Source organism: Orcinus orca, chromosome 11 (genome assembly GCF_937001465.1).
Source record: "Orcinus orca chromosome 11, mOrcOrc1.1, whole genome shotgun sequence".
Lineage (NCBI taxonomy): Eukaryota > Metazoa > Chordata > Mammalia > Artiodactyla > Delphinidae > Orcinus > Orcinus orca.
In genome coordinates this window covers 57,359,976-57,648,333 of record NC_064569.1, presented here as the reverse complement: position 1 = coordinate 57,648,333, position 288,358 = coordinate 57,359,976, and the positions used below count along the sequence as shown (strand labels likewise).

The window sequence follows — 288,358 nt, the reverse complement described above, 5'->3', positions numbered from 1 at the left end:
TTCTATAATAACGCACAGGACAACTCCCCTCCCTGCCCCAACGAAGAATTATCCTGCCCCAAATATCAAAATGCCAGGGTTGAGAAACCCTGCTTTAGCCTAATAAAGTATGTATACTTTTGCAGCCCATAATAATTATAAATCCCCTAGGTGTATTATATTATTGAGGTCAACAGAAAGCATGGCTGAACAAGTAGTAAAAGAATGAGAAACTCAAGAGCTCAGGAAACTATTTCCAACTTTGCCACTATTATCTATATATATCTTTTAAACAATCATTTAAGTGTTTTCTCAGCTGCATTTCTTCATGTAGAATCATCTTGTATCCCCAAGGCATTTATAATCCTCCATGAACATTCCTTCCGTTAGCAACTGTTACAGGGAATACATTCTTATTCTAATTAGGTTTCTCCTTAGGGACAAAAAAGGATTTCAAAAATACCGCTATAACTACTTATATCAATAGAAAATTCTAATATAGATGCACTGTTTCTGTATAGCTTTTCTACAGATACAAAAAGTTTGGGTTTGGGCTTCCCTGGTGGCGCAGTAGTTGGGAATATGCCTGCCAGTGCAGGAGACATGGGTTCAAGCCCTGGTCCGGGAGGATCCCACATGCCGCGGAGCAGCTGAGCCTGTGCGCCACAACTACTGGGCCTGCGCTCTAGAGCCCGTGAGCCACATCTACTGAGCCTGTGCTCTAGAGCCCATGAGCCACATCTACTGAGCCCACGTGCCACAACTACTGAAGCCTGTGCACCTAGAGCCCGTGCTCTACAACAAGAGAGGCCACCGCAATGAGAACCCCATGCACTGCAACGAAGAGTAATCCCTGCTCGCCGCAACTACAGAAAGCCCGTGAGCAGCAACGAAGACCCAACGCAGCCAAAAATAAATAAATTAAATAAATAAATTTATTTTAAAAAACTTTAAAAAAAAGTTTGGGTTTAATATACTATAATATGCAATCATTTGAAAAAGAATATATTGAGTATTAGGAGATAAAGTGGAGGAAAAAACAGGAATACAATAATAGAGATAAAGGAAATAGAGGAAACAAAACTAAAGATATTATTCCTGCAGCTGCCAGAGCAAAGGGAGCTCAAATTTGGTGCTTGGCAGCAAAACAGGGATTTTCAATATAATAGTCTGATGTACTTTCCACTGGGGGCTAGAACTCTGTCTGTCACATTTTTGTATCTCCAGATCCTGGCATGTAGTGCTCAATTCATATTTATTAATTAAAAACAAGTGAATAAATAAAGCTAAGCCTGTAAAATACTGAGGTTTGAGAAATGCTCTTGGACATAAGGGGCTTTGTTAAATAAAATCAAAGCATTTTCCATCTTAAGCATCTAATAAGAATAATTAACAATAGGAAGAAAAATAGCTATCAGGCAAGATATTTCTGCCTTCACGGAGCTCATATTCTAGTGTGGGAGGCAACACAGAAGTAATTACGAGGTGTAGTGGCCATCCCAGCATCCACAATTCCTTCTCCTTTCAATCAAAATCTGGTCCTTGCTCACCTACTCTCTCCTGTGCAGCTATGTGCTCCTAGCTTCCGGTTGGTTCTGATCTCATCTCCCTGCGGTTCTTTCCAGCTTTTAGAGGCCACTGTTCATGCATGTGAAGCAGCAATTCAAATGCTTCTCCCTGGCAAACAAAACCGAGCTGTAATTGTAAGCACTGGCCACAAAGGGGCACAAGCAGCTCGATGAAATTCACCAGGTTGGCCAGAGTACATTCAAGACTATGACTTAGAAGTAGATTCTCTTCTGAGTTGTAGAAAACAAGAATATTCCAAGGGACATATAGGCTAGGGAGGGAAGCCATTTAACCTTAAGGCGTCAATGTTAACTAAAAGTGTCTCAAGACAGGAACAAATACGCAGATGTAGAGAACCGACTTGAAGATACTGGGAGGGGGAAGGGTAAGCTGGGACGAAGTGAGAGAGTGGCATGTACATATATACACTACCAAATGTAAAATAGATAGCTAGTGGGAAGCAGCTGCATAGCCCAGGGAGATCAGCTCGGTGCTTTGTGACCATCTAGAGGGGTGGGATAGGCAGGGTGGGAGGGAGATTCAAGAGGGAAGAGATATGGGGATATATGTATATGTATAGCTGATTCACTTTGTTATAAAGCAGAAACTAACACACCATTGTAAAACAATTATACTCCAATAAAGATGTTTAAAAAGAAAAAAGAAAAGAAACCAACCTGGAGCTTTCCGTCCTATTCCCAGCCTAAGACTTGTTAGATGTCTTTTAATACCCTGTACCTAATCTTTATTAGACATGTATCTTACTGTATATAAAAAAAAAGTGTCTCAAGGAACTTTACATATTCTTGTCCAAGAAGGAATTTAAGTCAAACCTGCAGATTCTCAGAACTTACCAATTTATACTAAAAATATACAACCTAAAGAGTTAAAAAGGGAAGGCAAACAAAGAAGCCAAAGAGTTTAAATGTAATGTGCATTTTATATTACTATTTATAAATTGTACGTGTATTTTGAAATAACCAGAGCATGCGGTTGTATCAGATGGAAGTGTACGTTTGACATGCTTGGCAATAGAGTTGTGTACCAGCAGTGTGTACCAAAGTACCCTACTAAAAAGTTCCGTTCAGAAAGGTAGCAAGCAGTCTGAGTCAGTCTCACTTTTTAAAACTAGATATCAGTAGTTAAGTGGAACTGGAAATTCTGAAGAGATCTGTCCACTTAAACTAGGTCTGAATGACTGTCTTTTTCCATCTTCTTGAGAAATAAATCAGTATAAAGACGGAAAAGCCTCTTAGAAAAATTGCTTTGCCCTGGTGAAATCATTTGGCTGAGGGCTCTAATGGGAGATTTGTGATGTTGAGAATGGAGAGCTTTTTGATAGCTGTGGATGGTCTAATGGGAAATTCGTAAGTAGTACACATAAATACTGAGGATTATAGCACTCAGTACCATTTGCTTGAGTGTTTTCTTCTCTTGGCTATTCATTCCTGCCTTGTACGGTCTCATTTAAAATTTTACCATTCCTCTATACCACTTTCTAAATACTTCATAGCATGTATCATTGAGTATTACAATTACCTATTTATTTATCAGTACTAAAGCTGTAAGCTCTATGGTAGTAAAGATCTGTCTGCCTTGCTCTCCATTATATCCTGTGTCCAGAATAATGCCTGGAACATGGGAGATACAAAAAAATTGACCAAACCTCCCAAATACCAGCTCTCTTAGGCCTTCATTTTCAGTAAGGTTTTTTTGCCTTTGTACAAACCTCCAATTCCTTGAACCTCCATCTGTCACCAGCTCCCAACCTCCATTCGCATAGATGTCTCTCTCTTGAATCTTTTTGATGAAATTCCAGTCTTGTGTGTGAAGGGTGGAATTCCATGAGGCAGGGCAAAGAACAACTGCTGAGGAAGGAACATTTACAGAGGAGTTGTAATGCAGAAAATTCACCCCCATTTCCCAGTCCATCTATCAGCTTTCTCTTGGTCTCTCTATCCCCCCTACTTCTAGCTCCCTCATATTCCCACTCTCCTCCATCACTATGTTTGGACTCCTTACTGAACAGCTAAACTCTCTCTTACCAGCATTCTTGATTCTCTTATATCCTTATATGTCTACTGCATCATCACAGAACACTAACCTTCAAGTAAACTTCTGGAAAATTATTCTGAGCCACCTAGATTATGTGCATCAATACAGAATCATAGTCATCAACTTCATTCTTGGGCTACCTGTCAGTTCTTTTACTTTTCTGGCTTCAGCTTCCTCCCACCCCCTTTTATCACTATTACAAACTTTCCTCAGTCTACTTCTGGTCTTAATTTAAATTGTTCATAGGATCTCATTATCCTTTTAGTCTCTGTGCATAAATAGTGATTTCCCCTCTTTTATTCCTGATATTGGTTATTATATATTCTCTGTGTATTTTTCTTGGTCAGTCTGGCAAGAAATTTATCAATTTTATTTATTTATTTTTCTAAGAATCAGCTTTGATTTCATTGATTTTCTCAATTATTTTTCAGTTCTTAACTTCACTGAGTTCTTATCTTTGTTATTTCCTGCCTTTTGCTGGCTTGGCTTTAATGTGCTGTATTTTTCTCCAGCTTCCCATGGTAGAAGCTTAGATTACTGGTTTGAGATTTTTATTCTTTTCTATTTAAGTGTTTATAATAGCTGCATCCATAAATTTTAACACTGAATATTTTCATTTTCATTCTGTTAAAAACTATATATCTATATGTATTTTATCGTTTCCCTTGGGATTTCTTCTTTGACCCATGGGTAATTGTGGCAGGCACCAATTATGTCCCTCTTCTCCCTCTCTTCAACCCCAAAATGTCTATATCCTAATTCCTGGAACCTGTGAATATGTTAGGTTACATGACAAAGGGGAATCAAGTTTGCAGATGGAATTAAGGTTGCTAATCATCTGACCTTAAAATAGTGAGATTATCCTGAATTATCCAGGGGGGCCCAATGTAACCACAACGATCCTTAAAAGTGCAAGCAGGAAACAGAAAGGATGTGATGACAAAAACAAGGTCAGGGTGATGTGATCCACCTTTACCAACTTTGAAGATGTAGGAAGGGAATCATGAACTAGGGAATGCAGGTGGTCTCTGGAAGCCAGGAAAAGCAAAGAAACACACTCTTCCCTAGTTCCTCTAGAAGGGAAATAGCCCTTTCAACACCTTTATTTTAGCCCAGTGAGACCCATGTTGGATGTCTTAACCTATAGAACTGTAAGATAATGAATTTGTTTTAAGCCAATAAAATTGTGATAATTTGTTATAGCAGCAATAGAAAATGGATAGTTATTTTTAAATGTCATTTAATTTCCAAATATTTGACGAATTGCCATATATCTTTCTGCTATTGATTTATAAACTTAACTATTATGGTTTGAGAACATACTTTGTACGATTTTATTCCTTAAATTTGTTTAAATCTGTCTCATGACCAGGAATCTGGTCCTCAGTGAACATTCTATGTGTATTTGAAAGGAATGTGTATTCTGCTATTGCTGGGTCAAGTTTTTAATAAATGTCAACTAGGTCAAGTGAATTGGTAGGGTTATTTTGATCTTCTCTATCTTTATTGATTTTCTGCCTACTACTTCTATGTTGAAATCTCCAACTCCAGTTGTGGATTTGTCTAATTCTCCTTTCAGTTCTGTCAGTTTTTGTTTCATGTATTTGGAAGCTCTGTTGTTAGGTGCATATGCATCTAGGACTGATATGTCCGGAGACATATCTAGGACTGCGCGTCTGGAACCTGTGCTCCACAACGGGATAGGCCACAACAGTGAGAGGCCCGCGTACCGCAAAAAAAAAAAAAAAGAAAAGAAAAGAAAAGTAGGGGGAAATATGAAACAACTGGACAACAGGCAGCAACAGGCAGCACAGGACTGTGATCTTTCAGCAAAGGGAAACAAAGTAGGTGACCACTAGGAATGCCCTGGCTTTCTCCCTAAGGACAATTTTCATCACAGTGCAGGAAAGTCTCATTAAGATGAGAAGATAGAGATTAAAGTTCAGGGATGCCAAGACAGCTAAAATGTGTGGGACAGTGAATAGGAGAGAAAGGTACTAGAAAAAGAACTCCAGAAGTTTTTCACAGATGTCCCTCCTTGATTCTTTCAGACTAAATTCCAGTCTTGTGTGTGAAAGGTAAAACTCCATGAGGTGAGGCAAAGAACAACTGCTGAGGAGGGAATATTTACAGAGGAGCTGTGATGCAAGAAAATTCCTAGGGCTTACACAAGACTTGGGATCATTCTAGTGCCCATCAGACAGAGTGAACACACCTCACTGAATAAATGGGTCATTCAGTAGAGATCTCAGAGGTTCCATCTTAGCAGTGGAGCTAAATTGGTTCTCTGTTTCTCCTCTACTTCTCTTTACCAATATGTTAAGGTCTTTCAAATAATTTCACTCTCCTCCCTCTTCCCTCTGTCCATGAGGTCTTAGAAGTTTTTAATTCCTCTCTTCTTCCACTAACCCTCTTAGATTTTGAGAGTTTCATATTTTGACTTCTAGATTCTTAGAGTTTCCTTTCAAGTTTTTCTATTTCTATTACAAATTTACTTTACACATGCCCAATCTATCCTTTTCTATTTACATGTAACTGTGCATATACATAGCAATGTGTACTGCTCATTCTGTTTCTCACTATTTTGAAGCATTTGTGCACATTAATTTGTTGTCTTTTCTTTAATATTTTTCTAGATGAGGCATGGGAATGATCTACTCTCTGAGTTATTGCACATTCTCAAAGATCGTTCTTTCACTTGACAGATTAATTGTATCATAGCTAGGTAAAGAATCCTGCTTTTTCTCTCTGTAAAGATGCTAATCTACTGCCTTGAAGCTACTAGTGTTACAGATAAGAAGTCCAATGCAAAGGTGATTCTTTTTTTCAGCAGCTTGTTCTTTCTAAATGGTAGCAAATAATATTTGTTCTTTAGAGTTCAGGAATTTTACCAGATTGTGCATGTGTCTTTTCTATCAATTCAGCCTGCCCTGGAATTCTGGGAGGCTTTTTAATTTACAAAATTAGGTCTTTTTCTCTCTTGAATGTGTTTCCTTTCCTCTCTCTAGAACTTGAGAGTTCTTTGTGATTAGCAGTAATCTTATTATGTGTAACCACATATATTTCCCAGCCAAAAAAATTCACATATATATATATATATACACATACACATATATATACACACGCACACATATATATGTATATGTATGTGTATATATATATATATATATATATATATATATATATATACTCCCCTACCTCTTTGGAGTAATTCCTCAGAGCTACTGAGAGACTATTTCCCAGTCTATAGTCCTCAGTGAGGCCCTGAATAAAACTTAACCTACAACTTTTAAGTTGTGTGTTTTTCTTTCAGTTGACACTGGCGGTGTAGAAAGCAGGCAGGTTGTCACCTCTCTTATTCCACGGAGGTCTTACAACAAAGCAGGTAAGAATGTGTACTTTGAAGCCAGACTGCCTCAGCTCAAATACCAGCTCTGCTGTTTACTAGTGATGTGGTCTTGGGCAAATTATTCACACTCTATGTTTCAATTTCCTTATTTATCCAGTGGGGAAAATTATGAGTATTCTTATGGGCTTATTGTGAGAATCATGAGTCTACTTTTGTGAAGTACTGAGAACAGTTCCTGGCAAGCATATGGGTTGTTTTTAAAAATTCCTTCTGAAAATAGATGCATATGTGGTGAACAAGAACTGTTAAAACTCTGAGCTTTCTAGCTTTCCCTTTCAATTGTACTCAGTGTTGGCTGCACATTTGAATCACAGAGAATCTTTTAGAAACTCTCTTGCTGTACCCCAGGCTAGTTAGATAAAATCTCTCCATAGGAGAAACAAGGCAATAGGAGTTTTCAAAACTTCCCAGGTGATTTCACTCTGCAGCCAACTCCTTAACTCCTACAACAAAGAAAATTCAGTGTTTGTAGATTGATCTCCTCATGTATTAGTCATTGCAAATGAGTTTCCTCAGATTCTTTTGCTCTGCAGAATACAGATCTTAGAGAGAGGACTACAGAGTAAGGCTAAATTTCAGAATCACGGAAATTTGGAAAAACTTTGCAGTCATTTTCCATTGCATTGAGATAGAATCCAAAGTCTGACAAGGCAAGGCTCTATGGAGGTCCAGTCCCTGTCTGCTGGGGGCTCGACCCATCCTCCTTGAATCATTCTCCCCACTGTTCACTATGTTCCAGCCTGGCCAGACACCTTTGTCCTCCTTTAACAGGCCAAGCTCTTTTCTGCCTCAGGGCTTTTCTGCTGGCTGTTTCTTGTTTCAGGAATGCTCTCTACTCCCCACCCTGCGCCCCCCCCACCCCGCGCCTTTTCTTTAACCTGGCCATTGCCTAATATCATTTCCTCAGAAAAATATTTCTTAACTTTCCAACACAATAAGTCCTTCTAGGTCCCGTTGTTGTAATCATTCACCAACATTATAGTTTTCTTCACAACACCTATCACAATGTGTAATTACGTATTTACTGGTGGGATTATTGGCTTAATGCCTAAACTCCTAGCTAGACTACAAGCTTTATGTTTATTTTGTCCTACTTCATTTTCTCAATGCTTTATGCTTAATACTGTACAATACAGACAGTCCCTGATTTACGATGGTTCGACTTACAATTTTTCTACTTTACGATGGTGCAAAAGTGATACACATTCTGTAGAAATCATACTTCGAACCTTGAATTTTGATCTTTTCCCAGGCTAGCGATATGAAGTAGGATACTCTTTCGTGTTGCTGGGCAGTGGCAGTGAGCTGAAGCTCCCAGTCAGCTACACGACTGTGAGGGTAGACAACCGACACAGCCGTTCTGTACCCAGATAACCATTCTGTTTTTTCATTTTCAGTACAGTATTCAATAAATTACATGAGCTATTCAACATTTTATTATAAAACAGGTTTTGTGTTAGATGATTTTGCCCAACTGTAGGTTGATGTCAGTGTTCTGAGCACGTTTAAGGTAAGCCAGGCTAAGCTATGATGTTTGGTAGGTTAGGTGTATTAAATGCATTTTAACTTATGATATTTTCAGTATTCATTGGGTACATCAGGATGTAACCCCATCATAAGTCAAGGAAGATCTGTACAACCAATAGCTCATGAATAAATATTTAATAAATGAAATTTAGTCCTGAAAGGAGTTTTTGATCGTCCATTTCGAATAGGTTGTGGTTTGGATAAAGAAATTGACACTCAAGCATTTAAGTGACTTGCCCAAAATCATTCAGCTAATTAGTGCTAGAATTAGGATTTGGTCTCATTTCTCCCATTTCTCAGTCCAGTGAACTTTCTAGCATTAAGTGATTTGCTGCTGCAGATATAAAACAAGAGGATCAAGAAAGTAATTTAGATATATGGAATAAATGAAAGTTTAATTCAGTCATCATTCAGAAAAACAATTTTTACTGTACAATAATGTAAAGTGAGTACTAGAAGATACTGGAAACTGAACTGAGTTTCAGTTTTCAAGTGAAAGCAGAAGTGACTAAAGGCTTAATTGTTTCGAAAGTTTGTTAATCTTTAGTTCAGACTGGATTACTATTTGGAACGTGCCCAGTTCCTCAGAAAAGTGTACCATCAATCAGTAATAAAGCTACCAGTCATTAAATTCCTCTACAAGTGCTTTGCATACATGAACTCCAAATCTCTTTGCAACTTTGCAAAGTAACTATTCACAGATAAGAAAATTAGGCTTGGGCTTCCCTGGTGGCGTAGTGGTTAAGAATCTGCCTGCCAATTCAGGGGACACAGGTTCGAGCCCTGGTCCGGGAAGATCCCACATGCCGCGGAGCAACTGAGCCTGTGCTCTAGAGCCCGTAAGCCACAACTACTGAGCCCACGTGCCACAATTACTGAAGCCCATGCGCCTAGAGCCCATGCTCCGCAACAAGAGATGCCACCGCAATGAGAAGCCCGTGCACCACAACGAAGAGTAGCCCCTGTTCGCCACAACTAGAGAAAGCCTGCACGCAGCAACAGAGACCCAACGCAGCCAAAAATAAATACATAAATTAATTAATTAAAAAAGAAAATTAGGCTTATCACACAGTTTGTAAATGGTTAACATAAGGGTTAAAACCACATTGGTGGATTCAAGTTTCTCATCTGACAACAAGGAAAAAGCTGAACTAACAGAATCTACAACTCTTCTTTGATTTATCAAAGAACCAAGGTCACAGGGCAAACTACTTCCCCCAAAACTGGAGAGACAGACAGGTGGATACAGAGAATCACAGCTAACAGGGAGCAGCAGCCCAGGAGCAAAAGCCAGCAGCTGGAGCCAATATAAATTGAAAAACTTTAAACTGTAATTAACAAACTGCTGGAAGCTCAGTGTAGACTGCCTGAGAGTTAAAAACTCCTAGGGGGCCCCGGATTAGGGAAGCCCCATACTTTCCTGAATTTTACCTCCAAGAGCCATACCAAATTCTCACTGTAAAGATCAGAGAAAATCCCTCCAGGGGGAGGAGAAAAGTAACCATTTAAAATATGCCCAGAGCTTTCAGTTTTCCTTACCAAGGTTGTCCCTCAAGGAAAGCTATTTTACTAGAACCTAAGTGACTGCGATTTCACCAAGCCTAACCCTCCTGGGGATGGGGAAATACCCAACTCCAGCCTCCTCTAGCTTTTGACATGGGGAAAGACTTTTACTAATAACAGAAAGGAAAGAGGTACCATCACTACCAATCTCATAGACACTGAAAGGATAATAGAGGAATATTATAAACAACTCTTATTTCCACAAATTTGATAACTTAGATGAAATGGACCAATTCCTTGTAAGACACAATCTACTAAAACTCACACAAGGAGAAATAATCTGAATAGGTCATCTATTTAGGAAATTGAATCAATAATTAATAATCTTCCAAAATAGAAAGCACCAGGCCCAGATGGTTTCACTGGTGAACTTTACCAAGCATTTAAGGAACAAAAGATACCAGTTCTCTATAATCTGTTACAAAAAAAATAGAAGCAGAGGGAACACTTCCTAGCTTACTCGATGAGGGTAGCGTTACCCTAATACCAAACCAGAAAGGAAAACTACAGACCAACATCTCTCAAGAACATGGTTTCTGTGGGTCAGGAATTCAGGAGCATCTTAGTTAGGTGGAGTCCCTATGAAGTTGCAGCCAAAATTTTGGCCAGGCTGAAGGCTTGAAGAGTACTGGAGGATTTACTTCACATGGTGCTGGTTGTTGACAAGAGCTCTCAATTCCTCTCCATGTGGGCTTCTCCACTGCTTGCTTAAGTGTTTTTGTGACAGGAAGGCTAACTTTCCCCAGAAATGAGTGATCCAAAAGAAAGCAAGGTAGAAGCTGTGATGTCTTTTATGAACTAGCCTCAGAAGTCACATACTATCATTTCTTCCATATCCTATTGATAATACAGGCCAACTCTATTCAATATGAAAGGGGACTAAACCAGGGGCCATCTTAGAGGTTGTTTATGACATCATACAATGGGATACTTTTTAGCGATGAGAAGAAATTACATACACATGTAACCATATAGATAAACCTCAGACCTTATAATGAAAAAAAAAAAAGCCAGACACAAGAGTACACACTGTATGCAATTTGTATGACGTTCTAGAACAGGCAAAACTACTTTACGGTTATTACCCCTGGGAAGAGGAAGAATTGACAGGAAACGACACAAGGGGATTTCTGGGGTGATGGAAATGTTCTATATCTTGAAAGGGTGTGCTTCACATGGGTGTATCATTTGTCAAAGTTATACAGTTAAAAATATTTGTGTTCCAATGTAGAAAGACTTACTTCAAAAAATAGAACCATAAGAAAAAAATCAGGTGACGACTGGGAGTGAGTGGCAGTATAGATGAAACAGGAATGGTAGAATGTCAATAATTGTTGAAGCTGGGAGCTGGATATACCAGGGCTCATTATATTATTGTTTACTTTGTACGTGTTTGAAAATCCCAAACTTAGAAGTCGAAAAACTAATACCAAACTGTTTTGTGTAATAAGCTTCCAATTCCTTTGTGTAAAAGTGTATCGCTTCTTTTGTTTTACAGTGCTAATTATAAGAGCATTTGTGTCGTGTGAAGGCTGCATTATGAATTGCACACTAAGTCATCTTAGCAACCTTGATTATAACTGGGAACACAAAAATGTGGTGGTGGGAGGTGGGCAGTGAGAAAAATCTTACAGGAGCACATTTTAACCTGTCATTATGTAAAAATTGGCGAGAGCCATCCAGTTCTTAAGGAAAGTGGGACAGCAAGTATGACACAAAGATGGCTCAAAGACATTTCCTCTCAAGCTAGTTGATGTTTCTCTTCTTCTACCAGATGGAAGCCCAGCAGGGACCATGGTGATCTGGATATTTAGACAGCACCTCCTACTTTTTGTAATAGCTCTTGTCTCTTCCCTCAAAGGCTCTAAAGGTAGGAATGTGGGGGTGGGAAGATGAGGTGGAAATTAAGTAAAAGAGTAAAGGAATTTGGAAAGTGGACACAGAGGTTATTTTCCATAATCCTATCACTCAAGGATCTAATTTATCATGTGGAAGTACATATGTCTTCTCACAGATGCCAGTGAAATTCCTGCCAGAACAGAAGCAAGAACCTTCTAGTAAGAATGTGTGGAATAACATGGAGATGTCGAAAAGCATAGGATATATTCTGGGACTATTAATAGTCCAGATGGCCCAGATGCATGAAGCATGAGTAGGGAAATAACCTTAATAAGTCTAAACAGCATAGGGAGACTTGTACTTACTATTAGGCACCCATTATCTCATTAGGAGAAAAATCATCCCAAAAGTTTAAGAATGAGGTTTTGGTTAATATATTTTGGTGTAAAAAAATATACTTTTCTTCTCTCTTGCAAAATGAATTACATGAACCCAGTTCATTCATATGATATTGGGAGTTATCTTTTTCATAGAATAATAACAATAATACCAAATATAAAAGTAGAAGCAACTTGCATTTGCATGGCACTTTAGATGTGTCAACTAGTAATGATAACATTTACGGACTGCATATTATATGCTAGAGACTGTGCTAGGTATGTCAGAAGACTGAACTCATTTGATCCTCACAGCGACAATAGCCCCATTTTATGGATGAAGAATCTGAGACACAGAGAGGTTAAGTAAACAGGGTCATGGAGCTAGTGAGTGGCAGAGCTAGGATTTGAACCCAGACAGTCTAGCTCCGAGCCTGTGCTGCATTATGCTGTCTTTCAAAGCTGACATGGTCTATTAGTTCTGTGGCTGCTGAAAAAATTACCACAAACTTAGCGACTTAAAACAACACAGATTTATTACCTTACGGTTCCGAAGGTCAGAAGTCGTAAAATCAAGGTGTCAGCAGGGCCACCTTCCTTTCTGGAGGCTCTAGGGAAGAACACGTTTCCTTGCCTTTTCCAGCTTCTAGAGGCTGCCCACATTCCTTGGCTTGTGGCCTCCTTCATCCATCTTCAAAACCGGCATCTCTCTGAGCCTCCTTCTGTTGTCACATCTCTTTCTCTGATCACAGCCAGGAAAGGTTTTCCACTTTTGAGGAAGCATGTGAGGAGACTGGATCCACCAGGATAATCCAGGATAATCTCCCGACGACCTCAAGGTTCTTAAGCTTAATCACGTCTGCAAGCCTCCTTTGCCAGGTATGGTTGCCACAAGCTCCAAAGATTGGGACATGGACATCTTCTGGGGACCATTATTCTGCCTACAACACATGATTTCTTCAAAGGCTTTTCACTCACATGACTGATTTGATATCAACAATATGTGAAAATGAAGTATGCCTATTAACCCCATTTTCCATACAGAAAGGTTATGTTTTGCCCCAAGGTCATATAGCTAGTATTAGGGCCCTCTACAAATGGATCTCAAACTACCTCTCTAGTCTCATTTCATACAACTTCCCTCTACCTAATCTCTAGTCACAGCGAACTTCTTTTTCCCCTCAAAAATGTCACACCCTTTGCAATTCAGTATTTGGATGTGTTGTCATACCCTCTGGGAGGGAGTCCCCACCATCTTGACTTGGCAAATTTTAATCATCTTGTAATGTCCCACGTAATGTTCTCTGCCAGGTGTTCCCACATCACCCAAGCAGCTAGTGGCAGGGTTCTCACCGCCTTTGTCATACTCTTGCTATACACTAGCCACACATCGTAACATATGTGAACACATGGTGTTAGGATGCAAATGATTCTAACTGCCTGGTTTTGATGGAGATGCTACTATGATTGACATCAGGAGACTAAAGTAAGGATAACACACACACCCTTCCATAGAGAACCTGACAACCTGTTGCATAACTCCTAGACTCCTCAGCCAGACCCGAGTTATAAAATGGGGCCAGAGAAGAGAAAGCTTCTGTGAGGAGAGTAGTGAACAGTTTCTTTAGAGGGAGTGGTAGCCGGGCTGTGAGTCCCCAACCTGGGGACGAAACTTCAAGTGCACCTTTGGAGAGTGTTTCGTTTAGTTGAGAGAGAGAGAGATGGCCCGTGCCTGACTCATGCCTGAGAAAGTTAAAGCCAACATTCATCCTGGGGGCTGACTCCTACCTGGGACTCCAGGGGCCAAGAAAGTGCCTGACTCCTCTTTGATGGTAAAGCCAGAGATTGCACTGAGATTGGCTAGCACTTTCAGAGGTTGTCAAAGCAAGGCATTTTCCCCATGGAGCACATGAAGTTCACCTGGTGAAACCTTATCATGAGGTTGTCTTGAATCCTATCCAATACAGTTACCTGAGAGGTGAGAACACCACAGTGGAAAGAGGCTAGATGCCCAGGAGCTGAGAAGTAACAGTGGTAGTTTGTTAGAATAATGGCCCCCAATGCATCACATCTGTCACCTTTCTCCTTTACAGTGTGACTCTACTACTCTTTCCGCGATGAGGTGGAGTACATTTCCCCACCCCTTGAATCTAAGTACCTTTTAACATTTTGGGCCAATAACTGCCGCAGAAATGATATCATGAGACTTCTAAGGCTAGGCCTTGAGAGAACTTGCAGCCCCTACTTTAGCCTTCTTGGAACGCCTGTGTCATCAAGAAGCCTACTGGAGGATGACAGATGGGTCACATAAGCCCAGCCAAGAGTCAGCATCAAGGTGTCAGTCATACACATGAGGCCATCAAAACTAGCCCCCCAGCGGACCTGTCAACTGACTGCAAACACGGGTGAGTGAGCCCAGCTGACATCACGTAAAATCGAATTGCCCAGCTGAGCCCAACCCAAACAGCCAGCCACAAACTGAGAAAATAGCTTTTGCCGTAAGCCACTAAGTTTTGGGGTGGTCTGCGTTAATAGATAACTGATGCAAGCAACCATTTGAACTAGAGATGCATCTGCTGGTGTAAGAACTGTAAAAGAGGGGCTCAGCAGGAAACCTCCAAATAGCCCACAAAAGCACCCCCAAGCTAATACCAGTTTTAACCTTCTATACCAGACTCATCCAATATCACCAGCTTTTGCCATCTGCCATGCCTGGAGAGGCAAAAGTACCATTACAGATTTATCTTCTTCCTGCCTCTATCTCCCTTCCCACTTCTACAGCAGTGTCTTAGTCTGTTCCGACTGCTATAACAAAAATACCAGAGACTGGGTGACTTATAAGCAATAGAAATTTATTTCTCACAGTTCTGGAGGCTAGAAGTCCAAGATCAGGGTGCTAGCAAGGTCAGATTCTGTGAGGGCCCTCTTCTGGGTTGCAGATGGCCATTTTCTCAAGTGTCCTCACGTGGTGGAGAGGACAAGAGAGCTCTCTGGGGTTTCTTTTATAAAACACTGATCCCATTCATGAGGGCTCCACCTCATGACCTAATCACCTCCCAAAGGCCCCCATCTCCTAACACCATCACGTTGGGGGGTTAGGATTTCAACCTATGAATTTGGGGGGCAAACAGTCAACCAGCATCAGCAAAATTTTAGTTTATTGAAAGTCTCAATTCAGCATTTAGAATAGCCAAACCTGGGTTAAAAAACAAAAGCCAAAAAAACCCAAACCCAAAACCAAAGAAAAACAAATCCCAACCCTCACCCTGGACCTGCTTTAGCTGGAAGCCTGCAGTGGGAAAGGGGAACACCGTTCTTTGCTCTTTCACAGTTCACCTGTTCTCCTACCTGTTTCTAAGAATAAGAAGAAATGTTCATGGCTTGCTGGAGTTTTTATATAAGGTTATGGGAAGTTTAAAGGGCCAGTAGAAGATAAAAATAAAGTCACTTTGAAAAAAATAAAGTCACTTTGAAAAATCACAGACCACATGTCATATTTGTTCAACATGCTAGTTACATACATTTGTCTTCCCTTCTCATCGCACATGGATGGCACAGTCCTTGTTTCATTCATCTTTTTTTTTTTTTTTTTTTTGTCGTACGCGGGCCTCTCACTGTTGTGGCCTCTCCCATTGCGGAGCACAGGCTCCGGAGGCGCAGGCTCAGCGGCCATGGCTCACAGGCCCAGCCGCTCTGCGGCATGTGGGATCTTCCCCTGACCGGGGCACGAACCCGCGTCCCCTGCATCGGCAGGCGGACTCTCAACCACTGCGCCACCAGGGAAGCCCTCTTTCATCTTTGATTCACCAGCTTCAGACACAGTGCCTAAGGCATAGAGACACCAAGAGAATGTTGCACTGGATTTATGTTGCGCTAAACCCCATTTTACTTTTAAATTCACTGCTAATAAGGTCTTTTATAAAGAGAAGGAATACCATTTAAAATAACAATGGGGAAGGGTAGTGGGGAAGAGGGGTTATTCCCAGAGATTATTTTGTTTACTTTGAGCATTTTTGATTTGTAGAAGAAACATATTTGACTGTAGACTTTTTAGGAAAGTATTTAAAATTATTTTTGTATAAGTATTTTAATAGCAGTTTTATTGAGATATAATTCATATACCATAAACTTAAAATTATTTACTTTAACAAAAATAAAAATCATCTGTAATCTTAACAGATAACACATTAATGTTTTGGTATACATCCTTCTAATCTTTTTTCCTAAACAGGTTTTTCTTGGGTGTAAGTACCTGACTTGAAGCAGCAAAATGATAGTACAAATTATAACAACATTTCACTGATTAAGAAGAATATATGTTAGGGCTTCCCTGATGGTGCAGTGGTTGAGAGTCCACCTGCCCATGCAGGGGGCACGGGTTTGTGCCCTGGTCCTGGAAGATCCCACATGCCGCGGAGCGGCTGGGCCCGTGAGCCATGGCCGCTGAGCCTGCGCGTCCGGAGCAACGGGAGAGGCCACAACAGTGAGAGGCCTGCGTACCGCAAAAAAAAAAAAAAAAAAAAAAAAAGAAGAATATATGTTAAAGTACACTCAAAACAAATGTTACGTGGAAAATATCTCAAATTTCTAGCAGTAGTTATCTTGGGGAAGGTGGGAGAAAGCTAGGTTTGCTGAGGAGTGGAGGCAAAGCATATTTTAGTTTTACCTCTAATGTAATTTTTTAAAAAGAAGGATAGATTCTGGGTATTAACTATGCATTTAAAAAAAAGAGAAAAAACTCCAAACATTAAAAAAAAGAGTTGCCACATGTATAAAATAAGTTTCGAAGGGGGTGGTTATGATAAATGTAAAAGAATGAACATGTCTAGTCTTGGCAGGGAAAATAATTTCAGGAGCCTTGCCCTGCTAACCTGGCCTCACCCTCACTCCTTTTACAATCAGTTCCTGACTCCTTAGGTCCAAAGCCATTAAAACTGCATCACATGATTGAGAAATGCTGGCATCATCTCAGTCCTCTGAAATTCAGGTAGCTAAACTGTTTTTTTAATTTTTAATTTTCTTCCAGAAATATGTTCCTGATAATCAACTTTCAGTGATTCTTAAAGGGAGAACTGATTAGCGTCAAATAACTTAACAAACATATATATTAAACACTTACATATTTAAAAAATGTTCAGTTCAGTTTCCAAATGTTCCACTTGGAGTTATAGCAACAGTACTCCATAGTTACGCTGCATAATTGTGTTTTCATGTTTAAACCACGTGCAAGCCACCTGGGATTTGGTAGCTAAGTACAGTCTTTTCTCGTTGCGATGGCATCAGGAACATGAGATGATGGGGGCTGCAGGTCACCCACTATGCAAACATGCGGCAGCTGTTCATATTGCAGGCATGTGGCAAAGTCTGCAATATGTCACCGCACATGATTTTTCTCTATACTAGGCCTATACCTAATTGGGATGAGGCTGGCATTTCTGAAGCCAGCATCCTACATGTAAAGCAGCTAGAAATAAGAAAGAGACATATGGGGCTTCCCTGGTGGCGCAGTGGTTGAGAGTCCGCCTGCCGATGCAGGGGACACGGGTTCGTTCCCGGTCTGGGAGGATCCCACATGCCGCGGAGCAGCTGGGCCCGTGAGCCATGGCCACTGAGCCTGCGCGTCCGGAGCCTGTGCTCCGCAAGGGGAGGGGCCACAACAGTGAGAGGCCCGCGTACGGCAAAAAAAGTAAAGAAAGAGACATATGCCCCTAGGCTGAGGCATAGATAACTCAAGTAATGAGAAAAGCTAGGAATGGAATGACCTGTTGTAGCAGTTCACTGTTCTGTCGGCTCCATTTGACAAGTCTTCAAAGCTCTCCTTCGGGAGCTGCCCTGAGCCACATACACCTTGCTCTTTTCTACTGTGTGACAGTATGGCAAGAAGTAGTATATATGCCTGTAAGCTGCCTAGGTAGGCAGTAGTGCACATTATTTTATCATACAGCTACATGGAGCTCTTTCCATGAGAAGTGTTTTTTACACAAACTGTTTACTGTTTCAGTAAGATACATATAAGTTTTTTTTTTAAAGTGCTTCATTTTTAAAAAAATCTACACTTATCATATCCAAAAGTGCTCTGAAAACAGAAAGTTTCTTCCTAAATTCTGCGACAAAAACTGATCTGACCTGATCTGAGGCTCTCATAGTCTCAGTTAACACACTTACTGGTGGTATTTGTGTTTGATAATGGGTGCCATCCTAGACTCTTTTGGGATTTTTTTGTTTGGTTGTTTTTTTTAAAGAAGATGTTGGGGGTAGGAGTTTATTAATTTATTTATTTTTGCTGTGATGGGTCTTCGTTTCTGTGCGAGGGCTTTCTCTAGTTGTGGCAAGTGCGGGCCACTGTTCATTGCGGCCTCTCTTGTTGCGGAGCACAGGCTCCAGACGCGCAGGCTCGGTAGTTTTGGCTCACGGGCCTAGTTGCTCCGCAGCATGTGGGATCCTCCCAGGGCTCGAACCCGTGTCCCCTGCATTAGCAGGCAGATTCTCAACCACTGCGCCACCAGGGAAGCCCTCTTTTGGGATTATTGAGTAAAATATTTTATAGGTACCCTATCACTTTCTAAAATCTGAAAAATTTTGATTCTAAAACACAACTAACCCTAGGTTTTCAAACAAAGGATTGTGAAGTAGTATGTCCCCAAAGTGTTACTGATGTGGTGATTCTACCAAACCCCAAATGGCTCCAATGAGTATTTTTGCCCCAAAGTATGTCATGAGGATGAATCTCCAGGAAAAGAGAAAAGAGGCATGTTAGAACAGCTGTAGGAGTAAAGAGGCTGCACAAAAAACTGCCACAGGAATGATCTGGTAAGTGATGTAGCTCTAAGACTGTATAATTACCAGAAGCTATCCATCCATAAAGACAGCACATGGCACTGCTGCTAATAGTTGTCTGCATAAAAATGAAAATTCCCACTCTTTTGAGACTTTTAGGTATAGGATATTCTCTTCTTTTTTCTTTTTTTATTGACATACAACATTAGTTTCAGGTGTACAACACAATGATTGGACGTTTGTGTATGGATATTCTTATCTAGTAGTTCTCAACCTGTTTAACCATTAGACTATCCCAGGGAGGGAGCTTTCTAAAAATGAACCATGCATGGGTCTCACTTTCAGACATTTTGATTTACTTGGTCTAGAAAGGAGCCTTGACAACAGCGTTTTAAAAAACTCCCTACATGACTCTAATGGTCAGCCAGAGATTTAAAATGTCCCAGTACCCAGGCTGTACCCCAGACCAGACACAATCTTTGGGTGAAGCCCAGACACAAGTAATTTTTTTAAAGATGCTCAGGTGATGCTAATGTACACACAAAGCAGATGGGTTGCAACCCACTGAGTTTCTTGGCTTAAGGCTTAAGTGTGTCAACTGTTTTTTAAAAAATTCTTCCTGGGGCTTCCCTGGTGGCGCGGTGGTTGAGAGTTCGCCTACCGGTGCAGGGGACACGGGTTCGTGCCCTGGTCCGGGAGGATCCCGCGTGCCGCGGAGCGGCGGGGCCCTTGAGCCATGGCCGCTGAGCCTGCGCGTCTGGAGCCTGTGCTCCGCGGCGGCAAAGGCCACGGCAGTGAGAGGCCCGCGTACCGCAAAAAAAAAAAAAAAAAAAAAATTCTTCCTTAACCAAGTCATTTCTAGATAATCACTGTAGCAGGGTCACCAACAAAGAAAATAAAGCTTTCTCCACTCTGACAGTGGCTTATTCATGCAATCTCTCCTCAATTTTTTTATGAATGCAAAAGGGGAAGGGGAAGAAAGGTATGGAAATCACATGAGAAATATTTCAAAATACTTTAGCACAATAATCCACACTATGTTAAACCCCTTTAGTACGTACATCAAAGTGAAGAACAAAACTGAAAAGCAGAATTCACTTTGTTTGAGGCTATATGTAAAGGAGAGCACAACTTAGAAGGTACATACTAGGAAATCATAGCATTTTCCAGTGAATTCTAGGACAGCAAATGCAATAATAATTGCAATAATTTTCCAGTGACTCTTTAACTGGTCAAGATGCCAATGTAAATCAGATTCCTAGACAAATTTCAAAGAAAGCTAGAAAATACATTAAAAATATTAAATTCAAGATAATTTCTGCTCAGAGACAAACTAAAACATATAGTAAGGTGCATATTTTTTAGACGTATCTCTTTTCCTTTACCTAAAAATAAATTTTTTTCATGCATTCTAATGGTCACATGAAAAAGACATTTACTTTTTTTCATCACTAACCCTGATGAAGGAAGAACAAACGTGGAGTAGACCTCACAGCTCACCAGGAACCAAACTCCACACTTTTTTTTTTTTTTTTGTGGTACACGGGCCTCTCACTGTTGTGGCCTCTCCCGTTGCGGAGCACAGGCTCCGGACGTGCAGGCTCAGCGGCCATGGCTCACGGGCCCAGCCGCCCCAACTCCACACTTTTTACAATAATAAATGGCAAGTAATGGGAGAAGTCCAGGATACTACACTTATTCAGGCTTCCACACACATCGGTTTAAATACTTAAAACAGATACAACATTTGGATAATTGGCATGGTGACATTTCTCTGCCACAACTGAGCCATTTAAAAATTTTATTACTTTTAGTCCCTTTACTGATTTAAACAAACAAAATAAAATTTATATCTACCATGCAGGAACTTTCAGTTCAATATATAGGGACATTATAGTTTCACGGCTCAAGTTCCATTCAGCAGAAGAAAAATATGCATAAATTCTATGAGCCTTGTCTTTCACCAAAAAGATATTAGTTGTTACAATGGAGTTCAGAGAGAGGAAAAACGTGGAGTTCCATTGTAATGGAATAGAGGAGAAGCTGGCATTTCTGCTTTGTCATTACAGTTACTCTTCTTGGGATGAGACTTGGAATTGCAAATTTAGCTGAATTTACCGAAGTTTTAACTTTAGTAAATGAAATAAAATTCACTGTCTGGGCCAAAAACCCCAAGCAGCTGCTGTTGGGAGCAAGAGGGCGACAAGGACAGAAGAAAACAGATTCACGGCATTGTTATCAAGAATGGGTTTCCCTGCTATGTACTTCACCTCATTCGCTGGGCTGCTGACCACCATGCCAGTGCTTTCATCCAAACCTGCAATGAAAAAGAAGCAAGTGAGGTGGAAAATCCAAATGACTTGAAAAAAAAAATTAGCTTTCTCCTCCAAAGGAGATAATCTTTCAAAGATTCTCAGCCATTCGTAAAATGACTTTAGAGGATAATGTATATGATGAGTGATACGGAACCCATGATTACAAAAGGTCTCTTTGAATAAATGGGTTTCAATACACCTCAATGCTGCTCTCTCAACAATGCTGGAGTTCTTTCCAAAGTAGAAGGGAGAAACTGAAAAGCAGAGATGGCATGAAACTGGCAGACAGGGCTTGCCTTCCCAGTGGCTCCCCTCCTAGAACCAACCTGTGAGACTCCTGAGAATAGGAACCTCTACAATGGATACCCAGGAGTAGCAAGGTGCCTACACAAAGAAGGCACACAAAGATGAATCTAATCTGCTCCCCAGCCCACATTTTTTTCCCCAACCCACTCAATATGATCAGAAACTTCCCAGTTAGAGCCCAGTTTAGAATAAAACCTAGGCTCTTTACAAAAACGTGTAATGGGTGTGTGTGTGTGTGTGTGTGTGCACGTGTGTGTGCATATATGGTTACTAACCCTTTAGTATAAATTAAAATCAGATTGCTTCCTCCTCAGCATCTAGATAAGACTAATGAACCTGAGAGAACAAATGTTCTGATGGTGGAAAGGGGACTGGAAGGACAAGTCGATTATCTTGGGACATGAAGAGAATTGGGAGCACTGTATTCAGGGAACCATTCTCCAGATATCTAGCCTCTTCACTGGATGAATCAAAGGAGAAAACGTGGTTGGTTAGAGGGTGGAGCAAATACACACCTAACAGAACATGTCAGTACACTGACATGACAGGAGAGCCTTAGATGCAAAGCACAGAAAATTCTGGAGAAAACGGACTCTCTCATATATCTTGAGTGGGACTAAAAACTCAGTGGGGAGGATAGCAAACATGATGTCACAGTAGAAAAGTACATCATATGTGTAGAGTCAGATTATTAGAATAATTATTTCTCAAATGGACTCGGAAAATAAATGGAAGGAGGGACATTATAATGATCTGACTCCAAAATTCTGCGTCCGTGGGATTCGGTAAAATCCCATAAGCAAAAGCATCTGTCTCCTGCACTATCCTCTCTTCCCTGCAGAGCTTCTACTCATTGCTCTGTAGGAGTAATTCTCTTTCGATCAATTTGACACAAAAGAATGAGAAATTCAAAATGGTAGAGGAGACTTTGCTCTTTCATTCTGGGTCCCCCAACAACCTGTGTCTTGGCAATTGTTTTTATTATCACATCTCTTTTTTTTCCTTTTCCATATTTCTTCCCCATTTCTTTCTTTAAAGATTTATTTATTTATGGCTGCGTAGGGACTTAGTTGCAGCACGCAGGCTCTTCGTTGTGGTGCGCGGGCTTCTCTCTAGCTGTGGCGTGTGGGTTTTCTCTTCTCTAGTCGTGGCGTGCAGGCTCCAGGGCACTAGAGCTCTGTAGTTTGTGGCACGCAGGCTCTCGAGTTGACGCGTGCGAGCTCAGCAGTCATGGCACGTGGGCTTAGTTGCCCCACGGCATGTGAGATCTTAGTTCCCTGACCAGGGATTGAACCTGCATCCCCTGCACTGTAAGGCGGATTCTTTACCACTGGACCACCAGGGAAGTCCCCCCATTTTTTTTAAGGACACATTTATTCAGTGTCATGATCAGACTACTGCATTTAACAGTCAACAGCATGGGTGAAAAAAACAACCCTACATTAAAAATCCTTGTTGTAATGCTCTACACTTTCCGCAGAAAAGAAACTAAAATAACTTATTATACAATTAGTCAAAAATACAGTCCTCGAATTTTTTGCCCATAAACATGAGTGGTGTCTAAAACATATCTTCTTTGTAGCAGCTAGGCCCTGCCACCAGTGTGCATGGCTGAGTTCCCATTTCTTTAATACACCAATAAGTTACAACAATAAGGTAATGTTCTTACCACTAAATTGCATGGTAGCTCCTAAATACGAATCCACAATTGATCCTAGTAATCCAGCCAGACCCCCAAATGCAATAATTGGCCACTGAGGAGCAGAAATGTCTAAATCATTAACAAAAACCAACTGCGTGAGGAAGTATGCAATGCCCACAAAGGTCCCTCCAAGGAGACTGGAGGCAAGGCCCACCATCGTAACTCCTCCGTTGGTCCCTAAAGAAGAACATGGATAAAATCATCTGGTTAACAATCAGCAAACACATAAAGTCAAAAAAAGCAAAATATTTTGGCACCTATCTAATCAAGACTAATTTAAAGAAAGGGTTCACTTTGATGCAATCCAAAGACCATCCTACTTAGAAAACAGGCTTTTCTCCTCAGTAACTCCTGACATTCTAAGCAGTGATGTGGAATAGTTTAGTAGAGCTAGACTGCCTGGTTTCAATCTTAGTCCTGTCATTTCCAAGTCTGGTTACTGTGGTGAAGTAACTAAGTTACTTAACTAAATTACCTAACTTCTCTATGCCTTAGTTTACTCATTTGTAAGATGTAAACAATAAAAGGACCAATTCACATGGTTATTAAGAGTAAACAGTAATCCATGGAGAGCAGTTAGAACACTGCTTTGCAGTAGGTACTCAAATATGTTAACTGTTATTATGATGATGATGATGAAGGGGAAAAGAAGGAAAATGAGAGGAAGGAGGAGGAGAAAATGATAAAGTACTAGTAGCAGTACTAGTAGTAGTAGTAGTTGATAATGATAATGGGGAAATGAGATATACATTGAAGCACTAACCACCTAACAGGCTGCCAAGAAATACTGTATCATTTCCTTCCTTTTCCTTTCCCACTGATAAGCCTGTGGGCCAATCTCTATGTTTCTATATTATTTATCTAGGAATTACTAACACTTCCTGCAAATATTATTTATTATCACCAATTTAATATCCTATAGCGATTTTCCAATTAAGGAGACAAACTGAAATTCTTAAAAGGCTTTTAAATAAGAAACACAATAAATCAAGAGGCTTTTTGTTCATTTTTTTTAACATCCTTACTGTAGTATAATTGCTTTACAATGGTGTGTTAGTTTCTGCTTTATAACAAAGTGAATCAGTTATACATATACATATGTTCCCATATCTCTTCCCTCTTGCGTCTCCCCATTTTTGTTTTTTAAAGAAACTTAAATAAAGACTCACCAACTGGAACTTTCTCCCAGGTTGTTATCAGCCTCGGTGGGCTTTTACTCAGAACAGTGCCAACTTCTGAAGCCCATGTGTCTCCAGCAGAGCAGGCCAGTGCAGCCAAGAGAGACAAACACATCCAAGAAGCAGTGTGCTGCTTGGAAAAATCTATTGGGATTTCCCCAGGGCCATTTTCTATCATGTATAGCAGGGCCAGCTCTGTGGGCACAGCTCCATTACAGAATACCTGAATCCAATTCCTCTGCCCACCTAGGAACAAACAAGGGAATGAAAAGGACAAAAAATGTTTTCTCCTCAGGAGGAAAATCATGCATTTTTAGGAACTTACATTTCAAAACTTAAAAGAAAAATGACTAAAATTTCAAAAATGACTAAAGTGGGATGGTAACTTTGCCCACATTCTATATTGTTTTAGAATAATGAATGATAGACTTCAGTATTTCTACAATTCTGCTGTTATTTGCTATTGTGGTAAAGTAATAATAAACTATATCAGGCTACTACTAAAGTAATTCTCATAAAATTTATGTTTCAATAGTCTAAACATGTTCTGATTAAAAGCTTATGATATGTTAAGATGAAATAAAGGTTCCTATTTTAAGTAACGTTAAACATAATTCATTCTACCTTCCTTGTATTCTGAATCTAGACGTTTCTTTGTTTCTCCCCTCCATTTAGTGAGTCTTGAGGAAGAAAGAAAAAACATCAGCAAAGAGGTGAAAAAGCTGAAATTTGCAACGGTTAGGATAAATCCAACCACGAGCCCTGAAAGAAACACATATATACACAAAATTACACTTAGTCCATACATTAATGCTGTGAAAAAAAGAATGATTTTTTTCAGTTATTTTCATATTATAACTGGAAATGTTCATTTCCCATACCTTTACATTTTTACCAACTAAGATATTACCAAACAGTATAGGGTCTTTCAAGTTTCTATTTTTTACATTTTCCCCCCATAGCCTGGGATGTTTTTCTACTTTACAAGGAAAATTCAATAAATAGAGCATCCAAGAGTAAATCTGGGAGAGAGAGGCATATAGAAAACAAATTCCAACATGACAGAAGTAAGTCTCCCCTTATTAGTAATTATTTTAAATGTAAATGGGTTAAATGATCCAATCAAAAGATGGAGATTGGCAAAATGGATAAAAATACGTGGTCCAACTATATGCTGTCTACAAGAGACTCACTTTAAATCCAAAGACACAAATAGTCTGAAAGTAAAAGGATTGAAAAAGATAATCCATGCAAATAAGTGACCAAAAGAGAGCAGCAGTGGCTATACTAATATCAGACAAGAGAGACGAGCTCAAGACAGCATTCATGTGACATGATCTCCCTCTCTCCCTCTTTTTTTTTTTTTTTAGCATTTCTTTTCTTTTGGGCATAACAAAATGCTCAAGGCTCATCTTAGACCTACCTTGCCCCAGCCCTGGAAGCAGCTGTTTCTCTGAGGAGCTCTGGTTCATTACAGTGGGGAATGGAGGGCAGAGGTCAAAATCTAGGATTATGGTGTGTTCTAGTATATTTGCTTTTTGTGGACAAAGCAAGTGAATACACACACATACAAATATACACACATGCATATATATGCATGCTTATATATGGGAACATACACATGTATATACACATACACATAAATATTTGGGGAATCACAAGATCACACCAGTAACTCCAGTTCCAATCTATCTCCACAGGTTCTCTCTTGCTTTTCCCCATTCCATATTTGTATGCCTTTTTCCTTAGTTAGAACTCTGGCCTCAAACAACAATGACAATTTCACTCATCTGCTCAATCTCTATTACATCTAAAAAACTGTTTTAGAATTGCTTCACCCATACTACAACAAAAACAAACCTACTAAAAATAGTAATTTGTAATTCTCCCCTTCCTGTAACCCCAGACTGAAGGAATAAAGAATATAGTTAAATACTGGGTCCGTAAGTTACTCTTTTTCTTTTTCTCCCTTCAGTGAGCTTATAGTATTCATTTAAAATACAGTTGGGTTCATCTGTTTTAGTTTGCTTTCAGTTTTAGATCCCCCCCCTTCCCAACTTCACTGATATTCTTAAACATGCTTTTAAAAGTCACACTTATACCGAAAGGTATATTTAGAGAGGTGTCACTTCCTCCCATGTCCCTTCTGCCCCTCCCTCTATATTTTGCTCTCTTTCCATTCTTTGTATGTATTCAACATCATTGTTCTCCAGTTTATCATTCCTGTGTTTTCTTTTATGAAGATAAGCAGATATATGCATGTTTTCTTATTTTTCCTTCTTCCTTACACAAAAGGTAGCATTCTCTATATGTGATTTTGAACTTTCAAGCACACTTTTGACAATTTTATCTTCCTTCTTTCAGGGAGAGAATGTGCTAGTCTGCCACTGAGTACTCAGATCAGTGGCACCCAAGAGTGGCAACCATGGGGTTCATGGTTGACAATTTCTGCTCTCTGGAACTCTTAAGATAAATAGATTGAGTTTTGCTATATTAAGATTTATTTTTATTAAATAACACAATAAGCAAAGTTCTACTAAGTAACAGAATAGATATTAAATAATTATTAAATAAGTTACCATGTATTTAATAAATAAGTATTAAATAATAGAACAAGGGACCAGGTTCCTATTTCTGTAGCAATAGGAAATTTTCTGTTGGTTAGCTCCATCCTGACTGATTGATCCATCCAGAGATACTCGGTTATTGGCATTTTACTTATGTTTAGTACTTTTTTACTGAGAGTGCAAGAAATCGCTATAATGCTGTATAATGTAAAATAAAGTGCTTCAGCTCTGGAGTTGAACAGTCTCGAGTTAAAATCTTGACTCTTCCACTTACTTCTGCATGACTAGATGTTACCTAACTTTAAGCCTCAATTTCTCATTGGTGTATTAAGAAGAATAATAATTCCTACCTCACTGGCTTGATGTGAAAAGTTAAATGAGATAATTTTTATAATATGCTTATTATAAACCCAGCATGTAAGAGGCCCGTAATAAATGTTATCTAATATCATTGGCAATAATGGCAGTTACAGTGGCAAAACCTCAACAAGAACATCATTATTATTGCAATTGTGTTATTATTATAATAACAAAGATGAATATTATTATGTTACCCAACCTTTAAGTTTTTTCAATTGTTTTTAAACTTATTACAAAATTACTACATGGGTATTGGAGGGGAAAGCCAAAACATACAGAAGTCAAAGTGCCTCCTTCCCTCACCACCGCCACTCCCATCCCTTCTCCATGGTCAGTCACTGTTAACAATTTGTTCCACAGTCTTAAGCACACCCAAAGTGAGATGGCCCTAAAAAAACCTACACTGATATGCTACAAAAAGGAATCTACATCCTTTTTACTTCAAACACCTCAAAATATCACATGAAGTGATCAGCGTTCAAGTTGATGACAGGTTCGGAATGAGGAAATAAATTGAAGCTAATGTGCTTTGAAGGAATGATTTCTTTTATGTAGTCTAAAAAATATCTTAGAACTTTTTGCATCTCCCAGTTATGACAACTTTTAGATTAGTAACTGCTAACTCCACTTGGTGTCTTTTCCACCTCTTCAACCCACCTCTATCATCTTTAATCGTCCGTGCTAAGGAGTTGATTTGCATAACAATCGGATGCTCCCAAAGACTGTGAAGACTCAAGAATTATGGCTGCCTTCTGAGCTTAAAACAGGTAAATTCTATAACTGGCAGATGCCATCTAGGGAAGTAAAACAACACTGTCTACAAATGTCTTTGATAGTGGGAGTAGAGTTACCCAAAATTCCAACCAAGGGGACCTGGGAATAATATCTGGGAGACAGGAAAGGGAAAGGTAGGACTGGAATTTTATAACTTAATAAACTCAAACCTAATCAATTATATTATAAGTAATTTGCCTAGAGAAAGACTATGGGAATCAAAAGAAGGCTGGTTAGCCCAAAATATAGAATATGAAGGCCAAGAGAACCAGAGGTTGGCAGACGTAAATACTATATAAGGGACAGGACTGTTTGACCTGTGGATTTGCATTACTGACTGTTTCTCAGACTCTGTACTCTGCCAAAGCAACCTTCTCATTACAATCTGACTTCTCAAGTGGTCTGACTGCAAGAACTGGACATGTCTGAACAGTGATGTTTGTATTCCAGTTGGCCCAGTAGTTCTATATTTTATCAGATTAATAAAGTAGCATTCTGGCTCATATATTAGTCTCTTATAACAATGGCAACATAAACCAGTTTTCTTGGCTCTAATCAACTCTGGGTACCTGATAGAATGAGGTTTCTATTTCAAAAGACTGAACGCCAGACCCGAATTATGATAACCAAAGAGGTAAGGCCATCCTTGTGAGAACACACAGAGCACAACCACTGGCCCTTCCTGACAACACCTCATTGGCTGTGCACTTCCATTACACTTACAGCATCTCCTTCTGGGGATTAAATGCCTCAAACCCATCTTACTTATCATCTGTCTCCTCTGACAGTGGGATTTTTATCTATTTTGTTCATTACTAAGTCTTCAGTGCCCAGAACAATGTCTGGCATACAGGGGACCCTTACTAAATATTTGTTGAATGAATGAATAAAAAAAATGGGAAACCATTAAGCCTAAGCGTCTTGGCAAGTGAAATTAAATTTAAACTTGTCAAGCCAAGAGACTGATGACAAACTGTCCACACAGACATGTTCAAAGGAACACACTGAAAAACTAGACTAGACAACACTTTCTTGGAGCAAATCACCTGCACAGTGCTTTACAGTTTACAAGTACATTGTCACATAACCCCTCATGTGATCCTCTCCTTATTCTAGAAGCATTCTTTCTCTCAAGGAGACAAGAGCCCTTCACTTCAGTGTCCACCCTAAGCAATGCCTCAACCCCTCCCCTCTTCCTTCAACATTGAGGTATATGTTCCTGTGTCACAGAGGACTCTAAATACCCAGATCCTGAGGAAGTTCTGAAACTCTTCTCAATCCCAAGCACACTAAAGACATGGTATGGCAAACCTTAGTAAAATTTCTATGACTGTAATAGTAGTTGTGGAAGGAAAACAATACTAACATTTATAAAATACATGTTGCTATTTTATGAGTGCCAGGTCCTGTGCTAAGCATTTTACACGTATGACTCCTCATGATAAGTCAATGCTATAGATAATATTATTCCCTCTAATTTGATGGAAAATTATAACACAAAGTTTAAGTGACTTGCAGTTATACTTCAGGACAGTATTCCCAAGTACTATGATATACCTTGAATCAACATTACAGTTTTTTGTCCTTAAGGGAAAAAAAAAAGCTCCAAACAAAAAAGATACCAAAATTCCACAGAATGCAATGACTAGGAAAAGGGTAGTGGTTTTAAAATCAATCTACATATATTTCCTAAGCACTATTATAAGAGCATGTAGCGCTATTCAAAAAAGCTTAGGACACAGAAGAATATGATACACTCTGTGTCTTTGGGGAGTTTATTGTATAATGCTTTATAGTTTAAAAAGATATGTTGCCCCACACATTATCTTGTTTGAGCCTCACCAATAAGCCCATAAGGACCTATTTCATAGGAGATGAAGAAAGTGAGTCTCTGAGGAGTTACGTGACATGGACAAGTTCACAAAGATAGCAGATGGCAATGCTACAATTCAAATATATATCTTTTAATTCTTTTTTTGAAAAGTCTTTACTGAATTTGTTACAATATTGCTTCTGTTTTATGTTTTGGTTTTTTGGCCACAAGGCATGTGGGATCTTAGCTCCCCGACCAGGGATCCAACCTGCTCCCCCTGCACTGGAAGGCGAAGTCTCAACCACTGGAACACCAGGGAAGTCCCTACATCTTCTAATTCTAAATCAAGCCAGGTAGGAGAGGAGTAGAGGCCAAAGGGCCAGGAGGCAGAAAAGGAAATGGTAGTAGGAAAGAAAAAAAAGTGGAGATCAGAAAAGTAAGAGGAGAAACAGGATCATATACAGCATGGAAGCCAAAGGAAGACAGTACTTCAAGAAGAACTTGACGCTTCTTCCCACAGGTCAAGAACAATGAAAACCAAGGCAAGGCTATCTGAGAAAGGACATTTTTAGCAAAGCATAACTCTATATTGTTATATTCAAATAGAGATTGCTCAAATTATTTGTTATAAATGAGTAATTACTTTCAAAGTGCTAACAACAGATTTCTCAATTTCTCAACAGAACTTGAACAGTGTATCTCAATTATGAAGAAGGAAAATGAGCATGATTCTGAAGAACTGTGCCTAATAATAAAAAGCACCCTATACATGTTGGCTATGTGCTAGGCTCTGAGCTAAAAACTTTATAGTAATTATCTCACTTAATTCTTACTGCAATCCTAAGAATGAAATCAGGGGTGGATCAAGATTTTGTGGGTCCTGACGCTTATAAATTGGGGGCCCTCTTTTTAAAGAAAAGCACAAAAATATCTTTTACCTCTGTAAAATTTACAAAACAAGAAGACCATGAGAGCACACTGCTAGGGCTCTTCCTAGAACCTTGAAAGGTACCATTGTAAATGAAATGCCATGAAGTTTAAGCTTTATTACTTTCATGATTTGTCCTTCTCTAGGTTAAATTTTTTTTTATGCACAGGAAGCATTTATTTATTTTTTGAAATTTTTAAAAATTGAAGTATAGTTGATTTACAATGTTGTGTTAATTTCTAGGTTAGATATTAAAAACCCATTTCTCTGAAAACTGAGGTACAGAGAGGTTACGTGACTTTTCCAAAGCCATAACTCTTACTCAAACTCATCCTGCCTGATTCTAGTGCTTGTTCTTTTACTTATCAGGCTATATTGCCTCCGTGAAGGCCTGCTCTAGTTTATAAAACTTCATGAAACATCTGCTGTATGTGAACACAGAGGGGATAGGGTGTCTCTACAGTGCATTAGGGCTAATGATTATCAGCATTTTGAAGGCTAGGTAGGCAGCTTCAAGACCTGCCAGTTCTAAATAATCCTTATCCTGTAGTGATCTCAGCCTACAGGAAGTATTTGGTGGTGGTGGTGGGGGGGAATCCTCATGTCTTGGGGCTTATAACACTGGTAGGATATGAAAATCCCAAAGTCAGATCAGATCCCATCAATCCCCTGGTTCAAGGCAGGGGGGATTCTAGTTTGGGATAAAATCTTTACTGTGTCCTGATAAGCCCTGTATTATCTGGCCCTCACCCACTTCTTCAACTTTATCTTACTCTACTTTTCCTTTTCTTCCTATTTTCCAGTCAAATGAGCCTTATTCTCACACCTGAACAAGCCAGGCTTGAACATGTCAGGGCCTTTCTACTTGTCTGTCAGCGGAACATGCTTCTCTCAGATCTTCTCATTTCTGACTTCTTCAGGTCCCAGTTCAAAACAACCTCTTTAGAAGAAAGGTTAATCCAGACCCTATCCACAGAAGAATGCCCCACATTCCCCAATATACACACTTTATTATCTTTAATATTTTTCTCATAAACTTTATCGTTATATTAAAAGTTTTATGTATTTTATTTGTTTATTATCTATCTGTACTAAAGAATAAAAGTTCCATAAAATCTGAAATCAGCTATATCCCCAGTTTCTAGAAGAGTGGCACACAGTAACTGCTCAACAAATATTTGCTAGAAGAATAAATAAATGGCCTGTCCCCATCTCAACTCTGAAGAATGAATCAAGAATACTCAGTTGGGACTACTCTGTCTGAGGCTATTAACAGCAATTTCCAAGTGCTATTCTTCTCAATGGCTCCTCTATTTTACCTCGAGGAAAAATGTTCCAATGTTTCTGCTAGCAGAAAATTTAAACCAACTCAGGAGCAGAATAACCAAGGTCCTCAAAAGTCTATCCTACTAATCTAGTTGTTATCAATTACAAGGTTCAATTTGTACATCACACTAAAAGGGTATGTTAGTATCTGAAATTTTGACAGAATAGTAAAGTTGAGTAATGCATAACTTTATCATTGTCTAAAATATGCAACATTGTGATTCATAGGCTCATATATTCAGAATTTAGAAAACATGAGTTTAAATTATATAAGCAAGCACTTATTATATGGTTAAACATTCAAAAGAAAAACATACCTCCTAAAGCCCCACTATGATTTAGACTTTTCTTTTTAAAGCCATTAGAGACGATCAAAACGGGAACAAAAACTGAAAACAGCCAACGCCAAGGAGAAATAGGCTGTAAGTTACCTGAAAAATTATAAAGGTAGAGCATAAATTGTATGAAGCCTGCACAGGTTACCTTTGGCTGCAAGTTTTTTTGTTTTTTTGTTTTTTTTTCGGTACGCGGGCCTCTCACTGTCTTGGCCTCTCCCGTTGCGGAGCACAGGCTCCGGACGCGCAAGCTCAGCGGCTATGGCTCACGGGCCCAGCCACTCCGCGGCATGTGGGATCTTCCCGGACCGGGGCACGAACCAGCGTCCCCTGCATCGGCAGGCGGACTCTCAACCACTACACCACCAGGGAAGCCCAGCTGCAAGTTTTGATAACTGCATTCTGGATTAAAATACTGTGGTAAGTAGAGAAACTGAGATAAAGCCACCAAAGTAAAATATTCATGTTGAGAATTATATATTTTCAGAGAGACAATCCTAGTGGGGAATGACCAAATAAGTCCTGTCCAAGTTTAGAGAACCATTTACAACTATTTATAATAATGGGTATTTGATAGATATTTGGAGATCTGAAAAGAAGCTCTGGTTCTTTATTTTTTTGGAAAGGAGGCATGTATTCATTCTCAAGAACTGTATAGAACAAATACCTTTCTTAACAGGATCCAATTATTCCTCTCTCTACCTTTCACAGAGATTTTTTTAAATCCTCCCACAGGCTACACAACTCAGGACGCAAAGGTTAGCAACTGATTTTTCCAAAGGTTGCATCCAGCTCACAGATGTTTTGTTTAGCTAGCATAATTTTTTTCAGTTTGAATCAATATTTAAAGTTTAGGAAATTTCGTATAAAAATCCAGATTCTTGTTTTCTGTTTTTAAAAACTGGAAGTTCAGGCCCACATGGCAGAATTGACTACAGGTAGAGAAGTCACCTCCTTTAGACAGGTCATGTCTTTCCCATTTAAAGTCCCCGCCATTCCTGACAGACTCTTAAACACCAAGGCTGAGTGATTATAGTAAAGAAAAGTGTGAACTATTGCTTGTGCCCAGGTTTCTATCAAAAATTGGAAAATGCAACACAAAGAGGGTGAAATGTTAAAAAAAAAAATTGGGAAAATCCTATTTCTAGAAGTGTAAACTGTTCCCATGTGCTTAATATGCACAGTAAAGCCTTGGAGAGCTTCACTTATCTGCATCAGGTGCCTGGCCCCAAGGGGTCACTTCAATTTACAAATCCTGATTTATTCTATGTAGTTCAAGTCATAGTTAATACTGGCATTAAGGAGAATCTTCTCACATACCTCTCCTACCCGAGCCCTCATCCCCTACTGGGAATCATTATGAACGAACAGCCTTGAAAGCACATGTAACCTGGAGAACACGCACTCGATTATTCACATGTTTTTTTGCAAAAGGACTAAGGTCTAAAAAGGTAATCATTTATGATAAAACCATTTATAAGAGTTTACTTTCTCACTCTGTTTTTCACTTTTCCTTTGAACTGAACGGTATTGTTTTTATAAAGGGGTACCAATGAAGTTTGTACAAAGGCATACTTATGCGCTAAGGCAGTTTCAAAATCTTAAAGATTTGAGGGCTTCCCTGGTGGCGCAGTGGTTGAGAGTCCACCTGCTGATGCAGGGGATACGGGTTCATGCCCCGGTCCGGGAAGATCCCCCATGCCGCGGAGCAGCTGGGCCCGTGAGCCATGGCCGCTGAGCCTGCGCGTCCGGAGCCTGTGCTCCGCAACGGGAGGGGCCACAACAGTGAGAGGCCCGCGTACCGCAAAAAAGATTTGAGTTCAGAGTACCTCATATTTATGCAAATTGGCTTCAGCCTTTAAAACAAGTCTGTTCTTTTGCAGTGACCAAACAGCAGACAAATCTTCCAAATCTAAACATTGTATCATCATTTTACTTTTTATTTTTTACAGGACACATGAAACTGATAAATTTCCTTACTAATATTCTTATTAAAAGCATCACTAAAATTGCTTTGCAAAATTATGTTTAACCTCACTTATTTTTCACCAAGCTAGATGTAATAATTACATGAAATAAAAGACATTTTGGAACCGGTATAACTAGTATTATGACAAGCAGCATTTACTAAAAGCTTTAAAACGTTCAAGGCACTGCATATTTCCATGTTAGTAAATGCAAATCAGGCCGTGGAAATTAAGTAAACACAACAGTTTATAACCATTCAGAAGATATGAGTTTTGGCGTTCACAATGGTACTTTCTAAATTTCACCGATTAGGTTATAGAAAGACAATTTAGAACATTTATACTCACCATAATAGGTGCTTGCAGTCATAGACATAATCCAGAAAGCTAAAGAAATGCAAATGATCAGACTCAATATAACTATATTAGTTATCATCTCTATGTATTTTTTGTATGTATTGTGGTCAAGACCTGTCATGAAAAATAACAGTATGAACACCTGGGGGGGGGAAATATCTCGCGTTTCTGAGAAAAATAGTCATTTAAGTTGCCAGCAAAACATTCGTGTAGAGGCGAACATAAATGCCAACATCTTTCACCGTCCGAGAAAATAATATAAACCCGAACTATTTCCGGAAACTGGGCTGGTGGGGCGCTGCCGCAGAAGCCTGAGCCAGATTAACGCCTCCCTGCGAGAGCAAACCGCAACCTCTCAGACAGCGGCGGGCTCGCAGACAGCGGTCCCTTCACACCTGAACTTCGCAGCCGGGAAGGTGAAAGGGAAGCGGAGGCAGCCAATCAGCGGCCCGGGAGGGCGAGCTCCGCCCCCACCGCCCGCCCACGCGCTGACGCTGGGGGTCGGCAAATGCAGAGAGGCGAGGCGCGGTGCCGGAATTTGGGGTGTCCCGGTGGCGAGTCCCTAGTGACGGAGTGCGGTCACTCTCGACGGCCGCCCGCGCAGCCCTAGAGGCCGGGTCCAGGCGGCCAGGGCCGAGGACCCTGGAGCTCAGCTCGCTCCTCGCCGCTTGTCAGCGTCCCGTGGCCCGCCTCCTGCGCGCCTGCGCCGCGGCCACCCGTGGGCGTCGCCTCGCTTACGTGAGCGTTTAAAGGGCGGCTCCAAGGTCTAGAGGACCAAGCGAGGACTGCCGTCGGCAGGGCCCTGGTAGGTTTGTAATGCTCTTTAGAGTCTGGACCCTTGGAACACCTATAAAAGTATTGTGTTTGAGGACATACCCAAACGCTGAAAAGTGAAACCACCACCAAGGCAGTAACAGAATAGAAGAATGAAAGCAAGTGAACTTAGACCCAGTAGACCATGTCAAGCATCAGATTCGAATGCTTTTTCGTCTGTGAACAGTTCATGGCATACAATATTATGGACTTCTTTGAGGTGGGGGATATATTGGGCTGTGGAAAGGGAATTTTATGACTGAGAAGATCACTTAAAAACAGCACCTGTAAGGTGCTGGACACTGTTAGCCGCTGGAAATGTCAAGATAGCTCGACATAGTTCCTGCTATTGAATTCTCAAGTAATTATTATGTGGAATATTGTGGAAATTGTTCCCGCACCTCTCCTATTTAAAGTCTGTGCATTCAGTCAATTCACTTAGAAAGCAGAACGGCTTGTCACCTTAAACAAATGAATCTTGTGGCTTATTTCACGTTTTAATTAATTTTTGTTTGCTGGGTTAACAGTAACTAATTGATAATTACATTACATTCTGAACTTTTTCAGTTAATTGCTGACAGTGTAAAAAGAGGAAGCAACTCACTTTCAGACATAGTACCCAAACGTGTTTTAACCTGCTAAAAGTAATTACTTTTTGAAAACTCACACCGTATTATATGCCAAGACTATTTGAAGCCCTTTCCTTTGGTAAGGCATACGATTAATTACCTGAGAACCAAATTTGTGAAGTAGGACTAAACAGTAGTGGACTTCTCTTACTATATGCATATGTAGTCTTTATGCAGAAATTATGTGCCCACTTAAGTTTTGTCTGGTTCTGTTCAGCACAGGTAAGTAATTGGATTACCTTAGAAAGCTGACTGGCCCATATTAGTGATACTAGACAATTAGGCATAGTTATTATTAATAAAACCTAATATTTTTGTGGTTTGCATAGTGACCTTGTTTTTGTCTTTGCTTAGACAAAATTATGAACTGGTATTGCTTTCCCCCCCCCCTTCACTTTAATACAGTTACAGGGTTATCTTGCCTGATTTTGGTGTTCTATGAGATTTTTGTGTCTAATAGGAAACCATGGGCTGTGCAGGCCATCTTCTAACAACAATGAAGGCTAGCTTTGTCTGGCTAGTTCCTGAATGTCACGGATGATTTTCTCTCTCATGAATACGTAGCTAAAATTGCATATTAAATAGTAACAGTGTTGGTGACTGACTCTTCAAATGAATATTCCTCTTCCATTTTTTCCCGGTGTCCAATTATTGCTGTCGTTCTTCATAAAACAAGTTATTTGAGCTTAAGGCTGAAACAATTTGGGGGAATTAATGTAGTTAAAATATTCTTTAAAAAGAAACAATGATTTTACAATCTGATAATGTTTAGAGACTTAATCTGAAAACATTTCAACAAAGTCTTTTTCTATTTGCTTTAAAAGCCACTTTCTAGCAACAGAGAATTTTATGGTTAAGCATTTTCTAAACTATATTCCTCAAGATATTGGTAGGTACGCTACCCTCCACCACCACCTCCCCTCCAAAATACCTCTGATCAAATTTAAGGTTCAGAAATTTTGTTTCCTCATAGGACTGTGAGAGTGCACTAAAGGCTCTGAGAAGTTAAGAAACTTTGAACACTTTTGTTAAACCTTTCCAACAGAGTTGTTTTACCACAGATTACTTTCCCTCAGAAAACATTACAGTTTGAGAATTGTTATTGTAATCAGAGCAACAGACTGAAAATTCATTGTTGGAGTAATAATCTTTAAATTTCACAATATAAATACCTATTTATGTTTAAGTGTTCTTTGACATAAACATTTTCTGGGATAGACATTTGATACATAATATCAATTGTACAAATCATCCCAATGGCAAAAAGCACTTACTGATGCTAGGAAAATATCAGTGGGTTCTATGTACAGTCACTTTGAATCTAAGCCAAAGGAGTGATTTAGATTTTGTGAAATCTAAAGAGAAATGTGCTAATATTAGAATGGCTAATATATACATGCCAGACCCCTGAGTCCCAAAAAGAAAAAAACGTACACACAAACACACACTGCCTTGAAGGAACACAGAAAATGAAGACAGATGTGTAGACAATAACATTATAATGAGATGATGACTTTATCCAAGTTATGTATAAAACAGGACTCAAGGAGAGAAGCACTTATGTCACTTTGGTACATTAAGGAAAAGTGTCACAGAGAGAGAGGGAGCATCAGAGCTAATACTTAAAAGATGACAGGGAGATTGCTAAATGACCAAGCTAAAGTAAGGGCAATATGTAAAGATGTGGTGGTTAAGAGAGTGAAAATAGAAATTCATGAGAATGGAGGATTTAGACATAAAAAGGTCTGAAATACTAGCTAAATAATTAAACTGAAAATTCATCTGAGAGATAGGCACGTATCTGCTTTCTTGGCATTGAACCCAAAGTTTTTATTTTTTTAAGCTTTTGGAGCACAAATTTTAAAAGCCTAGGCAGCAATTTGAAGACTGGTATGTTGTTTTAGATTCAACTTATTCTGAAAGGGCATTAGGAAGACGGTAGGGGACAGTGAGGGCAGGAATAAACAAATGGAATTTTTTTTTCCCCCCGTAGACTTGAGGACAGGAACCATTTCCATCTGGTTCATTCTAGTTTGCTCAGTGTCTCTTAGTGAATGTTAACAGTGTTTTTTAAATTAAAGTACTAAATAATATTTTAATACTTAGAAAAAATTAATAAGAAAAAATCATATTTCCTTGCTATTAAAATAATGCTTTGGTAAGCATATCTACAAATAAATCTCTGTGTGAGCCTCAAATTATTGTCAGAGTAGACAGAACATTTTTATAGCCCTTCATATATCTGGTGTAGATTGTATAACCAGTATTTAAAACAGTGCAAATAAACTATAATGTATGTTTAGGTTTAATTTGAGCCATAAAATGAAAATGATAATTCCTCTTCTAGGCTTTACATATCTTTATTTTGCTTACAGTTTGCTTCAATTTAAGGAGGCAGACTTCTACAGAAGTATTTTAGGGGATCAATTTAGGGGATGGATTTCCACAGAAATGTTTATGTACATATTTTAGAAATAATAGGCATGACAGTAATTTCCTTGGAAAAGTTTTTAATATCAACATACTCAGAATACATTTTTTGTGAAAACAATATGCAATTGTTTAATATACATTGTAAAATCATTAATTTTATGAAGTTTCCAACTGTCTAAATACTAAAACAATCCCATATTCTGACATAAAGAGGAACCACTTTCTATATTATATCAAAATTAAAATTTACCCGTATTCTAACATTGAGAAATGAGATCAGAAAAACCCAACATTATAAAGTCTACCTCGAAGAGATCAACAATGACTTCACAGACTGTCTTTACTGTATATATACACACAATATTTTTTATTTTAGTTTTTTGAGACACATAACCTGTCCTATTTTAATGATTCATATATTTAACAGAAGGTTATAATGTAGAGGTCAGAGAAGAGGATTTGGAGGCTGAAGACCAGTGTTCAATCTAGAACTTCCTAGATTACTGCATTTCTATCCCTTGTGCCAGCTGACACATTATAAATGTCTGAATGAATAAATAAATTACATTAACAAGGATTTCTTCATCTATAAATTGAGATAATACCACCTACCACACAGAATATGTGTGTAGAGCAAGTAAGAGAACTAACTGGTGCCATAGTGCTTTGTTCACTTTAAGACTCTGAGTTAAAATTATTTTTAAAAATTTGTGATAGTAGGGTTTGTTGTTTAGTAAAAACATCAAATGTCAAACTCCAGTCTTGGCTTTGATATAATATTTTACTTATGTTTTCCTTTTAACAAGGTATCATTAACAACAAATTTGTTCAGTGTTCATTTTAACAGGGAAAAAAAAGTCTTACAATTCATTAAACACTGTATGTGATTCAGGTCAACACCCATGTCCTTCTAGAAAATCTCCTTTGGTAAGTCATTATAAGAAGAAAATCTGTTTGTTTCAAAAGAAAACTGGTTCATTGTAAAAAGGTCTAAAGTTTACACGTTCTCATTAAATTCCAATTCAAAGCGCTTCACACATACATCTTTCATAGCATTTATCACATTGTATTATGAATAATATTTGTTTCTCGCAAGAGACTTTGAGCAACTTAAGGGCAGAAAATCATGTCATATTCATCTTTATATCAAATCCTAGCCTTTGGCTGGTCCTTTGTAGGGGTTAGTGCCTGGTAGACATAGAATTAATGACAGGCATAAAACAGAGGATATGTGTTGTGTCAAAGCAGAGGACAAAGAACTGTTATAATTTTGATTAGTTTTATGGTCTACGAGCTAAGTGATAAGTTTATCAACAGACTGAAAACAGGATTTTTAAAAGATTCCTTTTACGTTTTTCTCTATGAATGAAAGTAGTTTTAAGGTAGACAGATGTATGTTAAAATAATTTGATGCAGGGAGAGTTTGGAGCATGTTATTGGAACAGTAACATGAAAATGACATGGAAAAACCAGCAAAAATTTTTACTTTAGAATTACTGAGTGGTAGTTTATTCAGTGCTCTCAAATATTAATAAATGAAGTCTAAGTAACTTTGCCAAAAGCTTGTTGTATTTTATAATGCTTTATTTTTGTGATTTAAAAAATGTTATATTAAGATATCAGAGTATTATTGTAGATGGGAATCAGCCTGCATTAGTGTTTTGTTTTGTATTGGGGAGGGGCGGTGAATCACGTGAGAGTTTATACTTGGGAAACATAGTTTATGTTTAAATGATTACTTGCCCAACTTATTTTGAGGTATAAAATAGAAATGGTCAGTAAGTGTTTGCTGATGTGTATGTTTGAAACCATATAAAGATAGTTGAAAACATGTAATGACAATTCCAAGGAGCTACATCCAATATTAAAGATAACATGACTTAAAAAAAAAAAGATAACATGACTAACAAGGTCTACATTATACACAAAAGAATTTTCATAAATATTTTAAGTGCCTGATGATAACTAAAAGAGACGTTTCCTGCCTTTGTGCATCTAGTTGCTTGGGAGGCATTCCTTATTAAAAGAAAGGGTGCTAATAATATAAAAAGACTTTTTGCTAGGAGCTCAGCAAATGTTATAAAAAAATTTTTATCACCAAGTAGCCATTACCTTATGGGAAGGATTTACAGTAATATGTGATTATGTATATGCTACTTTCATATGGCGGTGTCAGAAGCTCAAATCAGGCCTGGGTAACCTGATTGTACATTAATAAATTTTTACATGATTTGACCAAAGCTGTTTGAAGGAAAGGGTTCTTATTAAACATTTATCTGGTAAAATAAGGCAAACCCTTTAATTGTTCAAATGGAAACTATAAGAATAGTTCTGATATTCTATTTTGTAAAATAATTAGCACTTGCATAGCTTTATCAGAGACACATGTATTTTTAAAAAGATCTACATTCTATTTCTGTTATGCAGTATGGTTGCTCTATTTGACTCTCACTAAAAGAGGAGACAAAAATCAAGCTGATGTGTAAGATAAATTGACTTCATTTTAGGTTATAAGTTGTAAAGATATAATATGGTAAGTACTTTTCTATAATTCAATTCTATTGTGGGTTTATGGAAAAAAAAGAAAGCTTAAGAATTTTGGTATCAACACACATGGGGACAGAGGGAGTATTCCTAACATGGAACTGTGTAGCATGTTTGCCTATTAACGTATCAGTTTTGAAATAGAATATGTAATATTTTTATTATGAGAATAAATGTGGTATACATTTATCTTTTTGTTTAAAGTAAAAGCTAGATCTCAATCTCTGTTATTTCATAACATACTTTCTTAGAAGGTGAATATAATCAGCTACCTGTTTTTAGTAGTCTGAGTTACTTGGATGATGCAAAGGTACTTCACATTTGAAAATACTATTTTCAAAATATTTTACAAGCTATTGCAAAAGCTAATTTTGTTATGAGGGAGGCCATGATTAGCTCAGTTTTACTGATAAAAAGATATGAAAAGTTTAAATAAAAGAACTTGCCCTGTACTTCAGGTTTTTTCCTAAAATTTTTCCCAATCACAGTGCCAAAAATAATAATTTAATTAATACAAAATCCAGCAGTTTTAAAGTTTTATTTCATGTTGGTTAATTCCTACTAGGCAAATTACTTAGAATGTAATATCCCAACTTTGGTACAGGAAAAAAATTTTTTATAATATAATTTAAAAACATTACTTGTCATAGACTGTTCTTCAAAAGAAGTTTAAAAAGACAAAAACACAAAACACTTTACAAACATACAATTTCCTAGAAAAAAATTTAAGTACATGATTCTCACATAAGGCACTTCCATTCTCGTTCAAATAAGTTTCATAAGAAGTTCTCCATTTTTTTTTGCAACCAAGTCTTCATAAATAAATTATGCAGTAACGTTGTTACTTCAGGTAAAACTTTATTAAATACCCAATTTTGGAATAATTTCCTTAAATATCTTTACCTTTGAACAGAATGAAGTTCAAGCATCAAATCCTAATTGAAGGTACTTTTAGTCTGTTTTGCAGTTAGAGAATTGGTAACGTTTTACCTTGTTGATCTTGTTCAAGAATCTTGAAATCTTCCAAAGGAAGACTGTTTAAGGCAGTTGGTAAAATGTGTTCTGATGTGCCCTTAAGTAATATATTATTTGCTTCTAGATTCTTCACCAAGCACGTGGCTTTGATCCATCTTCGAGTTGCTCTGCGTTCCTTCTGTAGGCAAGTTTTCATTTTCCTTCTTAAACTTGCTATTTCCTTTTCCAGTTTAATTATCCTCTTTTTTGCTTCCATAGGGTTCCTAAAGGCATAACTGTGTTCAAGTAGTACTTGCTGACTACTAATGTTTGATTTTAAATTAGGTGGTCCGTTTGGAGTACAACTGTTGTTTTTCTTCAGAAGATTCCTTGACTTGAGTTTCTGAGCAGAATAAAATTAGAGGGTTGAACATAAATTATGGAATATCACAAATAAGTAAATTTTGTTTTGGATAACAGTATTTAAACTGCTCTTTTAAAAACTGATTTTAAAAATTTGATAGGAAACATCAGCAGCCTATCTCATGTAGTCATGGATTCAAGTTTCTCAACTGGTTGAATTAACTCCAGCCACCTATTTCTTTTTGTCTTTTCTCTCCAGAGAGATAAAAGCATTGGTCTGGAAATAGAGAATGGACTTCCTAGGTCTCTTCCAAATTATTGAATATGATTCTGTAGAGACTTAAAAAGATTCTTTGCAATATTCTAAGGACAGTATAGAATGCATTTAGACATTTGGTTTATTTGTGATACTGATTTGATCTCTTTTTTAGGTAAATACTATCTTCTCAATTTGATTAATATTTCAGACCTGTGGTCCTACTTAATACAAACATATTCCAAAGTATCAAGCTCCTGAATAGATTTACCTATTAATTATGCACAGTTATATCTTATTGATACATTCAAGGTTTTAAAATCTGGCTAGAAACTTTCTTTCCAAATCAGAAACCTGAGGACCCTTTTTTCCCTTTATCTCTTTCATTCAATTAGTCATCAAGTCCTATTAATTCTATCTCCTAAATATCTGTATCACAAATCCTCGCCTCTTCATCATTCTTTTTTTTTTCACTCTCATTTCTTTTTTTTTTATTTTTATTTATTTATTTTGCAACACTGTGCAGCATGTGGGATCTTCCCCGACCTGGGATCAAATCCACGCCCCCCGCAGTGGAATCGCAGTGTCTTAACCACTGAACCACCAGGGAAGTCCCTCCTTTCCATCATTCTTAATGCTACTACCCATATCAAGCCCATATCATTCATGTCTGGCTTGAATATATTAAAAACTTCTTAATTGATCTCTGGCTCATTTTGATCCTCACTAGTCTATTTTCTGCCACACAATAATTTTCTAACAGATCTGATGATTTAATACTGGCTAAATTCTTCTTTGCCTCCCTATTATTTAAAGAAAAAAATATCTTTTTTATATGCCAAAATATCTACATGGCATACTGTACCATTTAGGATCTCACCCCATTCTGCCATTCACCATTTTTAAAAAATTAATTAATTAACTTTTGGCTGAGTTGGGTCTTCATTGCTGTGTATGGGCTTTCTCTAGTTGCGGCGAGTGGGGGCTACTCTTTGTTGCGGTGCTCGGGCTTCTCATTGCGGTGGCTTCTCTTGTTGTGGAGCACAGGCTCAAGGCGTGCAGCCTTCAGTAATTGTGGCGCATGGGCTCTAGAGCGCAGGCTTGGTAGCTGTGGCACATGGGCTTAGTTGCTCCACAGCATGTGGATTCTTCCCAGACCAGGGCTCGAACCCGTGTCCCCTGCATTGGCAGGCAGGCGGATTCTTAACCGCTGCACCACCAGGGAAGTGCTGCCATTCACCATCTTAATTTTTACTCCAATAATATTAAACCACTTATAGTTCCCAGATTATTTGATTAATTTCATAGCTTTGTCTTTCATTCAACATTTATTGAAACACAGGAATTCATTTATGAATTCCTGGGGACACAACAGTGAACAAGTAAGATAAATATGGTTCCTGTCTTCATGAAACCTACAACTGGCATTCCTTCTGTCTAGGGGAATTGGCAGGGACTCTTTTTTGATCTGTATATTCCCAGCATCTAACTTGGATTTTGACATAATGTAAATTTTAGTAAACATCTGTTGAATGAATAAATGATCAAAATGTCAAAAACAAGGTATACTTCAAATTCAATAAATATATGAGTTTGTACTATGTACCAGGCACTATTTGAGGTTCTGAGGATTCAGAAATGAAATGCTTGCCCTCCTGGAGCTTTTCTGATAATTGGTTTACCACAATCTCCTCTCCCTTCTCTTCCATTCAGATAGTAACTCATGTAGATTTACAAATTTAACTGTCAAAAATAACTCAAGAAAAGCAGTGATTTTTCCTCTCTGAGAGGAAAAGATGTCTATCTTCCTTTTCAAAGCTAAACTCTTTATTTTGTTGACATTTCTTTGAGAATTCTTACATGAGGGAAAGGCACTTTTCAATTTCCACTCTGACAACCTCCCTTCTGAACCTTTCAGTGACCCTGTCTTTCTCAGCTAGCTTTTTCCCCTCTGATCAGATCTTCCCTAAAGATAAAACATTGTTTTAATACATTCATACTATACCTTAAATTTCTCCTTCCTTTTAAATATCACTTGCTAACACTTATTTTCCATTCACTCCTCAACTCATTATCTTTTGTTCTCATCATGCTATTGCAGCTGCGCTGTGCAAAGTCAAGAACCCTCTCCTACGTTCCAAACTCCAAGCTCAAGCCCAGCCGAAATGCCTGAGCTCTATGAGGTTTTCTGTTATGCCTCCCTCTGAACTTATATTCTTTGGTGTAACTCTGGTATTCTTTGGGTGTGCTGCCCTGAAAGCACTTAACACACATTATTTGCATATCATCTTAAAATCAGAGCAGAGCGATGCTGGAGGTTTCATTACCATTTCTCAGTTTTACCAATGGGTCAATTATTGATAATAATAAACAATGATGTAAAATTCCAATACAATAAAACAGTTTAGGTTGGGGAAAGAATATTGGAGTCAGGAGTGCTGAGCACTAATTCTAGCCTGCATCTTCAGTTTTGCAGTTTTCTTGAGGCACAGCATTATATATGAATTTCAATATATTCTTTTTTTTTTTTTTTTTTGCGATACGCAGGCCTCTTCTCACTGTTGCGGTCTCTCCCGTTGCGGAGCACAGGCTCCGGACGCGCAGGCTCAGCGGCCATGGCTCACGGGCCTAGCCACTCCGCGGCATGTGGGATCTTCCCGGACCGGGGCACGAACCCGTGTCCCCTGCATCGGCAGGCAGCCTCTCAACCACTGCGCCACCAGGGAAGCCCTCAATATATTCTTAATTGTTCCATGTTACAAACAAAAAGGGATGGATTCTAAAAATGGTTAAAATGGCGTAAAAGTAGTATTACTTACCATGGACTTTATGTGGGTACAAAAATCAAAAATGGTTGGAACAGCATCCATTTTAAGTCGTCTAGTTTGTCCTGTTAGGTCAAAACAGGAGGCTTCAAAGTGCTTTGAACAAAGAAAAGTATGTTTTCCTGGCACAAAATTTTTGCGCCTAACCAGGCGAACCCATTCTTTTCTTCTTTTAGGATCCAAAGGAAACCTTTAAAAAAAAAAAAAAAAAAAAAAAGGCAACTCAAATTCCAACTATCACAATTCTGGTTGTACCTCAATGGTTAAAAGAAAATTTGAAAGGTAACAATTTAAAGTGTCTTCCATTTACATATAAATTTAACAATTTCCGGTATCCAGATACTGGAACAGAAACCAATTCATGCTCATTTTTATAAGTTGTAAAAAAGTTAACAAAAAACTAACTTAAGTGGTTTAATTTTTCAGGGTTTTAAAAAGAGATCTTTCTTCCCAAACGAGTCCTTAACAAGGGCAGTAAAATAAACAAGACTAAACTGATCTAGATCAAATTTATGTAGATCCATTATAAGCAGGAATAATTTTACAGTGCTTTGATCTGCTGCTCATGTACGTGGTCAAGACAAATCAGATCATCTACAGATTAAATTTTATGAAGACAGATTCTGGTATTCCTTCCTCTGTGTTCATTATGATTCTTACTACATTGCTTTGTAATTTTCCATTTTAATAAATTTCAGTGAAATCAAAGAAGATTATAAGTTTCTCGAGGACATGGATCATTTTATCTTTTTTTTTTTTTTTTTTGCAGTACGCGGGCCTCTCACTATTGTGGCCTCTCCCATTGTGGAGCACAGACTCCGGACGTGCAGGCTCAGCGGCCATGGCTCACGGGCCCAGCCGCTCCGCGGCATGTGAGATCTTCCCGGACCGGAGCACGAACCCATGTCCCCTGCATCGGCAGGCGGACTCTCAACCACTGCGCCACCAGGAAAGCCCTCATTTTATCTTTTTATCTAACTTTAACACTTACGTAGTGCCTTGCAAACAGCTGGGACTCAACAAAAATTTGCTTAATTAATATAAATACAGAATATATGAATTTATAATTCACTATATTACTTGCATGAAGTTAAACTGCATATATTTTTAAAAAAATGACCTCTTAAGCTATGTTGTACAGTAGAAGGCATAATTAATTACTACAAAAAGTAAAATGCTGATGACAAGCCCAGCAGGAATGTTTTTCCTTTTATATTTATTTCAGATATAAAATATACTGATATGCACCCAGTGTACACTTGTTAAGGAAGAGAAAAATATAAGGGCCTGTCTAAAAATTCGAATGGTAACTGTGTTGACTGACTTGCAAATAGAGGAATCAACATTCCTCTAAGTTTGAACTGAACTCTTCTTTAGTTTGACTACCTTATCCTTGAAGTATTAATTATGAACTCACTAGTACCTAAAAAGAACCATTAAATTTATGTTAGAAGATCATGTGGCTCAAAAGCCCCCAACTGAAGCTTCATTAGGTAACAGCTTTGGCTGTGTCAGATATACTAGGCTTGCTCAAATTACCAGCAGGGAGGGCCACAGAGGTGAAGGCCCAGACTTACTTACTTAAGACACCCTGCCATCTCATGTCCCCACCCCCACTGCCCCAAACACACCCTCACCTGAGGATAACATTCGTGTGTCACTCTGCAGTTCACATGTTTTCATATATGTACGTTGTTTTGCATTTCACTAGAAATACAAGTCTCTCTAATGGAGACTTTATCTACTCGGCCTAGCCCTCACCTCTTAATAGTAATGTATTCTCATCTCAAAGCTTTCTGATCACTTTCTCATCTCAAAGTGATCTGAAAATGTTTCCTGAGGATTAAGCTAAAAATTAAGCTTTAGTTTATAAGCACACTTCTTCTTCTTGGGACTTCAAGCACAAATAAGTACTATCAGCACTATTGTATTAGCATTTGTATAAGACTCTTCAGATATATGAAGACTTTCTTTCAAATATTATCTTTCACCCCCTCCCCTTTTAGCTCGTTTTTAAACTAAAAAAAGTTTTAAATTATGAAACCAACGTCTCCAATTGGACCTTAACGTGATCAAATTCTACTTTCTTTTAAGACTCAGTTTAGGAATCCCATGTTCCTAACAAGTTTTTTTATGATCAGAAGACTTGGTCAGATGTTCCTATATCATATAGCACTAATATAACTGTATTCTAATTGTTTACTTTTCTATCTCCACCACTAGATCACAGGTTTCTCCTGGTTAGGAGCTGTTTTTTCACTACTTTTTCGTGTTAGTAAGCATTCAATGAACTTTTTGAGTGAATCAATGAATATACAAAGTAATGGAGTTAGTTTGGCATTACTAAATAATCTTTAGATTACCTGTGTTGAAATAAAATAAGAATAATCAACAATTTTATATTTGATTTTAGATAATGTTTTATACAGTATTAACCTTAATCATGTTTTTGCACGTGTTGTTTGGATTTTTCTCAGCAAATTCAAAGGGTGGGAGAAGCAGCCCATAAACTGAATTTAAGTAATAATAAATCATGTAAATATTAATTTTAAAAAATTAACATGGTGTTAATAGATGGATATATTCTTGTTTACACAATAATAGAACCAGGCTTTCAGAAACATTAGTAGTTTTGGAAAATCACTCAGTATTTTAACAATGCTATTTTGCTTGGGTCTTTAACAGCTGAATGCCTCTTACATTCCAAGCACTGTCCTAGGCACTGAAGACATAGTAGTAAACAAAACTGATCTACCTTTATGATGTCTACCTTCTATGTGGGTATACTGTAATGGGGAAGGTAGAGAATCAAATAGCTTGATATAGTAGAAAAGAGTGGCTGAAAATAGTCTCTGTAATCAAACCAGGTATCAATCCCAGCTCCTTCATGTAATAGCTGGGTGACTTTAAGAATGTTGTTTAATCTTTTTAGGCCTCAGTTTCATCATCCATAAAGTGGAGTAATAACGGTACCTAGTGTGGTTCTAGGGATTAAATGAGACATTGTGAGTAAATGCTCAGCCCAATGCATAGTATGTGGTAAATACTAAATAAATGCTGTTTATTATTATTATAAAAGTAATTACAAGTGTCATGAGTTTATAAAAGGGTAAGTACAGGATTGCACGGAACCATAAAACAGGAAGAGCTAATCTCGTCAAGAGGCCTTAAGACAGTACGAATTAGCTAGGGAAATGAGGATGGTAGTAGTGAAGAGTGTTAAAGAGTATCTTGGGGACAGGAAGAGTGTTATGACATGAAACGAAGATGGAGAACTTTCCAAGTTAAAGAGTAATTTTGAACTTTATCCAAAATGGCATTGGTAAGCCATTAAGAGGCCTAATTTAGAGCTGTCAACAGAAAATGTTTTAACTGGTTGTTAAACACAGCCATTATTAAAAATTAAATTATGTAAGTTTGCATTTAAATAAATTAAAAACAAAGGTAATAAATACTAAAAACCCATCACTTCCTAATTATTTTACTGTTGTCTATACTCTTCAGGTTACTTATGTCTGTTACACCTGTATGGAATAAATGCTATAGAATAGGGTAGTATTGCACGTTTCTTCCCAACTCCATGATCAGTGATGTCATATTGGTAGCTTATAACCAGTTACGGTGGGAGTATTTATATCATGGAAATTGGACAAACATTACAAATCAGGGCTTTCCCCCTTTCCTGGAAATCCTGTTGTTAAAAATTTAGCAACACACTATTGATTATAGAAGAGCGGTTAGGAGTGCATGAATGGAAGCAGTGAACCAGTTAAAAGGTTGTTGTAATAATCCAACTGAGAGGGAATGGTGAGAAGTCAAGGGAGGATGACCTCCTAGTTTCTGGGTGGATGGTGTTTCCATTTACTGAGAAAGGGAATATGGGAAGTGGTGTAGGTTTGGGAGAAGGGCAAGTTCAGTAGTACAGTTTTAGTACGCTGAATGTGAGGAACTGAAGAGACCAGGGAAATAACTGAGACACTTTACCGATAGGTCTAAAACTCATTAGAGAGAGTTGGACCAGAGGTATTGATTTGGGAGGCATTAACAGGTAAATGTTAACCAAGACCACAGGAACCATTGCAATCCTTTTGATAAGAGTGGGAAGACCTTGGTCAGGGGGTGGAGTGGCAGAGGAGACTGAAGTTAGGCCAAAAAAGTAAGATAAAAATCACAAAATTAGTGTCAAATAATTCAAAGTAGAGAGTATTTCAAGGAGGAAATGATCACATGCCATGAAAAAAGGACGCTGGAGTGACAATTTATGTTAGCAAGAACAGTTGCAAAAGATTATTACTGGCAACACTTAGACTGGAATGGGCTGAGTAAAAGAAAAATGGTGACAGTAAGTTTAGGCAATATAAGCTGTACATGGGGATAAAGAAGTCTACCAATGTCCTAGGAAAGGAGTGAACAGTGTTAATTATGAAATAGGGATTAATTTTATTATAAATAATGTTATTTTAACACCTAAACTTCTGGGGTTACACATGAAAATGTTAATTTCATAGCAAACAGTCAAACACGGAGAGGAGGTATGTATGTTAGGGTACCACTGTGCATCTCCTAAACATTCATTATTGGTCCCTTGAATCCTCCCTCCCCCTCATCTTCCAAATCAAATGACCATATATGGTAGTTTCTCCTCAAACATTTCTCAAGTCTGTCCACTTTCCATCTCTACTGTCAGTACCACTGTAGTCTAGGCCACTGGGTGGACTCTCCATTGTTTTACTACAGGTTCCCAACTTTTTTCTCTATCAACGCTCACCTCTCCTAATCAAGTGCTGATTGTGCCAGCAACAGAAGTACATTTAGTTCAGTTGATGCTGTAGCAGGATATCCTTGTGAAATAGCAGGTGCATTAACATTCTGTAATAAGCTCCCTTCTGTCAAATTCATCTCTTGATGATGCTTGACCAGCTCTTTAAGTAACACTGTAATTCTCTGCACTGCAGCCTGAGGGCTTTTTAATATACAAATCTAATCACGCCATTCTTTTTAAGCCCTCCATAGCTTCTCAAGTACTCATTGGATAAAATAGAAAATCCTTTAAGTATCGTACAGGACCAAATCTATGTCATCTTCTGGTCTCGTTTGAAATTTCACATCCTTTGAGAAGTGTTCTTTGACTTTCCAAGGCTAAGTTAGAGACCCTGAAGGTCTCTTCTTTGGCACTTGACCACGATTATTTATGTTGGTCTTTCTCATTCCAACTCCAGGAAGGTTAAGAATTCTCTGGATCCCTAGCACCATGTCGGGGAAATAAGAGCTTGGTACACATTTGATGGATGAATGAATAAAGCACTACATTTGCATGAAGTAGATGAAAAACAGAAACACCACAAGGATTTTTTTTTTAAGTGGTAACTTTTAATAAGTGGGTACACTTTGTCATAATGAAGTAGGGAGAAAGGTCAAGGATATCATTTTCTACATTCTAAGATCTTAAGTTGTGAGGTAAATAAAATCAGAACTGTTTGTACTTAACTTTTTGAATGCTTCTTTTCTTCAGGCATATGGCAGGCACTTGCAGAGAAGGTAAACATTTACCAAGTACTTATTATGTTTCATGTAGGGTTCAAAGCGCTTTCCAGAGTTCTGATTTGACAGAAATAAAGAATTTTGATTGCTCTTCCAGCAAACGAAGGCAAAACATAACCTGGGTTCTTTTTATATTACTCTGTTCTAGTAAGAATAGAAAGCTTATTTTTTCCACTTTCATTAACATCGCTTAATTCCACGGCTACTTACGATGATGACTCAATTTTTCCGCAGAGTTACTGTGCGTGACTATTTGAAATTTAAATGCTTCCCATGTCAATCCAGCTAGTGAGAATTGACTAATTATACGGGAACACAGCAGGCTTTTTAGGTGACTGCTGACTTGAAAAGGCAGATCTTGCTTCCTCTTATGGCGTCATTAATATCAAAACTTGGTCTAACACATAGGGAGTAAAAGAATAGAAAATTAAGGTATCCTCCTGTCACTTTCTAGAGAAGGAGTAATTACGGAGAGAACCTGGCTCTCTTTTACAAAGTGAGTAAACCTTCCCCGAAGGGAGCGAAAAATTGGACAGATTTGAGAAACACACACAAAGGGCAAAAATGATGCGTCCCTGCTACTAGCTAGCTAGCTAGCGAAGTTATTAGAATTAGTAGAATCCTGTTCTTTCCACACAAGCGATACCCAGCCTAGGAACTCCCGTTTCCGTCACCCCCACTCCCTGCCCAGGTTACCTGTGGAAGCTGATGTTAATGTGCTTGTTGTAGGTAGTAGCACAACCCGCCGCGGCGCAATTGGTCGGCATTTCCCTTTCGCCCTCATTCGGCGCTGTCTTAAGCCTAATCTGAGGCGCGGGCTGCTACGCTTTCTTCGGGAAGAGACTGGGCAAGCGAGGCTGGGGAAGGGCCCACCCAGCTAAGCTGAGGGAGCTAGGTGGGAAGAAAGGGTGTACGTATGTGTGCGGGGAGGGGGGGGTGTCAGCCTTCCCTTTCTCTTTATTAATATGGCGGACTTGAGCCACAGGAGCCGACAGTCCTGGAGCTCTAATTCCCTTCGTTTACCTTCACCAACATGGCGGACGCACCCCGTCCTCTCTCAAGCTCCCAAAAGGGAGTAGGACTACTGCTTCTCTTCAGCAGCTGTCCTCCGAGCAATTAAAAAAAAGACGTGTGTCCCTCCCATCCCCCTGAAACTCTCACGGCCGAGATTAAGAACGGGCCCGCCTACCCCGCCACGCACCCAGAAACCCCAAAGCAGCGTCTGGAGTGGGGACGGGCCTCAGACTGGAAGGACAAACTCTAAGCGAGAGCCAAAAAAAAAGACTACAACTCCCAGTGAGAATCGCGTTGTCCTAATTATTATCGCGTGAACTGGGAGCCTTGTTTCCTGCGTGCCGCAGGAAGTGACGTCACGAGCAGAGCCACTTCCAGAGCTCTCTTCTCGCGAGGCGGAAGAGCCCAGATCGCGGAGGAGCAAGGGGGCGCTAGGGCAGGGAAGTGGGTTGCGACGGTCCGGCGAGAAAGAGCTGGGGTGCGGGGAAGTTGGGGAGCAGAGCCCGCTAGGTGAGCAAGTAGGGTAAGGCCGCACCGACCGGGTCCGTTGAGAAAGAAGGAAACTGAGCAGGAAGGCAGCTGACGGGCGGATCCCCGGACAGAGCGCTAAGGTTGTGTGGAACGCGCTGCTCCCGGGATGGCGACTGCAGATACTCCGGCCCCGGCCTCCAGTGGCCTCTCGCCCAAGGAAGAAGGGGAGCTTGAAGATGGGGAGATCAGCGACGACGATAATAACAGCCAGGTACGGAGCCGGAGCAGCAGCACCAGCAGTGGCGGCGGGCTGTTACCGTACCCGCGGCGAAGGCCTCCTCACCCGGCCCGGGGCGGTGGATCCGGCGGAGGCGGTGGCTCCTCCTCGTCATCGTCCTCTTCTCAGCAGCAGCTGAGGAATTTTTCACGCTCGCGGCACGCGTCGGAGCGGGGCCACCTCAGGGGACACAGCAGCTACCGACCCAAAGAGCCGTTCCGGTCTCACCCGCCCTCCGTGCGGATGCCTTCGAGCTCACTGTCCGAAAGCAGCCCCCGGCCGTCCTTTTGGGAACGGAGCCACATCGCCTTGGACCGTTTCCGTTTTCGAGGCAGGCCTTACCGGGGTGGGAGTCGCTGGAGTCGGGGGCGAGGAGGGGGTGAGCGAGGAGGCAAGCCGGGGGGCAGACCTCCTCTGGGAGGAGGAGCTGGATCCGGATTCGGCAGCAGTCAGAGCTGGCGAGAGCCCTCTCCACCTCGGAAGAGTTGTATCCTTAACGTGGCGGTCTGCCCTGGGTGTGTCACTGAAGTTCCCTTTAGCGTCTTCTCAGATCTGTGAGATGAGTAACTTTTCGGAACCGTCAGAACCGCTTGTTTTCACTGTGTCAGTATACTTAACGTAGGCGGTTCTTTGGTAATCCCCACCCATGTGTCAAACTGTAGCGTTATTTCTTAAAATTGCTTTATTGGGTGTATTGCTTTTTAACATGAACGTGTTATGGATGGGGGCCAAACTGGTGGAATCTGAGACAGTGTAAAATCAGATTTGCAGTATTACATCAGAAGCCCAAGTCTCATTAGCTTTTGTTTTTGCTAGTACAGGAACTTTGTTACGTGAAGTTGCCTTAGATTGTTAGAGGGAGAAAAAAGATACTGGCCATAAAAAGTTTGGGGAATACTGTTGCTTATTTCATATTGCAGTGTCACATTGAAAATTGTGAGGTTTCATCGTTCATAATCCTACTGGTTTTATTTGTGATTCTGTTTCTAGCTTTCTTGATTTACTCTTACACACTGCCGCTTTTTTAAAGTTAAAAAAAAAAAAAAGAACTGGTATCTTCTTCGCCAACTCAAATTCAGAGGTTTGAAATTCACATATCTTTGGGGGAAACTTTACCTTCTTAACTTTTCTATTATGTTCACATTTTGGACATTTTATAACTCTTACTGCTGACAAATGTGGGCTAGATAGAAAATGAAACTTAACAGCATTTTTATTTTAATATATTGGAAACTATGGGGTTTATGGGAAGGTGGAATCTATGGAGAGGTTAAGAAGGAAAATAGCAAAATAATCTGTTTTTTGTTCCCTCTAATCTTTTTCATAGTTATCGTAAACATTCCTGAGTTTACTCATCTGAGGGTTTGCCATTTTAAGACGTGTTTGTAGAACTATGTCTTAAAAAACTTTTTTTTAATTGAAATATAGTTAATTTACAACGTGTGTTTCAAGTGTACAGAAAAGTGATTCAGTTATATATATATTATAATTTATTGTAGTAATGTAATATATACTTTTTCAGATTTTTTGTAGAACTGTGTCTTGACATATTCCATGATAACTGCATAAAAATAGTTTACTTAGAACATTTATTACTGGTTGTAATTTCCATGGTGTAATGATTTTTTAATATATTCATTATACATGAAACTTACATATAAAGACATTTGTTTGGGAGACACTCAACATTTTTTTCACGGAATACTTAGGACCAAGCTGTCTTTCCCAGATGTCGGGATCGGAAGGGGACCAGAAATGTAAGTTTAGGTAAGAAGTAGGAGCTTCTGGTGCTACTGCTCTGAAAAAACTTCTACAATCAAAAGTGGGTTAGGAGCACTCCAGGATTGTTTCAGAAAAAAAATCATGTAGGTATTTAACTTTTAAAAAGAGGAATGCTCTTTCAATAAAGTTAGAAAACCTCTGCCCAAGATATTTTTTTAACCAGGGATTTGTTAGTTGTCAATTCTGAGCCTAAAAATGGAAAGGCTATTTAAGTACAAATATGTAAATTTTTTAAGAATACGAAGATGTAACTTCTAATTTGTGTTGGAGAGGCAAATGTAAATAATTATAGTTCAGTGTAAAAGGTTCAAATTCAGGTATGTAAAAAGTACTATGGGAGCTTAAAGTTTTTTCTTAGTTTATTTTATATTAGAGAAGGAAGTGGTACGTGGACTTGCCTACCTCCTGCCTTTGCCTTCTTTCTGTCCATTCATTCAATACCTCTACCACATACCTTTATTAATTGTTAATCTTATATGTTCTTTTTAATGAACAGGCACATGATGTTGTGAAACAAGTATGGGAAAATATCCAGTTTGATCTCTGTAGTAACTTATCAGAAATGAGCTCTCTTGCTGTTTTTCTTTTCACAGATGCTGCACTTAAGGATGATTGTTTTGATCTTCTGCTCATTGTTTTCCTTGTGAAGTATCACTAATCCATCCTAGAGGTGGTATTCTTTATAAGAATTTGTGAAGGAAAACATAGCTCCCAGCCACTGTTGTGTAATGTGAGCAAACAAAATTTGTAATACAAAATTTTGTTAATTCAAATTCCTTTAATACCATGATTGTACTAAGTTTAATTCATATTTCCACTGTATGATTGTAATAATGACATTTTACAAATATTGCATTAAGAAAGAAGGATTATTCTGTGACTCACTTCCATAATCTAGAAGTGAGGTAGCATGAATGCAGGTGGGTTTTTGTTTTTTAAAACTTTTTTTTTCTGTAATAATTAAGGTATGCTGGATGCAGCTTTAAAGAAACAGAATAACCATTATTCTATTTAGATTCTATTTAGATTCTATTTTACTTAGATCCATATTCTATTTAGATATTAGATTCTATCAGAATCTAATACACCAAATAGATTCTATTGCAGTAGTTATTTTCATTCTCATTCATTTTTAATTTTCCTTAGTGAGAGACACTTTGTCAATCAATCTTAGCATATATCTCCTTTGGATGGCTGCTGATTTAAACTTTCAAATCTGATCAGAGCTAACATAATGAGTCCAGTGTCTCATCAGTAGAAAGTCATTCCATTTTCACCTGCAATTGTAAAGGTTGAATGGCAGTTCTTTTTTTAAACCAGGTTTCAGTTAGAAATTGCATCTTACCAATTTCAAATCTTTTAAGTGCTGGTATCATCGTAGCTGTTCTGCATAGACAGAAGTAGGAGATTTCATTTAGCCTTGAAGGAGATTAATTAGTCATAGCTCAGTTGCTTCTCATTTTTCTGTCCTTTAGTTATTTTATTTTTTTGTTAGCGTATTGAATCTTTTCCCTTTGTGAATGTTTCCAAGGACTCTAGTCATTTTTTTTTTTTTAAGTTACTGTAGCTACATTGGAAAAGTGAGATGTAAATGTAGATAATTACATAGTTTATGTACAGAGAGTATGTAATGGTGGGGTGGGGGAGCAAGTAATTGCCCGACTTCACATAGTGGGTGATATTTGAATTGGGGTCAATTTGAAGAACAGAAGAACCTAGACACAAAGCTATGCATAAATTGTGATAAACATGGAAGAGGTGAGATTGGAAAGGAATCATGAAAGCATTATATGCCATTTTAAGGATTTTGGACTCTATTCTTAGATTAAAACAAGGGATGAGATCTGATCAGATTTGTGTTCTAGAAAGATTAGTCTACCAATAGGATGGAGAATGGCTTGTGGGAGATAGAACCCTAAATGGCTATCACCAGCCAAAACTATGGGAGTGCATTAGAACGCTCAAAATTGACAGAGAGAGACTAAGTAGAGCTCACTGGCGAGCACCATTTTTGCAGTAGTTGGAAGAGAAAGGAGTCATGAAAACTTACAGGCAAAAAAAAAATAAGGAAACAAAGGGAAAGTAGAGTTATGGAAGCTAAGAGAGAAGTAGTTTACAGTGTTTAGTGCTGCAGAGAAGTCAGGGTGGATAAACTCAGCCAGCAGAAGCCAGATTCCATTTGGTGGAGGAGTAAGACAGGTAATGAGAAACTAGTATTGTTTCAAGAAACTGAGCTCTGAAGAGATCAGAAAAACAGATTTACTGGAACAGTTTTGCTGCAGAACTGTTAAAGATTTTCAGGTGTAGTGCTCATTTAGTTTCTAAAATATTTGGTGGTAATTCCCATTCTTAAATTGGTCATTAGGGAAGTTTAAAAATTTTGGGGGCTTCCCTGGTGGCACAGTGGTTGGGAGTCCGCCTGCCGATGCAGGGGACGCGGGATCGTGCCCCGGTCCGGGAGAATCCAACATGCCGCGGAGCGGCTGGGCCCGTGAGCCGTGGCCGCGGAGCCTGCGCGTTCGGAGCCTGTGCTCCGCGGCGGGAGAGGCCACGACAGTGAGAGGCCTGCGTACCGCAAAAAAAAAAAAAAAATCTTTGTAGATTGCTTTTCCGTTAAGTTGTTACACAGAGAAGAAACTATTTAGGGAACTGTAATGTTATATTGTAGCGAATGTAATGATCTATAAATGACATATTAAAACCACTACTTGTCTTTTGTTAATTTCTAGGCTGGAGAAGTGAGGTGGAACAGTTCTCATATTTATGAATTAATTTGAATAAAAATTGTAGTTTGGAACCTTGTAGCCATTTCCAACCAAGAAGTTAAGTTTTATGTATCACTATGTTAGAGAAGAAAAAAAAACAAAAGTAATTGGTTTTAGATATCCTTTTCTTCAGGGGAAAATTAGAAGATACATTTTGAATACAACTTAAGGTTTTTTTTTTATTATTTAACTGCGTTCATTGTCTTAGTTATATATATGTTGGATGTTAGTATACTTGATGAGCTCTGTACTTGTTATCTGTTAGGTTTTTAATACAGTGTTTCTTATTCATAACTTAGTCTTAACTATTGTCAGTGTTAATTTTTTATCTCTTTTTAAAAATTTGAGACATGACAAGAAACTAATTAAAAAGAAGAAACGTTTTCTTCTGATTATCTGAAGTGTAAATTATCCACATCTGTGACAAACCATTCAGTTTCTCCCCTCTTCCTTCAGAAAGGAATCTCTAACATCCAGCTCATTATGGGCTTTCCTGATAACCTGCAGAAGGAAGGATGCTATAACCTAACTAGGTGTAATACCTGTGGATACAACAGGTAATAAGTGACACGAGTGATTTTGTAAGTGGACTATTTATATGCATACTTGTTAATTTTAAAGTATGGGCACATAATGAAAGTGGGCATTAGCAGCACATGTGTTAAATGGCATTTAGTAATTTTAAAATATCAGTTCATCTTCCTTGAAAAACATGAAAAAGGGAGACAATTCATCTATAGTCTAATGTGTTTTTGTTAAATTAACTGGAAAATTTTTGGAAACTGGTTTCCTTAATATGCTGTTCAGCTAAAAGTTTTGGAAGATCTCCATCAAGAAAACAGAATTATTCATCAAAAAGTGAAAACTGTGGGGAAGAAACTTTTGAAGATTTACTTTTGAAGTATAAGCAAATACAGTTGGAACTAGAGTGCATCAATAAGGATGAAAAACTAGCTTTGAGTAGCAAAGAGGAGAATGTGCAAGAAGATCCTAAAACACTGAACTTTGAGGACCAAACAAGCACTGATAATGTCAGTATTATAAAGGACTCAAGTAAAGAAGTAGCTCCTGAGGAGAAAACACAGGTCAAAACGTTTCAGGCATTTGAATTAAAACCACTCAGGCAAAAATTGACTTTACCAGGAGATAAGAACCGGTTGAAAAAAGTTAAAGATGGAACAAAACAGCTTTCCCTGAAATCTGACACTACTGAATCTAGTCAAGGTAATGGAATTTAAAATTTCAATTAGTGATGATATGCTTCTTCCTCTAAAGGGGTAACTAGTTATTTTGGTAGTGTACTTCATTGAAATGATTCTGGTGTTTTATCTGTGAATTCTTTTTGCAGATAGTAGATAGTCGTATTGTTGGGTGATGACAAGTTTTGTTTCATTCTGATCTTTCACCACTTTTGGCCTTAAGTGCTGATCAGGACTAATAATACAGTTTTTAACATAAGTGGTAGTGGGCACCTTTGTTCGCTAACTTACAGGGGATACTTTTGCCATTTACTTTTAGATATGATGTTGGCTAAGTTTATTGTAGGAGTCCTTTATTGGGTAAAGGAAGTGTTCACCCCCACCCCAGCCCCCATTCCTTGTTTGAAATTTTCAGCATGAATGGATTTTGAAGTTTATCAAATCTTTTTTCTTCATTTATGGAGAAGAGCATCTAATTTTTCTCCTTTAATTTATTAGTGTAATGGATTATATTAATTGATTTTTGTAGTGTTAAACCACCCTTGTATGATTGGGATAAATCCAGTTAGTTCATGATATATCATTTTTATACATCATGGATTTGGTTTATTAATTTTTTCTTTTCCTCTTTTTTATGAATGTATGATTTATATACAGTAAAAATTTACCCATTTAACTGTATAGTTCTTTGAGTTTTGACAAATGCAAGCAGTTGGGTAACCATTGCCAGCCATCACTATCATAGAACAGTTTCATTAACTCCCACCTATTCCCTCATGCCACCAACCCTACTTGGTAACCTCTGGTCTGTTTTCTGACCCTATACTTTTGCCTTTTCCAGAATGTCATATAAATGGAGTCTTGTAGAACATTGCCTTTTAACCCTAGCTGCTTTCCCTTAGCATAGTGTATTTGAGATTGATCCATGTGGTTGCTTATGTCAGTAGTTCATTTCTGTTTTATTGCTGAATGCCCCATATGGCTATGCTACAGTTTGTTTATCCATTTCCCACTTCAGGGACATTTGGTTCTTCCAGTTTGGGGCAGTTACAAAACCTTCATAGATAAAGGTTTGCTAATGTTTTGTTTAGGATTTTTCACGTAGGTTCATAGTCTGTAGTTTTGTTCCTTCTTTTTCCTTACAAGTTTTAGTATAAGGTTATGATGCTCAGAATGAGTTGGGGAGTGGTTTCCTCTTTGTTCTCTGGGATAGTTTTAAGGTTGAAATCATTCCTGGGATATTTGGTAGATCTTGCTGATAAAATTATCTGGGCCAGGATGGCTTTTTTTCTGGGAAGGTTTTAAACTACTGACTGTTTATGTTTTCTATTTCTGGTTAAGGCAGTTTAGGTAAACTATTTTTCTTGTAATGTGCTCGTTTCCTGTAAGTTGTACAGTTTATACTAAGTTATTCTGAAGAATCTTACATTTTTATTATCCACAGCAGTTATTAATTGTGTCTCCCATCATCTTTTAAAAATTTCCCCAGAAATAAGTCCACAGCTTTTAAAACTCATTAATTTTTAGCCTCTCTACTATTAACATCATTTGGGGCTATGAAACTTCTACTTTAGCTGCATCTCAGTTTGTCATTTGTAAATTTTTTTCATTCAGTTCTAAGTGTTTTCTAATTTTTGTTATTCTTTGGCCTATAGGCTGTTTAGAAGTGTGTTCCAAAACACGTAGGTTTTTTAGGTGTATATTTTGTCATTGAATTCTAAGTCAATCACATTGTCAGAGAATGAGATCTATATAGTAGCAATCTTTTGAAATATTTGTAGAGACTTGCTTTATTGTCTAGTATGTGATTGATTTTTGTAACTGTTGTGTGTTTGAAAGGAATGTTTGGATTGTTAGATCAAGCTTTTTTTTTTTTTTTTTTTGAGGTATGTGGGCCTCTCACTGTTGTGGCCTCTCCCATTGCGGAGCACAGGCTACGGACTCGCAGGCTCAGCGGCCATGGCTCATGGGCCCAGCCGTTCCGCGGCATGTGGGATCTTCCCGGACCAGGGCACGAACCTGTGTCCCCTGCATTGGCAGGTGGACTCTCAACCACTGCACCGCCAGGGAAGCCCCTAGATCAAGCTTTTATGTTCACATCTTCCTTCTAAGATATGAACATTTTTTGATCTGCTTGATCTGTCAATTGCTGAGAGGCTTGCTAAAATCTGCCAGTATGGTAGTGGATTTCTAGTTTTCAGTTTTTGCTTTAAATACTTTGAGGCTGGGGAATTGACTTATTATTCTCATTATTATGTAGTGATCTCTATCTCTAGTAATGTTTTTGCCTAAAAGACTATTTTGTCTCATGTTAATAAACACACCATCTTTCTCTTGTTAAGTATATATGCTTTGTATATCACTTTCCATCCTTTCAGTCTTTCTGTATCTTCATGTCCCAAATGTTACTTGTACATTGTATGGAGCTGGATTTCATTTGTAGTTTAACCTGACGATCTTTGTCTTTTAACAAGAACATATAGTTCACATTTTTTCATGATTACTGATATTTGTATTTATTTCCTTTTCTTTTTTTTCTGTCTTGCCTCTTTTGACTTTTTTTTTTAATACAACTTTTTTTTTTTCTTTTACTCGTTTGGAAGTTAGATACAAAGTTTTTGGTCTCATTGATTCCTTTAGGAATTGTAACATGAATTCTTATCAGTGTTTAAAGTTAATCAAGTTATTTACCCTTTCCCTGATATACAAGGACCAGTATTTGCCTACCTTTGCCCATGTATTTAACACTTTCTTGGCTCACTCTTCCTTCTGTGTCTAGAATCACTTATGCTTAAAATACATTTTTAAGAATTTCCTTTAGTTTGTGTCTGCTATATGAAAACCTTATTTCTGTTTATCCTATTTTAAAGACAATTTTCTTAGGTTTAGAATTCTAGATTAGTTAATTATATTCTCAGTATATTGAAGATATTTTCTGGCTTCCATTGTTGATTTTGAAAAGTCAGCTATCAATCTTTTTCTTTTTAATAAAACATTTTTAAAAATTTATTTATTTATTTTTGGCTGCGTTGGGTCTTCGTTGCTGTGCGCAGGCTTTCTCTAGTTGGTGAGAGGGGGCTACTCTTCATTGCAGTGCGCGGGCTTCTCCTTGCGGTGGCTTCTCTTGTTGCAGGACACAGGCTCTAGGCGCGCGGGCTTAAGTAGTTGCAGCATGCGGGCTCAGTAGTTGTGGCTTGTGGGCTCTAGAGCGCAGGCTCAGTAGTTGTGGCACACGGGCTTAGTTGCTCTGTGGCATGTGGGATCTTCCCAGACCAGGGATTGAACCCGTGTCCCCTGCATTGGCAGGGGATTCTTAACCACTCTGCCACCAGGGAAGCCCAACTTCTGTCTTTTCAACTAGACTTCCGGAAAGGCTAATCTACGCTGACTCCTTTCATTTCACCTGTCATTCCTTCTTAACTCAATGTAGTTTGCTTTTCTGACCCTACCAGAATACTGAAACTACTCATGGCACAGTTACTTTGACCTAATTGCAAAATTCATTTTTCATTTTCATTCCTTTTTTATTTCATTCTTCCATTTATTCAAAATTTAGTTGAGCACTTTATTCCAGCCTCTTGGAAGTACATCAGTGGAAAATAGACAGTCATTTATGCCTTCATGGGCTTGCATTTTAAGAAGAGGAGACTGTAAATATGATGAGTAAATAACAGTTGTAGAGAGAGAAAAAGCATAGCAGTAAGTAAGTTAGGATGGAGATAGTGGGTATAGGCTGCAGTATTAATGGGTGATCAGGAGAGGCCTGAATTTGAAGGTGAGATTTAAACAAAGGCTTTGAAGATGGTGGGGGAATAGCCAAATGGGGGAAATAGGTTTCTAGGCAAAGAGAATAAATAGCTAGAGCATTGATTTTCTAACTGTGGTCCTTGGACCTTCTTTACCTGGGAACTTGATAGAAATGCAAATTCTTAGGCCCTACCCCAGATCTACTAAATTGGAAACTCTGGAAATGGGGCCCAGCAATCTGTATTTAAGAAGCCCTCTTGTTGATTCTGATACTTGATAAAGTTTGAGAATCACTGAACTAGAGTAATGACCCTTAGGCAGAAGGGTACTGGCATATTTGTGGAATAACAGGGAAACCAGTGCCACTAAAGAAGAGAGAGTGATGGGGAATGAGTAGTGGGAGAGAAGAGGTCAGAGATAACGAGTTGGGACAGATCATGTATTTTGTAAGATGGTTTTTATTCTGAGTGAAATAGGAGCTGTTGCAGGGTTTTGAGCAAAGGATTGGCATAATTTGTTTTAAATTCTCAAAGGATCACTGCTGCTATGTTGAGAGTATCCTGTAGGGAGTAGACACATCTGTTATATTCAGTGATGTTTTTCTCACTAATCCTGAAATTTGGGGATTTCTATGCTACTGTACACATCAGTAGTTTCTTGCAACTTTCTGATTTTCCTTTTTTTAAAAAAAATACTTTTCCTATGTAACTTCTTAACTGTTGATGTCCTCACCGTTCTCTTCTCCTTGGGTGTTCTCAGTTATTATGGTTTTAGCTACCACCTATATCCTGACTGTCTCTAGCTCAGTTTAGAATTTCAGGTAATAATTTTAAAAATACTGCATGACTGCACAAGACCAATTTTCATTTCGGAAGTATTGAGTAAGAATTGAAATAGAAATATTTTTATAGAGATCCATGATAGTGGTACGACAGAAGGACCAAACTACATGTTTGGTCAATTAAATCATAACCTGCTTTTATTAATCTTTGTGTAAAGTTAGATTTATGGTCTGAAATTTACGGTTTGTGCTTGTTTTTCAGGTGACATTGTGCTCATTAGGTAGCTGCCAGCTTAGTGCATAGTTGCCTCTATGCTCCCTTAAAGGGAGGTGCTGCCATCTTTTATAGATGAAAGAGAGCCTCATCAACTAATAAACTCTCATGACTAATGACTCATAGTATAGGAGAAAAGTTCTTTGTACATTTATTGTGGAAAGTCTGTCTTTATTTTTTTTCCTTGTTCATTTTTGTCTAATAGTTATTACTATTCTCTTATTCTTTGAAGTATGGTCAGTTTTGTTATAAGGTGACATGCATTCCTGGAAATCACTACACTGCAGAATTGCACAATAAAAGGCACAGGGCTAGGGGCAAATGGTGTTAGGGAAAACAACACTCAAAAACCTTGTCAGTGGCACATGAAAAAAGATTGGAATCTAATAAAAACGGTAATGCAGGTTTACACATTAAATGGGTAAAAATGCTTGAAATACTACAATAAATATGTCACTTTACCTTGGAAAAGACCTAAAATGTGCTTGTGGAAGTAGATCTGCAGCTTATGAGTTACTGTGAAGTAGAGCAAGGAAGTTTATTTGAAATTGGACAGTAAGTTGAAACACCAGATGGGGATGGGTGTGCATATACAGTGAACTGAAGTAGCTGGTAAATTGATCACCATGCGTGGGATTTGTATATTCCTACATGGATCACCTGGGTGCAGCTTTCTGCATTCTCTTAGTGTTTCTTGGACGCAAATTGTACGTAAGCAAATGTGAAATTTGTGTTGTCCTCAGATTATTTTCTAATATATCAATCATGTTGCAACAAATTCATATTTCCAAAACAAGCCTTATGGCAGAACTGACCTAACTCAAAGTTTGGTGATTGCCTTCCATTTACTTTTTCTAGGTACTTGATATAATAATTTTTCTATGTATTGAATAAGTTGCCTATTCTTTTATCAGTAGGTCTTGAGCAATCAAATTAGGATATTTGGAATACTGGTAGTGGTATTATGGAAAAAAAAACTAGGCTTGGAGTTTAGACTTAGTTGAATCCTAGCTTTGCAAATTTATTTGTGTCATCTTAAGAAAAGATTTTCTTAGTTTTTAACTTAATCTGTTTTAGCTATGAAAGTGCCTCTCTCAGTACTATTATATATGTACTGTAACTTTACTGTGTAATTTGTAGAGCTGTCATAGATTAGATAATATATAAATAAGATTTTGTAATAGCTTAATCAGAAATCTGAGCCCAAGGCTAGAATTCTGGAAAATGTGTGGAAGGACTTAATTTGGTTGATACTTAACCTACTTCTGTTGATGCTTTTCTGCATAAATAGAGAACATTTCTTTTTTTTTCTACTTTTTGGCCAAGTCCCAAAGACATTTCTTTAATGAATAAATCCAATACAATCTCTAAATGTTGAATTCATTTCAACTTTTGAGGTCTGAATTAATCGTCACATATTCTTTTCTGTGTATTATCTATTCAGTAATGAAGCTTTGTTTCTTGTCTGTCTGCTGTGTAAATTCTGTTCTTATTTGAAATAATTATTTTTAGTTCAGAAGTCATTCTTACCATAGTGCAGTTTTAATTTATAATTTAATATTTTGAATTGTTTTTGCATTATAACTTTCAGAAATGAGGCTGATGTGGAAAGTTTGTTCAGATTTTCATTCTCTCTAACAACATTCTTTCCTTTTGGTTGAGAGATTGAGAAAATGAGACCCTTTAATGAGACCGTTTAAAATAAATACTAGTAAATATCATGTAGCATTTTAAATTGATTGTGGCAACCTTTTAAAGCATTCAGAATATGCTGTTTTATTTTAAAGGATTAGAAGATAAGGAACAAAATTTAACGAGAAGAATTAGTGCCTCAGATATTCTATCTGAAAAGGTAAGATACTGCTTTGTGAGATTGGATATCTCTGTAAGACTGATTCTTGCACTACTTTACTCTGTTCTTTTGAAAGGGAAATTCTGTCTTGTTTTTCACTCATTTTTTGTTTTTCAGCATTGCTATACCTTCATTTGGATATAAGCCTTAAAGATAAGAAAATCTGGAGAGACATCTTGGAGTATCTCCACTGGGTTCAATTAGATTACATTTAATTTAATTGAAATGTTATATGTATCTATAGATAATGTTTTTGCTTTTTTGGGTTTTTTTTTTTTGGTGGTATGCGGGCCTTTCACTGTTGTGGCCCCTCGTGTTGCAGAGCACAGGCTCCGGACGCAGGCTCAGCGGCCATGGCTCACGGGCCCAGGCGCTCCGCGGCATGTGGGATCTTCCCGGACCAGGGCACGAACCCGTGTCCCCTGCATCGGCAGGCAGACTCTCAACCACTGCGCCACCAGGGAAGCCCTGCTTTTTTGGATTTTGAAACTTCTCATTTTCCTCCACAGATTTTCTTTTCCTAATTTTGGGGGATTATGCTGTGTGAGAAAGCTTTGGAGTTAGACAAACCTTGACCTGGTATCCAATTCTAGCTCCTCTTATTAGCTGAGTGATCCTTGTGTATGCTGTTTAGCCTTTGCTTGCCTCTGTTTTCTTTTCTACAAAATGAGTTTAATGTCATCTGTTCTCTGGGTTGTTGTGAGGTTCAGCAGGATAAAGTACAAGAGCATCAAGCACTGTGTTCGACGTGTAATAGGTATTCACTGGCCCAAGCCTTTTGTTTGTTGAATTAGAGATCTGAAATATCTGCAGTTTCTTCTATTAAGATTTCAGTTTTTTATGCTTTTTATGGGTAAACTGAAATGATGCAAAGAGCCTAGAAGCTTTAGGAAAGAGAGGGTCCTGAATTTAAGGATGATAATATAATAGATACACACGCATGTGCACATACACGTGCGTGCATTTATATGTGTATGGTTTTGAATAACTCTGTAAGGTAGGTTGACATCTCTTTTACAGATGAACTAAGATTCATGTGCATAGATTAAGTGACTTGCCTAAAGTTACATAGGACTTAGGCGTCAGAACAAGGAGTTTGAATGAGGCTCAGTGCTCTTGCTGATCAAGTAGCTGCTTTAAGTAGCATATAGTTGAATGACAGAATCAGTGGTCTCTTTCATTCCAGAAGGGTTAGTAGCAAAAGATAATCAAAGACTTTTAAGTCTCAGTGGAACAGTAATGATAGCTTTATTTTACTTAAGCTCTGGATCAGCACTGTCCAATAGAATTTTCTACAATAATGGAAATGTTCTATACCTGCAGTCTCCAATATGGTAGCTATTAGCTACATGTGGCTATTAAGCACTTGGAATGTGACTAGTGTGGCTGAGGAAATAAAGTTGTTATTCAATTTTAGCTAAATTTAAATAGCCATACATGGCTTGTTGGTCCCATTTTTGGATAGCATGGCTGTAGGTCTTCAGTACCAAGCAGTAGAATTTGATATGTTTAAGTGACTTGGAGTAAAAAAGACTCATGATAATTTTTAAGCTCATTTGTTACATATATTTCCCAAAAAAGGAAAGAGTAACTGTATCCTGGCTTGGTTAAACTGAAGTACTGAAATATGTGTTGGTAGTTTAATTAGAGATTTATAATAGTCTATATAAGGTTAAACTACTAGGTAGGATCCACTGGGGTTTTTTTTTATGTTTAAGAATTAAATAATTTATTGGATTTTAAAAATGTAATTACAATTCACCTATAAGGGAAAGTTACTAGATAAGCGGGCCTTAACCTTCTTGAGTCTTAGCCTCTTTTGAGTCGCCCCTCCTTTTCCATATATACACATAAAGGAAAAACACATACAGCTTTGTATTTAACTTCAAGGAGTGGGGATGCCAAAGGACTCCTTATCTCTCTCCCACTAAAGTCTCATGGACTCCAATTTAGAACCTCTGCTTAGGTTGCCTGACATTTTCAGTTATATTTTAGCTAAAATGTACAGAATAGAATAATTTTAAAAGTTAACTCAAAAAAAGTGGAGTGAAAAAATTAAGAAGTTGCTTCAATTGAAAAAAAGTTCTCATACATTTGTTCCTAAACTGTTTTCCTGTTTTAGCTTCCCTGAAGAAGTCTTGGGTGTTCAAAATATTTTCAATATTCAGATAAATATCTGTAGCTTTAGAACATGGAATGCTCTAATATAAGCAAATCTTTACATATTTTTTCGTTTAAAACTGATTTAAAGGGGGCTTCCCTGGTGGTGCAGTGGTTGAGAATCTGCCTGCTAATGCAGGGGACACGGGTTCGCGCCCTGGTCTGGGAGAATCCCACATGCTGTGGAGCAACTAGGCCCGTGAGCCACAACTACTGAGCCTGCGAGTCTGGAGCCTGTGCTCCGCAACAAGAGAGGCTGCAATAGTGAGAGGCCCACGCACCGTGATGAAGAGTGGCCCCTGCTTGCTACAGCTAGAGAAAGCCCTCGCACAGAAACGAAGACCCAACACAGCAAAAATTAATTAATTAATTGATAAACTCCTACCCCCAACATCTTAAAAAAAAAAACACCATGCTTCATCAATGTCTTCTTTAAAAAAAAACTGATTTAAAGATTTATAAAAGATTTATAAAATATATATTTTAAAAAGTTTGTAAATTTGTATCTTGACATTCACTGTGCCTGTTCTGTGTAGTACTTGTAAGGCTAGTACAAGTACACATGATTATGGAACCACTTCGTTCTTCATTCCTTACCTCCCCTGGGTTGATTTCTTCTTGCATTCACTGCCATCAGATTTCTACTCCTGTTTGGGAGGCAGTTAAATGCCAATCTCTAACGCTTAACTTTTTTTTTTCATCATCAGTTGTACTCTCCCCTTCTAACCCTTCACACTTACATATAAACACATACCCTCTACAGATTGATCTTCTGTTTGTATTACAGGGACTGAATTAGAGTATAGGGCTATGGTAAGTTATTCAGTTTCCTTATTTTATTTGTATTAATATTTACCATTTAAGTATTTGCCTTAAAACTAACTGATCTTATAAAAGATTTGACTTGGTAATATGTTTAAAGTCAAATAATAGAATCTTTAAATGGCAACTGTTTCTTTTTTTAAAGAAGCTTGGTGAAGATGAAGAGGAGCTATCTGAATTGCAGCTTCGTCTTTTGGCTCTTCAGTCAGCCAGTAAAAAATGGCAACAAAAAGAACAGCAGGTGATGAAAGAAAGCAAAGAAAAGCTGACTAAGATGAAAACTGTACAGCAGAAAGTTAAAACCAGTACAAAAACACATTCGGCCAAAAAAGTTAGCACTACAGGTGATCATTTCTGTTAAATTCTTTTAATTGATTTCCTATATCAGTATGGTTTTTAGATTTTAATTCAGAAAGTTTTGAGCTGAGAATTATATCCTGACTAAAGTATAATCGTATATAAATGAACTTAGAGGAGCAGCTGTATATATGACTTAATAATGAAAAAAATTGTTAAAGCTCTTATTTTCTTTTATCTTCTAGAAAATTCTAACTCTAATAGATACTGATGTTTCTATATTTTTTATTTAAAGCTAAACAAGCATTGAGGAAGCAGCAAACAAAGGCATGGAAGAAACTACAACAACAAAAAGAACAGGAAAGACAGAAAGAAGAGGATCAACGGAAACAAGCTGAAGAAGAAGAGAGAAGGAAAAGAGAAGAAGAAATCAGAAAAATTCGAGATCTCTCAAATCAGGAAGAGCAATACAATCGATTCATGAAATTGGTTGGTGGAAAGAGGCGATCAAGGAGTAAAGTAAGGAGTTCAAAAATACAAAATCAAAATATTACTCAAATTTAACTGTCCTTATAGTCTTATTTCATAAATTCAGTCAACTAAGAAAAAGTATTAAGTTCTTTTGTTTGATAGAGCTCATTATATAAATAACTCTTGGGAAGAAGGGAAGGTAGGTTATAATTGAGAATGAGTCGTTTTTATAGTTATAGATATTAGAAATAAAAGAAATGAAAGGCTAATATAATATTATGGTTAGAAAAGCTTCCTTTTGACTTTTTTGTCATTTTCTGTTTAGAAGAAAGTAGCATTACTGAGTTGTAGTGAGGACTTATTCTTAAAATGACTGTTCCCTATTAGTTTTCCATTTTTTAGTATGTAGAATTAGAAATGTGTCATGATTAATTGATATGGACTTTTTTTTTTTTTTTTTTGGCGGTACGCAGGCCTCTCCTGTCGCGGAGCACAGGCTCCGGACGTGCAGGCTCAGTGGCCATGGCTCACGGGCCCAGCCACTCCGTGGCATGTGGGATCTTCCCGGACCAGGGCTTGAACCCGTGTCCCCTGCATCGGCAGGCGGACTCCCAACCACTGCGCCACCAGGGAAGCCCGATATGGACTATTTTAAAGAAAGTTAAATCGTCATATAGTCATAGCGTTAGTGCATGTGACTTTAGTTATCAAGCATTTGTGAGCCTTTATTTATAAGTCATTGATAATGACTAAGTCATTTTCTTTTATGGATGGTGTTAGGAAGTAAACTGGAGATTTAATACTGATCTACTGCTATTAGCAGTGACAAATTTCAGAATTCTGAGCTTTAATAATACACTCACGAGTGTAGTCTCATACACTCGTGGGTGTATTATTAAAGAATAGAGGGATATTTAAGAATAAGAGCTATTTAATTGTAGCAAGTCAAGAGTTAGGTTTGCTTAAGTAAGGAATATATAAGTATTCATACTTTGAACTTCCAGAAAGCACTTTGATAGAATCTTTTTTTAGAGAAGTATTGTATTAATAGTTGTATGTTACTCTTATATCCATCTGGATAGTTTTTTTTTAATTTTGCGGTACGCGGGCCTCTCACTGTTGTGGCCTCTCCCGTTGCAGAGCACAGGCTCTGGACGCGCAGGCTCAGTGGTCATGGCTCACGGCCCCAGCTGCTCTGCGGCATGTGGGATCCTCCCGGACCGGGGCACGAACCAGTGTCCCCTGCATCGGCAGGCGGACTGTCAACCACTGCACCACCAGGGAAGCCCCAGATAGTTTTTGCTAGTTTTCAATTTGTTATAAACTGTCTCCGAGTGGAACATTTTAAGAAGTAAAAAAAAAAAGAAAACATACGAGCATATGACAAGAGTTTTTAGTCTTCAGTTATCATTAGTTTATTCATAACTAAAATGTTAAGGATTATTTGGGCAATATTCTAAATATAGTTTTGATTACATAAAACTTGAATTCATTTATCTGATTTCTTAGCTTACAGAGAGAGGCTATTAGTATTTATGAGCTTAGGGTCATCTTATTTTCTAGAGGAATAGCTGATTATTTAGTGGCTCAGCTCACTCTGGGAGATTTCATCTGTATATATAGTACTTGCTAGTTTCATTTTCTGACAGTTGTAAAATGTCAACCACAGTGTACCTGTCATGTGTGTTGAATTTCCCCAATCAGATGTGATAGGCAGTTCTAACTGGATCATCATGATTTTTGATACTGTTCTACATAAAATATAACTATAATTGTTTTGTAATTTCTAGCCTAAGAATAGATTAAGACAAAATATTGTGAAACTAAAAAAAAATCTTGTGTAATTAGTCCTCAGACCCTGACCTGAGACGATCCTTAGATAAGCAACCTACTGATAGTGGAGGAGGCATTTATCAATATGATAACTATGAAGAAGTTGCTATGGATACAGATAGTGAAACCAATTCTCCAGGTATGAGCTAAACCTTAAAACATATGCATGTTCACAATTATTAAGTAGAAAATCGTCACAAAGCTACCCAAAACCTTGCAAGAAATGTGTAATGAAAGTGAGATTTGCTGGTGGGCTGTACAACCATAGACATTATTTGGTGTTATAAATAATTCAAGAGCAAACCTCAAATGTGTAATATTAACCTTTATTTCTAAGTATTTCTTTCTATATAGCATTTTAATAAGAAGGCAGTGTTTTACTGTTAACTATGTGATCTAAAAAGTGAAGATTGTGGGAAGGGTGAGAACACTGTTTTAAAAAACAAATAAACAAACCTTTGCTTTCTTAAGTATCTTTGTATCTAAGGCATTCTTCGCTTTAGTTAAAAAAAGGGGGGGGGATCTTTCTTGATTTTAGGCTTCCTTCCTCCTTCCACTGATGATACTCTGTAGGAATAGGGAGATGGAAAGTGATACTAGTGGTGTCTTAGGATCAGCTGGTTAGAACTGTTAGGGCTGTACCTCAGTTAGATTGCACATTTTAGGGTATGACCATCCTTGCGGGCTAGAGGCTCGCTTTAGTTGATATTCAGTAGTGATCAGCTGTGAGAGACCTGTTCTCTTACTAATTAACACACATAAGACTGAGGCAGACAACCAAATGCAGTTGGTGTTCTAGGAACTAGAATACTTACCTGCAAGGCCACATGATCAGTGTTTTTCTTCCAGTGGTCATATTGTGAGACCAAATTAAACTAGAATTCTACTTTAGTGTGCCTAGAGAGAAGGCAAAATCTGTATGATTTGGTAATGTTAATAAAAGTGCTCATTTTCAGGTTACTATGTTTCGGTTCATATTTAATAATCTTGTATTTTGATTTCATAGTTTAATTCTCTTTGGTCAATCTTTAATTTTCATATTTCCAGGTTCTTGGAGATGATTCATTGTAGTTCCCAAGTATTGACAATATTATTATTACTCTTTCTATAAAATAATTTTATGATCTACCCTCTTAAAAGAATTTTGTAAAAAATTATTATACAGAGAATGTACTCTACTCAGTTTTGTAAATTTTAACTTTTTGCCGTATTCATTACAAATATTTATGTTTTTAAGAAGTAAAGTGTTCTAAAGGTCAGTGTATAGTCAAATGGCATCATTTGGGCCACAGGTCAGCCCCATATAAGGCATGTGGTTAATATCCATATTGACTTGAGAGACAACGGGGACAAAGAAGAAATTTTAGTTTTCCCTAAGGTTGTATGGTTATTGAGTAGCAAGAGTAGTCTTTGAATCTGCCAGATTTCAGTGAGTCTAAAGAAACCACTGACAGTAAAAAGTGCAATTATCAATATTTTTAGCTGCTGCCAAGGAAGAAATGCTAACAATTTAACTGAGATGCATCAGTAACTATTTCAGAATTATTAATGTTTATTTATTTGGCTGCGTCAGGGTCTTAGTTGCAGCATGTGGGATCTTCTTGTTGCAACATGCAAACTCCTAGTTGTGGCATGTGGGATCTAGTTCCCTCACCAGGGACCAAACCTGGGCCCCCTGCATTGGGAGTCTTAGCCGCTGGACCACCAGGGAATTCCCCAGAATTATTAAAATGTGAAAAAGTGTACACTTTAATAATTAAATACAGTGGGTAATTCTTTTCATTCCTAGTCCTGTTTGCTTTCTATCCAATTTAAATAGTCCATTTCTTCACTTTTCTCCACATGAAGGGAGGAATGGAGTCACCACATCACTGTTTTCCTTTGGTTAGGACACTTTGGCAGATTCAGGGGAATTTTTTGTTTTACTATTTCTTAAAAAGTATGTTTATTTCCAAAAAAAAAAAAAGTGTGTTTCTAGCCTTTCCTGCTCTATTCCCTGTTACCACCACTAGGTGAGAAGTAGAACAAAGTAGAGAGTTTTGAGGGACTAAATATCAGCGTAAGTGGATGGCTGATTTTGTAATGATATAAGGACAATAAGGAGGTGGTCTCATGGAAGTCAAATATTTTATTGGAGATTAATAAAATCTCACTTGTACTCTACTTAGATGCAATTTTATTTCTTCAAAAATACCATAAATTTAATTTATTCCTATTGAAATACATCTATTATTAAACTCTTACAAAAATTTTTTTTACAGCTCCTTCACCAGTGCAACCACCATTCTTCTCTGAATGTTCATTGGGGTATTTTTCTCCGGCACCATCTGTTTCTTTGCCTCCACCACCTCAGGTTTCTGTAAGTGAGAATTCATATGATTTCTATGAAAATTTTGTAGCCTTATGTCTTTTCTAATTTGTTTTGAAAAGCTGGCCTGTAATTAATTGTTAGGTTTGAAGAGAGCGTAAAATCAAAATTGCTTATCAGAATTAATAGCTATGAAATCTATGGAATAAACAGTTGATTAGTTATTGGCAGACTATCCATTTGGTAGATTTTTTTCGTAGCTAATTTTTTTTTTAACATCTTTATTGGGGTATAATTGCTTTACAGTGGTGTGTTAGTTTCTGCTTTATAACAAAGTGAATCAGTTATACATATACATATGTTCCCATATCTCTTCCCTCTTGCGTCTCCCTCCCTCCCACCCCTCCAGGCGGTCATAGCTAATTTTTAATCTCATGTTGACTTTCTTTCAGTACTTAGTATGTTTCCTTCTTTCTTCTCTTTGTTCCTCTTTGTTCCTCAGAAAATGTATTCCGAAGCAGAGTAAGAATTATCTATTGTTTTGGATTTTTTTAGGGGGAATTGGGATTTAAGTGCATTAAGGTGCTTCTAGAAACTTTTTTCCTTTCTCCTCTTTTGATTAAATAGTTACTTTTAATTTGAAAATTCAGTAAAAGAAAAGCATTGTCTATGCAAGTTAATTTCTTTTCCCTACCTTTTGAAAGAACTGCCAGTCCCCTGTTAAAAAAAAAAAAAGAAAGAAAAAAAAAGGAAGTGGGGGATCACAAAGTAAAATTTCTGAAGTTATTTCAGATGAGAGAACCTAGAGGTCACACTGGATCTCTCTTAATAGGTTAGTGGGGACCTTGCCATTTCACAGTTCCTAGGTAGATATCTGGTGTCCTCCTAGGAAGTTGAAGATGAGGGGAATATTAGAGCAGAGAGTGAGAGAGAAACATTTTTATTTTTTCTTTCTTCCTTGAATTGTTTTATATGCCAAGGGAAATACTGGAAAGTCTTTGAAGCAAAAATATGTGCAAATTCAAGGATTTGGGTAAAATTGTCTTTATAGATAATCTCGAAGAAGCCATTTCACAAGGATTTTATGAGGGTAGTGGTGACTCTTCTTTACAATTAATTCTTGAGATACTCTAGACTACGCCCACCCAGAATCCCTTTGGTTCCTAAGTTTTGATTTTTACTTAAGTGTTGTATCTGATTTTTTGTTGTTTGTTTTCAGGTAGTCATCTAGGCAGATAGACACTGTAAAGTTTGATTTCTCTGTTTTTAAGTTTATAAATTAAATGTTTCAAATATTGTTGATTTTTTGTAAAAATTATACTTTTTCATGGCTGAATATTGGATTTGGTTAGTTTTGAGATTTCCAGTATTCTTAGTTCACTTATGCTTACAGTAAAGTAATAACCTGTATACCTTTTTCTAATTTAATGTTACTCTAATGATAAACACTTGGAATGGGTAAAATTTGCATAGTAATTATTATTTCTTCTTTTTTAAAAACAACTAGTCAATACCACCTTTGAGCCAGCCTTATGTGGAAGGCTTGTGTGTTTCTCTTGAACCTCTACCTCCTCTACCACCTTTACCACCTCTTCCACCTGAAGATCCAGAACAGCCTCCAAAACCACCTTTTGCAGATGAGGAAGAAGAGGAAGAAATGCTGCTCCGAGAAGAGCTACTTAAATCTCTAGCGAATAAAAGAGCTTTCAAGCCAGAGGTAATTTAGGTACCTGAACCTCTAGGTGGTGCTATTGAGCTTAGTTTTAGGTAGCCCTACTTTTCTCTGCTAGTTTGGGATTCATTGGGCTTTTCAGTAAAGTGGAGATAAGTCTGATAGTACTTTGCTCAAGACCTTTAAAGGGACAGAAATTTCTTTTCATTTAAAATTGCTTCATATCTGTCTCTTTCTTCTTTAGGAAACATCCAGTAATAGTGACCCACCTTCACCTCCAGTTCTGAACAATTCACAGCCTGTGCCAAGAAGCAATCTGTCGATAGTCAGTATTAATACAGTATCTCAGCCTAGGATACAGAACCCAAAGTTTCACAGAGGACCTCGTCTTCCACGAACTGTGATCTCGGTAAAAACAAACAAAATAATTAGTCTTATTGTTATTTAAACAGCTTGTGAGAAATTTGTCTGCAGTTTTGCTGTCCTATTCCCTAACTCCTAGTTTATTATATACAAACATATATGTATTATTTTTTATTTATTAATAGTGAAATGGGAGCAGCTTCTTCACTTGTAAACTGGTAGAGTTCATGATAATATTTTTTGGGAAGCATTATTTTCCTCAGAGAGGTATTTTTTGCCATTTCCTCAGTTTTTGTTCCATATAACTTGGTCCATTTAGATTTTCTGTCTAGTCAGTTTTAGCAAATTATATATATTTTTTATTTCTCCCATCTTGGCTCATAATTTTTCAATTAATGACTGTACTATAATGGAAGAACTTATGATGTTTTTCAATGTTTATTAAGGAGATTGAAATGACAATTTATTTCTACCTTGTTTTCTAATGGGTTTAAAGTAAAATAAATGGAGCAAAGCCAAGTTGAAATCTTGCCTCTGTTCGGTAAACTTATTCTCCATATATAAGCACAAAAGCCAAAAAGATTTATTAATAATAATGTAGAATTATTAATTTTTTCTTTGGCTTTAAAAGGTTAATTTAGATTGCATTATGGTTCTTTATAGAAAGTTGGAGAAAATAAAACTTAATGAAGAAAGTGATGATAGTAGTATCTAGAGAGACTGAGAATATAATCAATAGAATATTTTTATGTTTTTGGATATAACCAGTATCTGTGGAGTGGGACAAAGTAAGTCAATTAATACAATATAAACAGGAGGAACCATAGACTGTCTGCTTGAAACCCATTATTTTTATGAATTTAAATTCGTACAGAAAAAGTGACTTGTTCAAGGTCATGAAGCTAATTGTGGTAGAGCCAAGAAAAGGATAGAGATACTTCTGTCATCAAGAGTAACAAATATACTGTCTTTGCAGCTTCCAAAGCATAAATCAGTGGTTGTAACCCTAAATGATTCCGATGATAGTGAATCTGATGGAGAGGCATCCAAGTCAACCAATAGTGTTTTTGGTGGATTGGAGTCCATGATTAAAGAAGCAAGACGAACTGCTGAGGTAAGTGCAGTAATGAAAGATGCAAAGATTTATTGACAATCATTAAAGTTTGTTTGTTTTTCCTGGAAATTAGACCTTAGAGGTTTAGATTTTTAATATATCGAATTATGGAAATATAAATAAGAATTATGGAAATTATAAATAATACAAATAAGTATTTGTATTATTAGGAGTTTATATAATGAAGTGTGTATAAATTTAGATAGGTTTAACTATTAAAAAACTCCTTTTTTTTTTGTTTCCAGTTGACTGTCACTTTTTTCAAAATAGTAAAATTGTGTGGATAATTGTCCTCTGTACTAAGGAAATTTATTGTTTTGGAATTTTGTTATATTACCAGAAAATAGTGTTTTTATCAAAGTGTATCACCTAAATACAACTTTTATCCCTATTCCTAATTGCAACAGTTGCTTAGATATGAAATAGTTCAATTATTTTCAAACCATAAGTCTTGACTACTTACTGGGATTGTACAATTAATTTGGTGGTTAATGGCCAGCACTGTGTTTTTTTAAACGGAATAGAAAATAATGATGAAGATATTTATTTCTAAATATATAAATGTGCACTGGATAATGTAAAATATAGATCTTAGTGTGGGATTATAAAAGCTTTTGATCTGGTTGACTTCAAATGTTTTCTAGCAAGCTTCAAAACCGAAAGTACCTCCAAAATCTGAAAAAGAAAATGATCCTATGCGAACACCTGAAGCTTTGCCTGAAGAAAAGAAGATTGAATATAGATTGTTAAAGGAAGAGATTGCCAAGTAAGTGGCATTTTATGTAATTAGCTTTAAAGGTGTGTACTATTTTCGGTGCTTAATCTGTATACAGTTTATTGGCATTGGGAAATGAAGATGATGATTTTTATCCAAGATGAAGAGTTAATGTTTTTAGAACTTGCACAGGAGGGGGAGCCAGATGATCATCTATAAGCTTGAAGGCAGTGATGCACCGAGGTATAAACAGCTTAGAAAAAGATAAAAGCTGTTACAAAGGAGAACTACACTATCAGCTCTGAATGCCAACTTGGGTCATGCATATTGGTCATCATTGTTATTAGTCAATATGTTAGTCACTTAGTTAATATTTTTACTTTATTTTATGAAATAGAATACATCTTAAAAAATAATTTCAGTTTATTTTTTGGTATAATTTATTAATCTTTATTGATTATTTTAGTCGTGAGAAACAGCGTTTGATTAAATCAGATCAGCTGAAGACAAGTTCATCATCCCCAGCAAACTCTGATGTAGAAATTGATGGGATTGGCAGGATAGCAATGGTTACTAAGCAGGTTACAGATGCAGAAGCAAAACTTAAAAAACATAGGTGAGTCTCATTATCTGATTAAATACTGCATGTATCTAAGTGTTCCTATATTAGAGGGATATATTTTTGTGGTGTATGTCAATAATAAGTATACTGTGTGATTACTAATTCTTTCATACTTGATAGGCCTAGAGAAGGCTATCATTTTGTTGAATTATACATTTACGTGAAGTAATAGTATTAATGTTTAAATAAAAATATCAAGACTTCAAAAGAAAGTTTTCCCCTTCAGATTTATGTATGGCTTTAAAACCTCTGGCATGTTTTTTAAAGACCTTTATTGGAAGCATATTTTTATTGTTAAAATTGGTAGACTTGATTGTTGGAAATAGTCATTACTTAGTCTGTTAAGTAAGACACATGGTCAAATATTGTGTTATTACAAAAACTATGATATGCAGTAACATTAAGATGTACCCTGATATTAGAGATCTGAAAAATGTTACTCATAGATGAAATATTGTGGTGACCATAAATCTCCAAAATTATCAACGAGAAATGGTACTGTGTATGTTTTAAAAGAAATTAAAATAAATTCATTTAGATTCCATTTCTTTAATAACTTTTATAACAAATGAAAAGATTTTTAAAAATTCTTTGTCTTTCTATTCCCCATTCTCTTTATCACATATTCTCTGTTTTTATGATTCATTCTAGATGTCATGTGTTGTGACTGTTTGAAATATGGTATCTTTCTGGGAAAGATGCTTCATTTTTTTTTTTTATCATAATGTTCAGTAGTTGAAAAGATGAAAATCTGTAAATTTGTCTTTTTGTCCTGATTTTTACTTCTCAGTTCCAGTCTTTACATCTGTCTATTGTTTAAAAATTAGATTTCTTTTTCTCTCCTTTGCTTTGCTTTAGATAAAATGAGTTAGAGGTTTGTAAATTAATTAAATGTGCTTGATTATGTTTATTAGATGTTTATTTGTGTGTTTATTATTAGGAGCGTTATAAATGAAACTAAACATAGTGATTTTCTGTCTTAAGTCTTCATTTTTCTTTTTTTATTTGAGGTTTTTTTATGTTTTTAATTTTTTGCGGGGGGGGGGTGTTGGGTCTTCGTTGCTGCATGCGAGCTTTCTTTAGTTGCGGTGAGCGGGGCTTCTCTTCATTGTGGCGCGTGGGCTTCAGTAGTTGCGGCACATGGGCTTCAGTAGTTGTGGCTCGTGGGCTCTCTAGTGCAGGCTCAGTAGTTGTGGTGCACGGGCTTGGTTGCTCCACGGCCTTTGGGATCTTCCTGGACCAGAGCTTGAACCTGTGACCCCTGCATTGGCAGGCGGATTCTTAACCACTGTGCCACCAGGGAAGCCCTCTTAAGTCCTCATTTTTCAGGACTTATTTAGGGCTACATTGAAGGTTACTATTAATAGCTTTTCAACTGTAATTCACATTACTCAGACGCATGTTTTGTTTTGTTTTTTTAAAGATCCGACCCAGGGAATTCTCTGGTGGTCCAGTGGTTAGGACTCTGCACTTTCATTGCTGAGGGCCTGGGTTCAGTATCTGGTCGGGGAACTAAGATCCCGCAAGCCGCGTGGTGCTGCCAAAAAAAAAAAACGGCCAACCCATATTTGCTTTCATAAAATTTAACAGTGTCTATCTGAATACTTATTTTATTCTTCTAAATATTCACCTCTGTGTATCATAAACATATTTTTAAAAATGAGCTATTACTTCGTAAGTTTTTTATTCTGATGGTGTCAGTCCACTAGTTTAGAAAAACGTTCATAAGACTTTTGTTATTTCCCAATTAGGATTCTCTTGATGAAAGATGAATCTGTTTTAAAGAATCTAGTACAGCAAGAAGCTAAGAAGAAAGAATCTGTTCGAAATGCTGAAACAAAAATTACAAAACTTACAGAGCAGCTTCAGGCAACAGAGAAAATTCTCAGTGTCAACAGAATGTTTTTGAAGAAGCTTCAGGAACAAGTAATGTTCTTTTCTTAAATTCAAATATTGTAGTTCCATGTTTACTACACATTTTTATGGGCCAAATTTTTAATAAAACCATAAACCAAAGCCATCAAAATGTGTAACCTATACATTGTTCTCCACTGAGATGTAATATTAGCATATTTTTAATTTTCATTTGAATACCGTAAAGAAATTATGTTTAAGAAGGTATTTCCTCTCCTAAGATTTACATACTCAGAATTACCCTATATTTCAGATTCACAGAGTTCAACAACGTGTTACAGTTAAGAAAGCTTTGACTCTGAAGTATGGAGAAGAACTTGCTCGTGCAAAAGCAGTGGCTAGTAAAGAAATAGGAAAACGTAAACTGGAACAAGATCACCTTGGAGTAAGTTGTTTGTAGAAATATTTAATGTTTGAAAAGGAGAAGGTTTTAATTATTCTTTTGAGGGTAAGAGATGCATAAAAAGTTCAAGCTTTTCCCTGCAGATTTAAAGAGAATAAGATTAAAGGTTTTTTTTGTTTTGTTTTTTTTGTTTTGTTTTGTTTTTGTTTTTGTTTTTGTTTTTTGCGGTATGTGGGCCTCTCACTGTTGTGGCCTCTCCCGTTGCGGAGCACAGGCTCTGGACGCGCAGGCCCCGCGGCCATGGCTCACGGGCCCAGCTGCTCTGCGGCACGTGGGATCTTCCTGGACCAGGGCACGAACCCGTGTCCCCTGCATCGGCAGGCGGACTCTCAACCACTGCGCCACCAGGGAAGCCCAAGATTAAAGTTTTGTTTTTAAATGGCACCCACATATTTGGAAACTTTTTTGTTTGTTTATTTTGACTTGTTTTGTTTGTTTTTGGTACCTCATAGATTAACTAGCAAATCTGTTGGAGGCTTTTGTAAAACTGTTTTAGTCTCATTATTGACTTAGTTTTATAATGTTGGCATTGTATTGTAGGGATAGCACAATTATCTTACCAAAAATTGTTTATAAAGTCATAGCAGTATAAAATATTGATATCATTTTTTCCCCCCAGCCTAACAAAATGATGAGACTGGACAATTCTCCAATATCAAGTCCAAGAAAGCATTCAGCAGAACTAATTGCTATGGAAAAAAGACGATTGCAAAAGCTAGAATATGAATATGCCCTGAAGATTCAGAAACTAAAAGAAGCCAGGGCCCTTAAAGCAAAGGAACAGCAAAATATTGGTCCACTTGTGGAAGAGGAACCTGAATTTTCTTTGCCTCAACCCTCACTTCACGATCTGACTCAAGATAAATTAAGTCTGGACACTGAGGAAAATGATGTTGATGATGAGATTTTGTCTGGGTCAAACAGAGAAAGAAGAAGATCCTTCTTAGAATCCAATTCTTTTACTAAACCTAACCTTAAGCACACTGATACACCTAACAAAGAATGTATAAACAAACCTACTAAGAATGCAGTAGAAAAACCAGAACTTTTTCTAGGGTTAAAAATTGGTGAATTGCAGAAATTATATTCAAAAGCTGATAGCTTAAAACAACTGATTTTAAAAACTACCACAGGCATTACAGACAAGGTTTTGCATGGTCAGGTAACTGAACATTTCATATTCTTTATAAAATCTAGAATTCACCCTAGCCTTTATTACTTTATGAAATTTCTCTTTTCTTTTGCAGGAGATTTCTGTGGATGTGGATTTCGTGACAGGACAGAGTAAAACAACAGAAGTGAAGCCATATCCGTTTAGACCCTACCATAGTCCCCTTCTAGTTTTTAAGTCTTACAGGTATAGAAGAAAGATTCAGTAAACTTGAGGTTCAGGATTGCTCCTTGTTCTTAATGATATCTTAATCTGGAATGTGTGATGACCATGAAAAAAAATTGAATCATGGCTGCTCAGAAATGAACTTGTCCTTTTAGGGAATATAAAAATTTAAGTGCCTTGTTGTCAAACTTGAACCAAATAGGAATTAAGATTTAACTCACACTTGGGTTTACTAATTCTTATCAAATCCTAATTTCTGGCTACTGGTGAAATTGTGGAGAATTCTGAATTACTATATCTATTAAGGATTTTAGGAAAAATAACTGTAGTCTTATGAGAATTTAAAATTTTTGCTTTTTAATTTTATTGTTATTCTAAGGAATGCATTGGCTAGCTTTCATAAAATTGATTTGACACTTTCCAATGTTTAACTTTGGGAGGTTGTCTCTTTTTTTTTTAAAGACTCTTTAGAAGCTATGAGACTATTAAATTGGTATGATTTAATCGTAAAATCGTACAACACCTACCAGGTAGTATAGACTTTTTCTCTAGTTTTTTGGTTGGCTGGTAATGTGTGGAAGAAATACCAGTGTTATACACCACTTTATTATGTGGTAGGAAAACACTACGTTTAGAATACAGGATATTGTTGTTCTTTGTTTTCTATTTCAGATATTTTATGTCTGGGTATAAAAGTAGTTTGTCCCTATGACTTGATATTCTGGTTGTTTTCTAGAGTTAATTTTGGCATTAAGTAATTAGATAAATAGTAAGCTCAAAGTATAGAAACTTTAATTGAGAAAGAAAAAATGAAAAAAATTTCTGAGGAATGTTTATGGAGCATCGTAATGTGCCTCTCTACCTCTCTTCTTAGATTTAGTCCATACTATCGAACCAAGGAAAAACTTCCCCTAAGCTCAGTATCATATAGTAATATGATCGAACCAGATCAGTGTTTCTGCCGTTTTGATTTAACAGGAACATGTAATGATGATGATTGTCAGTGGTGAGTAGTTTTTATTTGTTAACATTTTATAATTTAAAAGGCAGTCTTGGTTATGTAGCTTTGATATATACATGATTATCTTTTCTGTGTTGTTATTTTATTTTAGGCAGCATACACAAGACTATACGCTTAGCCGAAAACAGCTATTCCAGGACATTCTGTCATATAATCTGTCTTTGATTGGTTGTTCAGAGACAAGCACTGATGAAGAAATTGCTGCTGCAGCAGGTTTTAAAGACCTCTTGTTTCCCAAGTGAAAATTGAATTTAGGCAATTTAAAAGTTTTATATTCAGTTGTTGACATCTTTAAATAGCCATAATAATTCAATACATTCATCTATGACACTTTATCTAGATCTGCTCTGTCCAGTACAGTAGTCACTAGCCATGTGTTGCTATTTAAATCTAAGTTAATTAAAATAAAAATTTGGCTTCCTCAGTCACACTAGCCACATTTCAGGTGCTCAGTAGGCACTATTGAGCTCAGTATTGGTAAGTGCTTACCGGTAAGACAGTGCAGATGTAAGACATTTCCATTATTGCAGACAGTTCTTTTGACGGAGCTTATCTAAATATTTCACTTTATTTAGAAGAATATGTTAACATAGTATAGAAATATTGCCAGTGATTTAAAAATAGACCCTATTTAATTTACTATTTTCAAAAATAGAGGGGGATTAGAAGTTGAGGTGACTATTGTTTCAGATTCTACAATGAAATAAAAAAGGACTTTATACACTTTGACACTGTAGAAAGCATAGATTACTGCCAGACATTGTGAATAAATGTTGTTAAGCTTCTCCCCAGATTGAGTGCCAAATATTAAACCTTAAACTACAAGTCTTTTCGAAGTAGGGGAATTAGTGTTTGTTAAATTCAGTATTATCACAACTCAGAGTGATTGTGACATCACTGAATCTATTTAGTCATTCCTAATTAGGGACTTTAATTTTCACTTGCTTAGGTTGTTTTAGGAAATACTTTTTTTCAGTCCACATTGGGGTGCATGATATGGTAGGATTTGCTGTAGTAGTTAAGATAATGTAGACCCTGCCCTTTAGAAGGCCATAGGTGTTTTTGACTAGTACCTTTAATTTTTAAAGTATTCTTTACTTCATACTCTTTAATTAGCCTCATCTCTGTAATCCATATTTTTTATACTTTTTATGAAGATAGCATTGCTCTAATTTCAGAAAAATATGTTGAGAAACTTTTTGGAGTAAACAAAGATCGAATGTCAATGGACCAGATGGCTGTTCTCCTTGTGAGCAATGTCAATGAAAGTAAAGGCCATAGTGAGTATATGTATCTTTCTCTCGCACAAAAGGACCTTAGAGTTTATGAGAACAATTTTTTTGGCATTATGTAGAAATATATATATACCATGTCTGAGTAACATGATAGAATAAATTCAGCTCTTTTTGAGTACTATTTGGGTATCCTTCAAAACTATAAAAGACTAGTTCTGTTAACCAGCAGTCTTCTCCTGTCTACTTTAGCACCTCCATTTACAACCTACAAAGATAAAAGAAAGTGGAAGCCAAAGTTTTGGAGAAAACCTATTTCAGAGAATAATTTCAGTAGTGATGAGGAACAGTCTACAGGACCTATTAAGTATGGTAAGAAGTAATTTAAGATCCAGAATCATTAAATTGTCGTGTTACACTTTGCTAATACTTTGCTAATCTTTTGGTGTAATCTACTAGCCTTTTAAAAGTTTCTGTTTTCAAAAAAGTGATGCTGCTTGGCGTTTAAGGCAATTAGTTCTTCCTTGGGCAAGACTGTGCCTTATATTGCAGGATGTTTTGTTTTCATGACCCCTGCCCAGTAAATGCATGGATCACCCTTTAGTAAATGTGACAGCTTTAAATATTACTTGAGTGGGGAGAGGGGAGCAGTGCTGCTTCCATTTGAGAACTACTGCCTGGCCTGTGTCCTTCTTGAGAGCAGGAGTTCTGTTTTGTTTTATCTTTGAGTCTTTGTTTTCTGACATGCAGTAGGCTCACAGAATGAATGAATTAAATGAGTGAACAAAGAAATGTATAAATGAGTGCCTTATTGTCGAGTACATCTTACATTATATTCTCAAGTTTGCATAATTTAATTGCCTACTATTTGTGGATTAGCAAATATGCTCTCCTGTACTTATTTACATTAACACTTTTTCTCTAATTTAGATGTAGTGGAATATGGAATAAATCATTTTCATAAATTATTATAACTTTCTCTTAAAACTTAATGAATGTGAATTATCAGTTGATGTCATTTACGCTTAGAGTAGAGAGATCATACTTCTGGTTTGCCCAGCAGAGTCCTAGTTTATACCTGTCATCCTGGTGTAATTTGTATTAACATCCCTTTTTACTCTTAGAAGTGTCCTGGTTTGGAGAATAAACTATATGATTGCTCTACCTTAAAGCTATGAGCTTTAGATTTTTATATTATTTTAAAGATAAGGCCAATCGTTTTTTCTTGGGTTTGTGGATTTAGAGAAATTGTGAAGCTAATAGTGCTTTTTCTTATAGTCTTCCAGCCAGAGAACCGAATAAATGTTCCAGCTTTGGATACAGTTGTCACTCCAGATGATGTCAGATACTTTACAAATGAGACTGATGACATTGCTAATTTAGAAGCAAGTGTGCTTGAAAATCCTTCTCATGTACAACTTTGGCTCAAGCTTGCATACAAGTACTTGAATCAAAATGAGGGGTACGTCCCCTTCTATCTTTGTGTAAACTGGTGCACATTTATATTTTTATGTTTGAAGTTTATTTCATCTCTGGTAATCAGGTTTCCTTGCTACTATCAATGGAGTGTTTGTTTTTTTGACAAAGCCAAAAGCACTTAATTGTTTTAAAGCTATTAGAAAAAGTTTAAGATTAGATCTTGAGTTATGTGCTTGGCTTAGTGTATGGGTAATAAATTAGCTACAGTTTTTAACTTAAGTAGGCTCTTATTTCAAAGTAGTGTCAGTTAAAACAGTAAATTCTGAGTGGTCCAAGAATTAATCATTGGATTTTTTAATATGTCAGGTAGTCATGGTCTCAATAAAATTGTGATAAAGACACAGTGGAACAGGTTAAATTTTATGTTAATTTTAATTTGGAGATTTAAAGCTTGTCTAAGAAACTCTAAATTCTGGTGAATTGACTTTTTTCTGTGTGTGGTGTTATATTATGTGTATTCAAATAAGATAAATAGTAATTTATCTCAAAAATGACAGCTCCTATTAAATAATTGTGTTTTTTAACTCCTACTTGTTGATAGGATTGCCAGGAATAATCTCTTATTACCAGGAGTAATATTTATTACTGTAATTTTAGAATTACAATAGTAAGGTGTTTTTGTTTTTTTTTTAAACAGGCTGCTCTGTCTTAAAACTTGGTATAAAAACTTTTTTAAGGTAGCACTGCAGAATGCTAATACATCACACATACCTGAATATGGTGCTTATTTAACTTACCTTGTGTGTCATTTTCATGTTGATAGGATAAGTTACAATGTTTTCTTTTCTGACTCATTTACTGAGTGAAGGCCAAAAAACTGTACATTATTTTATGAATAGGATCATGAGAGACAGTTTTCTCCTCCAAGAGATAGTGAGCCCTTGACTGTTGAAAAGAACTATTATATTGAAAGCTTTGATTATTTTGTGCTAGTAGTAGCTGGCCTTGAGGGAGAATTGTTTAACTTTTCCCATTCCCAGACCAGTGGAAATCATAAAAGGTATTGCTGAATATGGACATAAAGCACATTTGAAGTTGATAATCTAGTGGTTTTATAACACTGTGTTTTTATCTGGTAAATGCGCATTGAACATCCACTTAAAAGGGAATTGTTGGGTCAGTGGGAAATCGGGACCTGTTTTGGATGGATGTGATTTAAAATCTTAATCTACCTCCCTTTGTCATTGGTGATTCTAACTTCTTGGTAGGTTCTAATAGAAAATGGAATTAAAAAGTTGACTTATTAGAACTAGACTGATTTAAAAAGTATCTTCAAGTGTTAAAAAAAATGGTCCTGCTTTTTCTTTCAAACATGTAGGCTATGTTCCGAGTCCTTGGATTCTGCTTTAAATGTTCTGGCTCGAGCTTTGGAAAACAACAAAGACAATCCAGAAATTTGGTGTCATTACCTCAGATTGTTCTCAAAAAGAGGAACCAAGGAGGAGGTGCAGGAAATGTGTGAAACAGCTGTTGAATATGCTCCTGATTATCAAAGTTTTTGGACTGTGAGTAGAAAAGATAAAGTTGTGTGTGTGTTTGTTATCAATAATTCTTTAGGTTATCTTAAATATTGATGTGTAGGTTAATAGATCATATGTTTTGTCTGCATATAGATATAATAATAACCTTACTTTCACTGTCCAGTAACCTCAAAGCCACTTCTCTGGGTCAGGATTAACTTAGACTAAACAAGACAGTATTTAGTGAAGAGGTGATTTTTGTTGTTGTTTACTTTATTGGTAATGAGGAAACAAACATTTTAAAACATTTTACACTAACCTATTCTTAAGCAGTTTTGGTTTGGGCAAAGTTAAATGAATTTTTTGCTGAGCACCTGAAAATAATTTAATAATATTCTTTTTATGCTTATATAACATTTTCATGAAAGCTAGGAAATAATTTGGTCTTTTCATTATATGCCCTTGTTACTTATGGAAAAAACTTTATCTGTAAATCATACTAATATCGAACCTTGCTAAGTTTAAAAGATTTGGTGAAAAAGTGGGTTTTTCCTCATTCTCTGAGAAAATGGGGTGTTTCTTACCCAGGCTTAAACTTAAAATTATGATTAATTCACTTATAAAATAAATATTCATTAATATGTGAACTTTTACCAGCTGAACTCAGGAATTATTAGATTCAGATAAACTTTCATATAAACTGTTACTATCAGATCTGTCATTTACTTGCTAACTGAAATTCAGAACAGACAGATTTGGATAACATAGTATCCCTTAATGAATGAACTTGCCACTTTGTTACTCTCCTAACTCACTGAATAGATTTAGACAATGAAAAATGCTTGGCTTTTAACCTGCAGCCTTGTACCAAAGTTAATGCTATTGATCACCACAAATTATAGGGTGTGATGTTTTTCCTTAAGTTGTTTGGTCTTTAAAGGACCTTTTAATTTCTTTAAAAGATTAAATCTTTTAATTATTTTGTCACATATTTCTTATATGAATGCTATTCTCAAAATTTTTATACAGTCACACACCTGAGCAATTCAGATTGTATGTGATCATAAACGTGAGCTTTTGGAGATCCATCATGGTCTTGCTGCCATTTATTGATTCAAGGAAAGGAGACGTGAAATTGCTTTAGTGATAATTCTGAGAGTGTATCTGTATTGTTTTAGTTTTCATCTGATTCCACTTTCCAACTTGTGGTAGAAGGGGAAATCTAGGTTATAGTACTGTACAATGGGTTTATACATATTTGTAATTATCCTTTTTATAGAAATTGAATTTTTAATATGTGATAGTTTCTTAATGAAATGTGAAAAATCTGTAGTTTTAGATATTCTTATGAAGCAGGAGTAATCGTATGAAATCCATTTGGGCAGTTTCTGCACCTAGAAAGCACCTTTGAAGAAAAGGATTACGTATGTGAGAGAATGGTGGAGTTCCTGATGGGAGCAGCCAAGCGGGAAGCATCAGATATTCTGTCCTTTCAGCTTTTAGAGGCTCTTTTGTTTAGAGTTCAGCTACACATATTTACTGGAAGATGCCAAAGTGCACTTGCAGTTTTACAGGTAAACATTTATTATAGCATTTAATGACATTCTGTAGAGAATTTTTTAAAGGTTTAAAACAGTACAGGTAGCATTGTTGAAAGATAAGGACACAGGCTTTAGATTTGAATCTTTGCCACTTACTGGTAAGTTGTGTGAATTTGGGTAAGTTTACAGCTGTTTCCTCCTTTGCTTATTTAGTAGGGATAATATCTTATTTAGAGTGTTTATGAGGTTTAAATGAAAATAATATTTGCTGAGTACCCACCAGAATAAACTTCAATATTCAAACCATAAAGGGAAAAAATTAGTCCATAGTGGAAATCTTCTATATGGGTGTGGTGAGGTTTTTTGTTTATTTTTACTCTTTTCTCTTTATCTTATTAGATTTTGAATCTCAAAATACTTAAAATATACAAATAAATTTAATCTTTTCATTAATTATGTCATAAATCGTAGCATAGTAAAAATTATGTTAATCTGGTATTGATATCTCTAAAGAGTTTTTCCATTCAAAAAATTGGTGAGTATCAGAATTTTGACTTAGGTATTTAAGAACCATGCCAAAGAAATAAAACACTTTTAATCTTCTTTACCTTCACAGTTGAATCTTATTAGGAATATTTTTAAAAACACCTTCAGATTATTTTTCCATTTTACCTAGAATGCATTGAAATTGGCTAATGATGGAATAGTAGCTGAATACCTTAAAACAAGTGATCGATGTTTGGCATGGCTGGCCTACATACATCTTATTGAATTCAACGTTCTCCCTTCAAAATTTTATGATCCGTCTAATGCCAATCCTTCAAGAATTGTTAATATAGAACCATTTCTAATGCCGTGGCAAGCAGTTCAAGATGTAAAGACTAATCCTGACATGTTGTTAGCAGTATTTGAAGGTAAGTATAAATGTTTATAAATTATTTAGAACATCAACTTATTGCTTATTATGATTCTTCAAAATTAAATGAAACAAATTTATGTATTGCAAGTTTTACACTTTATTATATAAATGCTTAAAAAATTAAGGATTGAATCAGATAAGATGGGCATTGGCATCTATGAAAGCTACGTTTTTCTGATTATGGCAAAGGATATCAGCTAAATATGTACATAATATAGCATATTTACATAGGTTTAATGAGTTGATTGAATCATAGAACCAGGTAAATTTTGTAAAGCAATCTATCAAGGTGAAAGTTAAAAGATAATATCTTATTTTTTCAAGTAATTAATATTTTTTCCATCAGTCAGTGAGTTTGATTCCTCTATGTACTAACCGAGGTATCTGCTTTGGAACATATATAAGATATAAAGCCTGTTCCCTTCTAATAAGTATATAGCCTAGTCAGAAGATAAAATCTATACATCTGACATAATTAATAAACATATGAGGCCACATAACTGTCTATTAATATATAGTCTAAATTCTGTGCTTAGAGAAGAGACTGGGATCTGTGATTTAGAGAATTACATGGTACAGGCCATAAACCTGAAGGAAAGAGATTATTGCAGGTTGGCATGATCAAGTATGTCTTCACAGACAAATTAGGACTTGGAGCTAGACTTTGAAGCTTGCCTATAATGTGACTGACATGGTGGACCTCCTCCTCAAAGATGGGACTCTTGTCTTATTTTTATATTTCTCAAGGGCCTATAATGTCTGGCAGTGTACTGAGCGCTTAGTAAATGTTCATTGAATAAACTAGGGAAGAAAGGAAGTAAAAGGACATTCCTATTAGGGGAGCTAAGTAAACAAAAAGCAACAAGTAGATAGGAATTGGTGCAATGGATTTAAAGGGAGCTTAGAAGAAGGGAGAGTCCTTATCAAAGTGAGACTTTTTGTGCTGGAGAACAGTAGGAATTAAGCTTGATAAGTGGAAATGATACCAGATTTTCAAGAACTTTTAAGTATGGTAGGCTTGATGACAATAGAAATTCTTTAAGAAAGAAAGAATATGCTGGAGAGAAATGATACCAAAGGTAGGAAAACCAACCAGAAGCTGACAGCCATAACTGAGGCATTAAAAAAAGTAACCTGGGAAAGAGAGAGTATTTATTGGAGACATTTTAAGTTACCATATAGAGATTAGGGACAGATTAAATGTCAGGGAAGAAGAGAAAAAATAGTCAAAGATGATTTCAGGGTTTTGAGACCAGGAAAAGGTAAGGGTACTAATAGAAAACTGGTGAATTGGGAAGACTGATTTTGGTAGTAGGAGTGGTATTTATGAATGATAATTGGTCACCCAAGTGGAAATGCTTGTTGGCAGAAGGAAATAAGGAAGTGCACCTTAAATGGACAATTATGGATAGAGAAATGGATTTGAAAGTTATCAACATAGAAATTATTGTATTATATAGTGCTTTACAGTTTTTAATGTGCACTCCCAGTAAGTTATTCACCAGCTGAAGCTATGAGATGCTTTCTTTGAGGAAATGGAGATTTTAAAGTGTAGCTGTAAGGGGTAAAAGGGAGATTGAGTCAGTGAATGAGACCAAGAGAAAATATAAACAATCTCTTGGAAGCAGAGGCAAGAAGAAATTAAAAAGAAGAGGAAGAACATTATCAAATGCTAATCAGATAAAATGAATGTAGAGATAGATTTGTTTAGATAGGATCCTTATAAGTGAACTTCAAAAGTGCTGTTTCAGAATGACATTCATTTTTAAACTCAGCAGTTCTGGGAAGTCATACCACCTTGGGCAAGGAGGAAATGGTGACAGTTGGGCAAAGTGAAACAGTGGAGGACTTTTCTCTAAGAAGTAGCAAGATCGAGTAAAGGACTCTTTACAAAGGGAAAAGTGTTTTGAAGGAGTAAGGAAAAGATCAAGTTTAGGGGGAGACGTTTAAATGGCTGTAGATCAGCAGAGCAAGGCCTCTTGAAGTGGGTCGGAGAAAGATGAAAAGATAATTCATTCTTTAATTTCTTTGACATAATTTTTCAGGAATTTAGTATAAATGCAAAGATGCAAGAGCTCATATTGGGTGTTTTATTCTTAACAGGAAAGTGAGGGTGAAAGATTTAATTTTAGGAGTTTGGAGATACCTGAAATACCTCCTTTGGGTGAAAACCAGGAGTTTAGTAAAGGTGAATAAGATGTAGTCAAATAAAAGAATAGGCTACCTTAGAGTTTAAATAACACAGTCAGATAATTTATTTTATGTTTGATTCATGTTATTGTGGTGTTTTTGGATAGATGCGGTGAAAGCTTGCACAGATGAGAGCCTTACTGTTGAGGAAAGAGTAGAGGCTTGTGTTCCACTTTACACAAACATGATTGTTCTGCACCAGCTTCTTGAGAGGTAAAACTTAATTGACAAGCAGTTAACCTCATATTAAAAATTGATTTTTTCATGTGTTTAAATGTGTGTTTTTCTTGTGAAGGTATGAGGCTGCAGTGAAGCTTTGTAAATATTTATTGGAATCATGTCCCATGAACTGCCAGTTGTTGGAATCCCTTGTTGCTTTATATTTGGAAACAAATCAGCACGACAAAGCTAGGGCAGTGTGGCTTACTGCATTTGAAAAAAATCTTCAGAATGCAGAGGTTTTTTATCATACGTGCAAATTCTTCATCTCGCAGGTAAAAAAAAAAGTCATAATTCTTAAATATGATATTTTTATGTTTCACGTTTATTCATCCTTTAAGATGTTTCAGGCATCAGCCTCTCTAGGATGCTTTTACTGATCCTTTTGCCCTTTGCAATACTGTTAGGTATTCCTTCTCTTTCTGCCATAATACCTCATGCATAGCTCTACCATTGCACTTAATTACATTACATTGTAATTTTGCTTATAGCTACTTTGTATACTACTCTAAGAACTCCCAGAGGGCAGGGACCATGTCTTATTCTGATTTAGAGCTCCCCTACTCCCAACACCTAGCACAGTGCCAAACATGTAAATAGAGCTTAATGGCTAATTGGTGAAATTGGTGAGTTAAACTTGAGCTTGTGGTATATTGGGTGTTAAACTGTTTAATGTTTAGTTCAATTTGGAGATCAGAATACAAAAGTCATCTCTACCTCCACCTACTCAAAAAACCTAATCTAATCAGTGGTTGGGGGGGTGGGGGAGGGCTTTTCCTCCCTTGAAAGATTTTAATTAAACATTGTAAGCCTAATGTGTATCCCTCCTCTTTCTTTTAAAAATAGAATCGAGGAGATAATCTTCTTCCATTTTTGCGGAAATTTATCGCATCCTTCTTTAAACCTGGGTTTGAGAAGTATAGTAACTTGGATCTGTTTCGGTAAGTTTGTAGAACTCTTGATTTGTAGAGGAATGAGAAATAGTGTAGCTCAGTGGAAAGATTACCAGTTTCTTGGTGGATTGATTATATTTTAGACTGATTTTTTTTTTTTAAGACACTTGAATACCCTCTTACAGAATTGTTATAAGGGCAGTAGAATTTAATAAAAATAGACACAAGATGTAAAATGTTTTGCATTCTTTGGATTAAGAACACTAAATTTATGTTAACACCATGGTGATTCATGCTTCTTTTAATTACTGTCATTGTTAATTTTAGCAATTAATACTGTAGCAACAAATTATCCTGAGACAATCTCAGTGATTTTCAAAAAAATGAGTTTCAATTTATTGGATTGGTGATTTTAAAGTGAATGTAAATAATATGCCTTTTTAAAAAAAAAATTCTAAAGAGAACCGCTTTAACTTCTGAAAGTTGTTGAGTAAGAAACTTTGGAGAATTCTTTTCTCAACCATCACTTTCTCAGTAGCTTATATAGAGTTCTGTATTTACTACCTTTATTTGCTTCCCTGTGAGTTCTTGTTCAGATCCTAAAGAGTGGGGTTTTTTTGGAGGCTTTTAACGTTCTCTTTCCTTCTTCCTCATCTCTCTGTAGGGATCAGCGAACTTTTTTCCTTAAGGGCCAGATAGTAAATATTTTAGGCTTGCAAGCCATATGGCCTGTCACTACTAGTCAACCTTGCTTTTGTAGGAAGAAAGCAGCCATAGACAGTATATAAATGAATAGGCATGGCTGTGTTCCAATAAAAGTTTATTTATGAAGGTAGGTGTAGTTTGCTGATCCTAAGTAAAACAGCATCAAAAGGAAGATATTTGTCATGACATACTTTTTTATTGTATGTTAGGAAGAACTGAGAGAAGATAGGTCTAAGCTGGATATCTCCTAAAAAAATATTCTTGTGGAAAATACTAAGTGAAGATAGAGTCTTAGATTTATATATGCAAGTCTAATGTTTGCATATATTTTTCTTTTCTTAGGTGCTCCCTCCCTGCACCCACCCACAGTATAGCAGTGTTATATAAAAAAATATTTTCAAAAATAACCCACATTTTGTTAAGTCAGTGGTCTATCCACCCTAGAATATTTTGTGAACATGGCAGTTTTATTTGAGATATGGCAAAAAGTTTGGGGTCACCATTCTTTACCAGACGTGAGTCTTTACATCTGTCCTCTTACGGTAGATAGCCAGTTTATTGACATAGTGATGTTAGTACTCTTCCTGAAAGTCTTTCTGCTTTGCTACATATAGATTAACATCTTATAATTAATTACAAAAGAATAATTTGAAATGCAAATTAATAGAGAAAAATTAAACTATTGTATGAGAAATTTAGAGATTGTTTAGCTTCCCCATGCTGACTTTCTCCCTGTTTAAATTAGATTGCTTTAACAACTCAGACTTAAGCACAGGATAAATTCAAGGCTGAACCAGACTTTTAAAGACTTGCTGGTTCTGATCTTCCCTTCAGCATGGAGGTAATTGCTTTAGCTTTGAAGAAGATGCTGCCAGTTTGTGCCATGGTCAAAGATCTTCAGATCTTCTTGATGTCAGCTTAATGAAGCAGAATAAATAAGTGACAATAAAAATGTGAAAGTGGGCTACCTCCAAATAATCTTCTCATTATTTGCTAAGTCATCTTGCTTTATTATTTTTTGTGTGTAAAGTTATAATTCATAATTCACCAAGAATTATGAGGAAAAGGTATCCTGTGCTTATTTAGACAATTTGAAGTCCTTATTTTGGGTAGATGCGGTGAAAGCTTGCACAGATGAGAGCCTATCTATTTTTTAGATATTTATACAAAAGTCAAATATTAAGAGAATGGCAGTAAGTGAGAGAGTTTTCAGCATTGCCACACTTAACTTGGTATTGATAGAAATTTTTAAAATTTATAAAAGAGCCGAAGCTTATTAATAGGAGAAGTCAGTGCTCTTCATAAGTTCAAAATACTTTTTTATTTCTTGAGTAGAAATTGTAAAGCAAAGTACGTAGAACTGTAATATTTATTTAGAATTAGAGTCTGTCATTTTTCTTTCTATATAACATTTAGTATAAATTTTATACTGGAAAATTTTATGTGTAAAATTTAGTATAAGGACAGACAGAAAGATTGAGATGGAGTAATTTTCGTGTGTTTCAAATCAATTTGAAGACTAGTAGATAACCATAAAAGTTAACTTGGGGATTTCATTCACCTTACTGAAGTTGGCATAGGGATAGTCCTATATAGATTAGATTTAAAGTTATCTCTTCTTACTTATTGCAGTTTTCAGTTGGGAAAAGTCAATATTCTTAGAAGTTAAGTGATTAACTCATGGTAATACAGCTAGTTACGGCCAAGTCAGGATGATAATCTGCCTTCTAGAAGTACCATTTCTTCCCTTTCTTACGGCCCGCAGCACACAACCTCCCCCACCCCAGCCGCCATACAGCCTCTCTAATCCATTAAAACTTAGTTCCTTGAAATAATTGCTAAATTCACTGTGAACAGTTAATACTAGGTTGTCATTGTCGAAATCAACGTATTGCCTTTAAAAACATTGTTCCTGAAGATGCTAGTAATGTTATACACACAGATTCAAATATATTGGGGGGAAACCTGAATTACCAAAGTAAAATAGATTTTTTTACTGATTGGCTTCTTAGAGCCTTTAATATCCTAATATGTTTTGTGGCTTTTTAAGAGGGGGCTTTAATTTGCAGTATTTCTCAATCTTATTTGATCATAGACCTCTTTTTGACAAGTGCCTTATGGGCCAATATGTTATAGAATACGCTTTTATATCATGTCTAAAATTAAATGTAGAGTGGTATTTGTGTGTATGTGAGAGAGAAATTGTTTTCAGATATCAAGTTTTATAACTCAAAGATTTTTTTTTTCAAGAAAGTACAGATTTTGTGGGAAAATTTTAGATACTTGGTAGTCTCATTTGTTATTCTCTGTTTTTAATTAGGTTTCATTAGGTGATTATGGTGGTTTGTTTAATTTGGGCTATAAAATTTTTAAAAATCATTATAGAAGAAGAATTATTCAAGTAAGTATAAGATAATAAATATATGATGCTAGAGATGTGACCAAAGCGGTATGGTATACACATGAAAATAAAGTCTCATTACTGTATAAACAAGGAAGTTTTAGTTGAAACAGGATTTTTTTTTAAAAAAAAGCAATAGTAATCCATGTGTACATAGGCATAATTTTAAACATGATATTTTTCCTCAGGTATCTCTTAAATATCCCAGGACCACTTGACATTCCAGCCCGTTTATGTAAAGGAAATTTTGATGATGAAATGTTTAACCACCAAGTTCCTTATTTGTGGCTGATATACTGGTGAGACATTATCTACTGTGGAGAGAAATGTTGCATACTAGGCTTGCATCTGTTATTTATTACTGAATTACACTGTGTTAAAATTAACCTGTTGCTAAAGTCATTGAAGCAAAATTTAAGGGATGCTAAGGTTTATATGTTATTAAAAAAAGAAAGCTCAAAAGAAGGATTCTATTGTAATAATATCTGTAATGTTTATACTTTGTTATTCCTTTACCTGATCGAATTGAGGTGTAGACATACAATGTTTTCCTTCATTTTTTAAACAGCCTTTGTCATCCTCTTCAATCAAGTATTAAAGAGACAGTGGAGGCATATGAGGCAGCGTTAGGGGTGGCCATGAAGTCTGATATAGTGCAGAAGATTTGGCTGGAGTAAGTTTAATTCCTCTTAATAAGAATGGGATTTGAAATAAGGGGATATGGTTGGGGAAGGGTTGATGAGCTTTCTTGTTAGAGAATTACTGGCTTAATTATTCTAAATTATGATGTTTTTCTTTTGGCAGTTATCTTGTCTTTGCCAATAATAGAGCTGCTGGATCCAGAAACAAAGTCCAGGAATTCAGATTTTTTACTGATTTAGTGAATAGATGTTTGGTTACAGTCCCTGCCCGATACCCCATTCCTTTTAGCAGTGCTGATTACTGGTCCAACTATGAATTTCATAATAGGGTAAGAATTTAAAACTTATTTTCTTTAGATATTTATACAAAAGTAGGGGACTTAAATGATAGCAAAACTCCTGTTTAATATCGAGAGATTTTCCTAGGACCACTTTACTAGCATTTACTATTGTTCTTGACTACGTTTTCTATTTATCTCTTCAAAATCTAGGCACAGAGCCCTTTAAAGTTCAGTTAAGATAAAATGTGCATATTGATTATCTTCTATTTAAGAAAATTTAGCATTGAAGCAAAAGTGAAGAGATGTTAAGGTTTAATACGTATTAAAGAAGAGAGATCAAAAGAAGTAATTGTAATAATGTCAGTAATGTTTTGCTTGAGTAATTGGAAATTTTACTGAATGAAAAATTCTATAACTTCAAAATAAGTAAGAATGTGCTTACATGTTATAGCTGCTCTTTTTATCAGTATTTTGTCAAGCAGATATAGCTATACATAGGACATAAGAAAGCTGAAATCAGATGCTATTTGGAATTTTAAGAGTAGAGTCTGGATATTGATATATTTATAAGGTCATCTTCTTATAGGCAGTGAAGCAAAGGGTTTTTTAAAAATTGATTTATTTTCAGAGACCCCTTTTATTCAGTGCGTGTAAGCTAAAAGCTACTAAAGCTCAGTATAGACTAAAACATCTCTGTGTTTTATTTATTTATTTTTTTGGTGGGGTGGTTTTGTTGTTACCGGGATAACCAATTATTATGCTTTGTACTTCTATGCCATTCTTTATCCCAGGATCTCAAACTACTTTATGGACATTAAGTCATTTACACACGGGCATTCCATGAGCAAGATGTGGCAGGTATTATTAGCCCTATGACTTGCCCAGCTATACAGCAAGTAAAGGTAGACTCAGGAATGAAAACCCGGACTCCTGGCTTCTTGTCAGTGTTCTCAGTCCATGGCTCTCATCACTAGACCATATTTCCTAATTCATATTTGGAAAGTCACTAATATAATTAATGGTAGGAACTGTAACTCACAGCATCATACATTGTTATAATTGATACATTCATGTCTTAAAGACCATTTTGGTTTTCTCATTAAAACACATAGGTAACTGGATTTCACATTTTGTTGTATTCCTTTCCCCACCTCCCCAACCTTCACAGGTTATTTTCTTTTATTTGAGCTGTATTCCAAAGATCCAGCATTCCAAAACCTTGGAACGGTTTTGCTCAATTATGCCAACTAATTCTGGACTTGCACTGAGGTAAGAAAAAATAAAATTCTTAGCTCAATTGTATAGGCTCTTCATATAAAATTATTCTTGAAAACTTGCTAATAGTCTGCTCTTTGGCTATTGCCTCATTTCCACTTTAATTTCAAAGTTGTTAAGCAATATGTAACTATTCGTGTAAAAGTCAATGTGGAGAACTAGTTACTTCAGAAAACTGCAGATTATAAGGGGGCATATAATTCAAATAAAGTTCACCTGTGTCCCCTAAGCACATACCATCTGTCCATAGTACATGCATTATAAGCACAAAGCATGTTTTATGCAGCAAAGGAGTATTACTTAAGAGGTTTTTAAGTGTTAAAGAGATAAGCTGCACGCGGGCTTTCCCTAGTTGCGGCGAGTGGGGGCTACTCTTAATTTCGGTGCGCGGGCTTCTCATTGCGGTGACTTCTCTTGTTGCGGAGTACAGGCTCTAGGCGCGTGGGCTTCAGTAGTTGCGGCACGCGGGCTCAGTAGTTGTGGCTTGCGGGCTCTTGAGTGCAGGCTCAACAGTTGTGGCGCATGGGCTTAGTTGCTCCGCCGCATGTGGGATCTTCGCAGACCAGGGCTCGAACCCACGTCCCCTACATTGGCAGGTGGATTCTTAACCACTGTGCCACCAGGGAAGTCTCGACTTATTTTTTTTAATTAATTTATTTTATTTTTTATTTATTCTTGGCTGCATTGGGTCGTCATTGCTGTGCGTGGGGTTTCTCTAGTTGCGGCGATCGGGGGCTACTCTTCCTTGTGGTGTGCGGGCTTCTCATTGCGGTGGCTTCTCCTGTTGCGGAGCACGGGCTCTAGGTGCACAGGCTTCAGTAGTTGTGGCACGTGGGCTCAGTAGTTGTGCCTCGCGGGCTCTAGAGTGCAGGCTCAGTAGCTGTGGCGCACGGGCTTTGTTGCTCTGTGGCATGTGGGATCTTCCCGGACCAGGGCTCGAACCGTTTCCCCTGCATTGGCAGGCGCCACCAGGGAAGTCCTACTATGACTTCTTTTCATATATGTCAGTCATTCTCAAATATTAGCATGTATCAGAATCTCCTGGGATGGTTATTTAAAATGCAGATTCCTGAGCTAGAGCCCTCAAACCACATTTGAGAAACACTTATCCAGGGATTTCATACATTCAATTACAAGATTTTTTTTAGAGCATTTCTTTGTAGTTTTTCTGCTCTGATAGAGTAAAACCCATTTCAACCCTCAGGAATTGTGCTTTTTGATTCAAAAAGGTACACTGCATACTAAAGCTTTGGCTTCTACTTGTGCTGTCATTTCCACTGCATCAGTTGTGTCTTATGTTTCTAAGCTTGTTTTATGGAGTATAAGGTGCCTAAAATAGTTATCAAATATCCCTTTGTGTTCTAGAGCATTTACATTCCACTTAGCATGAAAAAAATTCAAAATTCATGAAAAAAATTCAAAGGCTTAAGACTGTGATAAGAGTAACAAAATAACACCATAGCGTTTTATAATAAAGATTCTTAGTAATAAGCATGCTAATCTGCCAAAGTTAATTATAGAAATTTGTATTATAAAACATCACCTTTGATAAAACATGTGAAATAGAAAATGTGCTGATGTGTTGAGTAGTTTCTATAATGATAGGCATTTTGGAATATAGGTAGTTTAATTGTTGGTTTTGTTGGTAAAGTTCTACTTTTGATACTTATTTCCTTAAGGTCATCCTTGTCCTTTTTTTTTCAGAATAGAGAACTTAATAATTAGTCACTGTACTTATTACATTTTAGCTCAAGAAACATTCACAATTAAGTATACTGTGTTTAATAAAGAAAGAAAAATACCAAGAAATTGCACTAATATATCAATTCATTATTTTAGAAAATTTACGGGGAGGGAGAATGTGGAGTGTAATTTGGAGAGAATGCTTTAGTATCCATCAGCCTTATTTTAGTTTGTTGAAGATGGTATGGGTCTTGACTAGACCTTTTGCTAGTTTGCATGTTTCTTTCCCAGGGTAAGTTTTGTAAGAGGCATTCTACAAATACTTGCTGAATAGCCTTGATAGAATTTAACTGACCAAAAATTATGCTTCATCAAACATTCTGCTCATAGAGCTCAAGTTCCCTATACTTGCAATGCTTTTGTTCATTTTCCTGAATGTACTTTACAGGCTACTTCAACATGAATGGGAAGAAAGCAATGTTCAGATTCTGAAACTTCAAGCCAAGATGTTTACATATAATATCCCAACATGCCTGGCCACCTGGAAAATGTAATGCAACAATCATGTACATGTTTTTATAGCTATTGCTTTTATTTATAAGGTTTGCTCCAGACAGGTAAATCTGAAATGACATCTATTTTTTCCCCCGGAGAGATCTCTCTTCTAATTTAGATTTGTTTTTGGCACTTGCTGAGGTTTTATACCAAGAGTGAAGGCGTGCTCATTAACAATTGCCTCTAGAAGCAAAATGGATAGTTTTAATTTTCCTTGAAGGAGAACATATAGATAACAATACTGTTACCAAACAAACAGATCTGCTATACACATATTAAGACTATCGCTTTTGAAATGCGGGGTTTCCCCCTATTATAATCTGATGTCTTCTTTCTTTTAAAGGTGTTAGTGCCAAGTATTTTTTTTTACTAGTAATTATGAGTATTTTTCATGAACGTTATTTATGTTCAAAACACTGGTCTGCTTTATTATTGTAAAGTTGATAAAAATTGTTGAATTTTTCTTTTCACTATAGGTTACCCTCCTTGGAAATTTAGCCTGTTACTTTCAGGAAGTTTTGTACTCAGATTCCCACAGTCAGTATTCTGCCAGTGGTAGTATCTCATTTTGTTCAAAGATATATAAATTTTTCTTTTCCCTTTTCTATATTCCTTTTTTTTTCTTAGAGCCATTGCTGCTGAGATTGTTCTAAAGGGACAAAGAGAGGTAAGCCGTGATTGACTATCAGATGGGTTGCTTTTTTTTTTTTTTAAATAGCTATTCTGCCCTTTTTGTTGACTTCTCAATTTAAAAGGATTAAAGCATAGAAGTTAACATCCTAAGAACTCTAAATGTTTGGAAACTCCAAAATCCAGCATAACCATGTTGTCTTGAATGTTGTTATATTATGAAGTACCATTCAAATAGTTAGGATTATGAAGGTGTTTTCCACCACATTTCCTGATGGAATTGTATATATATCTATCTTATAGGTCCACCGTTTATATCAGAGAGCCTTACAGAAGTTACCTCTTTGTGCATCACTGTGGAAAGATGTAATGCTTTTTATCTTTTATTTCATCTTGAAGTTTTCCTATAAATTTTCTGCATGTGCCATATCCATTGATGTGGTAATGCTCAAAATCTAGCTAAGTCTTACTTCTATGCTTCCCTGTCTTTTACAGCAACTCTTGTTTGAAGCGTCAGAAGGAGGTAAAACTGATAACCTGAGAAAACTAGTTTCCAAGTGCCAAGAGATTGGAGTCAGCCTAAATGAGCTCTTAAATTTAAACAGTTACAAAACAGAAAGCAAGAATCACTGAACACTGGGTGCAGTCAGTTCTAAGTCCTTATAATAATTGCCAAAAATTATTTGAATGATCCTTCAAGATTAGGCTGATCCCTGGCTAAGGTCTGTGTAAGGCAGACAAGCATTACTGATCATATCAAGTCCCCTACAATATCCTATCCTCAAAACCGGAAGCAATGAACATGACCCTCTTCGCTTGGATAAATGAACTTCCTGTTTGGCCTGCTTCTAGGCCCTGCCAGATTCTCATAACATCATGTACGTAAGTATAGTTCCTCAAAGTGACTGACATTTATTTTCATTTTGCTTTGTTTTTGTTTTTATTTTTTACTTTTCCCCCTTCCTTTATGTTGTGCTATTCCTGATTCACTTGACACTCTCTGATGCCTGAGAGATTCTTGTTTGGGATTTAATTTCCAGGGCTGTGTTTACAGTAAAAAGCCGGCAGTCCCTTTTAGTTTTTCCTCTTTAAACCTTTTGAGATTCTTCATTTCAGGATTTAAAACTTAAGCAGTCCATCTTAAGGAAAGTGTAACTGCCATGGCCACAAGTCTGCTAGTTGCACTTGAATGCTCTAACAGGGTTGTTTATTGCCCTTTCTACGTTCTGGACTCCTTGCCGAGACTGTTTAACTTGAAGATTAAAGAAACTATTGCAAATGCCAGTGCATCAGAACCTAAGAGTGGTCAAATATTATGTGCAATTTTTTTTGTAAAGAAATTTTAATTTATAATAAAGTTTAACAGTTTAAAGAACAGTTAATATTTGAACTGCTTTGTATTGCAATACTACTTTGTAGTATTAAAATTGTTTATAAAAATATTTTTAATATAAGTTAACTTTTTGAAAAATGTTGCTGTCTTTATTCACTTTTCACATTCCGGTGGGAAAGGGTTGAAGTAGGAGATACGGATATTCACTATAACTATATCAGTACTTCTTATTTTGAACTGCTTTCCCATAAAAACATTCCAGTGTCTTTTTAAATTCACGAGAAGATGGGTCCTGTTCTATTTTGAGGACAGTGAACAGATAGGCTTGCACTATCATTCAATTTCTTGTTCTCACGACCACGGGGTTTAGAAAGTATCTCCCAACTATAGTTTGAATGATTTGCTTAGTGACATGCGGTCTTACGTTGAATATCAATATGACCAAATGTAAAGGTGACTTTGTTTTTGTTTTGCTTTGTTTTGTTTTGTTTTCAGTCTGTAGTGGGTTATTTGCGCTTGGTAGAAAAATTGTTAATGACACACACTGCCACAAATCTGGTCTTACAGCTACAATGCAATCTAATTGTGAAGACAGAGCAACAGCCCCATGAAATACTAGGCAAATTTGTACATCTGTACATTTTTATAATGCTTAGTTAAAATAAAGCCATGTTTTGATGCTCTACTAATGTGCCTACCAGACGGTGCATATTTAGCTAGTAAGTGCTGTTTCGTGAGGTCAAGAACAGAAGCCATTTGTCTAGCGTCTTTCATTAAACCAAAAAGAGGCTATATGGTTTCTATCTAAAACCAAAGAAACTTGGGTGGAAGATAGTAATCCCAGAGGGGTATTCCCCCATTGTATGCATTTAACTATTCAACCTTGAAAGTTTTTCCTTCCCTGATTATTTGAAAACCACTGTTAGGTGCTTGGAAAAATATTTCCAGTCTGTCTCCCCATAGTGTAATATTTTTGGTATTAATTGAAATGTCTCATAGTTTTTTGGAGACTGCTGAATTTTTGTAAATTCTAACTAAAACCTACCATTTGTTGCATTAACAATTCCATCAGCAGTAATGTTTGTCTCTTTTTTTAAAAAAAGAATGCAACTGCAAGATCCAGCCATGCAGGCTGTACATTGTGACAACTCCAGAGGTCCCAGTTCACATGCTCACAGTCATGCAGGCAGAGGCCTTAGCATATGTTAAGCAGCTGTTTCCTTTTTGATCAGTTGTCGTATTGCTACTTAAAATCATGAAGCTATCTTATAAAAATTATATTGCCTTAAAGATAATGTCACCTTTTCTTCCTGTCATTTTACAGACTCACTTTAACCTCCACAAAAGAATAGCAAGCACTGCTTATGAGTGAGGTATATGTGCCTGTCATCCTTCCATATTCACTTTTACTTTCTTTTTAATGAAGTGCTTTGAACAAGTAATAATGAGAATATTAAACAAAACTTGGGGTGAAAGTTGATAGTTATTATAGTAACATGAATATAATATTTAACATTACGACTAAAGTCTTTCTTTGGGCAAAGAAATGTTATACAGTGAGAAAAGATTAGTCATTGAGAACTGTAGTTCCTTACACTCTCCCACTCCTGTCAGGGGGGGAAAAACACAAAAGAGGCATTTTAGGCCATGGGGTTTTATCTCCAATAAAGGAAGTGGTGTGGCAGATTGCAGTGTATTTTTACGTGTTTTTCTTCATTTTAGAGAACAGCCTAATATTTCTATTTGCCTTTTAACGGAAAGTGGACCTTGTAACATTGTTGTCACTGGCTTATCTAAGGCGGTTTGCTTTCAATTAAAGGGCATATAAACCTACATCATAAAGCAAGCAAGAATCTCCAGGTGCAACATCTAAGAACTAAAGGCACTAAGCAGACAAGCAAAAGCTGACAACAAATGTAGAGGGACTTTATTGAAGATTGGAGTTTAAATATTTATTTTTCAAGGTTGTTGAAAAAGTAGGAACATGTGGCTATAATACAAAGCAGGACCAATATTCTTGCTGAAAGCTGTCATGTTTTCACAGATAGGTCATAATTTCCTTAAGTCTGCTTTCATAGCTCTCTGTTAACATTAGTGCGAGGGAAGAATGGGGAAATATGATTTTAGTGACCTTGCAGGTTTGGGGATTATGCCTGCAAATGTATCATTGCCCCTCAGTACAAATTAACAGCCATCATACAGAGCATTTTGGAACAAGAGCTTTTCAAGAAAAGGTAGGCTTCTAAGGAACATTTTTTATATTCTTTTTTGTCCCTCACAATTTCACAATTGGGTCTCTATCTTTCCAAGTCATGGTACTTTTTAGTGTAGGTCATAGAGCTGAGCTGAAAAAGAGTTTGTTTTTTTTAATTAAAAGAAATTTTTTTAGGGCTCTATTCCATATACCACCAAAAAATGTCCTCACTTTCTGCAGGTGTTCTTCAGTTGTGTGCTCACTGTTTCAGGGGCCAGTGAACAGCCACCTAAGGGTGTGTGGCCCCACCCTACTCTCATTCCCATCTTCCACCACCACTCACATAGCCTTCCTCAGTAATCGTTAGGTGATACTTTTTGAGTACTACTTGATTGAGATATCTGCATTAAATGTGAAAAGAGCTTTTCATTTTTTTCTCTCTGACATCTTTGAGGTAGATATTAGGAAGCTGTTCTGTCTTTCATAGATGGTGAAACGGCTATTGAATTTGTCTCCACTTTTCATTCAGTGACCTTGACAAGAGGGACCCAAAAACATGTTTTCAGAGGCCCCATAGTAGAGAGTCAGGCATTTTTTCATTCCAGAATCAATTTGAGCACTGTGCTAAGACACTCTCAACACAAGGATGAATAGAGGTCCCTTAGTCTAACAGAACAGAAGAGTATATGCCAAGGAAGCATTTCCAAGGGGGCTCCAAATTTGGGGTTGGAGGTTGGGAAAGTCTTCCCAGATAGAAGTGGATTATTGGCTAAGTCATAAAATAGAAGGATGAAAACTTGAGGCAGGTAATACTATTTTCAAAAATTATGTGGCACTTACACCTAAATGTTGTAGGATGATTTGCACTGTTTAAAAACCTGTGGATTTTTAAAAACCTAATGTATTTGTGGGGAGGAAGGTGATCTTGATGTCTTACTCTTCTGCCATCTTGAAGCTCCTCTCCTAAAAACCTTCTCTGGCTTTGTGCTAATTATGCACAACTGACAATTTGTTAGACATGATGACACTGTAAGACATGTGAAACTCCATAGCAGCCACACAGGTCCAGAAGAGAGACCTCTTGAGGCATATTGTGCTTCTAAATCCATATGAGCATGATTGAGTAGGAGTCAGTCTTATGAGGCCCAATTTAAAAAGCCTTGACAAAGAAAGTCAAATTGGAGTTACAACTGCTGCTACTAGTGTTTTCCTTTCTTTTTTCCTTAACTTTGGGTAACGTATGAATAAAATGCTACTTTGAACATTTACTAGTATCTGCAACTTGCAGAGCCCTGTTTCATTCCCAGCCAAGGCTATAAGGTATATTCTGTGGCTCTGTTATGAATCATGGTTATTATTCTATTTATATAGAAGAACTACCTGGAGATGGCCCAGTCTTCAGTGCTTTAAACTGATTTTTCCAAATGACATATTTTAGCCCAGTTCCAAAAATGTTTCAATTGACGTGGAACTCAGTAATGCCAGGAATAAAATAATTCACTTGGGGAGGAAAAAATTTTGCATGAACTTAGAAGGAATATATGCTTCCTGTTTTCAACAAGAAAGCAGAAGATCTGAAATATTCAAGGCCAATTTGATTGGTCTTAAGTGATGTGACTTTGTGGCGAGTGCTGGTGGGTCTGAATTTTTTCCTCCAGTTTAAAGACACAACTGCATAGAAGACAGTGAATAGACTGTTAAGAATATAAGTCTGTTGTATCACAGCTGCCACATAGAATTATGAATATTTTGCTTTTATGCAAAGTTTTTAGTAAGTTTTGGAGCCCCCCCAAAACAGAAACAAATACGATTCTTCAAGGGCATCTTCAATGTATGAAGTAAAAGCCCAAATCCAAACATGAAAGCTATTTGCGCAGCTGTTCTAAAAGAGAATATACTGCATTTGTCCTTTACTTGGTCATTTTAAAGCTTCAAGATGGAATATCAATTCAGCCAAAATCAAAGGTGGGTTTACAATGTTGTTTGGTCTGTCAAGCAAATTAAGTCTTGCAAATGTTCTTACCTAGTGATGTAAGACTTATGAAAGAGAATAGCCAGCAGCCTAAGGGAGCTGAACCAATTAGGAAGGGTGATAGAGGAGTTGGTGAGCTGTTTGCATTAATGGAGGTAATCAGGACATCTCCTGCCAAGACCAAAACCAACACTCAGCTTGGCACATCCTACAGTCAAAATTATGAGACTGCCTGTGGATATATTTGGCACTTCATGCTGGTTGAAATGGAGCTACAAAGAAATAGAGGAGTGTGAACCATTGTAATGAAAAAAGCATATCTAAAAGATCTGGATATTAGATTTAGCTCCCACTAGCTGTGTAATCATGACAGGACATTTCATTGCTTCTTGTCTGTTTCTACATATACAAAATATGGAAATATGAGTACTTACCTCAGGGGTGTTGAGAGATCATATAATAGAAGTTATCTTTAAAAAAATAATATTTTGAGTTTGGGATCATTTTCCAAAATTTTGAGAGCAAAGAGATGCTATAAAATAACAATTTGCTTTTTTTGGACATAATTTCATTGCCATCAGTTGGAGCGTATGACTACCAATAGTCAAGCATGAGTTAATTGCTGTCTAATTAAGAAACACAACGGCGATCACTGCCATCTAAATTCAGTGGTTCATTCCTGGTGTTATTGCCTAAAATAACAGGTAAGACAATCCATTAGCAGATGGTCTTAACTTTTAAGTCAAAAGGGTCGATATGAAGACTCTATTTTTCAGTTCTGAGGATTCTCAGCATGTTGGGTGGGCTCTTTTTATGGTGTAATGGAGGATAAAGACCACTCCTTAATTCGGGACTCAGTGTTCACTTGTTGATGGGTCTAGAAAGAACATTCGTTGCTCGTTTAAGTGCAAAGAATAGCCAGTAATCCAAGCCACTTTCCATACTTTTTTATTGGAATTGCTTATAAAGGGCATGGCAGTATTGACCAATTTAAGCTTACTTATGCTTCCAGGCAGAAGTAATAAAATGACCTAATCAGGCAAGAGAAATTGCATAAAGTTTGCATGATCCCCAAGCTGGAAGACAGCCCTCCAGGAACATAATCTTAAGAGTAGAGAATTGCCTTATTTTTAACTATGATTTTACTTTTTATTGTAATGAGGCCAAATCTGGTGGGAGCTCTGGTCCCAGTGGTGGAAAGAGATAAAAATCACAGAACGTAAAGCAGGAAGTAATTGGCAGCATTGACTTTTGGTGACTGATTAATGCAGTACTGAATAAAAGCAATGTGATCTAGTGGGGGGTGGGAGAGGAGAGTCTGAGTAGAAATAGCCAAGAGTAAAATCCAGGGCTTCCAATATATTGTAAATGAGCCTCCTATGTTAGGACTGGCAAATGAAAATAGCAGTGGCTTAGATAACCAACAAGGACCTACTTACTGTATAATATAGGGAACTGTACTCAATATTTTGTAATAACCTATAAGGGAAAAGAATCTAAAAAAGAATATGTATATGTATAGATATTTAACTGAATCACTGTGCTATACACCTGAAACTAACACAACATTGTAAATCAACTATTAAAAAATAATAAAATTATGCAGAAAAATAAAAAAATGTAAAATTGGCTATAAATACAAAAAAGAAAGAAAAAAGGAAAGAAAAAGGAAGGAAGAAAGAAATGAGGAAGGAAAGGAAGGGAGGAAGGAAGAGAAAAGGAAGGAAGAAAATTTCTCAAGTAAAAATCTAGGCGATGTGGCAGGAAGGAAGGGAGGGAGGAAGGAAGGAAGGAAGAAAAGTTTCTTAAGTAAAAATCCAGGCAGTGTGGCACTCCCTGGTGATAGAGGGCCTAGGCACGTTCTGTCTTGTGTGATCACTATTCCCAAGAGAGCTGCCACATATGGTTCTGCTTGTCATGTCCTGCACATGGTCAAAGCCCATGATCAGCTAGCTTATCAGGCATCCTAGGGCACTGGTTGAGTCGGTCTGGAGGAAGGAGGGTCTTTTTCTAATTCACGAAAGGGGACCACCTGGACCCCAAGTTCTATGGGGAGGGTGGGCCTTTTTCTGAATTGCACAGAGCAGTGTCATGGTCCTGATGGTTCAAGATGGCTTTTCCAGTCCCAGGCCTTCTGTTCACATTCTGTTTAGCAGGAAGGAAAAACAAGGAGAAAGACAAACCTCCTCTCTTAAGAGTACTTCATAGAAGTTAAATATAACCGTATCCACTTTTGTCCCGTTCTTCTGACATTTGGCCACTGCAAGGGGGGCTGGGGAATGTAGTCTTTATTTAGGTGGCTATGTGGACAGCAAAAATTCGAGGATGAAGCATAGAATACATATTTGGGGACAGCTAAACATCTCTCCCTCAACATCCAATTAAACAGACTATAGAATGAGGTTAGTGGCTTGAACCTAGTTCTGATCTCTAAATAAAACTAATGGTGAACCACTAAAATCCCTTCCAGTTTTATAATCCTACTCTATAAATCTTTAGTTTGGAATAGGAAAACAGCACATTTCCCAGACTTAGCTGATTAAAGTAGGTTCAGGGATGGGCATTTAATAACTAATGCTTAGTTGAGGCCTTAGTCTATATCAGACACTGTTCTAAGTGCTTGAGGTTGATTAACTTATTTAAATTCTTATATTAGCCCTATAAGATATTGTTAAAATCCCCATTTTATAGATGATAAACTGAGTCACAAGAGGTTAAGTAACTCAACTGAGACACAGTAAATGACAAACCTGGGAAGTTGACTTCTGAGTGCATGCCCTTAGTTGGAAACCTACAACCTCTAAAGTGACAAGTTGGTTCACTGAGAAGCAATCCTGGGGCCTTTGGGGGAATTATTGAGAGGGAGACTCTTTGTTGTTGTTGTTACTAAACTAGTAGAACATAAGCCTGGAACTGTGGCAGCCTGGAACTACTTCAGAAGCAATGTGAAAGCCCATTGGGAATGAGGTCCAGGAGGAACATGGAACTGAGATGGGGAAAGAGATATTCTGGTGCTAGCAGGATTCACTGTGTCTGAAATCAGATACCCCTAGATTTTTCAGGTATTTAAAATTTTTTATTCTCATCACTACCTCCACCTGCCCCACATACCTTTTTTTAAATTGAGCTTCTGAGATTCAGTAGAGTTGTCTTCTGACAACACAGTAAGTAAACCAAATTCAGTTAACATTTGTGGACCTATGTCTGAAGATCATTAAGTTGCATCACTGATAAAGACACTAAAGACAGAAGATGGAGTATGTTCTTAGAGCCACATGAATTAAGCAACTTAAGTAGTAACTTGTTGAGAAGTATGGAAGAATGGAAAGCAAGAAAGTTGCATATTTAGATATGTAGGGGGTGGGGCTGAGAAGAGAAGACTGAAAATTCAGAGACAACTATCACAATAATGCTTAAGGTCTCTTTAATTTGCGTTCAACGCCTGGCTACATAACCTTGGGAAAGTTCACTCCTCTAAGCCAACATTTCTTGTGTAAGAGGAGATTAAAGCTAGCATTTATATATCTTATTTGAGGTTGTGAGGATAATATGATCATACAGGTTAAGGGCTTAGGCCAGTGCCTGGAACACTAAATACTCAATAACATTAGCCTTCCGTAGCAGATGTGAGATTATAGAAGCAGTTTGAGGGAAGAAGCTTCAGAAATGTGGGTTAGGGCAGCATTTCAGTGTAACTAGAGAAGGCTTGTGGTTGGGGGGTCTAATTACTTTCAATTCCCGAGAGTAATTAAGACCTGAAGAACAAGTTGGGACAAAGAAAGTGGAGTAATGCTCCATTATATATATATATATATATATATATATATATATATATATATATATATATATATATATATATATATAAAAATAACATGAAACTAGTTTGGACCTATATTTATTTGGCAAATAAAGTTCCATTGAAGGTTTGGAAACAAAACGGTGCTGACGGATGGGGATAGCACTTGCAAAGAGATGAAAGGAAACTATGGCTTTTAAAAAGTTGGAAATTCCCTACTGTGGGAAATGTACTAAAGAGATTACAGTGATCTAGGCCTTTTCTCCTCAGAGTGATTCTAGATCTACAGCATCAGGAACATCTGGAAGCTTGTTAGACATGCAGAATCTCAGGCCCCACTCCAGACCTACTGAACTGGAGACTACATTTTGATAAGATCCCTGTATGATTTTACGCACATTAAAATTTGGGAAGCACTGGTCAAGGCTAGAGAAAAACGCATGGATTTCATTGTTTGAAATACAAAAGAATGCAGGAATGTGGTCCCAAATCACTGGAACATCTAAATGTTGGGAATACAGTGGCTACACGTAGCATAGTTTTCTTCAGGCTCTGTCTCATTTGAGGTGTGTGCCTACCAAGTACAGAAACGTAGCACTAACCATTGATCTACATCCTATCAGTGTTCTTCATACTAAGACTGATGCTAAGGAGTAATTCTGGCTCCCCAAGTTTTAAATCTTTTAAGTGGTCTTGAAATTTTAGTGAATGATAACTCCTTGTTTATTGTGAATAAAGGAGAGTTGGATTAGTTATGTATTGCTGTATAACACATGACCCCAAAGCTAAGCAGCTTAAAGCAACAAACTATTCTATCACGGTCTCTGTGGGTCAGGAATCGAGGAGTGGCTTAGCTGGGTGGTTTGGCTCAGAATTTCTTATGAAGCTGTATCAAGCTGTTGACAGGGGCTGCAGTCAGTCATCTGAAGCTTAACTAGGGCTGAAGGATCTACTTTCAAGCTTGCTCACGTTGTTTGCAGGCCTCAGTTTCTCACCACATGTATGTATCCATAGACTGCATGAATGGCTTCATGGAATGGCAGCTGGTTTTCCCAGAGCTAGTGAGCCAGGGGAGAGAGACAGAGACAGGTGGAAAGAGACAGAGAGGGGGCATTAAAGTGGAAGTTGCAGCCTTTCATAATCTAACGATGGAAATGACACACCATCACCTTTGCCATATGTTGGTCTCACAGACCAACCTTGGTACAATATGGTAGGGGATTACACAAGGGTGTGAATATCAGCAGGTGGAGGTCATTGATAGGCCATCTTGGACCCTGGCTACTCCAGGTGCAGCTTGTATAGCTGGGAGTGTCTTCAGTCTCTATGGAGAGGAGGGTACTGAAACAATGTTTGGCTGCAGATCTCATACCCATATTTAAACTTCAAGAGCTACTGATCCAAGCAGAAATGGATTTTAGTCCTAATTCGTGGGGGAAAGAGGGGAATATGGAAGCAAAGAACACCTATTCACTTGAGATTGCCTTTATATTCCAAAAAATTGGATGCAGAACACTCTCAGCAGTTCTTTAATTCATAATTGCATCAAAAGTGGGGAAGGGATGTTTTACTTGAAAATAGTCAAACCGACTCCTCTAAACAGGCCATACTTGCCCGCGTACTAACCTTCCTACATCAAAGGTTGGCCACAATGAATGATGAATATAACCAAATGTTGGGAAAACTTTTGCAACTCCTCTTATCAACAGGCCTGCGGATTCTGCTTCAGGTGATGCCATATGCTTCTGGATCAGCTCTGTGCATCTTTATGCAATCTCTCACACTGAACCGGGCCTATGATGAACCCAACCCACTTTACCTCCCATTGTCTATATAAACTATTAAAACTGAAAAAAGATTGTATAGAAGAGCTATTGTTGCCCATCTCCATGGAATTTTGGCTGGGATAGATACCTCCAGTTCCTATATAAAAAGTATTTAGGGACTTCCCTGGCAGTCCAGTGGTTAAGACTTTGTGCTTCTACTGCAAGGGGCTTGGGTTCGACCAGGGATCTAAGATCTGCATACCATGTGGCATGGCCAAAAAAAAAAAGTTTTTTTCTTCTTCATTACAGAGGTATTCAGAGGAAAAACTCTGAATACATCACTAATCATCAACATCACTAATCATCAGGGAAATGCAAATTAAAACCACAATGAGATATCACATCACACCTTTAGAATAAACAAGAAATAAGTGTTGGAGAGGATGTGGACAAAAGGGAACACTCATGCGCTGTTGGTGGGAATGTAAATTGGTGCAGCCACTGTGAAAGTTCCTCAAAATGTTAAAAATAGAACTACTATATAATCCAGCAATTCCACTTCTGGGTATTTATTCAAAGAAAACAAAAACACTAATTTGAAAAGATATATACACCCTTATGTTCATTGCAGCATTAATTACAATAGCCAAGATATGGAGACAATCTAAGAGCCCATCAACAGATGAATGGATAAAGAAGATGTGGTACATATGCAAGTTGTTACCTGTGCTTCTGACAAATTGGCTATGGGTGGAATGTTCCAAAGACCCCCTCCTGGAGTTCAATACATTTGCTAGAGTGACTAACAGAACCCAGAGAAACATTTTACTTACTAGATGACTGGTTTATTATAAAAGTTTATAACTCAGAAACAGCCAGGTGGAAGAGATGCATAGGGCAAGGTATGTGGAAAGGGCTCTGAGCTTGCATGCCCTCTCCAGACCCTCTCCCCAGATCTGCACATGTTCACCAACCTGGAAGCTCTCTGAACCCCAACCTTTTGGATTTTTATGGAAGCTTCATTACACAGACTGATTGATTAAATCACTGGCCATTGGTTATTGAACTCAATCTCTAGCCTCTTTCCCTTCCCAGGAGGTTGGGGACAGGGTAAGGGGGTGACTGGGGGTGAGGTGGGAGTGGGACTGAAAGTTCCAACCCTCTAATCTCAGGGTTGGTTCCCACGGCAACTGGCCCCCATCCTTAGATCAGTAGGGACTTCCCCAAAGTCACCTCATTAACGTAACAAAAGACACCTTCAGGGCTCTCCTCACTTAGGAAATTCCAAGAGTTTTAGAAGCTATGTGCCAGAAATGGGTAACAAGACCAACTATATATTTCTTATTATAAATCACAATATCACACCTTGTAAGAAGACTAACACAAGAATTCAGCTAAAACATTGAGAATTGAAAAGTTAGCCATTATTTGATCTAACGTCTCCTTCAATATAATGGATTTTCTTTGGTATCCAAGACTTCTGATAAATGAATCTTACTTAGATTAAACCCAACTCTGTCTCCCTGTATTACTCACCAATTAGTTCTTGTTCTCTGAAAGAGTAGTTCAGCTTACTCTATGACTGCCTTTCAAGTGCTATTAAATAAAAGTGCAAGTTTTAATACTAGGTCCTCATCTTTGACCTTAGGGAGTCACTTAAATACTTTGACTCACTGTTTCTTCAACTGCAAAATGGCAAGTCCTACTTTGTTCATGTCATAGGGTTGTTGGGAAAGTAACAGTAACCATTTATTAAATATTTACTATGTTCTAGGTATTAATGAGAACTTTATACACTGAGTTATTAATACTTCTAATCCTATGAGGCTGATGGTATTATTCCCATTTTACTGAGGAGAAAGTTGAGGCTGAGAAAAATTAAATAACTTGGCCAACTACTACAGAGTCATAGGACTAGGATTTGAACACAGTTCTGGCTGGCAGCAAATTCCTGGACTTAATCATTTTACTCTTTGGCCTGCTATGAAAGAAAGTACTTCATAAATTTCAATTATTCAAATATTTCAAATGATTTCCTTTAGCCTTTTCTCCAGGTGAAACATTCTCATTTTTTTTCAGTTATTCCTTGAAGAACTATCATTTCCCCAGCCCATATCATTAGATTCACTGTCCTCATGGAGTAGCATGTTTTTAAGTTTCCCACTTAATATATCCCAGCTAGAATGGTAAGTGATGTCCTAATGTGGCTAGAGTTAGGAACAATATTCCACAATGCTTCTCCAGCTCATAACGTGTATGTTCTACCTGTTTCTGAACCCAGACAAGCTAAAGCTTTGTTATCATCCTCCTCAATAGGCTGCAAGGGTCAAACATGCTGGAACTTGTGTCTGAAATGAATGAATCAGTGTAGAATCTGAGTTCAACATCTTTTTTTTTTTTTTTTTTTGCGGTACGCGGGCCTCTCATTGCTGTGGCCTTTCCCGCTGCGGAGTGCAGTCTCCGGACGCACAGGCTCAGCGGCTATGGCTCACGGGCCCAGCCGCTCCGCGGCATGTGGGATCTTCCCGGACCGGGGCACGAACCTGTGTCCCCTGCATCGGCAGGCGTACTCTCAACCACTGCGCCACTAGGGAAGCCAGAGTTTGTGGATTTTTAAAGAAATAAGTCAGAGTGGATTTTTTTTTTCCTTTAAAAAAGTCACACCACTGACTTGCATTTTCTTGAGTGGGAGAGAAAGGGAGGGGTGGGCTGCCGGGACGTTCCTAACTTTGGGTACCCAAAAGCAAGTATGTGGAGAAGAGAGACTGAGATCCACTGCTTCTGAGGCAACTTTCATATCAGCTGCCTGGGCTAAGAGGTATGAGATTAAGAGCAGTGAGATTATGTTATGGCCCTTGTTTCAGCTGAAGACAAAGTGTAGACTACATAGTAGGATCCCACTGGATGCCTGTTAAGTAGGTCAGGTTGAAGCATGTGATTATATCTGATGGATGGGTGGGAAACTCAGTGCCAGGTACCCTGGAGGTGCTCAGTCAATATGGGTTCATCTTAGCAATAATGCTGAGGCTTCAACTACTACTTGATGGTTTCATTTTACAATTTGTACAGGCAGAGCAGGAATCATCATCGAAGCTGGGAGGGTCTAGCACTAGGTGTTTAGAAAAATCATTTCATTTCTTATGTTTTGGGGGATGAGAACTAAAGGGGACTAGTGTATTTCTTTGTGCCCCGAGAATCGCATGTATTTATCTTTTGGCCTTGACATGGTCATAAAATATGTTTTCTTTAAAGGAAAAATTTACGGAAAACTCATATTCATGTTGAATGATTTTAGGGTTGATTTGTTATTTATGCATTTCTTTCTAATTGTGTTTTTTTCTTTTTACATTGCAAAAGAAGTAGACTCTGGCTATGAAGTCCAAACTATCACTGGGGAAAATGAACTTCACCAAGTCATTTGTCATGACAAAAATGGCTTATCAGTCATAGTTAAAACAATCTAGGAGTTGGTAAAGATATTTTGATTTGTTCTTGTGAAAAATTTACTTCTTAAGACAAGTCCAGAATACTTAAAATACTGAAGTGCAAATACTTAGATAGCAAATGTATTTAAACCTCAAAACTCTAAAACGTTTAGGAGACCATGTATTTGCCTATGGGATCAATAAAGCACTTGAAAATATTTTGTTTTATAGTCACACATTTTATTACAAATTTCTTTTATTTTGTACCTAATAGAAAAGCAAGTTTGGAGTCTATTTACAAGTACTATATACATTTACATATATTACATACAGTTAATGAATTTAAAGAAAATGGGCAGAGAAACACAATATATATGGAAGAATATGCCACTGTACATGGTTTATTATCATGGTCCTTAGTATTACTGAATCTTTACTATAGTAATAAATACAGTTCTATATTTACACATCTTATAAAACATCTCATAAATGTATTTTTTTCAATTCCAAGTTAAAACATCTGATCAAAATAAACATGCTTATATAAAAATAAATCTACCTAACAGTCTTTTGGTTTGGATGTAGTGAAGCTAATGTAGTATAATAGAAATTATTAATTAATCCTTTGACCTTTAGTATTTAATAATTTTGCCTTGTACAATACCTAACACATGTATTAAATATGGAATAAGCAGAGAAGTCATGTTCTTGACATCAGGTAGGTTGATCCAAAGACAACATAGCTAAAACCAAGCTAAATAAACAGGATAATATATTACCAAGTTCCTGTTGAGTCAAAAGTGGTTTCAGACATTGTTGCTAAAGCTACTAGAGGTACCTGTGAGAAGTTATATCAGTGGATTTAGTTTATGCTGTGTCTGCATTTGATTGTTACCTTATGATGCACATCAGTTTGAATCAAGTGATAAAACCTCCTGTGAAAAACGTGCACTCACCCAGGGGGAAAATAATCCCAGGTTGCTTACCGTCTTTTCTGCGAATGTCCATTGCCGGCAATGGAGTTTTCTTCGAACCTCTGGGCACCAAGGAGTTAAAAATGAATTAGACAAGACCTCATCTGTACATCATTGCCTTCGTGGCAATTTATGAATTTAAGTTCATTTTCCTTTCAAAGTATTTGTAAGCAGTTTTATTCCACTGAGGGTGGAACCATCTAGTGCTGATACCTAAAATCTAGCATCTCTAAAAATGATGTGACTATGAATGAATTAATAGTGCCTTATGTTATCCATTCACGGGGGTATTGGTGACCTGGAAGGATCCTTTCTGAGGAAAGGTGATGCAGTACTAAAACATCTCCACATGGTCATTAAAATGAAATCCTACTGGTCACAACCATTACTTAGTAATGTAGGCCATTTAAAAACTTTTATTTTCCTAATACCTCCAACCATATATGAAGGGGTTTTCTGGTTTAAAACCCCTTTCGTAAGCAAGTGAGTTGAAAAAGAATTAAATTGAAATCATGGAGAATTTTTTGAACATTTCAATCTGTTTTTAAAATATTTATATATATTTTAGGCTTACCTGAAGAGTGTGACTGAGTTATATAGCTTGAATGAGTTATATAAGCAGCATTTAGACTTATTTTTCACTCTCTTGTATCAATAATTATCAGCTTTTTGACACTGAGAGGTTTTTTTTTTTTTTTTAAATCAAGTTTCCACTCAGCTCTTTTTAGTTACTGCTCTGATATACTCAACCTCACATTTTTGGGTTTTCAATTTTTGAAAACTTTCTCTCACATATTAATTAGAGACATGGGACAAATGCCACAGATGAAAGATGACAGCTTTCGGTCATCGGATAAGCTGGTGGTGACCCAGAATTGGAAGGCAGGTCATAGGGTCTGCTGGCACTGGTGAAGGTTACCAAGGCCTGGGTTGAGTCACAGGACTGTTTCTCAACATCATCAGAGTTAATAGACATCAGGCTTGTGTGTTTCGATCTTGTCCAGAAGTGGGTTTGCTTTCCCAGGCTCCCCAGATCCTCCTTAAAATGAGGATTGAAGAGGATGTAGAGAAGGGGATTGAGACATGCAGGAAGGGGGACAATCACCAGAAGGATAAACTTAATTACTTCAGGGCTGATGAATGTGAGGTTCAGTAAAGAGGAGAAGGACAAGAAAGCCACCGGGCAGTAAAGGATACAGTTGGTGAAGAGCAACAGAGCAACGTGCTTCACCATAGAACAGTCCCAAATATTCTCCAGGTCTCCCTTTTCCAAATTGCAGTAGAGCTTGGTGTAGGCAATGGTCATCACGAGGAAGCAAAGGGAATTGAGCAAGACGAGGGCCACCATGTAGCCTGTGGCGCTGGGCTCCCCAAAGGGCAGAGGCAGGCAGAGCGGGGAGGCGCTGTACTCGCTGCCGTCCAGCAGAGGAACCGCGGCGATGGTCGCCGCCAGCATGGCGCAGAGCGCAACGATTGCTTTCAGACTGGAAAAAGGAGTTTTCGTTTCGAATTTTGCAGAGCATTTCACAGAGAACCCACGCTCCAGGGCTGCCAGGGTAAGCAGGAAAACCGAGGATTCCGAAGCAAAAATGGACAAAAACCCGACGACCTGGCAGCCGACCCCCTGCTCCCACCACGCACCGTGCTGCGCAAAGCTGCCAAAAGTAAAGGCATCCACGCCAGCCAGCACAGCACTGGAGACCCCCGTGAGCATGTTCACCATGGCTATTAACCCAATTAACAGTTTTACGGAGGAAATGTACAGAGGGGCTCTGAACACGGTTGAAGTCACCAGGGCATTACACGTCAGGGCCAAAACTGCTATGGTCCACACTCCAATGCGGATCAGCCAGCTACCGAACAGGTATTCGCAGAGTTTGAAAGGGCCTAGAGGTCCAAGGAAGAAAAAGACTGGGTATCAAATTAGGGTTCACAACTTTTGCCAAATTACCTCTTTGTTTCTCTTGTTAGGACACCAAGAGATAGAGACCAGTAACAGCCATGGTAACACACAGTTCCCTTATGGCATACTCCACTTTATTAAACCACTATTTAATATAAAGGTGAATATACCGGGTGCCCAGATTTTCAAGCTATGCCCAGAGAAATGGAGCCGGGGAGTTTAAATCACTGGATTCAGGTCCCCCAAATACAGCAGTGTGAGGGCCAGGTAACAAGTCAGATCTCTGGTTTTTTTTTTTTTTTTAATAAAGTTTTTTTTTTGTTTGTTTGTTTGATGTGGACCATATTTAAAGTCTTTTTTGAGTTTGTTACAATATTGCTTCTGTTTTTTTTTGTTTTGTTGTTTTGGTCTGGAGGCATGTGGGATCTTTTCTCCCCGACCAGGGATCGAAGCCGCACCCCCTGCATTGGAAGGCGAAGTCTTAACCACTGGACCACCAGGGAAGTCCCTCCTGGGCGTTTTATGATATTTGTCCAGAATGCTTCAAAAAAGGTTCTGTAAACAGGGAAGGAGAATCCTAGGGAAATACTCAGTGATGTTAGAAGAGGAAGTATGAAGGTGCATTTCATGAGAATGTCATCTTAGGTTTACATTGACGTTTGACGTTTAGGTGCAAGGAACCATCAAATTGTTGAAAATGAAATATCAACCCTCCCCAGCTGTCTTTTTTTTTTTTTTCAACTGGCCTATCCTATTTCAGGGAATGGGACAAACAATTAAGTGAATAATATATATAGTTTTTACTTATCTCTAAAACTATTATTTGCTTTAACCAAATAGCTATTTAGAGAAGACTTACAAGAAATCACTGTCAAAAATCAGTGATTACATGAAGCAAGACTGTTGCATACCAGACTAAATAGCTAATATTATTTTAAAAATTACATATACTTCTAACTATAAGATTGGTTCTTTCATTTCCATTAATCTGAATCAAAAGTCTCCTACAAAGATCCTATTTATGAATGGAGACCAACTCCAGGGAACGAACATTTGTATTTTAAAGGTCCCCATGGGGTGGGATATTGATGAGCTGCAAAGATGGCACAGATTTTGCCTTGAAGTGTAGCCAAATGTCCCTGATGGCCTCAGAATTAAGGGTGGGTACTGCTGTTGAGCAGTTCTGATGCCTTTCTCACCTGGGGAAGGTGAGCATTGCACCGAATGAAGGGCTTTCAGGTCTTCCTCAAAATCAAGCAGGAAATCTTCAAGATCACGCTCATCTGCAGGAATGAGAAGTTCTGGAATGATTAGTTCTGTCTCTCTTTTCAGGGGCCAACTTCCAGGGAGGAGAGTCCTGGATTGCCCTAGAGACATGAAATGTCACAAAGGGAACTGAGGGTCAGACATCCCACTTTTCCCTGGGCTTTCTTGCAAGTCTATTATAAAATTGCTTTGGGATGTTCTACTCAAGCTACTATATGACAGAATTTCAGCAGAACTGGGGGCAAGGGACAGTAACCCTGGACTCCCTGTCATAACGTCGAAGCTCTCTCATTCTGTTCTTGTTCCCTGGAGCTCACGATGGCCCCAAATTGCACTGACCTAAATTAGAGAGAGAGCGTGGGCCTCTCCATTCAGTGGAAGAACCACTTTATCCAATTTTCTAACACTTAGATAGCTATAGTGCAAATGTTCTGAGCTGTGTTCTCTGAGTACAAGAGGGAGAATTAGTAAGTTTCAATCTTTCTGGGGAATTCTGCTTAACAGAGGACAAATCAAGTAACTGGTGCTTGGATTAGCTATCCATGAAACAGGAGTTTTGTGATCTAACACACTTACTGATTTAATTGGTCTGGGGTGAGGTTTGGGCACCAGTGTTTTTTAAAAGCTTCTGTGTGATTACAATATATGGACCAGGGTTGCAAATCATTGTCCTTGAAAATAAACTCCACGAAGAACCTTGTCTCTCTCGTTCATTGTGTGCCTCTAGGGCATAGAACAGTGCCTGGCACACAGTAGACACTCTAATTGTTTATTTTTTGGGGGGGAGGGTTGAATAAATATAGTAGAAATTAGGGTGGGTGAGGCAGAAAAAGCAAAAATGAAAGCAAGAACAAGAGCAAGACATGTGCTGTAGCCTAAAATTAAAAAAGCCAAGGGCTATAATACCAGCTCCTTAATCAGGTCTGTGTGCAGGAAGAAAAGTTAAGATAATGTGCAGACAGACCGAATCGTACTTGCTTGGGAATCAACAAATCATTAAGACCCAAAGGAAGAAAAGCCAGTCTATTTAGACTCTGTGCAAACTTGCAAGGTTGGCAGGGAAAGGAAATTGGGGGCTGCCCAGAGCACTGCCTCATTACCACAGGTGTGGTTTGAGGTACATTGTTGTCTATTTAAGTCAGGTCTTGCTTCAAGGAAAGCCAAGTGCTTTACAGACATTATTTCATTTCACTTTCCTGACAGCTAGCCTTTGTCGGGGGTAGGTGGGGAGAATGTTTTAGGATTAGTTGGATAAGAAGTTGGATTCTTAAGCCCTTCTGCTGAAATATGGAGGCATCTAAAATGTCTATATCCTCCACTCCCCACTGGGGTTTAAGAATAAAAATAGATTGTATTTTCTGGAGAAAAAAGCGCAGAAGCATGTTTGAAAAAGTTATCCACAGGGATAAGGCCCTCAAAAAAGTTTATGAAAATATTGATAATCAATTTTAATATTTACCCCTGAGGACAATATGTGCTAAAAGGGATCTAATTGTAAATATAAGTATTAAGAAATCCCTTAGAGAAAAGATGACTTTTTAGAATGAATCCTAAAGGAGTTTTCTCTTTCTCTAAGAATCTTTAAAAAGTGGGATTGATCCTCAACTTGCTGGGGTGATTACATAGGGACTTGTTTGGAGTTCAGATGATCTGCTCGATGACTTTTCAAGCCCCGTTCAGACACAATTTCATCACAGTGACATAGCAGCTCTTACCTTGAACTTGAAACATTCCAGCATCTTTCTTATGAAGATCATCTGCACTGCTGTTGTCGCCTTTATTCCATTGATTAGAAATTTTATAGACATTTTCACATACTCCAAATGCACAGCACTGATATGCATAAGGCATTTCTATAACCCTTTGAATGAACAAAACCAAACAAAAACACACACTTAAAGAAATAGATTGTTAAATACAGTGCTCATCTTTCACTTAATAATTCTGCCTGTGGATCTTAGCTTTAATAAGTAATCTAAAATATTAACTATGTGCATAAAGATGTTGATTACAGTGCTATTCATAACAACGGAGTTATTAAAAATTATTGCCATGAAATGTTGACAGTTGCTGAGGCTGAGTGATGGATATATTATTTTCTCTACTTTTGAGTTTGAAAATTTCCATAATAAAAACACTAAAAAATGACTGTTAGGAAAATTGTAACACCATTAAAAAGTGCTTATGGTATGACATAACATAAAGTGAAAAAAGGTGATATAAGTTTGTATACGTACTGTGATTCTAACAATTAAAAATACATTGGAAACAAAATCTGGAAGGAAATAACATAAAACTTTGTTTAAGGGTATTTGTAGACATTTTTTCCTCTCTTTTATTTTCTAAACTCTTTTGGGGTTATGGTTTTAAAGTATGTAAAAAGTACTGTGGTTTAATATATATACAGAATATATATATGTGTATATACATATATATATGTGTATATACATATATATATATATAATCTTTCAAGGGACTTTATCGCTAATAAGTGTAACAGGTTTTAAAGAGCATTACTTAAGCAAATATTAATTTAGTACATTTTATTAGAACATATACATAAGCAAGACGAATTTAAACATGTCAACAGGAGTACAATTACGTTATAATGTTATTTAATTACATGTCCTAGTTTGTATCTCACGGATCAATGGTTTTCAAACTCTTTCCATGAACTCTGTGGTTCCAGGAGGCATCTTTGAAGAAGGAAGGAAGTGTGGTCAGGAAGACACGTTCTCCCACTCCAGGGCTTGTCCTAACAATGCCCCAGGGGTGGGGGACTTGAAGGCATGAAATGCAATTCAAAAGAGTCCCATAAATTTTGAAAACCACTATAACACGTCTATTGTTTCACATGACCACAAATGTATCTTATTAGTTTTAATGACAAACTCACTTGAGTTCTGGAAAGTTTTCAGATGATATCAAGCTCTGTAAGGCATGATTTCCTGTTAATTTTAAGTGAGTTAAACCATGTAACCCAGTTACAGGAAAAGACGACAGGCGGTTGGATGATAGGTCCCTGCAAAACATCAAACAACAATTGGCTTTTAGTCTGTGTTAGCATAAAACGATTATGTTAAAAAAGCAACCTAAAGATGATTAAACTGCTCCATAAAAACTTCTAAGCAGGGTCCTTCCTCTTAATGGTAAAAGGAACCATTTTGGTTTTAGCTCCTGAACAACTCTTCTATTTACCATCAGAATTGCAGGAGAAAAATGTTTTAATCACACCCAAATTGTAATTTCTACATTCAGCTTAATTCTGCCAGATGGGGACATCTAAAATCAAGTGGAGGGTGCTACACATAATTTGAAAAGTGGTGCTGACTAGATCAAGTTAGGGGTGAGGGGGAAAACATTGTTGGGGGTTTATTTTCTTCCTTCTCGCCATAACTTCTGTCTGACCAGTTCCTTCTTTGTCTCTGAGACACAGGAAAGAGGGAGAGGAAAGAGCAAGAGATGGAAAGGGAGGGAAAAAATGGACAGGAAGATTTTCTGTTAGTCAGGATGGCAAACTGTAAAATGAAAGACCTTTAGAACTGAACTGATTACTTAGTCCATTCCACCTGATGGCTCAGCAAAATTGGAAAATTTCACCTCAATCACCAGAACCAGCTGTCACCCAGATGGTCATTTATCCACATAAGGACGCACATGGCCTTGGAGGGGTGGGGGGTGGGAAGTGGGGTGCTCCTTTCTGGTGTGATCCAGCTCCAGTGCAGGAGACACTGAGGGCTGGGCATTCTGTGTACTCGGGCTTTTTCAGCAAAACCAACATTTTTGATTAATCAGATGGGGCCCAATTATTAAAAGACATGCCATAAACAAGTCATGAAATACTCACAGCTTTCTTAGAGATGGCAAAGTGGAAAATGCATTGGGGTGAATAATGGCAATTTTGTTCCAAGCTAAATTCCTATTAAAAAAAAAAAAAAAAAGGCAAGTGAGAGGATTATGTAAAAGAAGACTGTGTGAAGTTTTACCATATATATTCATTCTTCTAACAAAATGTAATTTCCATTCAGGACAGGAGCAATTAACTTATCAAATCATCTTTCAGAGGCAGATATTAATAGTATAAAATGATGCAAGAGAATTTTAAAGCAACCTTGTTTAAATCAATCCGGGAAAATCCTTCAGGTGGATACTTCAGATTTTACTCTCTTCTTGCTAAAAAGTTGACTTTAACATGGTTGTAAAATTTTATTAGGGCATTTCTAAGATGAGTAGGGGTCAGGGAATTGGAAGAGACAGGAACTTCTGAGGCTCTTCCTCTGACAGGCAAGTAAATTTTAAGTTATAAAATGTCCCCGGATATGTAATGAAACTCAACAAAAATTTGTGTACATTGTCCATGTATGTCAGGCCTTAAGAGAAACACAGAGATACTTTAAAAAAAAATTCCCAATAAAGAGAATGGACATTTAATTCTTTTTTTTTTTTTTTTGTGGTACGCGGGCCTCTCACTGTTGTGGCCTCTCCCGTTGCGGAGCACAGGCTCCGGACGCGCAGGCGCGGCGGCCATGGCTCACGGGCCCAGCCGCTCCGCGGCATGTGGGATCTTCCCGGACCGGGGCACGATCTCGTGTCTCCTGCATCGGCAGGTAGACTCTCAACCATTGCGCCACCAGGGAAGCCCCTGGACATTTATTTCTTAACTGGGAAATGAAGAAGAGAGGGGCTAGCATATGTTAGAAATAAAAGCCTTTGATAACAAAATCTACAATTTATTGAGAAATAAAATTCACTCACCCCTTCCCTCCACAGACATATATGTAATGAAATGTAGATAATTTTACAGGAATAAGAAATTTCACATTTTAGAAAAAGAGCAATGAACTTAAAATTCGTATTTTTAAAATTCATAACTCAGAAGGGAACTAAAGTGTAGACATTTGAGGAAACTGAAAGTGATCACTGTCAACTTTTCTCTAGCACAGAAAAGTAATTTATTCATGGTGTTGGGCCCCCTGAGTTACTTAGGATAAATGGTATTCACAGAACATTTACATTCTCATTTGAAAGGCCCCTGAACTGGGGAAAACTGGAAGCCTTTTTAGTTTTCTCCTTTCATCGATGGCAGAACAAAAGAAAATTCCAGCTAACGAGGGGAAGGAATGGCATGGAAGGAGTGGGAAAGCTACAAATGGGAATTGGGCAGGAGACTGTCTTCTGTTAAGCTGCTCATCAAATACGTGTCCAGTGAGGGTTGCAAGCCCTGCCATCTGCACTAGATGCTGGGGATAAGAAGATGAAAAAATCCTTGTCGTTTTCAGGTAGGGCGTGGTGTACCTGATGGCGGTGCTGAGTGCTGAGTCCTGTAGCAGAGAATGTGCAAAGCACATCAGAGTGGAGAGGGCTCAGAGACAGGAGATGTTGTTCTTATGGGATGGACAGGGGCAAGTTAAGAGTGGGGAGGAATCCAATGGGCAACAGGACCAGGAGAAACAATGGTCCATGTGTCAAGGGACTGGGAACTGGTGGGTGAGAGATGAAGGTGTTCCAGGGGGTTGGAATCAGATTCTGAAGGATGGTGCTTGGAAGTTTGGTTTTGGTATTGAAGACAATAGGGGAATAACAGAGGATTTTTGAAGCAGGGAAGTAACATGATTCAATTTCTACTTAAGAAAAATTCTCTTTGGAGAATGAGATGAATGGGTAAAGACTGATGGTGGAAAGTCCGGTAAGGAGGGTGATGACAGTGATCTAGGAGAGTGATTCATGGGTCTTTGGTAAAGAATATTTAAGTTCTACTCTCTTAGCAAATTTCAATTGTACAACACAGTGTTATCAAATATATCAACCTTTGATATATTTGAAAAAGAACTAACTTTTGGAAAGAGCCAGAACTCCAGCCTGGTGAACAAGGCAGGTAATAAAAGTAGGTAATGTACAATATCTTTGTTTCACATTTATTTTAAAAAGTTAAAGAACTTCACAAGCCGATTTTAGACCAAAAGTAAGGAAAGGGCAACACAATTAAATTCAGAGCAAGATGATTTTCAAAGTGAATTTTTGGGAGAAACTGATTCTCCAAGGTGAATTTAAAATGTTTTGAGGAATGGTATTATTTTATGAAGGTATAGTCTCTTAAATGTTGAGAAAAACTTTAGGAAAGAAAGGGTTTTTAACAACATCCTGCAGTTTAAACATTACATATTGTCACCGTTCACCAAAATTACATCGAAATCCAGTTTCAGGATGGAAAAAAATCTGTCATGCACAAAAAATCTGTTACCGTTTTTTTTAAACTTATGGTTAATATATGGTATTTTCAGGCAGTGTGTGGTCTACCTGATGTCAGTGCTGAGTGTTGAGTCCTGTAGCTCAGAATGTGCAAAGCACATCAGAGTGGAGCGGTATTTATGGTATTTTCAATATATATTAATATATATAATAATCTATTATAGTATATATTAAAATATAATATATTATACATTTACATAATATATTAATATCTATAATATATGTCAAATATATGGTATTTTCAATCATAAAATGGAATTTAATATTTACAAATCTTAGTCATCTGAGCAACAGAAGCATTTTCCAGGACAGTTGTGCTTAAACCTTAGTGTACTTGTTAAAATGCCGATTCTCAGGCCCTACTCCAGAGGGTCTAACTCATGAGGCAAGTGAGAACCTGGACTCCGCATTTTTTACAGTCACCTCCAGGTGATTCTTAAGCACTTAGAGAGACTCACATTGAAAAACTGTTTGACCAGGAGAGAAAAACAGGCAGGAAGAACTGTGTGGTCACCCCGGTTTTGCAGGCAGAACAATCTCCGCCAATTCCCAGCTAGGAACAGAAATACATTTTGTAGGCAGTTCAATAGCTTGGCCTCCTTCCTCTTTATCAGAGTTTCACGTCTGCTGACTGGCAGAGGGCAGATTGCAAATTTACTGCTTTTGAACCTGTTCCTGGAAATGATCATGAGCAAAATATTTGCCTTCTCCTAGCAGATACATGCACAAAGGCCCAACAGTACAAGTATACAGTGAAAAGAAAATATTAGGGGAAGACCCAAAAAAGATAAAAAGTGCTCGATGTTGGGGAAGCTGCCGAGAGAGAGTACTCACAGAGAGCGGAGGCTAAACAACTGCTGGAAGGTGTTGGCTCGAATTTCACACATTTCATTATGTCGCAGGTCTCTGAAATGACAGGTTCCAAAGATTCATTTCAGAGCCACAGGTTTCAAAGATTAGTCTTCAGAGAACTTTTACAGAGGGGTCACCTGCCCTCAGTCACAGGAACACATGAACTACGACTACCGAGTGACACTGAGAAAAATTTCTTTTTGTTTAAAAAAGAACACTGCAATGTATCCACACAAAAAAGTATTGCCTCTCTTTCAAAGCCGCTCTTCCCTTTGGGTGAATCTGAAGCTATATTCCGAATGCCAACATCATTCAAACACCTTGAGGATGCCTCTCTCTGCCCTCTGAGTCTTTCTTATATCCTTGGAGGGTCTTCAGGAGTGTCAAGTCGTTACCTTTCAAGGTGGATTTTTTTTCCCCTCCCTTCCTCGCCCAAAGGCATTCGGAGAAAAATTAAGCAGAAAAGGATAGATGGTTAGTATTGTTTTGACCAAAACCAAAGCATGACTATAAAGCAACAACGCTGATGTTTTATGGAGGAGGCAATTTTCAGAGAGGAATTCTAAAATGTTTCATGCATAAGTAGCATCAATGGCACCTGAAATACGACTAATACGGCACCTCTTCTGAAGCTTACTATTGTGGTTTAGAATAGAATTTTTTTTTTTTTTTGGCCGCACGCACGGCTTGCCGGATCTTAGTTCCCAGACCAGGGATCAAACCTGGGCCCCCGCAGTGAAAGTGCCAAGTCCTAACCACTGGACCGCCAGGGAACTCCCATGAAGGTTACTATTGTGAAGCAAACATACCAACAAAAGTACCCCCATATTAAAACGTAATGCCATGCATATGAGCCTCACTTGTGTTCAGGAAAAAAAACAAAACAAAACAAAAATATTGCCACTCATTGGAGGTGTAAGTTCAAAAAAGTTCCAAAGCTCAAATAAACCCAGTTCATTACTATACCAGGTTAGGGAAAAAAAAAACCCACAACATACTAAATGCCTTACTTATAGTATAATGCATGGTAAAATAATATCGTCTATGTCTCCCAACTTTACAGACATCCTATACAGTCACAGCTCCTGTGTGTAAGAAGGGAAAGCATCACATGTCTCCCCAGTGAACCACAGGGTAAGCAAACCAATGACCCCTGGAAATGTGAGTTTTGGCTCTTGGTTTGCGCTTGGTGACTTAGAGACTCTTACAGACATACATTTTCTGAAGCTTTCGGCAGACTGAAAAACTGGGTAAATCTTCTAGCAGGTTATAAGATAGATCTCTGAAAAACAGAAGGTACAAAAGGGAAAAATCTGTTACATATTAATTGTAAGGAAACATGCTTTGCTCTCTTTTCCCCTCCACCATGATCTAGCTCCCAAAGGCAGACTATGAACTTTTCCCCAGCCCTGATGTGCAGCAGGTAGTCATAGGCATTACTAGATTAAGCAGTAGATTCAGATGTCAACTGAAATGTAACTGTTATACTTCTTTAATTGATTTAAATAATTTACTTAATGAATTTATTTATGTTTTGTTAGTGATGATCTACAATGTTCTAGCTATTATCTTACAGAAATGAGTACAAATTAAATTAAATAATTGTGCCTCTGTTTCTAAGAGCTGCTATATCTCTGCAGTTGAGAGAATCATTGTTGGTTCTTTTCTAATCAACAGAAAAAGAATCCCAACAACAATTCAAAACATAGCACTAACTTTGAAATCAATCATTACAAGGGGGGAAAAAGAATCTAAGAAAGTCTTCAGCCCAAACTCAACAAATTACAGAATAACAAAAACATCTGGACATATTTATAGTATAATATAACTAATCTGAAACAAGCCATGGTAATTTGCAGAAAGCTTAAAAAAAGAAAGCTGGTAGATAAAGTAACAGATATATATATATATACATATATATATATATATATATATATATATATATATAAATCTTGCCTCATGTTTTAAAAGTTATCAGTTAATCAACTAACTCACTTTCATGCCTGATTCTAATTCTTAAAACCAGATCACCACTATGCAACTGAAAAATCCATATTGTTTTCTGAGAGGGTTTTAAATTACTTTATTTTTGAAATTGATCACTTTATCTTACATTTATTGAATAAATAGAACTTAAGTAGAAATACAGTTCAATTTACTACACATGAATAATTCAGATAAAGCTGTGTGCAAACACAAATTTGTAGTTTACACTAGAGATTTGAAAGACCAAACCAAACCAAACCAAACCGAACCAAAACAAAACAAAAATGCCCCACACCTATGCACAAATACAGCCGATTAACAATATGGTGTGTATTTTTGGAAAGTAGTGAATGTGATAAAATGGACACACATATTATCAAAGCTGATAATAATCTGGTTCACTCATTTCCACAGACAGCAAGGGGAACAATCCTTCCTGTGTAATTCTTAGTAGAGGGTACATGAAACCTTCTTCTACATAAAGACACAGTGTCACCACCTTCCTACCTATTACCTAATGATTTTCATGGCTAGCATTGATCAAGCACTTCTTATATATAGACACTGTGTTTACAGCTTGACCTGAATTATTTCATTTAATCTTTGTGGTCACCTTATGAAGGAAACATTTGTGTTGATTCCCATACAAAGCAAAGACTAAGATCACCAGCTAGTAAGTGGGGAAAGCCACACACAGTCAAGTCATTCCCATGGAGAAGAAGCAACTTGGAGGCAAAATCAGTCATGTACAGTGACATTGCCTCATGTAACAGCTACTCAGTGGATGACGCAGCCAAAGGAAGAGAGCTCTCAGACCTGTACTTCCAGAACAGAAAGCAGAGTGGAGTAAATGTCATGACCCCGGGTTCTACTATCAACTTTAATTCTACTTCGTTGATATGCTGGATGAAGCACTGATGTCTTTTTCAATTCTCTTCTTTAATGAGAAGATACTTGCTTTGCTGATCTTGCAGGGTTGTTGTGAAGAGCAAATCAACGCTACAGGTTGATGTGCTTTGAAAATGGCCGGATACTGCCATTAATGCAGTTGCTGTCTTTCAGGCCTTTCTAGGTTTCCACTCCAGGAAAGAATAATGGTGTAAAGGAAGCGAGAAAGACGATGATAAGAGCTAACATGGTCGAAGAGTTTGCAGTGCTCCAGGTGCTGGTATAAGTGTCTGACGTGTAGTAACTTATTGCGTCCTCATGACGATCCCCTGAAGGAAGTGGCTACATCTCTTATTTTATAGGCTGGGAAATGGAGCCCCGGAAGGGATAAATAACTCGCTCAAGATACTGTGATAGCATAGAGGCCGGATTTGAACCAGAAAAATAGACCCCAGAGCTTCTGCTCTTAATCAGTTCGCCAGTAAGCCTCGGTGTATGCAGCTTTAGACCCGGGTGGTTTACCATTCGCTGTGTGACATACTGGAGACAGATGCGATTTAAATACCGGTTCCCTATTTATTAGTTACAGTATGTGAAATCCTGGTCATGTTACTGAGCCAGCTTCCTGAAGAAAGGAGGATAATTATGCTTATTCTTGGTGTGGTGGGCAGAATTCGAAGACGGCTCCTGAGATCTCCACCACCTGGTGTCTATACTTGTTCTCCCAGTTATTCAATCAAACCATCTGCATTTGAATTCGAACTCTGCTACTTTCTTGCAGTGTGATTTTGACAGATGTACTTTACTTCCCTAATTCTCTCTTTCCTCACCTGTATCTATACCTTCTAGGGAGATACGAGGTGAGGAAGAGGAGACTTGTTCTTAATCCCCTTCCTTTATACATGAACGACTCACTTTAAGGCTGTTACGTGGTTTATTGCAACTCCTATCACTGAGCAACTGCGGCCTGAAAGTGACGTAGTGGGCTGGGGAGAGGGGAAGGCAGAATCACTGAAGAACGTTCCCATTCTTCCACTTGACATTTGTAGAGCTGCTTGTAGTTCTGTTACTCCGGAAAGCTTGTGGTGGAATCACAGGCGTTCGACTGCCGCAGAAGTCTGCCATGTGAGAACAGAGCCATGCGAGAGACTAAGGGTGCTTTCACTACATCCCAGCAGTGCTTGAAAAGGTGATCACAGGGCGTTGAGGGGGGAGGCTGAACATGGAAGGTCAGAACAAGGCTCTCCCAATTCCTATAAACTACTTTTTGTAAAATGTGGGAAGGGCAGAGGAAAAAAGCCCCAAGTCAACAGAAATAACATATGCAAGCTGTTTAGCCATTAGATGAAACATTAGAACATGGCACCAGCAACTATACCGGAAGAATGTTTGGTTGCCTTTATCAAGGTCTGTGTGGGTCTGATAATTTTATTTTGGCATTCATATTGGGTTTTTGATCCATGATTTTCTTTTTTTTTTTTTCCTGCTCTGCAGAGGATTTGGGGCTGGGGGCAATGAAGTTATTTTGGCTTGTTCATATCCATTTTCTGAAGGGAAATGTGTGCTAGTTGAAACTCTAATGGGAGACTGTTTGGGACTTGGAAACAAGGGGTACATCGTTGCCATTATTACCAGGGTCACATCTGAGAGCCACTTCCCTGGCCCCAAGTAGGTAAAGGAGGCCTGACCTCCTGAAAACCTGCGAGGAAAGAACTTTCTCCTCTTTTAAAGGATTTTTGAAATAATGTTGGTCATTTCACCCCCGTTTACACAACATTATTGCTTTACTGACACGCACAGCACTTGGAGATTCGGTAACTGATCGCAGACAGTTTGAGGAAGAGATGAGATCTGCGCTCCAGTTAAAGTCCTGTGGAAACACAAACCAGACATCATTCTTGTATTTAGGCATCACACAGTGACATATTTTGATTCATTGATGTTAAGACTGGTCAGGCTTGAAGGGTAGTGCAAGTTCTGGGCAAAGTCAAGAGCCTACTCAAGTACTTACAGACTCTCCAGGCTCGCGGTACCAGTTAGATCAGGAAATTCAGTTATTTGTGAGGCACCATTCAAAGTCCTAGAAGGAGGAGTACATGAGCATTACTGGGAGAAGATTCTAGGAAGGGGTCATTTTTATGGCCATTTCAAAGCACTTGAAATGTTCATTTGGTCTTCACAGCAACCTTGCAAAGGGAAAATGATCTGTAAGAGAAATAAACACTTACAGTATTCTTAGTTCAGGTAAATGTTGAAAAGCAGATCTCCCAACAACCTGGATAGGGTTGTCATAGAAATGTCTGAAAAAATCCAAAGACCAACATCTTAGTATAAAACTTGAATGACAAATGAACACCTGTTCAGAATTTCAACAAATGCCTTCAATGTACTTGTGTAATTTTGATTACTTGGTTTCAGGTAAACCTCAAAAGTATTTTCATTCGTATTATGAGACTTTTGGTGAGAAATCCATACTACATAAAATTGAAAATCTCTGACAGCAAGGCAGATATGAATGTCAGCTCCTATGGAGAAAAGCAAGTGAACTGACTACAGTTATACTTAAAGCTCTTCCTCTGCCTCCAATATCTGTGGCCTATCCATTGAGTGGCAAAAGGTAGTTCAAGGTGCTGGCGGTTATATCATTAGCTAAAGAAAGATGAAGTTCTATATAGTCACATGAGGGTCATATCCTCTGGTCAAATCTTATGACACACACACAAAGGATCCTTCAAATCATTTGAGAGGAAATTTGCTACTCTGGGTTTTTGTAACATTAGATTTAAAAAAATCAATGATTGCTCTAAAAGGTAAGACATTATTAGAACTTCAGAAATATTTTGTTTTACAGATGTTTTCAATGTAAAGATATTTGAACCGCCTGGTCAATGGAGTCCCACAAACAGTTCTTAGCTGAGACATCCTTCCAGTTCAATTAAATTCAACAAATATTTATTGGTGTCTCTTATGCTCAAAGCATGAGGGTAGGTACTGCTTGCCGTTAAAGACTGATTTATTAAGGAGGCTGTCATTAGCTATCTACTATGTGCCTGGCATTATGCTAGATGCTGGGGATGTGAATAAGAATGATAAGGTGTCCCTGCCCTAAAGAAGCTTGGAATCAGTTGGGATAAAACAAACAAATAAGGGGATGTGACTCTCTGGTTGACAAAGCATTTTCACATCTAGAGCTCAATTAATCCACCTGCCAACTTTATAAGATCCACGGCATAGACACTTAGGTACTGTTTCCCTCATTTTTGGAGGAAGAAGCTGAGGCTCAGATATTTTGGTAAGCTCATTATCTCCCAGAGCTTCAACTTTCTAATCTGTTAAACTAATGTAATAATACTTAGTAGTAGGGTTTGTGTACACATTAAAAGAGCTAATGCACATGTAACATCTGGCACAGGGCCTGGGATATAGTTGTCACTCAACATGCCAAATCCCCGTCCGCACTCCCACCCTCTGACTTCTTCTTTTCCCTTTGATTAGACAACTGGTAAGAGAAAGGGCTAGAGCTGGACTACAGGTCTTTTTTGTTTGTTTTGTCTTGTACATCTTTTTATTATAAATCTTTTTCTAAAATATTTTTATTGAAATATAGTTGATTTACAATGTTGTGTTAGTTTCAGGTGTACAGCAAAGTGGTTCAGGAATATATATATATACACATATATTCTTTTTTTTCATTCTCTTCGATTATAGGACTATACATCTTACAATTTAGAAATGGAGTTGTCCTCAGAATATTACATTATCCCTTATCTACACTATGTGCTTGTTTGTATGTAATTATGTTCATATACCTGCGTGCATGTAAGTACAATGGGCAGCTATGAATACACATGCTTATGTACATAAGGCATAAGTATCACAAACACAAGGCGGAGCTATAGGGTTCTCAGGAGGGAGTTCTCTCATGAGGTCGAGAAAAACTTCATGAAAATGCCATTTGAAATAGACCCTGGAAAACAGAATTTCGACAAGCATAGTTAGGGGATGGAATCATAGGAGCAAAGGAAATAAAGGAGGGGATCTGTCCTATGAATGTAGCTTAGTTGGTCTGGGTTATGGCGTAAGGTAACTGAGGAATGGGTCAGGAGGGTTGGCTTGGGCCATGTGGAAAGCTGAGACTGTCAGGGAAAGGAGTTGGCGTTTAATGTAAACAGACAACACTGACTGTACGTTTCACAGCAAGAGAATGACAACGTGGATGCTGTGCTTCCAGGGTGAGCACTGTGCTAGTGGTAGAGGCAGGGGGGTGAGCCTTAGACTGGCAGAAATCTAGAGGTAATGGCTAGCAGAGGGGCTGGTGGCAGAGGGGATGGAAAGAAGTTATGGATAGGATGGGGACTACAGAGGAAGAAATGAGGCCTGGGTGGCCAATGGACAAGGAAAGCAAAGAAATCTGGGTTGGGGGGAGTATGGGCGGGGACGGTGGTGACAGAGATAGACATGGAGGCAGAAGCAAGGACAGAAGAGCTTCCGGGAGAAAACAGTCAAGGCCAGCAAAGAGTGGAGAGAAATGCTAATAAGTATTGGGGGGCTGTTAGTCCTCTTCAAGGGGTATTAACATAGCAAAAGGGTGATTAAGAAAACCAGTCCTGTGGCTTCAAGGAAAGAAGGGGCAAAGAAAGGCAATGCAATCTGCCAACTTCTCAGTATGTAAATACTCTCTAATGAGAACTAATGTTTACTGGCAACAAACTTTAACCCCCTTAGTTTGCCAACATACTGTCAGAACGTTTCAGAAATGATGAATGGTATTTTTTTTTCTCAGTTGTCAGGGCTAATTGGGATTCCAGCGCATTTGTGACAAATGCCACACGGCTCCAGAAAGCCTCTCTATCAAGTTGGCACAGGATGCTGGATATCTGCCAGGAAGTGCTCTAGAGTCCTTTTCAGAAGTCGTCCTTACTCTCCTCCATATTTCAGACCCCCCACCCGTGACCTTAGGCCAATACTATGTCCCAAACCTGCCAGTTGTCTTTTAATTAAGAGCCAGCCTATTACTTACGTATTTTCACCTTCCTGTATGTACCTACACAGGATCAATTTTCTGTTTGTGCTAACTATGAAACATAGAATTAATCCTACTTTGAAGTTGTAACTCTATCTTATGCCATTATGGCATACAGATCCTCATATACACCTTCCTAGAACATATGCACCTTTCCAGAATTACATCCTAGTTTGTATAAGTGTAAGTCAGTGTTTGGACTCGAGAATGAATGGGTATCGAATGGCTACTTAGCGTAAAGCAGTAGTCTCCTCATTTCCCCCTCCTTGCGGTAAAGGACCTCTATCATATATAATAATGTATGTATGTATTTCTATTTCAGCTTTATTGAGGTATAATTGACATATAAAATTGTACATTTAAAGCTTACAGTGTGTTGATTGGATATACGTATACATGGTGAATGGATTCCCCCAACCTAGATAATTAACTATTTATCATATATTTATCTTTTTGGGGGTGAGAACATAATAATTTATGTTTCTACTATACTTGGGTTCAAGTTCTGAATGACTAGGTGACCTTGACATGGATGCTCTAAAAATCAGTTTTATTCCTTAGGAAATAGAGATAAGCGAAAAAGCATTTCATAAGATTATTGTGCAGTGACACAAGGCATTTGAAGATACCAAACATAAGGCAATGCACATTGTAGGTCCTAAGAAAAAGAATCTCTAATATTGCTTCAGCATTTGGCTAAAACTTAGCAAAACATCTCCATATACACTACAGTGACCGAGACAAAACTTGGGCAAATATAGTATGCTTAAAAGTGCAATTCATGCTATACTGCAGGATAGAAAAATCGAAAAGAACTATGGCTACTTACATTGTAATAAGAGAAGGGTTGCCTACAAAGGCTTTCTCAGGTATCGACTTGATATTGTTGCTATGAAATCCTCTAGAAAGAGAGGAAAAGATAATTTATAGAAAATAACCTGTGGGGTAAAATCATTTAATAGTCCCCTCACCAAACCCGTGGCAATAATCAGCAATTTTAGTAACTAGAGGATAAGGTTAAATTCCTCTATGCATTTTGAAATGTTTGTGCCCTCACGTACTCTCTAGGAGAAAAAGATATCACAAGCTGCCATCTGGAAAGAGGAATAAAGAATCTGAAAATAATAACTGTGCTTTATGGAAACTTACAACCTAATGCTATAAAAAGAAAATCCATCTGTTAATATCCAATAGAGCATCATGGTATAACAACTTGAGACCGAGGAAACCATCTTTGGAGAGAGGATTAGGATCGCTCCTCTTTACCCCATTTAAAGCCAGGAGAAGAGAAAATTGACTTAAGCTGCAGTGAAGTAGAGAGTTAAGTAATCTCCTTATGAGGACAAAATTTCCTGAGCTGAAGAAAGGTGCCCCAGCTCAGTGAGTCTGTAATAACAAATTGATTCTCATCTGTCAGTGCTAATGTTGTCTGACTGGCAGAGGGGTAGAGTCAATGGTCTTTGGTCTATGTGGGCCTGTGGCTGAATGAGGTGAATGGCAGTCTTGGGGCTGCCTGACCCGGACAATGATGACTTCCCAGCTAAGCCCCGTGTGGGGTTTCCTGAGGCAGAACCACATAGAGGTTTTTTCTTATAAACAAGCCCTGCTGTCTACCTCCTTTAGCTGTGTGTTTTATTTCTCTCTGCCAAGAGAATAGGCTCTGTGTTTATTTTCCTTTCCAAGTGTTAGAACATTACATAGGTTATTCACATTTTTAGGTACAAAGAAAAGTAATTATAATATATAAAAGACAATATATGCAACCTAATAGCTGAAAGTTCGCTTTACTGTAGTAAAATGTTGAGTTTCTTTAAGAATTAGATAAGATTTATGAAACATTAAAAAATATGAAATAATGTATATGAAGGCATCTAGCACTACACTAGGCACATATATTGTGTTCCTCCAGTCCTATGCAACCTAGGAAAGTTTGTCTTTTTGAAATGCTCAGCAAATCACTGAATTCCGATAGAGTTCTCTACAAACCTATAACGTATATAAATGTTGGGAAAATGTGGCTTAGAAAAAGAGTATGGCTTAAAGAAATATGTATCCTTTTTTCTAATATATATATATATTAGAGAAATCCATTATAAATTAAAAAATGATTATCTGCCATTTGTTGGTGATAGAAGCAAATTAAAATATATTTTGGATGTAGTTAATCATTATTTACATGACCTTTTAAATTTTTCTAGGAAGTCGTATTAGGTGCAATCGTCAAACATACTTTAATATAAATTCACAAAGAATAGTTCTCCCACTAAATTTGTCCTACTTACAGTTCTTTAAGGTTGGACAGTGTCCTGATTGCAGTGGGGAATTCATCAAGATTATTATAATTTAAATCTCTGAAAATAAGTAAATAATATGTTCAGTTTTTCACTTAAAAATTCATATATATTACATTTACAAGGAACGTTAACATGCTCTTCCCATGGACCAGTATCATTGATAACAATTCTCATTCCTTTTCTTAATGAAGAGAGATTGTGTTGGTTGTCTGACCACCATCATTCCACAAGTATCTGCATTAAAATGGTCATTAGACTGGTCATGAGAAATTTCAAAAAGTCACGGCTCAGTGGCACTGGGCATTAAAAGAAGGGAGGGGACATACAGCAGTGTGAATGTCCGAGCGGGAGGGACGCTTGGCCAGGTGTTGGCGGCTGGCCGCTGTAGCTCTTCACCCGAACCCCGCTCACCAAGCTGCCAGCTAGTCTGTACCCTCCTCGGGGCTCCTGAACCACATCCGCTTTCCGGTCCCCTCCTCCATTCTCTGACTTGGTCCCACTGCTTTTCAGATGTCCTAGAGGACATCTAGGAGAGTGACTTTGTTCCTGACTCTGGTACAGTTCCTATCTTTCTCCCAGCCTGAGGTCCAGGATGGTAGCCTGCTTTTGGAGAGGCTTATGTGGTACAGGGTACTCTCAGGAAGAACCTCAGGTCTAGAATTTCCACATGGTCACAAATAAAGATTCAGATCCGAAGGGTGACGTCTGTGAGGCAAAGCTCTCTATCATCCTTCCTGCATAGAGACGGAATGGCCAAACAATCTCAAATCATTCGTTTCTCTGTTATGACACAAATGGCTTTTCAGTTCCATTACTCACAAGCGCTTTCTAGACTTAACTCCACCGTTTATCTACATCTCCATATGAAAAAGTAATTTCCTCCTTGTCTCTGGGAACGGCAGATTTCCCAGATGACGCAGAAAACCTTTTGGTCAGGCAATCAGATGTGGTTAGATCTTCCTCTGTGGGGAAGAATTCCTATTTAACTTTAAGAGAGAGATAATTTGACCAAGTTAAACATGAATCAAGATTCCTACTTGTCTGGCACAAACCATCCTTAAGCTATACAGCAGGCAGGAAACTTGTGTCTTTTGTGGACATAAATTTTCTTCCTGTTTGTAAATCTCTCCAGATGCTCTGTTTTGATTAAATGAGGATTGGGTCCTTATAAATTACTTAGATTTCTAGTGAGGGAAATGAAGAGGTTGGGAATAACCAATCTACTGAGCCTCTGTAGCCCTGGGCAAGGCGAGGGAAGAGGGGACATTGAGACTCACATGAATTTGCCCTGAATGCATGTACTGCATGAATTTGCAATCCTGGGTCCTTACCTCAAGCGCCCTGTCATGGTGGGGGGCGGGGTGAGGAAGACTATTTATGGAAATACCTATCAAAGCCCACTTGTTTTTATGTTCCTGTTGTGTTGAAAAGGACTGGAAGGTGCTATCCATTGCTAATATTCCCCAGCCCGGCCTTCGTGTAAATAAGGGAGATGTTCTAATTTTTCCAAGCCGCTGATGGGAACAGCTTGCCTGTGCCTTTAAGTCGACTTCAAAGTCCTGCCTGGACAAGTTCACCTTTGGCATCTCCTTATGAGGATGATTCCTCCTTTCTAAGAGGAAGCACAGAGTGACTTAAGTAACCCTGGAAGGACAGCTGGTAGGTCCCGCAGGAAACGAGTGGACCCAGATCTGGTTAGAAGCTAAATTGACCAGGTACAAAGTGCTAAGCTCTGTATGCAAATGAACAAGGGCTCCAAAGCCATACGAGATGTGGTCTTTGGTCACGCCCTTCCGCAGTCCTGGTCAGAGTCAGTGTTGTAGATTCAGCGGCGCTGTGTGGCTTATTACACTGGAGTGTGAAAAACATGGAGGTGAGGAGGGCGCAGCTGGAACCACTTCCTCTCCCAGCACGCAAGGTAATCTCACTGCCTGTGAGCACCCTCATTAGGCCTCTTACTCAACAGGGCGATGAAGAGCAGCCCCTCCCCTAGGAAACAGCTCAGCCCTGGGGAGGCCCGTAAGAACTGTTCTCGCTGTGGCTCTGGGTGGTCAGCTGGCTGGACTCTATGTATTTTTATTACAGACCAACTCAGAACTGAGGTTTTGACCCACTCTTTGGAAGTAGGGTATAGTGGTAAGCATGGATTTTGGAGTCAAACTAGGGAAGGAAGCAAATCCCAGTTGTGCACTGACTGGCTATGTCGTGTTGATAAAGTAACTTAACCTTACTGGAGCCTAAAATGGTATGGTAGCACCTGCTCTCATGGGATGCTTGTAGGAGTGACTGAAACAATGTATGCTGAGTGCTCAGTACAATATTGGTTAGAGATACACTCAATAAATGTACTACTGTTACTACTTTGTAGACTTCCGAGTTGCTTCAGCAGGAAGCTTCACCATTTGCTAATGAGACGCCTGTTCCTTCTGGATTGGACAGAGTTTGGCATTTGCTACTCCGCATCCTCTCATTCGGGGGGGTTGGACCAGACTCATGAATAGTGAGCCTGAGTGACAATATGGAACTGATCCTTGACAGAACATATTCCTAAGCAAACAGTCACTGCTCAGTAGAGGACATCTCATTTAGCTTATAAGGATTCTACCTAATTTATCACTCTTGATAGATTAAAATAAAATCTGTTTTATTGTTCAGCTCTGTAGGGTGTGTGTGTGGGTGGGTAAGATGAAGCCACTGTAAATATCTGTTTAAAGCTCAGGCAATTAACCAAACCAAATAGCAAGTCTGACTTGAAGGCTATTTCGATTCCTTCAGAATAGTCCTGAAAACACTGAAAAAAGGGAAACAAATAAAAGGTCAACTCACAGAGTCTCCAGGCTATGGAGCCCATCAAAGCATTTCTTTCCCAGGGAGTGGATTCTATTGTTATGGAGATGCCTGCAGGAGAACATTACTGACGGTCAGGAAGGCACACTGCACATGGAAACTTAGGCACAACATTCTGATTGCTGAAATCCAAAGAAACTTATGCTAAAGAATGCACTGATTATATATAAGAAATGCTTTGTTTAACGTTTTTGTTTGTTTGTTTTAAAGGCTATCCGCCCCGTTCACTCTTACCACAGATGATTCTATACCCCAGAATTTAATAGGCAGTCACAGTTTTACCTTTTGGGTTTGAGATAGCACGGAGTGTATGATAATCACGGAGTGAGCAACGAGACTGATTAAAGTAAATTCAGGTTGTTCAGTGTGGCTTTGGGATGTAGGATACTAACTAGAGATTCTGACCAACACTGACAAATGGAGGATGGAAGGAAGGTCCTAGGTGTACTAAGCACATTTTCTATTAAAGCTGATGGCTTATCATGGCTACATTCCCAGGGTGGGGCTACAGGTTAAGAGGAAACGACAATCTCGGCCACAGAGAATGGCGATCAGATGTTCTGGCTGCCCAAGGAGAGTAGTTATCTTGACATAGTATAAATGGCTCTAATTATCATCTTTGGCTCAATGGTTAAATTGGTTAGGTCAGGGCCAGTGAGAACAGCTGTGTGCATAACTGAAAACCGGACCAAGTCCCAAAGGGGTTTTTGGAAAATGGGCTTAAGGACAGGGGGAAAAAGAATAGCTGGATCTCTGTAAATCCATTCCCCCTAGTGGAGGGAAAAATTAAAGAACCTACCCAGCTTCTGGTGGGATAGAAGCATCACCTTTGTATGTGAAATTCAGTATAGAAATTCGTTACTATCACCCCACATGTCCTATCCTTTCAGACTAAGGTTTTCATTCTAATAAATATATGTTGGTTTCATGTGACATCTTTGTGACATCTATTGAGGATTTTTTACATGCAACACATGAGGAAAGAGGGTTGAGGGGAGCCTAAAAAGATGGATGAGATGCTGGCCAGCCGTCAAAGGAGTATATACTGCAGTGCAAGAGACTGACGTGTCATCAGGAAAAGTGGAGTGATTGAAGACAGCGATGGGCTGGTGGGGGGCATGGAGCAAAGCCAGAAATAGTGCAGAAGACGCCTTCCACGAAGTCTCCATGCACACTGCTCTTAGAGGCTGTCAAGCAGCTACTGTTGTCCTATATCAGGATTGATCGACATAGTTATACACGTGGGACATCCTTCTACACTCTTGAACTGATTAGTTTTCAAACTATTACTTGAGAATCTTTTTGATTTACTTGAAATAGTGAAATCTGGACCTCAAAGGAAAAAAGCCATACAAATGCATAGCTCGCTGTCAAGGGTTCATTCTTTGCTTCTGTTCCCTTGGAAGGGGTTCAAGAAGTTCTTATTAAATAATAAGAAGGGCATATTTCAATTTGACCTGCATTATAAATTATTATCAGAAATAAGAGATTTTTTTATTAACTTCGGTCGCAGGACTAACCATACAGTGTGGTGATTACCTGTACAATACACAATGGCTTCCCTAAGACAGAGGTCGTATTTTGTTATCTTTGAATGCCTAGCAGTGCTTGGCCCTTGGCAGGTGCTCGATAAATGCTGTTTAATTCTTTTACACAATTAGAACATTTATGAGTCATTTTGGGGGGTTTTCCCTCCCTTAAAATGTCCCTATTCAAAGTCTGAAGGGCTATCTGTTTAAGGTCAAGGTCTTACAGTGAATTACAAGGTGTTACAGTGAATTTAGAAACTGTTAAAAGAGAGAGGAAAAAAATCAATAAAACTTACAGAACCACCAAGCTGGAGAGGTTTCTAAAGGCGTAGTCTGGTATGTGGTGTATTTTGTTCAGGGCCAAGGTCATGGCCTGCAGTGCTGATAAACTTCTGAAAGCCTGGACAGGGATTTCTGTCAGAGAGTTGTCATCCAGCCACAGGTGCCTCAGAGAATACAGGCCACTGAAACAGCTGGGGGGCACGGAGCTGATGTGGTTCGCATCCAGACGCCTGGGGAAGAGAGCAAAGCAAGAGCAGAAGAAGAGAGCGGAGCCCAGGCACAGGATGCGCCTTTGCAGGAAAACCTCAATCTGCTGATTAATAGGAGAGAAACAGGGCTCGGGGTCCTCAGGACCCCCTGATACCTGGAGCATTCTGCTCTCCTGGTAGCCTCTTCTCACTCACGAGTAGAACCATTGCTATAAAATTCCACAGTGCCGTGATTCTCTTCCAGCCTTGTGGATAACATGCTTTCCGGCAAGGGAGTGGCCTTCCCTGGGGTAAAACGTTTCAGCCTGATCTTTTAGCTTCCCTTTCTGACACCAGGAGAAAGACACCTTCTCTCCTCCTTCCCACCCCAAGACAAACAAATGCTGTTACTTTCCTGGACTGTTTTGAACATACAAAACATACTTATTGACTAGCTCTGGGAAAAGATTATTTCAGTATTTGAAAGGGACCAAGTAATTTTTACAAGGCTGTCAGAGGCACGCCTCAGGGAGAAGGGAGGTGCCCCCCCGCCCCCGCTTTTTCTTACTATTGTGCTGAAAAGCCTAAACCTGCAGGCTTTCTTGCTCATCCAAACCAAAGACATTGAGCAGATGTTTGTTTTTCCTGACATTTTAAATGAACAATAAAATTAACAGCTTTCCCAGTTTTTGCTTGCTTTTTCTACACACTGCTTTTTTTTAAAAAATGGGGAAATACATCTAAAAATAGGTCTAGTTAATAAGCTGTTACAGCTTCAGAGCCAGCAGAGGGAGTGCAATACATTTATTTCACCCTAATCCAACATAAACAATGGCTGTAATGACAATGCCTTAACTTTTCATATTGAAGTGACCAGGCAGACACAAATTGAAATTTTCTGTAAGGTGCACGAACAGAACCATCAACATTCAGCTATGCATCCAACAGCCCTCATTCATTTTTTCCGGTCTGTTCTCAAGGCTCACACATTGGTTTGAATTTTCAAAGCTAGGATTAAAGAAAGAGAAGAGTTGCGTTTTAAGCAGCGCATGTATTAGGAAGGATTAGAAAATCACGAGTGGATTTTGAAAAATGTTTTAGGAAGCACTTAAGACTAAACAGATGCAGGAAGCACACAAGGATCACAAAATAATCCCCTGCAGACCAAGTTTAAACAGTTTAGAAATCGAGTTCTCTGTGGTAGGGAGCTAATCTCAATGGAAAGCAGCTCCTCACTTTTGGTCACACATTTCACTCCACCCATGCCCTCGCTCCTGCTTCTCCTGACTGAATGGGGAGGGATGCCCTCAAGGTCCTGGGCCAAGTTTTTTTTTTTTTTTTTTTTGCGATACACGGGCCTCTCACTGCTGTGGCTTCTCCCGTCGTGGAGCACAGGCTCCGGACGCGCAGGCTCAGCGGCCATGGCTCACGGGCCCAGCCGCTCCGCGGCGTGTGGGATCTTCCCGGACCGGGGCACAAACCCGTGTCCTCTGCATCGGCAGGCGGACTGTCAACCACTGCGCCACCAGGGAAGCCCTGGGCCAAGTTTTGATACTGAGATAAGGTCACTTGGAACAAACAAGTCCGGTGTCACAGCCCACTCACAATTAAATCTCCAGTAGGGCAACTATCATTGCAGGCAGCAGAAACACAGCTTCCAAATATCTCAAGGTTCTGTCTACAAATGGAACTGGAAAGGTTTAGACGAACTCAACACCATCTCTTCCCCGTATTCCAGCAACAACATGCTCGGCCCGTGTTCAAATAAGGTATAATGTCATCGGGGCATGAGGAGGTGCTTGATTTTGTTTGACTAAGAGTAAAGCACATATGTAACTCTCCTTAATGACTGCACTGATTAAAGCATGATGATTTTATTTAAATAATATGAATTTCCGAGTTTTAGTTGACGTACTGATGATCGCTAGTTGCTTATGCGTTGAAACTACAAGTGCTTCTAAGTCCTGAAAAGGACTGACATTCAGGTTCAGTGTAGCCATCAGGTTACATGTACGGAAAAGGCTTTCTCTGCATTGAGTCACAGGCTTGTCTTTTTCGCTATTTAAGTTACTACCAAAGTTTCTGCTGGATCTTGAAGTGACCCTGGTATCAGTTTCCACTGTTAAAAGTCCATTTCTCTGGATAGGTGTCTTTTATGAATCATCTCCCACCTCCAGTAAAAAGGATGTAATCTGGCTTCTACACCGTGATCTTAGAGCAATGTGCTATCTAAAATGAGTAGGACAGGGCAATTCTTCACAGTCCTAATACTCCAAATACTAATACACCCTGACCCAGTACTCAGGTATCCTGAGTGCAGCATTAAGCTTTTCTCTTTCTCAACAGTTTCTTCATCCAAGAAGCTCCCCATAAATGGTATTCCTTCTCAATGCGGTGTTTTTGAAGTCCACGTCCACCTGGCTGCAGTGGTCCAAACCTATTTCAGAAAGTGGTATATTGTTCATGCTCAGAGGTATTATCTGAGTCAATCTTAACAGAAGATCCCAAGGCAAACCAGAGTATAGAATTCATCATCCAGCCACTCATACAGGTGGTTCTTACAGAGCAAGGTTAAGACTGTGGACAAAGCAGCTGGCAGGGCACGAGTTGTGCCTATTCAGTGAGTAAACAGAAAGCTCATATTATGTCAACCTGGTCTGGTGGGGCAGCTGGGCGTTTTCTATTCATATGCTTGAAAATGCAATTGTTAAGCACTGGAGTGTAAGTAAAACGCGAGAACACAGTACATGAAAACACACGTAGAAATGTGGTTCTATAATATTATCAGGAGCAACAAGAATAACTACATTATACGGCTGCACTTTATAAGGGTTTTTTGGTTTTCATTTCTATTTCCTGCAAGTCACAAAGGTGTGTGTGCGCATGCAGTCAGCTCAGAATCTGTGAATCAGTGCAGAGGTGTGGGATGAGAAATTTTGGGTCCAAATCAGATAACAGCTGTATGACCATGGCCAAGTCAACAGACTTCAGCGTTCACATCTGTAAATTGGGGGTAACTCTATCTTACTAAAGAAAAGAACACAACAAGACTTTGTAAACTATAAAGCACCTTAATGATTTTTAAATCATTACTGCTTGAAGTGGGTTAACAGTTTGCATTTTTGTCTTTTGACCATAAAACCAGTCAGAAAAAAAGAAGTCAATTAAAATTTTCCCTTAGTCAAAAGTTGGTTAACATGAGTGCCAGCTTGTCAGTGAATTTCAGTTCTGAGACATGCAGACTACTTCTTTCATCCCTCATAACAGAAATGATGAAGAGGTGTCTGCGATCAGACACCCTTACTTTTCAGCCTTCAGTATTATCATTATACGTACGTGTGTGTGTGTGTGTGTATCTATATCTATCTACCTATCTGTCTACCTATCTATCTATCTATATCTCAGTATCACAAAGGGCAAATAGTTGTGTTCCTGATACATTACTGAAGAGCACATCTTCACTCTGAAGGCAAAGAAGAAGTGGTGACATGGGATAGATGGCATATTCTCAGAGAAAGTTCCTAGCAGTGATCTTGGCATTTAAGTATCCATCAGTAATGGGGCAGAGGCAGCATGAAGCCTGCAGTGCAGTTAGGTGTAGCAAAATGAAACACTTTAACAAAGGGAGTGGCCTCACCTTCTTCTGGACAAACAAACCTCTTAACTATGATCTTGAAATGCAATCTGAAAAGTAATCACTATGTAGGAAATGGCACCCATCTTATGCTCTGTATGTTACTTATAAGTTACAGAAAATGATAGATAAAATAAAACGTTACCCTACTTCCTATGTCACATGCAATCACCTACATAATGAGCATATGGTAGACTGGAAAGTGCACTGAGTTAGGAGAATTAAGACACAAATTTAAGTCAAGACTCTGTCACTTACTAAATTCTGAGATTAGGGGCATTCTGATTAATTTCTCTGAGGGTCAATTTTCATATCTGTAAAGCAGAATCACAACATGTCACACAATTGCTATGGGAATTAAATGAGAAAAATATATGCAGAAGGGTTTTGCAAACAGTAAAGCACTCTACAAATGATAGGCTTATTACTGGAGAAAAATCTTCACATTTAGGAAGTAGTATCATTCCCCCTGCCCTGAAGTTTCTTTTGTTTGCTCTGAAGCATCTTAATCCTTTGTAATTTCAAATCTCTCTATCGGAGATTGCCTTTTTTTTTTTTTTTTTGGTCATATGGACTGGCAGGATGGCTGATTTTCTACTCACTGTACATCCTTAATACATATGTCCAGCACTGCATGTTTTGATTGGTGTTATAGGAAGGCTTCCTTCACAGAGAAAAGGAGATGCACACATCTTTTGTGTTTCTCCAGCAAAGGTCCAAAAAGTCCCCAAAGGCGAAAATGGCTGAGGAAAAATATGATATCATCTAGTGCAAGAACAGAATTTTTATTAACTATGAGCCTCTGCAGTGCCACTTAGAGGACCACAAGCGATGAGAAATGGATTCGTCATGCCTTTTGGGCATATGTTGAAACTCCTTCTCTGGAGGGAAGCCTGGAGGTCGGAGGACTCTACCATTGCCAAAAGGGATTCTACCGCACAAACTGCTGGGCCAAGGGGGCTGTTTCTCAGGGACTCTGGGTTGTCTCTCCTCACCACTGGCACCTGGTCAGGACCATCCATTTCACCCTGACAGGCTTCAACAACTTTGAGTATCCAAGGTAAGCGTTTGGAGTCTGAATAACTTCACTCCCAGAAAGTTTCTGGATTACTAAACCTATGGGAAACGTCTCACCTTCCCCCAAGTGATCTTCAAGATCTGCATAAAACTATTTCTCTGGGATGGGGGTGTCGTGTTGTCTCCAGAGTGAACACCCTAATAATGGATGTGCTGTGGAAAGGTCAGTCTGATAGCTGTGTGCAAGAGGGGCTTGGGGGACAGGAAGTGATCAAGGCAGTTGCAGTCATCAGGGTGAGAAAGGAGGAGTGCTTTAAAGAAGTATGGGAATGTGGAGGAAGGCCTGGTATGAAGGATGCTAAATAAGTGGGTCTGACCAAACATGGTGATTTGCTAGATGTGACCAGAAGGGAAGACAAAGAAGCTATGGTGGTTTAGTGTTCTGGGCAACTGGGTGGAGGGAACCATGCAGGGATGAACGTTACCCAGTATTATACAAAATAAAGATAAAACAGAACTGCATGTTCACTGTGAATACAGTTCTGTAATATCAGTGTATCTTATGTGAGGAGGAGCTGGAACGTAACAGGCAAAAAAAAAAAAAAGTGCTTATTTTCTTAACTTCTCTCTCTGAAGTTTTTCCCTAATGTTTTCATGCATAAAAGCTTAATTTTACAAATTTTCTCTTTTAAAAGAAACATTTTGCCTATCTGTTTCACACTCCCGAAAGGAATTTTTGCTTTATAGATGGCATTATAGTAGGGATTAGAGAATCTATGAGGTCATTCTTGCTATTGTTTCTCCAGAAAATAGCCCCTTGCATATATCTTGTATATGCTACCTTGCCAATGTATCACACAAACTTATACCTTTGTTTGAGAATGTCTTTGATGAGCCATTAACTACAAAGAAGAAAGCGTTAGTCAAAAGATAACCCATTGATATTGGCTAATTCCCATCTCAGATGACTGTAATAGTGTCAATTATTAACATGGATGACTGGAGGAAAAAAAAGGCAAAGGTGTGAAGAATGCTGCAGCTGCAGGTATAATACAGCTTATGGGGACTCTTACAATAAGCAGAGCTATGAAGCACAGCATTTGACACAGCTATTTTATATTTGGATGAGCATTTTTCTTCGTAAGTTTTAAACGATCAACTCTCTTGTACGCACATTTGTACATTTTATGAGACCATTTTGAACAATTCCTGAAGAGTCAAATGAACACAGTGATTTAGTTCATTTATAAAATTTTAAGAAATGAAAACTGTTTCCATTATTATCTAACTTTTACTATGAAATGAAAAGCATGTAGTTCCAAGCTTGTATATAACACAATTTGACCAATTCCCTAAAGTCTTTGTTATGGTGAAATTTTACTGAATTTTATTGCACTGAAACCAGTGGATCATTGGAATTGAATTTGTCAGATCACTATAATAATACTATCTGGATAGAATTTTATCTATATGAACTCTTACGGATTGAATTCGTATTGATTTATATGAATTCTTCCTAATAATATGAGTCATTTTTATTGTTAGTATTGTTTTTTAATATTTATGAAATCATGACAATGTGGAATTCCACCTTCTAATGAAATTTCCCATCTATAACCTAGGAAGATACTAAGCATATAAACACCATGATTGCTTATATGGGAATTTTTTCTTTCATCTTTCTATTCTCCATCTTATTTACTGGTAAACTTAATGTAAAACCAGGAAGAAAAATTATTGCTTTAGACTTGTCTCTGAAAAGATAAAAAAGTTTTTTCCATCTTTGCAGCTTGGGGAGAGGGAAACTCTAGAGGTTCATTGAAGTGTAGTAACTTAGAGACTAGTCCCAACTCTAGTTTCTGTAATTACCTACAGATGGACAAATCCACTAATGGTGATTGAGGTCAACTTCTTTCACCAAAGAACAAACCCTGGAGTTCTAATTATAACTTTTCTTGGGAAGGGGCAGATATGCTCCTGTCAGAACTAATAGTCATATCATTTATTCTTTCTCTCAGATGATTACCAGGAGTTTTTGCAGGATTAAAAAATATATTTAGTTACAAAAAAAAAAAATAATGTAGAGACTAGTCAGCTGGCTCGACTAGTAGCCGGATGAAGTGTCTAAGAGAACCAAACCTCTGCCTCTCTGGCATCACTGGGAAGTACAAGACTCCAATGAGAAATATATTTTAAAGTCAATTTACATGGAGTTGCTCAGTTTCTCTGAGGTCACCATGGCTGTGAATTTTTTAACAGGGAGATGATCTACAGCCAAAGTAACATGAGCGTTGACTTTTTTAGCTTCATTTTTCTCCATAGAAAACAAAGACTTCCTTTTTGTCAGGAGCACCGTTAGTCTCCCAGCTACCACCAGGGTTTGAAATCCGGGGGTCATTTTTGCATCTTCCATTGCTGTCCAGACTAACATTCACCAAGGTCTCTCCATTCATCTTCATCTCCAAGAGTGTCGACTTCCACTGCCTATTAAGTCTCTTATCTCTTCACACCTGCGTCACTGCAACAGCCTCTAGCTGGTCCTTTTGCTTTTGATCTCTTATCTCTTCAATTAATCCTGCAGGCTGCTGCCAGACGAGTCTCCCTACAACTGGGCTCTATGTCGCGTCCGTTAGGAATCCACAGTTCTCCCATGTTACCATTCCTTTTAAACCCAAATTTTCCATTCTTATATTCAAAGCTGATTCACCTTATCTAGCTAAACTTTTCTCTTATTTCTGTGTCCCAGTCAAGTCCCTTTTGTAGCTTCTCCCCACAGTATCTCTGAGCCTTGTGTTCAGGAACATCCTCTCATTCCTGCCTAATCTGAATCTCATCAACCTGAGACAATATTAGGGTTCCTCTCTCAACCCTACTCTTGAAGTGGGGAGTCCTCAGCTAAGCCAGTGGGAAAGCTAAATCTTGTAGACAGATCAACTTCAAAAATCCCTCAAGGAAACACTGGGACCCAACTCTTAGCTCAGGGAGGGCAGGGAGGAAAAACCAGGGTACAGAGATAAGAGTTGGGAGCCAGGGAGATCAGTGAATGCAGGCTACAGTCAAAGCGGGGGAGATTAGCTGATCTTGAGCAGCTGTTTAGAACGTCATTTAGAGTTTGATGCTTTGGTTCAGTTCAACAAGTATTTCTTGGGTGCTTTCTTTGCAGGTCCAGTACCTGGTGCTGGAGATCTAGCAGTAAACCAGGCAGACGTGGTTTATAGAGCATGTTTGCTAAAGGGTAGTCAGTCAAATCATTACAATGAAGTGTTAGGTAACAGGAAATGCATGGTAGAAGGACCTAACCTAAGTTTCAGTTTTCTTTGAGATCTAGATCTGGATTTCAAGCTGCCTATGTGACATCTCTATTGAGTTGTTCTTCCTTAAACAAGACATTTGGTTTTGAAAATGTTCAAGACCAAACTCATTATCTCCCCAAATGTCATGCTCTACCAGCATTTCTTATCTCAGTGATGGGTCTCAGTAAATATGTGATTATATAAACCAGGAACTTAGGAATCATCCTCCACACCTCTTTCTCCTTCATTCTTTGTAGCCAATTCATTACCAAATACTGCTAATTTCATCTAAAAATTTCTCAAATCCATTTCCCTTTCTCCATCTCCACTGCCCCCATCCTGACAAAGGTCTCCTTTCTCTCCTAGACTATTTCAGTAACACAGATCCAATCATGCCCTTTCCTATTCAAAATCTTCCAGTGGATTCTCACTGCTTTTACAATAAAGACTAAAATTTGTGACATGTCCCAAAGAGCTTTCAAGGGGTCTGGACCCCACCCGCCTCACTAGGCTCTTCTTGCACTTTTCCCGCCACATGCTTCCTGCTTTGGTCACACTGATCTTGTTTCTGATCCTTGATGTACCAGCTCCCCTCTCCCCGCACCATCACTGCAAGGTTTTGCACATGTAGTTCCCTTTGTCTGGAAAGTTCTTCCCTCTTCTCTTTGTCTAATCAACTCTTACCTTTGCAATATGAACAAGATACCCTTTTCTCACCTATAGTTTCCTCATCAGGAAAGTGGAGACAAGTTCCATCTCCCAGGTAACGAGGGAATAGACAACCAAATGCATAGGGAAACACTAAAAAAGTCTGACTGGTCAACACATGAATAAATATTGCTCTCGTCCCTTCCTCAATTTCTTTATTTCTGTTCTGAAGCATTACTAGTTTTCCTCCTTTTTGTAAACCTCCATAACCATATACCTAGAGGTACTATTCGTTTCTGTCAAGTTCCTTCCCCTCACATTAGTGCATTCTGTTGCGTGCCCATTCTCTGTAGTGGATTCGCTCAGGGAAGCACAATAGCGTAGTACTAAAATTGGCAGGTTTTGGAGCCAGAAAGACCAGAATTTTTATCCCAGACTTACCTCTAGCCTGACTCTATTAAAGCCAAATGACCTTGAGAAGGTCAATTAACCTTTCTGAGTTTTCTCCTTCCTCATCACTAAGGAAGGGATAATCTTGGCTCCCACCTCATGAGGTTTCTTCGAGGGTGAAGTGAGATGATGCAGGTAAGAGTTTTAATAAATATCGACGGCTCCTGCTTTTATAACCATGGGTGTTTTTGATTTTGTCCTTGTCCTGTTCCTATACTTTGCTGCTTCTTTTTTTTTTTTTTTTGCGGTACATGGGCCTCTCTCCCTCGCGGCCTCTCCCGTTGCGGAGCACAGGCTCCGGACGCGCAGGCCCAGCGGCCATGGCTCACGGGCCCAGCCGCTCCGCGGCATGTGGGATCTTCCCGGACCGGGGCACGAACCCGTGTCCCCTGCATCGGCAGGCGGACTCTCAACCACTGCGCCACCAGGGAAGCCCGATTTCTTAACTATTAATACAAAGGTGTGAGGTTATGGGAGGGTTAAGTTTTGAGTTTCCATCAAATCACTGTAATCTGATCCCAGTCCGTAAATGACTATAATGCCCGAAGTTTTTTGGTGAAATCCAATTCACTGTGAATTCTGATTACATTTCCTATTCCTTTCCAAAAAACAGAAAGGAAATTAAGTTATATTTGATTACATTACAAAAGGCCAACTGGTGTCTGGGCTGTCATTGCCTTGTCAGAAGCCTAACGTACATATTGTACAGGGGCAGGCTCTGGGCTACCGGGCTGTGGCACATGGACAAGCCCTCTTATTTAGCTGAGCAGTTTGTAAGCAACAGCAGAGAGTTCAGAGAACACAAATGTACCTATGTGTTTTCATTATGAACAAAGCCAAATATTTGCCGTTTACATGGAATCAATGAAAATTACATCCCTTGAAATATAAGTATAATTTGTTTCTTACTCAGAGCAAGGTTACCAAGTTCAATATAAATCAAGTTTCTTAAAGTTTATTCAATGAAGCCAAGTCTGTATGGGTGGGGCAAAGTATACCCATGATCTATTTCAGTAGTTCTCAACCATTTTTGGTTTGTAGACTGCTTTGTTCATGTCATAGATGCTAAAAATTTTAATTCTCAAATGCACCATGTATAGAAATCCCCTGAGGATTTTGTTAAAATGAAGCTTTTGATCAAGCTAGACAGAGATGGGGCCCAAGGTTCTGCATGTCTCGGGAGGTGCTGATGTTGTCGGTCCATGGACACATTCGAATAGCAGGATAATACAGCATGTAGCCTCCTAACTTTATCTGCCCCAGACTGTCAGTAGAACTAATAGGTAGATGTGAGCTATTTCAATTAAGCACAAACAAGGCGACTTTTTGAATAAAAGGCCCATTACTTTTATTTCATATTAGTTTATACTGGAATGCAAAATATGGACTTTGTTTATTATTTCAAGTTTGAAGAATTCAGGAGGATATTTGCAAATCATCTTAGGACACTCATTTTCCCAATCTTCATTTAGGAAGCACTTACCTATATCATTAAACCAGTTAGAAAACACTGATGTTTGGGTCTCCTACTCAGAGGTTCTGATTTTCATTGGTCTGGGGTGCAGCCTAGGCTTCCGGACTCTCCAGATGATTCTTCTTTGCAGGCGGAATTGAGAAGCCCCCCTTTAGAAGTTGCAAAGCCAGGAAGGCATATGGGTGATGCACTCCCAGCCCCTGGGGAATGCAGAGTGCTTCTCAGAGAGTGAATGAATAATACAAGGCAAAGAATAAAGTGGAGAAAAATAGAGTGAATTCAAGAAAGAGAAAAGAGGAACCATTAAAAAAAGGGCTAAGTGGAGGTCTAAGGGTTGACTGTAGTCCAAGAAGAGCTGGATAGGTAGCTGAACGGAAGCCTCCCAGGTGTCATGGATGAGACGGGTTTCACCCTCTTTGTTATTTGTATTGATATGAAAGTAGCACGGAGGCTGAAGTACGCATGCAGAATGAATGGACAATGGATAAGGAATGCACGTTTGCAATGACCATTAGACTCAAAGCTGTTTTTATTTTTGGAACTGCTTGAAGGAAGTGGGAGAAGTACTATTAAACACCTTGCATCTGGGACAACAGTAAAACTTTAAAAGGGCTCACAGTAGCCCAAACCTCCAGAGTGGGTAGGGGACTCCTTTGGTTGGTACAATGCAGTTTCTGTGTGGTTGGTGGTTAAGTGTATGTTTTTTTGAGTCATATCTTCATGCTTGTACCAAAGTAGCACAAAAAACGTGAGACAAAGTGTCATAGCTGCACACACTGCCAACATTCAGCACCTCACATGGTCTGCCGTGCTCTGGGCGAAGGGACCCCGGACAAACATTACGTAACTGGCCGATACAATCCGGTGTGCACTGGGGGCTGAAGATCTGTCTCGATGCCTCAGTTTGGATGCGATAAGCATCCTGCTAGAAAGTTAACCCTTGGCTTTTTCACAGGGAACACATATTTATAAGGTTTCAAAAGTCATTGTTTTTGTGAACCAGACACCAAATGCAAGAGACACCTGGTGAACAATAAATATCTGGACGGTAAGAAACTAAATCTGAACACCTTGATCAGAGAGGCACCACCCAGTTCGAGCGAACAAAAGATTCATGGTTTTCGCTTTCTCAAAGGGTTCACTTCTGTGGGTGTTCTGTTTGTGATCTTCTTTCAGCTGATAGTGGCTTTTGGTTACAAACTCTTATCCTTCTATCTTCTGCCTGCCTCACAGCTGTTTAAAGATCCTATTGGCCACTGCTATTATCTCGTTTTTCAATTCAGCCATTAGACCCCGTGCCCTGACACAGATAACCCACCTCCAGGGTGTTTTGCTGTTCTGGCTGGTTTTTTCCTTCAGGAAAAGGCTTGTGCCACAAAGGGGGAGTGATACTGTGATGTCATTACAGAGTTCCTGAAAATGCAGCAGACCTACCCCCTGCCACAAAGGGGCTCTTGTGGGCTTGTTTATCTCTAGGCTGGTGAGAACCTAGGAAGTCACTTTGTTCGACTGGAATAAAAAGCTTAAAATGGTCTCAAGTACAGATTTGCTTTCATTAAAAAGAAGAAAAAAGATCAAAGGAAGAAAGTAGCATCTCCAGATCTCACGTTCCTCCTTCTCTTGTATCACTTCAGTAAAAGACACTAAGCAAACTATGTGTAATTGTTAACCGATGTATTCTTTACAATGATGTTCAACTCGAGTCTGCAATATTTATTTGCCTTTTTTATGCATTTATCTCCCTCATCATTCTAGACCAGAAACCACTATTTTGTTTGACAGATGAGGACCTCCAGTGTAAGTAAGATGAAAACATATATCACACATGTGGATATTGGAAATCATGCAACATTTCCAATATACTTATACATTCTGATGAGATGCAGATACTGATCAAGAACTCATGGCATAGTGTTGCCAAATAATCACTGTGAACCACTGCTTACAACCCAAGCTCCAAAACATCTAGCTGGTGAGAAAGTTCTTTGTGTGAGGAATAACTACTTTTTATTCATTCAGAGGTTTTAAATCAGAGGAGGGTGGAAACTCCTGATGGAAAAGTTGTGGATTCAGAGTAAGGAACACCAACACCATTGCTGTGTGTGTGTGTGTGTCTGTGTGTGGTGTGTGAATCTGAGGTATGTGTGTGTATATCTGTGGGACTGTTTGTGAATATGTTTGTACGTCTGTGTGTGGCGGTGAGGAAGCTCCTGGTTAGTAGACTTGCCCAGTATGACTTTAAGAGATACCATTAGATCTTAGCTTCCTGAATTGAGGACCCCTGGTATACATACAGAACTCAAAAAATTAAGCCTTTATTTGACTCAGCAAAATTGCATTACAGGGCAGCTCAGATAATCTAAAAACAGAAGAAACTGAAGATGCCAAGAGGTCTAGATTTTGACTCTCATTTTTCTAGATAAAAGGAGAAAGTATTATTCCTGATTTGAATTCAGGAGCTAAAATACTGTATAGGGGAGTATAGGACAAGATACTGGATTTTTGTCCTGTGATACCAACATATACAAGAGGCTTTTCATTGCATGTTTTCTGATTAAGTCTCTGCCCTGAAACCTCAAACCCCAACACTGGTCTCACTCATACATGTTTAATGAGGATGCAAAGAATTGTTGCTCTAATGGAAACTCTCACTGGCAACTTATTTAGGTATGGTCCCCACCCAAGGAACTTACTAAAATGGTCGTTTGGACATTTCAATGCTCCTTCCCAAACTGAGAACATGTTGGAATTTCAGCTATACTTACAGTGATTGAAGGCTTCGCAAATTCTGTAGAGCTTCTGTGGGTACCTGTCTTAGATGATTATTCTGCAGCATGCTGCACATTGAAACAAATGAAAAAAAAAAACATTAAAGAGAGCAATAATTAACAATAACTGGCATAGCAGTGTCAGGCACTGTTCTAGGTGTCAGGGAAACAGCTGAGCATCAGGCACAGCCTTGGCCTGTGAGGAGTGACAGATAATTTAAAATTAACAAATGATATATAACTTGAGACAAGTGATAGGTACTATGAACAGAAAACAAAACATGGATTTGGGATAGATGGTAACAAGGGGTGAGAATTTTATTCTAAAGGTGGTCAGAGAAGCTCTCTCTTAGGAGGTGATATTTGAGTAGAGACCAGAATGGCGTCACGGAACAAAACATGGGAACATCTGGAAAGTTACTGAGGAAGAGGGAAGAACAAGTGCAAAGGCCTCGAGGCCGGAGCTTGCTTGACTTGTTAAAGGAGGAGCAAAGGGTCATTGTGACTGAGGAGGAGTAACTGAGAGCAAGAGATTGGGAGACAACCTAAGGACATCTCATGAAGGACTTGCAGGCTTTATTTTAAATGTGGTGATAAACTCTTATTGAAGGGTTTAAGTGGGGGGGAATGATGTGATCTTATTTATGTTTTAAAAGGATCACTGTGATGACAATTAGATTAGACAAAATGGAAATAAGGATAAGAGTAGGAGGATATTAAAGATCTTCTCCCTCCTTGTGCATGATCATATTTTGATATAAAGTAATGCTTCTTGTGAACAATTACACTTTTGCTCACCTAGGTTCAACAGTTCTGATCAGAACATGGGGACTACAGAATGGAGACACCTGGCAACAGTGAAATAAAATATATCATTGCTAGTGGGAAATAGTATGGAAAAATTCCCACTAGATTTCTTATACTTTGCTACCTCATGCATAAATGTTTATAGCGCAATAATTTCGCAGCCACTCCGCCCAACCCCCAGCCAGTATTTCATGGTCTATGTAAGCCAGAGGCAGGAAAGTATTTTAGGAAAGCATTTTTAAAAGACATTTTAAATAAATATTTCTACTTATTAGGTCACAAATTTATACTTGGATTTTCAGAAATAATTTGCCTGGTTCTCTCATCTCCACAATTGAAGTCTCTTTTCATCAGATGACTACCTGGGATTCAACGCCAGGTATGTCTGACTCCAAAGCTTGATGTACTTTTTCCACTGTCCCTTGCAGCATTCTCTTGAGGAATAATCATACAAATTCTCAGGTTGTACGCCTTTCACAGTATGATTAAGAGCATGGGTTCTCGGATCTGACTACCTCTTCCCTGCCAGTAGCCCCGTGGCCTCAGGGAAATCATTCAATCTCTCCAGGTCTCAGTGATCAGTAATAATATACACCCCCAGGGCTTATTGTGATGATCTAATGAGCGAAAGTACATAGAACAATACCTGCTGCCTGGTAAGCATTCAATAAAGGTTGGCCCTTTCTGTATAAATTGATAAGTACTCTTCTCAAAACTAATGATATAGTGACATTTTAATTAATGAGAAAATAAAATTGGCCAAAAAAAAATCTCTATGCCAGTGGTTCTCAAACTTTAGGGGTCATCAGAATTCACTGGAAGGCTTGTTAGAACACTGTTTTCTGTGTTCCACCCTCAAAGTTCCTGGTTCAGTAGATCTGGGTATGGGCCAGAGAATTTGCATTTTTAACAAACTCTCAGGTGATCTTGGTGCTGCTGGGCAAGGCACCACACACTGAGAACCACCCTATGCTCTGCTAAGTATTTCTAAGAATATTTTCACCTGAACTTGAGGCTACATTGAGATTGGAGATAAGGTCTAAGTTTTGAGTCTTGGCAAGCAAACCATTTACCCTTCTTGACCGTTGGACTTTTATCTGTGGGATGGGAATAGAATAATACCATCTGATTGATAAGTTGTTTGCGGATTACAATATGAAGGCATTTATTATACTTTCATATATGCAAATATGAGCTTATATCAAATAAGACGTGTAAAATATTTGGAGATCATAAAATTTATGCTCTTCTCACCATGGCTGAGATTCTGTTTTCTAAGGATCATAATTCTGTCACTTGTAATCCAACAGTTTTTTTTTTTGTGGTACGCGGGCCTCTCACTGCTGTGGCCCCTCCCGTTGCGGAGCACAGGCTCCGGATGCGCAGGCTCAGCGGCCAAGGCTCACGGGCCCAGCTGCTCCGCGGCATGTGGGATCCTCCCGGACCGGGGCACGAACCCCTGTCCCCTGCATCGGCAGGCGGACTCTCAACCATTGCGCCACTAGGGAAGCCCAATCCAACAGTTTTAAACAGGTAATTTCATTATTTTAAACTTGGATTCAATTAACATTTCATATATCAAAAGTCTCAAAATATGTTGGTTCTTTATGAACAAAGTCAAGATTTAGAGAGACTTCACACTTCAATTACCGGTTAGGTAATTGGGAAAATTGTAGCTTGAATGCCGTATTTTGCATAATTTACCTAAATATTAAAAGTTTACGTTTATATGTTATTTTATACCTTTCCAAGCAGTTTGAATTTATGATATAATTTTAACTTGACAGAAATGTTTTCAAAGTCACTCACTAATTGTATGATAAATTTAAGTGATAAGATACAGATAATAGACTTAATTGATGTGTAAACTTTGTAGGTAATATATTACTGGCTCAAAGTGTGTACCGAACTGTCCTCCTATGCTTTGCTAACCAGACAGTGAAACTCTTATAATGTGGTCTTTCTAGAATATTGGAAAACTGGAGTAGAGGATAAGAGATATTTAAATGGCTTTTCTTCATTGAATAGTTGCAAAGTTTCTCAGTAGCTCTATATATCTACCTTCAGAAAATGGAACTTAAACAAGCTTTACTAATGATACCTTTTAAAGCTACCCCTGAGCTACCTCCCAGCGATTTAATTTTCAACCACTTCTACCAGTTAAATACCAAAAATATAATTAAAGAAAATCACTTAAGTCCTGATCTCTCCTTAAATAAAGAACTTTTGTTTAATTACTTTCAAATGACAAAACAAGAGCAAATTATCTCCATTATAACCTTATAGGTCTTCAGTGAGTTAATTAGAAAATCCTGTTTTTGTTTAAGATATTCCAGTGGGAAACAAAACAATTAAAGGATTCATAGCACTATGGAGTGCAATTAAAACAGAGCATTCACAACATGGTTGCAGATTTCTTTTATAAATAATCTTTTATTCAATGCAGCAAATACAAGCAGAATGTACCACGAACTGAATATGGGTTTAGGCACTTACAACTTCATTTTTATCATTCACATATGGGTGAGAAAAGAAAATGAAATACTATCTCTAGGGGCAAAGGATGACTTCATATTTTCTTAATCTCTTTCCCTGAGGAGCTTTAAAATTGTAAAATATTCTCAATTACATACAGTGTCCCCAAGCTACTTTAACAATAAATTTTTTGGTTTTTTTTTTTTTTTTTTGGCCAACAGGACTAAATAAGGTCAAGTACAGGTACTGTGAAGCAGGTGAGAGGAAATTATACGTTGAAAGAGGACTCTGTAACAATGGCTTGATCCTTAGGTATTTCTTCTGCCTACTTGTCCTATGTTTAGATATCAAGTAGCTATCCAGGCTCTTTTCTGGGAAGCAGAGAATTTTAGTTGTGACTTTCCTATGGTTAGTTTTATCCATCACCTCCATGTGGCTTTGGTTCTGGTGCTGGTGGCAAGAGGATAAGCCATTCCTCGACTGAATGGCCTACACAAGAAAATGAACCTTTGTTGAGGATAGGCTGGTTCAGAATTCCATGGGACTGGGTATTTTGCAATACTAAGCCAGTAACCTTTTATGAGGCCAATATTTATAGGGATAATCATCTTAAATTTTAGTGATCTTCCAGAGCTCACAGTAACAAAATTTCTGATATAAAACAGTCCTCACCAAGGAGGGCTGTTGTTATCTTCATTTCCTATCTTCTAGGATTGGATTACTCTTATCTTTCTCTTCTTTTCCAGATCCTTTCTTACTCTCCTTATATGATCAGGGCCCCAGATGAATATTACTTGTATATTATCTTTCTCACCATGCTACAATATAATCAGTTATTTCTTTCTTCCAATGACTTTTGGACTTTATAAAACATTTGAGTCACTTTCCACAATGGTAGGACCAGGCCTGTCTTGTTCAGCATTTTACCTATAGCACTGTGGTTCTCAACCCTATTGGACCTAATTCTCCCTTTAATACCAAATATTTTGTAATGCTTCATCCATTATATTAAGACAAAATTCATAAAAATATAGCCATTTACACACATCATTTTAAAGAAAAAATATCAACATAATGTACTGCCTTAACTGTATGATAAAGGAGAAATAAAAGTAATTTATAATAAAGGGATTATATGTGTTATTATATATGTGATGCTCAGATATGACTATCCTAGGAGGTATTTCTATGAAAGAGTCAGATGTTTGCCTCCACTTTTAATGAATAAGGTTGGGTATGAGAAAAGTAACATGATCAGAAGTTATTCTGTGCAAGAACAGGGAGATGAGAGTAGAGGTCTAAATGGATACTAGAATAAGATCTACAGTTAAGACATATAACAGATTATACTTATTTTATGTAATGCTTTATAGGAAAGAAGGAAATAACTTTTATTAAAATAAAGATACCATACCAAGACATATTATAGATGTTGCAGTGGAGAAAATAAGAAAGTGTTACATTCTCACAAATGAGTGTTCCTTATAGATAAGAGTGATATCAAAATAATTCTCTCTCGTTTACGAGATAGGACTGAAATACCACAGAGAACATCCATCCTATCTCAAATCCATTGCACGCTGAGGTGAGCATCTGTTCTCCAGTACTTCAAGAGGCCCTTGGGAGCACACCCCGCCATAGGTAAGAAGGAATTGAGGCTAAACTGGAAAAAGAAATAGTCATGATACCACCTGCATAGAAGTTGGTTGGTAGACCCTGCCGGATAGTGGAAGAGTAATATTAAAAATGCAACAGGCTACCCCCAAATAAATAAATCATTATATAGTTATCTCAGCACAGATTTTGTATGATTGTGCTCCCAACATTTTAAAAGGCCATATACGAAATATTTATAAAGCAGACTTTGTTAATGAGATTCAATGAGAGCCCTGTGTTTCATGTTTCTCTGCTAATTTAATGATAGTTATTTTTAAGAAGACGTTTTACAACTTCACAGTTACATAGCTTTAATTTGTTTTGTGGTTTCTGAGGTAATTCTTCTACTGCACTAATATCATTTTCAAATAAATATGTGGGTAGAAATCACAGGATGCACGATCTGTGTTAACTAGTCAATGATTTTGAGAGATTATATTTATACCATTTAATTTTTCCTGTACAGATTATTAGGCGTATGCAGAACTTCATGTAAAACCTTTCAGTATGATTACGTATGAAAGTATTATTGATTGAAGTTTGGTGTGGAGGTAGAGTCAGAAGTCAAGAGGGATGCAGGGGGATTCTTTATGCTGGGCTGAGCAGCTCATCACAGGACAAGTTACTACATGCCTATCACCTGGAAAACCAAAGATGCTTCCACAAATTTCCAGAACTTTCTGTGGCAGGGGTGATGACCATGATTGAGAAGCATTGCTCTAACACTAAATACTTTCCAAATATTTGACAATTCATTTGCTCATTGAATACTAGTCTTTAAGTCAGCAAAATAAAGAGAAGAGTGAATACTATTCCTGGCAGGGGTCTTGCTCCTTTTGAATCCCCCTCACACTGATCATGATCCAGCTGAAGTGCAAAGTCTGAAAGTGTCATTTTCTTGCTCACATCTTTTTCTTGGCTTCTCATCATGCTTAGGACATAATAATGTCTATGCTTTTTTGACATGACATACAGGATCCCGGTGACCAGGACCTTTTCTCTCTCTCCAGGCTCTTCTCCAGATACCTTCTCCTGAATGCTTAAGTACCACCTGCGTAGGGCTGTCTGTTCCTCCCAGGTTCCTCCTGCCTCTGTGTCTCTATGTATAGTGTCCCCTCAGTCGGCTACCTTATGTGGATGGTTGGTTCAAGGTTTGGCTTCTAGGTCAACTCTTTGGAGAAACATCTCTCCTAGGAAGTCGAATTTGAACCATCAGACTGGACAGAGTCCTTCCCAACCTCTGTAGTTCCACAGAATCAGAGTGATCTGTTCATCTGTCTTGGTCACAGTATCTTGATCCCACAATCTACCACTAGATTATAAACTCTTCAAGGGCATGGCCATACTTATTGATCTTTGTCTTTCCAGCAATGATTTGTTCAATGCCACTTTGAGCGGTGTGTGTGCATACATGCACACGTGCACACACACACACACACACAATCTAGTTCGGTACATCCAATATACATTTTGTCAATGAATTAAAATAATTCATTCCAATATAATTTATTTAACAAGTTTCCAAAATACTTAGTGGTACCTATTTCGACACAGGGAAAACATCTTAGGTGTCTCATCTAAACTTGATTTATGTGATGCATTTATGTGATGCATTTTGAATGGTTCCAAATATTTTGCTGGATTTGTGGAAATATAGGCACATTAGAATTGGTGTTACAGCCTAGAATTTCACCACATAATGCATTAACCTTAGGATTTGGAAGTATGACAACTTAAAAATATTGCTACCGAATAGTAAAAATAACTCAAGGGTAGGGAGATCAAACCCAATCACCTAAGTAGACCAAGACCAAATAACAGTTCTGCTTTTGAATTTACCTTTTAACAAAATATTAAATTTAAATAAAATTGCTTTTTCAAATAGCCTATGTATCCCTCAGGTCAATGAAATGCAATTTCTATTAAGCAGAAATACATCAAATGCCTTTTTAGAGTTTATAACTTTTATCTCAAAGGAGATAAAATCAGGTTGTTTTCCCTGAGATAAAACTTTCCTGGTATGAATTTCAACTTGTGTTATCTATTTTCTCTACCAAGGTCCCTTTCTTTTCTACAAAGAATAAACTGAAAGAAAATTAAACAATGGGTACTAGAAGAAGGAGGTATCAGTGATAATGAGTTTTCTGATAGAAAATTAGGAAGTTGGACATTAAATAGTAAGAAAGCCCATTTTTTACAAGTCTCAATGGATTAACATTTCTCAATTAAACAACTACTCATTGTATCTACTATGCACTAGGCTTTTCTACATCTATTCATAAGTGGAACATAAACTTGATTTTTTTTTTTTTTACCTGAGCCTTATTCAGCGCATCACAAGGAAACAAATTCTGCAAATGGTTTGAGGCTGTGATCTCATTATGTCAGCATAATAGTGATTTATTCACTTGAATCAAAATGACTCAAAAAACTCCCCCCCAACTTCATAGCACAAAAGGAAAGGGAAATACGCTTTCACAAGTTTGAGTTGATAAGTTGGTTATTTAGGGGCAAAGTTTTGACATTAAGGTTAGAAAAGGAGAGATGAAGTTTTTTCACACACAAATCTAGACAGGTATCACATGTTTCTATGGTATCAAGGAAGGCAGACTGGAATTTAGACGAATTATCTCATGACTCTAAATAGTTTATTGGAGGCACTCAATCTTTACAAGTTAATTAGCATCCACTTGACACTAAAATCAGAATTATAACAAGCAATACTCGGTTTACTTACAGAACTTTAAGACTGTAAAGGCCAGCAAATGCTCCCTTGGGAATGTATGTCAAAGCGTTTCCGGCAAGACGTCTGCGGGTTTCAAGGGAGAGGAGGGAGAGTAAGCATAGCTCTCTTCATGTGGAATTCATTTAGTTGTTAAAAATGCAATACAATTATGTGCAGACCACGAATGCCAAAAGCAACTCTAAAGAACCTTGTTTTGTTATATTTTGCAAAAAATTTCTTTAAATCTCTAATCAAAAAGCTGGCAAAAGAAGGGCCTAAGAAGAAATATAATAAATTACCTATTTTACAATAAATCACTTAATAGCTTACACTATGTATATAAAACTCTCTATCCGTTCATCTGTTGATGGACATTTAGGTTGCTTTCATGTCTTGGCTATTGTATATAGTGCTGTAATGAACACTGGGGTGCATGTATCTTTTCGAATTATGGTTTTCTCCGGATATATGCCAAGGAGTAGAATTGCTGGATCATGTGGTAGTTCTATTTTCAGTTTTTTAAGGAAACTCCATACTGTTCAAAACAGAAACAGACTCACAGACATAGAAAACAAACTTATGGTTACCAAAAGGGAAAGGTGGGGGGGAGGGATAAATGAGGAATTTGGGATTAACACATACACACTACTATATATGAAATAGATAACCAACACGGATCTACTATATAGCACAGGGAACTCTACTCAATATTCTGTAATAACCTATAGGGGAAAAGAATCTGAAAAAGAATGGATATACGTATATGTATAACTGAATCATTTTGCTATACACCTGAAACTAACACAACATTGTAAATCAGCTATACTCCAATATTAAAAAAAATAAAACTCTCCTTTAAAAATTTTTTTTATACAAAAAGTAGGCAAGGGAATAGAGAGGGAGCCATGGGTGGTGATTGTGAGGGCAATGGGCTATTATTTACAGGTACGACGGTTGATGGTCGGGGAAACCCCTCTGCTGAGAGGGCATTTGAGCAGAGGACTGAGCCATGCAGGGACCTATGTGAAAGGAACAGTGGTACAAAAGGCCTGAGAAGGGAGTGTGCCTGGCGTGGTCCAGAAACTGCAAGAAGACCAGCATGGCTGGAGTGGAATGACCAAGGGGAGAGTGACAGCAGGTGAGGTTGGAGCAGTGTCCAGAGTCACTCCACACAGGGCTCTGGAGGCCACAGTAGAGACTTTGAGCAGGGGAGTGATGTGATCAGTTCTGTGTTTTAAAAGGGTCCTTCTGACAGGACCCTTTTCTTTTTTTAAAATAAATTTATTTATTTATCTATTCATTTATTTATTTTTGGCTGCGTTGGGTCTTCATTGCTGTGCGTGGGCTTTCTTTAGTTGCGGTGAGCAGGGGCTACTCTTCGTTGTGGTGCGCGGGCTTCTCATTGTGGTGGCTTCTCTTGTGGAGCATGGGCTCTAGGCGCACGGGCTTCAGTAGTTGTGGCGTGCGGGCTGAGTAGTTGTGGTGCACAAGCTTCATTGCTCCGTGGCATGTGGGATCTTCCTGGACCAGGGCTCAAACCTGTGTCCCCTGAGTTGGCAGGCGGATTCTTAACCACTGTGCCACCAGGGAAGTCCATGACAGGACCCTTTTAAAGGGGGAATAGACTTTGGGGGCAAAAGTGGAAGCACAGGAGGCGACTAGAGCAGTTCAAACAGGAGCTGCTCGTGTAACACAGCTGTGGTGGAGGAGGTAAGTGGTGGAATATGGTGGAGAAGAAAGAAAAATCCCACCTGGCAAACCATTTGTGTCAAGGTGAAACGTAGGTAGCCAACATTTCATATTTATGGTTATATTCTATATAACCTACATGCATTTGATTAGTTATCCAAAGTACTATACGTAAACTGAAGGACATGGTTTGCATAGGACCGTGCTACAAAAGAGTTGCTTATTGAATTAAGACAGACTCAGACTTGGTTGATGATCACAGGTGGCTTAACTGATCAGACTAAACTGACCAGGAACTGTTATTTCAGCCAAAATGTCCTTAACTATCCTGTTCATAGTCATGATTTCAACAGTACATTTTTTGATTTCTAAAACCTAGCCTGAAAATGGGGGCTTATCGACTCTTACTGCTGCTATGTGATCGAGTAGCTTGATGGTTTCTGGGTCACTGACTTTGGAAATGAAAAGGAGAAAGTAAAAACGTTCTATTTATTTATTTTATTAGTTTAAATTATTGTTAGGGTAAATACCTTTCTGTTACATTTCCTGAATCATAGCTCACTTCACATGAATTGTTTTTCTTTTCTGGGCAAGGACTTTGAGAGCTGCAGACTATATTCAGAACTAATCTGTATAACCACTGACCTGTGTTATCAGGGGAATTTGTCTTAAAACAAAGGAATTTATGACGGGCTATTAGTTATTCGTTGTGCTGGTGGAAGATATATCTCATTGTCCAAAAGCACAATTTAAGGAAATCATTGCATCCTTCCCCTCATTTCTTTACCACGTGGGATGGTTTTAGCAGTTAAAAAATTAAATACGTATAAACTATAGGGAAAAAAAGACTTCTATATAAATGAGTACACAAATAGTGAGAACTGCACACAAATCTTTCCTGTGAAGATTTGAACTAACAAATCTCTGGGCAACTACGTTCCAACCCTTGAGACCCACATACCATTTGGCTGGAAGGTTTTGTTTTTCTCTCTGTTTCTAAAATTATTTCACAGAAATGTCTCTTTCATCATCTTCATTTCTATAATAAGATACAACTTAATAGGAAAAACTTTTATATCTTTTTATATCACATAAAAGTTTTTTATCCTTAAAGATACCTCTCCATATAGAAGACTCAAATCGTCCTATCATTGTTAGTTTTGCTGACTTAACTGCCATAAAAAGTAAAAAAAAAAAAAAAAAAATCAGTAAGTTACAGTAGACACATTCCTCTTCAGATAAATCAAATAAGCAGAGGTTTGGCTGTTGTCACAACCAACTAAAATATTTTTGAGAATGTATGTTTCTTTGAATCTCTACAGTAATTTGAATCTCTAAAGGAATCCAAGGGTTTTTTTGTTTGTTTTTGGTAGCTTTGTTTTGTAAAATGGTGGGATGAGAGCAAAGCACTCAAGTGTGGGCCCTGATTTCTCTTCTCTGGACATTGGTCTGGAGGGAGAGAGGTGAGTGAACAAAATGGGATGAGCACTGAGAGTGGAAGAGGTACTTGACCCTGTTCTCTGATTGGGACCCTCGGGAAGATTACTGTGCGGGGAACCACGGTCCAACATCGGTCCCCTTGACTGAATCGTATTTTCAGAGGTAAGTGAAAGGGCCTGGTGAGTTTTAATAGGCTTTCCAGGTCATGTCTTCCAAGAACCCATTTGTCTTTTAACACTCAGTTTTTTTTTTCTTTCCCCTTTTGGCTTACTTTTTTCTCACTATTAACTTGCTGCAAGACTTCACACAAGTCATTTAACTTCTCTGGACCTTATTTCACTTATTATTATTATTTTTGGCCACGCTGTGCAGCTTGCGGGATCTTAGTTCCCCAACCAGGGATTGAACCCCGGGCCACCACAGTGAAGGTGCTGAGTCCTAACCACTGGACTGCCAGGGAATTCCCTATTTCACTTACTTTTAAAAAATGATAGGGTTCTTCCACTAAAGTCTTTTTCTGCCCTACAATTGTTTTTGTTACACATGGATTTCCTCCTTACCTTCATTCTTTTCTCCCTTATCCTCCCTCCACCCATCTTTTTCTTCTTGTTTATTAAGATTTCTTTATTACACATCACCAACATTTTAAAATCACTTTCTCATACTTTGTATCAGGAGGTAGATCAGAGGTTATTATGCCCATATTTTGAAGATACAGACACCAAAGTTCAGAAAAGCTTTATGTAAAATGAAAAACATCATCTCTTTCCTGATTTCGTGTAAGTGTAATCTAGTCCTTCCTTATGGAGCATGGAAGCTATCTAACAGTGGTGCTACTTAAATAATCAGAGCAAAATGAACTTGAATATGACAGCCCCTATGATTTAAAAGAAGACATTTCAGACTACTTAGCAATTTCATGCTGGCTCCTAGTAATTACTGCTTTATTTTCCAACTCTTACAAAGTACATGAGCTCTAGAGGGCACACATTCTATACATGCTAAATTAATTTGTATCAGAAATTTGGTAAGGGCTAACGTCAGGCTTAACGGTAGTAGTTTTTCCCCTTTTCCCATTCTTAAGATCTGCCTGTTTCCAGTTTTCTGGTACTATTTTCTGTCTCGTGGTTTCCAATATTAACTTCAGTGGCTCTGTTCCTATTCTGAATTTCTTTTTACTCTTCTGATTTCTAATTACCTGAATAATTGTAGTTAAACTATCACTTAAACATAAAATTTCTGAAATGTCAAAATGTTCCCACTTGAAGAAAAATTCTCCTAAAATAAAGTTAGCATAAACCATACTAATATTGTAATTAGTGACTTTCAAAAGACAAAGTGATGCGAGCAAATACACTAGTCCATTCAGATTGACTATTCATAATTCAATTCGATTGACTAAAGCTGGGCTCTGGGTTCCTGCATACAGGAGCCAAGAGTCTGGGTCAGTGAAGTGTTAGACACAAATAGGATGAAACTCATAGTCTGATGTAATCTCTTAATCTTGCCTCCACTGGCAGTAATGCATCATCACTGTAACCGACTAAGTTCACCATGGTTAGGTTTGCTTTCATAAGATGCCTGTGCTAGTTGGAAGGGCCCAGATACTTAGCATTTAACCCTCTGACATTCATCTTTGGTAAGGTTTGCTGAAGCCTATTCAGCAGGCTTGAATACAAGGATTATGACAAACCACGGATCTTCTCAGGGTAGAAAAAAGTGTCTTTCTTAATACGCAAGAAATTGAGGTTTTAAAAAACTCTTTCTCCCCCAATAAGTTAAGCATATCTAATTGGTCAAGCCCAGCCCCAAATCATTCCTCTTAAACTGTGTATTTATGAACTGTCCATTTTGTTTTCCTTATTACATAAGATCAAAAACATCAGATTTCAATGTTCAAGGGCTAAGACCACTGGCCTGAATAAGTGAACTCTTCAGGTCAACAGGGAGATCCTTTAGTGGCTATACGGCCCTATGGTTTCTTTAACCACAGACTAATGAAGTTCAATTTTCAACTCCTTTGTGAAGTATTCCTAATTACCTCAGTCCACAGTCAACTTTCCTATAGGTTATATTCTATACAATGCTGTCTATAAAGGTTCATTTTGTACCATTTTATATGTAGTCTACTTGATTTGATTATAGGCTCCTAAGGTCAAGAATCTTATTGCCTGCCTAGAGCAGGGAGCTGAATTAATATGTACTGATGGATCATTTGATCTTGTTTCCAAAGACAGTTGGCGATAGTGCTAGAGTTACTTCAGGTCTGGCCTAACTATTGCAAGATCGCTGGCTAGCCACTACATAAACAGATCAGAAACAGCTGAAGAATATTCCTTCTTCATTATGCATCAAATTTAAACTCAGCAATTTATTTGAGCACTTTCAATATGCCACGTACAGTCCTTTGGGTCACAAAAATAGTATGTACTTTTTGTAAAACAACTTACAAGTTCTAGGCACAATGTAAAGTACTTTATATACATTGTGTTACCTAGTGATTTTAAAAATCACATTAAACAAGTGACATGATTATTCATTCCCCTTTTACAAGGAAACTGGGCCTATTTGCTCATGCTTACGTAGAAAAGTTTACACAAGAGAATTTGGTTCAACCATAGCATTTGGGCTCCAATATCTGAGGTTTTAAACATAACTTTGGTCAAAAGTAGGTTGGTCTGGAGCTTGGGTTGATCAGGAGCAACCAATCTGAAACAGGAAAAACCCAAGGATGCAAGTGACTGCATCACTTGAGGTACTGGCCATAGGAAAACCGTTGTTCACTGCCTCTTTTTAATATTATTTTACAATCTACTTTTTATTTTTATTTATTTATTTATTTATACTTTTGGCTGCATTGGGTCTTTGTTGCTGCACGTGGGCTTTCTCCAGTTGCAGCGAGCGGGGGCTACTCTTCGTTGCGGTGCGCGGGCTCTAGGTGCGCAGGCTTCAGTAGTTGTGGCACGTGGGCTCAGTAGTGTGGCTTGCGGGCCCTAGAGCGTAGGCTCAGTAGTTGCGGTGCAGGGCTTAGTTGCTCCGCGGCATGTGGGATCTTCCCGGACCAGGGCTTGAACCTGTGTCCCCTGCATTGGCAGGTGGATCCTTAACCACTGTGCCATCAGGGAAGCCCTGCTCCCTGCCTCTTATTCAAAGTCCTCCCATTGCCTTCCGGATCCTGTACAATCTTTCTGCTCTCATGACTATGGCTGGTTGTTTCCCTCTCTTCTTTCTAGCCCCTCATTTTTTTTTTTTTTTGAGTATAGTTGATTTACAATATTGTGTTAGTTTCAGATGTACAGCAAAGTGATTCAGTTATACGTATACGTGCATATATATCATATATACATTCTTTTCAGGTTCTTTTCCCTTATAGGTTATTACAAAATATTGACTATAGTTCCCTGTGCTATACAGTAGGTCCTTATTGGTTATCTATTTTATATATAGTAATGAGTATCTGTTAATCCCAAACTCCTAATTTATCCCCCTCCCCACTTTCCCCTGTGGTAACCATAAGTTTGTTTTCTATGTCTGTGAGTCTATTTCTGTTTTGTATATAAGTTCATTTGTATCGTTTTTTTAAGGTTCCACATATAAGTGATACTATATGATATTTGTCTTTCTCTGTGTTCACCCCTCTTTTAATGCTCATCCTCCAAACATAGATGTTCTTCAAGTTTCTGTCCTCACACCTGTCTTTCTTCCTTTATCTAGTGGCACTCAAAGTTTAGTGTGCATTGCCATTGTCTTAGGAGTCATCAAAAATTCAGATCCCCAGGCAGGCCCCAACTCAGGTTTAGTGACTTAGAGTTTCTGGGGGAAATGACTCAGGAATCTGCATTTTAATTAGCAGCCCAGGTGAGTTTAATATGGATAAAGACCCATACTGGGAAACAGAGCCTCTACCCTCTCTCAAAGTCCTCATCTGCTCCGGCACCTTCCGCAATCACCTCTTTGTAAACAACTTTCCAATCATTCTCTCTAGAACAGAATCATCACACTCCAGACTCACATTCCAACTTTGTTAGTGACATTCCCATTTGGATGTCCTGCTGGCACCGTGCATTTAGTAAACCCAGAACCAGACATCCTCTTGCCTCCAAATTATCAGTTATTCCCCTTGAATGCCCTGTTTCTATTGACAGTGCCTCACCTGTCTCCTAGCACCTAATGTTATAACCTTACTCAGAGTCATCTTGCACCTTCAGACTTCCTTTCAGTCCCTAGGTCCAGTCAACGATGAGTGCCTGACTCTCTTCCTCTGCTGTAAAGCTTCCATATATCCCAGTGGGTCCCAGCCCCCAGTAGAGCTTTAAAAGAATGATGTCTGGGTCTCTACTGAGACCCATTAAATCAGAATCTCTGGAAATGGGCCGTGGTAATTAGTAGTTTTAAAAATTCTCTGGGTGATTCTAACGCCTCTGCAAGGTGGGAAACTCTGAAGCAGTCCTCACAGTTTCATACTGATAAGATCACCTAGAGACCTTCATGGTCTCCATCCCCGGAGACAATGATTCAATTGTTAATTATTGGGAGAATCAGGAAAGGTGATTAGTCAACAAATTTGAACAGTTATCCAGAGGAGACAGTAAGAACCTGAACTAGGTGGTGATGAAATAGAGTGAACAAATGGGAAAGACAATGCGGAATTATGAGCTTTAAGACTTGGAAACTGGATGATACAGGAGGTGAGAAAGAATGACAGATGCAAAGGCAGTGACAGACACAGTGACCATAAGTTTGGATAATAAGAATGCTGATGGTGAGAAGCAAAGGCAGGAGTAAAATCTTGTTGTGGAGGATGGTTTGTGTGTTCATGAATGGATCTGGTTCTGCACTTGCTGAGTTTTAAAGTATTGGTGGGGTAGGTGGAGGTGTCACTTGGGTAGTGGAGGATTCTCAAAGTGTGGTCCCTAGATTTGCAGTATTGGTATCATCAGAGAATTTGTTATAAGTGCAAATTCTTGACATCCTCCCCTTCCACCTTCAACCTGCTGAAGAAACTCTGTGGCAGGGTCCAGCAATGTGCGGTTTCACAAGCACTGTAGGTGATTCTGATGTCACTAAAATTTGAGAACAACTGGCCTAGAGTAGCAGTCCTTAAACTTCATCATGCATCAGAATCACCAGGAGAGCTTGTTAAAGGCAGTGTCCTGAGTTCAGGGTTTCTGATTCATTAGGTTGGGGTGGGGCACATGGGTTGGGGTTTGCGTTTCTCACAAGCTCACGTGTGGTGCCGATGCTGCTGGTCCAGGGACCACACTTTGAGAACCACTGGTCTAGCAGTCAAAGACAAAAGAGATCTCAGGTAGAAATATGGATTTGGGGGTCATCTACATAACAGAGGTCGTTCAAATCTTGACTCTCTTTACCAGACAACGGTAGTTGTCTCCTAATGAGTTTGTAGCCTCCTAACAGGTCTCTCTGCTTCCGTAATACCCCAAGCAATTTTGCATACAAAAATCAGAGAAATCTTTATAAATCATAATCCTATTTATTGCACTAGCTGCATACAATCCTCCACGGCTTCCCATTGCTCTTATTTGAATTCTATACGTAGCCTGATCGTTCCTGCATGATTTGGCCCCTGCCTTTCTCTCCAGCCCCATCCCCTGTTACCTCCCCTCCCTCTCACTCTGCTCTGGCCACCCTGATCTTCTTTCAGATCCACAAACATATCACTTTCTTTCCTACCTGAGGGCCTCTGCTCACACTATTCTCCTACTAGATACACTCTACCCTAGCTCTGCAGACCACCAACTCCCCTCATCCTCCTGAGCTCAGTTCAGATGTCACCTTCTTTGAGACACTTTCCTCCTTGTCATCCCTTGTTATTTATTCTCTACTTAACCATGTTTGTGTTCTTTATCACTCTTGTCATAATCAGCAAATATCATCCGTGTTTGTTTCCTTGCTTATCATCTGTCTCCCCGTCTAGATTGTAAGTTTCCCTGGAGTGGGGACTTCTTGACTGAAGGAATGAAACGTAGAAAGTCATATTCATTCTTATGTCCCCACTGGCTAAATAAATACACGCTGAATGAATGAACTGAAGAGAACTGAGAAAGGAGGCAATCTAGGGAATGTCTATATGTTAGGGGTAGAGGAGAAAAGAAGGCTAAGGAGAAAAAGAGGAGGCAGAAAGGTAGGGCCCTTTAAGAGCAGTGCCCTAATCGCCATTACAATTGTATATATTATATGTGTATATATATAATATATACACACACACATACACACACATGCACACACACACATATACATATACACACATATATACACACATATATGTAGATACACACACATATATACATACACACATATATGTAGATACACATACATACACAAGGACAGATATCTAAATCTCTATATCCAGCTGTATGAATAGACATTTGGAAGAGAACATAAAATAACACTAGAGAAAAAAAAGTTTCAGAGGCAGCATTTTTTCTTTTCTTATATTTTAAATTAATTCTTTAAAAAATTTTAATACAAATTTTAAAGGTAAAGAGGCAGCATTTTTTTTTTTTTTTTTTTGCGGTACGCAGGCCTCTCACTGTTGTGGCCTCTCCCGTTGCGGAGCACAGGCTCCGGACGTGCAGGCTCAGCGGCCATGGCTCACGGGCCCAGCCGCTCCGCGGCATGTGGGATCTTCCCGGACCGGGGCACGAACCCGTGTCCCCTGCATCGGCAGGCGGACTCTCAACCACTGCGCCACCAGGGAAGCCCAGAGGCAGCATTTATAATCAATTACCAGATCTATGAAAAGGAGAGACTGAGCACTCTGACAAGGCCAAGGGTCAGGAAGATTATTTATGGGCAAGAAGGTGTTTTCATTTCACTAACACAATCCAATAGGTGAATTAGAGTTTACCAAAGTTCTTTCATCATCAATTCATTTGATCTTCAGACAAAAATCTCAAAAGACAGGCAGGACAGCTCTCACTATTTTTAGCAACATGATGAGGAAGTAGAAGTAACAAGCATAGACTGTACTTTCAGGAAGTTTGGTGGTATTTCTCATTACTAATTTCATCTGAAATAATAGATATCTACTATTTATACAGAGATTCTTTAAGGCCAACCATAATATGAGCAAACAGTTCCAGGGAACAATAGTAACTTAAAAACAAACCTCCCTAGAGCATCTCAGGTTTCCTTCCTAAATCGAGTATTTGATTCCAATAGCATTAGAATCTGGGAAGATTTTAAAATAGTACTGGGAAACAAAGGCCTTTAACTTAGACTGTTTAAAATGGTAACAATTCATTTTTCCCTCTGGTTTAATCAAGCTACCAATCTAAGTTTAAAGGAACTTGTACATGTCAGCATTAGGCACTATCTTTTAGTTCCTAACATCTGAACCACACTCTGATGGACCAAATGTGGGATTTATTATTTGTCCAAATAGCAAACATCAACATGAAGTCCTTAGTAGAACTGAAGAAATAGAACTGGGAGAGATACTGTTGGAGAGAAATGCAATTATTGCTCAGGATGTTCAAACTTGGTAAAAACTATCTGCACTGGTTGCCTATATCCGTTAAACCTCATGGTTGGAAACAGTTTTTCCTTCACAAATCCTGGATCCCTGGGATTACTCCAAAAGCAAGCTCATGAAATAGGAAAGAAGGAAGTGAGAATCCTCTTGAAAGTGTTTTCATTTCGCTAACACAACTCAATATGTAAATTATAGTTTACCAAAGTTCTTTCATCATCATTTCATTTGATCCTCAGAATCTCAAAACAGGCAAGGGCGGCTTTCACCATCATGCCCTGAGGCCCAGCGAGGTCAAGTGGATTATCCCCTAGTAAGTGGCAGAGTCAGGACAGGAGTCCTGGGCTTGCTTCTGCTTCTAGGTACTGTGTTCTCCTCTCTACACAGCACACAGCCTAACCACACTCAGATTTTTTTTTTTTTTTAGGAAAAAGGCTCTCTCTTTTCCTTGTGATATCACGTTGCACCAGCAGGGCGTTTGGCCTGTGCATGCCTGGTCACCTTGCAGAGTCATAAAACAAAAATAACAAATAACAAACAAGACTTGAATGTACCAAGACATGTGACACAGGTAGTGTTCCAGAAGGTCAGGAGGAAGAGAAGAAGACCATTAATCGTGATGGCTTTAATTCTTCTTAAATATTTGCTCCACATAGCCACTTTCTCCAGGGTTACAATATATTTAAAAAATACGTTAGGGATACCTCTAGGACTTTATTGATTCTTAGAGGATTTTGAAATACGGGACCAGTGATGGATGAGAGATGAATCATGACTGTCTACACAGCTTATGACATAGATGGATTAAACTAGGGAGATGATAATTGGGCAATTAGAGCTAAGGGGAAGAGTGGTGACTTGGCTTTATTAATAGTGTTTTTTAAAAATTGAGTTTTGTGGTGGGAATTTTATTAATATCATTGAGAATATCAGTACCAGTTTCTGAATGGATAAACAATAAAGCATAGAGATGAGCTGAGTAAACTGAACAAAAGAATACTTTCAGAACAGTTTAACATTTGAACAGTTTGTCATAACAAAAGATACACACACACAATAACAGATACAACAACAGATGTAACACATACAATAACAGATATCAAATGTCTGTTTCTAGCTGTATGGATGGTCATCTATTAGTTCATTTATTATTAGGTCATTTATTTACTATAATATCTTATGGAAAAACCTGGACGAATTTTTTGGCCAACCCAATAGAATACTATATAAAACATGCTGCTTAAGTATATTTATGCATATGTAAAAATAATAACTAAGGTTTTGTTCCTGTTGAGTAATGTGAAATTCTGCACCTGAAAATTATGATGATACTTTTCTCAGAGCCAATATATGAGAGTAGTGAACAAATAACCTGCATATCCAATCTCTCCCTGCTGGGTAGACAGCTCTTTCTTGCTTTCTGTCTCACTCTTTTTCATTCCCTCACATATACCCAGACACAGACAGATGAACACACCTATCATTACGAAGCTCAGTTTAACAAGAGTTTAAAGTGTTCAGCTGTGCAGACCACTATACTAGGTACTATCGGGGAAAAGAAAAGCACAGGTGAATGAAGAACAATTCCAAAGCCTCCTTCTGCTTTCTGAGTATGGCTTTGAAAGTGAATTTGAATCTTAGTTCTGACACTTATGTACTCCATTATCTTGGGTAAGTTCCTTGTTTTCTCTGTACTTGTTTTTTTTTTTTATAATTTTGAAGTGAGAATAATAATAATATCTACTTTTATGGGGTTGTTAAGAGGATTCAGTGGGATAATGTGTGCAAAACATTTTGAACAGTGCCTGTCACAGAGTAAGCTATTACTGTTGTCAGTATAATTATATTATTATTTCGAAGATCTTATACTCCAGAAGAGAATACAGACTTAAACATAGCTGAGTCTAACGGAAACAATCAGCACATAACAAAGGCATGATCAAAATGCTCTGCTAAGTGGATGTGTGTGTTTAAACCCACAACACCCTAAATTTAGCCTTGGGAAGAAAGGAATAGACCAAGCAGAGTTGATCATTTTTCCAGGTTCTATAAATATTATCCCCTTTTGCCACTAAATGAATAATGATGTCTTCAAAACATCAGTTAGATGCAGCACAGAATCATATATGGGAAAGTGGTCTTGCTTTAAATTCAGCAAGTTGGCCAGCTCAGCAGAGGGAATTTCAGAACAGAAGGAGGAAATGGAACGAATAGTCTTTAAAGGGTCCCATCTACTTCTGAAATTCTATGATTCCATGGTCAAGATACTTGATGGAGTTTCCAGAGACATAAAAATAAGGTAATTTGTAAAAATAGGCTTTTCAAATGGTAGTTCCCTCACCTTCTTTCCCCTATTTTTTCTCTCGATTATCTTTTGAAGAACTGGTCTTGGATGAAAATTAACATTCACCTCATGAAGAAAGAAGAGTTATTCTGAATGAATTGGGTCACCAAGGGAGGAACTCTATTAAACAAAGTCCTTGGGGAAGTGAATTATTTATTGATTTGGTTTGTGGTCGAAAGCTGAGGTGTATGTTGAAGGAGAATGGAAGCCTTTTGCCATTGCATATTATAAGGAAATTAAAGAGAAAGGCAGTGGGAATGCATATTTTAGAAATATGGGGGTAAACAGGACTAAGTATTGTATATTAATTATGGTGAGAGAGGGCAGATGAGAAGAATGTAAACAAGAAAAAAATGCTGATGTTTGAAATTTACTAAAAATAATCTAAAAATATTGGCTCATGTCAACGAAATCTGTTACTTTTTTCTAAGGCGGTGAACAAGTATAAGAAGCTCCTTTTACATGTTTGGCTTTCTCATTAGTTCATTCATTCATTCATCAAAAATGTATTGATTACTCATTACACACCAGCCAAGACTAGGACAGACATGGTCCCAGTCCTGATGAGGGTTAAATTTTTAGCAACAGAAATGGCCAGAGAGAAAAGAGAAGAGGAGCCTGGACAACCCAAAGTGAAAATCCATTTTTTGAATAATAAAAACTTGCTGTATAATCTAGTAATCTAAGCTTTTTTACCATACTCCTCGATAACCATCTGGGCACGTTCAGCTGATTTCAGTAGTAAAATAATAACATTTGTGAGAAAGCTAACGCCATCAAAAATAAATATAGATCCAACTCTAAAGGGGAGAAATTTGAGAATATTATCCTCTTGAAAAAAAATGATCAGTGTAGTGTAATTTGGTTGTGATGGATGGTTCTTTCCACCTCCCAAGGTGGATCGTGTGGTACATCAACAATTTAAATTACTCCCCAAATTGGACCCGGACTCTAGGAATTACAAAAGGGGTATTTTCAAAAGAGGTCATTGCCTAAACAATTCCTTTAATCAACAGTCAGAGGATTTATTTAGCTGATGGTGCCAAACCTTCTTCATGAAGCCTATGACGACGGTGCATCCCTCCCCTAAGTCCCCGTCCCTCAAAAGAGTAAGAGGATCAAATGAATTTTTAAATGCAGATTTTGGTTCATAGAGTTCTTTTTCATCTTCTGGAAAGTGATTAGCAGACTTAATCAAGATTCCTCTGTGTATCATTAGCTAATTTTAGCTTCCTCCTTTTTAAAAAAATTGAATTTTATTTTTTTACAGTGAGTTTGGGAGAGACCAGTTTTAAGTCCTCTGTGGATTTCATGGCTTTCAGTTCAAGCCTTCAGGGAAGCTCAATTTAAAAGTAGGAAAACAGTAATTAAAAGTGATTAGGACAAGAAGTTTTGGTGCTATGAAATGAGGACTCAATTCTCCCTGTCATAAGCCAAACCAAGAGGCAATTTTTGGTTTTGATTATGGCTTTACTTGCAATTTTAATAAACATGAACCAGTATTCAAACTTCTAATATCCTGCTGCTTAACTATTTCCAAAGAGCTCTCCAGCTCTTTTAAACAGCTTTTGTTTTAAACTTTTAATTTGTTTGGCTCAGCCTCACCTTAGAAAGTTGTAGCTTCATGGTAAACCTTTTTATAAGTTGATTTCCAGAATCCTAAGCGATTCTTTCTTTCCCCCTCCCAGCTAAGTGTTTCCTCATGTGCCCAGATCGTTGGTGCTGACAGCTTTCCTGCCTTGTTTTATCTGGTTCTCACAGTAAGGACGAGAGACAAATACAAGAACGTGTCCAGTGTTGACTAGATGCGGCACGACTCCGCTGATACTTACAGCTCCTCCAGGAAGCGGAGACCGTGCAGAGGATTCGGGGGAAGCTGACTGATGTTGTTCATACTCAGGTCTCTGGAGAGGAAGAGAGGCAGTGTGTGAGGAGCGGCGTCTGCCACCACAAGGCAGTCCAGCTGTTCAGTTCACACATTTGCAAGCAATACAGCCAAAGGAACTCGTTGTGTTGCTTGACAAATGAATCGCTCTTTTGCACGTTAAATACATTCCTTTCCTCCCATGTCCCCCCCAACATCATGGGCTCTCAGTCAAATCAGAGACCCTAGGAGGAGCTGATACGGAATTCAAAATGATAGACCATTCATGGGCATGGTTGTAATTCTTCATGTTTAAAATGACCTGAGTAGACCAGCAAAGGGAATAGACATAACTCAACCACCCTAGACATAACTCAGCGTCGGGTCCTGCTTTAAATTTTGTGGCAAAGAGAAATGTCTTCACCATGCAATTCTGGAAGTCCTCTTTCTCTGGGACTATAAGCACCTTGTAAAAACAAATGTTTTGATTCAAAGAAACTTAAAAAAACAAAACAAAACAAGACAAAAAGCCTATTCCCTCCTTCGAACATGTTCCTTTTGCAGGTTCTCAGATTGCATTAAATAAGTGAAATGAACCATAAAACAAGGGTGTAATGCGATCCTGCTCTGTAGCACACTTCCTGCTGGGCCTGCACAGTAGTTCCTGGCACAGGAAACAACAAGCCACTTTGGGCAGAACTCAATCAATTTTTGTTTTAAGCGAAACTCCGTGTAATTAGATTTTATTGTTTTTAATTTTCTATTTCTTTACTGTCTCCCACATAATCCTACAGCATCACTGGTATATGCTGTCTGTATCTCAGAGGCCAAAAGACCAAATGATAGGCAGAGTCTACTCAAGACCAACTAAGACCGCATAACAGTCAGCTGAAGGTTGACTTGAAAAATGACATGCTCAAACGCCAAGACTCAGAGCTAATGCCATTATAATCTCAGAGCGGGTCTACATACTTAAAATTTATCTTGAGATAAGATAAGGAGCTTATTTTTATTTATTATTTTTAAAAAATGATTCAGTTGACATATAACATGGTATTAGTTTTAGGTGTACAACATAATGATATATGTACATATTGTGAAATGATTACCACAGTAAGTTTAGTTGACATTCATCACCACAGAGTTAAAAAATTTGTTTTCTTGTGATGAGAATTTTTAATATTTACTCTCTTTAGCAACTTTCAAATATACAATATTGTATTATAACTGCAGTCACTATGCTGTACATTACATCCCCAAGACTTATTTCTTGCATAACTGGAAATTTGTGTCTTTTGACCACCTATGCCAATTTCACCCAGGAGCTTTTATTTTATTTTTTTAACATCTTTATTGGAGTATAATTGCTTTACATTCTTGTGTTAGTTTCTGCTGTATAACAAAGTGAATCAGCTATACATATACATATATTCCCATTTCTCCTCCCTCTGGCATCTCCCTCCCACCCTCCCTATCCCACCCCTCTAGGTGGTCACGAAGCACGGAGCTGATCTCCCTGTGCTATGCAGCTGCTTCCCACTAGCTATCTATTTAACATTTGGTAGCGTATATATGTCCATGCCACTCTCTCACTTCGTCACAGCTTACCCTTCCCCCTCCCCGTGTCCTCAAGTCCATTCTCTATGTCTGCGTCTTTATTCCTGTCCTGCCCCTAGGTTCATCAGAACCATTTTCTTTCTTTCTTCCTTTTTTTTAGATTCCATATATATGTGTTAGCATACGGTATTTGTTTTTCTCTTTCTGACTTACTTCACTCTGTATCACAGACTCTAGGTCCGTCCACCTCACTACAAATAACTCAATTTCATTTCTTTTTATGGCTGAATAATATTCCATTGTATGTATGTGCCACATCTTCTTTATCCATTCGTCTGTCGATGGACACTTAGGTTGCTTCCCTGTCCTGGCTATTGTAAATAGAGCTGCAATGAGCATTGTGGTGCATGACTCTTTTTGAATTATGGTTTTCTCAGTGTATATGCCAAGTAGTGTCACCCAGGAGCTTTAAAAAAAATCCGGATTATTCTTGTTATTGAAGTGGCCACAACCATTGCACCTAACCAGCAGATTTCAGTGTTGATAGCTTGATACCTTTATCAAATATTAACTTTTAATCAGTGGTGCCAAGACCTAAGGGATCATTCACTCTGTGCCTTTAAAAAGTCACGAGCATGTACAGGGAAGATAAAATATTTTGCTAAATGTTTTAGAGTATGGCAAACCCCCAGAGTTATTAATTTTAATATTTATTAATTTTAATTATTAATTTTAATATTGTTGGTAAACAATGATGTAGCTGAATAAAATGCTATATTCTCAAGCTAAAACTAAACAATGCTAAAAATATAGACTAAAAAAATTTGTATTGTCCAGATATTCAAAATCTGATTTTTTTTTCCTGGCACTGTTTAGATAAGAGAGCCAGATAATTGATTCACAATTTTAGTTCCCTGTGCAGATGTTTCTCTGAAGTAGCAAGGTTGTTTAGTTCACTGAACAGGCATATATTAAACTAAACACTACAGTCTCTGGATTCCTTACAGTGTCTATATAATCTCTGCAAAGACCTGATATTTCTAAAGCATATTCACTTACTTTTAACTGATATCCCACTTATTTCCTAAAAGGACCGGGTGGTTTGCTTCTAGAGCATGTTTATTAGTAACTTAGATCAAACCAGTCTCAAGACAGCTGGTGTGGATAGCACTGACATTCCTCTCCTCTCGTATTTCCCTGTGTGATGTGCAAATCAGTCTGGGACAAACACTGATCTTGTCTATTGCAGAAAGCTCTAAATAGAACAAGGAAATTTATGTTTAAGGAGATTCATAAGCACTCCACATTATTTTACTATTTATTACCCGATTTCAGGCACCTGGAAGTGAAGCTGACATCAGCATTCACTCTCAGGGTTCCCCCTGGAGCATTTTTATGGTGGAGCAGCAGAAAGAATACAGGCATTGTTAGTGTACAGTGTCTTGGGTTTGAATCCTGGCCTCCCCATGTGCTAGCTGCACGATCTTGGGAAAATGGACCTCCCTGTTCAGGCTGCCTCGTATTTAAACAAGGGTGGTCCTACATTAATAGTTTCATACCCTATGATAGCCGTTTCCAGTCAGGAGGGAGAGACTTAATTTGCTTCTTGAAAAGGAGAGTACCTCCCTTTCCCAACAGGAAATTAATCACTTCTCCCTGTTACCTGACATTGTGGTTCCTCCCAGAAAATGAGCTCGTACGTTCGGCCCTCCATATCCGTGGGTTTCGCATCCCAGATTCAGAGAGCTGATTGTATTCGTGGAACTACACCATTTTACATAAGGGACTTGGGCATCCTCAGACTTTGGTATGCGCGGGGGCTCCTGGGACCAATCCCCCAGTCACACCGAGGGACGGCTGTATTGCTAAACCGACCCTTTACGACTTGTTTTCTAATATAGACTGTTTACTTTCTTTTTCTTTTTTTTTTTTATTGAAGTATTGTTAATTTACAATGTTGTGAAGGCAGTTTTCTTTTAAAGAGCTGCTAACAATGCAGATAAACCTATGGCACAAAATAACTTAATAATAACAATCTAAAGTAAAATGAAATAGACTTTTAAAACATGAATCCAAAGTGGGTAAGGTAAAAATTAGTCACATTCACCTTTTCTCTTCTGTGTGCACCTTTTGCACTGATGTTCAAATGTAACACTGGTCTAGCTCAGCGCTTCCCAAGCTGTCCATGGTAAAAGACCAATGAGAAACAAGTTCTACTTTGCTGTGGACTTATATTTTTATAAAATTAATTAATAGAAAAGTGAAATAACACAAAGATATGCAAAATACAAGCCTCAATATTTTGTTATGTGACTTGACAGATTATTCAATTTCTGTGAAAGTTTCTAAACCTTTACTCTCAAATCCTTATCTGTTGTGGATTAGTAAAAAATAACCCTGGTCTGGGAGGGGTCCTCAGACCATGCCTTTTGGTGAGCAATGCTGTTCTTGCCTTCGTGTCAAGAAGGGCAAGACTTAAATTACTTTTAGCCAGTTCAACTTTGAGTAAAACATGATAGAATGAGAATGTTTCGCTGCTAGAGAGGACTGGCACTCAGCACGGTGAGGTCGCCCACTTAAAAGGGAAGAAAATGAGATTCACGGAGTTGAGAGGTCTCCAAGTCACAGTGCAGTATTTAATGGGAAAGCCCCTGGGCTGGAGCCTAGAGCTCTACTTGCCCTTGGTTTTTTGCTTTTCCTTTTTTCCTACAAATTTTCCACTCTGTATAAAAACATCCTCATTCTCACTCTTAAATTATTTTTTAAACTTTTCTGTTTTTTCTTCTGTAGTATTTGGTCTTTCTGACCCCTGGAACACATATAACTTTAGCAGAATAAAGGGATCTTAAAATAGCTTCCAAATCTTTGCATTACTTACTTTTTAAACTATCATTTAAAAAAAGTCCCTATTTTGCACCACATTTGACCCATGGTTCAGTTTCCTAAAATCAGTGAAGCAATGTAATGCACTTCTTTAATTTTTTTCATCTTTTGCCAAGATGTTGAAATTAATTTTGAAGAACTGGTCACTAGGTAAAAGGATTTCATCAGAAATGGAGGATTCATTGTGACAAGATGGTCAAATATGTTAAACCATTCTTCCCTGTCTCTGACCCAACTCTTGTCTACACTGTGTTAATGACCACATCTAGAAATCTGGAATAGGATTTGCAAAGTTCCATGGGAGCAGCTGACTATCTACTGGAACCATTGCCGGAGCTTTAAAAAATATCGATGCCTGGGTCCCATCCCCAGAGTTTCTGAGTCAGTTGGTCCGGTATAGGCATTGGGATTTTAAAAAACTTCTCAGGTTATTTGAATGTTCAGCGAAGGCTGTGAACAGTGCTTAGGAAGAACTCTTTCTAAATTTCTAGATGGGTGCTCTGAGTTCTACAACTCACTCAAAATTTAGGAGGCTAACTAAAGATATTGTTTCCTCTGGGTAGAGAGTTCCACCCAAGCAGACAGTATCTTTCTCTTGAAAGTGTCTTTGTTGCTTGCAACTCTATTATTTATTTTTCTTCATGTGACAAAATATTAATTGAGCATTAATTGTGGTCAGGTCTAGGAAGACAGTGGAGAAGAAATCTGAGTCATCTTCAACTTTTCCCTTTCCTGCTGTCCCTATGTCCCTAAGGCACCCAGTGTTAATTCTGCTACAAAGCTTGCTCCTGCATCTGGCCTCACTTCTTCCTTCCTGGCTGCTACTTTTGGTCAGGTCCCTGCTCTGTTGATAACTGTTCTACTCTCCTGTTTACCGTGCCTCCTCATTCTAGGTCATCTTCTACACCATGGCCAGAGAGGTCACCCTGAAAAGTCCATCCGATCCTGTCACTCCACTCAGAGACATTGCTGGCCAATAAGAAAGGCATCCCCTCGGATGATTTGGAGAAGCGCTTCCCCTCTGGGAGGGGAGGGTGGTAAATTAAAGAAAAGGTCATTTGCCTCCTGCAGAAGCAGCCAGGGAGCAGAGTGAGTGGGGTGGCAAAGAGAGCTTGGCTTGGAGTTCAGCCCCCCATGGAGAGCTCCGGTACCAGGCACAGCCTGCACAACCACACCCAGCTGGGACTCCCCTGCCTGAGAACTTGGGTGGACTTCAGGCCTCTTAGAGGAACCAATGTCCCTACCTTCGTAGGCTCTTCACAACCTGGCCTAAAGCACGTTTCCACCTTGATCTTACGCCACCTTCCTCTCTGCAACATGTGTTCCAGTTACACTGAAATTCTTTCTGTTCCTCTTTGCATCTGTCTTTACCCATGTGATTCTCTTTCCCTAGAGTGCATTATCCTCTCTATTTCCAAATGACTACTCCAGTGCTTAACAGACCCCCATGTTTCAGACACAAACTCTTCTCTTTCCAGCTTAGTTGTTCTCTATTTCCACCTCTAGTCCTTGGATACTTCCAGGATCAAAGACTTGTCTTAGCCTAAGATCATACATCGATCTCCTGGATCACTATTTCACCAGCACCCTGAACTGTCTTTTGTTTCCCACTACTGGCAAAACCCCAGCTCTGGGAGAAAACCTAATTCATCTTCTCTTTTACTATCTCAGTGGACTGAGTGCCACTAGAAAAGAAAAACTCACAAATGTGCAGATTAGTTACTATAAATTCATGGTCTTTGTGGGCTCTCTACACCGCTGCACAGTCCTGTTATTTGTTATGGCTCAGTTTACTCCTGCAGGGACTGCTGCCAACCTTCACCGCTTGCCTCAGACCCCTTAATGGACAGCCACTCCCATCATGGTCACCTTCCCTCTGACTTCGTGGAATTAACTGGGATTCTTTAGATCAAACACGACATAGGCCAAATTTTTGTTCTCTTTTGTCCCTTGCTTAAGATACCCACAGTTTTCTCTTGCTCATGGGTCCCATCTCCCCACCCCCAGGATGCTACAGCACATGATTTCATGAACAATTCCTTCTATTTCCTGCATTTTCAATTTCTTTCTCTTCCCTTTCAATGTATAAATGTAGTCAAGTTTTTCCATGAGTAAAACAAACAAAAAACCAGATCTTACGATCTCATGTCTTCCTCTACCTGCTACCTAATCTTTCTCATTCCCTTTGGGGTTGTTTCTAAGTCTCCAGTTGTAGTCTCCACCTCCTATTCCCTTCTCAGCCCATAACACACAGGCTTCCAGCCCTACATGCCAATGAAACTGCTCTTGCCATAGAAACAATGACCTCCATGTTGTCAAATCTAATGAACACATGACTTACTGGACCTCTCTCCTACACCAGACTCTCTCTTTCTGGAAGCACTGTACTTTATAGTTTCCAAGGCATCATTCTCTCAGGATTCTTTCCCAACTTTCTATAGACTCTTTGTGGGATCGTCTTCTATCTACCCCTTATACGGCAGTATTCTCTGGAGCTCTACCCTTGGCCTAGTGTTCTGCAATCTCTGCCCTTTCTTCTTGGTGACTGTTACTTACTCTCACGGGTTTAAGTATCACTTAGATGCCCATTACCCCCCAAAGCCATATTCCTAGTCTTAATGTTTCTCCTTCAGAATCATTTATCTAATTTCCTTCTGGATATGTCCGTTTACCAATATTGCAGGAATGCACTGTGTCTAAAATGGAAATAATTATTTTCTATTCCGAACTCATTTCTTTTTCTGTGGGGCCAGTTTCTAGTTAATGCCACCACCATCTTCCTGTCAAAAAGCTCAAATCTTAGATACTATTCAACTCTTCCTATTTTTCTTTTTTTATCCTCTCTGTCTATCCCCTTTTCTCTCTCCTAACTCTGCTCTCACTCTCTCTGACCCAATCATCTGAAACTGCCTCCCAACTCTGTGGCTGCCTGCTTCCAGAAGCTTCCTGCTTCTTATCCTTTGAGGCCCACCCTCTGAATGGCAACTAGAGTGATCTATCCAAAAATGCAGAATTAGCCACCCTACTTAAAACTTTTCAATTCCTATCACCTCCCAGATGAAATCCCCATTTGTTAGTATTGCATACAAGCTCCACTGGGGAGCACACCAACCCTTTGTCACTCTGGCATATTGATTCTAATTCATCCTTCAAGATTCGGGTTGGGTGGGTGTCATCTCCTCCAGGAAGCCTTATCACATTTGTGTAAGTGATTTGCTCTCCGTCCTCCTGTATCACCCCATACCTTTAATGACATCATATTGAAATGATGTGTTCATGTGTCTGTCTCCTGCAGTAGGGTGTATTCCTCATGATCAGTGGCCATTTTTTCATCACAGTACTCCTAGTATCTAGCCGCATGTTTGCATACAGAAGATACTCAATGAATGTTGAATTGAACCCTCTTCTACTGCCTCTGTCCTATGAGTGAGCAGATGATCTTACCCAATCCATTAAAAAAAATCAGGTTTCTCATCAAATGGCTACATAATCCTAACTGTGAGGCATGTAATCCTTTTGGTATAAAACACTTTTGGGAACAAAACACACTTTGTGTTGTGCCCACCTTCCACAATGGCTTTTGCTCACAATTAGCGTTGTGGTTTCTCTTTTCAGTCAATCCTATTTGTTTTCTGTCCTAGGGATTCCTCAGAGATTCTCATCCATTGAAAGTCCCCTTCTACCCCCATTGCCCAAGTACATTTATGCTTATGTTTCTCCTCCCCTCCCCCACTCCTTCTACGCTTCTGCTCCTGCCTATATCCCCCCTCCTGTTCTTCCTCCTTCTTTTTATTCCTGTTCCTCCTTCCCCCTTCTTCTTCTTTTTTTAAAAAATTTTTACTGGAGTGTAGTTGATTTACAATGTTGTGTTAGTTTCAGGTGTACAGTAAAGTGAATCCGTTATACATATAAATATATCCACTCTTTTTAAGACTCTTTTCCCATATAGGTCATTACAGAGTAGTGAGTAGAGTTCCCTGTGCTACACAGTAGGGCCTTATTAGTTATCTATTTTATATATAGTAGTGCGTATATGTCAATCCCAAGCTCCCAATTTTCCCTCTTCTTCTTTCCTTCTACTTTTCCTTTTCTCCTCCTCTCCTGCAAAAATATCTACCCTTCTTATCATTTCTATGGATTTGTTGTGGGAGAGGCATGACTGCAGTAAGTATTTAGTCCACCATCTTAAAATCCGGCCATACTGTCTCTATTTGAGACTTGATACGTGAGTCAGTGAACAGAGAGGCCATTCCTTATAGTGTGCTTATTAAACAAACAAAGCAACAACAACAAAGGTTCTTTAATCTCTGCCACAGTTGAAGACAAATATTTTCTTCTTTAGCAGCACCACGCAATTCCTATTTCTTCTAAGTACAATCATGTTAAATTTGTCTTGGGAGATCCAATAGCATTTAGCTTTTTGCCAGACACCTTTGTTAACAATGAATGGATCCAGGATGGAGACATTCCAGCACTTTTTAATTGATCACTTTTTAAATACATTTCTAGAGATAAGCCCTCCTGTGAACTTCAAAAGGAAAGGTGCAGGCTTGAGTAGCATTTTATGACAGTATGAATAATGTATGTCCGGATACTTTTCTCATGTTATTGTTTTTAACTCCAAAACAATGTATCTTTGAAAAATACTTTTTACTGAAGTATAACATATATGGGAAAAGGAATAAATCCTAACTAATAAATCCACTGAATTTTCACAATGTGAACTCACCCTTGTAAACCAGCACAGATCACTGCTACCACCTCAGAAGCTTCCTAACTCACTGCTCCCCCCAAAAGGAACCAGTCTGCTGACTTCTAGCATTTTTATTAATTTTGCTTGATTTTGATCTTTCTATAAATGGAATCATAAAGTGCATGTTTTTTTTTTAAAGACTATTTTTAAGAGCATTTTTAGGTTCACAGCAAAATTGAAAGTACAGATATTCCCTATATACCCCTTCCCCCTCCCCACATGTATAGTCTCCTGCCTTATCATCATTCCCCACCAGAGTGGTACATTTGTTACAACTGATGAACCTACTGATACACCATAATCACCCAAAGTCTGTAGTTTACGTTAGGGTTCACTCTTGGTGTTGTACATTCTATAGGTTTGGACAAATGTATAATGACATGTATCCAGCATTATAGTATCATACAGAGTATTTTCACAGCCCCCCAAATCCTCTGCGCCCCGTCTATTCTTCCCTCCACCCCTGGCCCGCACAATCACTGATCTTTTTGCTGTCTCCATAGTTTTGCATTTTCCAGAATGTCATATAGTTAGACTCATACAGTATGTAGCCTTTTCAGATTGGCTTCATTCACTTAGTAGTACAGAGGATAGCTTTTTGTGTTTTTCCAGCTTCTTTCCCTCATTTATGAGATTTATCCACGTGTTGCACGTAGCAATAGTTAATTCCTTCTCAATGCAATATGTGTCTCATTTTGTTGTTATACTACAATTTATTTATCTGCTGAACTATTGATGAACATTTGAGTTCTTTTCAGTTTGGGGCTATTATGAATGATGCTGCTATCCACATTCTTAAATATGCCCTTCCTTGAACATACATATAAGTGCATATCTGTTGGGTATATATCTAGGAGTGGAATGGCTGGGTCTAGGTATATATGTATCATATGTTCAGCTTTAATAAACCCTGCCAAATAATTTGCTAAAGTGGCTATATTGATTCATACTCCCACCAGTAGTGTATTAGCATTCCACTGGTTTCCATTTGTTATAGCCAAAATTGATATTATTCTTCTTTAAATCTTAGTTGTTTTGGCTAAATGTATGCCCAATGGTATCTCACTATGGTTTTAATTTGCATTTCCCTCATGTCTAGGAGAGTTGAGTGCCTTTTCATATGACTTTGACCAGCAGGATACCCTTTTTCTTGAAGTGCCAGAAGAATATTTTATTTGATGACCTTCAAATTAAAACTTACTTGTTGTAAAAAGTGAAGCTATACATTGATATGTAAAGAAAAAGCTAATAATCTCCTTACTCCTCTTCTAATAGTATTTTCTTTCTGAGGTTTCAAAGTTGTTCTTTGAGATAGTTGAGGTGTAATAGTTAGGAGCATGTATTCTGGAGCTATTTTGCCTTAGTTCAAGTCCTGGCTTTGCTATTTCTAAACTGAGTAACCTTGAGCAAGTTATTTAATAGCTCTGTGCCTCAGTTACCTAATCGGTGAAATGGACTTAATAATAGTATCTGCTTTATAGAATTGTTGTGAGAAATAATTGAGCTAATGTATGTAAAGTACTTAAAACAGTATCTGGCACGTTATAAGCACTACATATTTGCTATCATTATTATTATAAAATAGAATCTCTTTTATGTTTTTACAAATTAAAACTCTTACCTATACAGATGTATCAAGAGCAGAGAAATGTTAGCTTACTGATATTTATGGTTATCCTGAAAAAAATCTCTTTAAAGTTACAGGATAACTTTAAAAATGTTTAGAGACAGTAGGCTTATGTTCTACTGGTCCCTTTGCTTTATTAATATTAATTTTTAATGGAAGCTTTGAAAAGACAGAGCCTCAAAGCTCTGTCAATAACAGGAGAAGAGATAGATACAGTTTTTGTGAGATCATTTATCTAAAAACCTCATGTACTCAGAACACACCCCAAAATAGAAAACGAAGCAAGCAGACAACAAAACAAAACGAAACAAATGAACAAAGGAAAAAATAACAATAGCAAACCAAACCTTCTTTGAACAGTCAGAATAAGAAGCCCACAGAGCCAGTCGTGAATGTTTATGTACTTTTCTCAGAGGAAAACGTCCCAATCAGAAAGGAAGTATTCTTTATTTGGGCAATCTTGTTGTTTGTTTGGTTTGGTTTTGAAATCCATGGTGGCAAATTACTCATGGGAGGCAGACTCAACAAAGTTGGCAATGATGTGGGAAAGCAGATTTAAGAACTAAAATCATCATCATCATTATCATCAAACACATAGATCTTTATCCATCTAGTGTAATAGTTCTAGATATACCAAAAGCTTCCCACCCAATTTGGAACCAATTTCCCCGCACCTCCCACAAGATAGTATAGATCTTTATATGTTCTAAAGGATGGAATAATCATCAAAAATCATCAGAAAAGTTTAAGAATCTAAGAATACACTAAGGTTCTATCTTTTCTACTTCTCTCTATTCTCTGTGAACAATTTCCAGACTTGAACTTGCACCTGCACTACAGATCTTTCTTTCTTTCTTTCTTTTTTCTTTTTGCAGTACGCAGGCCTCTCACTGTTGTGGCCTCTCCCGTTGCGGAGCACAGGCTCCGGAGGCGCAGGCTCAGCAGTCATGGCTCACGGGCCTAGCCACTCTGCGGCATGTGGGATCTTCCCGGACCGGGGCACGAACCCACGTCCCCTGCATCGGCAGGCGGACCCTCAACCACTGCGCCACCAGGGAAGCCCCAGATATTTATTTCTAACAGTTTTATATTTGGCCTTCTCCATGTGGTTAATTGACCAGTCACCTACAGCCCAACACATTTCAAATTGGACTCACTGTTTTCTCTCTTTTTCCCAGACCAGCTTTTCTCCTTGTGTTTCCTCATCTTGAGTAATGCATCACTGTTCTCTCAAGCAATCAAGCTGGAAACCTCAGGTTAATTGTTTTTTTTTTACGTCATCCTATCATTCATCGTCCGAATGGCCATTAACCCTATTGATTATATCTCTGAAATGTTTCTGGAATAATAACTAACATTTAGCTGACACATACACACACACAGTCTAATGAATCTTCAGATAACAACCCATTTTATAGATGAAGAAACAGGGACACACAGAACTTTAGCTTTCCCAAGATGACACTGGTAGTAAGTGGCAGAGCCACGGTCTGAACCTGATCTGTCTGACTCCAAAGCTTTTGGGATCAGCCCTTTTCAGCTACACTATATACTAGAATCCAAGTTCTCATTTCAATTTTTGGCTGCCATAGCTTAAGTTCTGGTCCTAATATTGCATCACCTTTCTCACTCTTAAGAATTACCACGCATGTAAGGAGATAGCTCAGGGAAAGTTTGCTCCGCACTTTTCTGAACCTGGTCACAGATTGGTGGAATTTCTGGCTGCTTTTACCTCTTGGCCAGCACTTTTGGAGTGACTATTCAGACCTCTCTGTACTACCGACTCTGCTTCCACTTAGCCTTGTACACCTTCTTTTGGGTCTTTCTTGGCTTCCTGGTCTGTAGCCCCTGGTCCATCTCTCTTCCATCCCCAGATCCCAGAATTCCAGTCATAACCCTGGGTTTCACACTCATCTGCGGGGGGGTGGGGGAGTTCAAGCAATTTCAATGGGATCTTAATGGTCCTCTCTACCTTCATTCTTCCCTCCTTCCCAGTCCATCTGGAATTATCTGAATTTTTTCCTTGAAGGATAAAGGAGCTAATATTTTATACTGTGTTTCATTTTTTTCTTTTAACAATAACTCCATTTATTTGTCTAGAACTGTACAGTTTACAAAGCTCTTTCATGCCCACAAATTTGTCTTTGTATGAGGTATTTGAACATGAGTATTTGCAGAGTCCAAACTAAGACTGTACTATAATTCACAATACTAATGTTCACTTGAGGAATATATTGATTTTCTTTATGCTTGAAAAAAAAATCAAGCAACTGGCTTTGGAACTAGAACAGGGTTTCTCAGTCTTGACTCTATTGACCTTTGGGGCTTGATAATACTTTGTAGTGGGGGGCTGTCCTGTGCATTGGAGGGTGTTGAGTAGCATCCCTGGCTGTACCCGCTAGATACCAGGAGCACCCCTCCCCCAGTGGTGACAACCAAGAACTTGACTGTTATGGGCTAAATTATATTCTCCCCTCCCCCCAAATTCTTATGTTGAAGTCCTAACCCTCAGTAACTCAGAATGTGATTGCATTTAGAAATAGGGATTTTAAAGAGGTCACTGAGTTAAAATGAGGTCATTAGGGTGGACCCTATTCTGATATGATTGGTGTTACTATCAGAAGAGGAAATTTGGACGTAGACAGATACAGAGGGAAGACCATGTGAAGACACAGAGAGAAGATGGCCATCAACAAGCCAAGGAGAGAGGCCTCAGAAGAAACCAGCCCTGCTGACACCTGGGTCTTGGGACTTCCAGTCTCCAGAACCATGAGAAAATAAATTTCTGTTTTTTAAGCCACAGCCTGTGGTACTTTGTTACGGCAGCCCTAAGAAACGAATGCACAGACATTGCCAAATAAATGTCCCCTAAGGTCAAATTGCCCCTGGTTGAGAATCAGTTAACCAGTACACATGAATTACACACAAGAAAAAACTATTAATTTTGCCTTTTGTGATGACAGAAAAAGTAAGTTTCCAATGACCTTTTTTCTTTGAAAGAGGGAATTTAGAAAAACCTTCCCTCCCTACTCCTCTTTCACATCATAAATTCCTTATAGCAGAAAATTTCGTTACTTTATTATTGAACAACGAAAATATAAAACAAAGAGCAGAGCCAAAGACTATAAGATATGGTTCATGGATAACCCAAGGAGTGACTCTGAGGCTGTGTCATTGAGTCTTTTAAACAATTCTGGAGCTGTGGCTGCACTGAATGTTTCCATAATAATTACCCAGAAAAGACTCCCAAGGCAACATTTCAAAGAAAATCTTCCAAAAGCTTTCATGAAAGGAGCTGGATCTATTTTATTTCACCCAGGCAGAAATGCCCATTGTTTTCCCTGCCCTGGGCAATAAGTAAGACACTGAAATATCTTGCAGTTAACACGGTGTGACCATGGGACCCGTCCATGCCAACAGGACGAAATCTTTCTCTCCCATCCACATTCCTTCTAATACCCTGAAGCACACACAAAGGCTCTGAGTTATTATTAAAAAAGGCAGATCTGACCCATCGTCCTACCTCATCCCATGGGTTCAAAAGGCCTTTACTGGTTGCCCATCATCTGCAAAATGGATCCCATGTTGTTCTCTAGCTGTGGTATGAGGATAGCAAAATGGGTTACAGTTTTGAAAAAGAGGTCAGGGTCTCAAAAGATGGTTCTGCCACCAACTTGCTTATTGTCAGTTTTATGCTTTTCTGGTCTTAACTGCCTAGTAGGTATTTCATGCTGCCATGGTGAGGATTAAATGAGATACTGTAGGTGCATGCCCTTAGCTCAGCATCTGGCACTTGAAAGGGCTTTACTGGTTGTTGGCTGAATTCTCCATGGTCCAGTCCTGATCTACTGGATTAGGTTTACCTCCATCTAAACTCTTCCAAACAGTCTATATTCCAGTCGCACCAGATTGCCTTTTATTCTCCCAAGGTGTCCTGAGGTTTTACCCTTTAGATGGACACAAGATATATTTCCTGTGAAGCCTGTGTTCAAGGGAAGGGATTTGGAGCATCTTATCCTGTGGCTTTCTGTGCCCAGGCTCTGTTGGAGTCACACAGACTAGAGAAGCTGCATGTCAAGCGCCTGGCACAAGGCTCCATCCTGAGGGAGCAGCCGTCATCTCCTGTAGCACATCTGCCCACCTGTGTCCCACTCAGTCTTCGTTCCGAAGCGCTCTTGCACTTCCTGCTTCTACTCCTGGCTCCTCTGCAGATGCCCCACGTGGCGGCCAAAGGTAGCCCTTCAAAACCGAATTAGCTCATTCCCTGGCATGGCCTGAAATTCCCCCAGTGGATTCCTGTTTGCTCTTAGGTTAAATCCAAATGCCTTAGCATGGCATTTTGTGTGTGTGTGTGTGTGTGAACAATAAAGTGGGTTTATTTAAAAAGACGACAACAAAATTTGACATTGAGAGAGATATAAAAGACCCACAGGTTTAGAATTATTAAATACAAAAATGATTGGCTATAAACAACGTAAAAATAATTTCCCAGTCCCCCAAAAGAAGTACGGCAATTATAAAATTTTTGTACTGTATGTGCATTTCCCTTATAATTTTTAAGAACCATTCTAACAGTCTATTTGTGTATAATATAAATTTACCATAACTGTTAATAAAAAGTTATTTTACATTTGAGTTTACTGAGTGTGCCTTTTTCTGTAAGTAACAGTATCTTTGGTTTCAAGTTCACCTTGAAATTTTTATTTACCACAAAGATCTTTTTACCCCTAACTCCTTCTACAATAGAAGACAGAGGTTAATCAGTCATGGGTCCTGTAAAAAAACAATGTGAAGAAAGGTTCTAGAGTGACCCAAAATACCAATGCAGATATTACCTTTCGGTGGCCAGCTAAGAGGTCCATTCTGCGCCAATGAAACAAATGGAAGTGAAACCTCAGAACAAGCAGAGTTAAAGTTCCACGCCAGCATACTGTGGATGTGAGGCCAGCAGAGGACATTCCATCAAACTCAACTGAGCCCAGTGCATGAGTGGGGACCCTGAGGAAGCCCAGATGGTCTGCTGTGAATCCCAGCTGGGTGCAGATGATACTTAAAAGGACAACGGTATAGCTGGATGTGAAATTCGAGAACCTGCCTACCATAAGCTGCTTATCTTTGAACCCAAGACCTTAGACCCAAGACCCACGCTATTTCTCCTCTCTGAGACAGCACACCTAGTAAAAACAGCATCCAAGATTGGTTTCATTATCTCCTAAGCAGGTAGTGGTGACATCACCACTAGCACTATAGCATCCAAGCTCTGATACAAATGGATAAGCTTCTGAGTCAGTAAGAGCAGAAGCTGTGTCCGGCCATCTGCGTCTGAAAACCATCCACAACGCACAATTAGCAGATGAGAAATTAAAAAAGGATGAGGTCATTAAACTGTCTCACTGGAAACATGATTCCACTCTTTCAGACAGAAAACCTACTAGCCTGGGAGACTTTCACCAAAGTACTGAAGGGTCTGATGCATGGGCTCATTGCCTGAGACCTACAGTCTTGAGTCAAAAAAAATCTACCAGGAGGACAAGAAAGGTCTAGTCTGTGAACCACTTGGTCAGAAAGGTCCAGTTTAAAAAAAAAAAAAAAGGACCCACTTTAACAAAGGTCTCGTTCAAAGTGCCCTGGCTGGTTGGCTCTAAGACAGCCTGCCAGCAACAGACAGTTCTTCCAAATTATCAGAACTGGTTATGAGGTGTCTTCTGAGAATAGTCTGACTACTCCCTTACACCATCAACAGTATTAAACTGGGCAGGAATCTCTGGATATTCACTTCCTTGAGAAGGTCTCCTCATCCTCATACCGACTCACCGTCCCTTCACTCACCCACTCAGGCTATACCTGCCCCTGGGTGGTTCCTCCTAGATCCCGAGTGCCTTCCCTTCTCAGGTCTTCTCCCATGACACTCATCTGCACCTCACCCTCCCTTCCAAAGGCTGTTCCTCTTTGTTCTTAAATATCGCTTTTTCAGATAAGTCTTCCTGACCTTCTAATCTAGAATAGGTCCTTTCCCGTATCGCCTTGCTCTTCTTCCTGCCTCCCTCTATTCCCCTCCCACCCACCCCGCCACCTCCCACCATCATTCTTTTCCCTTAAGAATAGTTTTTGGTCACATCTTTGTTTTTTATTTTTTTAACATCTTTATTGGAGTAGAATTGCTTTACAATGGTTAGTTTCTGCTGGATAACAAAGTGACTCAGCTATACATATACATATATCCCCATATCTCTTCCCTCTTGTGTCTCCCTCCCACCCTCCCAATCCCACCCCTCTAGGTGGTCACAAAGCACCGAGCTGATCTCCCTGTGCTATGTGGCTGCTTCCCACTAGCTATCTATTTTACATTTGGTAGTGTATTTACTTTCCTGTCCTCCTTTCTTGAATGCCATGAGGGCAGGGGGCTGCTAAATCACCAGCTTTTAGCGCAGTGTCTGGCACATGGTTGACAATCAATAAACACGCTTGTTGAATGACTGATGAGCTGAATGCATGTCACATTCTCTGGCATTATTCCCTTCTTTTCTTATTTCTAGGCGGATTATTTTTACTAAGGATGTTTTGAGTCTCAGGATAGCATAGCATGCAGATTAAAGAATACCTTGTTTTTCCTTTAGACAGCTGGCTGAAGTGTACTTTAAAAAAATAACTCTACTATAAGTGCTAATCTATTTATCAAAAACGTATTGATGAAAAATAGATTAAAAAAGAAAAAGAAACCCTATAAATCTCACTAAGTTTTGAGTTAGCTTCTGGTTGAATATGAAAGATGTAGAAACATGATTTTATTTCAAAATCAAATCGGGCATACATTCTATACCTATTTTGCTTTTGAACATTTTATGAGCCTGCATAGACACATACACTTTTCTCTAAAATAAATTTTTTTCTCCCATTAAACGGAACAGTCTTTACTGTTCTTACCTCAGTGGTATGGAGAATGTGAATTCAATGTTTATAAAATGTATTCTGAGATCCTTTGAAGCCTATCATATATTTAATGAACTCTTGTTATTTCTGCAATGCTTTAAGGCATTTAAAACTCAAAACAAATTAGTAAAAACAGAAATGTAATTCCCAAAAAAGCCAAAATGCTACAATATTTGAATTAAATTAAACTACCCAAGAGTTTGATTTATGCATTCCTTTTCTAAGGTGTTCCTAAATACTGACTTGCATTAGAAAGATGAGAGACAAAAGTTTCTCCGTGTTGCAGTGGAACTTTTCAATTATGCTATGGGAGTAATATCCTAGCTTAATGTTAGTCTTCATTTCAATCTGGGGCTGATAGACCAACTCTAAAGAGATACTATTCACTTTCAGATAAACTGTTTTTCCATTTAATTTAACCAAGATTCCAGTAGAGGGAGCAGAGTCAACAATTAGAGAAGAGAGACTTTCAGAGTTCAGACACTCAACAAGGAAAAGACCAAGGGCTGAATTAATTTGAGAAATACATAAGACAATTTTAGCTACCGATAACTTGGCTTATCTATCTACCTTCCGAAGTACTGTGGTCATGAAAAGCAATTGTCTGCCTTTCCTTAACTACTGCCATGGAACATTCATTTATATGCTTCTAAGTGCTGCAAGAGCCAATAAGTCACTGATGAACTTTTGAAATCAACCAAAGGTGTAATCATTCATTGTTATTAGTTAATGAGTTGCAAAGCTCGAGAAAATGTAAAAATAAGTGAAACATTTAGAGCCTTTTAGACCAAGTCTGACTACATATACAATCAGAAATTCAAAATGTCAGTGTAAGCTATATCAAATGTACAGTTATTAACTGAGAAAAAAATGGAAGAGAAAAAAACCAGGGAAACCTTAAAAAGGTAAAACCTGTGCTTGTATTTTTACAATGAATCTTGTTAAGGGAACTGAGTCAGATGTGGGAACTCAATGACTGCGTATTGATGATGAAGCTAAAAGAGCAACACAGGTAAGGAATTGTACTAAGCACGAGGAAGTGAGTTTACAAATCTCACTACAAATTAAACAGTAAGAAGTAGAGTTCTAACACTGATGGAAACTTACCATTAGTTGTCACACTGCCAATTCCAGTTGCCCTGGAGTTGGGGCATACACAGCTTGTGTGACGGTGTGTGGCAAGCCTACTTACTAGGTCCCTGGCGGTTCAGTGTCATGAAAGGAGGCCATTATTAAAAAGAAGAATCCCCAGGGCTGTTGGTGGAATAAATGATCAGTAACAAGATAAGGATTTTAAGAATTAATACAATAGTGTGTAGTTTTAAATGTGTTTTCATGAATATGATACTTTTTATTCTTTTACTTCTTTAAATTATAATTAAATTTAAATTTTATTTTAGGTCAAAGTGATTACACACACACACACACACACACACACACACACACACACACATTTGTACCTACCTACGTACATATATGTATATCAAACAACTACAAGCCTTATGATGAAAAAACAAACACAAAAACAAAGTCACCAGGCCCCTGTGACCCTTTCCATCCCTGATTCCCACTTCTCAGAGGCAACCATTTGCACCTCATACTCCAGAATGTCTCAAGGGTCACTCTCTTCAGACTGTAACTTTCCAGTCTTCTATCAGGGTTATTGTTTGTGGTGGGAGTTTGGATGGTGAGGAGACAGTTGTCTGACTGTGTGAGCTAAGGAGATATTTAGCTGCTTATCATTAAACTTTTCAGTGAATCTCCCTATTTTCAATAATCCTTGACCTTCAAAAGAATCCTCTTCTAGGATTTTACCCAAGAATTGGCTTGCTTCTTGACTTAGCCCATGCCATTTCTCTGCTAAGTCATTTCACGAATTTGTTAACACATCCTGCCTCTTATAATTTTCTCTCCTGTTCTCTTAGTTTTTGTAGGTTTATGCTTTTTAAATTACTTTTCTGCCACTGAGATAAACATCTGTTTAATCTGCTTTGTGTTTCTGACATTTTTCTTAAGCTGAAACCACATGCCAATTATTCAAATATTACTTGTTTCAGGTATAATGTTTTACTTTTCCAATCCATAACAGCCTGATTAAAAATAGTCATGATATACATGGCTTTTCTCCTAGTCATACTAAGGAACTTCAGTCCCCAACACATTTTCTTCCCAAATCGTTCTGGAAGTTCCAGCCTTGGCTGCGATGACAAGAACTAGTTCTTTTGACCACAGCGTGGTATCTATGTTTACCCCTTCTTCTGCCCTGGCTTGCTATGGTGATGTGTGAAAATGCTGTCAATGATCAGTCAGCTGGGCTCCAGATGCATTTTCTACCTGAGACTAAAAAGTATGTGGGGCGCTATTGGTACCATCATCACCAATGCCACCACCACCGCTGATGCCGCTGCTCTTGACTTTTGCAGGTGGGCACAACTCCTTTTACATCCTTCCTACAAGGGTCTTGGGTCCTCCATGTAAATAAACCCTTCCTCAGTTATTCTTGAATCCCAGAATAGATACAGCTTGAGCGCAAGTTAAGTAACCTTCCCAGGGTGATCCCACTTAAAAGTCTGTATGCCTCTAAAGAACATGTCTTTACTTACTGCCTGTCCAGAAAGCTGTCAACACATTTTCCATTAGTTGGGAGGGCTTCTTGAAGGAGATGCAGTTTCAGTAGCTTTTTTTTAGTGTTAGAAGAATAGTAAGGTAAGGTGGGCATTCAGAGGGAGTGGTTGGAGTTCCAATGGGTGGGTCTGTGTAACTTTGCAGTCCACCTACTGATCTGGGTGGCTGGACGGTGTCCTATTCTTCCCTCATTAATATGTGAGTCCCATCTGACTGCTCAAAGAAAACAACCTTCCTAAATAGAGGAATCCTATGTTTCAATCATCGACATATTGGTGATTTTTTTCTATCCTATAAGCATCTCCAAGCTAACTCTCAAAGTCCCAAGGTAGGAGTAAAATGACCAAGGGGGACATGAGATGTACAGAATAAAAGCCTTTTTTTGTTTAAGTAAAATAAAAATGGTAAAAGTTTCATAGTCCTATGGATCTAAGACCAATCTCCTCATAAAATCCCTCCCAGATCTTAACTGGCTGGGAATTAATCTCTTCCTTCACCAAACTCTCAAAGGACTTTCTTTTTACTTACTTTAAACAAGTAATTATGTTTCTACTATCACAATCCTAAGAGGTATCCTACACTTAAACTGAGTCTTAGAGAGATGTATTGGCTGAGATAAAGGGAAGTGTGAGAGGGAAGAGGGTTCTCAGGGAGGATAGCATGCACGCAAGCACCAGGGCATAAGAGAGCAGGGTGCTCTCCAGAAATTACAAATAGGCTGGCATAGTTGAGTGGAAGTGCTTGTGTTGCAACATGACTCAACATAAGACCTGAAAAGCGTTAAGGGCCAGAACCAGACCAAGCCGGCCGCCTATGTCATGTTGAGAAGCTCAGAGTATCCTGGAGGCTCTGAGAGCCACTGCAGGATTTTAAGCAGAGGAATGACATCATCTTTGGATTTAGTAATTCTCTTGGGTGGTAGTTCTTTTTCTTTTATTTAAAGACTTTAAAAGGGGAGTGATGTTTTGTTTTCAGAGATTGTGTAGTATATTTTCTCTATTTCTTGATAGCGAGCATTGAATATTTTGTCATTTTTTGTGCATATTCCATATTAATTTCGAATTAGACACACTAACAGGCTTCAATTAGAACAATTCTTCACACGTTCTTTCTTTTGTGGTCAAGAAATCTTCCTAGATGCATTTTTAAAAGCCTTACATGTCTGCTAGCCTCAGACAGGCTGTAAGAATCTTCTTGAACCTTAATTGCAATTCCAATTAGTCATAGATCAAAACATTAACGTGGACAGATTAAAGCAGAAGCCCTCATGCTTTATTTCCTAATATCATCTGTCTTTGCTTTGAAAATCACACCAACGGAATCTTCTGCATCTGCACACCCCAAAGGCAATTTAATCTCCCTTGGCCAACATTAAAGCTTTAAAGTAACTCTATGCTATGATGTATTTTTCCTCCTTTTCCAAGTTCAAGTATTATATAATTCACTTTTTATCAGCCTTATTCTTGTAGATGGTCAGTTGCCACATTGTTTATAGTTTTAACATCATCTAAAAGAAAAGCTTAAAGTTACGTAAATTGATTTTTCCACACATTGTCATGTAGAACTGAGCATAGTCAAGGACATAATCTAGAGTGTATTAACATGTTGCTTTGTAATATTTCTATTAATTCACTATTTTAAAAGATCTTGGAAGTAAACCACTCATTTATAAGCCTTCAATGCAAACACGAGCAATTTCTCCCCACTTACTGGATGTGTTTTAGAATATATATTTCATAGATGTGAGTTTCCCACCTAAATTGAATCTTACCCTTTAAAAATGCCTAACTTTTTTAAATGTTAAAATTTCACATATAAATCTTGAATTTTTAAAATTCTATAATGCCTTCTTAAGAAGAATTAAAATGTTTCTTGATATTCATGGTTGCCACCTTAATGGCAGTACCTGTGCTGGAATATCTTTTGACTATCGAGTGAGGTCTGTAGGATTCCTTGTCTGGATAGCAAATGATGGCAGATAGGTTGGTTTTATTTTGGGGGTCTAATCTGGGCCTAATTTGGGGGTCTACTTTCTGCTATTGATTGGATTATCAGTTGATAAGTCTTGCAGTTACCAGTGAAAAGCGGAAAATATCTTGGTGTTTAGCTTTTATGTAATTGTAATTTATACTCAGCATGCATTCAGGAGCTAAATAATCAAGCTTATCAAGATTATATGTAAAAGAAAACAAATAGGATATGAAAGAGAGTCAAAGGCTCCTTTTTAAAAGAGGCTTTAGTGTATGGGATTTATACAGTAATATTTGACACTCAGAGTCCAGTTACATTTCTTGGCTCTGTTTTAAGAGGCTGAAGTTGCTAGAAGGCTGACCTCTGGGAAAAGGAGGCCTTATTCATCCGGCTGGTATGACTCCGATTTCTTTAATGGGTGCAGATGAACACAAAGTGTATCACTTTGGGGTCTGAAGACATACATAACTATTTTATAATTCATTTGTTGCATACAATAACACCAGTAATCTGATAAAGTGAATAATCATCATACTCTGAAAATTAAGGGTGACGTAGGTTATTATCCTAAATTTACTCTTCTTTTTAATCATATATTAAAAACATTTCAAAGTGAATTAGACAGGACAGTGGAAATTAATGGAAACATTATTGACTTTTCTGAAAACTCAGCTTGTCATATTAATTCATTTGAAGTTCATTCATTTATCATTCAACAAATTAATAACTAACATTTAAAAAAAGTGTTGAATAAACGTTAATTTATAAACACATTATGTAATTTCCCCCCAAGTCATAATTCATTCACTCATGCATTCATTTATTGACTCAACCAACATTTATTGAGAACCTTTTATGTGCCAGGCCCATGAAAAGTGCTGGGAATGCAGTAAGACATGGACACTGTTAAAATTTTCCCACCTGGATTGTTAATCTCTTTGAAAGCAGCGATTTAGTGAGAATTAAATACTAAAATACGATTATGCTCACATATGAATTATTTATAATATAGTATATTTGGGCTGAAGCCTTGACCATTGAATACTCAGTGAGAGAATTTAACCCGAAGTCATAAAGTTGAATTCTGCTATCCACTTAAGATTAGTTTTGCATTATCCTTTTTGATCATAGGATGTGCTTCATACAATCAACTCATGCTGCGGTATGCATATGCCATGTGTAACACATTTTTTGCTACTGACTACAATGATTGAAGTCAGATGTTATAAGCACTCGTTTAGCCAGTATTCTTAATAGTGTCATAATGCTGGTGTTGAGAGACAAGGATCTCGCCTGTGTGGTACAGACACCCCAGGCCTATCCTTTCTCAGGTTATATTTGTTTAGCAGCATTCTTGAGACAAAAGCTCTGCCTATTTTCCATTTCAAAAGAATATTTCTTATTGTAAAATCTCAGACAAGACAGGAGGGCTTGTTGTGGCAGTTTGATGTGGGAGATGTGTTTAAATAAGGAAAGCATTGTGGAGCCTGTCATATCCATTCAGGCAGTTCTGTCTATGGCCCATTACCCTACTTGTGGGGTATGTATATGTGGGCACACTTGCAGGAGAGCCTGGAGTACCAGAAAGGGCACTGACCTGGGGGTCAGATGCCTCCCATTCTGCCACTTATAAGCAAGTTATCCTCAGCCATAAAAAAGAACAAAATAATGCCATTTGCAGCAACATGGATGGACCTAGAGATTGTCATACTGAACGAAGTAAGTCAGACAGAGAAAGACAAATATCATATGATATCGTTTATATGTGGAATCTACAAAAAGGGTACAAATGAACTTATCTACAAAACAGAAAGTCACAGATGTAGAAAACAAACTTATGGCTACCAGGGGGTAAGGGGGGTAAGGTAAATTGGAAGATTGGGATTGACACATACACACTACTATATATAAAATAGATAACTAATAAGGACCTACTGTATAGCACAGGGAACTCTACTCAATACTCTGTAATGAACTAAATGGGAAAAGAATCTAAAAAAGAGTGGATATATGTATATGTATAACTGATTCACTTTGCTGTACACCTGAAACCAACAAACATGGTAGATCAACTATACTCTAATAAAAATTAAAAAAAAAAAGCAACTTACCCTCTCTCTGTATCCCTTTCTTTGTCTATAAAATGGGGATAATAACGGTTATCTCATAGGGTTGTTCTGTGGATTAAACTGCAACATAATGTGTGTATATGCATGCATTTTATTATGAATTGTTCATAATATACATAGGATGGCTTATCAACTAAGAATATTATATATGTTATAGGCATATCACCATTTGTGAAAGAACTAAGACAGTTAATATTACAAGTACGTTAACATATATCATATTTTCCCCCCGATTCAGAATCCACTAAGTAATCCTTTAGCAATAATGGTAGCTATGGACTTCCCTGGTGGTCCAGTAGTTAAGACTCTGCACTTCCACTGCAGGGGGCACAGGTTCAATCCCTGGTCAGGGAACTAAGATCCCGCATGTGGCGTGGCCAAAAAATAAATACATAAATTTCCTTAAAAAAAATAATGGTAGCTAATATTTATTGAGTGCTACTATTTCACAGACGCTGGGCTAGGCATATGCATCCTTCACAATGATCTTTTGTGGGACGCACTGTTGATAGAAAAGAGACTGAGTTACAGAGAAACTAAATACCTTGCCCGTGATCACTAGCTGGTAAATTGTGAAGGATTCAAAGCTAGGCAATCTGATTTAGAGCTCTCACTTAAAAAAACCCTACAACTGTGTTGAGATATAATACCATACAATTCTCCCATCTAAAATTCAGTGAGTTTTATTATATCCAGAGAGTTGTGCAATCATCACCAAAATCTAATTTTAGAACACTTTCCTCCCCTAGAAAAGAAATTCTGTATCCATTAGCAGTCACTAACCATTCTATTTTCTGTCTCTATAGATCTGCCTATTCTGGACATTTCCTATAAATGGAATCATACACAAGGTTTATTCATGCTATGTCATTTATCACTACTTCATTCCTGTTTATTGTTGAATACTGTTTCATTGTATGGATATACCACAGTGTATTTATCCATCCAGCAGTTGATGGACATTTGGGTTGTTCCTAATTTTTAGTAAAGCCCACATTCTTACCAGTTAAGGTAGGCTCCATTATTTCGAAATTGTTTACTATTAGTAAAGTTTTGGTTATTAGATATTCTGCTTGTTTGCCTTCCAGGTAAAAAGAATTTGTTAATTCATAAAACATTTATTAAACAAATATTTTATTCCAGATGGGTATGTCAGGGACTGAAACAAAATTGCTGTCCTCATGGGGTTTATAGAATAAGAGGAGAGAGAAATAATTAAAGAGTTACAGAAGTGATAAGTGTTTTAATGAAGATGTAACCAAGATGCTGTGGGACTCAGTGGAAGGGACCTGTTCAGCCAAGGAGAGCACAGGCAGGGTGGGTGAGATCATGGTGCAGGAAGCCTTCCTGGAGGGTGGCCTAGTGCTGAGTCTTGAGGGGTGAGTAGCGATTATCTAGGTGGAGAAGAGCGTGGAAGACCATCTAGGCAACAGGGACAGCATATGCTCTACAGGAAGCCCAGCGCATACTACACATGCTTATTATGGTTGTTACTAGGTGCACATAAGGCTGTGGAGGGAGCTAAGCCCGCCTGGAAACAGGGGTGGGAGTAAGACTGTATTGGGACTTATAGGTCATACAAGGAGTTTGGGCTTTATTTCATAACTCTGTGTTTCTCCCAAACTACGCAGGCGTTATTTTGCCATATAAGGGCAGTAACTGAACTATTATTTTATTTTTTCGAATATTCTTTTATATATCTATATGTTGTGTATATATATGTATATAGAGATGTACCTATAGATGTATAGATATATATTGACTCAGATTACCTAGGTAAATTTAATAAAAATGAAAAATTTCTCTTACTACCTATAAATAGAAAACCAGTATCACCTGTCATAAATAGAAGGCCATTGTTAAAGTATACACAGTGAAAACCAAATAATGTTATTAAATCCTAGATAGATTCTTAGTTAGATTTGCCAAGTCAAGCTAAGCCTGAAGCCTGTCTTCCCTGTGATAAGATGGGAGTTTAGTGGGTGTAAGAGAGGAGTTGAAGACAAACTAGCTCTCATTGAGACTTTCTTCTTGATGAAGCCAGAAGGGTTGAAAGGGAATGAAAAGGGAGTAACTCTCCCACTATATGATGAGACCAAGTACCACTACTCAGGTACTGCTGGTGGTATGGATACCCCTGGGAAGTCACTGAAGGATTTTTGGCAGAAACACTTACGGTATTAAGATGACACTTCTGGAAAGATTGCTCTGGTGGTGCCCTACAGAATGAATTGGAGGACGGTCAGGTCAGAGGGGGCCATTCCAAGAGTCCAGGAAAAGCTGGTATGTGTGTCCTGTGATGCTACCCTGGTTATGGGTGAGCCTTTTTTAGGTTCTAGCTTTTAAAAGAAAGAGCAGGAAGCTGACTACTAGGCTTTCTAGCTATTGCAGGGAGGGATTTGAGGCTCATGTGTCCAAACCCATCCTTCACGGCACTCGGCCTTTAATTGTTGCCAAGGCAGTTAAGTGGCAGCGTTTCTCCCTGGGCTGGGGGCGGGCGGGGCCCACTGAAGTGAGCCGACAAACCGCTCTAAGCCTTCATGTGTTTATCCTTTCAGCTTCTACTTCACTGGATTTTCTGTTTCTCCGCTTTGACCTCACCCCCATCTCCTGCCCCTCTCAGCTTCTTTGTGTCAGTGTCGCTTTCTGTCAGATCACTGTCAGCGACCTGGGGAAATGGGCAAACAAGGCCAGAGCGTGCTGCCCCTGAACCCTCTGGCGCCCGGGGAGGCCCCAGAGCGAGCGGCCGCACCCCGCCGTAAAGTGACTCATCCAGCTCTCTGGGGACCCGTCAAAAGAGAGGAGGAGCCTTCCTGCCTGTGAAATCGCCTCAAGATCTCACTGAAGTGAGTACGAGAAGGAGGACAAAGTATAAAGTGGGGCCAGTTCTCATCCACATTGTGACTGGCTCATACTTTAAAATTGCACGCAGGATTTTACCCTGTAGAGAAACGTTTTGAATATAATCTCCTCGGCAATGGGTTACTCTTTCGGCTCCATAAACTTTACCTGGGCCATAAAACCAATGGCTAGATGCACAGAAGAATGAAGGTGGGAAAAACAATGATGCCCATGTTCGTTAAAATCTGATTTGTAATATGTATGTGTCTGTGACATTCTAGAAGTCTAAAGTAATCTATATATTGACATAAAAACTAAAAAAAAAAAATCTAAACACCTTTCAAAACCTTTAATTGTGTATTTGAACAATGTTGCACTAAACTTTCAATACTGGGGTGCTATTCACGGCCCTATATTAATAGAAAGGTAACTGAGAAAGATACTCTATATGAACAATTGCCTGGTAAGAGTTTGTCTAATACTCACTGGCAAAAAATATATATATAGGTATCTTCTGAGCACAGGAATATATTAGAGGAAGGCTTACTGTCTTCTTTTTCTGGGCCACATGTAGGAATTCAGCAAAGATGTAGAAAAAAAAAAGGCAGGAAAGAGAAAACTCAACGGCGTGTCCACACACCTAAAAACCAGAGGCTACCACAGAGATCCTTCAAAGTCGTCTTCTATAGTGGGAGGATTTCCTTTAAATCCTTTTCAAAAGCATATGGCTGGCTTTGAAAGCTTAAATGGCATTTGTCAACCATCAGTAAATCTTTAAAATTGTTTCTGCAAATAGGCCAACTCAGTTTCGGCTTTTCCCATTAATCTTTAGGTGGGACCACTGAAGACTTTTTCAGAGCCTAGATAATGCCTTGATTAAAAGGCTCATTCAGGACGGAAGGCTTCAGCATTCACCTTGGGTACATAGTCATTTCTCCAGGGTATTCATGCGTTGTTATTGCAACTCTGCAATTGTGCCCCAAACAAGACATTTTTGCCACAAAGCTTTGAGTAGAGACATTCTTTAGTGAATTACTGAAATCTTGCCCTTCTGTTTATCACAGCTTGTTATTTTTTATCAAGTGCAATGAGTTCAAATAGGAGCCTTAGACTGACAACTTTACAATTGTTACTATTTAAAACAGACAACGTTTTGTTCTTTTTTCCACGTGCACCCGTGGTCCTGCTCAAACTTCATGTACCTGTCTCGGTCCTGCCTTACTTACGAGTTCATCATTTATAGCACAGCTTCTGGCAAGCAAACATGGAAACAAATTAAAATAGATGAAGGCTAAAGCATGAACAATATTTGATTATCATTTTAAAAAATTAATAATGTCTAGTGAAAATTAATCTGCTTATCACACATTACTATTACATAATGTCCCTTAGTCTATATAATATTTTTACAAGTATCTCAGTTTTATAGAAATACTGTGAGAATTAATAAGAATTCAGATAAGGCTCTGTGAGATCTTTGGATGCAGTGGTGCTATACAAGTTTAAACAATAAAATACTTCTTTGGATTTTCATGAGGTTAAAGTACACCTAATTAGGGATTTCACCTGAGGTTCATCTCTAGAACTTACAGCATTGTCGTGGAAATGGCATAAACAGAATAAGTAGTTTATAGGCACAATATTCAGAATTAGGGCAACTACAATTTCTGTCCACATCATTTTCACACAACCTGCCAAATTAGTGTCAATTATTCTATTCTTTCAGGTCCAACAGAAAAATCAGCTCTGATCTCTATCGTCATTCCAAATATTTTTTGATATTACTAATTACACTGAAGTTACATGCAGATAACACTCTCCTTAGGAAACAGCACCATTAACTGGCAAACAAACAAACAAAACCACTTTGATTACCTCAGGAAAGATCACGATAATTGGAGACACATTTGAAATGACAACTAGCCATTCCTGATGCAGATGTTAAAAATGACAGCAAATGGAGAGTGTACAGTATCTTCCGTACTGAGTCCCCTGGCATTTATTGTGCCACCATTTCCTCAGGCCAAACTCACTCCAAGGGTACTGTCACACCAGTGAAACCTTGAACAGTTCCCTCTCAAATATACAATTACCTTCACCACCTTTTAAAGTAACTTTTGTTACTTAAAACTTCAGCCTTCTGAAAGCAAGTTAAAATCTTCATCACAGATGATCTTACTAAGGCAAAATTCATATTTGGAAATTCTTCTTGGAGTCCTGGGGAAAGCATAGGCTTTGGAATCATACAGCCTTCTTTTCAAGTTCCCTCTCTCCACTATTTATTAGGCTTGTGACCTCAGAAAATTCTTTAACTATTTTGATTTCTTTACTTATGGAATAGAAATAACAAATCTCACTGGTTTAATATCACGAGTAATTAAGATAACATATGGGCAGTCTGGCATATCATAAATGGTGGCTATTTTTGTTAAAAAAAATCTGGTCTACATTATTTTCCTTTTCTCTTTCCTCATCCTCCAAGTATTCAGACCCTGCCTCAAATAACTATTTTGGTAACTCTCATTATCACTCAAGATTCACTGCAATGTTAAACTCAGTTGCATTCTCCTTAATTCCAAGGAGGACAGATTTCCAATTTCACTAAATAATAGCTCCCCAAAGAGCCATAGTTATGTTCCTAACTCCTCAGTTTCCTTAAATTTGGAAAATCTGAAAATGACAACCAGATCTTAGATACCCAAGAAAGTCTTTTAATTTTTCAATTCCTTATCATTTGCCAAATCTTCCTCAGATACTACCCATAAAAGGCCAGGGCAGAGAGAGGAAACTATTAATCATATGTAGAATCTATTTTGTTTTTTCTTGGCAGGTAACCCAAATGCAAAATAGTATCATGATGAAGAATCATAGATGCAGAACATCTTTTGTATTACTTTCTTTTTATCCCCCAAACAAATGATGATTTAAAATTTTAATCTGCTACATTTACTTTCCATGTCTTCATCATCTTCCCTTTTTATTTTTAAATTTTAATTTAATTAATTTATTTTTTTATACAGCAAGTTCTACATCTTCCCTTTTACTTTAAAGGTGTCAGTGCAAGATGCTTTTTCTTTGCATGATACCCTCAATTCCACACCATCTAATACTTTACCAAGCAAGAAGTCCTGAATTACTGCAAGCTTAGTAAGAACACTTAAACTTTTTAAAACTCTATTTCATAAAAGAAAAACGTGGCTAAAATGAAATAAACGAAGTTAAGCCCTTTCAGGGTTGATGATACAGAAGTAACATAATTTCATAATCCTCCTTGCTCCTTCAATTCTCCCCTTGATTCATAAAGAAGGATTATACCAGTATATTTTGTTCTCATTAAAAAAATACAAACAAAAAACTGTTCTGTTCAATGGATAATCCTCATAGCAGTCTGTCTAGGTACTGTAATTCATGACTTTCTACTTCTACATAAAGGCGTAGGAATGACTCAAGTACACCAGCCATCTAGTTGGTGGCAGCCTGCCAGCGTTCCCAGGTGCAGTGTTGGATAAAAAATTATCTCATTCTATTGAGTTCTAACAGTGTGCTAGACATTGTGCGATGAAAAGGAGCACGGAACAGGTGTAATTACTGCCTTTCAAGAGTTCAGAGTTGAAGACCAACAAAACGTCTTTGCTGCTGTTGTTTCACTGAATTATTTTTATTTAGATTTTTCTGAGAGGTTAGGAAGTGGCCATTTGATAACCTCTGTGCTGTGGATAATGAGAGACTGCTTGTTTTCTCATTTTCAGTTAATCAGTTTGTGTTACCTGAAAAGGGGGTTCCGAGGTAAGTTTCTAATAGAGGAACTGAGAAACATACTTTTGTCAGGTGTTAAGTGGCAGGAGGCTTACCCAATGGACCAGGAGAATAGAAATGTAGGAAGAGAGGAAGTTTATGCAGCTGGTTGGGAGATGAAGTTGGGCTAGTCTGGTAGTATTTTGAGACTCTTTTGTAACTCTCCGAGGAATCCTAGGAGACAGAGTTTTGTTTAAAAGACAGGTGGAGAAAAGCCAAAGAGCATAAACATTCTTTGGGACAGGAGAAACTCACAAACATATATACACATGATTAAGGCAGGAAAGGAACTCGCTAGAAAGTTAAAGGAATCTGTGGAAAAGAAGAGAAAGAAAATGGAGAAGGAGGAGGAGAATTAAAGTCTGAAATAATTTCCAAGATCCTGTTGAGGTCTGGTCACTCTCAGAGTGGCACTGCCTCACTGTGGTAAGTCAACTCTGATTACTTTCCCAAGAAACATGGCACTCTGGCCAGTTCCCTCCCTCTTCCAGACTAAATCTTTCTTGACCAGTTGTAGCGGATGTTATGGTATGCCTCTCAGATGCTCCCCTTCAGGACTGAGTTGCTCCTCCAGCCAGCTAGAGCTCCAGCTAAGTCGCCCTACTGAGCAATTAAAGTGAGCCTCCTTGCTCAAGGTCACAGTCTGGATGGGGGGATGGGGGGCGGGGAGGGTGTGGAAGGGAGAAACCTACATCTGATAACTGGTCAGTGTGAGGTATGAAGGGACACTTCAGAAGGGCCACCCCAATGGTAGAGCTCCCTGGAGGCTTGGCTGAGGACTTTGCTGCAACCTCATCCCAGTTCAGCTTCTTCCTCTGCCCAATCCTGCCTCCTTCACTTCCCTCTCTCCCTGCAGGTGTGATCCTAAGGGCATGCCCCAGGAAACTTTCTGTACTCAAATCTCCAACTGTGAGCCTGCTTCCCAGGAAGTCTTTTGTTTTCTAACCTACACTCCTGTTTTCTGAACATAAAAGTCTCATGCCGGGCTTCCCTGGTGGTGCAGTTGTTAAGAATCTGTCTGCCAACACAGGGGGACACGCGTTCGAGCCCCGGAAGATCCGGGAAGATCCCTCATGCCGCGGAGCAACTAAGCCCGTGCGCCACAACTACTGAGCCTGCGCTCTAGAGCCCACAAGCCACAACTACTGAAGCCCATGAGCCACACGGCTGAAGCCCGTGAGCCACAACTACTGAAGCCCGAGCACCATATCTCCTGAAGCCCATGCCCTTAGAGCCTGTGCTCTGCAACAAGAGAAGTCATTGCAATGAGAAACCCGCATACCACAATGAAGAGTAGCCCTCGCTCGCCACAACTAGAGAAAGCCTGCGTGCAGTAAAGAAGACACAATGCAGCCAAAAAAAACCAAACAAAAAAGAAACCAAAACTCATGCCAATTTTTCATGCTCAGAGAATTTCAAATTAAATATCACTACTAGACTAAATCAAAACAATTATGATATTGAATGTACTTAAACAACATACATATCCTCACGCTGTCTAGCCTGTTGAAACTCACTTTAATAGGACTTAGGACAATTTTCTGCCCATCTACTTGAGGGCTATAATTGTAGCTTATGTGATATAATTCTGATTTTTCTTAATTTGGTTGTTCATTTTTCTGTCTCTTTCACTCCAGAGTCCTATCTCTCCTCTATTTATGTTAACCCTTCTGGACATTCATCATCTTCTTCCTAAAACATTTATTAAGAGTACTGGATGGTACATATTTCTGAATATGTCAGATACCCCTAGCTAGACTGTAAACTTTGGTGGGCTGAGGTTGTCTTAGTCTTTTTTGTACTTCACAAGCAGTTCAAAGTTTATTCTGTGCACTGCTCCTGGTTCTGTAATAAGCACTCTATGCGGGAGTATATAGATTCACCTCTCCCATTCTCCCATCTTCCTTCCTTCCTCTCACTCAACAAGACCGTACTGGCACTTTCTATGTGGCAGGTACTGTACTAGGCTCACAGGATTCTACAGTAAACAACGCAGACATAGTTCCTGTCTTTCTAGAGTCTGACATTGAGATATTTGTCATGGAAACAGACATTAAACTAATCATAATGCAAATAATATGTAATCACAATTGTAAATGTGAAGCAAAATAAGATATTTTGACACAAAACCATGATACGAATAATCTTTTCAAAACTAGTATTTAAGTCCGCTATATTCTGACAGAGCCTTCTCTATCACTTCGGCCAAAGATTCACACATCAAAGGGCCATCAAGTAACCTCTGACACAGCGCTTTGTTTCTACCTATGCCAACAAAGGCCTCCAAACGCCTTTGGCTTAAAAGCCAGACAAGGCCCCACATTTTATATGGTTACATGATATACTGGAAATTACAAACACACACACATACACATGCACACACACATGCGTGTATATTACATACACAAAATACAATTCATATATGCTAAAATGTATTCTAATAACCTACAGAGAAATAATAAGAAATGCAAGAAAGATAGTAATCTTTTCAAGTTGAGTAATCAATTAACTTGTGTTAATAGTTCCTTCAGTACGATGTGAATTAGTCTTGAAGCTACCCAGCCAATTAGAGATTTGAAGAGAGAGACTGAAAAATCATCATTGTCATCATCACAGTTGACATTTATTGACTGCTGTCCATAAGTTAGGTGCTGTCCTGAGTGCTTTGTTGACTCAGTCTATTTTTATCTTCCTCTAGAGCGACAACCAGCATTGTATACAGATGTAGAAACTGAAGTTTTGAGATAAAGTAATTTGCTCAGGCACACATCTAAGTGACAAAGCTAAGCTCTTAACCGAAATTTTTTTCTCTCTTTCTTTTAGTTGAAGTATAGTTGATTTACAATGGTGTGTGTGTGTGTGTGTGTGTGTGTGTGTGTGTGTGTGTGTGCAATATATATGTATATTCTTTTTCAGATTCTTTTCCATTATAGGTTATTACAAGATATTGAGTACGGTTCCCTGTGCTATACAGTAGGTCCTTGTTGTTTATCTATTTTATATACAGTAGTGTGTATCTGTTAATCCCAAACTCCTAATTTATCCCTAACCTAAATGTTTTTGATGTTAAAGTCTGGATAAAACTCTTGACTGAGGCTAAGAGAATATGCAGTCAGAACTACTCTAGGTTGCTGCCTAGCGCTGTGCAGCCGTGCACTGCACAATTCCCGGAGTTGTGTGATCCAGTGATTTTGATCACCTGTGGCACTGTTCAAAAAAGATGCCCAGGTTCATTTCCAGATCTACCAAATCACAGTCTCTGGGGTGGTACCAGGAATGTGGACTTAAAAAAATCTCCATGACTGATTCTAATTTTTGCCCCAGATGTGAACTATTGAACTAGAGTATAAATGCATTCAAATATTTATGGAATTTTATCTCATCTGTTGTTAAGTGGCTAAATTAAGTGCGCTACCACCATAATACTGTGACCAGATTTTTAATAGAATATCACCACAGTTGATGTCTTTTTAAGTACAGTTTTGTTTATTTGCTTATTTTATACTGATGTGTAAATGCATAATCCTAGTCCATGACACAATTAACATTAAAAATTCAAGCCCCTTACAGCACGTTGGCCCCCACATACGACCTCAGCTACATTGGCTTAAGTTTGCCCTGAAGAGTGGTTGACAGATGAGAGAATTAAAGTTATCTGGGACATTTTAGTGAAGTGTTTTGAAGCCTTGGATAAAGATGTTAGGTTTGAGGCACTGGACAATGTTAAGGCAAGGTGGATCTTTAAAGTAAGGAGTGGCACAGCCAAAGCTGGCAAGAGGAAGACAGGATTAGCCAAAGTGCAAAGGTGAGCCGGTGGGGCAGGGGAAAGTGTGAGGAGGAAACTGCAGCGGTCCAAACGGGACTTAACACGAATGCATCATAGAAGAGAAAGACTGGACTGGCATCCATAGTGCGGAACAATTACTCCTGGCCGTGGAACTGGACGTGGCGCTTAAGAAGAGCCTGAAGGAAGGATTTTCACACATGGAGATGGAAAAACAGCCAGCCCAGCCAGAGAGAGTGGTATGAACAGAAGTACAGAGGCAGGAACGCAAAGGAGCAAGTTAGGAAAACGGGGTCTGGTCCAATTTGCCTGGAAATGATGGGAAGGTGTGGAAAATCAAGGCCGAAAAGGTAAAATCATAGAATGACAGAGCTAAGAGGAGCTTTAGCTTTCAATTAATCTAATATCTCAATTTGCTAATGAAGACACCAGCGACAAAGAAATATTAAATGACAAGTAGAAGGAGGCCAATGTGACACCAGGGACCCCTCTCCAGTGAGTCTCGGTCCTGCAGTGTGCCTGCTGTTGTTGGAGCACAGCTGGGCATGATCTGAGCTGGTCGCGGAGACCTTGCGCGGGGGGTGGGGGGGGTGGGGGGGGGTGGGGGGGTGGCGATGGAACGGGAGCTTCCCAGTCTCTGGGTGTGGCTGGAGCTTTTCTGAACCGGGAAGTTTAGGAAGATGCATTTGGCAGCAGTTGCATGTGTGAGATGCGGGGAAGTAAGGAGAACAATTAGGAGGCTGTCCGTGTGTGGGCCAGACATAGATAATAGGCGTTATTAGCCCCATTTCACAGATAAGGAAACTGAGCTTTGGACTGTGGCCAAACCCAGGCCTGGCGGATTCCAGAATGTGTGTGCATTCGGAGGCTGGAACCGTGGAGGACTTACCCCGCTGAGGGAGGGAGCAGGGGATGGTTGGCAGAGTCCACTCCAGCTGAGTGGTTGGGAAGACGGAGGGCTGAGAGAAGACCATTTGGATTTGGCAGTAGGAGGTCCGTGGTGGTGTCTAAGAGGGTGATTTCAAAAGGAATGAAAGGGTGAGTGGGTGGTAATGAAATGGTGGCAGTGAATATAGCCTCCTCATTCAAGAATTCTGGCAGTGAGAAGAAGCATAAAGAAGGGAAAATAATTTGAGGAAATAGCAGAACAGAGGGAGGAGCCCCTCATTCCACCCATAGAAAATATTTATAGAACACATGTAGGTGCCAGGCACTGTGCTAGGCCGTGGGGAACACGATGATAAATAGCCTATAGAGGGAGCAATAGAGGACGTCATCATAATAACTACCTTTAAGTGGAAATCCTATGGGGTAACATGCCAGGTTACCAAATTTAATATAGTATGGAATATAAGATCAACCTTTTCTTTTTTTTTTTTTTAACATCTTTATTGGAGTATAATTGCTTTACAATGGTGTGTTAGTTTCTGCTTTATAACAAAGTGAATCAGCTATACATATACATATGTCCCCATATCTCTTCCCTCTTGTGTCTCCCTCCCTCCCACCCTCCCTATCCCACCCCTCCAGGCGAAGACCAACCTTTTCGATTTCAAGCTTCCAGAAGAAAAGGACCTGGTATTGTCTTTATCTTTGTGTCCTCCCAAAGCACCTTGCATGGCACACTCTCAATAAATGTCTGCTCAGTAAATAACCCATGGGTCCCAGGAGATAAGAGGGAAATCCAAGTTGGGGGTAGCTTTGGAAAAGAGACAGGACATGTCCCTTCTGAGACATGAGGGAGAGGGAGGTGGGGTGCAGAGGACTCGTAGGTCACCAGAAGCCTGGAGGTCTAGATAAAGCTAAACTGTGGATTCCAGCTGCAGTGCTCAGGGCCAGAAAAGCTGCATGAGTTGAGATTACAGCCCCCCCAAATGAGAATTGATAAGGGACACTTCCTGGGGCAGATCTGTCATCATCCTGTTTTCAGCAGAGGCAACAATGGCCTCAGAAGTGGGTGGGATTGAGTTTCAAGATACAGCAGAGTTGAGAGCGCCATCCAGAAATCATTCATTCCTCTATTCTTATTTCAGAGGGTGGGAAAAGATGTGGAGAAGGACGAAAATTAACCTTCTTTTACAGTTGGAAATGGAAGTGGAGTCTACGGCAGCTTGGAATGAAAGCCACTATGTAAGCAAGGAGGATGACTCCTGAGAAAAGAAGCTGCTGTGGAGTAAGCCCCCAGTCTTATTTCACTTCTATTTTTCCACGGGTCTGTGGACTTGCAATGCCTGTGCATGGATGGGGGCATTAATTTGCAAGTCAAGTATTCCAGGCTCTACATAAAGTTAATCCAGGGTAATATTTGCACTAAAATGGACACTGGATGGATTCTCTCATTTAGCAGATGACACACAGATCAGAAAGGGTAAAGGGTAGCCCTCAGTCATATGATTAATCAATTGTAGGGCAAGATTACAACCCCAGGCCTTAGAGGTCTGGTCTCCTGTGGAGGGCCCAGTCATGTGTAGACCCAAGACCTTACTTGGCAGGCATCAGTCATGATTAGAACTGTACTTTACCAAGTTTCTCTATGCTAAACGCAGTCTCTTCTTGCGACTTCTTGGGGCCACTCAGATACTTTCTGTACTCGCTCTCTCTCTTCAAAGCTCTTCTCAATCCCAGATGCTGTTGCCTCACATCCAGCAAATGGGAAAATGTCCTTCCGTGTGCTTTCCCGCTCCTGTGCCTCTGCTGATGGGGCTCCCACATTCTGAAGGACATGCCCCATCCATGTGGGAAAATCCTCTCCATCCTTTAAGGGCAGGGCAAACATGACCCTCTCTGTGAAGTATTTTCAACTCCTGGTGGAATGAGGGGTTTCCTTCTCTATGTTTCCATGGGACTTTATACTGACTTCTGTAATATTTATTGATAACGAACCTTACCTTGTATTTACTACCTACCAGGCACTGTTCTAAGTGCTCTGCAAATAATAACCCTCATGAACAACCCTAGGAGAAATGTTCTGTTTCACAGATGAGGAAACTGAAGCCGCAGGAATTGAATGATTTGCTCAAGGTCATACGTGATAGTGCCAGGATTCCAACAAAGAGCCTCTGACCCCAGAATGAGGCTCTTAGCGACTCTACTGCTTTGGTTTACTTGTCTGTCGTCCTCAAGCAAATTGTAAACTCTAGCGAGCAGAGGCTGCTCCCTAATTCATCTGTTTCTTAGGCTTAGTCTAGAACTGCCTGACAGTAAGTGCCCAGTAAATGTTAGATGAATAATTGAAAGAATGAATAAATGTGCACACTTAGGTCTGACCAGTTCCCCCTTGTGAACAAAAGTTGGAAGAGTTTACTGCGAATGAGAGAAGGACAGAGGGCAAATCTTGCCTTCTACTTCTTGGCTTCCCATTGAATCCAGGAAAAACATACAGGTTACCACCTGCATACAACACATATATGGTAACATTCAACGCGTTACCACCTCCTCTCTTCAGGTTATTATTAGGGGTGCAAATAAATGAGTTCATAATTGTGTTTCAGCAGGACTGAAAATGAATTTGTATGCCCAGTAAACTAAACGCTAGTAAAGCAGAAAGTATACTTATGAAACCAGAGGACAACTATAGAGCCCCTTGCCATACAGCTGTTTGTAATATATTCCTAGGAGAGGGTTCCTAGTAATGGTAGGTCAGATCTCACAGGAGGACCCTGTTCCCTAGGAGTGAAGACCTCCCGAAGTACAAGGTACTTACTGGTCCTTGGCATCATACTTTACGTTGCAGTTGCACAAAGCATAGAGAAGAACTCAGCCAGTGCTCAGACTTAAACAGGAAAGTCTGTCTAGAATGGTCTTTCCCTCTCTTTCTTCTGGCCAACTCCAAGTCGTCCTCCAAGTCTCAGATTAAATGTCATTTCCTAATGGAAATCTTCCCTGACCACCAAGACCGGCAGGTTCTCTTTTCGTGCACTCGCATTCTCCATCACAGATATTTCATAATCTTAATAATATTCATTTAAATAAGCCTTTTCTTAATGTCTGTTTCCTCTGCAAAGGCAGGGATTGTGTCCATCTTGGGCACTGCAGTACTCTTATCATCTAGCACAAAATAGGCAATCGATGAATATAAATTTTGTGAATGGATGTGGAGAACGTGAAGCTGAACACTGTTAAGATCTCCTCCACGGCCACAGATTGGCTTCTTGGTCCTTATAGCTGGCACCTTTTCTAGACCTTATGATACTTAGCCACAAAGTGAAAACAGACTTATTTGCATTTTTAAACACTTCTATTACTAAGAACTTTTAAGAGTTAAAATGTTTGTTGACTGTAGTTGTCCAAACTAAGGGGAAGATATGAGAAAAAGTAAATCAAATGATTTTGAGGAATTTTAAAAACAAGGTAGAAGAGCACTCTTATTTTCTAGTTTCCTTTGGAATTACGGTATTCTGCAACAATAGTTTCTATATAACTTGGAAACTTGGTGAGCTCCAACCTCACGGAGAGATCCTTTTAAAAGATCTACTTATTTTATAAGACACAATGAGTCTGACATGAAATGCACACTTTGGTAACTAAGAACCCTAGCAAAGGAGATTAGTAGTCAAAAAAGCAATTAAGTTTACAGTAGGGTTACAGATACCATATCTAGTACAACAGCTTGGAAAAGGAAGTAATGCAAAGGTCATATCAACAAGAAAAAAAGGTACACTAAATAGTGGATTTTTTAAAGAAACAAAATCCTATATTTCAAAATCTTTCCTTCTCATCTAATAACTACATGTGTTTGGGTGTTTAGAAAAAAAAACAGGAGAGGAGGATGTGGCATTCGTGAAGTTGGTAACTGGCACAAAAACCGGTGAACCAGCCTGTGAAATTTAAGCATCTGGGGAGTCAGGTTCCTGATTAGCCTTTTCAGTTTGATCTCAGATCTCACTCTAGTATATCTAAGATTGTAGAATCCCAAGCTGGCTGTGCCTGTGTGCTTTAGAGGAGTCGTGCTTCAGGATTCAAAAAAACACATCCAACTACTCCAACCACTTAAACAACTTAAATGCAGAGCTTTTGGAAAAACCAACAGTGTTTCTAGGACGAGGCAATAATCATACCTTTTCACATGAAGGTAAAGGTCTCCCCACAAAAGGACAGGGCTATATGACAGATACCAATTATAAATCACCCTTTGTAATTCTATTTAGTTACATAGCATTGTAGGTCCCAGGATTTACAATGGCTGTGCAGCCCAGGAAACTATCTTTAGCTGGAGCTCCTCTTCTGTGTCAGTATTCTATTTTGAACTAACAATGCTCTCAGATGAGCCGAAAAGATGTATTTAGCTCCCACCATTACAATTTCTGATCCTCTTTACTTTAGCTCTTTTGAAATAACATGAAAGCTTTGGCTTGCTAATTACTTTTATCCAGCCCATAGAAAAATTAGTTTATCTTCCTGATCAAAGCAAATTAGGCAGATCATGGCTGATTAGAATGCAACAGTAAAATCGCCATACTTTCTCTCCCAACCCCTTTCTCTCAGAAATAAGGCCTGTGTCAAATATGTAGGTATTTCCCACGGCCAGGCCGGACTCTGTTTCCAACAGGGACTGCAGCTTGGACAATGGTTCTTACACACACACTAAAGTTCTTTAGTTCAGTCATTGTGTTCGAAAAGAACAAGTCACCCCTTAGCTAGCATTTGATGAAACATCTAGATTTACATATTTCCTTAATTGCATTTTTGAATGTGAGTGAGATTTATCTGACCAGAGTTAAATGCCTTCTTTATTTCCCTACTCAAGGCAAAATTCAACTCCATGCTCTTAAAAAAAGTGAGGTGGGGCTGTGTGTGTAGGGAATCTTACTCAATTCTGATCTGAATGAATTTTAGGGTTTCAATAAAGTGGGATGAGGGAGTTATATTACCAAAGACAGGAAAGATAGATCTTTACCTCTCAAAGTGGAAATGTCAACTTCTAAAGCTTTGGCTTACTCAGCTCTTTCCAAAAGCCTATTTTGACTTTAATACTGAATGTGATTCCTTGCTGCCAAATTCCTCCAATCAGTAGCTAAAGGGCTCCCAAATTATTATCCTTCATAATTTCTCACTAAAATTTCTACGTGACCGTAAAAACTTGAAAGTTAGGTTTTATTTTCTTTGTTTATTTACTATAAATTAACAGTAAATCTTGTATTTAGCTCCATTTAAACCTCCCTCTGCAGCTGCCCATTTGAAAATTAAAATGGTTGCCTTCTTTCACTTCAGTGGGCACAATACAAAACATCCATTGAGCTTTCTCTTTATTGCAGCTGCCAATGCCCAGCCGACTTTTAGCAAACCAACCAAGCGGAATCACAATGCAGCTGCAACATTTTATGGTATTTCTGTTGGTTCTCTTTTGAGACTGAAGGTGTTAATTAGGAATCAAAGAACACAACCCTGCCAGCTTTCTTTCACAAACCATACCCTGGTCACTGCAGTTTTCAGAAGAAAATAAATCTAATAAAGGGATAAAAATGTTGTTTGTCACACCAGTAAAGTGTACTTAAGACCCTTTGATCAAAAGCTTTTTATTTAGTCTTGTCAGATGGGCTGGAAATATTGTATTTTTCCCTTTTCTCTCTCTTCTTCATGCAGACTTCTCTGAATTTTGAATTTAATTTAAGACTGTCTGGAAGAAAAAAGGGCTAGCATGGTCATATGGGGGATTCTTTATAGGTGCTAACTGGTCTCAGAGAGTAGAATCATTTTGCTTCTTAGAAAATTATTCATATTCAACAGTTCATCATGTTACAGCTTCCCACAACACTGGGCCTCCTATTAGCGTGTTTACAATATTCAGACTATAGGTTCTCATGCTTACACTTTACATACGCATCTGCCAATACCATATTTAGTGTAATGATTACTTATTAGGTGAATCTCAGTGTTTTAGAGGATCCATTTTTTACATCACAAAATTGAGTATTTTCATAAGCATATAAACCACATATTTATACATATACACACACATGCAAACATATATAATGTTAATTTATCAAATAGTTTGTCATTTTGTATCGTTTCTTTAATGCATCTTGAGTATCATGCATTCAAATGTAACAGCGTGAAGTCATTACCTTTCATCTTCAGTCAAAGTTAAAAGCCTAAAGTAAGTTTATGAAGTTAGCACTGCTGGGAATTAGTCAAGCCTGCTAGCTTTCTCAGCACGAGGTTTTGCTGCTAGATGCACAAATCATGCCAAAATCCATTAATCCTGCTTGAGAGAGGCAGAAAGAAGGTCTGCTTGTTGATTTAATGTTAATGAAATGAATGGGCTCCAGAGGCTACCTACAGAGGCCCTCTAAACTGTAAAACAAATAAAGTCATTTTAAGTGATGCTCACTGCAGGAGGGTAAACAATGCTCCCAGAACTGCCGCACAAAATGGGTTTGACTGTGGGTGTGTGGAAACCTCCCATTTTCTACAATCCTGCCACACCTGCCCTAGGCCAATACCCACACATGTCAAGCTGATGGACTCATAGAATGATCGATTTAGGAGCTATCTCGGAGCATGTGCTCACTTCTCTCACTTTACAGATGTGAAATTCAGGCAGGGAGGCTCTGCATCGGCTGATATCAGTGGGGTAGCTAGACCTAGTTCAGGGGTTCTCAAAACTTGACTGCACATTGCATTTGCCTTGGGGAGTGAAAAATCATTCTGATGCCTAGCTTCTTCCCCCAGAGGTTCTGATTTAGTTGGTTTGGTGTGTGATCTGGTCCTGGAGATGGTTCACATTAGGTCTCACATGGAGCTGAGATGCTGACAAGCTTGAGAACCGTGGATCTGGACTTCTAATCTAGAGCACTGCTCCTTTGCATGTTTTGGTGTTCTTTGGTTTTGCTGCACCATAATAGTAATGATTTCCCAACTCTTAGCAGTGTGCCAGTTGCCTTGTGGATAGAGTAGATACATGTATTTCGGGATGTTGAGGTTGTTTCCAAAAGGAGTTTCCATTGTGTAAATGCAGAGATGTGCCTGTGTGTGTGCCTGTGTGTGTGTGCCTGTGTGTGTGTAGATCTTTGAAGGACTGAACTCCATCCTTTGGGTGAGCCAACCCCACAGCAGAGACAGTAGCCAGGGTCTGTGCCACACTTGACAGCTTGTCCTATAGCCTCACTCTTCTTCTGATCCTTCAGTTCACCTCACCTTTGAGTCTCTTGACACTTTTGAAATCCCTTCCTTATATGTCACAGTCTCCTCGGGAGAGTCACTTTCCTCTTACTCCCCTTCCACCTAAATAACTTTGCTTTGCCTGAGAGACAGACCCTTCTGACTCTTCATTTGAAGTTGTTCACCTTTTGCTGCCTTCGATCCCCCTTGGGTTAGTGATTATTTAGACTGCTTTCTAAAGCCAGGCTGATAGATCCCATTTCTCCAATCTGTGCTGCTGGATAACACATAATGTCTGTCTGAAAGTTTCTTTTAATTCTGGCTTTAGGGCTTCAAAATAGATCAGCTTCCTACTTTAGTAATTCAGTAGGCACTTGAGAATTCCAGAATCATCTTTTCACATTTAGTAAGAGAGAAAAGTGTTCCTATGGGGGAGATTTCCCTTGTCCTTTGCAGACCTGCTCTCTTGATTCTGTTGGTCATGGGTAAAGTGGCTTGCTTCTCCTGCAGAGGGGTGCCGAGAATCCGTAGAGATGGTGACATGGGCTTATCCAGCAGAGTTAAAAGACTGTCCAGTCCAATAACCACCCATGCATCTCCCCTCTCTGCTGGGGGTCCACTGGACCTAATTCCAGAGGCCTCGTGCTTAAATATAAGCAGAGTGGTACTCTGATCTCCTATTTAACTTTGAATCCCGCCCCCAATCCCAGATTCAAGTCACTGGTATCTATGATTCCCCAGGAAATAATTTTAGCCTCGTTGTCATCACTGACTGCAAACATCCTTCCAGTAATTGCATAGAACTGCTTATTTACTGAAAACAGCTACTGAAATTCCTCATGAAAGTTCAACTCTTTTGAATGTATTTTCAGATAGACATAAGCCTATTCCTTAAATCAGTTTTTTTCCTTAGAGTATAATTATTTTTTCAGTTGTTAATATAAAAAGAAAACACATTTTTTGTGTGTGTGTGTGGTACGCGGGCCTCTCAGTGTTGTGCCTCTCCCACAGGCTCCGGATGCGCAGGCTCAGCGGCCATGGCTCACGGGCCCAGCCGCTCCGCGGCATGTGGGATCCTCCTGGACCGGGGCACGGACCCGTGTCCCCTGCATCGGCAGGCGGACTCCCAACCACTGCGCCACCAGGGAAGCCCCACATTTTTATTTTGCTGAAATTTTGTTTTTTTTCCCTGAATGCATCTTTGGCTCTGAGGAAAGGTTGGGTTCCCTATCTCCCTCTTAGTCCCCCTAAATCCATCATTTCTCGCCTGCTGCTATAGCAAGTCAACTGCTGGGATGGAAGCTTCTAAGAGCCCAAGAGGTTACCAAGCTGAATTTACCCCACATACTCAGGAAAAATCGTGGGGATGGGTAAGGTGAAAAATGAGAGGATAAAAGCAATTCAAGCCCAGGACCACAAATTGTGGGCCATTCATGAAATCACGTCTGAGGACTGTACTCCTAACATTGGGCCACCAGCCCACAATCTGTGACAAAGGCTTCACTCAGTGTCAGCCACCCTGGAGATTCGTGCAGTGTCTACCCAACGCTATACACACACGTGAAAATGTGGAACTTCATTCAATACACAGAATCTTTTATCTGTTTGGTACCGAGGATCAGAGATGAAGGCTACATTTTACTTTCCTTGAACAGGTACTGGGTGATGCCTTACGCACTTCAAACTTCCCCTTCTTCCTTCCCCTACTCTTGTACCCAGCAGGCATCTTGTTCTCCTCTCATTTTTAACATTAAAAAATCTTGTTTAATGAAAATTGCATTTACACTTGTAAAACTTTAGGGCAATTGATTTAACTATTTTGGGGGGATAACAACAAGAGGCAACACTGTGTATTTGAAAAACATGGGTTTAGTGTTATAACGACTGTAACACCGTGGCCGACAAAACCAATAACATTTAACATTTCATGCATGCTCCACATATGAGGTACTACGCAAAGTTCTTTACATACGTTATCTTACCAATCTTCACAACAATCCAGCGAGGTAAATGTCATTATTATGGCCATTTTACTGATGAGAAAACCGAGATGCAGAATAACCTGCTAAGGTTATTCAAGACAGGGCTGTGAGCTTTGTGAAAAGAAAGTAGGGGTACTCATAACTACTTTATGAGACTCAAATGAGAAATTAGGGGTAAAACTGTTAAAAAGCACTTTTTGATTTTTTTTTTTTCTGTTTTGGGAGTTTACAAAGAATGCAGTCCGCCAAGTTCAGAGGGAAGGGCCTCTTGGTCACCACATTATAAGATTATCCCGGAGAGTCAATCAGCTTATCTCACTCTCTGTTATACGTTTGGCGGCACCTTGTATCTTAGGCGTGGATGATGTGCGGGCCTTACGTAGAGTTTAGGGGAACAGAGAGTGTCCCCTAGAGAGGGAAAATGGTGTTGACTGTCCCTTAGGTGTGCCCCGGCCGTAACGGCTTTTGAAGTTGCCCAGGCACAGGCATGCAGGGGCAAAGGGTGTTTGAAGATGTAGGTGTTAAAGTTATTCAGGTAGAGTATTGCCTATAGAGCACAAGATGACTGCTACTGAAAAGGCGGTTTGTCATTCACAGTTGCCAAGAGCAGGGGGGCACATCGGCCATGCAGGACCACATGGTGGGTAGAAGAAGGAGAGGGAAGAAAGCAGGGGCAGGAGCCTTTACTGTGGTTTCCGTGGGAAGGAATGGGTGGGACAGGCAGACTTAGAATTGGCTAGTTTGAATAATGTCATCAGGCTCAGGGTGTAGGTGTTGCCCCGAGTTATCTGGTACCTGGCCCTGGGGTGATTAGGGCAGGAAATATTGACCTAGTGTGTAAGAGTCCTGCAAGAGCCTGATAACGAAGGAGGTTGGGGGTGTGGGCTTTGGGTTGCTTGGTTTGCACATGAAAGGCGCACTTGCAGGGGGAGTCGCTGCTATCTCCAGGGATAGCCCTGGGCGAGGCAGTCCCTCCTGGGTAAGCAAGGCCCCAAGATAGCAAAGCATCATAAAGTACAGAAAATGAAAACCATGACTGGTACCTAGGGATTCTGTGTTCTAATCCAGTGAGACTCCTTTCTTCTTTGCTCCAAGAAAATCTACAATTCAAGGGGAGTATAGAGTCCAGTAGTGAAAACAGACAAGCAGATCAAGTATGGTGATCACAGGTGGTGAGTGCTGGGACAGTCTGAGCTCAGGACGATGTGGGAGCATCAGACAGGTTTCGAAAATGGTGGGTCACAGAAAGCTTTCTGGAGGAGGTGACGTTTGAACTGAGTATGGAAAGACTCATAGAAGTTGGAAAGATGAAAAAGAAGAAAGGCATTCCAAGCAGAGACCAACACATGTGAACACCTGGGGAGGCCTGACACATGGAAACTGCAGGATGTGGTTTGATATGGCTGGAGAGGAGAGAACGTGGGGGGTTGGGGAGGGGGGATTGGCAACAGGGTTTGTGAGTGGGGGATGAGGCAAGACAAGTTGATTTTGTGGGTTAAACTAAGGAGTTAAACTCTACCGTGAAAGCCACAGGAAACCACTGAAGGATTGAATGTATGGGAGACGTGAGCAGAATTTCATCTTGGACAAACTCGTGGGGTGGCAGGGAGTGTGTGTATCTTGGGGGTCTATGCAAACCAAGATAGGAGACTGCCACAGTTATCCAGGCAAAAAGGGAGGAGAGCCAGAATTAATGCAATTTCAGTGCTAGGGGAGAAAGGGAACAGATACAAGAGACAAGAAGGCTACCTGAATTTGGTCAAATTAAAGTCCCAAGTGAAGTTTAAGTTACAGTAAAGACATGTTTAAAGACTATGAACTGAAATTTGGGAAGTTATTTATTCCTCAAACGAAATCTGATTGCTTCTTTCTGCCTTACGGATTTTTTAGGTGATAACAGAGACACTTTATCTGTATCTACAGTGGGCCAAAATCTTATCAGGTTGAGATTCAGGCACATACCTAGATATGAACATATAATATGCATAAGCAACAGGATACTTGGTAACATCTAGAAAAGTAACTGGGAGTTTTAGAATTCACTTGAGTATCTGGCATTGGAGTGAAAAGGTGGAAAGAAGGAGCATTCAACCGGGGATTTTGGGAGACTTGGGTTCCAATTCCATCCTTGTCAGTTATGTGATTTTTGGGTATGTTGTTTACCTCTTATAAGCATGAATTTCATCATCTGTGAAAATGAAGGTGTTGGATTAGGTCATCTCCAAGGTCTTTTCTATTCTAAAGCCTATGGGTAGACATAGCTTTTGACTCATCAAAAACCTCTGCAACCCATCTAAGTGATTTTAATTCCACTTATTTGCACAATTAGGGTAATGCTCTAGCAATCATGATTAAATTTCAGTTTTGCACTGTGTAACGTGACCTTAGGTATACAGCTTAGTCATTCTGGTAATTTGTGGATAAAAGATTATCCTTTTAGTTCTTTACAGTAGAGCTTACTCTAAATGTAGTTAGCTATTAGTGCGAGCTCTGAATTGGTTTTACTGTAATTAACATAAATCTACCAAAATTAGCCTTTCTCTTCCCATTATACAATTAACTATGTTCTGAGGAGTTTCTACAGCTAAGGCAAAGGGGGCTTCAAATTACTCTGTAATAGTCATTCAGGACCAGACCATATCCACCTAACACTTCTCAGGATTACAAGACCCTGGGGCAGTGGACTTTATGCTCAAGCCAGCAGCTGTAAATTGGAAGGTGGATCCTTGCTCTCAGTTAATCATGCTGCTAAAACTTCTGAGATCTTCAAATGAGATAGGCTTACACCCTGGGAGAATCTGGTTTAACTAGGATTTCCTTTTGCTAGCCGAGCTTGAAGACTCAATGAAAAAAGATCTTGAACTTCCTCCTGTACTCTGCTGCACTGAGCCCCGGAGAATAACAGCTGCTGGGGGATGGGGGCTTCAGTGAGTTCAGGTCTCCCACCACAGGGATGGTGGCTTCCCCAAGTTAAAACCAAAGACCCCGATTTCAGTGCGTTTAAGAGTTGATAACTTTAATCCCCAAGACTCTTCTTTCTAAACTTCCCTTCGTCTTGTAGATTGAAGCCCTGTGGGGTAGAGTGTCTGAGATAAGGAAAATGCATCCTTCCAGTCCTCCTCTGATACTCTCTGGAAGAGAGGGATGGAGAAGGATAAGGACAGACTCAGGAGAAATGTACCAACCGGGGCTGAATGCCTAGCGGAGGTCTCACTGTCTCTCTGTTCTGCCTGTGCTATTTCTTGGGTGGCAGATTTCCACACACCCTTTCCATCTCTCTTGCCATATTTTTCTAGGCTTTATTCTATTGGGCAGACAACACTACTAATTATAGAGTACATCTATGGCTAAATGCAAGCAGGGTCTGCTAAGGGTCCCTTCAGGACAAGAAGTATGAAGAGAAAATAAAGAGGAAGATTTCTTATTTCAGTCTTTACTAGAAGACTCCAAACTCATTCTGTAGATTCATTCAACAAACATTGTGAAATAAATGTTTATTGTGAACATCTTAATATATACACATAATAGATGATTAAGGAATGTAGCTCCTTCCATGGAAATTTTTATAATCAAATAATCTTCACCGTATATGTATACAAAAAGTGAAAGGTTATTTTTGTGCTGATAGATTTAAAGACCAATTGATTATGTAACAGAGTTCCTTCAAATAAGTGCCTCACAAAAAAATTTATAACCTAAAAACTTCAAGTGCCATGTGGTATTTTGTGTGTCGAACCAATAAACTCATTAAAATAACATTGGGTAAACCCAAACACAACACAATGAAAGTTCTAACACAGCCCACATTAACCAACCAACTTTAAAATAATATCTTTGTTACGTGCTAAGGTTAAAAAATCAGCAAATTCTTTATATTTTTTCCACTTGAGATCATGTGTGGTTTTCTACTTTCCCGAGAAGTACACTTTTGTGGCTTTTTTGATCAAAGGAAGGTTATTTTTGCAAAGAGACATCTTTTGTAGAGGTCCCTGTTCTACTTAATCAAGGTTTCAAGAAAAAAAGGAGCACTAGAGTGTTTACTAGTTTTTTTAGCAAAACATAAAAATTCTTAGATTCTCTTCTTAGTGTGGACTTTGGAAAGGAAGGCGTGCATGTAAGGTTCGTCATCACTGTGTGTGTGTGTGTGTGTGCGTGTGTGAGAGAGAGAGAAACAGACAGACAGACAGAGAGACAGAGACAGAGAGAGAGAGGCAGAAAAGGAGGTGGAAGGAGGAAATAAAGGAATTTGGCTGCCAAATTGAGTAACAGTTTGAAACACTTGGCTTCCAGTTGTGAAAGATGAGCAACAATGGGGAAAAGTTTGGGCTAACAAGGGACCACTTGAGGAAAGCTTAATCTCAGCTGGCAGGCTGACTAGGAAGGTCAGCTCGGTGCACGCGTTCCCAGCTGGAGTTGGGCTCCCATTGCCAGAACAATTGTCTTCTGCATTGCAGCTTCTGAAGCTAACTGAAGGTGCCTTCACAGCCAGTTCCTCGGTGTCTCCCCTTAAAAGGGTTGGCTCTCCGCTGCCATGCCATGTCAATGTTATGTATCATTTCCACTGAGCAAGTGGCACAAAGGAAACTGTTTCTTATTGGTGTGTTGCTGTGTGTGTGTTAGTGTGTGCATGAGAGATGGCTTTCTTTCCCCTTGACCATCACAGTCTTCGTTAGGAGATGAAATCAAACTCCTTCTGAAGCCAAGAAGGGCAAAATGAACATGGAAAAAATGTGCATATGTTAAAAATGAGACACCTGAAAGTTAGGGATTGCTGAATAATTTTTTTACATATATATTCCTTTTCATATTCTTTTCCATTATGGTTTATTACAAGATACTGAATATAATTCCCTGTGCTATACAGTAGGACCTTGTTGTTTATCTGTTTTATATATAGTACTGAATAGTTTGTATCTGCTATAATTTTAAATGATTAATGTTCACAGAAAACTACAGTTGAGTGTACCGTTGTAAGAGCTTTTAGAGATTATATCCCAATGTAACCTAAATTTTCTAAACATCAGTTCTTCCTTGAGGAGGTGTTCTTTACATTGAATATGCTTTATAATTAATTGGTCAGCTATTGATTTTTCATGTTGACTTTGTAATACAATAAATGGTTAACACATAGGTTTACAGCAGCAAATGAACTGAAGGACTGAAGAAACTAAATGGATAGTTCAGGAAAAGTTCTTCTTTGTTTGAAGGAAGGGACTTTTCTCTGACTTATCCAGATTTCTTATTTACACAGACGTCTGTATCACTGGCTTAATTGTTAAACTGTGCAGAGCTTACAGAGTGATCGATAAGTAGATAAAACTTTGAAATAATTCTCCATTCTCAATCAAATAAATGATGTGTCACTTCATCTTATCTCATCAGTTTTAAAGGTAAATACAAACTTAAATAAAATTGGCCTATTAAGAAAGTTCATGTCTCTCTGAATTGACAAATAGTTCCAAAGAATTCAGCTACTTTATTTGACACATAGATCTGGTCATAGAAAAAAAAAGAAGTTTCATTTTTAACTTGGAAGTTATTAGTCAGCTGATCACTCTTTATAATACTTGGGCACTACCACAATTTATCTTCGGCTTGGAGACAAGAGAAATAGTTTTTGTGGTAGTAAGAAAATGGATATATGAAAAGGTATCTACTAAACTTAAAAGATTGGCCCTAAGCTATATAATATTATTCTCATTTTACTGAAAACTAAAAACTGCATTTCCCAGGATTCCTTGAAGAAATATTTGTGGTATTAGAGCTTCATAAACTGTGTTCCTAAGAAGAAGTATTTCAGCACCAATTACAATTACTATGAGGCATAGCTAAACATTAGAAGGCTGGTTTTCTTGTGTTTCTGGTAAACTGGCCCTGAAGATAATTTCAAAGAGGCCCCCCAAACATTTTGAGCAATGGAAATAGCCTTGCAATAAGCTAACGGGCCCCCCAAGATAGGGATGATAATAGTACCTGTGTCAAAAGGTTGTTGTGGGATGTGGGATTGAGTAAAGTAGCAGCATAATGCCTGGCACTCAGGAAGAACAGTATAAACGTCAGCTGTTACAATTAGTGTCATTACAATAATAAAGTAATTTAGACATGTAAATTCTGGTGTGTTTGTTAAACAAGTCACGGCATCATTTAAGCAAAATACAATTTATTTGTATTTCCAATGGGGCTGAGCCATAATTGTGGGATACCAGTAGCCTTGTGTTGTTCTCTTACTTGCAGACAAGTAGTTCTCATCTGTCTTTCTCTGGGCTCTTTTAGCCACTGGGATTTCAGCAGCTGGTTCAGCCAATTCTATTCAATTCAACATTACAAGTATTTACTGAACATCTCTTCTGTGCCAGGCACTGGTGTGGGCACTTGGGAAATAAAGTAGAAAATTTCCTAGCCTGGCGGAGCTCACAGTCTAGTGAGGAAGATAAACCCTGAAGGAAAGACAGCCCATCATTACCTCCCGGAGAATTACTCCATCTGATTTTAAGGAAGATGGTTTCATGGACAATGGTTGGTTCTTTTGCATACTTTTAAAGTCAATTCCAGCTTTTTCAATCCCAGATTTAAACACTGAGAATGAGGGTATGAGGAAGTACTCCTGCTTACGAAGCATTTTAAAAATAGTTAACCCAATGTGTGGTTAATGGATGTTAACTAGACTTATCGTGGCTATCATTTTCGATACAAATATTGTATCTTTATGTGTACACCTGACACTAATGTTATACATCAATTATATCTCAATTAAAATTAAAGATTTTTTAATTAAAAAAAGGAAAAAAAAGTTAACCTACTAATTTGAACACCCTGTTAACAGTCTTTTAGCATTACTACTAGATAACATTATTCCATATTGTGAAATCAAATGATCAACGTTCTTCTACCTACCACTTTCAAATAAGGCATTTCCACTGGGCTCAATCAGTGTAAAAAAAAAAAAAAAAATTAACTTGAAGAGGTGGGAGAAAATGCCAGAGATTTCAAGAATGAGCCTGTTTCCTACCATGTCACCTATGGAGAACCAAATTAATTTTGAATTATGAAAATTTTTATAAAAAATTCCACCACACAGCCTATGCAATGTCTCCTTTTCCCAGAGCTAAGGAGTTCCATGGGTGAAACTGAGCATGTAGTTGGCGTCTATAATGACTGAATAAAACTGTATATCGAAGCTGACAGATCTGGGAATAAAAGAGTTGTAGTAGGTTGGAACTCATGGGTAGTTTAACAAATGAAATCCTAAGGTACATCAAAAATGGCAATAGGACTAAATTATCAGCTTGGTAAGTAATATATCAGTGGTGGCTCTAACGCCAGTCTGATTCATTTTTCTACTACAAAATGAGACTGTATAAAGGAAAACACTGCACCAGGAGTGAGGAGGTTGAATCTCATAGGAAGGAATGTGCCTTCTCATGAAGAATTCAATTTACCAGAAATATCCACTTGTGGGTGTTTACAAGGAAATGTGCCATTTAGCATTATTCTAAATTTATATAAATAACTGAACAAAACCAAAAGAATTACTTCACAAAATTGCTCAGTGCAGCACTCACTACTGTTTTTCATTTCTATGTTATGGCATATGATTTGGTTTAATTGGAAACATACTTAAATTTATAGCTAAAATGACTTAAATGTATACATTCAATAGAAGAAATATATAAAATGCTTTATTAAGGTAAGTAGATATTAGGTATCAGTTGTAAAACTATAAATATTCCGCAATGTCTCTAATTTTATGATAGTTAATTGTTTACTTGGTTATTATGTCTATCCTTTTGACAGTTACATGTTTTGAAAATTAAAAACAAACAGTTCAGTTAAAAACTTTGAGAAATTATAGACTAGTTTTGTGTTTCTGAACTTTTTAAAGCACATCCAAGTGGGAATGGTTTCATTATTAAAGTATAATTTTATTTAATTACAAAGGTTACTTTTTTATTCCAATCTTCTAACTCATTTGTGACTGCCACCTTTCGTTGCAGATCAGAACTCTGCCTTTACTTCGAAGCAAATGTGTAACGGGAAAAAAGATCGAAGATCTGATTGAGGATCATGCTTACTGTATGTAAAAATTCATTATTGTCACAAAAACTCTGCCATGCACATGTTGAACATATTCAGTGAAATATTTATTCTAAATCTACACCACAAAATTGTTTGAATCAGAGCCACTACTTAAAAAAGAAATCACTCAGACTAACTCAGTCACTTAGTTTCAATAATTGCCCCCATAACAAAAACACTACTAAGAAAACCCGGGCATCCTGAAGAAAAAGAAAGAACTTCATTAAAACGCAGAAAAGTCACTGATATTATTATATTTTTAACGAATTTTGCACGTAGGTTGTAGAGCAAACTATGAATTTTGCAACTGACCTAAACTGTTGTAACAATTAAGGCTTTTGTAACCATCTCTAAAGTACAAAATTTCCCTTCATTTAAAATAATTTTCTTTGCTTGAAGAGAAGTAGAAATATATTAAATAATTTTCAAGGAAGAGTCTGAAAAGTTTCTTTAATTTTGAAACCGTATCTTAAGTGCTTAGAACACATGTATGACCAGGGCATCCTTAATTAGTTATAATTGAGATTTTTGATTGGTTTTTTAAATTAAAACTAGTTTTACCAGTTATGTGTAAAATTAAATTTTGTTACAAAGTTACATATGGAAAAGTAACCAAACTACATAAAAAAAAATCTTTCTCTTGGTTCCTTTAGTTTATGTGACATAAATTTGCCTGTGGATGAAATGTTCATGTCTTTAAGCAATAGCAGGGAAAAACTCAGTTTTCATTTAAAAATAAAATGGCTGTTCTAGATCAATAAAGAAAAGTATATTTACTATAGTAAGATATTCATTAGGATTTAGTTTTCTATTTGGATGCCACACTAACTGGATGAAAGATACATCAAAGTAGTATAGGGAGCTTACTTTTAAGACCTTATTAGCAAAAATGTCCACATTTGATGCATTAAAATAACTTACCTATAGTAAGATTAGATGCTAGCACTACTTTCTTTCTGACAGATCACTACTGTTAGGTTGAGATGCACTAAACGTTGGAAATAATTATTGTCTGCTTTTATGTCTTAACCTTGGTGTGTTCCTTGTTTTCTGCTGAGTGAGCTTTATTAGCCCCTGTTGTAAAATCAGAGCCCATAATCACTGGAAGAGAGAAACAGAGAGAGAGAGAGAGAGAGAGAGGGAGAGAGAGATTAAGATTGAAAATTTCCAGTGTTTATACCACGCATGTTCAGTGGTCCAATTACAGATCCACTGGAGAATGCAGTTCAGTAAGAAAAGAGAGTTAATGTTTGGACTGGCTTAAGACTTAGCTTTTCTGGGGAAGAAAGATTCTAAAGCTGTACATAAACAGCTCTAACCTTCTATGAAGAGACTGAAGAAACTTTCTTTACCTACGAGTTGGACTAGCCCATTATCAGATTGTGGCAGATGTATTTGCCAAACGTGTACAGCTGGAAGTTGCTACCATCAGTCTGAAGAAAATGAAATGCTTGTTCTTTTCTGGGGAGAGGAGGAATATTAAGAGATAACATTTTCACTCAAAGAAATGGTGGTAACTTATTTCAAACAATAAAAGATAGTAGTCTGGTCTTTCACCCACATCAGTCTTTGCACACTGCAACTTTCTCATCAAAGCTTAATTACCACTGGGCCCCAGTGGAGCGGGTCTATAACTTCGTGTTCCCATTTAAGAGCAAAATGAAGTTATCTCTTAAAATAATACAACCAGTAAAGCACATGCTTATTTATTTGAATATGAGTAAATAAAGATTTCTCTTTCAGGTTGTGAGTGCACAAGTGAAGGAGAAATGGTCACTTAATTCTAGGTGTAACCAAAAGAGGGCACCATCTACCCTTAATGTCGGCACAGAGTTCCTGAGGTTGTCAAAACAAACCCCCCAACCTCAAACCCTTCAACCCACCAAGGCAGGGCATCCGATGGCCTCTGGCATTTTGTACTATATAAGGAGACCAATTCTGAAATTGCCCATCACGAAGAACATCAGTTTGGTTATTTACTTCAGGACTGATTTCTACACTTAGCACTCATATTCCCTGAAATGTTAACCATTAGATGCAAGTATTTGACATTTCACTGTGACACTTTCCACAGACACTCTGAGTTTAATATTTTATATGACAATGAGAACATTTCCCCTTAGGCCAGGATACAGGCTGTCACCAAATAGCACGAGAAAAAGCTGACAATTAACTTCCTAATGGTATCTTAACTCCAAGGGGTTATCCATAATGATAGATAGGGAACAGTGGCAGTCAGATCTCCCCAGCACATGGAGGATGCAGTTAACTGCATTTGAGGTATGTGGGAAATGATTTGAAGCAGTATTTTACTTACACCAACTTTTAGTAACAGAAGCCTAACAAATGAGTGAGAGAAAAAAAGTCATGACATTTATTTTCTGTGTCCTTAAACAAGTTTTCTAACAAGTGTATTATTTAAATAGGTAAATGTTTGGGGGGAATGCACAACTCCCTCGTGTATGGCCAGTTTCTTCAGGATGATAGGGAAGAATAGTTCTAGGCTCTTAAGTGCAACTGCCATCCGCTCTCAGAAATTCACGATACAGGAGAATATGTGATTCTTGAAACACTGAGTTTAGCAGTTAAACCCAGAGACTGGAGATGAATAGTACAGACATTTCATAGTACAGATAGTTGTTTAGGAGGAGGAAATGTGAATTCTTAGAGAATGATCACTTAGGCGAGCAGATTTCCATCACTGTAAAAATATCACTACACCATGCAATTAAGTGCCACTGAAGGGAAACCTGGTGGGGAAATAGAGTAAGTTTATAAACTTTTCAGATAGGGAAAGCAGCCAAAATAGTTTTATGGTAGGTGAGGAAGGGACTGCCGTCTACTAACACTAAAATCTAGCAGGATAATCCCTCCCTTTCAACGCAAAATCAAAGCAAGTAAAAAAGAATGTTTTTTTTTCCTTCCTCACTCTGTCTCTAGAAAAAGAATCACTATCTAGTGTAAAGCGTTGTGCAAGCCTCTTCATGTTTCTTCCCTCCAGAAAACAACTAAACAGAGGAAAGACCGAGTTCACAAACATCCCAACTCACTCCTGCCAAGGTACATCAGAGAAGCCGAAACTGGGATTGCCAGGGTTTGGGGTGGGCTCACCGCAGTGCCTCGAGTTCAAACCTAAACGTGTAACCTTGTGGCCACGAGTGCCCCTTTTCCCGAGTGGTCCCGACCCCTGGTCTCTCTGCGCGAAGGAAGCGAGCCCCAAATTCTCCACAGGGCGATGGAGAGTTGTCGCCTTGGTTCCCAAGAATCGGGTTCCTCCTGGGTCACCACATCCACCCGACCACCTGTTACCCTCCGGGCCTGGATTTTCCAGAGACCGGATTATGAAATGAGCCGCTGCCTCGTCTCCGTAGTTGGGGTTTGGAGTCTGTGGTGGGGGGACGACGGGCTGGGAGGATCCCCAAGGGATGACAGAGAGCTTCAGGTCTCCACTTGGGTGTCTGCGCCGCTGTTTACCCGCCCCGCCGCCTTCAGCCCACTTCCCTTTCCTCCCCCGGAGGAGGAGATGGTTAAAGATTACACCGTGGCCGCGGGCACTTCAAAGGGCGGCTCGGGCAGCCAAAGGTAAAGATAACGTTCTGGCAGCTCTTATCGGGTTTGTGGTTGCCACATTATAATCACTTCATTTAAAAAAAGGGGGGGGGGCGGTGGGAGAGAAAGAAAAAGAAAAGAAAAGAAAAGAAAAAGGTTACATCACGCGACTGTGCAAGAGATGCAGAGTAAATTCCATTGGAGCTGGACGAGTTGGAGTTCTCCTTTGGGGAAATTTTTACAGCCCATCTCTTCGTGGAACGCGACAGGACAAGGAGGGGAGGTTGGGGCAGGGACCATCTGGGAAGCCTGCCCTTGGGTTCCAGGCTCAGGGGCACAAATGCCCACACTGCAGGCAAATGCCTCCAGTCGGAGGAATTCGCGCGGCGACCTGCCTAGAGCTGGACCGCAAAGCTGTAGCGCACTAGCGCTTTCCCGGGTTACACTTGAAGACGCTTCTCTGCGGGCCCAGAAAGTGCGGGCGTGCTACCCCGAGACACGTGCATTTCCCAGGGGCCCAAACACGCCTGGCCAAGACGCCCTTTGCAAACTCGCCCGCCCCCTCCAGAGCAGGCGGGAGCCGAGGAGCCCCCAGCCTGGCCTAGGGCCCGCCTCCTTTCCTCCCTCTGTCCCCTTTCCGGAGCGGAGTGGAGGCGCACTTACAGGTAGGAGGTGAAGACACTGAGGTTGGAGGGCAGCTCCGAAAGCCCCAGGTCGGAGCAGTCCACCCTGAGTAGCATCCTGCCGTCCGGCTCGCACTGACAGTGCGCGGGGCACCCCCGCAGCAGCGCGCCCGGCCTCGGCGAGCCGCCCCCGGCCGCCAGCTGGAGCAGGACGGGCAAGGCCAGGAGCAAGCCGACCGAGGAGGTGTCCATGGTGCCCGGGCAGGGGGCCGCGAGCGGGGCGCGGCGGGAGGGCAGCGTCGGGCTTGCGGCGGACGGTGGCGCGCCAGGCGCAGCTCGGCGGGCTTCTGCGGCTCCGCGGGCGCCTACAGCGCGGGGCGCAGCGCTCCTGGCCCCCGGCGGGGGCGCCGAGGAGAAGCGCTGCGGGGCCCGGCCGTGCCCCTGCCGCCACGCGGGCCTCGGGAGCGCCCTGGCTGCAGCCGCTGCGGGGGCCGTGCGCGCTGCTCCTGCAGGCGGCCTGCTTGGTGTGGAGCAGCATCTCCGCTCGCACGCTCGTTTTTTAAAGCGCTCCAGCCCGAATCGCGCGCCCAGTGACGTCAGCGCAGCCCGGCTTCCCAGGCACCCCCCGCCTGGCCCCACTTTCCCTCCTCCGACCCCCTCCCTCCTTTCCCGACTCCGCGGCTTGGAGGCGGCTGGCGGCGCGAGGTGCAGGCGAGTTCTCAGCGCTCGAGCTTTGCCTCCGGGGCGCGAATTCCGGCGCTCAGCACCTCAGGAGGGGCAGGGGACCCCCATCCCCACCCCCACTCCCTCCCGCGTCCTGGCGACCCAGATCAGAGAGCCGAAAGGGACCTGCTTCAGACGGACGCAGACAGACGCGCAGGGGCCGAGGGATGCGGCACGCTTCCTCTAAGAACACTTTCAAATAATGGAGGGACTACATGGAGTGCTTAAAAAAAAAAAAAAAAAGACTACAATTCAATCCAGAAAAACAGTTACACTAACAGGGTAAGGAGGCAGGCGTCCCCAGGCGAAGGATGGGTGGCCTTTTTGATCCTTACCTCAAGCCGCCCTGTCTGGCTCGCTTTTGCCCTAAAATCGAAACGCTGGGCTAATCGCTAAGTAAATACAGCTTGTGAGCAAGCACTCGAATTCTGTCTAATCCACGGGGTAAGAAGTCGAAGGGACTGTTTTTTTTAAGTGATTTAGGATCCTCTGGAAGTCAGTCACCTTTAGTAAAGCAATGCGGGACAGACAGATAGATGGGTGTTTGCTTTTGTTCGGCGGCCTTTTCATCCTAAGTGTCCCAGGGTTTTCTAAGTAAGTGCAGTCCCACCCAGGTGTGAGAACCATTGCCAGTGCAAAATGCGTGTTCTCACACTCTTCAAAAGTGTCCTGCAGGGAACCCGCAGGGGAAAGGAGGAAAAGGACTCAGGGCTTTCTTGGAGAAAAGGCCTCGGTGAGGAGCCAGTCGACGTCTGCAGACCTGAGTGCGTGGCTGAGAGAAGTTAAGGCCCAAGCCTGCCACTTCAACTCACAAAAATGTACAGTTTTCACTCCAGGCACAATGTCTCCTTGCTTCATGAAGGTGGAGAACCCTTATGGCTTTTAAGGCCTCTCTTAATCTTCTTCCATCCTGCTGAGTTTCCCATATAAATTTCTGAAGAAATTTAAATTTCTGGGAAGAGTTTTTTCTTTGCGTGTATTTACTTTCCTTCATTTAAGAAGTGATCCCCAAAGCTGGCTAACCACCTGTGGAACTTGAAAAAATATATAGATTCCTGGACCTAAATCAGTATTCTGAACATGCTCCTTTCTATGGTGAATCCCATCATTAGCAAGCTTGTGATCCTTTGGACTGGATGGAAGGAGAAAGTGGCTAAGCTTTATATACTCCATTCTCTTCATTTTGCAAATAAAGATCCTGCAGCCCAGAGATTTTGGAAGATTTGACAGTGGCTGCTGAAAACTGTGAGTTAACCCTGCTTTCTGGATATCAGTGCAGTGCCTAATTCTGTCCTGGTCCTTCACTTGCCCCTTTGCACATCGCGTCCGCTACCATCCCTTTGCTTATTCTCACGTTATTCTTGCTTCTCCCAGCCATTCCTTCCACATTTATAGAATGCCTACTGATTACCTATTTTCCTACCCTTTTTTAAAAAACCTATCCCCAGATTTAAGATTATAAGATAATTTAAGATAATTATAAGATAATATAATATCTTATAATTATAAGATAATTTAAGATTTAAGATAATAAGATTACTTATTTTGTAAGTAAGCAGTTCAAGACTTACTCTTTCTGTAAAACCTCCTGTAACTATAGTCTAATTAATCATCAAGCAACAAATCTTTGTAGAATAGCTACAATCATGATACAGCAATGACCTAGGGAGGCAAGTTACCTCTCTTCATGGAGCTTGCAATCTAAGAGGAGCAGACTCTGCCCAGGAATCCCAGGAATCTCAATGAAAGTGTATGTTATAAATACCACATAATTGAGCCCTAAAGTTTTCCTGAATGCTGATCTGTTTTGTTTTCCCAACTTTATTGTGATAGCTTTGGAGACAGGGAGTAGGCCACTTGTCTTTACCTGTAGGACTCATACAATGGACTCATGGTAGTGGAAACTTAACAAATATTTATTGACTGACTGATTTATCAACACAGGCATCCAGATATGGTTGTGTCCATCATCTTACTGAGGGCTTTTGTCAACAGTTTCTATGATTTCAGGGTTCCAGAAAGAGCATAGCACTTTGGTTGTGGAATGAATCAGGCAGAACTGGATTTGAATCTAGGTTCTGACAGTTTTAGGCGTTTGATCAGAAGCACAGAATGAGCCTGTCTAAGTCTCTGTAAAAGAGGATTATTATTTACCTAGGTAGTTCTAAATGTGAAAATCTCTGGAACTTGGCTTAGAGCAGAGTAAATTTTCAACCTGTGTTAGTGCCTTTCCTCTTCTGTTCAGGAATTGAAGCTTGTTCACAAATTCATGTAAAGCAAAGGGATTTCTGATTCAATTACAAGGAAGAAAGACAGCTATGCTGGATGAAGCCAGGTGTAATGAACATCTGTTACTTATTTATTTGTTTATTTTTCACATGCCCAACATATCTCCTCTTTCTTTTTGGTAAGAGCACTCCACACTTTTCCTTTGGGAAACTACCTCCCAAACCTTAGGTGATTCTGGTAGAGCTGTCAATCATGTGGCCCCATTTTCCTGCCCCTGGGGTAAGTATATAACCCAAGCAGAGCGATCGGAATCCATCTGGGGGATTGTCATTTACTCTGGGGTGAGAGGCTCTTTTCTGGCTTCATGAGTTCTAAGGACAAGGAAGCCTGGAGCTCAAGGGAGCTGTCATTCTCCCTTGTGGAGAGAGCTCACCAGGAACTGAACATAAGCATTAGTGAGGAGAAAAGCAAAATCCTAAGGTCCTCTTTTAAACATCTGGATCTAAAGCTGTTTCTACCCCATCACTTCCCAACTGGGTGAACCAATCAATTTTGTTTTGTCTTGTTGCTTCAGGTAACGAGGAAGGATTTATCTGTGATCACTTGCAATCAAGGATGCTCAGGAAAAACCTGCAAGTCCAGGAAGCATGAATACGTGAGTGAGACCTGATGAAATTCAAGGTCGTGTAGACCTTAAAACATAGAAAATCATATGGGTTGAAAATAAGAGTGGTTCTTCTAATAGTGATTTTATTGTCTGAATGCATATATGTTAATTATTTTATCTTAGCTAATAAAGAAGAAAATACAGCAAACCAGATTCCTTGTGTACTACAAAGAAAAAGAAAAGAAAGCAAGCTCTAGTAAGGGCTCTGAGTAGTGGTCTCTCTGTTTTATGGCAAATAACATTTAATTTATAAGATCAAGTTATCAAATTGCATGATAAGGACCATAAGCATTGACTCAGCTCTTTATACATTTACATGTTCCCACTCAGTCCTCACCTCATACCAACCTTATGAGGTCAGCATTATTCTTACCCCAAATTTAAGGATAAGAAATGGAAGTCATTTTCCTAATGGTGACTAACAAGTCAGTGATGCAACCAAATTCTAACCTGAGTCTTTTGACTTTAAGTTCTTTACCCTTTCCCAAATCCCTTGGGAATTCTAGACATACAGAGGGTTAAACTGAATAGTGTCTTGGGTTTGCTATTGTTTTATTGAGAAAGAAATTCACATATTTTGGTAAAGAAAAATAAAAGTGTAGTCTTTTTGGACTGCAGTGGAACTTTTTGGAGCAGAGAATGGTGGTTTTTTCCTGTGACAGAAAGGACAAGTATATATTCAACGTTTTCCCCCTTAAATATATATATTTCTAGTTTCTTTAGACAACCAGTTACCCACAGGAATACATAGCAGTGAGATGTCAGAGAAAAACAACTCCACCCCTTACATGTGATAGTAAGGTTAGTAGGCTAAAGTAGATTCATTTGGTATTATGTCTGGGTGAGATGTTCATATTATTTATGGTTTTGGAAGGTATCTGCCTGTTAATGAGCTGACTGTTAATGGGAATATCTCACGCCAGGATTGAAATCCCTTTTTACTTCTTAGACTCTTTGCAAGTTCCTAAAATCAGTTCTGGTAAAGTACAGTTTGTGTAGTTTGTGTTTCTGGGCTTGCTAAACGGATGCTTTCCTAATTCTTTAATCTTTGCTAAAAGTCCACAACTAAAAACATTTGTGTACACCGCATGAATTACTAATAAGCTTAGTTGAAGCATGCCAGGATAATTTAAGTTAACAGGTAAGTCAATAGTTCTTTTACAAGTATAGTGAAATAGTGTTTACACAACTGGTGGGCTATTACGGACTTATTTAACTTGTTTGAAAGAGTATAGAGCCCATTATTTGCCCTGCTCATTTTACATTCATGATATAATCAGGCTTATGCTGAATTTCTTAACTTCCTTTTACCAACAAAGTCTAATTAATTGAGAAAGGAGGAGGATTTAAGAATAAAGATCTATTTTCTTTCAGAATTATTTTTTTAGCAAGAAAGCATTAGTTCAGCTAATTCATTACTTTGAAATAGCTTATTATGTAATATCAATCGGATCTGTCTTTGATATTATCCAACACAAAGGAAACCTTTAAATATATCCACATGTTCACAACACGCTAAAAGAAAGGACAGTGGTACATGATATTATTAATTCTTTAGCTCATTTTGATCTCCTTGTTTTATTTCATGTATGATAATGAACATGATTCTACTGGTAGGCAGCCTGCTTCCTGGGAACATGTGTCCAGTCAAATTCACATGTAAAGCAGGGAGAGGTTTTCTTTTCAAACTAAGAATAAGATTAATGAGAAGAAAAATAATAAAACACTTAAAATTAAATGATCTTCCTGCTCATTCCCATGTTTTTTAAATTCTGCCAAATATCACCTTAGTATCCAGACAAACTGTTCCATATGCCCATTGTGGTGGATCTTCTTATGGTTTCTTTAGAACTATGCTTTTAGGATTTTTAACCATCTCTCGTGTCCACATGCTCATATTTAAATGTCAGGGTTCAGACAGACCACACACCTTGCTCCAAAATGATGAGAGGCTAACAGGTTCCCATTGGCAGAGATGCTTCTCCCAAGGCCCATTGCTAGAGTATATTCAGATCTACAATCTCTCAACTGCAATTCTGAAATCGTAAGAGCTCTGAAAAAGGAAAGGTTTCTGAAACAAACTTGGTGGCACAATGTGAACTGAACGGACATGAATCTGTTTATAGTCTTTTTCTCGTTTCGTGTTAATATTCGCTCAGTTTGCCACAGAAATGTTGATGTGTTTGATTGCAGGGTGCTTCCTCAGACTCCACTGGGGGTTTTATATAATATATGGGATATCATTCCCAATGTAGTCTATCTTTCAAATCCTCCAAAACTCTGCCTTTGCAGCATCTGTGACCTTGACATGTTTGACAAAGGGATTATGAACCTATAAACATTAGCAAACTTTGGAATATTCATCTCATAAACAATTTTCAGAAGAAAGACAGAAAAAAGGAGCATTAGAACTTGTTGGATGAGGAAAGAGAGGGAAGTACCTTCGAAAGCACAACCCAGAGAGAGGAGAAAGGAAGTGGTCAGCTCAGGTGAGTGAGTGGCCATCACTGGACACATTCTCCTTTGCAGAGTACAGGGCAGAACTTCCTGTCTCTTCTTCTGGGGACATATCTGTAGAGTAGCTAGTAGAAACCATTCTATATGTTAGGAACGAGCTCTATCTCAAACACTAGAGAATAAATAACCATTGATAAGCATATTTCATGAAAGAAAAACAAGAGGTGTTGAGCAGATAGTAATAGTAAAAGTAAGGGGAAGGAATTGTACAGCTCACTTAGAAGAACAAATTTATGGATTTTATTCCATGGACATGCAGGATTTATAAAGGAAAGTAAACAAATACAGAGCATGCTATTTCCCCAAATGCTTTATTTTGATAAGTCTGGTGTATTTTAATTGAGTATGCATAGTAGCATTTCACTGCAAGTACAGTCTCATAATGCAGGGCAAAATATATTGCGCAAACATTGTGGCTCAAGTCAGTGAGTCATAATAAAACATTGTCCAGATTGCTGCAATTAAAATTTACAGAAGCTTTTTGTTGAGTGTTGTTAGGTTTGTGGATTAATAAAGCGAGCCTGTTTGTTTTAATGCTTCTTTAACAAGGACTAACATTTTGATTTTAAGTTTCATAGATTTTTCTTTTTTTGCATAGATTTTAGATTGTATTTTGTAGGAAGAAATCTCATTGCACTTTAAAAATATATAGATATTCTAAATACATTTTCTAAGAGGCGATCCCTCTCCTTTTCTTCCCATCCTTCAGTCTCCTTTGTTCACATTCTCTCTGTTTTTCCCCCTCCCATTTTCTCCCTAACTTCCCATGGGGATGGCTGGGAGAGGGTGGAATGGTGTGAGGGTCATTGGCTTGGTCACCCAGGAGAAGGGCAGCATAACACAGCAGCACAGTACAGGTTTTGGGTTCTCACAGACCAGGGTTCAAATCTCTGCTCTGTCATTTACAAGTTGTGGGACTTGGAGGAACTTCATCTGTGAGGCCCAATTTCCTCATGTGCACGATGAGGACAATTGTACCAACTTTGTAGAGCCATTAGCAGAACAAGACTTAATGTGTTACAGGGACTTCCACGCTTAATATATGGTAGTAATAAAGGACCTTCCATTCTTTTCTTGAACTTTTTCCTTGAGAAAATCTGTTGAACTCTATAGAGACTTTCACTTTTTTCTTTCACTAATGACATGGTACTTTGAACATTTACTGTGGTTTCCCATGAAAGTAGAGTGTTTCACAAAATTTTGAGATCACCTTGGTCGGGAACATTTGCCAGTGAAACAGTCTGAGTTACATTTATCAGGCCTCGGTTTCCAGTTTTAGTAAAGCCTCAATTCCCAGTTTTAATTAAAATGTATCTATCCAAAGACATATATTGCACATTCAGTAGATACCAAGCACTGGAAACGTGGGGATAAATACATATGGCACCTGCTTTCAAGTAATTCACCACTGAGTTGAGAAGACAGACATGAAAAACAGAAAATTAAAATGCAGGATAATAACAGGGATAAAAAAAATGCTGCTAGGGTAAAAAGGAGGGAGGAACTAACTCTGCCTCAGAGAAAGGCTTCACAGAAAAGGTGATATGTGGAGCAAGTTCTTGAAGGCTCAGCATGAGTTTGTTAAATGAAGAGAAGTGGAAGGTCATCCCTGCGAGTGTGATGAGGACAAAGGTAATTTTTTAGACAATGATTAGCATGGTGCTAGCTCAGGGTGAACATGTGTGAATCTTGGGAAACTGGCATAAGGAGAAGCTGGAGAGATACACTAAGGCAGAGGATTGTGTAATGGGTGTTATATGCCATCTTACTAAGCTTGGGCTTGATCCTGGGTGCAATAGGGGGTCAGGGCATCTTTAAGCAGGGGAATGATGTCACATTTTATCTTTGGGAAAAGAGAACTTTAGTGTCAGCATGGGGCACTGTGAGAGCAGGAGTCAGGAGTTATCACTGATTTCAGTATATGCATATTTGGGCAAGAGGTGAGAAATACCACAATCAGTATGTAGCACTGGACATGGCGAGGTAGTAGGTGTTAGATTCCTGAGATATTTCAGGGGTGGAATTGGCACAACTTCGTGCCTATGATACCTACAAGGGACAGAATGGTTGTAATGTCTTTGTTGCCTTTAGCCTGGGAGGCTGGGTAGATGATGATTATTTCCTGAAAAATGTTGTTACCATTTTTGAGTCCTTATTTGTGCCAGGTGCTGTGCTAGGTGACTTAAATGCATCTTTTAAAAAATTTATCCCTGTCAACAACTTGTAGGGGAAATATAATTACCCTCTTTTAAACAAATAAGAAAAGGGAGGCTCAGAGAAATTAAATAACTTTCCAAAGTTTCTTTTCCATTAAGTGGCGAAGTTGACATTGAATCTGTGGTCCAATAGGACTCCAAAACCACACTTTTAAGCCCCGGAAGAGGATCAGGCTTTGAAAAAAAGATAGTAAATTTAACTTTGGATACGTCAAGTTTGCAGTTGAAAAAAGTTTTCAAAAATCACTTAGGGTGCTGACTATAACATGGAATTTTACAGCTTCAAATCTTTCTTGTGGACTCTTTGATTTAAGCCAGACATAAATTCTTGATCTCAGGCTTGATGCAATGGCCTCTGTGTTTGTGTTGCTCTCTCCCAATGGTAGATCACATGCAGGGCTCAGAAAACCCAAAATTCAGGAGCTGTGACAATGTCCTAACCAATTACGGTGGCAAATATTTTTGGCAGGTGATTTCTAAGGTTCTTTACTCTACTTGAGCTTTTTCCAGTCACATAATGGCTGAAATTTAATGCATTTTGAAGACATAAAAGACTTTTCCCCCTTTTATGAATGATATTACCCAAGTAATTAAAACTTTTTTCCTCTTATAAACTGTCATTTTTCTTCATCTTTCTGTTTCATCAGGCCATAATGTAGTTTCTGAAGGCATTTTATAAATGTTTCTTTGATAAGTCAGTTACAAGAGGAACGAATACAAGCTGGTTGTAGAAATATTGAACATAAACAATTATAGAACACAATTCAAATCATGTGCAACCCCTCCACTTGAACATAAGAGCTGTTAACATTTTACCGATTTCATTTCAGTGTTCTTAGTACATATATATATATTTTACCCAATTGTGGTAGTTTTCCACTTATAATGGGAAAATATTATCCCTCATCAATAATATTTGTAAATACCAGTTTTTTTTTCTGTCTTCATGATGGTTTATTCTCCCTATCCCACAGATGAGGGAATTGGTGCTCAAAGAACTTGAAAAACTTCCCTAAGTATGAAGCAGATTTGACCCCGTTCTATACACTATGTGACCACTCAATTTAGCAAGGAGGATTCACGATTGAGAGAAATGACCAGACTAGAATGCAGGGTATGGGAAGTTCGTTAGGAGAAATTCAGAGGTTACAGGAGTTTGGAGGCAGAAGGGAGTATGTCCTGCTGGTAGAATTAGGGAAGGCTTCATGGAGCAGCCTGCATCTGAGATGCGTCTTAAAGCAAGGGCAGTGATTTGACATTGGAGAAAGATATTTAAGAGCAGGGAACAGTATGAACAAAGGGATGATGGCAGGAAAGCTTGGAACCTATTTGGGAAATTGTGTTTAATTCAAACTTGGTTGACTTTTGGGCTTTTAAAAAGTTTTTTGTGCAAAGCTATAAAATTGAAAGTTAGGAGAAGATTGAATTAATTTCAGATAGATGGATGGGTAGGAAAGGAATTATGCCTTAGGAGCCTAACTTTGGCATTGGGGCCTGGGGCTGATTGAAGGGAGAAGGTGGCAGAAAGACTACTGATTCAGTGTATACTTATTGGGCACTATTATATTCTGGGTATACCAGCTAGAACAATACAACAGACGAAGTTTCCAAACTGGCTGGTTGAGAGAAAGGTGGTGCTATTAAAAAATGAGCAGATGAGGGAAAGAAAAGTCCAGATTTGGGTACGTTGAGTTTGGGTGGCCCAGGACTCAACTGGATATTCAGGCTGGTTCTTCAGAGAGAGGGGAGGGATAGACGTCCATATGTTTGGGAATTCCAGCTGATGAGGTGGTCATGGTTGATACTGATATTGAGAGGTGATGGATGTAGGTGTGGGAACTGGTGGAGTTGTGGAGGAAGGGATTGTAGATAAATATCTTACATTTACTGACTATTCATCAGGCACTGTTCTAAGCATTTTGCAGGTATTATCTCATTTAATCCTCAAAACAACCCTATGAGGTAGTTATTATTTACTTCCCCACTTTGTAGATACCCCCATTTTACCTAGCGATATGGGTTTGCTTCCAGACAACTGCAATATAGCAAGCCACACAAATTTTTTGGTTTCCCACTATGTAAAAATTATGTTTGTACTATGCTGTAGTCTATTAAGTGTGCGATAGCTGTATGTCTAAGAAGCTGATGTACATATCTTAAAAAATACTTTGTTGCTAAAAATGGTACCCATCATTTGAAACTTCAGTGATTCATAATCTTTTTGCTAGTGGAGGGTCTTGCCTTGATGCTGATGGCTGCTGACTTTTCAGGGTGGTGGTTGCTAAAGGTTGGAGTGGCTGTGGACGTTTTTTAAATTAAGACAACAATGAAGTTTGCTGCATTGATTGACTCTTTCTGTCATGAACAATTTCTCTGTAGCATGTAATGCTGTTTGAGAGCAGAACTTCTTTCAAAATTGGAGTCAGTCTTCTCAAATCCTGCTGCTGCTTCGACACCTAGATTTATGTAATATTCTAAATCCTTTGTTAACAATCGATTAAATTCACCTTCTCATATGGGTACAGTTCACGCACCCAAAACAATTAGAGTAGTAACATCAAAGATCTCTAGTTAAAGATCGCCGTAACAAATATAGTAATAATGAGAAAGTTTGAAATGTTGCAAGAATTACCAAAATGTGACACAGAGACACAAAGTGAGCAAATGCCGTTGGAAAAATGGCGCTGATAGACTTGCTTGACACAGGGTTGCCACAAACCTTCAGTTGTAAAAAATGCAGTATCTGCAAAGTGCAATACAATGAGATATGACTGTATAGACGAGGAGACTGAGGCCCAGGATCACACAGCTGGAGAATGTTAGATCTGGGATTTGACCTCAAGCGGGCTGACTCTAAACCTATGTTGTCAGGCTCTCCTTTCTGCTTCCCAAGGAGAAGAGAGAGAGAAGACAAATCTGAGAAATCTCAACACTTCGAGGAGAAATCAGGAAGAGGAGTCAGCAGAGACCAGAAAGGAACAGTTACAAAAGGGCATTAGAAGGAAGCCCAGAGAGGCTGTCACCAGGAGGATGGGTAGGCACGGTGTCAAACACTATAGGCGCATCTGTTGAAAGGCACATCATTGTGGGTATGAAGCAGGTGTCAGTGAAACACTAAGGCTGCATCTTTGTGGTTTGAAACAAGGTTTTTGTTCAGTTACTTAGCCAGGAAGAATATTCAGAAGAAGTATGGTTATTAAGCAACTGGTACCTGGTTGGTTGATCATGGTCTCTATCTACATTTACATATTCTTAGTTTTCAATACCAGGACTAATCACTTATTAATGGAAATCTGACATAACCTCACCCACTAATAATTTTGAGTAGCTGGGGGAATAACTCATTTGAGGGAGAGAAAAGTCTGACTCATATGCTTTTTGCTGAAAAGAAATATGTTTACTAATTTAGAGTACGAACAAAAGAGAAAACTACTCCTGGAATTGGGTTTAACAAAATTGTGTCAAATTAAACACATGCCTGAAGGAAAGTTACAAGTGACTTACAATTTATTATTTCAGTGGTTTTATGAGTAAATGTGTAGTTCCAGAACCACCTTCCTTAAGGCTATCCTCCTAATTTAATTCAATAAGAATTTATTGCCCACTATTACAGATTTAAGCTGTGCCAGGCACAAAGTGTGCCCTAAAAGGGATATTTACTTATTTATGGAATAAATATTTACTGAGAACTTACTTGGTTTGGCACTGTGTTTGGTACTGAGGCTAGAATGGTGAGTAAAATGGAAATGGTCCCTGATCTCCTGGAGCTTCTGGTCTAGTGGGAGTGATAGACATTGATTAAAACCAGACACACCACAAATAAGTACTCGTTTACAAACTGATCTGAGTGCCATGAATGATCTTTTTGGGAAACAAGATTTACCAATGAGAGAATAAAATAAAATGACATGCAAAAATGAGTGGCATTGCCTAGAATGATGTTTATACCATTAATTTGTTTAGTAATCTCTCTTTTAATAGATAGATGAAGTAAACACTATTCCGAACACTCATAAACTTATTATCCTTCTCAATTAGTATGAGTAATTGAGTTTTACTCAATTGAGTTTTACAGTTTTACTTTCATTCACCCTTTTCCTGTAGGCATTGTTTCTCTCTCTCTATTTTTCCTTTGCTTGTAAAACTGTATAATTGTGGTGGCAGCTCATTGGTCTGTAGGTTCATGCTAGTGGCAGGCAAACGAGGACAATGGAGGAGGAATCATATTAATGAGAGTTTTAACACTTCAATTTTGAGGCTGTTTTGAGTGTTGTAAAGGTGTGTGTGTCATCTCCAGCAAGGGGACAGGTGGCTATACTAAGTAGCTGAACTTCCTCAGATACATACTCGGTTGAAATCTCTTAAAAAGAGAGATCAATGTTTTCTACGGTGTTAAAAAATTTCTTGCATGACCACTTCAGTGCCAAGTCACTGTGGACAGTCAATTGTTGATCGACATTAATGTTGACTTCCAATGTTGGCTTGAGCCGTTGGTTTGTCTGTATATAAAATGTCAGAAGAGGTGTTGTTTTTCCAGGAAATTCAAAACCTTTGAGAATGTGCTTTTCATTTCATTTCCAAATGCTTTTCAACCTTCACACTGAGCTTGTACTCATAGCCCAGGACAGAACATGTGGCAAAAATCTGGCAAATCTTTTTCAGAGGAAGAGATGTATTAGTTACAAAGAAAGAAAAAGTGAATATCACAGACTTTGGAAATGGAGAAAAGCTAAAAGAAGAGGCCATCTTGAAAATAAAATACAGCTTATTCTGAGGTATAAATGGAAAATATAATATGATTTCTAAAATTAACTTGTCTTTCTTTAGAAACTGTCAAGATAGGCAACTCTTTTTCACTAAAAGTCCTTTAAAAGTAGAGTTTTTGTTTATTTTACATAATGTGGGTAAGACAAAGGGAATTTTAAAAAGTTATAAAAAGTCTATGATGGAAGAGTATTAAAAAGAGTAATTCCTTAGATGGTAAAGTTAGAATGGTAAAGGAAAACATTTATTCTAATAATAATATTTAGTTACTATCTCTGGCTGGTAGAACTTCAGTTCTTATGTCAATTTACTGGCCATAGCTCTAGGATGGCTTTTTTTTTTTTTTTTTTTTTTTTTTTGTGTGTGTGTGCTATGCGGGCCTCTCCCATTGCGGAGCACAGGCTCCAGACGGGCAGGTTCAGCGGCCACTGCTCACGGGCCCAGCTGCTCCACGGCATATGGGATCTTCCCAGACCGGGGCACGAACCCATGTCCCCTGCATCAGCAGGCGGACTCTCAACCACTGCGCCACCAGGGAAGCCCTAGGATGGCTTTTTATAAGAATCAGGATTTCTTGACATACTAGAGGATAGTAAAAACAAAAACCAAACACTAAAACCCAAAAAATGTGCTTAACAAAAATTTGGGATGGAATTTCACATGTCCTGTGATTTCTTCCCCTGTTGGATGTTTCACTTAAGGTTCCAGGTTCTAGGATGAAGAAATGGATTCTTTTCATGTTATTGAAAACTCTTAGGAAAAAGGGGAACTGCTTCCTGACTTCTAATTTAAATTCTTATGTATATTAACTATAATTCCCCCAAAGTGCTGTTTTGCAAAACACATATTAGGTAGTTACCCCCAAAGAGAAACAAGAATGGAAATCCTTAGAGGGAAAAGAGCAGCATATGACTGAGGTTTAAGTTCTGGTTTGATGTATAAACTAAACTTAGTGTGGTGCTATAAAAGGAATGTGTTTGCCTGTAGTTTATATTTATCTATGAGTAAATATACATTCATACACACATATATATATATATATATACACAGAGTATATACACAAACAGAGGATGTTAAGGGACCAACTATTTTACATGCTATATAATAGAATTTGTTTCATAAGCAAGTTAAAATTTAAAATTGATCAACTTAAATGCCAAAAGCCTTAAGGCTTTAATTATATTTAGGAGGTTAATTAACATTCTATTCTTGGCCTAGGAAAACTAGCCCGTCATCATTTTCACTTGTTCAACAAATATTTATTGAGTACTTGCTATGGCAAGATGGCGTTCTTGGTTCTGGAGAGACAGCAACGAAACAAAATAGACACAAATTCTTGCCCTTTACATTCCAGAGCGAGTGTACATTCTAGCCAGGCACACAATGAACAAACTGATAATTAAAATACATTGAATGTCAGGTGGTAATTAGCAAAAGTAAAGCAGGAATGAGGAGGTAGGGAGGGTGAATTGCAGTTTTAAGTAGAATGACCAGAGTAGGGTTCAAAGAGAGGTGACATCTGGATAAGACCTGAAGGAAGAGAGTGGGTCGTGCAGGCGTCGGTGCAGAGGACCTTTCTGTGAAGAAGAAATAGCAAATGCAAGGCCTCTGAGTGGCAGGGGCAGGACTGCCATGTTTGAAGGACAGAGAGGAGACCAGTGCAGCTTGAGTGCCCTGAAGACAGAAGGCAAGGCTACTGTAATCCGGGTAATGTTTTGGGCCAGGGTAGTAGCAGTGGAAGTGATGACAAGTGGCTGGTTTAGGGGTTAGAGTCTGGAGATGTTCTGAAAATAGAGCTGACAGAATTTGCTGATGGATTGGATGTGGGGTTGGTGAGAGGGAGGGAGGAATCAAGGAAGAATTCAAAGTTTTTGACCTGAGCAACTGGAAGGATTGAAGTTGCCATTAATTGAGATGGGGAAGACTGCAGGAAGGAAAGGTCTGGGGGAAAGAAAAGAAGGTTGGAATTGGACATGTTCATTTTGAGAGCATATTGTATGTCTGAATGGAAACACTGAGTTTGTAGTTGAATATGTATGTCTGGCATTCAGAGGAGAACACCAGGCTGGCAATTTAAAGTTGATAATTGTCGGAACACAGGAGGCATTAAAAATGAGCTTTTCTTTTTTTAACAATAAGATCCTTTCAGAAATTTCTAACTGCTTTGTAACTGCATGACTTAACCTGGTGACAAAAGCAGTTATTAAAAAGACCACCTTTTCCAAAAAAAGAATAAATAAATAAATAAAATAGAATAAAAGCAACAAGACTTTCTGAGATCATTAAGGGGGTGAGTGCAGATAGAAAAGAGAAGAGATCTGAAGACCAAGCCTGAAATACTCTGAAACTACCCTATAGAAAGTCTACAGTAGAGGTTGAGGCACTGAAGCATTACCAGCAAAGGTTAGGAAGGAGAATGGCCAGTGTGGGAGGAGGAAAATCAGGAGAAAACGGTGTTCTGGAGGCCATGGGAAGGAAATACTTCAAGTGGGAATGAGTGATCAACAGTGAAATATGCTCCTAACAGATTTAAGATGAAAAGAGAGAATTGTCTATTGGGTTTAGCGTAGTGCAGGTCATTAATAAATCTTAGCAAGAGCAATTCTGATGGAGTGATGGGAACAGTCGGTCTACTTGGAGTACATTCATTTAACCTGTTTGAAACAGAAATAGAAGTTATCTAATCTATTTGAGAATGTCTGAGATAAATAAAACAGTCGAAAATATTCTATGTTCAAAAGACCTAAAACAGGCTTTCAGATATTGAAACAAAAAATAACAACGGACATTTATTCAGCACCTACTTGTGCCAGGTACTGTGCAAAAGTGCTTTAGAGGCACGATTTTATCTTTCACAATAAATCTATGAATTAGGTGCTATTATCTTCATTTTATAAGTGAGGAAATTCAAGTTTGCCACGTTTAAGGGACTTTGCTAAAGTCATGTAACGAGTAAGTGATAGAGCTGAGGTGTTGGAAATATTTTCATAATACCCTTAAACTGACCAATGATTTTGTTTCTAAGTTATATCTATTGATTTTGGAAACTAACAACCTCATTCTTTAGAAACTATTATTCTTTCATTTTGTTCATTCCATTTATTTCATGTATCTTTATTTTCCCAATATCTAGCACTTCTGCAATATTGAAAATTTATAACCAGTTTCTTTGATAGTTTGATTTTTTTTTTTGATGCAGAGAATTGAACGTCAAAATGTTTCAATTTATAGAATTTGATTGAGGTGGCCAATCATGTTAAAATGTTATCAAAGACCTATATGGGAAAAGAATCTAAAAGAAGAGTGGATATGTGTATAAGTATAAATGATTCACTTTGCTGTACACCTGAAATTAACACAACATGGTAAATAACTATACTCCAATAAAAAACTTAAAAAAAATAAGTAAAACAAGCCAAAAAAATGTTATTGAAGAGAATGTAATTTTCTATTTTTTGTACAGAAGTTTTATTTTGAGGAACTTCATTAAATTTTTGCAAGTACATTCTTTTTTTTGATTGAAGGATAGTTGATATACAATATTATAAAGGCTACAGGTGTACAATATAAAGATTCACAATTTTAAAGGTTATATTCCATTTACAGTTATTATAAAATATTTCCTATATTACCCGTGTTGTACAATATATCCTTGTAGCTTATTTTACACCGAATAGTTTATACATTCTTAAAGTAATGATATGGAAAGCCACTGAGCATTGAACATGCTCATTTCATGTTCACGACCTCTCTGTGAGGTGGACATTATTATTATCTACATTTTACACTCACGGAACCAGATGTTTGGGGAAGTCAAGTAAATTGCCCAAAGATACGACTTGTAAGTGGTGGAGTAAGGATTGACCCCACGTCCTCTGAAATTATAGTCCATGCTCTTTCCACTACAACATGCATGTAAATTTAGTTAATTCCAAAGCTTGGCTTGAAATATTATATCTTTCCTCATCTGTGTAAAATTGATTACCCTCATTTGATGCACCATTGTAATTCTAACAGCTGGTGCAACGAGGGGTCGCAATTTTAGGAAGCATGTATACTTTTTAAAATTAAACATGTTTTCTCTGGGAAACATGTGTGTACATTGATTTTTTTCCCCTGTAGTAAGAATGGCTCTACATAACTTCAGAGAGGGAAAAGCAGCGTTACTGTTTGCTTGGGTATGCTTTTCATAGTTGCTGATTCTTTTTGAAGATGTGGCTAGGATTGGTGTTGGTAGAGAACTAGGGTAAACACAGATTATGCCATGGATTCTGGAGCCTGCCATGAAATGGGCCTGGGAGTATGTCATTGTCTTTCTAGAAGGACTCTTATAACTTCCCACCGCCCCTGAACCTCACATTTCATTCACAACAAAATGGATGGTTTCTTTCAACTAGCATGCCCTTCCCACTTCTGCTTTGAGACTCTTTAATCAAGTTTCCACTTTATGACCAGATTGGTCTAATAAAAATGCAACTCTGACAACCCACTTGTATGCTTACAATTCTTCAGTGGCTCCCCGTTACATTTAAAGTAAAATACAACCCCCTTCCTAGAGCCCACAGGGCCTTACATGACCTGGCACTTACCCTACCCTCTAACCTCTTCGAGCACCGTGTTCCCTCTCCTCATTAGGCTCCAGCCCAAGCCTTCTTGAAGTCTTTTCCTGACTCAAGATGCACACAGTAGTATTTCCTCCACCTAGAACATTCTGTCTTCCATTATCAGTGTAATTGCTAACTCCTCAGAGACTTTCCCTGACCACCCAATCTAAATTAGATACTCCTGTTATCATTTCTCTAATTACCTTGTGCTTTTCCTTCAATGTACTTATTATAATTTAGGATTACATCTTATTTATATGTTTGTTTAATATCACCTTTCACCCACCTGAGTACAAGCCATGAGGACAGTTTCTATACCTGTTTTTTCCCTACCACTGACTAGCTTATAGTAGATATTCAGTAAACTTTCTTGAATAAATAAATGCCCTTTCAAAAGCTGTTTCTCAGCCTGGAATGCAACAAAAATAGCTAACATTTATTTTGCACTAAAATCCTAAGCACTGTGATAATATTACAAATCAGTTGATCCCAGAGCTGGAGCAAAGATGGGAGGTGCAACTGGGTAGCGTGTAATGATAAAGACATTCTATACATAGGATGCTAACTTTTTGTTCTTCTGCTGGATTTCACTGACTGTTTTAAAAGCAATTTATAGGGAAAGAGCACAGAAGTATTCGGTCAAACATCATAGTCTATCCTATTATAATCTAGATATTCTTGTGTTATGGAGAATACAATGTAATTGAAAAGCTGAGATGTGTAAGAGGATCGATGTGGGTTTGTTTTAAAGAGATGAATGCTCATATCAACTTTTCAATCCTTTTGGTGGGGATAAGTAAGGATAAAACTCGACTATCTTTCATTTTCTCTAAATTTGAAAATAGTCTTTCTGCCCTCACAGCTGTTTGTGATTGGGAGCAGAGAACGGATAAAGCTATCGTTTGAGCTCCCCCTGCTGGTCGTGAGTGATGCTTTTACCGGAAGACAGATGAAGAGAGTGCAAGCAGTATGGCTGAAAGGTGGGGATGAGACAACTTTACCGTTGCTGTTACACTCCCCATGGTAAAGGTAGGAAGCACACATGCTAATTTTAAAACAATTTTTAACAGCCATGTTGAGATATAATTTACATGCCATAAAGTTCACCCTCTTAAAATTTACAGTTCAATAGTTTTTTTGTTTGTTTGCTTTTGCGGTACGCGGGCCTCTCACTGTTGCGGCGTCTCCCCTTGCGGAGCACAGGCTCCGGACGCGCAGGCTCAGCGGCCGTGGCTCATGGGCCTAACCGCTCCATGGCTCACGGGCCTAACCGCTCCGCGGCATGTGGGACTTTCCTGGACTGGGGCACGAACCCGCATCTCCTGCATAGGGGGGCGGACTCTCAACCCCTGCGCCACCAGGGAAGCCCTACAGTTCAATAGTTTTTAGTATATTTACAGAGCTGTGCAACCATCACCATAATCTAATTATAGAACATTTTCATCACCCTACAAATAAAACTTCTATCCATTAGCTATAATTCCTTATTTCTCACTCCATTCTCCCCTGCCCTTAGCGCCTGGCAACCACTAACTAATCTTTCTGTCTCTTGTCACTTACCTATTTTGGACATTTTGTGTAAATGGGATCATACAATATGTGGTCTTTTGTGATTGCCTTACTTCACTGAGCATAATGTTTTTGAGGTTCACCCATATTGTAGCACATACCAAAGTTTCATTGCTTTTTGTTGGCAGTTAGTCTCCCACCGTATAGATACACCACACTTCATTTATCTATTTATTAATTGCTGGACATTTGGATTATTGTTTCTATTTTTTTGGCATATGAACAATGCTGCTATGAACATTAGACATTAGTGTACACGTTTTTATGTGGACATGTGTTTTCAATTCTCTTGGGTGTATACTTCAATAGAATTGTTGGGTCATATCTGTTTAACATTTTGAGGGACTGTCAAATTGTTTTCCAAAATGGGTGTACCTTTTTACCTTCTTACACAATGCTCTCTTGGATAGATTTTAAAAGTAGTACTTCAGGGCTTCCCTGGTGGCGCAGTGATTGAGAGTCTGCCTGCCGATGCAGGGGACACGGGTTCGTACCCCGGCCAAGAAGGATCCCACATGCCGCGGAGCGGCTGGGCCCGTGGGCCATGGCCGCTGAGGCTGCGCGACTGAAGCCTGTACTCCGCAACGAGAGAAGCCGTGACAGTGAGAGGCCCGCGTACCGCTAAAAAAAAGGTAGTACTTCAGATAAAGATAACTTCCATTTTAAAAAAGTAGTACTTCAGATAAAGATAACTTCCATTTAATAAATGTGCTTTATCAATTACACTTTCTTCTATTATACGTGTGTATTTTTGCATTGTCCCCATTTGCTTTTTTATTGCTGCTCCATCTATCTCTTCTTCATTATACTGTGAAATCTCTCTGGTTTTCTCCCCTGTAAAGATGGGTGATGAGGTGGTGTCCAAATTCTTGCTCAGCTCAGAAATATTAGGTCAGGATGAAAAACGGAAGTGCTGTCTCGATTGCCTGCTTCCTCAATGATATTCCTGGAAAACTTCTGGAGAAAGCGTATCACAATGGCTTAGACTGTTGATTCTGGAGTCAGACCATCTGGGTTTGGATTTTTGGTCTTACCACTTTCTCATTGCATAACCTTGGGCAAAGACTTAATTTTCTAACTCTCATGCGTGAAATGGGAATACTAGCAGTAGTAATCTAATGGGATTGTTATGGAGACCGAGTGAGAAAAAATGCTTCACAGAGTGCCTGGTACATAGATCAGGAGCTCTCAGTAAATACTGGCTATTATTGAGTCTATCTTACTCTCAGCTCTCTGAACCTGGCACTGGAACTACAAATAGGTCTGTAGGTGTAGAGATTGCTCCTGGAATGGGTATTTCATTAACTTGGGGCTCCTGTAGAAAGCAGGAAGAGAACAGGATAAACAATCAAGACGGCTGCTATTTTATCAATGTCTTCAATCAGCAGAATCTTCAATCTATAGCTCTGTCTTCAGATGCAAAGTGCTCAACCGTGGCAAAAATTTTGTGGCCTTGAAGGGCTGAAAGATAGTATGAAATAGAAAATTTGCACTTCTTGTTAATTTAACTCCTCTAAAACTTGTTTTGGGGGGCCATCTACCATATTTAAAATTTTATAAAAGCAATGAGCCCTGTCTACATAAAATACTAAAATGTGTATGCACCCTAAATTTGCATAAACTTTCCGGGTAGTCGTGTATTGAAGCATTGAAGGCCATAGGAGTCCACGTTAATAAGCGCTGCATTAGACATAAAAGATTATTTATTTATGTAGCTTCCTTTAGGCATTCTGAAATTCTTTTTTACTTTGAAAAAATTTTATTCCCATTCTTCTCAGAAAACCTGGAAAAATGCATGTAAATCCCGTGCTTACACCATTAAAATGGTCAATCCGTTTCCCGCCCATACTTTAAAAAATTATACTCATGGGATTTAGGGAAAGATACTATGAATCTTAAGTTCTTGGTACAATAGAGACAAAAATGATACTCAGAGAAAAATGCATGGCTTCCATGTATGTAAAGATTTTTGAGCTCAACTCTGGGATACTAAGGCTGTGTTATGAGAGCCTTGAGCATTTTGTACATGAAGGTAAGAGAGTAGAATGGAGAATGTGATGTCTTTTCTCCACATTGGGATGGACGGGAAGGCAGCACTGAGTGGGACTCTGTGGTCCCTTCTGAGGTTTCCAGAGGCCTGGAGATCTGGGAATAGTCCAGAATCATCTCCCAGATCTTGGAGCTCTGTCAGCTTCTCAGAGACAGAGGAGGTGGAGAGTGCCTAGTGCTTTGGGATTCGTCCCTTGATGGCTGAGAAGTTCCCACTTTATCTCTAGAACTTGCAATATAGGGTTGAGATTACATATGGAACGAAGCACTTTTTTCGTCTTTACATAGATGCTGGTAGATGAAGATGGTACCTCAAGATTTCTCCTCTGTTCCACCCTCCTCTTGGACTGCCATTCTATTACCTCCTCAATTCTTCTCTGCTTGCTTTTGTCCTGCCCAGTTCCCAGCCCTGTGTGCACAATGCAGGACTTACCCTTCCTATACCCAGGAGCTCTCGTTGGATCCACTGTCTAGTGTCCGGAGATGTGGCCAAGTTTTCACTCTTCACTCTTTTACCCATAAATTTAAAATAAAACTCTGAATTCTAAATCAAGAAGCTGAATCTCCAATATGGGAGCTGATAGAAAAAGTTGTATGATCACTTATAAATTGGAATATTTTTGGCTAAATATCTTACATTTGCTCTCAGGAAATTGAAAGTTATAAACTGCAGCTCCAATCTGCTACTGTGAATAAGTTGATAACCAAAGGTTTTATTTTATTTTTTCATGAGGGCTCTTTGGACCTGTAATGCAAGAGGCATTTCAAAGTTTGGATCGCCCTTAAAAAAGAAAATGCCAAGTATGTTAAATTGTGCACTTAGCTTTCAGTGTGGAGGAACAAATCCCAGATTCAATGAACTAACACAAGTTTTCAGAGCTTGAAAGAGCATTTTCAATTAAGACACTGTACTTGCTGTGCACTGGCCGATTCTTTCTCCTGGAAAGCTTTGTTTCTCTGTGAAACTGAAAATCCTGCCATTGATCTGTACTCACAAAACCCTGTTGATTTAAACAGGACTCCCAGAGGTGGAACAACAGCAAAACCAAGAGACTCAATTTACTGAGCTTGGGTTACAGGAAACATATTTAATAGCAGACAGTTCCTGTTTTCATTGTTTTCCATCTAAGTTCCTACAAAATCAGATTGTCTTTAAATAGATGCTGCTGCCATTGGGACAAGGTTCAGTTTCACATCCCTAAAGAAATAAAGAGTTTTGTAAAAATTCACTCTAGCTTGGCCTCACATATAATGGGCTTAGGTCAAGCCAAAAGGATCAAGATGGATATCACGCTAAAACAGTGATAGAATAACGACACCAAAGATGTGAAACACATACTTTTTTAGACTCTTTAATGTAACCCTCAATAACCAAGGAATGAGTGCTGGTGGAAGGAAGTGAAAAGGGATTTCATTTGAGAGCAACCTCTTTTTGTCTTTTTTAGAAGCATAATACAGGTTGGTTTTAAAGACTTCTAAGGAAGAAAAGCAGGGGAAGTAGTTTGAGAAAACCATCACTTAATGATTGATCTCATTGTTTGGAAAGATCCTGGGTTTGGCAGGATTCCTGGAGTTTTGCGTTGAAAGAGATGAACTTTGACCAAACAGTGATAAAGCTAATGCTAATAATGATTATGATGGCGATGATGATGGCTCATATTTATTGAGCACATAGTATATGTCACAGGTCCTATGCTAAGCATTTTCTCTCTCTACAATCTTGTTTAATATAATAACAATTCATAATGCTTGGATTAAGGCTCTACCCTGGGTGGCCTCATAGTAAGGGAAGGTACAGGGTTTTAGTTCTTCTCCCACCATGAAATAAGTGACCTCAAGTAAGTTATCTCTGAGTCTTTGTTTCTTAATCTGTACAATGGCACAGTAAGGCCTACCTCATTGGTTTTCAGAAGGATTAAATAACACAGGCCAGCCGTGGAGACAAACAAACTGCCTTACAATTTGAATACAGTGAGATCCATGGGATATGGATTAAAGCACTGGGAGCAGCTTGCGGGAGGATTTTCTGCTCTCCCAAGACTTTGGGGATGCAGGACTCCTGGAGAAGCTGCCCTCTAAGTGGACCCCTGGGCTATGGATGGAAATAAGTCAGGAGAAGCTGAGGGAAGGGTGTGCTAGGTTGAAGGATTAGCATGTTTGTGGGGAATTGTCTGTTGCTGAGCAGCCTTGATGCAGGGAGGGGAAAGGCTGAGAGACGAGCCAGAGAAATAAGCTGACCCAGGTCCTGAAGGCTTTGGATGGCGTGCTAGGGAGTTCGAACTTTCTCCTGAGGTCAGAGGGTAGCCGTTGAAGAGTTTTAAATAGGAGATTGACATAATTAGATTTGCTTTTCTGTGAAGTTCATTCTCTTTGAGATTAAAGATACTGTCTGTCAGGACTTCCCTGGAGGTCCAGTGGTTAGGACTCCACGCTTCCAATGCAGGAGGCATGGGTTTGATCCCTGGTTGGGGAACTAAGATCCTACGTGTGGCGCAGTGCGGTCAAAAAAAAAAAAAAAAAAAAAAAAAAAGATACTGTCTGTGAACAGAGACCCTTTCTTGACCTCATGTTTGAGCAAATTCATAACCTTGACCTCTGGTTTGAGGACTGTCATCAAGTGAGCTAGCAGGTGTTTGACTCGCGCTGCTCTGGCTGCTGTTATAGCATTTTATTGCTTTGACTTGTTTCTTATCTGAGATAAGTGTGGTGGTTCAGAAGATGGAAGGCTGCATCTCTGCTCGTAGGCATGGCTGTGGTCCATGGGGTGGACCGCCCGAATACATTTTTTTTCTTTCTTTTTTTTTTTTTTGACTGTGCCGCATGTGGGATCTTAGTTCCCCAACCAGGGATTGAACCCCGGGCCCCTGGCAGTGAGAGCGCAGAGTCCTGACCACTGGACTGCCAGGGAATTCCCCTTTTTTTCTTGAGTTGCCTTGTTTGTGGATTATATACTTACTATATTATATGCAGCTAAAATTTAATCTCAGATTGACTTTCAACTGCTTTCTTCTGGATTGCAACCATTTCTGAGAGGTGGTTAGGCAAAGAGAATCATTTTCTAATGTTAATCTAAGTAAAACAATAGTAAAGAACATTTGTAGACATCCTGTCTCTTCTTACCCTCAACCTGGCTGCTTGTTATTTGAGTAAAACACACAATAAAATCCAATTGCCTGAGTAATTTCTTTTGGAGTGGGGAGGGTTATCTGTGCTTCTGCTCGCCTTGAATAGAAAATTGACTCCATTTTATGACAATATTATATTCCCTGAAAAGTCCAAGAAAATCATATTTAAAAAAAATTAGGTAGTAATGTCTTTCTAGGTCATATTTTGTTAAATGATTTGCAATTACTATTTTGTAAAATATTTGTCAAAATATCAACTCCTGCATAGTTACAAGGTTAAAGTTAGATATGACAAGAATAAAAAGGCACGTTAGACTGTTGGATTTCTGGTGAAGCAAGCATTTAAATATTGAAATCAGCTGACTGCTTATTTAGAACTCCATATGTTCTATACTTGTGGTAAAATTAGAAAGTTGTTAATATATCCGCAAATAATCTGTGCATAGTGTCCAAAGGGTAAATAATTATAATTTAATTTTAAGAGAAATTAAGTGTCAGAGGACTATCATAAAACTTTTATTGGAAAATTTTAGAATTTCTTAAGAAAGAAAAGTATGTATAATGGAAATTAAATATATTTGCTTTGAGTTGTTCGTGAAGTGACTTAGCACTCTTGGAGCATTTTATGTTTTACTAATGCTGTTAAATCCCATCTGGTGTTTGTAAAGTCTTTTACTATCCCCTGCTGGGACAGGCAGACATTGGTTTGCATGACTGTGTGTTCCCAAAATATTTTTAAAAAGTATCTAGTGGATTTATACCAACTGTAGCAGGATGATAGAAGACCACATTTCCATTATAATGCCTTCAGAAATGGAGACAAATGTCATCAGGTCACAAAAGATCCATCAGTTTTACACTGTGTGACATTTGGGGAAGAATGTGAATGATTAGTGGTTTTCAAAAGTTGTTTGGAATTCAATATCCTGTGTAGATATTACTTGAAAAATATTTATAGGTTCTGAGTCAGTGAGATGCAATTTATTCCTCCATGGAATTCATTCTAGAATGTGTGGAATATTGCCTTGAACCTTAGTTGTTCCGATATATTCCCTGGAAATATCATTATTGTCAACAAACAGGTTGTTCTGCCTCCTTGAGTGCTTTTTATTGTATCTTGACCACCCAACATCTCTGGAAATCAACAAGATCTTTGTGTAGAGAAAATAATTTAATTCAGCAAGAATTTATTGAATAACTTCTATATTTAAGACAGTCTGATAGGCATAGGGAGAAATGAAAAAGAATTAGACACCATCACTATCTTCAGACAATTTATAGTCTAGATAAAAAAGAAGATAAGCTAAGAGTCAGGAGAGCCAGATGAAAAACAAGGTAAGTTAAGTTTCCAAAATGAAATATAATAAAGATGTTATACTAACACTGAGAAAGGATTGATTAAATTTGATTGTGTGATTTAAAAAAAAAGCACCATGGTGAAAATAAAATAGGCCTTAAAAGGTAAGTATACTTTTAATTTAAAGGAGGTGGTAGGTAGAGGTCAATATAGGTAAAGTAAGTAGCACATGTTAAAATTTATTATATTCGGTGGGAATGTAAATTGATACAGCCACTATGGAGAACAGTATGGAGGTTCCTTAAAATACTACAAATAGAACTACCATACGACCCAGCAGTCCCACTCCTGGGCATATACCCTGAGAAAACCATAATTCAAAAAGAGTCATGTACCACAATGTTCATTGCAGCTCTATTTACAATAGCCAGGACAGGGAAACAGCCTAAGTGTCCATCAACAGATGAATGGATAAAGAAGATGTGGCACATATATACAATGGAATATTACTCAGCCATTAAAAGAAATGAAATTGAGTTATTTGTAATGAGGTGGATGGACCTAGAGTCTGTCATACAGAGTGAAGTAAGTCAGAAAGAGAAAAACAAATACCGTATGCTAACACATATATATGGAAGCTAAAAAAAAAAAGGTTATGAAGAACCTAGGGGCAGGACAGGAATAATGATGCAGATGTAGAGAATGGACTTGAGGACACGGCGGGGGGAAGGGTAAGCTGGGACGAAGTGAGAGAGTGGCATGGACATATATACACTACCAAATGTAAAATAGATAGCTAGTGGGAAGCAGCCGCATAGCACAGGGAGATCAGCTCAGTGCTTTGTGACCACCTAGAGGGGTGGGATAGGGAGGGTGGGAGGGAGACGCAAGAGGGAGGGGATATGGGGATATATGTATATGTATAGCTGATTCACTTTGTTATAAAGCAGAAACTAATACAGCATTGTAAAGCAATTATACTCCAATAAAGATGTTTAAAAAATTTATTATGTTCCAAGATAAACTCATGTAGAAGTCAGAATGCAGTGAAAAGAATTGGTGGCTAGACATCTGAATTTTAATCTTGGCTCTGGAACTAACAGTGTAAACTTAGGCAATGCTCAGCTAACATTTATTGAGTACTTATTCTCAGTCACTGCTTTACCTCCTGGAGTTACAATGCTGCTGACAGTCAGGGTATCTAATAGTACGCATTTTAGCTGGAGGAAATGAGAAGAAATAAATACAAAAATTAATGGAAAAAAAGAAAACAGCAGGTAGTAACTAGTACTGTGATAAAATAGAACTGGGTAATGTGATAAGGAGATAAGAGTGGGCTGCTTTAGGCTATCATGAGAAAGGACCCATCTGAGGAGGTGGTGACATTTCAGCTGAGACCTGAATGACAGTGAACTTTCCATGTGAAGGTCTGTGTAAAGATAGTTCCAGAGCAGTAGCAAATGTAAATATCATCTTTCTATTCCTCACTCGCCCAGACTCAAGAAGAAGAGATAGCAGGATGTAAACTGGAGGGAAGGCAGAATGATAGCCAGGTTCTAATTAAAGAACTAGTAATAGGGCTAGTGAGTTTAACCACAGGGCTGGACCAAGGGCAGGGAAGCAGGTAGAGGCAGTATCATGGGTTGGTTGTAAGTAAGCACATTAAAATGGTTCCTCCATTTGTTTATATTTTTCTGTATATCAAGGTCTGATCAGTGATATTTCAAACATTATTGAGCTGACTGATCTTTTGCTTTCACAGTAGTTCTTCCGATATCTTTTCATTATAATATCATGTTAATCCATTATCTGCCTTTAAAAAGTGGTTAGTTGTTGTCACATCTTGTGTTGCAGAAATAGTTGCTTCCTCTGCTGCCTCTGATTTGGAGTGTGATTTGTGTTGACTTTTATGGATGGAGAAGAGGAATGAAATGAATTATGTGATAAAAGGGCACTGGACTGGGAGCCAGGCATATTGAGTTTTAGACAGTCCCAGCTCTGGCAGCTGTGTGACCTGGGATAAGACACTTAATATCTTTGGGCCTTGGTTTTCTCATCTGTATAACTAGTGAGTTAGATGATCTATATAATTGAACAGTCTGTAGTGCGCTAAAATCCAGCCCACGGGAAGACTATAGAATGTAATTTGAAATACTCATTTACAATAGTCAGTGTTATCAGTGGGTTGGCAATAGCTGCAAATAATAGTGGAAAGCACACACTGAAAGTAGCTTTAAGAATAGGGGAAATTTACTATAACATAAGAAAAAGATTCTGAGGTAGGTTGGCTCCAGGTTTGGTTAATAATATTTATTACCTCCTAGGATTATTATGGTTATTCTATGAGGTGATAATGTTATTATCCCTACTTTACAAATGTGTCAGCTGAAAGCAAGAAAATTAATTCATTCACCCATGGTCACAAAGCCAGCAAGTGGCAGTGCAGGGTTTTACCCTCCCAGGCTGTCAGACTCCAGACCATATTCTTAGATGCTCTGTCGCCTCCTTTTGGCCGTTAAATCAGGATGCTTTAAATTACATTGTTTGCTTTGTTGACTGATTATCAAGATTAAGTGGAAAACCATGTGGAACCTTGAAAAATAGTCACCAGATTGACTACCAAGTAGCAGGCTGTGGGCAGGGAGAGCGATCCTTGATCTTGTGACTGGAGAAAGGTTTCTATTTTTACATGCAGTGAGCGCTTTTGGACACTAGAGGACACTTTGCAGACTATGAGCTTAAGTCTTCAGGCAGCACCATGTTTTATGGCCTCAGAAAAGACGCTACTTTTACATCTGGCTACCGCTCCAGTTCTGTGCCGTAAACTCCTAGAGGCCATGTTGGGGTCTTATCTTTGTTTCAGGGCAGCCCGCATGTCGGAGTTGTCTTCCAAATCTCAGTATGGGCTCCCTCAGCCCTTTATGGCCTTCCCCTTTTCACCCAAGGTACCTATTCTGCAGGTAATGCTCCAATATTGTACTTTCTAGTTAGGCTAAATGTCCCCGTCTTCCCATTGGCACATCTGCTTCAGGTAACCACTGCCTGTGTTCTACATTTAGTTAAAATGAATTATGGTTTTCACTCATTCCTCTGCTCTTGAGTAATCATAATAACAACTATTAGAAAAAAAATTCTAGCATCGGCTAGTGTTTGTTTTATTGTTCCTTTTTTTTAATAAGTGAGTTTAGGTTTGTTCATATCGATATTAGTATAATTTGTAAAAAATCCTTTTTTTTTAAAAACAAAGTCTTCAACACATATGGGTGCTTAAAATGCCATTAAATGATGAAGTTGATGAATTATTCATAGTTAAAATTCAACAGGACAAATTTAAACCAGAAATACAAAGTTCTTCTGGATAATAGACAATTTAATTTACAGGTTCTTAAATATGCTTGCCACACAGTCATAGGGTAGAGAGGACAGCGTGACAATAGAAGTCCTGCTGTGTCACTTCAGTTGGGTGAAGATGTGAGGAGACCCGGGGGCAGGTTGGAGAGCAGCCGTGCTCTTCTAGCCTTGCAGCTGGGTCAGCCTGGAGGAGGGAAATTCTCAGCTATTGATGTCAGTACTGAGCTAGGTTTTTAAAATGAACTACCTTCCCTTTGTTAAAAATTGTAGCATAGATTTATACTTAGAGTGCTTGAAGATATGGTGTCTATGAAATTATTAATTGGGATACTTTGTGGAGATAAAAGTATAAATTTTTAATATATTTATAATTTATGAAATATATAGGAACCTATTACAATAGATCTTATATATTTTTCTTTTAAATTCAGGCATGAAGTGGGACATTATTATACCTTAATTCTTAATTCCATTTGTTTTTAAAGGCCTAGGCCTTCTGTTACACCTATTTACCACCACTTATTACATGGCTTTGCAAGTCAACTTGTCTCTTTCCTCCACCAGACTCTTTCCTTAACTGTTGTTGTCTTTAGTAGACAAGAGGGTTTGGAGAAGCTTCCTGTTACAAACACCTCACTAGTTGTTTGGTAGGAGAGTTAACTTGCTGCTGGTATAATGGCACATCCAAGCACAACAGAGGGTAATGGATCGTCTCCCAAGGTGAGGGGCAGGTACCATGAAGAAGTACACGTACAGGACTCCTCAGTCTGTTTTATATGATCATCAGCTATAATGAACTTAAAAACAGATAGTTAGTAAATCATCCCTTTTGAGTTTTCTTTCGATTCTTCTAATTAGTTCAAAAGAAAGGCTTAGTTTGGCATTAATCACACTTACAACATCTGACACTTTGAATCTCTTATTTGAAGAGGGGGACTAGGTCTCACACTCAGTCTTTGCAGGTATTTATGTAGCATTAAAGACTTCTTTTTGTTCTTTTTTAAACCTTTAAAAATAAAGGTTTTTTTTTAAGAGTTGATTTTAAAGAAAAATGTAAGTAAATAATAATACAGAAATACAGATTGTCTACAAATATTTCAACCACGTGAAACTCATATCTGACTGATAAAAGCTTGTGAAACATTGATGTAATTGTGTAAGGGCACAGCCTTTAGACTTGAATACTGTCTCTTCCATTTCATCCATGGGGTATGTGGGCATGAAATTCTCTCTGAGGCCTGGTTTCCTCAACTCTAGAATGGGTTGATAACAGTACCTATATCATAGGGTTATTTTGAGGATTAAATGACATTTAATATTAAGTTCTTAGCACATTGTAAGTCAAAGGGTGTCAGCTTCCTCTACTTCTACTACTATTTCTGTTACCACCATTACTTTTACCTGTATTTTTGGTCAAATCATATACAGATTTTAAAAATTACAAATAATAGGGATCTACTTTCATCACTATAGCTTTATTTTTATGAGCACAATAAGGCCCTCTACCTCCCTTTAGATAACTTAGTGACTAAAATATATTGAATTATGATTGATAAGGTTAGAGAGATCTCTGAGGATAGTAAGGGTAAAGTATGGGGGTGGATGGTAGAGCAAGGAAAATTTAAGAAGGAAAACACAAAATCAGGATAACTCTTCGGCTGACCTTGAGGAAATGAGTCTAACTCCTCTAGGAATCCAGACAACTGATTTGTAATACTTTTTATTCTCCCTATTTTAGGTAGATTTTATTTCTCCTTATGAAACTTAAGGACATTTCTTTAAACATTTGTTCTATTTTATTATAATATTCAAAATTTTTCTATATTAATTGAGTATAGGTGATCTATAACAAAGTGCATTGTGCCTTTTAGAGTCGAATAATTAGAAAAGTAAATCCATGAAGCAGCATAGTATAATGATTTTCTGCTCTGTCGATAGAAGTGGGTATGGCCTGTATCCACTCAAAAGAAGAAGTGAATTTATTATTCCAGGTAATAGACTGCAGTTTTATTATTCAATAATTATAATAGAATTTATTACGAGGTGAGTTAATTAAAATGACATAAATAGCATGCTAAGGCCATCCAATGGGAAAAGGACAGTCTTTTCATCAAATGATGTTGGGAAAACTGTATATTGACATGTGAAATAATAAAATTGAACCCTTACCTTACACCGTATATAAAAATAACTTGAAATGGATCAAGTGGACCTAAATGTGATCAATGGACCTAAATGTGAGAGCTAAAACTCTAAAATTCTTAGAAGAAAACATAGGGCAAAACCTCATGACATTGGATTTGGCAATAATTTCTTGGATATGACATCAAAGCCATAGGAGATGAAAGAAAAAGTAATAAGTTGGACTTCATCAAAATGAAAAAGTTTTGTGCATCCAAGGAAATTATCAACAGAGTGAAAAGGCAATGCTTGGAATGGGAGAAATTTTTGCAAATCATATATCTGATGAGGGATTAATATCCTGAATATGTGAAGATCTTCTACAGTTCAACAACAGCAAAATAACCCAATTAAAAAATGGTCAAAGTGAGGATGATTATAATTTTTGTGACTTTCTGTTTGAATAATAAAAAAAAATGGTCAAAGGACTTGAATAGACATCTCTCCAAGGAAGATATACAAATGGCCAATAGCACATGAAAAGATGTTCAACATCACTAATCACTAGGGAAATGCAAATCAAAACCACAGTGAAATGCCACTTTACACACATTAAGATGACTATTATTGAAAGAACCAACCAAACAGAAATAATAAGTGTTGACAAGGGTATGGAGAAATTAGAACCTTTGTGTGTTATGGGTGAGAATATAAAATGGTATAGCTGCTGTAGAAAACAGTACGGAAATTCCTCAAAAAATTAAACATAGAATTACTATATGATCTAGAATTCCACTTCTGGGTATACACACAAAAGAAATGAAAGCAGAGAGTGGAACAGATATTTGTACACCCATTTTTATAGCAGCATTATTCACAATAGCCAAAAGGTGGAAGCAACCCGAGTGGCCACTGATGGTTGAATGGAGAAGCAGAATAGGACACATACATAAGATGGAATATTATTCAGCATTAAAAGAGAGGGAAGGACTTCCCTGGTGGCGCAGTGGTTGAGAGTCTGCCTGCCGATGCAGGGGACACGTGTTCGTGCCCCGGTCCGGGAGGATCCCACATGCCGCGGAGCGGCTGGGCCCGTGAGCCATGGCCGCTGAGCCTGCGCGTCCTGAGCCTGTGCTCTGCAACGGGAGAGGCCACAACAGTGAGAGGCCCGTGCAACACACACACACACACACACACACACACAAAAAAGAGAGGGAAATTCTGACACATGTGACAACATGGATGAACCTTGAGGACATTATGCTAAGTGAAATAAGCCAGTTACAAAAGGATAAACATTGTTCGACTTCACTTATATGAGGTACCTAGAGTAGTCAAATTCGTAGAGACAGAAAGTAGAATGGTGGTTCCCAGGGGCTGCAGGGGTGAGGAAGGGGAGTTAGTGTTTAATGGGCACAGATTCATTCACCCAATCCCAACATTCCCCAAAGTCTCAATGTATTATAGCAGCAACTTGAAGTCCAAATAATCTAATCTCATCTAACTCTCATTAGCTCAGAGTCCCAGATCTCATAATCTAACCAGATATGTGAGATGCTCATCTCTAATCCATCCTGAGGCACAATTTCTCTCTATTTATGAACCTGTGAAACTCAAGAAACAATTAGCTGGTGCTAAAATAAAGTTGTGAGACAGACATGGGATAAAAGTTATAGATCTTCTCACTCAAAAAGGGAGAAAAATGGAAGAAGAGAAGGGGTCACCAGTCCCAAGCAATTTTGAATCCAGGAGGGCAGGTGACATTATGTTCTAAGGCCTTGGAACAATCCAGTGTGGTTTCTGGTTCCACCCTCTGGGCTTGGGCCTCCACCTCTGGAGTTGTCATTTTTTTCATGAAGGGTAGCATGTACTTGGAACTGAATAGTTTTGTCAGTCTGTTTTCTGCTTGTGGAAAACCTTTCATTCATCCTCTGCCTGTCCAAACTGATTCTGCTTTTCCAGATTGGTTCTGTTTGTGTAAAATTCTCAAGAATCTTGTGGGTCTCTCATGTATGTGTTGGAAATTATTCCGTGAAACAAGAGGTTCTTCCACAGGTCTTTCCTAGATAATCCCATCCTTACTTTTGGCTTTTGTTGAGCTGGCTGGGGAGGATCTATGAACTACATATTTAAATTTTTCAAAATACTCCAACATTTTGACCCTTCTAAGGAAATAGCAATACATATTACACACATATGAATACTTATTTGAGGTATGATTAATATTCAATAAAACTTATAAATTCTAAGTAAACAGTTTGATGGATTTTAGCATGTGTATGCATCCTTGTAATGCCCAGATCACACTATAGAACATTTTAATTTTCCTAACATTCTTTGGTGTTGTTTCAGCAATTCCTTCCGCAACTTCCCAGAGGCAATGATTATTCTGATCTCTATCACCATAGATTAGGTTGGCTAGTTCTTGAATTTCACGTAAATGAACTCCACTGTATATACTCTTTTGTGTCTAACTTCTTTGGCTCAAGTAATATTTTTGAAACTCATCCCTGTGTGCTTGCAGTGTGTGTGTGTGCATGCGTGTGTGTGCCCTTTTTCATTGCCAAGTAGTTTTCTATTGGCTAACTTGGGAGAGGGAAGCCAAGAAAAATTTCTGTTGGATTGGATGTAGGATGTGAGGGAAAGAGGAGAATCAAGATGATCCCAAGGTTCCTGGCCTGAGAAACTAGAAGTTGCTATTCACAGAGATGAGGAAAACTGTGAGGGGCGTGGGTGGGAGGGCAGGGAGTTTAAACTGTCAGGCACTCAGTCTAATGGAGATGTTGAGTAAGCAGTTGGGTGTATGAGTCTGGAGTTTAGAACTAGTGTTATAAATTTCGGCATCCCTGGCTTTTTGATGGTCTTTGAAGCCCTGAAAGTTGAAGTGATCTATGTAAAGAGAGACGACTGAAGAACAAGTGCTTCAATATTCCAGTTAAGTGTTAAGAGATCAGGAAGTTGAGGGGGAACCTGCAAAGGTAATGGCGAAGGAGGAATCTATGAAGTAAGAGGAAAAGCAGTAGCATTGCTACCCTGAAAGCCATGTTAGAGTCCTATGAGGCATTATAACAATGCTAAATATTTATTTTGTGTTTAATTTATTTTAACATAAAATCACTTTTAAGGTTCTTAAAAAGTTTATAAACAACTGCATTAATACTGTTTTTCCAGGACTACAACTAGGGAACTGGTGGCTATTACAAAAGTGGTCAACAAATTCTATCACTAATAATTTTGAAATGACTAAGGATCTATTAATCAATATTCTTTTATGGTGACTGCTTACTTTGGACCTCAATTTGATACTTGGACTTTGTTAGTCCCTGAAACTGAGCTTCTCTCATGAGAAAATTGGCCGTGGTAAGCTTCTCAGGAAACAGATTATAGAACTAGAGACCCAAGAAAAATATCTGAAATCCATACAGCATCAAATAGAGGTTTTAAAAAAGTCTTGTAATTCCACACGAACGAACAGGCCGTGTGTTTAGACATCCCTCAACTTTTAGAGAGAGTAGGGAGTTTCTCTTTAAATCTCACCCTAAAAGTTAGGATTTAGCTGGAATAAACTTAAACGATGCACCTGGATAAGCTAAGTCTGGGCTAATTTCCACCCCAATATCCACTAACAGTCAGCCAAATGACATCCCAATTGTTCTGAGTTTCTCCCAAGCAGTGATTGTCAGCTCTGCTTATATCATTGCTGGCTTTGGTTTTCTAATGAGAATAAATGACTCCTGGAACTAGGTAGCTACCATTAAATTTTGTTTTTGATGTGATTGTAAGCAAATCACAACCATAGAGCCTTATATTACTTATGATACGTTTATGGAACTTTTGATGCTAGTGATGAGAATACCATGTGTGCTAGTCTGATAGCATAAAACTGTAAGTGGGAAATTATACACCAAGTCATATTCTCCATCCTAAACATTTTTCAGATTTCCCAGAGCTGTTTAACACAATGGTGCTATGTGACCTTCATGCCTTCAGAGAGGAAATGATATAGAAAATGACTCTCAGCAGATTGACTGATGACTTGCTAATGATGGCAGTGTAACCTGTCCTAATGGAAGAGTTGTCAGCAGCATTTCAGATGTCTGACCACATGGTGCTGTGGTCTCTGTTACAGTTCCTGGTTGGTTTGGTTGGCAAATGCCTGCTTTTTTAAATTGGCTTTTGGAGGTAGGTGAAAAGGGCATTAAATTCCCTGGAAGAGCTTTCCCTCCTGTTTTAAATACGATTGGAAACTATTTTTTATTTATTGAGAGTGAAGTCATGGCCAGATAAACAAAGATCTGAGCAGTGAACTAATCAGCATCAAATTTAGGTATGATTGACCAATAGATGCCTTTTTGTATTGTTATCTTTTTGCTTAGTTTTCTGTGTGTGTGTGTGTGTATGTGTGTATGTGTGTGTGAGAGACAGAGACAGAGAGAGGGATGTGTGTTCTGAAGATGTGGAAAGTTGCTTTCTTTATGCAAATATTGAATATCAAATATGGAATTGACAAGCATGTTTTTCCACTCCAAAGATGTGGGGACTCAAAATGTATTAAAAAAACAAACAAACCCATAGTCAATGCTGATTAGATTATTTGGTTTTACACTGTAGGTCTTGTATTTTTATAAGGTTTAACTGCCTGGCTCAGAGCAGTTGATCAGTAAATACTCATTGAATTTAACTGGGCAATTAAGTTGGGCTGGGCTAGAAATCTCATCATCATTAATCAGTTTCTTTTGCTAGTTTATTAATTAATTCACCTATGCACTTATTTTTATAGTTGATACCTGACATCAACTATAAAATATACTGTATTTTATAGTATAGTTGAGTGTGCTAGGTCTTGTGAGGAAATATAAGGAATTTGACATGGACCTTGATTTCTAAGGGTTTATAATTTCAAGCGGGAGATGATATATATGCAAGGAACCAGAAAATAAAGCAGAAAATTATTACAACTGGAAAAGATATTCTGAGTTCCAGGTTTGTAAGTTCCAAGCTCACAGATTTTTGAACCCCAAATGGTAAGCTCAAGGCCACCTGTGAACATTTATTTATCTTTATTTACCTGTTAAAAACTCTTTAAAAATGATGTATACAGAATTTTTATTTATTTATTTTAATTTATTTATTTAATTTATTTATTTTTGGCTGCGTTGGGTCTTCGTTGCTGCGCGTGGGCTTTCTCTAGTTGCGGTGAGCGGGGGCTACTCTTTGTTGTGGTGCACGGGCTTCTCATTGCAGTGGCTTCTTGATGCGGAGCACAGGTTCTAGGCACGTGGGCTTCAGTAGTTGTGGCTCGTGGGCTCAGTCGTTGTGGATCTTCCTTGAAAATATGAATGTGAAAACTTAATATATGTTAGTAAAAACCAGTTCCACTAGTTATACACCTCGTATACAGTGGTATAGAACTTGTGTATCTATAGTTCAAAGCATAAATTATTTTAGCCCTTTTTCAGATGACTATGATACTGTTTCTCTATCCCCATGGTCAAAATTTGGCCAAGGGAAATGAGAAAACCCAGGAGGTAGAAGCACAATTAAAACCATTTTAAGTTGGAAAATGTGTTCAAATTTTTAGTTTAGTTTGGAGCTTAGTGTTATATTGGCAAGAAATTCTATCTCCCAAAATAAAGTTTTCGATTTCTTTATTAATAAAAGCACCATTAGACATTGTGTTGCCTAAGTAGCAGATCTGGTAGAAATGTTCAAACATCACACTTAACAGAGAAACCTTAGAAGCCTTCCCTTTAAGGTCAGTAACAAACAAGGACGCCTGCTATGACCCTTTCTGTTCAACAAAGGACTGCATGTCCTGGCCAATGAAAGATGAGAAGTAAGAGAAATAAGGGTTAAGACTAGAAAGGAAGAGACAAAACTGTCAATATGTGTAGATGGTTTAATTATTTATGTAGAAAACTCAAGAGAATCAACAGACAAGCTATTAATGCTAAAAAGAGAGTTCAGCATGGTTGCTTGAGCACAAATCAATAAGCAAAAACCAATAGAATCCTTTTACATCAATAGCCAGTTAGCAAAATTAGTAGACCATAATATGATATTTACAACTCAAAAGGAAATAAATAAAATATATAGGAACTGACTTAAAGATGCAAAAGTTGTTATGGATAATATTTAAAAACTTTTTTAAAGGACACAAAAGTAGACTGGAGTAGGAAAAACTAATGTTGTGTGTCAATTGTATCTCAATGAAACAAAAACAAAAAAAACACATAAAAATAAAAAACCCCATCAGCAGTGAATTGGGCACATACAAATCCACACATAGCCAAACCAATTCTTAGAAAGAAGAACAATGTGGAGAATATCTTACCAGATATTAATACATGTTATCCAGCTATGGTAATTCAGTGTGATACTGGTTCTAGAAATGCCAAATAGACAAAGAATAGGATATGATCTAAGACAAATCCATGTGTGTATGGGAACTTGATGAGTTGTTGGTAGATCATTGAGGAAATGGGAGAAACAGGATTTTGAAAACTGACAAAATATTTGGAGAAAAATCTCCAAAACTCACACCACAACATCATACAAAAATAATCTCCCATTGGAATAAAGATCGAACGGTAAAAGACAAAACTATAAAGCTATTATAAGGTAATGTTGGAGAAAGTCTTTGTAAAAACAGTGGGAAAGGATTTCTTAAATGAGGTGAAAAAAAAAAAAGCACAGACCATAAAAAAATGGTGTAATTGATGACATGAAAATTAACGATTTCATGTTTTGTGTAAGAAACTCTCAACACAATGGGAGAAGATGTTTGGGATGTGAACAACCAATAAAGGATTAAAACATAATATAAAGCGACAATTCACAGAAGGGGAAAACTAAAATACCTAAAAAGCAAATGAAAAGAAGCTCGATTGGATAACTGCAAATTAAAACTTTGCACACGAGAATGGCAATGATAAAGAGAGTTGGATAATATCAAGTACTGCCAAGGCTGTGGGAATCAAGAACCCTTCATCACTGCTGGATGGGTATATGTTTGTGCAGCCATTCTGAAGATTTAGGGACATAAGGAGGATTTAGGGACATGGCATGTGTACAAACGCACTGCCATAACACTTCTGTGACTGGATATACCCCCCAGAGGAAATCTTGCCAGGAGAACAAGGAGACATGGATGAGAATAATCTTACCAGTATTGTTTGTGATAGAATTTTCTAAACTTATTGAATACCTACTTCTTTTACTCTTAGAACATCTAATTGGACTGGAATTCTGTAGCAAACACTAGGGAAACAGTGATTTTAGTCAATAGTTCTTTTTTTTTAATTTTTAAAAACTTTTTATTGGAGTATAGCTGCTTTACAATATTATGTTAGTTTATGCTGTACAGCAAAGTGAATCAGCTATATGTATACATATATCCCCTCTTTTTTGGATTTCCTTCTCATTTAGGTCACCACAGAGCATTGAGTAGAGCTCCCTGTGCTATACAGTAGGTTCTCATTAGTTATCTATTTTACACATAGTACCAATAGTGTATATATGTCAATCCCAATCTCCCAATTCATCCCACCCCCCCTTTCCTCCTTGGTATTCCATACATTTGTTCTCTGTGTCTGTGTCTCTATTTCTGCTTTGTAAATAAGATCGTCTATACCAATTTTTTCAGATTCCACATATATGCATTAATTTATTTTTCTCTTTCTGACTTCACTCTGTATGACAGTCTCTAGGTCCATCCATGTCTCTACAAATGACCCAGTTTTGTTCCTTTTTATGGCTGAGTAATAGTCCATTGTATATATGTACCACATCTCTTTTATCCATACCTCTGTTGATGGACATTTAGGTTGCTTCCATGTCCTGGCTGTTGTAAATAGTGCTGCAATGAACACTGGGGTGCATGTGTCTTTTTGAATTATGGTTTTCTCTGGGTATATGCCCAGTAGTGGGATTGCTGGGTCATATGATAGTTCTAGTTTTAGTTTTTTAACGAATCTCCCCATGGTTCTAGTGAGTAGTTCTTAAATTTAAGGTCATGCCCAATTAGAATGTCAATGAGCGTAAGTACATTTCTACATCACTATCAAACAAGATCAGCTTGTCTGGCATAAAATGATCTATTTAGTACAAAATAGAATTGTACTCAGTAAAAGTGCTCTAGACTTGTGCCGCATTTAAACCATACCAAGTGTAATTTACCATAGTTTGAGAGTTTGCTAAACTCTCAAACATAGTAACAGAGTTTGCCATCTCTCTCTCCGATTATCTAAGGTGGAGAGTGAAGAGACCATTTAGTTCTGAGAGCTGTAGCAATTATGGGGATGATTATGCTTTAGAAAGATACTACCAAGTTGAGAATTTCTTTTAATAGAAATGGAGTATTTGTGGAGCCATTTTTAAATATACCATCTAACATGTTAAACAGGATCTTAGCTAATATATGTATACAAATTAAGATTATGGACCAAATGGATATGGCTTGTATCTCTGGAAAATGAGATTGCTAATGTTTATTTTTTTCTTTATACCTTTCTGTATCAAGTAAATCTTTTATAACTAGTATTTACTGATTTTTAATCAGAAACACAATAAACCTTTTTCCTTTTGAAAATAAATTAAGTATTAATTTCTCTAACAATGTAAAGAATGAAATAGTAACTATTTTCATCCTCCATATAAGTTGAGGAATGTATTATACTTTCAATTCCTTCTCCTATCTCATCCCACTTTTGAGTTTCATCAAAAGAATCTGGGATTTTTAGATCCAGAATATTATTACTAATGTTTTTTAGCATCCTGTATCGTATCTTTTAAGATATATACTTTTTACTTTTGAACAGTTTTATGGCAATATTAACAACAATTAGGTAACATATTATGTTCCATTTCAGGATCTATTGCTATGTAACAAACCACTCCAAAAGTTAGTGTCTTAAAAAATGGCAATTTGTTATTACCTCTCAGTTTTCTGGGCTGATGGGGCTTATTTGGGTGGTTCTCGCTTGAGGTCTCTCATGTGTTTACAGTTAGATAGAGGCTGAGATTGGAGTCATTTGAAGGCTCAACTGGGCTAGATGTCTGGGGCGCTTCATGGCCCTCTATGCGGCTTCTCTCTCTAGCAGAACTGCTGGTCCTTCCTACAGGGAGCTCAGAGCTCTGAGAGGAAGGAAGCAGAAGCTGCCAGGTCAGTTAAGGGCTTTGTCTGGACCTAGCATAGTGTCGTGTTTATAGCTTTCTACTGGCCACAACAGTCACAGGTCTAACCCAGAGGCATGATCGTGGAGAAATAGATTCTACCTCATTGCCGGGGAGCAGCAAGCCACATCACTGAAGAGTTTGTGGGAAGGGAGATAATGTTGCAGCTGTCTTTCAAAACTTATCACAGTTGTTCATTTATTTTTTTGTTATGCTTTTTCCATCCTTAAAATACTTTGATTCAAGTCTCGGTTAGAATACTTCTTAGTGTAATTATTTCACAGAACTGATATACTTCCTGAATCTTTATAAAACTTTTAGTCCTTAGATGTGAATGAATTCAGAATCCTTGGATCACAGTTTTTGTCTTTAAAAGCATCCAAAGCATGTAGTGTTGTAGAGGAGATGTCTGTTTCTAAACGTTTTTCTCTTCGTGCATTTTCTCTTCTCTTCTCACCTCCCATTCCCTGTCTGGTCTGGGAATATGTAGTTTTCTTTTCCTAAAGACCTCAAATTCATTGATTTTATCAGTAAATATCTAGGTTTATTTCTTTCTACATAAATTTGACCTGTCATTCATTAATCCATTTGGGCTGAAGAAACAAACCTCTCATAAGGAAAAGTTGTTCCATAATTTCTAATATTTATGATAAAGTAATGATTTACTTTATATGTTCTACTCCTACACAGAGTTCCTATTATAAGCAAATTCTACTTTGTCGATTTGTTCTCCATGTCTCTTATTTTTGCATCTTTAAAAAAACAAATTTACAGATTCAATTTTCTATAGTAACCTCATATAAAAATTGATATCTTGTGGTAATAATGCTTTTGAATAAAACAATATTTATATACTTTAGGTTATTCCTTTTTCATAGATACAGTGTATTTTCAACTCTTGCTTGGAATACAGGTAAAACATTTGTAATGCTGTCTCCCATTTCTTTCAGAAAAGTCTGTTTAGAGGGAATTGTTTACCTAGTGCCTCTTTCAAACTACTAAATAATGTCTTAAGTTGAGTGGTCTTTCTCTTTTTTGAAAATTCCCACACTGGGGATGCAGGGGTTGATGTTTCCCCACCATTTGGAGTTATGAATTTTGTAGATTATGTGGATTGCCATTCAAATCCTTTAGATGCTAACAAAAGAATAAAACACTTGTTTGTTGTCGTTACTAGTTCAGAGGCTGGTGAGTGGAGGAAAGGAGGTTTGGCGCCTTGTCCCTTTCAGGTTTCAATTGTAATGCCACCTCTTCAGAGAGACCATCATTGACCCTTTTATCAAAAATGATCTATCGCAATTTTTCTCCCTCTCAAGGGTTGGCAGACTACAGTCCACAGGCTAACTCTGGCACACTGCCTGGTTTTGTAAATGACATTTTATTGGAACACAGTCACACCCATTCATGTATGTTTCGCCTGTAGCTCCTTTTGTGCTGCGACAGCAGAGTTGAGTCGTTGCAACAGAGGCCATTTGGTCTGCAAAGCCTAAAACATTTACTGTATGGCCCTTCAACAGAAAAAATTCTCTTACACCTGCTCTATCTCATCATCCTGTTTGTCTCCTTTATGCTGTGTATCACACTTGTAATTGTCTTATGTATTTCTTCAGTTATTTATTATCCATCCCCCCAAGGATGAAACCTCCGTGAGGTCAGATACTTAGTCTGCCTCTTCATCTATCTCTGTATCTCCCATCCTGGCACAGTGTTTGAAACGTGATATTTGCTGAATACATAAATGAAATAGATTTTTAAAATGTTATATTGATCTACTCATTTCACTGGGAATTTGGGAGCAGGATGGGGGGAATTAAATGTATCTTGGCTCAGTTAACATATTAAATTGGAAGTAGGTAACAGGAATATTTAGGGTATGAAACAAAGAAAATTTAGAAGGGAAGGTTCAGATAGAGGAGGCTAAGAGCTATGAAGAAACCCATAGACAGTGGTGCCCAAAAGTCAAGAGCAGGATTTCAATGGCAGGGAGTAAAAAATTTTGCCAAATGCTATAGCGAGACATCAAACTTAAAAAGTCTTAAAAATTGCCCCCTGGATTACAAAGAGCCCATTATGACATTGTTTCAGTGCAGTGGCTGGGAGCTGTATTAATTTGCTAGGGCTGCCATCACAAAGTACCACAAACTCAGTGACTTAAATAAAGTGACTTAAATAAAGGGAACTTTATTCTCTCACTGTAAAGAATAAATCAGAAGTCTAGAAGCTAGAGGTCTGAAATCAGAGTGTCAGCAGGGCCATGCAGACTGGAGCAGAGGATCCTTCCTTGCCTCTTCCTAGCTGTTGGTGGTTGCCAGCAATCCTTGGTGTTCCTTGGCTTGTTGATATATCACTCCAATCCCTGCTTCCATTCTCACGTGGTGTTCTTTAGGTGTGCCTCAGTGTTGCTATGCTTCCATATGGCCTCTTATAAGGACACCAGTTATTGGATTTAGGGCCCACTCTAATCCAGTATGACCACATCTTAACTTAATCTCATCTGCAAAAACCCTATGTCCAAATGAGGTCATATTTACAGGTACTGGGGGGTTAGGATTTCGACATATCTTTTTTGGGGGACACAATTAACCCACAATGGGGGCCAAAGTCAGGTTGCAGGGGGCTGAGAAGTGAATGCTGCAAGTAAGTAAAGACAATAAAATCTTCAAAAATCTTGGTAGTGAAGAGAAGGAGAGAAGTAGAGCGATAGTTAGAGAGAAAGGGTTTAGAGAGATGTGTGAAGGGCTAAGAGGAAGATGCACTAGAGGGAAAATGAAAAGATCCAGGAGAGAGAAAACATGAATATACTGAAGAACACGAGAAGGCAGGAGAGGACTGTGGTTGACACTGTTACTTCTCCCTCAGTATCCATTCTTCCTGTCTCTGCTTCCCTTGATTTTTAGGTATGTTCACTTAATTGTTCATATTAAGAATAAATTTCCTAGCTTCTTTTGCAGCTATGTGGGCCTTATGATTAAGTTCTGGCCAACAAGAGGGAAGCTGATGCATTGTTTGTTGACTGGAATGCATACACATTGGCTGGAGCTCAGTAGTTATCTTGGACCATGAGGTGGAAGCCGTGTGTTGAGAATAATGGAGACACATGTCAAAAGGAACCCTATCTCTGATGATTGTGGAGATATTATATTAGCCCTGATTTGCTTATGTAAGGTCTTAATTTTTACAAAAGGGAAATACATTTTGTGTATTTCCTTCCCTTGTAGTTGAACTTAATTGTGATTGAACATAGATAGATCTAGAGCATGGTGTGAAGATTAGGTTCAGTTCAAGCAGAAGATAACCTAATTCACTGAAATGGGAGGGAAGGATGGAATAATGGTTGTGAATATAGATGCACTGCTAAGTAGATGGTAGGAAGTTTAGGAGTTCCTATCTTAAGGCACTGATTTTCTCTGTAAGTTAAATGTAGAAATTAGTTGTTGAGAACAGCAGAAGAGAGATTTTAGTAGAGCAGGTTTGAGGTTTAAGGTAGATAATGAAGATTTAACAAAAAGTTGTGAGGCATGAGAGAGAGCTAATAAGTAAGGGTTTGGGAGTGGCATTGAGATTAGAGACTACATAATTATAATGGTCAAGTGAATTCCTCTTGTAGTGTTCTGTGGGATGGAAGAAGTTTCGCAGTAAAGGATCAACGACTGGACTTATGCTTTATGGGAATAAATAAGGGACCAGGGGACTTAGCTACTGTCAATTCGACATTTTCTATATGGTAGGTGGACTACACAAACATGCCAAAATGGAACAATTCAGACTTTTCTCCAACTGTGAAAGGAACCAGCTTAGAAGATTTGGCCCTTGAAGAAAGCTCCTGGACACAACGGCAGAGTGTGTGGGGAAATGGGTGGGTACCACTTCTGAACATGTTGAGAAGTGAAGAAATGCCCTAACATTTCATAGTTTATACCATTATTACCATCTTTAAGACAAAGGGAAATAAATCTACCAGGGCAGGTAACTCACTGCTGCTCCATGCTTAATTCTATTCAGAGTTATTAGGACATTTGTACAAGTAACACAATGTATGGAGAATGCAGCAAGCCCTACTTCAAACATTTTTTTAATGTAAAGAAGTCTTTTTAAAAAATTTATTTATTTTTGTCTGCGCTGGGTCTTCATTGCTGTGCACGGGCTTTCTCTAGTTGCGGCGAGTGGGGGCTACTTTTTGTTGTGCTGCACGGGCTTTTCATTGAGGTGGCTTCCCTTGCTGTGGAGCACGGGCTCTAGGCACGCGGGCTTCAGTAGTTGTGGCACACGGGCTTAGTTGCTCCACGGCATATGGGATCTTCCCGGACCAGGGCTCGAACCCGTGTTCCCTGCAATGGCAGGCAGATTCTTAACCACTGTGCCACCAGGGAAGCCCTGTAAAGAAGTCTTTATCAGACTAATATTTTGTTTCGGTTTTATCACTGTGGTGAAAAAAGTATTATCATTTAGAGACAAAAGGAAGCATCTGAACAAATAGTGATAAAATCATGATGAAATTTGTGTTACAGATTTAGTACCTGGCAGTTTTCAAGATATATTCCAAATATATGTTCCCTCATTTAATCTATAAGCATCACTGTAAGGCAGGTTTTATTATGACTACTTAATTTACAAATAAGGACATTGAGACTCAGAGGTTAATGATTTTTCCAGATCATATAACTAGCAAATACTAGAATCCAGTTTTGCCTCCAAAGTCCAATGGGTGCATTTTACCATGTTCATCCTCAATATGATGATTACTCACAGTAAGTAATTAGTCTGGACAGCTCCACCATGAAGTAGGCAAGGTTTTCATTTTCCATGAAGGGTCTCCAAAAGTCTGAGGCTTTTTCAAATTATTATTTAAAACTTCAATTTGTGGTTTGTGGTTGTTAGTTCAAGGCAATATATCCACCTAAAATGGAACCTCTCTTCTCTTGAATTTGCTCTATTTTCTAAAGCCTATAAATCTTAAAGTCTTGAAGATTGTACTTTGAGGCACTGTTGAATGAATAAAATATATCACATTCATGTTGGCCTCTAGAGGTCACAAATGCAACAGAATCTTGTTTCCTTCTCTTCAAGAGTGATTTTGACAGCCCACAAACCACAATGGTTTTGATGCATGTGTGTGGTCACTGTAATTCTTGTGATTCTAATGATTGCATTACAAGGATAAGTTTGCTTACAAATATGTTCAGAACCTTACTTTTAAAACCAGCATTTTCTAAATATTAATGGCCTTGGAGAACAGGAGAAAGCAATAGAAAGATGTCTTTGGAATCTCTGCAAATGTTTTTTCAAAATGCAGAAAGTGAGTGAGGATATATTATTCTGAAGAAGACCAGTTGGAATTTTTTGCTATCACTTTTGTGTACCAATAACAAATAAAAAACATTTATTTTATATATTCAGTAAAAATATTTGAAAAATATATATTTGTGTATAAATGGAAAAGTACTGTTGGTGTGCTATTTACATAAAGTAGTTAAAACATAATTTAAATTGGTTAAAATATTATGAAAACATTTTAAGAAGCAATAAATCTGGTGGTCAGTAGAGCTCTGAATTTTTTAATATTTTAATTTTGTGGTGTTTTCTAATAAAAATCTCTACCACTTATTGGTCATTTACAACCCATGAGGCATCACCTAAATGCTCTTTAAACATATTATTCTATTTACTTTCACAACAACCCTATGCAGACCTTTTGCTAAATTTAAAAATTGGTGCTTTTTATTTGCTTGTTTTTTCTTAGGGAGTGTTTCCAACAAAGAGTTGGAAAGACCCATTTATATTAATCTGGAGAAAATAAGCATAGGTATTTCAAATTTTAAGTAACTATTTGAAATGAAAATATCGGTCAAACAAGTACATAGATTCATTTAATTGAGAGACAATTAAAAAAAAGAATGCCAGGTCAATATAGGCAGTTAATAAAACATGACTATTATTGCTATATCACTATCCTAATTTTTGCTTACTTCATGTTCCCTAGAGATTACTTCATAAAGCCACTTCTCAATATTTTGCAAGCTATGAATTGCAATAATGCATACTAAGTATTTAGTAGTAATACTGAAACGGAGCAGGACCCTATGGTCCTTGCCCCCCATGTCCTCAGTCTGCCTTTTTTCTGTGGAAAAACTTTAGCCAAAGAATAAGTTTAATCAGAGAAGTGAGAAAATGCAGAAGCAAACAAAAGCAGTCAAACAGGACAAAACAATAATAGTTTGGTCAGTAAGCATAATCAAGGACCTTTAGTTCCTTCTTAAGGGCTATAGGTAATATTCTGAGCCATATCCTATGAGCTGTCTTATAGACACTGAAATCCCCACCAGGGGGAAGAAGTTAATTACGTGATGACCAGACTGTCATAAGATGCCACAATTCTGAGAACTGGCCTCAAGGAAATGGGAAAAAACCGACCCGGAGCTGAAGATTAACTGTCCTTAAAATAATCCAGATGACGCTGGTCAGACCACCAATGACCAATTTCAAGATGACTGTCAGAGACTATCGTTTCTGCACGTAGCCCCTCCCTCCACCTATAACAGCTCTTACCCACTGACTGTCAGTGGGGGGGAGTCGGCCTCTGGACAGACGTCCCCCCTCCACCCCGCACCGGTTGCTGGCATACAAAATGAAGCAAACTTTCCTTTCCACTAACCTTGCCTCTATATTGGCTTTTGAGCGGCGAGCCGCCAGACCCCACTTTCGGTTACAATACCAACCCAGGAACCAATGTTGAAAATTACTCAATCTGTCATTTTTATGGAAGAAATGTTAAGACCCAGTGAAATGTACAGATATCATCAGGGGAATTGTCCTCTCCCGTCTGAGCTTGCTTCTTCACAGTGTGGAAAGAACATGCCTGGGCTTTGGAGTTAGAGCTGGGTTTAAATTCTGACTCCTTTATCGTGGGCAAGTTATTTATCCACTCTGAGCCAGATTTCTCTCTGTGAAAGGTGATAATTATATATTCTTAGCATGAAGCTGCCAGCATGGTGACTGCCCAGCCTTCCTCTCCTCTTTACCTTGCTCTGACAGGCAGTCATTAACTCCTTAGCGCTACAGGAAAGAAGGAAGGAAACAGCTGTGAGGTGGAGTCTTCCCTGCTCTCCATTATCTTCCACACTTCCTCCCCAGCAGAGTTCTATTAACTCTCAGCAGTCACTCTCTTTTAATTAGATGATTGGAAAAGGAAAGGGATCATGGAGACTACTGGCTGGCATCTGGATTAGTTGGCAAGGGCAGTTTGGATGAACAAACAACGTGAATAAAGGGTTTTGTACCTACGCCCCAGGGGTCTCAGAGCAAATCTTCAAATACAAGAGATGGTAAAAGAGAAATACTATTTGTAAAGTGGACAGACAATACAGCAGAGGAGTTGTGAGAAGGGGTTGCAAAGCCAGACCGCCGGGCTTTAAATTCCACCTCTGCCACTTGCCTGCTGTGGAACGCTTTGCAAATTACTTAACCTTTCTGTGCCTCAGTTTCTTCATCTTTAACCTGGTGATTATTAGAGTCCTCACCTCAGGGGCTGTTGTGAAGTTTCCATGAGTTAATATGTGTGAAGCGTTAGAACAGTGCCCAACATTGTAAGCTCCACATGGGTGATTATTGCTGTTATGAATGGTTACAAGATAAACCAATGCAAACGTGACTGCCTACGTTAAGAAAAGTTTAAATTATGCTCTTTAAAAAAATGTCATTAATATAGGCTACTTCCTTCCCCACCTTGAATTTTGATCCTGGTATACGGGTTTGAATAACTGAAAACAATGCACAGTTGAAGTCAGAGTGAAAATTCCAGGAGATGAAATATAGCAGAACCCCTGCATTACAGTTTTCATACCAAAGCTAAAATTAATCCAGGTTTGCTTTAAGCTGGCACCTTTGTTTTGTTTGGTTTGGTTTTAAAGAGTAGGTTGTTCCTAAAAGACAGTATGGCTTTTGGTAAGTGTTTCAAAATGTCTGATGAAGCTTCAAAGTTTGAACTAAGACCAGGCCAGGTGATTTTGTCATAAAAAAAATTGTGTTGATTTGCAAAATGCAATTAAGACCTCTGAAAAGGAGGCCTAAATCGTGCCAAATCTAATATCATAAAGACACAATGATATTATCTACCTTTGTTTGTCTTTTCTTTTTCCCTTTTCTTTCTTTTCTTTTTTTCCCCTGCACACTAATTTAAGAAAACTCAAAAAATAGAGTAAGACCTGAATTTAGACTGCATTTACTTGCTTGTGCATGGATAACTTCCCTCACATCCAGATGAATTTTTACATAGATATCTACAGTTATTTCAAACTCAACACACTCTAATGAAACTTATATTCTCTTTTAAAACTCTGTCATTTGTGGGGCTCCTCTAGTTCCATTAAGAGCACCGTCACCCACCCAGTTTTCCATCTTGATACCTTTGAGTCATCATTTTGATCATAGAATCTTGTTAAATCTACATCTGGAATGACTGTGAAGTCTGCCTTTTTCTTTCCCAGGGCCAGCCTCACCCTCTGCCCCTCTTTGTCCCACAGCTTTTGCTTGTCCATGTTGGATAGTCTAAGTAATTTCCTGGTTTTGGGCCTCAAATCTAAAAATTTGCAACAGGTTTTTAAAAATATATTGTTTTAGTTACTCCCTAGAATCTCAGTTTAATTACAGTATTCAGCTTCTCTCTCTAGCCATCCTGGAGATCTTCTCCTGTCTTTGTTTCCTGAGTATTGTGTGTCCTAGAACATGGTAGATGTTCCATGAATGTTTGTTGAATGAATGAATAAGCCCCCCAAAGAGTGTCAATTTATTCATGTGCCAAAATGGTTTCACACAAGGAGGTGTCAACTATGAAGTAGTTCTAAGAAACAAAATGTAAACATAAATTATTTGAATTGATGGCTTGAAGAGATTCTAGTTTCAAAAGCATACACATTTTGGTAGGAAATCTAAGATTTGAAGAGAAGTATTTGTGAAGACCAAGTTCATTTAACACTCAGAGAGAATCATAGATGAGATCCGCAATCAGATATTTTTTAAATGTGGTAGGAAAAAAAAAGCCAGTTCCCCTCCCATGAATGAAATCTATGGCAGGAATGGCCAGGTGTCCACCAGAGATTTATGCTCCACCCTCTCTAGTGTTGAGTTGTTGCTGGGAAGCAGCTGCCTAGCCAGCCCTCCAGGTGTTGGTGGGGCTATGTCATTGTTTCCACCAGTGGGTAATAGGGAAGGTGAGTTATTTCACTTCTGGACTAAGGAGGTTAAGAAGTGGCGTACCTTCTTTATTCTATCTTTCCCCATCTGCCAGCTAGCATCAGAGGACTACAAGACTTCCAGCAAGTGACAGAGAAACAAGGTGGAAAGAGCCTGTATCACTGCATCGTTGTTGTTGTGATTTTTAAGAATTAACCTTTGTTACATAGAGTCTGGGGTGTTGGATGATGAGCTCTGATTCAACAAAAGGCCACAAGGGAATTGAAATAGAGAAGCTTGTTACTCAGAGGTCCTGGAGGAGGTACATGGTATGCCTCAAGGACCTTGTGGGGAGCGAAGAAAGAGTACAGGAGGAGAGACAGCAGAACTTGGGACTCATGCCTTTATTAGGGTCTCTGAGTAGAGTAGTTTGGGATTCCTTGGCTAAGACCAGATTGGTCAGTTCAAAGCAAGAGTGGGTGAGAACGCTTATCACAAGTTGGCTGGGGGAACATATCAGGAACTTCCATCTACTTGCAACTCTATGGGCTGTTATCTAATGCATGTGCTTGAGGGAGGGGCAAGTGGCAGTTTAAGGCCCCCCACAGGCTACTTAGCCACACAAAACATATGCCAATGCAGCGATATTATATAATCATCAAATGGAGGGAAGCCACCTTCAAACAAGGAACATGCACAATAGACTCTTACATGAATACGAAATAGACTTTTATTGGGTTAGGCCAGCAGAATTTTGGGGTATATTCATTATAGTATTGCTGGTATTTGTGTGTATTATATATGCTAGTATTCCTCTAACTAATACACTATCTGATTCCCATGTGTTCATATACTGACTCTATAATAATATTGCATGTCCTTCACAGGCTGGCAATGTGTCTCCTAAATTTCGGTACCTACCGTAACACTTAATCTAGGGCTGATCACATTCTTTTCAATTCATAAGCATATATGTTCATAAAATTGTGTATATCAGATAAGATGATTGAACGTTGTTTTGAGGGAAACCATCTTCTACGAAATATCTCTTGCTGTCTTCTTAATACATAGGGCAGTTATTTGAATGGTAAAGTCATTAAACTTGGTTGCTAGTTTTTTTTTTTAATAACTTGAAATTTATTGAAGAATTTTCAGCTCAAGTTTGACTTTACAGAGCATTTCCTGACAATCTTACCTCATATGCCCCAAGGTAGAAATAATTATCCCTCTTTTAAACTTGTAAAGACATTTCTATAGTAACTACAACCCTGTATTGCTTAGTCGCTTGTGTATCTGTCCGTCTCTACTCTACTATAAGCTCTTTGAAATCAGGCACCATGTCATATGCATCTTTTTATCTCAATAGGCTAGAAATTCACTAATGACAAGACTTGGCCTGTGGTGCTCACTGGCTTTTACTTACTAGTAAGTAAGGAATAGATGTTTCAATTTTTACTTTCTGTATTACTTTCTCTTCCTAAACTAAGATCACTGAAGAAAATTGTGATTTGTTATCAAGAGCAGAAATATCTGAAATGAGATCAAGATAATAAAATAATAAAAATTTAAAATATATCAAAAGTCTTACCCATATGCAAACCTGAAAATGTGAGAATGTTTTAAGATAAAACAGCTACTACTCTTTCTAGAGATGAACTCATAAATGAGAGAAGATGAACAAGACAAATCACATATTTGAAAAACATGGTACTACACTATGTGTTAAATCTCAGCATTTTAATTTATTAACTTTTTTAGTATTTTTAGAGAGGTAAAATGATAAAATAGAGGATGGCTATATTGTGAGTCTTGATTCTAAAGTGGACTGGCTATATATTATTGGATAAATCAGTCACTTAACCTTTCTGGGCATGAATCAAGTTCTTATCTGTGAGATGGGATTGTTAGACCGTGCATTCTAATTTTATGGTTTCAAGACTCATTATGAATGCAGGATGATTAAAAAATATGATATTCATTTAAAATGTTTTGTCTAGTATTTATTCTACTCATATATATTATCTTCAAAAGGTTGCATTTTAAACATTTGCAATCACTTTAATCTTGTGGCTTAGTTTCTTTTCTTGTTTATCAATTACTAACCTTTTAAATAATGTAATTTTTTAGTTATTTTGATTTGATTTAAAAATACATAAAAGTATAAAGAAAAAAGTATAAATCACTTAGAGTGTTTTCACCAAAAGGAAGAAAGCACTTCATATTTTGTTATAGGTCTTTTCAGTGTTTTTATTGTACATATTTTAAAAATTGGAATTGTGTTCTATGTAAACATTTTCTCTCTCTCTTTCTTTCTTTTTGATTGTAACATTATCTTTAAAGCATTTTCACTTGTCACTGATTTGATTTTTTTTTTGGTATGGAAGATCCAGAATTTATTTAACCATTTCCCTGAATTTACTGTTTAATTATTTAGTCATTTTCACATTTTTAGTTTAAAATAAGCTACTCTAAACTTGTAAAGACATTTCTATAGTAACTACAACCCTGTATTGCTTAGTTGCTTGTGTATCTGTCCGTCTCTACTCTACTATAAGCTCTTTGAAATCAGGCACCATGTCATATGCATCTTTTTATCTCAATAGGCTAGAAATACAGGAAAGAAAAACCGATTGTTACCACATCTAAATAATTTTCTTTGCTGAAACATCATTTCTTTGGGGAAACTTAAATAGTTGCTGGGAAATATTAATGAAGGGATTCATCAATCATGGCACTGAATTCACTAAAACGCTATTTTTTTTAATGAAAGTTTTTGTTTATCTGTCCATTGCCTGGCACATATAGACACTCGGCAAATATTTGTTGTTGTTGTTTTTCTTTATTTTAATCATTGGTGCTGTGTGTCTGAATTTCACAAGTGTGGTGGGTGGAATTTCACATTGTTGCGTTGAATTCCATACTTAGGTTCTGTAAATATTTTCACACACTGATGTGTGTAATCAGGGCAGAAGATATTTAAACTGACACATGGTTTTTCTTCAGTCAGAACTAGAAACAGTCACTTTATTTTGTGGCTTTATGAAAAGTACACTTCTGTGTGTGAACATCAGCCTCTGTTTTCAAAGATTGGAATAGCTACAAAATGAAAGAGGGTCTGCGGTTGTTAAGACAGATGCTGGGCTTACAGTAAGAGTAAATAGGATTTTGTGGCTGGCACCTAATTTTTGGTGAAGATCAAAAGGGTGAAAATAAAATGTACTCACTGCTGAGAAAAGGAATCTGGGGCCTCTTGAATCATCATTAAAGTGTGGACTAGATGCAGCAGTCTTGCTGGGAGAGTCTTCTGGTGCAGGGGTTCCCGAATCTGAAATGCCATGAGGACCATCTGAAGAGTACCCCAATCAAAACTAACAGAGTCCTCAGCCAGACCCTTTAGTGGGGCCCAGTCCTCTGTATGCTTTATAGACTGACCAGATAATTTCAATAACCCGGCATATATGGGCTCCAGTATAGGATAAGGTAGCTACAAACTTTTTTTTTTTTTTAGGGCAGTGCTAGTTTTCCCAGTGCTAATTTTCTGAAGCCTCTAGATACAATTTTTTGGAGAAAAGAAAGACATTATAGTAAGACTTTTTTGAAAAAATAGATCAGAAAAAGGAATGGAAGTCAGGTAGATTTTTTTTCTCTCCTGAATATTGAGATTTTTTTTTGGTTGAGAAACTATATAGGCCTCTGCCAGTGGAACCTAAAAATGTTGAACTCATAGACACAGCAGAATAGTGGTTACCAGGAGCTGGGGGTAGAGGAAATGGGGAGATGTTGGTCAAGTGTTCAAACTTCCAGTTATAAGATGAATAAGTTCTCCAGAAATAGACTCACAGACTTAGAGAAGGAACTTAGGGTTACCAGTGGGGAAGAGTGGGGCGGGGGAGGGATAGATTGGGAGTTTGGGATTGACATGTACACACTACTGCAATATATTTAAAATAAAATGCCTTTCCGTGAAAAAAAAAAAAAAAGTTCTGGAGCTCTAATGTACAGCATGGTGGCTATAGTAAATAATAATGTATTATATACATGAATTTTGCTGAGAGTAAGCCTTAAGGGTCCTCACCACACACAAAAATAGGGCAACTATGTGAGTTGATGGATATGTTAATTAGCTTGATAGTGGTAGTCATTTCACAGTGTATACGTATATCAAATTATCATGTTGTAGACCTTAAATATCTGCAATTTTTATTTGTCAACCCTAACTCAATAGAGCTTGAAGAAAAACATTAAAAAAAAAAGCTAAGCAGAAAAAAAAGAAACTATACATGTCTCTTCTTATGATGAATTTTTGTTACAAACC

General features: G+C 38.5%; 4 protein-coding genes across 18 annotated transcripts in view; 1 reads left to right on the top strand and 3 right to left on the bottom strand.

Moving 5' to 3' along the window:
* Window positions 1-35,727, bottom strand: part of TMEM19 (transmembrane protein 19) — a 45,233-nt gene extending 9,506 nt beyond the window's left edge. For 2 of the 11 annotated variants that reach the window (XM_033409547.2, XM_033409548.2), the window contains exons 1-7: window positions 35,015-35,725; window positions 32,682-32,795; window positions 25,221-25,358; window positions 24,588-24,842; window positions 23,386-23,595; window positions 21,366-21,412; window positions 3,278-3,416 (exon numbers count right to left, since the gene is read on the bottom strand). In XM_033409547.2, coding sequence (XP_033265438.1) covers window positions 3,303-3,416; window positions 21,366-21,412; window positions 23,386-23,595; window positions 24,588-24,842; window positions 25,221-25,358; window positions 32,682-32,795; window positions 35,015-35,144 — 1,008 coding nt within the window. In that variant the 5' untranslated portion in view covers window positions 35,145-35,725 and the 3' untranslated portion in view covers window positions 3,278-3,302. Of the gene's footprint in view, window positions 1-3,274; window positions 3,417-12,859; window positions 13,260-15,149; window positions 16,144-20,841; window positions 21,413-23,385; window positions 23,596-24,587; window positions 24,843-25,220; window positions 25,359-32,681; window positions 32,796-35,014 lie in introns of those variants that run through there. The other 9 variants (XR_004478143.2, XR_004478142.2, XM_049695006.1 and 6 more) reach the window with 9 other exon arrangements.
* Window positions 35,728-38,958: 3,231 nt separating this feature from the next.
* On the bottom strand, window positions 38,959-52,753 carry THAP2 (THAP domain containing 2). Its single transcript, XM_004281896.4, has 3 exons — window positions 52,078-52,753; window positions 45,835-46,030; window positions 38,959-42,799 (listed from the first exon to the last, which is right to left on the bottom strand). The coding sequence occupies exons 1-3, from the start codon at window positions 52,146-52,148 to the stop codon at window positions 42,410-42,412; spliced, it is 657 nt and encodes a 218-aa protein (XP_004281944.2). The 5' UTR covers window positions 52,149-52,753; the 3' UTR covers window positions 38,959-42,409.
* A 41-nt stretch (window positions 52,754-52,794) lies between these two features.
* ZFC3H1 (zinc finger C3H1-type containing) lies at window positions 52,795-102,714 on the top strand. Of its 5 annotated transcripts, none has more exons than XM_004281895.3 (35): window positions 52,795-53,630; window positions 58,498-58,914; window positions 65,479-65,543; window positions 68,671-68,869; window positions 69,118-69,341; window positions 71,142-71,265; window positions 73,388-73,485; window positions 74,942-75,151; window positions 75,351-75,515; window positions 76,446-76,583; window positions 77,228-77,349; window positions 77,765-77,914; window positions 79,672-79,846; window positions 80,088-80,219; window positions 80,857-81,399; window positions 81,485-81,594; window positions 82,448-82,579; window positions 82,686-82,807; window positions 83,773-83,874; window positions 84,079-84,198; window positions 85,105-85,288; window positions 86,624-86,810; window positions 88,151-88,339; window positions 88,983-89,220; window positions 91,523-91,628; window positions 91,711-91,909; window positions 92,481-92,575; window positions 95,822-95,932; window positions 96,202-96,306; window positions 96,438-96,603; window positions 97,724-97,824; window positions 99,962-100,063; window positions 100,696-100,735; window positions 101,002-101,064; window positions 101,194-102,714. In XM_004281895.3, exons 1-35 carry the CDS (start codon window positions 53,033-53,035, stop codon window positions 101,329-101,331), a joined length of 5,970 nt encoding a protein of 1,989 aa, XP_004281943.1. In that variant the 5' UTR covers window positions 52,795-53,032; the 3' UTR covers window positions 101,332-102,714. The 5 variants fall into 5 exon arrangements, with proteins under 5 accessions (XP_004281943.1, XP_049550934.1, XP_033265434.1 ...); XM_033409543.2 differs by having other exon boundaries at window positions 52,853-53,630; window positions 68,674-68,869; XM_033409545.2 differs by lacking the exons at window positions 52,795-53,630; window positions 58,498-58,914; window positions 65,479-65,543 and adding an exon at window positions 68,495-68,516 and having other exon boundaries at window positions 68,674-68,869.
* A 14,090-nt stretch (window positions 102,715-116,804) lies between these two features.
* On the bottom strand, window positions 116,805-235,528 carry LGR5 (leucine rich repeat containing G protein-coupled receptor 5). The gene is made up of 18 exons (XM_004281892.3): window positions 234,510-235,528; window positions 177,213-177,284; window positions 162,425-162,496; window positions 154,747-154,818; window positions 141,292-141,507; window positions 139,446-139,517; window positions 136,608-136,676; window positions 135,155-135,226; window positions 131,531-131,602; window positions 131,314-131,382; window positions 131,101-131,172; window positions 127,645-127,710; window positions 126,411-126,482; window positions 123,175-123,246; window positions 122,224-122,349; window positions 121,043-121,188; window positions 119,261-119,344; window positions 116,805-118,045 (listed from the first exon to the last, which is right to left on the bottom strand). Exons 1-18 carry the CDS (start codon window positions 234,719-234,721, stop codon window positions 116,958-116,960), a joined length of 2,724 nt encoding a protein of 907 aa, XP_004281940.1. The 5' UTR covers window positions 234,722-235,528; the 3' UTR covers window positions 116,805-116,957.
* Window positions 235,529-288,358: the final 52,830 nt, after the last annotated feature.

What these genes read in the sequence shown, in the direction of transcription:
- THAP2 (XM_004281896.4), bottom strand. Translation starts at nt 52,148, where the DNA reads ATGCCGACCAATTGCGCCGCGGCGGGTTGTGCTACTACCTACAACAAG. An exon ending in ATTAACATCAGCTTCCACAG is followed by an intron (nt 46,031 to 52,077) that starts GTAACCTGGGCA and finishes TTTTTTTTAAAG; the next exon opens with GTTTCCTTTGGATCCTAAAA. An exon ending in GTACCCACATAAAGTCCATG is followed by an intron (nt 42,800 to 45,834) that starts GTAAGTAATACT and finishes TATTCTGCTCAG; the next exon opens with AAACTCAAGTCAAGGAATCT.
- LGR5 (XM_004281892.3), bottom strand. Translation starts at nt 234,721, where the DNA reads ATGGACACCTCCTCGGTCGGCTTGCTCCTGGCCTTGCCCGTCCTGCTC. An exon ending in TTGCGAAGCCTTCAATCACT is followed by an intron (nt 141,508 to 154,746) that starts GTAAGTATAGCT and finishes TCTCTTCCCCAG; the next exon opens with GCGTCTGGATGCGAACCACA. An exon ending in CTCTCCAGCTTGGTGGTTCT is followed by an intron (nt 139,518 to 141,291) that starts GTAAGTTTTATT and finishes GTTCTCCTGCAG; the next exon opens with GCATCTCCATAACAATAGAA.
- ZFC3H1 (XM_004281895.3), top strand. Translation starts at nt 53,033, where the DNA reads ATGGCGACTGCAGATACTCCGGCCCCGGCCTCCAGTGGCCTCTCGCCC. An exon ending in TGAAGAAGCTTCAGGAACAA is followed by an intron (nt 79,847 to 80,087) that starts GTAATGTTCTTT and finishes CCTATATTTCAG; the next exon opens with ATTCACAGAGTTCAACAACG. An exon ending in AATGATGATGATTGTCAGTG is followed by an intron (nt 82,580 to 82,685) that starts GTGAGTAGTTTT and finishes ATTTTATTTTAG; the next exon opens with GCAGCATACACAAGACTATA.